The 286563-nt window shown below is 46.9% G+C and overlaps 7 protein-coding genes and 2 non-coding genes across 25 annotated transcripts; 3 read left to right on the top strand and 6 right to left on the bottom strand.

The window, feature by feature from the left end:
* Window positions 1-15895: 15895 nt before the first annotated feature.
* On the top strand, window positions 15896-15967 carry TRNAE-CUC (transfer RNA glutamic acid (anticodon CUC)). The gene has a single exon. It is a non-coding gene; the product is annotated as a tRNA-Glu (tRNA).
* Window positions 15968-24319: 8352 nt separating this feature from the next.
* Window positions 24320-48248, bottom strand: LOC136580656 (uncharacterized). Of its 4 annotated transcripts, none has more exons than XM_066581404.1 (8): window positions 48176-48248; window positions 46661-46749; window positions 46473-46571; window positions 43796-43885; window positions 33885-34829; window positions 32226-32297; window positions 31637-31696; window positions 24320-30493 (listed from the first exon to the last, which is right to left on the bottom strand). In XM_066581404.1, the coding sequence occupies exons 2-8, from the start codon at window positions 46692-46694 to the stop codon at window positions 29592-29594; spliced, it is 2202 nt and encodes a 733-aa protein (XP_066437501.1). In that variant the 5' UTR covers window positions 46695-46749; window positions 48176-48248; the 3' UTR covers window positions 24320-29591. The 4 variants fall into 4 exon arrangements, with proteins under 4 accessions (XP_066437501.1, XP_066437502.1, XP_066437503.1 ...); XM_066581406.1 differs by having other exon boundaries at window positions 30318-30493; window positions 31566-31696; XM_066581405.1 differs by lacking the exon at window positions 32226-32297.
* Window positions 48249-48643: 395 nt separating this feature from the next.
* On the bottom strand, window positions 48644-48726 carry TRNAL-UAA (transfer RNA leucine (anticodon UAA)). The gene has a single exon. It is a non-coding gene; the product is annotated as a tRNA-Leu (tRNA).
* Window positions 48727-50885: 2159 nt separating this feature from the next.
* On the bottom strand, window positions 50886-68505 carry EXO1 (exonuclease 1). Of its 2 annotated transcripts, none has more exons than XM_066581402.1 (14): window positions 68426-68505; window positions 65549-65754; window positions 64476-64595; window positions 64056-64179; window positions 63801-63938; window positions 62702-62914; window positions 62434-62621; window positions 62013-62109; window positions 60664-60844; window positions 59349-59577; window positions 56849-57308; window positions 55204-55305; window positions 51961-52136; window positions 50886-51865 (listed from the first exon to the last, which is right to left on the bottom strand). In XM_066581402.1, the coding sequence occupies exons 2-14, from the start codon at window positions 65707-65709 to the stop codon at window positions 51859-51861; spliced, it is 2196 nt and encodes a 731-aa protein (XP_066437499.1). In that variant the 5' UTR covers window positions 65710-65754; window positions 68426-68505; the 3' UTR covers window positions 50886-51858. The 2 variants fall into 2 exon arrangements, with proteins under 2 accessions (XP_066437499.1, XP_066437500.1); XM_066581403.1 differs by having other exon boundaries at window positions 65549-65757; window positions 68426-68453.
* Window positions 68506-105152: 36647 nt separating this feature from the next.
* LOC136579773 (uncharacterized) lies at window positions 105153-111366 on the top strand. Its single transcript, XM_066579838.1, has 2 exons — window positions 105153-105197; window positions 109420-111366. Exon 2 carries the CDS (start codon window positions 109443-109445, stop codon window positions 110358-110360), a length of 918 nt encoding a protein of 305 aa, XP_066435935.1. The 5' UTR covers window positions 105153-105197; window positions 109420-109442; the 3' UTR covers window positions 110361-111366.
* A 39487-nt stretch (window positions 111367-150853) lies between these two features.
* LOC136580654 (peptidoglycan recognition protein 1-like) lies at window positions 150854-155159 on the top strand. Its single transcript, XM_066581401.1, has 4 exons — window positions 150854-151018; window positions 153038-153239; window positions 154442-154560; window positions 154726-155159. The coding sequence occupies exons 1-4, from the start codon at window positions 150946-150948 to the stop codon at window positions 154902-154904; spliced, it is 573 nt and encodes a 190-aa protein (XP_066437498.1). The 5' UTR covers window positions 150854-150945; the 3' UTR covers window positions 154905-155159.
* Window positions 155160-163554: 8395 nt separating this feature from the next.
* Window positions 163555-175988, bottom strand: LOC136580653 (zinc finger protein 436-like). Its single transcript, XM_066581400.1, has 2 exons — window positions 175978-175988; window positions 163555-166643 (listed from the first exon to the last, which is right to left on the bottom strand). Exon 2 carries the CDS (start codon window positions 166588-166590, stop codon window positions 165676-165678), a length of 915 nt encoding a protein of 304 aa, XP_066437497.1. The 5' UTR covers window positions 166591-166643; window positions 175978-175988; the 3' UTR covers window positions 163555-165675.
* A 19551-nt stretch (window positions 175989-195539) lies between these two features.
* On the bottom strand, window positions 195540-209068 carry LOC136580652 (zinc finger protein 585A-like). 8 transcript variants are annotated; one of them, XM_066581395.1, is made up of 5 exons: window positions 209042-209068; window positions 207748-207879; window positions 201814-201937; window positions 200912-201013; window positions 195540-199146 (listed from the first exon to the last, which is right to left on the bottom strand). In XM_066581395.1, exons 2-5 carry the CDS (start codon window positions 207841-207843, stop codon window positions 196679-196681), a joined length of 2790 nt encoding a protein of 929 aa, XP_066437492.1. In that variant the 5' UTR covers window positions 207844-207879; window positions 209042-209068; the 3' UTR covers window positions 195540-196678. The 8 variants fall into 8 exon arrangements, with proteins under 8 accessions (XP_066437492.1, XP_066437495.1, XP_066437489.1 ...); XM_066581398.1 differs by having other exon boundaries at window positions 207825-207879; window positions 209042-209067; XM_066581392.1 differs by having other exon boundaries at window positions 206882-207879; window positions 208844-209063.
* Window positions 209069-216901: 7833 nt separating this feature from the next.
* Window positions 216902-277144, bottom strand: LOC136580651 (uncharacterized). 6 transcript variants are annotated; one of them, XM_066581389.1, is made up of 9 exons: window positions 277018-277144; window positions 263977-264085; window positions 263704-263796; window positions 258871-258984; window positions 258031-258141; window positions 235243-235344; window positions 232431-232646; window positions 231474-231636; window positions 216902-217778 (listed from the first exon to the last, which is right to left on the bottom strand). In XM_066581389.1, exons 2-9 carry the CDS (start codon window positions 264008-264010, stop codon window positions 217118-217120), a joined length of 1494 nt encoding a protein of 497 aa, XP_066437486.1. In that variant the 5' UTR covers window positions 264011-264085; window positions 277018-277144; the 3' UTR covers window positions 216902-217117. The 6 variants fall into 6 exon arrangements, with proteins under 6 accessions (XP_066437486.1, XP_066437482.1, XP_066437484.1 ...); XM_066581385.1 differs by lacking the exons at window positions 216902-217778; window positions 231474-231636; window positions 232431-232646; window positions 235243-235344 and adding exons at window positions 252457-253566; window positions 253659-253815; window positions 255522-255773; window positions 270367-270598 and having other exon boundaries at window positions 277018-277132; XM_066581387.1 differs by lacking the exons at window positions 216902-217778; window positions 231474-231636; window positions 232431-232646; window positions 235243-235344 and adding exons at window positions 252457-253566; window positions 253659-253815; window positions 255522-255773; window positions 270367-270598 and having other exon boundaries at window positions 277028-277131.
* Between the last annotated feature and the right edge of the window lie 9419 nt (window positions 277145-286563).

Genomic DNA, 286563 nt, shown 5'->3' with positions numbered 1-286563 from the left:
TTAGAGGTAGAGAAAAGCCTTGTCACAGGGCTCTACCATCTCCTCCCCTGGGGGTAGTTCGGGACCTGACTAAGTTACTGTGGGGGGAGATCATAAAAGTTGCAACCATGGGTTACCTTTTGGCACTCGTGACGCCACCGTTCCGTCCTCTCCAGCGGATCTTTCAGGCAAAATAAAGTAGTCCACACACAGGGCAATTTTCAGTACAAGAACTGGGAACAGTCGGTTCTGTCAGTTTACTGTAACTTTCCAAACTCCAATTCAAATAAAGAGTTCTGATACAAGTACAACAGGCCAGAGTGGTGCAACAGGGAGGATTCTCCGGATAATCCACAGTCCCAGTTATCTGTTTGATCCTGTTCCCAGGATCTCAAATGCATACCACAGACAAGACACTTACAATACAGAGACACAAGACAGACATAAAATGTTATGGAGGGGCCCCCGTTAACTCTGGGCCACTACAGTAGCACTCCTAGAACCGGAGCTATAGCCGTTTAGAGCGAGTTCATCTAAAAGTGTAATGTCCTTTTCCTGCAGAACGGGCTCTGTTCCTGGTAAGCTGTAGGGGGTTATATTGCTAGGCTGGTGCCTCCTTTTCTCCTGAGTCCTGACTGCACCCGGGGCAAATGCCCTGCCTGCTCCGTCCTCCCAGTAAAGCCCCCTGGAACATGGAGTCTGAGAACCGGTGTTTCATACTTGCCAGTGTCTTCGTTCCAGCGCTGTGTCCCCACAAAGTAGGGGCAGTGTGACCCCTTTCAGCCCACTCTGTGCACGCGCTCTCCCATTCATCTCTATGGATAAGTGTGTGCACAGCCTTGTGAAGAGTCGAGCTATGTAAACGGGGCACCCGGGAGATATGAAAGACAACCCCTCAGACTCCCTGTTCCGTCAGCTTTGAGCTTTATAATGTAGTTTATGGGGCTCAAAAGTTATGCAGGTTCCCTTTAAGCAACGAGCGGATGATATACAGAGGGTGTCGCAGTGATGGGTTTCATTCCTGTGTATTAATTTACTAGCCCACCTCGTTAGTCGTGCTAATGGACGCTTTCATCTCCTGGTTACGGATAATTTTGCACCCAGATATGAATGAAATGATGGCTGCTAATGAGATGTGTGTTTGCAGGTGTTGCTGTTAATTGTCGCTCCAGGTTTTCTTCCTCTTTAATTAAGGTAACTGCGGGCGCTTACAGCAGAAGGAGATACATTCCTACAGGACATCAAAGAGAAATCTGCCCTATAGCCTGAACACAACTCGGGCTTCCGCCTAGTCTCATGCTGTATAGGGGGGTCTCACGGTTATCATTCATGTAATGCAGCTGCTGGGAATCGTCTCTTTGGGGAGATTTCAAGGTTCTTTGTTGGGGTTCTTCAAGAAAATGTTGGAGCAGAGGCACTGCAGCAAGGAGAGAACCGAGGATCAGTTGTGTCCGGAGTGATGCTTTCATTAAGTGGGATGCCCTCCTTCGTGGACATTAGTAGATTAGATACAGTCCCTGATATTAGGCAGCTATTAGTTCTGACTCCCCCATTAACCTTCACTCTTGTCTTGGACAAATAGACAGATCCGGTAGGCCGCTTCCCGATGCATCCGGTGCCATTCATCTCCAGGGGAACCTCCCCATCTTCTGGTGACTGCGGGCAGTTAGGGCTATCTGTGAGGCCCAAACACCTGAGATTGAACAGATGTACTGGAAAGAGTAACATCTTTAAACTCCTGGATCCTGATGAAGAATCTGTTACCGGGCCCCCAGCTACCAGGGCCACTTTAACTATAGAATAAACGGTGTATCTGCATCGTAACCAGATGAGGGGGCCGTTCCATAGTCACGGCAGCCTGGGGCTTTTTGGTTGCCTGCCAAGAATGTGTCACGTCTTCATAGGCTGCCTGTCAAACCACGGTACAATGCAATACTGGTGGGAGACTAAAAAAATGCAGAAATTAGGAAAGAAAAGTTTCATTAAATTAAAAAAAAGGTAATACATTTTTTAAAAACTGTTTTCTCATATTTATAATAAAGAAATCAAAATAATAAAAAAAAATTGGTATCTCCATGTCCATAAAAGTCCGATCTATCAAACTGAGGCTAACTTCACACTGGTAAGTGCTATATGGGGCCGTGAATCCCGCCCCCATATTGCGATCCCCACCATGTTAATTCCTCATGGATGTGAGGCTTTTTCATCCCAAAACAGCCTCACTCACTTCGGGGATGAAGGGAATCCTCCGTCGCGGCTATCACTTCCACGGTGGAGGTTCACAGAGATTCTCACATTCTTTTCAATGGGAGACCTTGCATCGCGCACTTTTGCACATGGCGCAATGCTGCTGCCAGCCCCATTGAAAACAATGGGCGGTGAGATATGCGATCACGCACAAGATAGAACATGCTGCGTTTTGTTTCCTGCATCGCGGTACAATGCAGATAAACATCGCAGATGTGTATGAACCCATACAAAAGAATAGTGTCCATATTTGTGCGTCATGCATCACAGAAATCTCTCACCTAACGCATTATTTATCTCATACCAAGAACATTGCCAGAAAAGAAAATGCACAACGCCAGAATTGCGCGTTTTTTTTTTTTTCTTTGGTCATCCAAGAAAAAATTGAATTAAAAACTATTTAAAACCCGCGCAGCCCTTATCTATTTACAAACTGTCCTAATTTGCAGTTAGTGGAGGTCGGTGTATTCTCAGGTACATAGCGCTGATGGCGCCAGCTGCCCTCGCCCTAATAAATGGTTCTGTTATCGTCATTCTGCTTTTACAAGTGACCGTTCTCCTTAGAGGGAAGCTTCCAGCTCATATTATACGCTAGAGTCACGGGCTCGGAGGCCGGACGATGAATCTGGTGATGTGAGGCTTATTCTCTGCTTGCCTACGATTCCCCACCTCTGAAGGCTGCGGCTCCACGCTGATCACGGACCTCGTAGGCACATGCATAGAATAACCAGACCAGTCCCTATGTGGGCCGCATGCAGGAGGGCGATGCAGATAGGAGTCCCATTCCTGGATTTGGACATTCAGCTCCTAGAAGTTCAGTTTCTGGGGCTAATGGGAGCAGACAGAACCTAATTGTTACATTAGTGCTACCTGAATGCCGGGCGTTAACCTCTTCCTGGCTGCAGAGTTCCTTGTTTATAGCAAAACCAGAACTAGAGATGAAACCCTTTATCGGACTATAATCAGATGGCTCTATAAGGGTACCAGATAATACCGGTGGTACTCACATCATGTGCTGCAGCAGTGGGGACTACAGGGTAACACCCACCCATGTCGGGCATTAAGCCCCTTTTGCACAGGATGACTGTTGAATGCCTGACAGCCGTCCCAGGGGTGATCGTTCTGGTGCTTTCACACAGGAGCGATCATCACTCAGTGCATAAAGGCCATATCATTCCAGCCTCTATTCTCAATAAATAGGCAGTCGATCATAGGTGAGACACGGCCTGTTTAATCCGAATGATGCAGCGGCCAACCAAAGAGGATTTTGTGGTCTGCATAGAAGATTCACAGATTGGTCCTTCACTGAACAATTATCCTGAAAACTGCTCAATTGAACAAGCAATTTGCACAAAAACAGTTTAGTGCAAAAGGCGCTTTAGCGATGTGTGACCCGTGCAGTTGTCCATCCAGTTCAGCCTGTTCCCACCCCCTTTCCTCCTTCCCCACAATGTTGATCCAGAGGAAGGCAAAAAAAACCCAATGAGGTAGAATATAATTTTCCTCATTTTAGAGAAAAAAATTCCTTCCCAGCTGCAATCTGGCAATCAGAATAATCCCCGGATCACCGACCCTTCTGAGTAATCAGTAATATAACAGGTAATATTGTAACACTCAAAAAAGGTGTCCAGAACCTCTTATACACTTTTATCGAGCAAAGCTGCCCAGGTATTAGTGTATCTTGACTCCACCAGCAATAGCTGGTGGAGTCAAGATTGACAGGGGGTGACGCCCCCTGTAGCTGATTGGCTGCGCTGCTTTTTGGGCACAAGGTCCTGGAAGGGCACTAAACTAAGCAATAAAAGGCATAGAGCGGGCGCCGGGGCTGTAGCCAGATCTCCAAGCAGCTTACCTGCCGGCCACAAGGGAGCTCACAGGTGCTGCCAGAGACAGCCGGCGGCAGGGACGGACTTCACATCAGAAGTTACCGTCCGGCGAAGGCAGCAGGGCAGCCAGTCATGAATGCCGACACTGGAGCAATGTATTTGAGCGCAGCGCCTGTCCCCAGATTCCAGCCGCCTGAGGACTGAGTTGTGGCAGCCGAAGCAGGCCCTCTGCACCAAGACGGCTGCTGACCGTACAGGTAGTATTTCAGAAAATCCTACTTGGGAGGTCCTTGGCCTAAGCTTAGATCTTAGTTCCCTGAAATTGCACATGCTGCAGCAGTGCAATCCTGTAGTGGCATCCCCCTCATCTGCCAACCTTACAGACTTGTTTAGGTGTGCCTGTCCTGGACTAGCCTCCCTGGATTGCTTCCCTCTACCCCTCCTCCTGCCACACAGCTAGTTGCCTGCTCATCCTGCTCTCCTGTATTAACATCCGCCCCCACATCTACCCCAGCGAGTGCTCAGTGATCAGCAAACGCCTTCCATAGTACCAATGGATCTCAGTGTTGCAAGCTGCTTATTTAAATCCAGGATCTGGGTTTCCAAATATGCAACACTGAGCTTAGTTCTGGTGCTCTGTCTATAGTGGCCAGAAGTCTATGTTGCTGGCCCCTCCATAATGTCATATATGTAATGTCTTATGTTGGTGCGCTTTGCAAAAGTGTCTTGTCATTCTGTTATGTTTATTGCACAGCTGTAGCAAATGAGGAGTTAAAGGGGTTGTCCCGCGCCGAAACGGGGTTTTTTTTTTTTTCAACCCCCCCCCCGTTCGGCGCGAGACAACCCCGATGCAGGGACGTACAGAAAGCTCACCGGAGCGCTTACCTTAATCCCCGCGCTCCGGTGACTTCTATACTTACCTGTGAAGATGGTCGCCGGGATCCTCTGCCTCCGTGGACCGCAGCTCTTCTGTGCGGTCCATTGCCGATTCCAGCCTCCTGATTGGCTGGAATCGGCACGTGACGGGGCGGAGCTACACGGAGCCCCATAGAGAACAGGAGAAGACCTGGACTGCGCAAGCGCGGCTAATTTGGCCATCGGAGGGCGAAAATTAGTCGGCACCATGGAGACGAGGACGCCAGCAACGGAGCAGGTAAGTAAAAAACTTTTTATAACTTCTGTATGGCTCATAATTAATGCACAATGTATATTACAAAGTGCATTAATATGGCCATACAGAAGTGTATAGACCCACTTGCTGCCGCGGGACAACCCCTTTAAGTGTTTGCAAGAGACTGCTAGATGCTTGCAATGTATCAATTTGTCTTGTCATGTGGTATGAGTGAAGAGATAATTATGAGTACTTTGGGTGGTGGTTGTTGAATTCTGGGAGTTCCATTGAGAGTGCCAGCCACATGGGGGTAGCTTCAACTCTCATGTGGTGAAGAATCGAGGAGGAAGAGTTGTTCCTGAATATCTCTATGCCAGCGACTGTGGAGGAGTGAGCCCCCAAAAAAGAGAGAGCGTGAGCGTGTTGATGGCGAGTTAAGGCCAAATCCCAGTGCAGAGGTACTTTAATCTTGCTGTTCCTATGCGGCCGTTCTGTGCCTCTGGATCACCGCGTAGGGGTACTTTAATCCTGCTGTTGCTACACGGCCATCCTGTGCCTCAGGATCGCCCCCCGTGTAGAGATACTATAATATTGTTGTTTGCCTGCACATCCGTTCTATGTAAACTGTGCCTTTCACCCATTGTTTATGCAAAGTAAAGTTTTGCCAGGCCCTGACTGTTCCAAGGGAACTGGGGTATGTTACTCTAGTCTACGGCTCGAATATTTAGCACCAAGAGTCTTTCCGTTGGGTAACCGAACGGTGGCATCACCCGTGACAACCCCTATACCTGTTCGCAAAGTTATTAGGCATCCCTTTCCTAGGGGTTGCTGGAAGAGGCCCAACACTGCCCTGGCCGAGGCTACGTGCGTCCCTCTGGGAGGGAGCCTGTCAAGTACCACCGTTCCCAGTGTCCATCTTGCCCTCACAGCTCCTCAATGTATGACCTGTGTCCGGGGTCACCCTACGGGACGCTGCATGTCTATGTTGTGAGCTTGGTTCTGGTACAGTATTTATTCATTGAACTATTGTACTATGGGTATGCTGCTATCTTGCTGCTTTGCACAAGCAAAATACAGGCAGACTGCCTATCAGTGCAATAAATATAATTTCACTCTTATGGCGGGAGGAGGGGAGGGTGCGAAAAAAATTCTACATATCGTGCCCTCTAGCCTAAGGCTGGCACTGCACCCATCTTCGATTGCTGGACAATGGCACTGGTCACCAGTCCTCCCTGGTGCGCTATCTGTGCTACTAATGGTTATAATACACTAGAAGTCCCTTTTATATCATCTCTACAATATAACCAAATGCTACCTTGGAATTACCACAATGCAAACTGATAACAGTTCTCAAATTATTCCAAGTATGGTTATCGTGAGACCGAAAACTATCCTCCTGCAGGAAGGTTGAGGAGTTGACATTTATATCAATAGGGGTCTCCATGGGGTGTAGAGAACAGTTCTCTGTGGGTGGGAGATCTCAGATGAAAGAAGACCTGGAGCTTCCTGGGGACTCCTGCTATGGGCTATGTCAAGGATGTTCATTATATTAACCCCCTGAGCCTTTCTTGACATTATTGCGCCAACCAATTTAAATGTGAAGTCACTGGAGAACAACATTCATTTACATAACAGGAGAAGAATGAAGAATGCAGATGGGAACTCTTATTAATGATCATTTAATAGTGGATATAATATTGGAGGTAATATTCAAGCATGGGTGAAATGTACTTTCCATTTCCACTGCCATGTCTAGTCTTGGATAGCATGTTATCTATGTGCCACCAGCATAAAGTTGGTGGCAGAGGGGCTAAAGTGCTTCTTATGGGCATCTGCCCTCTATATCACAAAGCCCATGCGCCAGCATGTCTGAAAACTATGACGCTCAACTGTCCACACTCCATAGTGCCATCCGGACCTCCATACCTTCTGTCAGGTCTTCACGTGTGACTACAGAATCATTCCATTATGCAAATTCCCTGTCAGCAGTAGGCAAACACGATTCGTCTGAAAACTGGAAAAGAATATGTGCCGATGCTATATTGATGTGGCAGTGGCGCAGTGAAAAATGCCATGACGAGTGAGCTAGAGCTCCTGCCATCCCCGTAGAAGGTGGCAGGAAGGACTTACCTGCTGCCGGGGGCTACAACTAGAGACCAGAAACCAGGTCCTGTGATTACTTTGCAGCAGAGAGAAAAAGATTTGGTTGCAACCCTACTGGTTTCGGAAGACGTATTTGGCTACAACTTACCTTCCTCTATGGGCCCTGGTTGTGATGCTTGGCATCCTCTTTATTCTTCTGTATTGCTATTGCTTTTAAGAATCCGCACTCTGCCAAGTTCACCATTAAATTAAAAAGCAATTTATTACCAGCAGTACGTCGTGTGGACGTGAGTGCCTTTCCGTCTCCCAAGTATCACAAAGGTGCCCCTGCAACCGTGAGCTTTACCAAACCCATGCCTATGATGACTGAGGGATGGCTTTGGTAAAGCCCTTTGTGTTCCCTATTCCCCAGTAATCGTGGGGTGGATCAGCTACCCATAAGGCAAGAGAGAGCAGAACAGTACCTCCGGAAGTGGAGATGGACTAGATCAGACTACCCCGCAGTCTATGCCTGAATCAAGGAGGGTATCTGCCACCTACCAAAATCCTGCTTCGGAAGTTGGGATTTGCTATGGCAAGCAGTTACAGAGCCCTTCCAGTTGCCTATTGATAACATGCAATCTCTTAGATTCATGTTTCAGTCAGCTGACTTTTATTTTCTTCTATCTCATAGAACATACCTGATATGGTACAATGGTGTGCAATGGTCACGAGAATTTTGTTTACTGAGGACTCAAGGGTATCCGTAGGTTTGACCCTTTACACAACAGTTGACTTCTGATAACTGACTCCCACACAGGACGTCTTGTGAACCGTAGTCATTGTGTATTTACTACTTATACTGTGCGGTTTATACTTGTTATACGTACCTGTAATTGTACTGAGTGGGAACGAACATACGAGGATGCATAAGGATTTATTTATTTGCATAGCTGAGACTTGTGAGAAGCTGAGGGCCAGCCAAGAAGGAGCTCCCACCATTCTGCGTCAGATGCCTCTGTTTGCTTAACCTAGAACTAACAAAGTTTACTTGCCGTCCTCATCCAACTTCATCTCAGCAGCGCTGCGTGTTACTGAATAAAAACCCTCATGAGTCAGGGATATCATCCTTTAATTAATAGAAATTAGACAAACTCAAGACAAATACCAATCCTAGAGAGGAATCTCCAAAGAGCTACTTTCTCTCTGATGGGTCAGATAAGGTCAGGGCAAAGGGGGCTACATAGGAGTCTTCATACTAAGTCAGTGCACTAAATTCTCGTGACTCCTCTTAGGGATCATTGACATCACTTAGTTGGTGTCTGTTTAGGTACAAATACACATGTATGTGCGAAATCTAAAGTTTGGCCCACCTCACACTTTGATAAACTTTTAAAGCCCCTCCACGGAGGGGCCAGTGGCGCAATGGGTAATGCATCTGACTACAGATCAGAAGATTGTAGGTTTGACTCGTGCTACTTTTTTCCCCATATGATAAGGATTGATGTTTTTCTTAAAAAGTGAATACTCTTAAACGTTTTTTTAAATGAGTAATCAGTGTTGGTATTATTGTATCTTGTCACCAGCAGCAGAATGGGTGGAGAGCTAGTGATGGGCTGTATCCGCCCAGTGCACGGCCACACGCTCAAAGATCCTACTAGCGTGGGGATTAACTTCATGCTGGGATGGCGGTTTAGGGTAAGGGGTTATTTCAGTGTTAGGGATTATATTAGTGGCTGTTAATGCTTCCATGTCAGAGCCGGCTTCATGAACATGGAAGTATTTACAGCTAATAATATAACCCCAACACAGAAACGACCCCTCACCCTAACCCCCCATGCCAGGCACACTGTCACCCAGCGCTAATCCCGTTGCCCTCCAGCCTCCCCATCCCCCTCTCTTCATCACCCACTGGCACCTAGCACTGTGCTGCCGCCATCGCCCCCCCCCCCCCCCACCCGCAGCCTTCCGCCCAGTCTCCCTGTCCCCCTCCCTCCCCCGTCACCCAGCGCTGTGCTGCCGCCGATTCCCTGTTGATGCTGGGTCCCCGCTCCCTTGCAGCTTTCTGCACAGCCTCCCCGTCCCCCTTTGTCACTCACTCAGTGACTGTTAAGCAGCAGTGTGTTACTGCTGGTGCCGCTCCCCCCATGTCCGCCGCTGCTGCCCAGTCCATGGAGGCCGGCAGGGAAGCCGCTCTGCAGCCGCCGCTGCCCAGTCCATGGAGAAGAAGCCGCTGTGCCACTGGGGAAGCCACTGGAGCGCCGGGTAAGCCACTGTTAGTGACTGCCAGGACCTGAGAGGGGGGCATGGGCGGCCTGTCAAGCAGACAGTATCTTGTCACCACCCATACTTCCAGTGATGACAAGATACAAGAATACCATCAGCGTCAGCCCCTTAAATGGAGTTGCACCAAGATTGCAAGTTATCCCCTATCCATAGGATCTCCAGAACAGGACCCGTTCGGCCTGTCACTGCAGGGGTCACTTCTTCCCCTGCAGTGACGACAGAATGAAGGGAGCGCTGGCTGAGCATGTGCAGTCACCACTCCATTCATTTCAATGGAGCTGAAAGAAATAGCTAAGTGGGTGCCATTTGGGTATTTTTGCAGCTCCATTTAGTCTCCTCCTCACTGCAGGGGGTGCAGTAACTACGCAGAGAGGAGGAGGGGGGGACATAGATCCCCCAAATCTTGAGATCGATGGGTTTCTCAGCAGTAGAACCCCCACTGATCAGCAAGATATCGGCTGTCCTGTGGATAAGGTATAACTTTCAATCTTTGTACAACCCTTTAAGTTAGATGGCACACTGTACAGAATTCTTTTTGATGCCCTCATCCATAAGAAAAAAAACTATATATATTGCACTGATAGTCGGCCTGTATTCTGCTTGTGCAGACAGCAGTAAGATAGCACTCTATATACCCCAGAATAGCTCAGAATAAATATTGTACCAGAACCAAGCTTGAGACATAAATACAGCACCAGAATCAAACTCATAACCAATACAAGATCTAGGTCACACATAGCGCAGGCAGGCTATAGGGGTAATCATAACAAATTTAGATGGGTAAACTCTTGTTCTGTTCATGGCCTGATAGTGTGAGGCGGGGATAGTTCTACTTTTTAATATAGTAATTACTCTTTGCGAGTTGGGCTACTTTCACACAAAAAAAGCTTTCGAGCCAGGCAGGAGTCGAACCTACAATCTTCTGATCCGTAGTCAGACGCGTTATCCATTGCGCCACTGGCCCCCTTAAAAATCCTTAATTGAGGGGCTTAGAAAATATATCACATTTTGAAACAATCTGTTTTTATGTGAATATGTAGCATACACCCCTTTAACTTTTGATCTCAACATTTCAAAAACATAGCATAATACTTAAAATTATTCAGTCATCAACTGAAAGAGCTGTTCCTGCCGTATACCGTTGTATTATATTGTTCTGCTTCTAATTCCTGTAATCTTGTTCTATCAGTAAATGTTTCTATAGTTTAAAAAAACAACAAAAATTTTAGTATTTTGTGAGAAGGTTAAAAAAATTTCGAGCCAGGTAGGAGTCGAACCTACAATCTTCTGATCCGTAGTCAGACGCGTTATCCATTGCGCCACTGGCCCTTTAAGGGGCTTGTTAAAAACATCATTAATGGGGTCTGCTATGTCAGTGGTCTCTCCAAATCACAATCCAGTTTTTCTTTTCTCTTAGCAGCAACAATTATAAAGTGGGTAACAATTTGTTTAGTACAAATACGTAATTGGAATGAAATAAAGCACATAAATTATTAAGAATAAACCTCGTCAAAAGAAGTTAAAACAAACAAAGTTTAATTTTCAACTTTTTGACGTGAGCAGTCACATATTTTGCTATTTTTGCTGCCTTTCCATCATTTTAGAGATTTTATCAACCTTCTACAGGACATTTTTTTAAACAAAAGTGGTAAAATTTAGGCCACTAAAAAACTTGTAAAGTTATGATCCCATTTGGGGACATTGGCATGTAAAAGTTTTTATGGTATTTTACCGCCACAACAGCCTCGTGCAGCAAAGCATTTGATCATTAGAAGCATAAAAGAGATAAGTACTGACACCTGCTGGCCACAGCAGACATTACAACTGAGTGTGTTTCTGTACTGTAAAAAATAATTGAAACAAAACTACACTGAACGATCACTGGATTAGGGTCACCTGCTCAGCAGCAGGTTGCTCCACCTTTTTGGGCAGTTATGGCTTTCAGATGTGGGGGAACAGATTCCACAAGTTGGCAAACACCCTCCATACTCGTCTTGCCCCACGCCCGCTGCAGCAGCTCCATCCGTTACATAGTAACATAGTAAGTAAAGCCAAATGAAGACAATGTCCATCAAGTTCAGCCTGTTTATCCTCCTATGTTGTTGATCCAGAGGAAGGCAAAAAAAACCCCAAGAGGCAGGAGCCAATTAGCCCTTTTGGGGGGGAAATTCCTTCCTGACTCCCTAATGGCAATCAGACTATTCCCTGGATCAACCCCTAATAGTTCCTACCTGCCTGTATACCCGGATTAACAATTAACCTAAGATTTATATCCTGTAATATCCTTCCTCTCCAGAAAGACCTCAAGTCCCCTTTTAAACTCCTCTATGGATTTTGCCATCACCACATCCTTAAGCAGAGAGTTCCACAGTCTCACTGCTCTTACAGTAAAGAACCCTTTTCTGTGTTGGTGATGAAACTTGCTTTCTTCTAGACGCAGCATATGCCCTCTGGTTACTGAGAGTAAAAGAAATGAAAAAGGAGGGTGGAGCAAGACCCAGTGAGGGTAGTGGAATATTTATGGAGTACAAAGAGTTTTCAATGATTGAGTATTTTGAATGGTGGAGGTGCTGCCAACCAGATGACGCTCCACCAGTGTGGGCGTAAGTGTAGCGAAAAGGATGTGAAAAGAACTGGTATGGAGGCGCAACACTCTAAGCTACTAGAAGATGTAGATCAAAGTCCAATGTGTGATGGTGAAAGCACTTCTTTTTTATTATTTTTTCAAAAATTAAAAACCAGCAATGGAATACGCGTGTGTGTAGAAGAAGTGCTTTCACCATCACACATTGGACTTTGATCTACATCTTCTAGTAGCTTAGAGTGTTGCACCTCCATACCAGTTCTTTTCACATCCTTTTCGCCTCTGGTTACTGACACAGTCCTGGGTATAGACCTGTGATGGCGAATCTATGACACGTGTAGCCATAGTCGCTGACACGCGGCCGCTCACCCCATTAATGAATACCGGCAGGGGCCGTGACTCCCCTGCTGGTATTCACTAACCAGCACTACTAACAGCGCTGATCCCGGCGCACACTGTGATGTCAGTGTGCAGCCAGGATCCTCCTCCCCCCCATCCCCTGATGTCTCTTACCTGTTGGTTGTGCGGGGGCGTCCAGGGGAAGAGGCGTCCTGCAACACAGACGTCACAGTGTGTGCCGGAGATCATCACTGCTGGTGGCGCGCCGGGCACAGGAGGAGCGGAGCATCCATGAGGTAACTACGTGGGTCTCGTGGGGGGCAGTCACCGCTGGGGGGCTGCTGTAAGGGGGGCAGGTAATGCTGGGGGGGGGGGGGGCGCTGTAAGGAGGGGCAGATAATGCTGGGGGTGGGCCGCTGTAAGGGGGGCAGATACTGCTGGGGGTGGACGCTGTAAGTGGGGCAGATACTGCTGGGGGGACGCTGTAAGGGGGGCAGATACTGCTGGGGGGGCCGCTGTGGGGGACAGATACTACTGGGGGGGGGCTGCTGTGGGGGGCCGTTGTGGGGGGCCGATACTGCTGGGGGGGCCGCTGTGGGTGGTGCTGTCGCTGCTGGGGGGCCGCTCTGGGTGGTGCTGTCGCTGTTGGGGGGCCGTTCTGGGGGGCGCTGTCGCCGCTGGAGGCTCATCATTACTGAGATAAGTGAGGGGGAGGCAGCGAGAGGCGAGGGCCTGTGCTATGGGTGTTTTGGGTTTATTAAATACAGTTATATATTACAATTATACATTGTATAAATGTCGCGAATTTATGGATTTTTTTCTCGAAGTGACACACCACCCGAGTTATGCTCCGTTTTTTGGCGAATTTTAACACACTTAGCTCAAAAGGTTGCCCATCACTGGTATAGACAGATCCTTGTATTGTCCCCTCATGTATTTATACATCATTATTTGATCACCCCTTACCCGTCTTTTTTCCAGGGTAAATAATCCCAATTTGGATAGCCTCTCTGGGTATTCCAGTCCCGTCATTCCATGTATTAGTTTAGTTGCCCTTCTTTGAACCCCCTCAAGCACTGTAACATCTTTCCTGAGCACCGGTGACCAGAACTGTACACAATATTCCATGTGAGGCCTGACAAGTGCTTTATATAGTGGGAGAATAATGTTCTCGTCCTTCGCCCCTATACCTCTTTTAATGCACCCCAAGACTTTATTAGCCTTTGCAGCAGCTGACTGGCATTGGTTACTCCAGTTTAGTCTACAATTCACTAGTCCCCCAGGTATTTTTCCATATCCCTTTTCCCTAGCAGTACCCCATTTAGTGTATATTGGTGACATCCGTTTCTCCTGCTCATGTGTATAACCTTACATTTATCAACATTGAACTTCATTTGCCATTTTTCTGCCCAAGCCCCCAGCTTGTCTAAGTCCGTTTGCAGCCGTACATTGTCCTCCGTTGCATTGATTATATTGTATAATTTAGTATCATCTGCAAATATTGATATTTTTGCTGTGCAGCCCCTCTATCAGGTCGTTGATAAATATATTGAACAGAATGGGGCCTAATACTGAACCCTGTGGCACCCCACTAGTGACAGTGGCCCAATCCGAGTACGAACCATTTATTACCACCCTCTGCTTTCTTTCTCTGAGCCAGTTCTTTACCCAGATACACACATTTTCACCCAGGTGATGTACATTTTGTGGATAAGTGGGAGCATGTAATAATAATCTTTATATAGCGCCAACATATCCTGCAACGCTTACAAAACAGAGGGAACAGAAACAAAGATACAAAAACCACGGTTACATGTAGTAATCAGCTGGTGGAGACAGTAGGGGTGCGGGGCTCCAACGAGCTTACATACTACAGATAATAAGGGGATACACAAGGTAAGGGGGCTGGAGATGTGCACAGTGTGGTGATGTAGAGATGTGCACGGTATGGCGAGGTGGAGTGTGAGGGATGCTATACACAAACAATGGGCAGTGCAGTGACTGAATTGGTATGACAGCAGGGGGCGGTTGATGGCGGCTGGCAGGAATTGCAGTCAGTAGGTCTACGCATGCAAATATACCTCATTCACGGTGTAAATGTGTTGCGCTGAAGCGTGCACAATTGTGCATACAGTTGCCTGAATAAGCCCATAAAGAGCACATTTCATGTCTAATTACTGTGCAAACAAAAAATACATTCCAAAAACCACAATAAGGGCTTAAAAAGACAAACGTGTTTGTGCGCGTGAAACTCACTCCCACAAAAAGTGACAATTTAAACCCATTTATTTCAATGGATTCGTTCCCGTGAGCGTGTTTCTCGTGCGCATATCCTTCTTGCAAGAAAACGTAGGACCTGTCCTATCTTTCTCTGTGTTTTGCCGCAAGCTGCTCTAGAGGTCTATGGCAAGTTAAAAAAATCAAGGGGAGGTACAGCTGGCGGAGAACCGTTGTTCCTGAGCAAATACCCTCCGTAGCAGCGAGTGTATAGGCGCATAATGAAGCCCTAAATGACAGAAAGGTGAACATCATTCCACAGCTGGCTGTTATAGGGCACAACAGACGCTACTGAAATCCTGGGTGTTTGTAGCATAACCGTGCGCCACTTTTCCATGCAGCACGTTAGTGGTGCCGGCAAACTTGATTACGGACTCAGGAGGCAGTTACATCCACACCGACTGCTGCAGCCCCCCGTCCGGAGATAAATGTAAGGCTGGCTTCACACGGGCGAGAAAATCGTGCGATTTGAGAGTGAGTAAGGGCTCACACCCACTTCCGTTTTCTTAGCGCTGCGATATCGCTGCGTTTTTTTAACGCGATTATCAATGGGACTTTCTAATGTTAAAAACGCATTAAAGTTTGCGCTTCTGCGATTTTTTTTTTGTGCGATGTGCTTTTAACATGAGAAAATCCCACTGACAATGCGTTAAAAAAACGCAGCAATATCGCAGCGTTAAAAAAACGCAAGTGTGTAAGAGCCCTAAAAACACTGAATTATGAAACTAATGATTTTTAATGGTTTCCTTCACATCTGCGATGTTGTGGGGGGGAATAAAAAATAAACGCAGCATCTCCTATCTTTCAGCGGTTTCCTTATCTCCCATGTTCCCGCATGGAGCCTCCTTTTTTGCGCATCACAACACACGAACTTGTGTTCTTTCTGCAATGCATTTTTAACACTAGAAAGTCCTATTGATTTTCGCGCTTAAAAATTGCAGCAAAATCACGCGGTAAAAATGCGTGAGATGATCGCAGGCGGCAGCCATGTTTTAGCGAATAAAAGCAGAGTTGACGCTCTAAAACTGTAGGAAGAAAGACACAATTTTTGCTGCAATTTTCTCCTGTGAAACCAACCTAAAGAATAATGTATAGAAGCATCTAAAGCCGGGGCCCTCCTCTGGCTGCACTCTCCTACATCACCAGCCAGAAAGCAGCCATCACTCCCTGGTGGTCTAGTGGTTAGGATTCGGCGCTCTCACCGCCGCGGCCCGGGTTCGATTCCCGGTCAGGGAAGGGCATTTTCTTGATGGTTAGTTTTCTGGGGTCTTCCTACCTGCGTCGTCCTCACCGATGAGTTTTGTGCATTACAAGATTATTGATAACGTGGCGCACTCCGCACAGATTATTCACGAAAGAGCATGCAGTCCGTATAAACTGCTCCTATTTTGGGCCTTGTCCGGCGTTGGGACTTAAACAGATGGCCGAGAAAATCACGCCCACAAAACGTGATGAAACAAAGCTGTTTTCAATGGTTTAGTTTTCACTAGCGGGAGCCCCACGCGATATCGCCTCGCTCTGGTGTTATCGCATATCGTTTTTATATGTGCAAGAAAAGGCGGACAGGACTTATCTTCCTACGTTTCTTTTTCACGCGTACAATAGTGCGAAGCTTGCACGGTAAAAAAAAACAAAAACTTTTTACGGGTTAATGTGCAAACACGCTCCGTTACAGCGAGTGTATTTGTACATGTCCCCGGCGCTGTAAAGACGCATGAACGGGCGCCCCTTCCCTCCCCCTTGCCGGCTCACCTCCTCCCTCCCCCCTTATGACTGTTTGCAATGGGAGGGGGCATGGTTGGAGTGGAGCCAAGCTTCCAACCCCTCCCCACCCCTTGTTTGCAGCCAGCAATGGAAGGAGGTGGGGCGGTGCTTAGCTGTGCCATACCCCCTCCCATTGCAAACAGCCGGAGGGGCGGAGAGGAGGAGGAGAGAAGGGGGAAGGAGTTTAGCAGTCACGCTGCTAAACTCCCTCCCACCTCCCTTCTCCAGCAGCTCCTATAGCCTCCCATCATGAGAATAAGCCCTAAGAGAGCCGTTACATGATGCAATCGCTTAATTTGTGTGCGTGGCAAGACGTACAAAAATAGAACTCATTTGTTACAATGTGTCTATTTACACGTAAGAGTTTTCTCTCGTGCAAGAGCAGAGCATGCAGATGCGCGGAACACGGATGGTGCTGTGAATGTTTTGCAAGTCACACCCGAGAATGTTTGGCATGACTCACGTTCGCCCGTTACCATGATATCATGCTTAAAAAAAAAAAATCGCCTCGCATTTACATACTTACGATTTTCATGTGTGTGAAAAGATCACAAATGCTTCCAATGGATTTCAGTGATCAAAATGGTATCGCACTCAAATGCAAAATCCCATGACATGCGAGGGCGATGCAAGTTTTTTTAACGATGTCATAGGAAATAATGAGGGAATCGTCCAAAAATAGGACCTGCGCCAATCTTTCAATCTTGTAGCAGCGCTGTGAAAAATCACTCAAGTGAATAAACACATTGAAAGCAATTAACACGCGCCAGTTCTGTCCATATCGCTAACTCACGTGTGAATCCAGCCTTAGAACACGCATGTAAATCTAACATACTGCAGTAGCGCACACCGCATTACGCTGCAGTGGATTATAGAAAGGAACATACAACCAGTAGAAATTGCACTCATATTTTGGACCTTGTAGTTCATCATTTAAATAAAAATAATAATAAAAATTTAATAATATGTAATCATTCTCAGTGGAGAATTTGTAAACAAGAAAAAGAAGGGCTGCTGCGTTGGCCGGGAATCGAACCCGGGTCAACTGCTTGGAAGGCAGCTATGCTCACCACTATACCACCAACGCCTGCTGATGGCTGCTGTGGAAGGTGCGTGCTGTGAGCTGCTACTCACATGTTGTAGGAGGAGACAGGGGGCCAGAAGGGGCACAGGACTGCTGCTGGGTGTTATGGGACTTGTAGTTCCACAAGGCCCGCCAGCCTGCTATGAGAATACGCCTGGTGTGCTGGCAGATGGCAGGGAGCTGATTGCTGGGTGATCCAGGGAGGATGACAGATAATTACGGCATACATTTACAGACAGGCGTTACATTGGTAGGGGCGCCTCCACGTATGGGGACAGCGCTGCACACAGCGGCCGGGCGGACGGAGCGTAGTTGGGTTACGCGGTTTTCTTAGCACCCTTAGAAGTGAATGGGAGTTATAGAAACAACATAGTACCGCGAGCGGCGCTGTCTCCGTACCGCTTGTTTAGAGTTAACCCCCATTACGGATTTCCATTTCTCTGTTCCGTATTTTTCCCATTTAATTCAAAATAAAGGAAAGTTGTTTTTTTTCCTTTTGTTTCGTTTTTAAAATGAAAATGCGACAGAAAGGAAGCGAACAGAACCATTTCCGTTTTTTGAGAACCAATTGAAATCAATGAAGAAAAAAACGAAAACATTTAATTCCATTTCTCAGCTCCAAAAACGTAATAGAGAAATGGAAATCCCTGACAGCAGTTTAGCGCAGGTGTGAACACGCCCTGAGGACTCACATGGGCGTATGTCACCTGCGTATTGGGGCTGCTTCACATGACTGTATTTGCGCACATTTTTATACGCACGCAAAACACAGAGAATAGAACCCATTAATTTTAATGGGTTTGTTCTCATTAAAGTGTTTTGCGCGTTTTTCCTGGGCGCACAAAAGTGTAGGACCTTCTCTATTTTCCTACGTTTTTTCGCAGCAAAGGTCCCATAGAAGTCTATGGGAGGTGCACAAATACGCAAGCGGATGTGGGTGGCTGCGCAAAGTGCAGGAAAAATAATATATCGGGACCTCATTAGGCTAATTATCCTTTTATTCCACGGAGAGGGCATGTCACGAACTGATCATGTGTTCGCAAAAAGTACAATAATATGCGCAGACACACACGCAAACATCCTTCATGCCCAAATATATACGGTCGTGTGAAGCTGTCCTAACTCACGTTTATTTCACGGAACGTAATATGCAGTGCTAAAAGCCCACTGATTTCTATTGGGCCGATCACAACATGTACGTGCCTATTTGTTGTACTGTGTATTTCATGCTCGTAGTACGCAGAACGCACACGCCTGTGTGAGTGAGCCGTAAGGCCGCCTGCAGACGGCCAGGTCGGATCCGGCAGCGAGAATTCTCACCGCGGGACCTGACCCGAGCGCCTGCAGAGAACAGCATGTACTCACCCGCGCCCCGCAGCTCCGGATCTTTCATGTGCCGGCGGCCGGGCATCCGGCGCATGCGCAGACCGGAGCCGGCGGCCGGTGAGTGACGTTTCTCCGAGCCCCGCAGAGAAATAGGACATACTACGGTTTGTTTGCCGCACGGCCAAACAGCAGCCGTCTGCCTAGGACTGCGTTTGCTAACGCAATCCTATGGCAGCTTCCAAGGGCGGAAATTCCGCAGGAAATCCCGCCACGGAATTTCCGCCCGTCTACAGGCGGCCTAACTCTACAGCTGCAGGAACAGAGCAACGTGGAGTGCTACACTGTTTCTGTAACTCCCACTGACTTCTGTGGGAGTGCACCACAGCGCCCCCAGAGGTCTCTGTAATTCCCTACCACCCCAGGCCACCAGACACAGGACAGCCAGGGACAGGCCTGAGGCCAGAGTGCCAGAACAGTCAAGATGGGAAGACCTTCTTAAAGGGAAGCGCTCACCTTGGACCGACACCACAGACAGAGTTATGGAGCTGCTCGGGGAGATGACGGGGGCACCGCTATCTCAGGCATACAATGCCTTCCGGCGGCTTGTGGAGTCGCTGTGGCTCCATATTCGCTCTAGCCCCATTTAAATTGCCCATTCATAAAACAATGATGCTCACATATTCCTGAAGTTATTCTGCCGGACTTCCTGGGCAACGCAGACTTTAATAAAGAAACAAAACCAAAAGAAAAACTTTTTACCCGCTGCATGTAAATTATCACCGAGTCGTCCGGTGGGCAGGCCAGACAAGAGTCAGCACTTCTAGCAAATAAATGGGATTGCAACTAAGCCGTGGCTGTGCCAATTACAGCAATGTGCATGAGTGCTGCGGCACGTCTCTGGTGGGCAAACCTCTGTACCTCCCATAACGCTGCCCCTGTCTTACGCATGCACCAGCTACAGCATGTGCGCGGTTCAACTGTTGCTTTTGGTGGCCTCTAGCTTGGATACAAGATGTGATGCAGGCGGGCATGGAGGCATATCTCTTCACATTTGCTGTAACTTACCCTCTAGATCGTGCAAATTTGTAGGCTGTTGGTGTCCCATACATGTTCTATTGGAGATAAATCTTGTGATCAGGCGGCCACAGAAGTGTGACAATGTTGTGGGGGCTTCCTATGACCTCCTTGTGTGTGCAGCCGAGCATTATCCTGCTGGAAGCCGCCATGAGAGGAACACATGTGGCTGCAGGATGTCCTGAACATATCGCTGAGCTGTCATTGTCCTTTGTACCACTACTAGGGGGGGAACCGACTGTCATATGCGATGCCCCCCAGACCATCACACCAACAGGGTGCAGTATGCCGCTCCACAGCAAAGACAGGATTGAGGCACCCCCTTCCCCCGAGGTCTCTAGACACAAACACAGCTACCGTAAGCGCCCAAACTAAACTTGGATTCATCACTGAAGATAACCCGGGTTCCCCCCCCCCCCGGAGCGTCCAGTTTCATCGTCGGGGCATCCTGAGCTCAGTCACCTTGTGTGCCCTCACACATCCACTGGTCCCAACACCTCCTAACAGTCTGGTCAGACACTCCTCTCTACTGAGGGTCTTTAGGGGGTCCTGAGTCCGGTCACCTTGTGTGCCCCCCATCCACTGGTCCTATCATCTCCTAACAGTCTGGTCAGATGCTCCTCTCTACTGGTGGTCTGTAGGGGCATCCCAAGCCTGGTCACCTTGTGTGCCCTCACACATCCACTGGTCCCAACACCTCCTAACAGTCTGGTCAGACGCTCCTCTCTACTGGTGGTCTGTAGGGGGCGTCCTGAGCCTGGTCACCTTGTGTGCCCTCACACATCCACTGGTCCCAACACCTCCTAACAGTCTGGTCAGACGCTCCTCTCTACTGCTGGTCTGTAGGGGCATCCCAAGCCTGGTCACCTTGTGTGCCCTCACACATCCACTCGTCCCAACACTTCCTACCAGTCTGGTTAGACGCTCCTCTCTACTGGTGGTCTGTAGGGGGCGTTCTGATCCCAGTCACCTTGTGTGCCCGCACACATCCACTCCCAACAGTCTGGTCAGAACGGCCGCTGGGTGACCATTCATCAATATGACCATGCAGCTTCTCACATCCCAGTAATGCGCCCCTCTCAGACTCTGGTAACGGAGTAAAGTCTCTTCTCTGCGTCATAGAGGCGTCTAGTGGTCGACAAGCTCTACACAAGGGGAGGAAGAGGTCACTGCACACAAGGAGCCTCCAAGAGCCTTTTATAGGCCAGGGGGGGGGGGGGGGGGGGGGAACAACTTTTAGGGAATCCGATGACAAGACCGTTCATCTAATCACACCGCAACTCTCATTTATAGATCTGCCTGAGATGGAACAGCATACTGACTTCTAGGGGTGGGATTGTTTTTCAAAAAGCGTATTTTACCTCTAAGGCAGGGGTGTCAAACTCGTTTTCACCGAGGGCCACATCAGCCACACACACACACACACACTTTTTATATTATATATACACAGACACTTTTCAATTTTTATACACAAGGCAAACAAATATATTTGGATGCCAGACAGAACAATCTGTATACTCACCTGCATCCAATGTGGTCCCTATGGCAGGTATACTGGTTGCTATCCTCCTGAAGACTTAGGCCCCTGATGTCTCCCCAGATCTGCTGCCATGAACAGAGGGAGGGCCGGTGAGAGGAGGTCAGCACTGAGCAGCTCTCCTCCTGCAGCTGCTCCTCGCACCAGAGATGATGTCTTCTGCAGGCTTCTCCCCTCCTCCGCGGCCGCTGTCAGTGTGCTATCAGCACTCCTCTATTACTCTCTGCTCTACTAGACAGAACAAGACGATTGAAGATCTCTTATGCCTCATGTCCACGGGGAAATATCCGCAGTGGATCACCCGCGCCCCATAGGGATGCATTGGACACTCGCAGGTAATTAAATACCTGCGGATGTCATTTTCCCCTGAGGTGCGGATTGCATGTGCGGGAAAACACCCGTGGCTTACACCATTTTAGTGCGGGTCTCCCGCAGGCTTCTACTAAAGCCTATGGAAGCCATCTGGATCCGCGGCATACCTGCAGCTGAATTTCTGCTCTGCCGCTGGAGAGCAGGAGTTCAAAACAAAAAAAAAGGAAAAGAGTGCACAGCACATGCGCGCACATCAGCCGGGCTGAAGAAAGAAGATACGGCCGCGATGGAGGGCAGATCCGCAGCGTCCGGACAGGTAAATAAAATGTTATTTTCAGGCCTCATGTCTGCGGGATAGGAGGGACCCGCTGCGGGATTCTGCATGGAGAATCTACGCGGCCCCGAATTTCACCATGGACATGAGGCCTTACTGACAACAACACGGAGGGTAAGGGAACTTGCTGCACAGCCGGTGGCCCACATAAAATGTCGCGGTGGGCCGGATTCGGCCTGCGGGCCTTGTGTTTGATGTGTGCTCTACGGCCTCAGGTCCACAAGCATTTTCATAGAGTATAACGTACGCAATCCATGGCCGCATGACACGCAGTGAATGGCATTAATGAAAGAACTGGACTTTTATTGATCCATACATGAGTGTGTAGACATGAGCGAGAATAAACCGCAGCATACTCTATTTCACGGCGTGCCAGGCACCGCGAGTCCTATTTTTTTCTATGGGTAGAGTATGCAACGCTGTGTATACGCAATACATTGCATATGAGCAGCGATTCATACACAACCCCACTGTGAAACAGAGTGGGGAACTTAGCGCAGTTTCTGCCAGCATCACACAGACGGGCAAAACGCTGAATGACACCCGGTGTTTTACCCATACGCCCGTGGACATGAGTCCTAAGAAGTGAGTGTCAGCAGTTTTGCAGCTCTATATAGGGGTGGGTGATGTGAGGCTACAAGATCCCTTGGTGCTATCGCCAGCATCAATAAAACTAAGTTTTATCCCCCTGCACCTTGTCAGAAATGCCCTCCGCTTGTCCATTGAGCTGCTTTTGCCTGACAGCTGTAGCTTCTCATCGATCGATATTACCGTAGCAGTGTCAAAACTGCCCTCAGACTCCCTTTAACCTCCAGGAAAAGGCTTCTTGGCTCCAAAAGCCCTTGTCTTACACTACTAACCCAACAAATATAACGCAGGGGAACTAAGCCTCTGGGCATCCACCCATCACAGCAATCTTACACCTGAGCCGCATTTGGCTTTTTTTTCTCCAAAATTGCAGGCCCTAAAAGTGGCTACAAGCGTTAGACCTCCGTTGGCCAAAGCCACCAATTTCTGCAGGAGCCGCTGCGTATAAGATGTTCACCAGGATTGACTGTTTGAAATTTCAACATGCTGATCCTTTACTCTTAAAACAACCCTTTGGTTCTGGACAGAGATGGCTGTACTGCTTCTCTAATCACCTGATAGACTAATGATGCACACTAATGCCCAGTGTGTAAGACACTACCTGCTCCTTTGGGCAGCACTGGTGATTCAGTGTCTTGAGACTACCCCATGTGTAGCAGGTAGTCAAGAGAAGCGCTGTAGCCATCTTTGTCCACAACCCGAGGGTCGCTATAAGGGGAGGTGAGCCACCGCCAGAGGTATCCAGCAGCACTTTTTTCCTCTCCCAATTTGGGATATATGCGCACTCACCTAAACCCTCACCCCCAGCATAATTTTGAGACTCACCATTCCTCACCGATAGCCACAGTGCAGAGGCCTTTCCCGTCCATCATGGCAGACACCGTGCACCGGCCCCATCAGTCTCTCCATGCTGCCCGAACGGACCAGCTACACACAAACCTGTGTTAAAGAGCCAGTGAGTGGCCCAAAATTCTGTTCCCCACCAATCCCGACGCGCCTCTGGTTATATTAGACAATTTTCTCCCCTCGGGGAGATGCCTTAGCTTTTGGCCTCTTTGTCCAGCTGAAGGTGCTTCATGTTTTGAGTTCATTTCCTGGCTTACTGACCCTGGCTGTACCCAGTCTCCTCCGCACTCTCCACTCTTGACCTCAGCTTGTTTTACTGATCCTTTTCCTGTCCGCACCGCACCGCACCTACTCCATATGCCGACCTCTGGCCTGTCCCAAGTTCTGAAGTAGCCACTGCCTACCTTGATCCCGGATTGCCCTGACTTAATATCTGCTCATATGATCCAAGTACCGCACCCTGGTCTACACCTGAGTCAGCAGTCACATAACTGGGACCACTTCTAGCATAACCACCCAGCGACCCCACAGCGAAGCCCAGATCGCAACAGGAGGGATAAAAGGGTGAAGACCAGGATTCATCAGGTGGTGCCAAAGCCAACCAGTGTGTTGCCCAGCGGCTTTAAAGCCGCAGATTCTGACAAATGCTAACACTATGACAAATAAAATTACTAACTTCTCTGGACCAATAATCTGGGCTAAATACATGACAAGAAAGGAAGACATGAGAAACACGTATGAGTTTTATTATACAGCCTCAACAGTCTTTGTCTCTGAACATATGCGTTTTGTTTAGTTAATTACATTTGTGAAGCAGACATTTTCATTACTGCTAATTGGCCAGTTCTACACAAGCGGAACACAGGCGCACTGTTGGTGCAATATTATGGCTACGAATACCGGCCCAACAGGGTTATTAACTGCAACTAAAAAGCAGCAGAGATCTCTATGATGGTGTTAGTTCCATCCAATAGACGCGTAATGGGCTGGGACGAAATACGGGTGCAAAAATATGTCTGTATTACGCTTGTGTGAAACCAGTCTTAGGGGCTAAGCACATTATCCCTTGCACCATCCTTTTTATGTAGGACTTTGGGAGTATGTCCAGGCCTCGCCACAGGTCTCTGGACCAGAACTTGGAGCATCATACATGCGTCCAGAGACCCGTGGTCAGGCCGGGACACACTTCTTGCATGGAAAACGGACAGTGCAAAAGACAGTGTGGTTAGCCCCTAAGCCTTTTATACTGACTCACTTTATTTGCTTTCTTTTCTAATGAAATGATAAAAACCATAAGGGCGAGTTCACACAGCAGAACCCAACACTAATTTCACCGCTATGGGAAATTTCACCCAGGTGGTAAATGCCACTAAATCTTCTATGTGAACATACCCGAAGCCTGCAAGTCTCTTGCGTTTACTAATAGCTACATTACACAACCAACAGTAAGTAAATCAAACTTGCAAAACAGTTTTATTTTCAAGTATTAGGCCGCCTGCAGACAAGCGGCGAGAATTCTCGCCACGGGACCCGACCCGAGCGCCTGCAGAGACGAGCGTGTACTCACCCGCTCCCGGCGGCCCCGGCTCTTTCATGTGCTGGCGCATGCGCAGACCGGAGCCGTCGGTCGGGTGAGTGACGTTTCTGTGCGAGGCTCTGCGAGCCCCGCACAAAAATAGGACATGCCGCGGTTTGTTTGCCGTGCGAGATTTCGCGTGGCCAAACCGCGGCCGTCTGCATAGGAGTGCGTATTGTAATGCACTCCTAAGCAGGCTTTCAGTGGCGGAAATCCCGCGGGATTTCCGCCCGTGTGCAGGCGGTCTTAGTCTGTAACGTATTGCGCTACTTCTATGTAATAAGTCAGGGACTAAAAATCAAACAGGTAAAGTAAGGCTGTGTTCACACCGACATCGGAAAATCTGGCACAACAGACACCTTGGAAACCTGTAAATGGGGTCCATTGGGGCGACGCTGGTGTCAGTCATGTGGCATAGATTACATTTATAATGGAGACCACAATGCAGATGTGAACGAATTCTAGCCCCGTCTACAACCTAAGGGAGGTCACGTCTAAAGACTAATGCGGATAACAGCCCTGCGGTCGGTCGGTCATCGCAGCCAATCAGAAGCTTATAAATTTAAATCTTCACTTGCAATATAAACTGGCTGCACAGTCTACACAACCATTCTTAAAGGGGTTTTCCAGACATATTATTGATGACCTTGGATAGGTCATCAATAGTGGATTAGTTCACGGCAGGGATCCCAAGCAGATCAGCTGATCGGATGCCCGCCGTCAGCGCCACAACACACTGGATTACGGAACAGAGGCAGATAGCTACAACCTGTGTGTAGTTGCAGGCGCAGCTGTCACTGATTTTAATTAGACCTCAGCCTGCAGTTTTAAGTGCCAGCAGCTACACAGGGGTTGGAGCCATCTGCTTCTGCTCCGACTCCGATGTATTGCAGCGCTGACAGCAGGTGCCCGATCAACTGTGGTCCTGAATGGTGGACCAGTTGAACAACTACTGATGACCTTTAATGAGGACAGGTCAGTCATTGATAGCATTTGCCTGGAGAACGCCTTTAATTGCAGGCCTAATGACTACCAATGTGGGCAAATGCTTCAGAAACCAGGAAGAGTACATGTCCCGAAAACAGATCAAAATGCTTTCCTAAATAAAACCAGTCTCTACCTTAGGCCTTTAGGATATTCTATTGGGTTTGAGTTATATAGACAACGCATTTTGAGAGCTTCACACCAAACAGTTGATGTAAAATGTAACAGTGTAGCTACAGAACATGGCTAATACAAATACTGGATTATTTCCATTACACTTAGCGGACTAGTATATTAAACAAGAAGTTAGAAACACCTTTATCTGAAATGTTTTCCCCATTTTTGGGTAGTTTTACTTTTCGGTAGAACATTCTGCAGGAAGCAGCAGAGGATCCGGGCCTGAAGCTGCAACTGTCTATACTGTCCAAGTATGCGGGAGAGACTGTTCAACTGCAACCAGCGAAGGACGCCTGCTGGTCTTCTTGGCATCAGGAGGAGGAAGGATTATCAAACACTTTAATTAATGATTTGAAAAGCATTCTTAAAAATTCATTATAGCAAAAACACCAACAGGAACAATAAATAACCAAGTAATAAATTATAACCCCAAACCGATTAAGTTAAAAAAGAAACATGAAATTCATGAAGTGGATCATCCACAAAGTTCCAATTCTCATTTATGTACAACATGCAGATTTTGATGGATTTTTGCAACTGAATTGCTGCCGATTTTGTGATTTGCAAATCTGCATGTTTGATTTGTGGATTTTGGTGTAGCATTTTCCATGGCAGAAAAGCACCGTATTAGAGACAAATTTTACTATCCACATTGTGGCTGCAAGACGCCAAGTCCCTGGGAATCAAGTGAACTTAGATCACCATAGAACTGAAGATCAAAGTAGATGCAGTAAAGCTAAGGTAGGTGTTGCGACCATACAGAAAACTCCTGGATCCCATGTAAAACCTGTAACAGAGTTCCTCACCTACTACCACCGTATAGGTCATTTATAAAAACGGATGCAGAATAGAAAAAGGGGGGAGCAAAACCAATGTGGTAGGAGTGGCCAGAAGGGAGGCAAGGGCCGTATAGGTTTACAGTGTGCAAGATATTATGGAGGTGCCTCCGACCACATACTGCTCTACCAAAGTGGGCGTTTGTGAACGGAGGGATGCAAAAAAGCTCCAAAAACCTGGTGGCTCGGTGCAACACTCTAAAAGCAATCAAACACTTACAAAGACTGAGTAAAAAAATCTCCAACCAAATAAAGGAGAAGTTGTCACTTAGTGCTGCGCCGAGCTACCAGTTTGTTTTTTTTGTATCCCTCAATTTATAAAAATGGCAACTTCTTAAGACTGGGTGCGCACTACTGTATTTGGGGCTGTGATACGCAAGCACACGGCCCTGTTATAGCCTATGAGGCTATGCACATTGACGTTTCTTCACATGAAGCGACAGTCCATGCGGGAAAAAAACTCTTGGCATGTCTTATTCCCGACTGTTTCACGGATGACAAATAGGGCATGTCAATGCGTTGTGTCTATGTAAATTGGATAGAACAGACTGGTGTCCATGTACAGTCTACAGTCTGGAGCCTCTCGGGCACAACTCGCACTGACGGTAAAGTGTGCCAGAAGCCTAGCACGCAGTCGTTTTTGTGCACAGACTTGCATGGTTTTTGCATCTAATTGTGTTTACTGTGAATCCCTGCAGTAGTGCAAAAACAAAAGAGTAGACATTTGAATTCTTTACGCAGAATCCGTGCCCATGGATTAGCTCCACTGACGAGGGCTAATCCACGTGTGAATCCGCAGCATCTTTAAGTACAAATTCATGGTAGAAATCTAATGCTAAACCATGAATTATCAGATAAACCCACATTTAATTTTCCGATGCAGATTTTAGTCCGTGGGAACGAGGGTTTATGCTACCCTAGAGCGCCGGTGCCAACACAACCCCTATACTGCACCTCTGCAGCCATAATACACAGTGTTAAACCACTCTAACTTTTCCAACATTTTGCACAGTTGATACATAAAAACATTTTTTTTTTTAAATCCCAATTTATGAAGAGGGCCTACAGAAGCCATTTGTCACAGTTTGTATTTCTAAACTGTGGATGTTTGGGTCTTAGGTTTTACTATTTGGATGAATGTTTAAGAATGCTGTTAAATATTAAGCATAGTTTGCTAAAAGAACCAAGACTGAACAAAGACAGGATAACTATTGAAGGGTTATCCAGTTGTAAGCTATTGATGGCCTATCTTAGAGCAGCGGAGGTCCGCCACTCGGGATCCCCACCGTTCAGCTGTTCCCAGGTCAGTACACTGAGCCGCTTGCTGTTAGATTCAGACAGCTCTGTTCTCACTGCAGTGGCCAGGCTTCATATTAAGGCAGTTCCCATTGAAGTAAATGGAAACTTTGCCTACCATATTAGGCCTGGCCACTGTCATGAGAACAGAGCTGTACGCTTACTGCAGAAATTAGCTCAGTGAATGAGCAGAGAGGCCCTACAAAACCACTGATTAGCAAGGTTCCCAGGTGGCAAACCCCCACAGATCTACAATTGATGGCCTTTCCTAAGGAGAAGTCATCAATACTTTATAAGGTAGTGATGAGCAATCTTTACAAAAGTTCAGTTCAACTGGTTTGTCAAATTTGGGCAAAACGTTTGGTTCAACGAGAATTAGTAAAAACTTCACAAAAACCTCTAAAACTGGTGTATAATACTGTCTAAGAGCAATTAAAGCCCTGTGTTAACACTCTTATGTCACTTAGGATTGCATCTAAATACTTTTGAGCTGATTTTAAGGCAAAGATAAATGGGATTGTCCAGTTGTGAACTATCCTATCCTATGGCTAGATCATCAATAGCAGAACGGCAGGGGAATGCTGCCCAGGATTTGTGCTATCAACTGTTGGGCCAGCTCATGGACCGAGCTGATTTCTGCAGGAAGCAGACAGTTTTGGTCTTACTATAGTGGCCATTTACTATATACCACTTTGCTTGGTATTACAAGCAACGTTCCTATTGAAGCGAATAGGTGTAATATCAAGCCTGGCCACTATAGTAAGAACGGAGCTGTCTACTTTCTTACAAAATCGTCTCATTCCATGAGCAGACCGGCTAGCTTACAGCTGATCAGTGGGGATCCCAGATAGCTGATCTCCTAGATCTACTACGGATCTCCTATCCTATGAATAGGCCATAACTAGTTTGCAACCAGATAATCCCTTAAATGAAGAGGAAGTAGAAAAAAAGGAAGAGGACTAAGACAAAAAGAAAAAAAAAGGATGAGGAAGAAGAAAAAACTTTAGCGAGTTCAGCTGAGACAAACTGCCCACGGGTCACAACGAACCAAACTCTTAGTAAAGTTCAACTCAAAACGGTTCGACTTTTTAGTTCGCTCAGCACTATTTTTAAGTGGACAACCCTTTTAAATCCCTTCTCTTCCCTTTCCTCCTCTTGTTCGAACCCCTTTGCTTGTCTGTTTATCCGAGCTTAGTGTGGGTGGTGATGGGTCACTGTGTGTTGACGGTGCTTTGATGTGAGATGTACTATGTTCATCAGTGGAACATGAGGCTGCAAGACAAGTTCCTGCATGACTGGAGAACCGTTGTAGGATCCCCTTAAGTAACAGGTTGTTTTCATGCATGAGCTTTTCTTTCTTTGCATAGTGTTCCTGTATGATCCTCAGCTTGGCCTCATGATGCTGCTGGAGCAGACGTAACTTCTCCATTCTATACTGTTGCTGATCGTCAATAGCTTTTTGCTTCAGCCTAAATTCTCTTGCCCTTTCAGTTGCCCGAATGTGATTGTTGACTTTTACATTTCTAGTCAGCTGCTGCACACCTACACCTAAATGTAAGAGGTCCATGTGAAGCACATGCATCTGATGTCTCTGGGACCTATGATAATGACGTTGTGCTGTATGAAGAGTCCCGACAACTTTATTAATGGTTCCGGGATTGGAAGTGTTTGGGTAGTTGCTTGGAGCAGTTAATGAGGAATAGTGGGGGTTAGAAATCATCTGAGGTTTGGTAGTCACTAAGGAGGGTTTGTTAGAAAGAGGAAGCGGTTTGGTCACAGCAGGATGAGATTTGGTGGCCGTTGGTATAGGTTTAGCAGGAATAAGAGAAGGCCTGGTGGTAACAATTGGTTTGGTAGAAGGAATATGGAGTTGGGAAGCAATGCAGGGCTGTGGAGCTGTAGGCAGAGGTGGGCCGGTAGAAGGAAAGGACTGGGGCGAAGGGGTGGGTGCATCCTTGCTGTAGTCAATGGGTTCCATCTTTATCACCATCTCTTTGTCATCATCTTCCTCCTCTTCTGCCATGTCAACTAAAGGTATTAATGTGATATAGACAATTAGTATCACCCCATATAACCATTCAGATTTTGAGCTTCAGGATAAAGAAAACTGTATAAACTATACAAAATGCATTGCTTATTAGGTTTATTTGCCAACCTTACAGCCTGTCAGCTGTTTTCTAAAAGACATTAAAAAAGAATAATTAAAATAGCTGAACCCCAGTAATATCCTAAGTGGTTTCTGCAAATTCAACACAGAATGCCACCTTTCACCCCTTAATGCTCCATGATGTACAGTTAGGTCATGGGGGCTTGGGGTTTGTATGGAGGGGAATCTGGAGCCGTTCTCTGCTCCATATAATGTGGATATCAGCTGTCTGACAGTTGACACCTACCCGCAAGAGCCGCGATCAGCGCTCAGGTGATTGCAGTTGTTTAACCCTTTAAATGCTACAGTCAATTCTGACAGCATTTAAATGCCCAAACTGGAATTTGGGGGTTCCAAATAGTCCACCTGCGATCTCATTGAAGGAAAAATGAGTAAAAAAAATAAAAGGTAACAGAAGTTTAACAAACAAATTTCCCCTCCCCCATATTTATAATAAAAAAAATTAAAATAAAAAGAACAAACATATTTGGTAGCGCTGCATCCATAACAGTATGATCTATAAAACACACACATCCTGCACGGTGAACGTTGGGGAAAAAGGGAAAAAAATGGAAGCAAAATGACAGAATCGCCTTGTGTAAAAAAAAAAAAAAAATTTAAATAAAAACAGATCAAAAAGTCGTATATTATCTAAATGGTACCAATAGAAACTACAGGACGTCCCACAAAAAAAAACACAACACACAACTATGTCAGCGGAAAGTTTAAAAAGGTATACCTGTCAGATTTTATTTTTTAAAATTAGTACAGCAGCAAAAAAAACCCAAAACAAACCACTACATAAATTTGGAAACATCCAAGTCGTACTAACCCATAGAAAAAAGTTGTGTCATTTTTTTTCTGCAGTGTGTACACCATTAATACAAGGTGTGGGGGAGGGGTGGGGGGAATTACTTTGTTTACAACTGTAAACAGTCATATCACAAAACAGACCTCCAAGGAGAGCTGCCAGTATATACTGTGCATCGACCAGAACGACAGAATGGTTCCAAAGTGATGCTTACAAGAAGAATGGTTCCAGAAGTCATCTTCATAACAGTTCTCTTCTTCGGGCTCATATTTACCTGTTCAATAAAAAAGTAAGAATTATAAAATAAAGAACACAAAAAAAACTTTATGAAATACACCGAAAACGTGCTGAGAAATAACTATTTTCCCAATTAAATCAAATTATTAATTTTCCAGGACTAAGATAGGGATGACTTATCCTCAGGATAGCTCATTAATATCTGATTGGTGGGGTTCCACTGCTTGGGACCCCAACCTATTAAGAGGCTTGTGGACTCTTTAGTCATGTGACATCACATTCATCAGTCCCATTCAAGTGAAGGTGAATAAGCTGCAATATCAGGCAGAGCCACTATACAATGTATGGCGCTGTGTCTGCACTGAGTACCATGGCCAATTACAACAGCTGATCGTGGGGGCCTCGAGTGGCAGACCCCCACGATATTATATTGATGACCTATCCTGAACAAAGGTCATCAATATCCCAAGTGTCAGAAAATCCCTTTAACTTTCCTGGGGAAAAATATTGCGAACCTTGTATAAGATCTAGAGGTGTCCCTAATCTTTGCAGAGAGCTGTACATACCTTCCTTCTTCTGCCCAGTACTTGTATAGGACGAGAAGCCCATACGTGCTGAAGGAGAATGATAACTAGGACCTAAGCAGATTAACCGACAAAAACCTTATTAATAACTTGTAGAAATAGTCAGCTCTATGTTGTGTTTGTCCTGTCTTGCACTTCGTTACAACAAATGTGATCCAAACCAAAATCAGATTAAGACCTAAAGGGCCACTCCGGCAAAAACACATTTTTCCATCCCTGCCTGCCTCACCCAATTGCCTGTCACACTCTGGAGGCTGCTTCCATGCAGTGCAGCTTCTTGTCTGATGCTTATCAGGCACCATCGTAAAGCCAAGATTTTTGCTTTCACGTCTATCTAATGATCAGCATAGCATTAGTTAGAGGCTATACCATTTCTGCCTGCTGGGTGGACAGTTTAATCATCATTACCCTGTGTATACTTTTAAATAGGCCACAAACCTTAAGTATACACCCAGGAGCATGAGCTATGATCTCCTTAATTATAACTGTGTGACAGGAGCTGTGAGATAATCATCAGTAACTGTGACAGGAGTGTCTGTGCCCCCCTCTTGGAAGTTTCTGTAGTAGGGTCCATGTAATAGCATCACAAAAACTGATTAGGAATTGAACATAGAAATTGAACACAGAACCTTAAAGGGGTTGTCCCGCGAAAGCAAGTGGGGTTAAGCACTTCTGTATGACCATATTAATGCACTTTGTAATATACATCGTGCATTAAATATTGGCCATACAGAAGTTATACACTTACCCCCTCCAGTGCTGGCGTCCCCGTCTCCATGGCGCCGACCAAAGCCGCCTTCTGCCTGGATTAGACGCGCTTGCGCTGAAGGGGCCGCTCCGGCGTGTATCTGCGGTGCGAGCACGGCGGAGCCGGACAGAAGAGGGCAGACTGCGCAAGCGCGTCTAATCCAGGCGGAAGGCGGCTTTGGTCGGCGCCATGGAGATGGGGACGCCAGCACTGGAGGGGGTAAGTGTATAACTTCTGTATGGCCAATATTTAATGCACGATGTATATTACAAAGTGCATTAATATGGTCATGCAGAAGTGCTTAACCCCACTTGCTATCGCGGGACAACCCCTTTAAGTTTAACAAATCAAAGTAACATCACACACACACACACGAGGGCTAGCTACATAATGAATGGAAAAAAAAAACCAATAGTCACCAGAGTGGCCCTTTAGGGTACGTTTAAACGGAGCAACTATCGTTCGGTCGCCAGAAAAGTCGTCAACCCGTACAAACAACAGTTGTTTGTTTTTACACAGAGCGAGGATTGTTCATTAGTAGTTTGCCGAGGTATCGTTTATGGAGGGGATCTCCATGCAAATTCATTAGCAAGTAGTTCAACTATGAATGAATGACTTTACACCGGATGACGTATGATCAACCAGGAACTATTTTTAGTAAGTTGAATGGAAATGACTTCTTGCTCATGACCCTGTGGCTGCGTTTACATTGAACTATTGCTTGAATTCACTCTTCTGAGTCATTATTTGGTTGATAGTCATCCTGTGTGAAGGTACCTTTACTAGAAAGGGGCGGCGATATGAAGTAAAGAAATGGATGCAAAAACACCCCAACATCCTTTATGTGATAGAAAGCTCTGGCTACTTTTCATCCTATTTAATAAGTGACTTACGTGGTTCTCGGTCCGTGTCCACATGTCCCTCTACCGGCCGGATGGTGTCTGGGCCGATGACATGCATCAGTTCTTCTTCATACGATAAGTACTGTAACTCTAGGCAAGGGCCACCGCCGTTGTGTTGGGAATACTTGCGTTGATCGGCCATTTTTGCCTTCACGCGCCTTTTAATATCTCGAAGTCTCTTTTTGCAGTTCTCGGCGCTCCTGGGCTGGGAGCCTGCAGCATTTACAGCGTCTACAATTCTAGACCACAAGAAGTTTTTGCGGGCTTGGGAGGTAGTTGCAGCATTTCTCCCGATGATGCTGTCCCAGACGCCTACTGCTTCATGGACAAGAGCACAGTTTTCATCGAAAGAAAACTTTATGTTGCGGGGAGCTTTCGAGAGCGTATAATCAGCAAGTCCAAAACCGCTTCCGCCGTGTTCTCCGCCGTTGCCGTTCAGTGCACACAAGCCCTCTTTCCTGGCATCTTCAGCAACGTCCGTGCTACTCTGGCTCCCTGGGGCTTGTTGCACCACTGACGGATACTGGGAGCTTCTAAGTACGTATTCCAATTTGAAGAGATTGGCTGCTTTGCTCTCCAGCGGCGTTAGGCGGGCGAGTAGTGACTGCTCCGACCCAGAGCCCGGCGCCTGCTTCTGCATTGCCACCAGCTTGTCTACTAGTCGGTGTTTATAAAGGTACCAGTGCTTCTTCGCCTCCTCGATTCCCCTCTGCAGAACACCTACAGAGTTCACATTTTCAAGGACCTTCTGCCAAATTGAAACTTTTTGTGCAAATGGGGTAATTCTGGCTCTTGTGCCAAACAGTTTATCATAGTGTTCCAGCAATTCTCTTACTAGAACAAATTCTTCCGCCGCTGTAAATCTGGGGCGTCTCCTAATCACCTTTTCAGTAGTCTTTGCCCTGGTTTTAGGGCAAACCGGCTTTTGTGAGGATTCTGTTATAAGAACAAAAAGCAAAGAATTCATTTTTCCCAACATAGACAAACTATGAGAATCAAATTCGGAAAATAAGGATCTGTGAAAGGGAGCATCAAACAAACAGTGCTCAGAAATTCTGATGGTGACAAGTGAAAAACACACTGATTAAAGGTCATTTAAAGCAGTGGTCCCCAACCTTTTTGGCACCAGGGACCGACTTCAAGCAAGACCATTTTTACAAGGCCTGGCAGGGTTGGGCGGGACATGGGCGGGGCTTTGGTTATAGGGGGTGGGGTTACAAAGGGGGTTGGAGTTTAGTGCATTCTTATTTAATTATGACATTTAGAATGTCCTGGCAGTACACACATAGGGCAGTATATAATCTACCCCCCCCCCCCCAGCACACACAGAGAGCAGCATATGATTTATCTCCCCCCCAGTAATAGACAGCCCCCATCCCTCAGTAATTAGCAGCCTCTCCCCCTGTAATAAGCAGCCCCCCCAGTAATAAGCAGCCCCCCCAGTAATAAGCAGCCCCCCCAGTAATAGGCAGTGCCCACCCCCCAAGTAATAGGCAGCCCCCCCCCGTAATAGGCAGCCCCTTCCCCTGTAATAAGCAGCCCCTTCCCCTGTAATAAGTAGCCCCCACCCCCCCCAGTGATAACCAGCCACCCCCCCAGTAATAAGCAGCCCCTTCCCCTGTAATAAGTAGCCCCCCCCAGTAATAAGCAGCCCCCCCCCTAGTAATAAGCAGGTCCCACCCTAGTAATAAGCAGGTCCCCCCCTAGTAATAAGCAGGTTCTCCCCCCCCCCGTAATAAGCAGCCCCCCTAGTAATAAGCTGGTTCTCCCCTCCCCCCCGTAATAAGCAGCCCCCCCTAGTAATAAGCAGGTTCTCCCCTCCCCCCCGTAATAAGCAGCCCCCCCCCGTAATAAGCAGGTTCCCCCCCCCCGTAATAAGCAGCCCCCCCTAGTAATAAGCAGGTCCCCCCCCCCGTAATAAGCAGCCCCCCCTAGTAATAAGCAGGTTCCCCCCCCCCGTAATAAGCAGCCCCCCTAGTAATAAGCAGGTTCCCCCCCCCATAATAAGCAGCCCCCCTAGTAATAAGCAGGTTCCCCCCCCCGTAATAAGCAGCCCCCCCTAGTAATAAGCAGGTCCCCCCCGTAATAAGCAGCCCCCCCCAGTAGTAACCAGCCCCGCCCCCCCAGTAATAGGCAGCCCCTCCCCCCATAATAGGCAGCCCCCCCCCCGTAATAACCAGCCCCTTCCCCTGTAATAAGTAGCCCCCACCCCCCAGTAATAACCAGCCCCCCCAGTAATAGGCAGCCCCTTCCCCTGTAATAACTAGCCCCCACCCCCCAGTAATAACCAGCCCCCCCAGTAATAGGCAGCCCCTTCCCCTGTAATAACTAGCCCCCACCCCCCAGTAATAACCAGCCCCCCCAGTAATAGGCAGCCCCTTCCCCTGTAATAACTAGCCCCCACCCCCCAGTAATAACCAGCCCCCCCAGTAATAGGCAGCCCCTTCCCCTGTAATAACTAGCCCCCACCCCCCAGTAATAGGCAGCCCCCCCCAGTAATAGGCAGCCCCTTCCCCTGTAATAACTAGCCCCCACCCCCCAGTATAAAACCAGCCCCCCCAGTAATAGGCAGCCCCTTCCCCTGTAATAACTAGCCCCCACCCCCAGTAATAACCAGCCCCTTCCCCTGTAATAACTAGCCCCCACCCCCCAGTAATAACCAGCCCCCCCCCCCCCCCAGTAATATTACAGGGGAAGGGGCTGCCTATTACTGGGGGGGGGCTGGTTATTACTGGGGGGTGGGGGCTACTTATTACAGGGGAAGGGGCTGCCTAAGTAGCCCCCACCCCCCAGTAATAGCCAGCCCCCCCCCAGTAATAGGCAGCCCCTTCCCCTGTAATAACTAGCCCCCACCCCCCAGTAATAACCAGCCCCCCCAGTAATAGGCAGCCCCTTCCCCTGTAATAACTAGCCCCCCCCCCCCCCAGTAATAGGCAGCCCCCCATAATATGCAGCCCCCCCCTAGTAGTAAGCAGCCCCCCCAAGCCATATACTTACCTCCTCCCTGTTGTCGCGCTCTCTCTGCTTGCCCGGACGTCAGTGTGCAGCCCGGAACGCTTTCTCCCCGAGTCCTCTCCTGCGGAACTAATGAGCAGGGAGCAGGGGACTCGGGGAGGGGAATCTGGCTGCACAGACGTCAGTGTGTGAGCCGGGAACAGCGCGATTACCAGCTGGGAGCTGCGGCGCCCCCGCTGGTAATCGCTTTAGTGGTCAGCGGCGTCGGCACACCGCGGGCCACATAGCACAAGGCAGCGGGCCGGATTCGGCCCGCGGGCCTTGTGTTTAGAGCAAAAGTTCCCGGCGGTGCCGCGGACCGGCGCTAACCACCCAACGGCCCGGCCCCGGTGGTTGGGGACTCCTGATTTAAAGTGTACCTGCACTTTCCAAAAACTTTTGACATGACCAAAAACTTTTGACAAGTTTTGTAGACCCCCGCCAACTGCTAGAACAAAGCAGCTGAAGTGCTCATAGACTTTCAAATGAGCCAGTCTTCAGCTAGCGAGTAGTGGCAGAGCTCAGATAAGCATTTCAGTTGCTTCGTTCTAGCCATCGATAGGTATCTTAGCAGCTGGACTGCTGGCAAACAAAACTTTTGACACGTCCCAACAACATGTCAAAAGTTCTTGGAAAACACAGTTGCACTTTAAAATAGATGGCTTTTCCTCAGGACAAGGTTTAGAAGTAATACCATGCACGCTTGCTACCAGAATGTGACAGTGATGTGCAGTACGGAGCGTGTAAACAATGAATGGAACAATAAGCTCATTGAAGTACTTGAGCCGCTTCAAACAAATGATTGGCGCGGGTACCGGAAATAAAGGCCCATTTAGACAAAACGAATGTCAGGCAAAAATGATGGACGAATGTCGGGCATAAAAGATGTACCATGAGCTGATCGTTCAGTTAAATAGCAGCCGTTCAGTAGTGAACAGCCACTGAGCCGCTGGCCGTGAGCCAGCGATACAAGCTCCTGTGCAGCAGCACTGCAGCGAGTATGTACAGGGACGAGTGTCAGGCACCATTTGCCCGCCATTTGTCCTGTCTAAATGGACCTTAAGACCCCACCAATCTGATAGACCTGAAACGCACTGTCTTTCCAAACAAAGGATCCGTTGCAGGAGTTACTGAGAGCAAATAAAAAAGCAACTGTGCCAGGGGAGAAGATTGCTAGAAGGTTGGAGGAAACTAGGGCCTGTAAGGGAGGGCAATCGCAGAGAAGACAGTCCCAGGTCACTGTCTACACTAAGTAATGGTAATGGGGGTGGAGCGGTGGAAGGGTAAAGGTACAGTTAAAACTGGCAGAACAGTTAGTAGGGATACATGTAATATAAAAAATAACCAAAACCTTTTAAACTGTATGGTGACTAATTCTAGAAGTCCGACAAATAAGGGGACTAATGCTAGACATCTGATTAATAAGGTTAATGAACTAGAATAATGTCTGAGGAAAACTATAATATAGCAGGAATAACTGAGACCTGGTTGGATAAGAGTTGAGACTGGGCGGTGAACTTACATGGTTACAGCTTGTTTAGAAGGGAATAGAAAAAAACGTCTTAGCCGTCTTTTTACTAAAAATAACCCCAATTCGATTACTTCTCTGGGTATTGTAGTCCGCCCATTAAATTACTTTAGTTGCCTCCCTTTGAACCCGCTCAAGCTCTGATATGTCGTTCTTGAGTACCGGTACCCAAAACTGTACACAATATACCATATGTGGTCTGACCAGTGACTTGTAAAGAGGAAGAACAATGTTCTCGTCATGCGCCCCAAGACCTCTTCTGATGCACCCCATGATCCTATTTGCGTTTGCAGCAACTGCCTGACACTGGTTGCTCCAGCTGAGTTTACAATTAAGTAAAATCCTCAAGAACTCAATTTAAACTCATCACCCTCACCCAAAGTGCTTTCCATAGCGCCGCACCACTGTACATCGCCTCTCTCCTGTCCGTCCACCACCCAGCGACGCACTGAACTTCAGAAGCGCCTTAAAAACGCTCCTTTTCAGGGAGGTATACCTGGTCTAATCCCTTCCCCACACAACATGCCCCTGCCCCTCCCTTTGGCTCCCCACATTTTCCACTTTGCCTTTCATATACTTCTTCTGCCCCTGTACCTCCTTATCACCCCCCCCCCCGTTCTGTTTCCTAATAACTAAATAGTACACGTAATGTTCATAGTGTTTGTGTTCCCCGTGCCTCATCTCCTGCCCTTGTACCTCCTGTATCACCCCACCCCGTCTCTTTTCAAATAATTGTGTAGCACATGTAATGTGTTTCTGTTTTGTGTTCACCCGTGTTCTGAAAGCGCTGCAGAATAAGTTGGCGCTATACAAAGATTATTATTGCATAATCCTTCTATCAGGTCATTTTTATATTAAAAAAATGGGGGTGAATACTGTGGTACCCCACTAGTAATTCCTTCAACACTGTCCCCTGTGGTACCTCACTAGAAACAGCGACCCCTATCCAATACTGCCCCCTGTGGTACCCCACTAGTAATGGTGACCCAATCAGAGTAAATACCATTTATAACCCCCTCTGCTTTCTATCACTGACCGGTTACTTACCCACTTACACACATTCTTGCCCAGACCAAGCATTCTCATTATACACAAACCTTTCATGCAGCACAGTATCAAACGCTTTGGAAAAGCCCGGATACGTAAGAGCCAGTGACTCCCTGGTCCGGTCTAGAACTTACCTCCTCATAGAAGCTTATCAGGTTGGTTTAACAGTAGCGATCTCTCATAAACCCCTGCTGATACGGAGTTATACAGATATTTTCCTTGAGGTCCTCCAGAATTGCATCAGTGGAACAGACCCAGCCACTATCAAGTCCTAAAATAGAAGAAGCAAGGGTCTATCACTTTATTTAATCCTCTTAGAACCCAGGGTGTATGCTATTGAGACCCGTGATTTGTCTATTTGAATCTTTTTAAGACAGCTTTGCAGCTCTTCCTGGGTTAGACTGCTGACAGTTCGTGGAGAGTTTACTTTATTACTCTGCATCTCATCTGTCACTTCATTTTCCTCTGTGAATACACTGAAGGAAAAACTATTTAATAGATTTGTTTTCTCATCGCCCACTACAATTTTGGTAAAGGGCCAACAATTTCAGTGTTAATCTTTTTATTATTTATATAGTTAAGGGTTAGTTTTACTCCCTTTGACAATGAGCCTCTCTGTCTCCATCTTTGCTGCTTTTATTTGCCTTTTACATTATTTACTTATTTCTTTATAGGTTTTTAGTGCGGCTTTCTTGTTTTAGTAGTTTAAAATCTTTTTTTGCCTTTTATTGCCCCCATTTACATTTTTATTGAGCCACATTGGTTTTCTCCTATTCCTGGCCCTTTTATTCCTGTAAGGCATGATCCGCTCAGAGTAAGTATTTAAGATGGTTTTAAACATTTGCCATTTATTATAGGATGGCCAATTTTGACTTAATATTAACCAACCCGACCGACCTGACAGAATAACAGGGGTGCAGGTCGGGGGACACCAGGGAAATAGGGACTATAATAAACTTCCACTTTTCATTCAAAATTGAGTTTTATCAGGGAGCTACGAAAATACAAATCTTTAGGAAGGCAAAGTTTGATCAGCTCAGAGATGCCCTAAACCTTATTGACTGGGACAATGTCCTCAAAAGTAAGAGTAAAGACAATAAAATGGGAAATTTTTAAAACCATCTTAATTACTTACTGTGAGAGGCTCATACCTTACAGGATTAAAAAGGTCATGAAAAGGAGAAAACCAATGTGGCTCGATAAAGATATAAAGGGGACAGTAAACAGCAAAAAAACAGCATTTGAACAAGTAAGCAGCGAAGAAACAGTAAAGACCTAGAAGGAAAAAATTAAATTATGTAAAACGCAAATAAAAGCAGCAAAGGTGGAGACAGAGGGACTCCTTGCCAAAGGGAGTAAAACTAACCCTAAACTGTTCTTTAGTTATATAAGTAGCAAAAAGATTAAAATGGAAAGTGTTGGCCCTTTAAAAAATAATGAGGGAAAAACAGAGAAAGCAATTATTTAACATAGTTTTTTGCCAGTGTGTTCACTCAGGAAAATGAAATGACAGGTGAAATGCAGAGTAATAAGGTAAACTCTCCATTAAATATTACCGGTTTAACTAAGGAAGAAGTACAGAGTTGCCTTAAAGGAGATGTCCCGAGGCAGCAAGTGGGTCTATACACTTCTGTATGGCCATAATAATGCACTTTGTAATGTACATTGTTCATTAATTATGAGCCATACAGAAGTTATAAAAAGTTTTATACTTACCTGCTCCGTTGCTGGCGTCCTCGTCTCCATGGTGCCGACTAATTTTCGCCCTCCGATGGCCAAATTAGCCGCGCTTGCGCAGTCCGGGTCTTCTCCTCTTCTCTATGGGGCTCCGTGTAGCTCCGTGTAGCTCCGCCCCGTCACGTGCCGATTCCAGCCAATCAGGAGGCTGGAATCGGCAGTGGACCGCACAGAAGAGCTGCGGTCCACGGATGCAGAGGATCCCGGCGGCCATCTTCAGCAGGTGAGTATGAAGACGCCGGACCGCCGGGATTCAGGTAAGCGCTGTGCTGTTTGTTTTTTTAACCCCTGCATCGGGGTTGTCTCGCGCCGAACGGGGGGGGGGTTTAAAAAAAAAAAAACCCGTTTCGGCGCGGGACATCTCCTTTAAACATTAAAATATCGCCGGGTCCCGATGGCATATACCCACGGTTCTAAGAGAATTAAGTAATGTGACAGACCATTGTTTCTTGTATTTAAGGACACTATGATTACTGTCTGTTCCACTGGATTGTTACATAGCAAATGTGGTGCCGATATTCAAAAAGGGGTCAAAAAGTTCCTAGTGGGGTATCACAGGGGGCAGTATTGGGCCCCATTCTTTTTAATATATGTATTAATGACCTGGTGGGATTGTGCAGTAAAATATCAATATTTATTTTGATAGATTTATGTCAAAATATCAATATAGAAAACTATGCAAAGAAATTAACACAAGAGGACAGAATGCAGTTGCAAGAGGATCTGGATAAGTTGGGGGAAGAAAAGTGGCAGATGCGGCCTTACACTGATAAATATAAGGTTCTGTACACGGGAAGAGGAAATACATGTCACCATTACACACTAAATGGGGAACCACTGATATGGAAAAGGACTTGGTTATTTTACTTAAGTGTAAACTCAACTGGAGCGACCAGTGTCAGGCAGCTGCTGCCAAGGCAAATAGGATCATGAGGTGCATCAGAACAGGTCTAAGAGCGCATGATGTGAACATTGTTCTTCCTCTTTACAAGTCACTGGTCAGACCACACATGGAATATTGTGTACAGTTTTGGGTACCGGTACTCAAGAACGACATATCAGAGCTTCAGCGGGTCTGGGAATGGGCGGACTACAATACCCAGAGACGTTCTCAAAATTGTATGTATACATATATCAGGGGTTAGTACAGAGATTTCTCCCATCATCTATTTATACCTAGGACTGTAACAAGGGGGCACCCTCTACATCTAGAGGAAAGAAGATTCTACATCTACATAGAAGGAGGTTCTTTACTGTAAGAGCAGTGAGACTGTGGAACTCTCTGCCTAACGACATGGTGATGGTGAACTTGCTGAGAGAGTATAAGAGGGGCCTGGATGCCTTTCTTGAGGGTTACAATATTATATGTTATAGTCACTGATTACTTCAGAAGGGTCGGTGATCCGGGGATTATCATGATTGCCAGATTGGAGTCAGGAAGGAATTTCATTCCTTAAATGGGGAAAATTGGCTTCTACCTCTGGGTTTTTTTTTGCCTTCCTCTGGATCAACATTGAGGGGTAATGGGCTGAACTGGATGGATGAGTGTCTTTTTTCGGCCTTACATATTACGTTACCATTTTCTCTATTGCAGTTTAGAGAATAAACGCTCATATGGCTTCCTGTTAAGGTGCTTTCAAACAAGCGTAATATTTCCGCAGGACACATTTAAAGACGAGAAAAATTACATACCAAAATCCACATGTAGACGCGGGGGTATTGCAGGGTAATTCTAGAGATGCAGATTAAGCTGTGTCTTACAAAAATCTTCCACTCATGTGAAAGCACCCTTAGGCTGGGTTCACACGGGGCGGATTTACCGCGGAAATTCCGTGCGGAATTTCGCCGCGGCAAATCCACATGCGGCTACTAATTCCGGGATTAGCCAGCCATATGGACGAGATTTCTCAGAAATCTCGTCCACACGGGACGGCAAATCCGCTTTTTTTTCCCCCGCTGCGGCCGCGCTCTCCTCTATGGGAGCGCCGGCCGCAGCGGAAGAGCGAGCGGCCGGGCCGCTTCAAAGCCGACGCGGGTTTTGCAGCAGCGGTTCTTCCGTCGGAAATCTCGCGGTTTTTCGCTGCGGCCAAACCGCGAGATTTCCGCCGAGAATCCGCCCTGTGAGAACCCAGCCATAGGCTTCCTACACACAGCCGAGCGAGATATTGGACCGTGAAACGCAGCCCAATATCGCGCTTGTGCGATATACTGTCAGATTTCAGGTGTTTTTCTGTAACAGATGCCTCCCCATTCACTTCCTTGAGGTTGCGATTCTCTGGCGTGGCTTTCACCTGCGGAGTATCGGCAAATGTTCGCATCACACTTGCAGGCACAACGCACGGCGGCGCACAATGCTTATTCCTGTTCCATGGAAAACAATGTGCGATGCTTTCTGAGGGAATGCCCAAAGGTAGGACATGCCACAATGTGATGTGGGCCGGGGCAATCGCTCACGTGTATGACCCCGTTCAAAAGAATGGGGTTCATATTTGTGCGTCTGGCAACGTACAAATCTTGCACGATTTTCCCGGCCGTGTGTCAAGCTTTCTCTAAAGACGCCTGAATGTAGGATAAATGATGCAGCGCTTCTACACACCTTTAGCTTCAGAATCGTCATCAGTTGTCAGATGTTTTTCTTCAACACTCTTAATCCAGAGTAAGGTGTGGGGGTTGTAGACGAGGTCTCCTGATGGTACAGAAGGGGTTACACAGAGCGCCACCCTGTGAATATTACATGGCACTTGTGGGAACGTGTACGCAGTCCCTGACAGCATCCAGCAGCGTCACACATACTATCTGTGCAGAAGGGTTATATTCTGGCTGAACTAAAGGTGTATCAGCTGCTGCGAGCGCTACAGACTTAGAGTCTGGTGCATGAATGAGCTGCAAGCTGCCCGACGGTGATTGACAGCCTTCTCCCTATGCAGGCAGAAAGCTGTCAATCAGTGGCTGGAGGCTGCAGCGAATGAGTACACAGGACTCCGTGCCCACCACAGTTCGTAGCAATTAATAAACTGATAGTTTAGCCAGATACGGCTGCATAAACATGCTGACCGAACCCCTTTACATACGGGTTGTACATTACACGGGACGAGAGATGTCCAAATAATTGCTTCAGCAGGCGTTGGGCGAGACATCACTCAGCAGTTGCTAGTCCTTCCATATCAGCCCACGGAAACACAGCGACTGCTGAGAGGCTTAATGTCTGAGTGACAGCCGGTTGCAGTGAATGAGGGTGGGCGGCTGGAAGAGATCTCTGACCGCTCCGTCTCCATTCTCTGACAGACTATCAGTCCTGTGTAAAAGCAAAAGTCGCTGGAATGTCGGTCAGGTGCTTATACGCCCGACGGTTGCCCCATGTGAAGATAGCTTAAGCCAAAAACCCCAACTTAATAGCCGTCCACCTCATTACAAGGTCAATAGTGAAATGTGAACTGTGAAACCAACGTGAGGAAACGTCCAAGAGACACCAGAAGCTTCCAGCCTCTGACTCATAGTGTAGTGATATGTGATGTGGCCCCCCTGGACAGCCCTCTCCAACTACACAGAGGTCTTCAATCCCTCAAGTATTTAGCAAGAACAAACTTGCCTGTTCTATTGTGTCCCGTATCATGGAGATGGTTCCCTCTACAAGGAGAGCTTGGTGTCGCGATGCTGCCGTCCCGGGGGTTCCGTTAGTCCTTACAGGCTCTAAGGCCACTTTCACCTGGCAGCATTTTGGTAAGTTTGCATCGGTATTTGTAGGCCAACACCGGCGGAGGGTCCAGAACCCACAAGAGGGGCAAAAACTTCCACTACAGGTCTCTTGGCGTTCCATTCTTAGTTGTGACTTAGAACTATGGACTAAAATACTGTCGTGCAAAAGCAGCCAAGGGGTCTTTTTGTCCAGGAATGATTATCAGGTGCTTAGAGGGGTTTTCCAGGCAGCGCCTGCTGTCAGTGGCGGGATACACCGGGGATGATGGAGCGGAAGTCGCTGCTCCGACCCTTCTGTAGCGGCCGGCACTTGGAACTGCAGGTTGGGGTCCCATTGATTGTAATGAGAGCTGCACCTGCGATTTCCATCCAGTGAGAATGTGACGGATTATCGTTCTGTGTGAAAGATCCTGAAGACTCAACTCAGACAATTACTGAGCGATTACTATCTGCAACAGGTTATCTCCGGCCGCTACAGGAAACCCGTCAACAGGAATTTAGGTCTCCAACAGCTTATAATCCCGTATTACATATACTGGCCCCAGCAACAGAAGCTGGACGGCCGCTGTAACGTGGGTCTGGAGGGCTCCCTCCTTCATCACATCGGATGACGGGGCATCAATAGTTGCCATGGCAACTGGAGGTGATATCATGCCCTGCGGGTCTGCCATTTGAAAAATGGGGCCGGTCAGGAAGGCCAAAACTTGGTGCAGGGGAAGGAAGGGGTTAAACATACACTAATCTGTAGTATGACCAAAACTAGTCCCTTCTATGATCATACAGTGGAAATGTCCCGCAGGACTCTGCCGCGGGTGTCCCTTATCACATGCACTGTATAACCCTTCTGTGGTAGCTAGAGGCACCGTCACGCGGGACGACTGCGGGGAGCAGGGGTGGCCGACAGCCGCACCCACTAGTGCTTTATACAGGGGTTCCGTGAATAGGGGCGGAGCGCCTGGAGACGTTCCGCTCGCCTCCATTTACAGTAAGCAGGCAGTTCACAGAGGAACGACTGCCAGCTCACCCAGCCCAGAGCCACTAAATAACCAAGCGACTCCAACAAGTGAGCGACTTTCTGCTCAGCGCCCGGTTAGTGGCCGCCTGTACGGGGGGCGACTATCACCTGCATTCGCCGCCTCCAGTGTTAATTTGGGGGATAATCCTCCCGCTGCTGATTTGAAAGTCCATTAAATTCTGCTGCAGATTGTTTTCCCGCTGTGACTGAATGCGGTTCGTTAAATCCCTATTCACTCACATTGTGCGCAGCCGTGGGGTTTACATGTGCGCTCCGCAGTTTGTGAATTCAACCTTTTAGGCGGCAAAAACATAGGCAACAGAGAAGAGCAGCTGTTGAAGTCCCCTGGTGCCATTACAGCGGCGGTCGGGAGAACGGCCATGGGTTCTCCTATGGAAATCAATCTAAGCAGGAGAGACTAAACGGAGGCGACCGCGTACCATAAAAGGTTGACAGCAAACCATAAAGGGGGCGACCGTGTACAACCCGCTACTATGGAGGTTACGGAATCAGCACACTGATACTTCTCAGCAGTCAGGACCGCTCCTACTAGCTCACGCACCTCGTGTGTTGGCGCCGGCGTCTTCCTTCAGCGATCCATAAGATTTAGCAGCATCTTCCGTTTTGATGAGATTGAGGGCGTCGGAGCGGATGGGAGGTTCTAGAGGACACAAAGAGGTACAGATGCTGAGTCTTGGTAGTAGAGGTTAGTGTGCAGCGGCACGGGACCACGTCCAGGACTGCTATTACCCTGTCCAGAGTGGTCGGCATATGAGAACTCCATCCTGTCCGCTTCCTGGGGGATCCTCCATGAGGGCCTGGATTACTTAGGGGATCACCTGGAAGATACAGAAGGGACATCATTCTCATCCTTCGGCTGCGCTGAGGCAGAGAAAGAATGATATGCAGTAACGTAGTTCTGAAGAGTCCCTGAGAGTCTGAGACCAGACGGCGCAGAGCGTTACACACGCGCTGCAGGAAGAGCCGGCTGCACACGTTACGTCCTGTCACTGTAACTGGGCAGATCCTTCCGTGAACTGCGCTGCGACATAACGCAGTCTGCAGGGCGGACGTAGGACCTCTGTACACACCTATGTGCCGATCCTCGTCATCTGGGAGGAGCCAACAAGCCGCGATAACTGCTCACAGGTGATCAGCAGGGGTCCGAGCCTGCAGAACCCCCCTGACCCAATCACACGACATGCCAAAATAGTTTTCCTTTAATTTTATGTGCAGTTACTCTTTTTGGGGGTCTTCCGGGCGCAGACTAACATTGTAAGATCTAATGGCCGTCACCACCAGTCATTCTGTAACCGGCTCGCTGTAGCGCTCTGGCTATTGTCTCCGTTTTCTATCTGTCACATCACCCTAAGCAACTATGTACCGCACTACTACACGCCACACTACATGCAACTACGTACGGCACTACCACGCTACTACGTACGGCACTACCACGCTACATGCTACTACGTACGGCACTACCACGCTACATGCTACTACGTACGGCACTACCACGCTACTACGTACGGCACTACCACGCTACATGCTACTACGTACGGCACTACCACGCTACATGCTACTACGTACGGCACTACCACGCTACTACGTACGGCGCTACTACGTACGGCACTACCACGCTACATGCTACTACGTACGGCACTACCACGCTGCATGCTACTACGTACGGCACTACCACGCTGCATGCTACTACGTACGGCACTACCACGCTGCATGCTACTACGTACGGCACTACCACGCTGCATGCTACTACGTACGGCACTACCACGCTGCATGCTACTACGTACGGCACTACCACGCTGCATGCTACTACGTACGGCACTACCACGCTGCATGCTACTACGTACGGCACTACCACGCTACATGCTACTACGTACGGCACTACCACGCTACATGCTACTACGTACGGCACTACCACGCTACATGTTACTACGTACGGCACTACCACGCTACATGTTACTACGTACGGCACTACCACGCTACATGTTACTACGTACGGCACTACCACGCTACATGTTACTACGTATGGCACTACTATGCTACATACTACTATGTATCGCACATTAATTCACTGCACTCTGCTACGTACCGCACTACCACGCAGCTACGTACCGCACTACAATGATACACGCAGCTACGTACCGTACTACTACACTATACCCTACTGTGTACTGCACTATATTATACACTATGTGCAGCGGGTGACTCCTGATGCTGTGAGGACAGACAGCCGCCCGACGCACTCACCTCAGCCCCGTCCATCACCCCGCAGCTCCTCCGCCGGAGCCTCTGGCCGCACGACGTCTCGCGCTACTGAGCATGCGCACACCGCGCCGCCTACCGGCGCGCAGCATCCTGGGAGACGGTTCTTACGCTCTCTTGCGGTAGATTCGCTCACTGTAAACCCCGGCCGTACTGAGGTCGTCCTCCCCGCCGGGCTCCGTCATTGGGTCTTACCAGATGTTTTAACGCGGCCAAAAACCGCCGTTACCTCCGATAAAACGCAATGAGGTCCGTGAGGTAGAGCGCGTCCTTCATGGCTGCTGCTGGGTGTAATGTGTCGGGTTCCATTGCTGCCGCTCATGTAGTGATGTTAGTAGCAGGCTCTGCGGGACTACAGGTCCCAGCAGAGAATCACAGCAGGAAAACATTAAAGAAATGTCATTCTGTAGTGAAAATACTAATATTGGACGTTGTGATGAAGTAAAATGTTGTTACCAGAAGTGGGGTTCGAACCCACGCGGACATATGTCCATTGGATCTTAAGTCCAACGCCTTAACCACTCGGCCATCCTGGTAGCTGTGAGCTGGAAGGGGGAACTGGGCTCAAAAAATGCGGCTCTGTAAAGGTAACATGGAGGCTATAGAACTGCCATTGCAGTGAAGGGCTGGGGTTACTCCGGGGAATCACCTTCACAGGAGCCACTAGCTGCACGGCCGCATCAACACGCCGGTGGTTACACAGCCGACATGCGCTTACACCCGCTCCGCCATGGATTTGCACACAGGAAAACCCTGCACTAACTCCTGGATACGTAAATACGCCAGTCTTCTGCGGACATTGCGCACATTTACACAAGCCTGATTCCAATAAGCTCTTGCGGTGCGCCAAGTCGCACAAGTCCCGACACGCTGCATATTCTCTCACATGATTACGCACGTGAAAAACAGTCATGTGAATGAGCCCAGTGAAATCAATGCAATCTGTCTTATGTGCGCACATTTTGTGTGATGCGCTGCACAAATATGCCGGTGAGAAGTGCCGCTCAGGAAACCGTAATCCAGCTGGTGCAAGCGGGTGCTGGAGAGACACTGCCCACAGACATTGCCCACCGCTGCAGCCTTCATAGTGCTTTTCTCCAAACCACTAGCCCAGCTGGGAGAAGAGCAGCTGCACAGAGGAGCGGGGTGCCAGAGTCATTGTCAGCGAGGGCACACATTCCGGCTGGCTGCAGAGGGCTGTACTTAAGCATGTAAACGGACATGTTGGCGCTCTGCCTTAAGCATGTATTTTGCACATGGGTAATACGGACGGCTTCACCCCCATTGTCTTGCGTTGGGGTATTCTGACGTGCATCGGCCGCGCCTGTATTTTATGCACGCGAAAACCCCAAATCCATCGCAGCCTTCCTCTTTTGGACAGAAACTGCCCATTAAGGTCAATGTGATCACGCAAGTACGTGGCGACTACACGATCCCTGCGTATTCAATACACATTCATGCATGAAGGAGGGAGAAGTCTGCGGGACCTTCACGCCGCGGGTTTTTTTTGTATATGAAAGTGCAGTGAATACATGTGCAAAAAACCCAAACCACAAAAGAGACCAAATACGCAGTAAATAGGCGCAATTTCGGTCCATGAAAACCCTTCATAGACCAAAACTGGCCCCGCCTGTGTGAATGAGCCCCAACTGTACCGACTCCTTACATGGTTGTGGCGCTCTGCACACTGATGCGGTTCCTCCCCTTCCACCTCTATACACGGAGCTTCCTGCCTTGGAGGGTGGTTAGGGGAGCGGTGTCGGTGACAGGTGGTGTTTTGCACCTACCAGAATGTTCCGTCTCACAAATAGACGTACAGAATTTACGGTACAATGTTGCCATTTTCAAACCTACATGTGAGCGCTGCAGATTTCTCAGTGGACTTCTCTGCACAGCCGGATGCCCCCTTATCATGTTCACCATCCATGTGGAATCCCCATGAATGTGAGGCGTATTCATGGGAAGACCGCCTCACATCACTTTGGGGTTGCAGGGACCCTCCGGAGCAGTGGATCGCATTGTCTCCCATTGGCCGCTAGGCTCCGAGACCACACAGCCAGATAGAACATGCTGCGATTTGCTTCCCGCATCGTGATGCCACGCAGGGGCAAAAAAGATTGCTCATGTATATTCCAAAGAAGCCAGACGAAGGCTGGAAAGGTGGAGTTCTCACTTGGATTTTTTTTTTTTATTCCACTAAGTCTTTATATTTGTCCCACTGCAGGCTTTGTATGTCAGTGTATCTGATCGCTTTTATAATACACTGCAATGCCGCAGTATCACAATGTATTACATGGTGCTGGAGGCTCAGCCAGAACCACAATGAGAGTCCACGAGCACCCAAGCAGGAGGACTGCAGGAAGCTTCTGAAAGAAAGGAATGACTGAAGTAATACTAGCGGACTTTTATACCGAGGGGATCGTTATAGAATTAATGAGGAACTAAAACCACCAGAATGTCTTTAGGTTTTGGCGCGACACTATTTTCGCACTTTCATCAGCATGTCAGAAGTCGGACTGACCCCATTATAGTCGCCGGGGTCCGTCTGGCTCCGCGCCAAACCTGGTGTCTTTGTTCGGCTTAGATGACGGTCGAACAACGGCGATCAGACCTGTGGATGCAGTGTAAACTCAACTGAAAGGTTAGGTGGGCTGGCGGCCCCCACGAGGCACGGCTGCTATAAATACAGACAGGCAACAGTAAAAATGTATTTATTGTCTTCACAGTTTATAGAAAAGATGTCGCACAAGTTTTACAGTTCATACAAATATGTACAAAGTCCTAAAACCATTCAGTACATAAGATGCCACTCTGATGGGCACAGCGGAGCCCCCAGTGGGCATCGCAGATACGGTTTACTGGTCAGCAATAATTTAGTCCTGGAGAACCCCTTTAAAGACTAACCATAAAAGTTACACCTCTGCGCCCGTCACTGAGGCATGCTGGGAAATAAACTCAGAGGGAAAAAGTCAACAGAAGAGATTCCTTCCCTCAGCGCTGCTAATATGCCAGGGCTGCAGTCTGCGCTGCCCGTCACCATGAGGCATTAACGCGGCCCTCTAATCCTGGACCGTCGTACCATCTCTCCGACTCCCTGATGCGCACTTTAAGGAAGCCTAAAGTGGCTTTTAGACGGAACATATCGTTCGGGAGCCAGCGACAATCAGAGATTACCCTTAGATCCTACACCTGCTTTGATTGGACGGTGCTGTCCATGTGATCAGTGCCGGACGGCCAGTCAGAGCAGCACGAAGTGTCTTACACTACCGATGAATACCAACGCACAGCGTGTGACCGATCGTCAGAGACGCAGTCCGGCCATCTTGTATGTCCGGGGATGGAGGGTTGTTTTTAAACATATTCCTAAGGTTAAAAAAATAGTTTCCTGTTTGAATGTGCGGCCCGATACACGGTCCTGTGCAGAAGACACAGGTCAGGATGCAAGGGGTGCGTTCAAGAACACATGACCAATAGGAATACTTCTTCCAGTGTTGTAAGACGTAGAAGGGACATGGCTTGTGTTTATTTCAGATTTTGTATCACAAATGTATTTTTAATTTTTCTGTATAAAGTCCTTTACGTAACAGAGGAACGAGGATCTTACAAGATCAAACCCGGATTCAAAGTCAGCGGCCAAGAAGGTGACCAGTAGCACCTTACAAGTGCCTCTAATGCCTGGAGGAAAGACAAAGACAGGGTTAAATATTAGCATTGTACAGGATGACGCGTGAACGAGGCGCCGATGCACGGGGTACTATGTCGCGTCTTACTTCTTATAACTGAAGTTCTTCCAAAGGTCGCTGATGGTGGCTTGCAGCCCGGGTCGGTTCTCGTTCTGTGAGGGTCTCGCTCGGCTACTCAGCCCGCTGGCATTTGCAGGGGTCATCGGCTTCAGTCTTGAACTAGAACGTCCATCCAGACTCCTGGATTTGAGCAGTCCAGACACCTGAGAAGTCCGTGGAACACACATCTTAGACATTAAGAAACAAAATAAGCATTGGCGCAGCGGCCTTCTTCATTGCTTTTACCAGTGCCTGGTTTCCTACCAGCAGTTTTACACAAAGGTTTGGATACTTCATACAGGGATGAGATGCAATACCAGACAAAGCCTACTAACAAGGGTGGCACTGCTTTTTCTTAGGGTGCATATTTTTTTCCTAATCCACGACAATCCCTTCGGCTGGGTTCACACAGGGCGGATTTGCCGTGGAAGTTTCGTTTGGAATGTCACTGGCAAATCCGCCTGCGGCCGCTAATCCCAGTACTGGCCAGCCACGAGGATGAGATTTGTCAAAAATCTTGTCCATGCAGGAAGGCCAATCCGTCGCAGCAAAGCCGGCGCTGTGGCGCAGATACCCCGGCCACAGCAGGTCTATTTTTTTTCCGTTGCGGCCACACTGCTCTCTATGGGAGCGCCGGCCGCAACGGAAAGCATGCAGTCAAGCCGTTCCAAAACCTGTGGCTAAGTGCCGCAGGTTTTGAAGCTGTGTCTTACCGGTGCAAATCTCACGTTTTTTCGCTGTGGCAAAACCGCAAAATTTCCAGGGGTATTAAAGCGACCCTCCTGTTTGGGGACAAATTTTGCCTTGGTACTGAAGGGGCATTTCTATTACCTGCATGCCCCTCTGATCCACTTGCTCAGAGTACAGTCTTCAGACTACCTAATCCTCACAGTGCATTGGGAGTGTTAAGAGTACCAACACACTGTACCTGCTCTTTGGCTACAGCCATCTTGGATGGCCACAAAGAGGGCCTGGAAGTGGTGGGTAGGAAGGGCGGCAGAGAAGAATAAATGGAGGTAATATAGCCCCTCCTGTCCCGGGACTGAATCTTGCCCTACAACCAGAGGGTCGCTTCACACTTTTTACAAGGAGCTTCTATGTTTTGACTACTGTAAGGCTGGTGTCACACCAACATATTTGCAGTGTTTTGTGCGCACGATAGGCAGTGAATAGAAGCCATTTACTTCAATGGGTTTGTTCACGTGTGATTGTTCTCAGTGAGAGAAACCAAGTAATCTTGTAGATATGATACCTTTCAATGGCTAACAAAAACAAATGATATTAATGCAAGCTTTCGGGGATATCTCGCCTCCTTCGTCAGGCTAGTTAATGAAACTAGTTAGGATGTCACATAATTATCACATACAGATGAAGCAGGGAGAACACATTCCTCTTAGTCTAAATAAATGTTCACACACAGAAATTCAAGACTGTCTTGTACTCAAAACAAACAGAGCTGAGACGTAAATTGTAAAATCAGTCCACTGAGCTCAGGACAGTTTTATGATGTGTCTCATCTCTCCTTCAGCTTGCACATGGAAGATGCAGCACCCCCTAGTGGATGGCAATATTACATGTCAAGTTCGGAATTTTTATGAAGTTTTAAAGAGAAAAAATAAATAAAATTATGATTCGGAGGAATCCCTCTTCACGTGTGTATTTTATGCATGCATTTAGTTTGCGCACAAAAATAGCACATTGAATTAACTTAATTGCCCATTTCAATGAATGGAAACATGCTTGTGTTTCTTTTTACGAGTGCAAAAAGTACAGTAAAACACACACTTACGCACTCCCATGCCAACACCCGTTGCACAAATGCGTGGCACAAATTTTGTGCATAAATACGCACAGGCCCATGTGATATCGGCCTTAGGGAGGTTTTTACAAAGGAGTGGAAATGGTGGGTTTATGTTGCTTATTACTAGAGTCCATTCTGTCTCTGACTCCACCCAATCTTCCTGCTTGGGGGCCACTGCATAGGAGGGACTGGAAGTGGAAGCAGACCTCGGCTTATTGTTGAACCACTTCGTGACCAACTGAATTTACAAACCACTTGCTGGGCTCCGTGCAGCAGCAACGTAAATCTACACTCTTCACTCACTGGGAAAAATCACGTCCCCCCCAAGAGGGTAAAACACAGGAAACAGGAGGTTACTAGCAGCCTATGCTTTGGATGCAGTCATCAGGACCCGATTACATCATCGGGACTTGAACCAATAAGAATGACAGCTACTCGTAGCGCAGACTGGTAGTTTGCTGTAATAAACTTTCCTAGGATTTCCGTGCTTCAGCAATCGCCCGCCTGTCAGTGTGAGAGAAGCCGGAAGTACCGTGAAGCATCACATGTTAACCCCAAATTAACCCCTTCTATTACAATCACCTATATTAATTTAGCTAGTAAAAGGTGATAATATAGCGACATTTAGTTAAAAAAAAAAACAAAAAAACTTATTAAAAATGAATCTAAGTGTACGTCTTTCACGTGTAGTAGATTTTGGTGTAGCTCTAGAATAAAATCTGTAGCACATTTAGCTCTGTGGGTCTGCAGTCGATTTCACCCTTTCAAATAAAAAGGGGCGAAGTTGGTTGTGAAGCCAAAATCTGCAGCAAAATCTGAACCAATGGCGTTATGCAGAATTTGACGCATGTTTCCCGCTGCAAAAATCTGCACTTGTTTTCTACATGTGAACGAATCGTTACATTATATTAGATATTACCTACATTCATTTAATCATCAATACCATTTATAGAAAATTAAACAAATATAATTGAAAATATTAATGTTAAAAACTTTTAAATATATTAAGTCTCCTAAATTGCTTGGAAACATGGAAGATTTCCAACATGCATCCTACAAATGAAGCGAAAAGCGCTGACCGTAGCGCAGCGGCCCCAGCTGACATCAATTCAATGCAATAGACACCCAGGCCGCAGCACCATGGTCAGCACTTCCTGCGCTAGTGACAGCGGTGTCTGGCATCCTGAGCAGTGCACCCTAGTTGACCGTCCGCTGATGACCCGTCCGGAGGATGGGGGTCTTCAATAGAAAACAGTGAGATATCCCTTATAAATCTAATGGGGGCTCATTCTCACTGTGTATATTGAGCTGGAAGCCCTGATCACTTCTATCTCTTCTGAGAGGAGGCAGAATAAAATGGTTACAAATTTAGTGGAGCTCCCATGTAAAGATCAGAGAGGAATCACTAAATTGTAGCAGCTTTGCATTACCTTAACTTTTCCGATGGGCTTTGGCTCAGGAAAAGTCGTCTGATGGACTGGAGACACTTTTAAGCTAAACTCACAAGTAGAATCTTCGGTTTTGTCGAGGCTCTGGTTATTGAAAAGAAAGGGGAAAAAAGGGGGTCATTCATGGTTGACAACCGCTGTACGACACAGAGCATTGGTTACACACAGCCGTGAGATCACATGCTATTGGCTGCTGTGGCGGGCAGAGTCTCAGCCACAAGCACTCTATTACGTGGGATAGAACGCACCCTTAAACATTCCTAATCACATTTGGCCAACAGAAGCTATACAGATCATTATAGACAACCCAAAATGGAATGACTTCCAGGGCCCCGGTCACGTCCCCACAAAGTGCTGTTAGGGGGATGTGACAAGGGGTCGGGGGAGGGATTCTTTAAACTCACCCACTACAAAGATTGCGTGGCAATGGAAAAGTTGACTCTTTTCAAAGCCCCATTCATGCACTCCTATACAAGTCTATGGGAGAGTACGTGCGTGGGACTCTGAAGAGAATCAGATTTTCTAGCGACAAGTGATCTTCGGAGAACGATCACACTGGATCCGGTGTTTTTGTTTCTTGTACCCGCCCAATCCAGTGCAATCACTCTCTGAAGATCACTTCCAACATGTATATTCTCAGGCTCCCTGTCAACACCGCCCCCCCCCCCTCAATAGCAGCATTAGTTTATGTGCAGACGTTACAGGTGCCCTTTAAAATAAAATGTCGCTAACAACGGTTTTAACGTTCTAGGTTACACGCCGCTGAACGCCTACGTTCTAGTCACACGCCGCTGAACGCCTACGTTCTAGTCACATTCACATTGGCCGTGTTCACACTAGCAGGTTGGATCCCACTTGCGGTATTCCAGCTGTGAGCCCGGTTGGTCATCCTGTGTATGGCTGCGTAATGTACTGTGTGCGACTGTATACTCCCGAAGATAGTCATGCGCAGTACAGCTTTTTTTATTTGTATTCTCCGCAGCGTCTCTTAGGGATGATGCGGGTACCTGCAGCCCGTACACAATGTAGTAGTGGGCCGTGGGTATATCTGTGACCATACAGCACCATGGGCTCTATGTTGCGGAATCCGCTACATAATAGAACATGCTGCGTTCTATTTCCCATAAGCGGATCACACTATTCAGACCTGCTAATGTGAGTGGAACGGTGTAACCCCATGTATTTAACTAAATAGCATATTACCAAAGCATACGATTGCGGAATCTGAAATTCAAATCTGGCCTTGACAAGGAAAAAAAGGAGAGCGTTAAACTAAAAAAGGGCTGCAATGGGAAGGGGTTAGGGTGCTTTCACATCTGCTCTGGGGATCCCGATTTCCTGCTCAGTTCGGAGAGCTGAACATCGCCAGGCGGACCCCATTGACTTTAATGGGGTCCGCCCGCTTTTGGATGGAAGAAATCACAGAGGTTATGACTGATGTGAAACCCCCAAGGCTGCCGGAATCAGCCATTGAATGACAAGATTTCATTTGTGCTGGCAGGTGCAAAATGCTAATCAAACTAAAGAGCTGACAATCTTCTCCCATCCAGAACATCCCGGGTTTCCCAACGGACGCCTATCATGGAGAGAGAGAACAAGTAAAGGAAGAAAAAAAAGTTAGTCTTACTTCTGAGCCGGAGTCTTTGATTTCGACCACTGCTAGTTTACATTTATTCTCCGAGGATGTTAAGACCGGACTGGGCGGGTCACCGCCGCTCTGATACGTCTCGGGGGGGTCCGCCCGGTTCTCCATCCTTGACTCAGATACACTGTTAGTCCTCTGAAAACGTTTAAGGGACTGCAGGGAAGGGGAGACATTGACCGGTTGTGTGTCACCTTGGGTCCAACTTCCCGACCAGCTAAAACAGTTTCTTGGGTTTTGGAGTGGAGGGGTAGAGAAAGGGCTGATGGCGCTGGTTTTAGGAGGTGGAGTCGGCGTTCCGTTACACGGTTTATCAACGTCTTCTGTCTTGTCTTTGCTTGGAGTTGTGTCAGACGCTCCATAATCGCTGGGGATTTGCGTCTTTTCTTGCTTTACGTCGCCGTCCACACATTCAGTCCTCAGGTCAGAGGGCTTACTGAAGTACCTGGGCAGCAGCATATAAATGGTTACATATACACCAGCTGCACGAGTTCACGGCAGTTAGATGGGCTTTCATCTGAATCGGAGACCACTTCAGTTCAAACTATACTATCCTTCCAACAGTGACGGAAACCAAACTGGTCTCCATCTGACACACAGAAGTCTAAGCCTCCACCCAGGGTTACCGCAAAATACCATTTACAGCAATTCAGACAAAACTGCAAGATAGAAGCCGAAAGCGGAACATAGAACTCGTGTGTGAAAAGGTCCTTACACAAAAAGGGGGTATTAAAGAATAAAGTATCGATAACCCATCCATGGGATAGGTCACGAATAGTAGATTGGCGAGAGACCACCGATCAGCTGATTGCTGTCACTTCAGCCTGTATCAGGCGCAGCACTGTAAATTTCATAGTGGCTAGGCCTGGTACTGCAGTTCAATCTTATTCACTTGAAAGGGACTGAGCTGCCCTCAGGCCATGTGACCGATGTATGTGACATAACATGCCTGAGCATTGGCGAAGCGCTCACCGGAGGGCCTCTTCAACCAGCTCATCGGCAGAGGTCCCAAGCAGTGAAGTCACACCGATCAGCTACTGAAGACCAATCCTTAGGACGGGTCATAACTAGTTTAGCCTTGGGAAACCCCTTTAACTTAACCTTACTAACTAGGAATCTTCTCCACTGGTCTTACAGGACCCTCTCAAGAGTAGCTGAATCACTGAATATTATTTAAAGAGGATCGCCCATCAGTTCTGTCTTGCAGTAAAAACTTGTCCAAGCATCTTGCATCTTCCTGTTATTCCCCCTGGACATGTGTGAATATATTGACAACTGGGAGTTAACATTCCACTTACACACCACCACACTGACTGGACAGGGTGAGGTTGTGTAGGGACACACCCCATTGACATATGATAGGAAAACACTCAGTTAGCAATTTATTCCAACACTTCCAAGAGGAATATCAGAGGAAAAATAAAAAGACAAAACTCTAATAAATGATGTTCCAGAACTGTAATTTCATGGTGAATACAAGTATTGATTAGACCAGACTGGTCAGGAGAGGTGACAAGTCCTCGTTAAGCAATTAAGTTGAGTAACTCTAAATACTTTGATTTTGAGTTGCATAAAAAGTTTGCCAGTGATATACTGTGTTTCCCTGAAAATAAGGCAGTGTCTTATATTAAATTTTTGTTCAAAAAGGTTTCACTTATTTACATGTATAGCTGCCTGGACACTATTTAAATTGACTTTAATTAACTGTTAGCAGGGCTTAATTTTGGAGTAGGGCTTTTATTTCAAGCATCCTCAAAAAGCCTGAAAAATCATTTTGCATCCTCAAAAATTCTGGAAAATCATGCTATGTCTTATTTTCAGGGTATGTCTGATTTTCAGGGAAACAGGGTAGCATTAATAAAGGTGTCCTCTGGGACTCTTACCAACGATGTCCTCAGGATAGGTCATTAACCAGTGATCGGCAGGGGTCCGCCACTTGAGATTCCAGCTGATTACCAGATCGCAGGGCCCGCTGTCCATGTAAAGAGCACTGGAAGCAGATATTGCTGCCAATATTGTAGCAGCTCAGTTAGCTACTAGGAACAGCTCCCACTGAATTTAATGCTGTGCCTGCAGTATGGACAGCAATATCTGCTTCCAGCACTCTAGGTCTGTTGTCAGTACAGAGATCAGCTGATCAATGGGAATTCTGAATGGTTGACCCCCGCCAATCAACTATTGATGCCCTATCCCAAGCACAGGCAACCTTTAAGTTTTGGTTCAGAAAGACCTGCATTCATTGCAATATGGCCGCTCCCACAGAGCTGCAGCTACAGGCCGCTCCCACATTAGTGTATATGTAACAGGGTGTCAGACAACTGTCCGGTCCCTTCTGCGGGTGTACGGACCTGAACATAGGCATCTATGACAGGGAGTTGGGGGACAGTATACACCCGGGCAGACACATGTCCATAATACAGGCACAAAAATGCACCAGGAACACACTTGCATGAAATCGAAGAACGCAACCCCTAGTTATACACACCGACTTCTGGTCCCCGGGACAGAGAATGAGCCGCATTCTTCATTTTTCTTTTGTAGAAGTGTAGCAAATCTGTTCTTTGTCTTGGGTGGAGACTCTGCAGGATCGTCCAATGGCTGCAAGGCGCTCAGACCAGGAATCCGCAGCGTTACCTTATCTTTACATTCTATTTTAGGTTTCTTATTTTCAGAAAACGAATACTGACTGAGGAGATCCGATTCCGACGGCCCCCCTGGAAGACAGCAGACTTGGTTAGGGTCACTGAGCGCACAGAGACCACGACAATATACAGAAGGGACTTTTTGTTGAGCAACTTGCAGTAACATTTCTCAATGGTAAAACAACATTAATACAACATTAACAGGACCCGGCCGCAGAGAAGTATTAGCTGGAGGTCAGCGTGAAGGACGTTGTTCTCCGCTCGGCTGCCTTGATGTTTCATACCATCTTGCAGCTCTGTTGTATCACCAACTGGACAAGTGTGGCCTACAGGAAGGTTACTGTAGAACACAAACCAAGCTGCCAAACAATCCTATAGGTACAAAGGCGTTCGAAAAGGAATATAATTAGGTTTTCGTGTGTCAGGCGATGCAGATTTTCTCTAAAATGACGATTTTTCAAGAAAGAGGTTAGGTCTGCTATGCTGGAATCACTGGAAAACTGAAACTTAAGTTTGAGGCTCTTCCAGTAGGTGGCACCGTAGACCCATAGCAAGGAAGGATCGGTCACTGACAAAACAGTATATTTTCAGATATGGGAGAAACTAAGTGACTAAGGCTAGTTTTACATGGGCAAGGGCGATATCGGGCCATGATTCACGGCCTGATATTGCCCTTTCCACCATGTGAAAACAGCCTCGCGTCACTGCAGAAAAATCCCTTCATTCCATTGCTTTCAATGGGGCGGCAGCAATGCTGGACCCATTGAAAGTGATGGGAGAACTCTGGGATACTCTGACAGCAGTGGCAAGGGATTCCTTCTTCCCCGCGGAGAATCCCTTCCCAGGTACAGCATTATTCACATATTTGACAAAAAAAACAAACAAAAAAAAAAGACAACCTTTAAAAAAAATGGCCTCAATTTAGGAAGTTTTAGCAATTACATGCCAATCCTATTGGTCTATTTTTACCACCTACATAGACATGACAGTAAAAAACGTTGGAATTACTTGGATGTGTTTAACCTTATAGGAGTTCTTCTCTGTTAAAGTGACACAAGATTTCAAGGCTTGGCCATAAAGGCATAACCAGGACAGTCCTGAGGGGTGAAACACAATGCCCAAAGGTCGGCCGATGCACTGTGATCTGCACAACTTTACCTTCAAGAGGTCTTTTCATTTGGTCTTTGCTCCTTGGTAATATTAGGCCTCGGGGTTTGGGCTTTTCCCCCACGTGGGGGTTCTCCTCAGTTTCTAGATTCTGGGTGTAATCTCTCCGCCAGATGCTGTTGGATAGTAGAGTGTTCCTGCCATTCCAGCTGTGACTGCTCTGCTTAGAAGACTAAAAGATAAAACAAGTGTGAAAAAAACAAGCCAAAACTCAAGGAAAGAACTGGATGATCATTAACACATCTGGCTTAACTCCTTCAGACTTCATTAGGGAGGACAATCGGGATCATGGGACTCCCATTAACCCATCAGAGGTGGGTCAGTACAGAGATCTCTCCCATCATCTATTATACCCAGTACAGTAACAAGGGGGCGCTCTAATAACTATGTATAGATATATCAGGGGTCAGTATAGAGATCTCTCCCATAATCTATTATACCCAGGACTGTAACAAGGGGGCGCTCTAATAACTATGTATAGATATATCAGAGGACAATACAGAGATCTCTCCCATCATCTATTTATATCCAGGACTGTAACAAGGGGGCGCTCTAATAACTATGTGTAGATATATTAGGGTCAGTACAGAGATCTCTCCCATCATCATACCAGGACTGTAACAAGGGGACGCTCTAATAACTATGTATAGATATATCAGAGGACAATACAGAGATCTCTCCCATCATCTATTATACCCAGGACTGTAACAAGGGGGCGCTCTAATAACTATGTATAGCTATATCAGGGGTCAGTATAGAGATCTCTCCCATCATCTATTATACCCAGTACAGTAACAAGGGGGCGCTCTAATAACTATGTATAGATCTATCAGGGGTCAGTACAGAGATCTCTCCCATAATCTATTATACCCAGGACTGTAACAAGGGGGCGCTCTAATAACTATGTATAGATATATCAGGGGTCAGTACAGAGATCTCTCCCATCACTTATTTATACCCAGGACGGTAACTGTAACAAGGGGCCGCTCTCTACATCTAGAGGAAAGGTTTCTACACAGACATAAAAGGTCTTCTTGGTCTTCTTTAGTGTAAGAGCAGTGAGATTACGGATCTCTCCTGAGGCTGCGGTGATGGTGAATTAGATATAAGAGTATTAGAGGTTCTGGACTCCTTTCTTGAGTGATACAATATTACATGTTATATCACTGATTACTTTAGAAGGGTCGGTGATCCGGGGATTATTCAGACTGAAGTCGGAAGGGATTTTTTTCCCACTAAAATGAGGAGAATTGGCTTCTACCTGATTGGGTTTTTTCCCTTCCTCTGGATCAACACTGTCTTTTCTCAACCTTACAAGCCATCTTGTTGGTATATCTCACCTGTGGAACATCAGGATTGTAGTCATCTACCTTTTCCATTGTGTTGACATCCACGTTTCCAAGAGCAACTTGATAAGCAACCGAATCCCCAATATTACTAATTTATTTTTAAAGAAAAAAGGGAGAAGAAGAAACCCATCCAATCCACATAAAACAGAGGAAATCTGCAGCAGGAGGAGGCAGACGGGCAGCGCAAGGTACCACAGGTGTACTAAGAGGCTTCAGCCTCTCAATCCTCGTGAGCCATCTGACTCCGGCGGCATTTCTCTACATCCGTCCGACTATGGAATAACGGGGCCCGTGTACCAGATACCAGGCGCTGTCATAGGATTAGACCCCAGCATCCCTCCAGCAGCAGAACGCTGGATGTAGTTTTAGGAAGCTGTGAAGTGCTGTAAACATGTTTCCATGAGAAGGATACGGCCCGGCGTAGCTGAGCTCTTCTGGGCGCATCCCATCTTCATAGGGATTTAGCGGAACCAGCTTTCTTTTTACAGGATCAAAGACCAGCTGGTACAGAAATGTGTTGTTTGCACGAATAAAACCCTCAATGTAGCCGTCAGGAACCACAACGCTGGTTTTCAGATACTGCCCAATTTTCCTAATGACCTGGAAAATAAATGAAACCATTCAGAACAAGCAAATCCCATTACTGAGCGAGCCGGCAACTACAGAGCGCAGGCCGTTACCTGAGTAATATCCGGATTATTGGCGATCTTCAGAAGTTTACTTGCTTTGGCTAGACCAATGCCATGAATAGAGGGCAGATAGTCACAGCCAGACAGAATGCACATGTGCCGGAACTTCTCCTCCGTGAACACGTCTCCAAGATGCTTACACATCCCGAATCTGTCTTGATCGATTTCTAAACCATTTCCAAACTTGTCCATTTTCAGAATTACCTGGAGAAACAGGAAGGATATTCAAATGTCTTCGTCATTAGGTTTGTTATCAGGTTAAACACGACTTTCTGTAGCGCCCCCACATCTCCACGCACCTACACTCTCCCCAACTGAGTTTTCCCAAAAATAAGACCCTGTCTTATATTAATTTTTGCCACAAAAGAAACACTAGGCGTTATTTTTAGGCGATGTCTTATTATACTTACCTAGCAGCTGCAGCAAGTGCGCCGTAGCTCCGGAGACCAGTGGGAGGAAACGGACCGTGGCTGCTAGGTAATGTATGGTTTTTTTTTTTTTTTATGTAATTCAGCTAGGGCTTATATTTCAAGATACCCCCCCCCCCCCCCCCTTTCTTCACTAGAAAATCCTGAAAAATCTGGGTAGGGCTTTTTTTGGGCTAACATAGGAGACTTTTTGCAGTCAGTGGAGTTTGCAAATGAATAGCAGCACTGAGTAGACTCCACAGGGGGCTGCAACACAAAGTGTAACTTCTAACCAGCCTACGGTGATATCACTGCCCTCCAGACTATCACTTTGGTCAGCTTGGTGAGTCCAGTTCCAGTCATGGCTGAGATGGGAATACCCATGTCTGTGATGCGGACCACCCTGCCGGGGATTACATAAGGAGCAGAACAGCCCGGCTTACACTGTTTCCATAATTTCTATTGAAGTAAATGGTAGTTATGGAAACAGCACAAGACTGCCACCTCAGCAGTTTCCATAATGTCCGGCAGGGCAGTCAGGTCACAAATGCAGATAGTCCCATTTCAGCCATGACAGATTGAGTTGGGAAAATCCCCTTAGACAGTGAACGATTAATAATCCTGACATATTTTGGATTTTGTGCACAGACGCTGGTCGATAAATGGACATTGAAAATTCTCACCGTTTTACACCCAAAAGCAAGAAGGTCGGAATCTTCTGTAATGATCGCCTGGGCAAATCCATTTTTATTTAAATACGCCAGCTGAGAATCCGCCTCGTAGGGAGCGACGATACAATCAATGCCTTCAGAGCGCGCCGCCTACAACAGGGGAGATCTAAGGCGTCAAGGACTGCACAAGACAACGCATCTGCACTCTTACTTATGGCGGCTATGAAGACGACCGATCACACCACAGCAATCAGAACCAGAACTCACTTTAATAACCGCATGCGCCATTTCTGAAGTGATATTTACGGCACGTGAAAAGCAATCTCTGGCGTCTGCCAGCTTGCCTTCTCTCAGAAGCTGCTTCCCCTTCTGCAGATTCAGCTGCCGCCTCCTGCAAGAGGGAGATTGTTAGATTTCCTGCAAGATCAGCAGAAAATAAACACCTGAAGATTTCCAAAAACAAACAAAACCCACAAAGTAAAAGGCGCAGTTCATTTACAACGGAGGCTGCGGTGCTGTCGGATCCGCCATACAACTTAGTGAGGTCCATCCAGGTTTCTGTCATTTTGACAGCCAGAATAGCGCTGCACAATTCCTGCCATCAGCAGTGACAGAACCGGCCAAGGCTCCAACCGTCCATGAGACCAGCGCCAAATCTATTTCCTCCCCGCCTCTGTGGTTACTTACTCTCGTCTGCTCCGCTCTACATCCTTCTTGGAAGGCAAGGTGCATCCGTCGAACACCAGGATGGGCCGGACCCCATGGGACAGCAGCATGTGCACAAGCTTCATGCAGAAGGCCACATACCTGCATTACAGGAACACAATGTATTTTTTGCACATATACCCAACTAGCTAATATACCTGGCTTCGCCCGAGTTAGTTTGGTCTAGGTGTTTATGTGTTTGCACAGAAACTTTTCTGAAGTGGTGGTTACTTTAGGGGAACCGAGGAATAAAATCTGCATACACATAGAGGAGCGTTAGATTCTCCTCAGACTGCATGTACCGATGTCCCTCTGCAGAATGTGCCACCCCTCACACTCTACTTATTTAGGACCTAAAGAATGCTCACGCCAAATTTCATGCTTGTACAAAACCGGGAAGTTACATTACATAGGGGTGCACTTCCTTTTGCAATTAGCATTGAATAATCGAGTTGTGACTTACTTTTCCTATTTAGGACCCAAACAATTATCATCCCAAATTTCATGTTTGTACGACATTGGGAAGGTAGAAAATTAGTGGCGAGTCAGTGAGGGCTTTCACTAATTATATATATATTTTCACTATCACCTGATGCGCTTGAAAGAACTGTGGGGAGATCTGAGGTTACAAGCACTATGGGTTCCTGACAGATGCGGTGTCGTCACAATGTCCTTGCACATATTGAAGTCAACAGCCACAATGAGGTCTCTATGTATAGAAAGACACTTCAATGAGACTGGCAGTAGGAGAACTCATACTCTGATACCCAAGGGTGTATTTAAATGGGCGAGTGCGATCTTGGTTCAAGAAGATTGAACCGATATCACACTTGTAAATCAGCGATTTTACATGTGACCGATGCATTTTGTAAGAAAAACACATTGCTGTGATGCGCTTTTTAGGCACGTGGGGGGAGGGGGGGGCTCCAGCAAACAGCAGCGCCCTGAGCCATACAGAGCGAGGCTCATCACTGCGACACGCTGCATGCAGAATACAGTCCTGCTGAGTCCTGTATGATGAGGCTTCCGCACGAGGGTCCCCGGGACATACTTACTGGTCGGTAGGTTCTCCTTTTGCTAATTTCTCAGCGCAGCCAAAGGCCCCTTTATGCAGCCAGCAGTAGGTGTCCACCGCCACCGTCCGCCCCTTGTACTTCTTCACATTGATGGGCTCAGAGGCTTCTTTAAGGAACTGCAACAGACCCTGAATCCCCATATCTGCGGCGGTGCTCTGCGGGGGACAACTCCGACCCTGCCGGTCCTGCTAAACAATAACACAGTCAGTGACAGCAGAAGCCACACATTACTGCACATACGAGGGGCCTCAGTCTCGGCGGGACGGTTGTATCGTTCACAGCACCATTTATTGCGCTGTATAAAATATTGGGTAACTTCTACAACTCTCTAAGGCCCCCTGTCCACGGACGTGATTTTGCCGGCGAATCACGCCGTCTGACACTTCCATAGCGTTGCTATGGAAAGCGCCGGCCCCATGTCTACGAGCATAGAATCATTGTGATTCTCCGCTCCCGGCCAGCAATTTGCAGCATGCTGCGATTCTCCGCGGTCAGCCTGTCAAATAGGCTGACCAGCGGAGATCCGTCTGCCGGCTCCTGCTCCCGGGCGGCTCCCGTGGCGGAGATTCGTTGCGGGACTTCGCAACGCCCGTGGACAGGGGGCCTAAGTTAGGTGAGATGGAAGAAGGTGTGATCACAGCATCTCAGGGGTCTGCAGGTTCATAGTGCAGTAGAGGCATGTGACAGTCACTACACCTCCAATCACCTTCTGAAATGTAACAAGTATTGGTCATTGTGGGTCCGGTTGCTGAGCCCCCCACTGATCGCTGTGGTGCTCACCTCCTCGGGGGTCTTCACTGGTTCTTGTCGTCTGGCAGCGAATGACAGGGTTACACAGCACTCCCTATAGACCTCTATGAGGGCCGGCATCAGCCACCGGTAGACGAGAACCAGCAAAATGTCCCCACACACCAGCCATCAGCGGGAGTCTCAGCAGTAGGACCCCCACTGGTCGTCATTATTATTGATATGTCACAGGTTAGTTGGCGGTGCAGCTCCTCTAACGACGTTCTGCGGGCCAGAACCTTCCCGTAAGGCCGTCCCTTATAGTTTCAGGTTTTACTACTTAAAAAGAGAAAACTTTCTGTAAAATATATATATATTTTTTTAACATGAACTCCGAGCAGCAGACACTTGTACACGTTCCCCTCTGCCGGGGCGGGTCTAACAGGGCACTGTACATCATCTCCACTGGCTCAGTGGGGGCAGGTCTAACAAGGCACGATAGATCTTCTCCACTGGCTCAGTAGGGGTGGGTCTAACAAGGTGCGGTACATCTTCCCCTCCGTGGGAGGCAGTCTAACAAGGTGCGGTACATCATCTCTGCTGGCTCAGTGGGGGCGGGTCTAACAAGGCGCGATACATCATCCCCTCAGTGGGGGCGGGTCTAACAAGGCGCGGTACATCTTCCCCTCCGCGGGGGCGGGTCTAACAAGGCGCGGTACATCTTCCCCTCCGCGGGGGCGGGTCTAACAAGGCGCGGTACATCTTCCCCATGGGCTCAGTGGGGGCAGGTCGAACAGGGGGCGCTGCAGTGTTTATTGCTACCATTTTAGGTAGAGGTCACTTTTTGGTTAAATTTTTTAAATTAAATTTTTATTGTGAGACGGGGCGACTTAAAACCCCCACAATTCAGGCGTTGTGTTTGTTAGCAGCGGTCACCGCGGGAAAATGGAACAAGGATTTTTTTAGAATTGTTCGTTATTTTGACTCTTTTACATATTTCTATATTTTCTTTTACATAGTAACAGTATGTTAGGCTGAAGGGAGACAATAGCCATCCAGTTCAGCCTGTTTCACCCCCCCCCCCCCCCCCCCGATGGTCCAGAGGAAGGCAAAAAATACCCCAAACACCCATGTAACTCATTTAAAGGACAAAAATTCCTTTCTGACTCTATAATGGCAGCCAGAGTAATTCCTGGATCAACGTTAGAGATCAACAACCCGCTGGTCACCTAATGTCTATATCCTGTAATATCATAGCAATCTAGAAAGACATCCAGTCCCCTCCTAAACTCCTCTATGGATTTTGCCATCACCACGTCCTCAGGCAGAGAGTTCCACAGTCTCACTGCTCTTACAGTAAAGAATCCCCTTCTGTGTTGATGATGAAACCTGCTTTCTCCTAGACGTAGCGGATGCCCTCTTGTTACTGATGCAGTCCTGGGTATAAACAGATCATGGGAGAGATCCTTGTATTGTCCCCTTATGTATTTAGTCCCCACAAGACGGCTTCACACGGCTGAGAAACGTGCGTGCGGTTTCTGCGTTACTAATAGGAGCCCTATTTCTGCGGGAAGGTGCTGCGGGGTCCGCAGGGCGTCAAATTGCAGACAACGTAAACCACCCGCAGATCCTCTAACCGCCGCAGGATCGCTGCTCCACAGAAGTGATGGGAGACGGGTTTAACAGAAAACCGCCTTCATTGGCGTGAAGCAGCACGTTGGCGAGTGTGATATGGAGGCGGTCCGCGGAGGGGGCGCATATTTTACAGCAGTTTTAAAAAGCGGCGCTCGTTATTTATTTTTTGCATTTTTACCTCCATATTTGTATTTTATTCATCAAAAACAGACCAGCATTTGCCCAATAGAAAACAGTAAAGACCAGGACTGAGCCCAGCGGGCGGGCGGCTCTCCTAACACGTGATGTGGGACCGCAGCACGGAAGGGGTTTAGAAGTGCATTCAAGACATCTAGTTTTCCCTAGTACGGCTACCACCACATTCTTGGGCATGATGGGACTTGTGGTCCTCCTGTAACCCTTACTGGAAATATAAGTCGTCTGTAATGGGGGCGCCCTACAAGTCCCGGCAGGTCACGTGCTCCGCTATGGGGGTCCTTCGGTGACTGTACCCACCTGCCGCCGCTCTCCGTGCTCCCCCTGCCGTCCGCCGCGCCGGCTCACTGATGCTTCACATTTGGCGCGCCGGCAGTCTGCGGAGGACGTCCCACCTCAATCACGTGATTCCATGGAGGGGGCCGAGCGTAAGAACTCCGGCCGCCATGATAAGTCAGGGAAGTCACACGCCTGGGGAGGTCGGGACGCAGGGACTGTTGAAGTAGCTCTTTATAAAACGTAATAAAGGCCCGGGGCTTCCTTGGGTCACATGTCCGCACTAACCGGTATAAGAAATGACTTGAGGGGAGTAATGACGGCGGGCGAGCGGGAGGTCACGTGCTGTTATTACGTCACCGGGGAGTGTGGCGGGAAAACAGGCTTCGGCAGCGCGTGAGGTGATTGCAGGCAGTAAGGAGTGTGGCTCTGGCTGTGGGGTGGCGTGCCGGCAGTGCGCCCCGTGCGGCCCGGGTGTGGTAGTGCCATCCGCCGGCTACATGCCGGCTCCTAATTTTAAGTGGTGCCATTTATTCTTCTATTTCATTCTTAGGGCGTTCAGTGTGCACAATAAGTGATGCTCCGTTTCTGGCGGCGCCGCGGTTATAGTTTTTTTTTACTTTTTTTGTATACTAAAAAAAACACTTAAATATTTTTTGTCTTGTGCCACATTTTTATCCTTCCACTGCGGCGCTCCATAAAGACCTGTTCTTTGCGGGATGAATTCTTGTCTTTTATCCTATTTTCAGGAACATTTAACACTGATTAATTTTTATTCCGTTTTTTGTTGGAGGCGCGACTAACCAGATCTGCGCTTCTGGCATGTGTTATTTAATATTTAACAGCGTTTACCGGGCTGTGGAAATAATATATTCTGCAGGCTGGCACCATTATGTCAGTACTACGTTAATGCAGGTTTTTTTTTCTTGCAACTTTATCACATTTTAACCCCTTCATGACACAGCCCTTCCCCCCCCCCCCCCCTTAAAAAAAATCCTGACTCCTTTTTTTATCCCTAGACGTCGCTGCATGAAGGCTGGCTGTTTTTTGTGGGACGAGTTGTAGTTTTCAGTGGTGCTATTTAATGTACCATATAATGTACTGAAAAACTTTTACAAAATTCTAAGTGGAGTAAAATGAAAAAAAACATTCCACCCTCTTTCAGTGCGTATTGTTTCTACGGCACACAAACTGCAGCAAAAATGACCTGATAACTTCATTCTATGGGTCTGTACGATTACTACGATACCAAAGTTGTATAGTGTTTTGTTTTTTTTTTTACTATACTACACTTTTTTTTTTTTTTTTTCATTTTTTAAAGACATTTAATTTTTTTCAATTATTTTCTGCCGTCATCTTGTGCGCGCAATAACTTTATTTTTCTGTCGACGTAGTTGAGCGAGGGCTCATTTTTTTGCGGGATGTCCTGTAGTTTCCGATGGTACCAATTTGGAATACATACGACTTTTTGATTTCTTTTTATTGGGTTTTTTTCTGGAAGACAGGGTAACTAAAAAAGTGCATTTCTGGCGTTCTTTATTTTTTCCGCACGACTTTCACCATGTGGGAAAAAGAATGCGCTACTTTGATCAGACTTTTATGGACGCGGCGATACCAGATATGTATGTTTTATGATTTAGATTTTTTAATAGATATGGCAAAAGGGAGGTGATTTAAACTTTTATAACTTTTTTTTTTTTTTTTTTTTTTTACAATTAATAAAACTTTTTTTACTTTTTTTTTTTTTTTTACTTTAAAGTCCCCCTGGGTGACTACAACCAGCGATGCTTTGATCGCTCCTGCAGTATGACGTAATGCTACAGCATTACATCATACTGCCATTTGACAGGCAGTCTATCAAGCCACCCCACGGGGATGACTTGATAGGCAGCCCTGGGGCCTTTCTAAAGGCCCCCAGCTGCCATGACACCTGCACGGCTCCCCGATCTCACTGCGGGCAGGGCGTGTGGGACCCCCGAACATTGCTCGGGGAATTTAAATGCTGCTGTCAGACTTGACAGCGGCATTTAAAGGGTTAATAGCCGCGACCGGTCGATAGCGGCTGTTGCCCGCGGGTGTCAGCTATAGTAAACCACTGACGCCCCCGCTGTATGCAGAGAGGTCGTTCCGCATACATACCCTGACGCTCCAGGACGTAAATGTATTTCCTGGAGCAGGAAGGGGTTAAGAAGGGTTTTCTTTTTTGTGTGTGGCGTTTTTGTTTTTATTTCTGCATTGCAAAGGCCACATAACTCTTATCATTTTTCTTTCTTTCTTTTTTTTTTTTGTGTCAACACTATGTGTTCTCTTTTCACGGTGTGCACTGCATGGGTTAATTGTACTTTCCCCTGGCATTACAAATGCAGCGATAACACATGTGAATTTTTTTTTGTTTATATACGAGGGGCTGCTGATGAGTCTTTGGCTTTACCCAGAAAGAAACGAGATGGGAAGATGAAACTTTATATTTATTCCACATCCTCTCCACTGATGCCAACACACTTCTTACATCGGTATTCCAAGTTCTGTAAGCCTTGCAAAAAGAAGGATTTCGGTTGTGCCTCAAACCAGTCATCCGTAGCAGCCATGGCATCAGAAATGGTGTGAAGTGTGGTACCCTTGAGGTGTTTCTTCAGGTTTGGAAACAGATGATGGTCGGAGGGAGCTAGATCTGGTGAATAAGGTGGTTGGTCAACAAGCTGGACGCCTAGCTCCACCAGTTTTGCCGTGGTCGATGTGCAGTGTGAGCGGAGGCGTTGTCTTGCAGGAACAAGATTCCTTTGGACAGCTTGCCGTGCCTTTTGGCCTTCAGAGCTGCCTTCAATTGGTCCAAAAGTTCAATGTAATACCTTACATTGATGGTGGGACCATTGTGAAGGTGGTCAACTAGCAGCCCGCCCTCCTTATCCCAGAACAGACGCCATCACCTTAGTGGCTGATTTGGGCGAGGAGAACCACTGCGCCTTCACTCTTCTGACTGCTGCTTGGTTTCAGGGTCATACAAATACATCCAGGTCTCATCCATAGTGACCTGTTGATCCAGGAAGTTCTTACCAGTCTGGAAACGCTGACAAGTGGACCGGGACGTTTTCACTCGCATGCTGTTCTGATCTGTTGTCAAACATTTGGGGACCCACTGTGCAGATAGCTTCTTCATGTTCAAATGTTCATGGATAATGACACAAACACATTCACCAGAAATCCCCATGATGTCGGCTATTCCTTTAGCTATAATTGGCTGATCCTCCAGTATGAGGTTGTGCACAGCATCGACGATCTCCGGAACAACAACCTCTCCCAGTCGTCCAGGACGTTCCTCATCATTGGTGCTGAAGTGGCCCGTTTTAAATTTGGCAACCCAGTTCTTAAAGGGGTTGTCTCGCGTCAAACCTCAAAATTTTACCTTACCCCATTCCCCCTGTCACCCCCTGGCATAAAATAGTAATTTAAAGCGGTTTTTAAACCGCTTGCTACTCACCGATCCGATGAAATAAGGACTTTAAAAAATCTCCCAAAGATGGCCGCCGGTCCTTTCCCAGGGATGCACTGCGGATTTCTCCCATGGTGCACCGCGGGTCTTCTCCCATGGTGCACCATGGGCTCTGTGCGTTCCATTGCCGCTTCCAGCCTCCTGATTGGCTGGAATCGGCACACGTGACGGGGCGGAGCTACGATGACGACGCGGTGACCAGCTCTCCAGCACGAGCGGCCCAATTCACCAGGCAGAAGACCGCACAGCGCAAGCACGTCTAAAAAAGCAAGAAGACATCAGAATTAGACGGATCCATGGCGACGGGGACGCCAGCAACGGAGCAGGTAAGTGAATAACTTCTGTATGGATCATATTTAATGCACGATGTATATTACAAAGTGCATTAATATGGCCATACAGAAGTGCTTAAAGGGGTTGTCTCGCGAAATCAAGTGGGGTTATACACTTCTGTATGGCCATATTAATGCACTTTGTAATATACATCGTGCATTAATTATGAGCCATACAGAAGTTATTCACTTACCTGCTCCGTTGCTAGCGTCCTCGTCTCCATGGTTCCGTCTAAATTCGCTGGCAGCTTGCTTTTTTTAGACGCGCTTGCGCAGTCCGGTCTTCTCCTCTCAGCACGAGCCGCTTCAGTGTGCTCGCCGCTACAGCTCTTCTGCGCATGCGCAGACGAGCTGTCACTGCTCGGGAGCGCGCTGGAGCGGCCATTCTGTACCTTCCTCTGTTAGAGGAAGGTGCAGAGCCGCTCAGCTGTCCCGCCGTCCTGCCGTCCAGGTAAGTGATGGGCCGGGGGGGGGGGGGCTGCCGCTGGCCCGGGGGGCTTTCGTCTGTTGTCAGGGGTCTAGCGCCGGTTACCTGCTGCCTGGCGGTGGGTGACTGTGTGCCGTGGTCGGCCGCGTTCAATCCAGGGGTCCGGTCGGCGGCTGCGGGGCATCTGGTTGTCAGGGAGACACAGCTGGTAGCGTCTCGGGAGCGCGCACGTCGGGCTACAGCAAGCGATTGGGAAAAGAGCTGGCGGCCATCTTGGGAAAATTTTTATAAGTTGCTGAAATGCTGGAACTGTAAGTACAAACCAGCTAGAAAAGTCATTTACAGGGGGGCTTAGTAATGTATGCTTAATTAGGGGGACTGGGCAAAAAAAAAAATTCACTGCTTCCTCGAGACAACCCCTTTAACCCCACTTGCTGCCACGAGACAACCCCTTTAACTGTAGAATATGAAGGGCATTGATCCCCCAATGTCTGCGACATATCACCATGAATATCCTTCGCGGACTTTCCTTGCAGAAACAAGAATTTTATCACTCCTCTGCTCTCATTTGCTGTGAATATCGCCTTAGACTCCGCCATTTTGTTTTCCCGCGTGCCGAGATCACTGTTGCCATAAGCTACAAACGCAATATTTTGAAAACATATATTAGACACATAAGGCTTTCATGTGATGTAACATTCATTACCATGGAAACAAAAAAAGAACACAAAGCCAAAGACTTATCAGCACCCCCTCGTATAATTTTTTTTTTTTACATAGTAAAGGGGAAACTTGGGGCTTTGACGTATTTATTTTACTTTTTTTTTTTTTCTAAATACATTTTTAACTTCTTTTAGTCGCACTAGGGGACTTAAATATCACCATCCTTTACCATTCTCCAAATACACTACTTTGCTAAAGAATGCTGTGTTTCCTCTGATAATAAGCCCTACCCTGATTTTCAGGAGGGAGCTTGAAATATAAGTCCTACTCCAATAATAAGCCCAAAATGCACTACATGGGGAAAAAAAACGTACCAAGCAGGCAGCGTCCAGGTCCCTCACGCTGGGCTACGGGGCTCCGGCAGTCTTCAGTGTGGTCCTCAGTGCTGAGAGAGCCTCTCTCCCTGGTAACGGGGCTTAAATACCACGCCTCCAGCAAGAGATTTCTATGGTTGGTTCATCGAGTGTTGTGGCTCAGCCAATCACAGCAATCTCTTGCTGGAGGCTGGGTATTCAAGCCCCATTACCAACAACAGATACTTTGTTGGCGCCGAAGGCTACACTGAAGTCTGACGGAGCCCAGTGTGAGCAACCTGGACACCGCCCAAAAATAAGACACTGCCTCTTCTGGGGCAAAAATTAATGACAGTGTCTTATTTTTGAGGAAACACGGTATTGGTGCATTAGCCTATGAGGTCAGCCAAAGGCTAAGCCTCACAGACTACCATAATTGGCAGACCCAGAGGCTATATTCAAACTTGTGGTTGCCATAGCAACCCCTTGAGACCCCATGATCACATGACACTGCTCCAATAGGTTACAGGAGAGCCCCCTCCCTCTATCTGCCTTTTACATGCTGCAGTTGCATTGACAATGACATGTAAAGGGTTAAATGGCGACAATTAAAGGTCTTTTTGGTCCTCGCTATATTAGCAAGTGCCCGGCTGTCGTCCAACAGTCGAGCACCTGCTCTGCTCTGCGCAGGAGACGCACGCCAGACTTCTAATGCAGCGCCGTCTTTTGACAGCACTGTAGTATAAAGCCCCTTAATGGCCACCGTCAAAAGACATATTGCAGATAGTGGCAGGGGTGGAGAGGGGGGGGAGCTCAGTTCCTGCTCCTGGCTCTCCAGCCTCCTCCACCTGCAGACAAGGACACCGTATATCAGCCAGGCGTGAAAACCCAGCCGATATACGGTCGTCTGAATAAGCCCTTAGGAGCAGTGTTCAGCCATTCATTATGAACTCTAGTAACTGGACCAGACAGCGTGACTCCCTGGTGGTGATTATCCATCTCCTTGATGGGACTACCTCAGCAACTCTGTGGTTAAAGAGGCTCGTTGTTGACTCAGCCTGTGATAGACTTTCATTTGTTGTATGGCTTATTAACTCATCGAATGATAAAATGAATACCTGAAAGGCTAGGATATGCTTGTAGTCACATATCCTGGCCTGTGGGACATCAAACCAGGACTGTGTGACTACTCAGAAGACTGAGGCGCCTACATGACTCGTCATGGGTAATGTACACACAGCATGCCCTAGATTATAAATTCTTTCATACATAATGCTAAATTGGACACTTCTGATGGGATTATGGGTGCGTTCACACGAGCGTAGGCGTATTTACGTTCGCACGAGCGCAGTGTATAATCGCCGGAAAGAACGTTTTTCGCCGATCACGACCAGAGCTAGAAAGCGTATTTTCGTTTGTTCCTACTTTGCAAACTATCTTTTCGGCGATCGAATATGCGTTGGCGCGTATTTCGGTCGCATATGTTCCGTTTTTTTTTCGGGTTGCCGTTTTTACGCGCCGTAAAATCGCCCGTGCGAACGAATACATTGGAAACCAATGCCTTAGATGGTCACGTTTATACGATTGGGCGCAAAAACGCGTCGTTTATGCGCTCGTGTGAACGCACCCTATATTTGTAACTCCCCTGCAGCAGTATATCGTTATAGTTTAGTGGCCTAAAAGCTAATGACAGGTTCTCTTTAATAAATTAGCCCCAATGAGGTACCATCCATGATCATATAATGGTTAGTGCTCTGCATTGTGGCCGCTGCAACCTCAGTTTGAATCCAGGTCACGGCGAGTAATGTTCTGGGGGTCTTCACTGGCACGTTCGGAATCTAAACCTCACAAATTATCACGTGATTGATGGTTTACCAAACCTGTTGTGAAAGAATAAATAATCTCTTATGAAATATTTCCTAAATCTTTGTTCCTGTCATGCATTATCCTCATCTTACACAGTGATAACATATGGTAACTTGTTGCTGCTGACCCGCCCCTTACCACCTCCTGCCGTCACTGGTGTCCTCCCTGTTGTCTATTGATCTGCAGCTCCTGTCTACTGGTCATATAGGATGTGCAAACACTGCTTTCTGCTCTTAAAGGGCCAGTACACACACCCAGCCTCATCTTCAGTCAATCTGTACAAACCTCTGGCTATTTTATGCACCCCTCCCTCACTACGGTAGTAGGTGCCTGAGCAATTAGTCCAATTTGGTATGCTATAGTGTGTGCTTGTTCTGACTGACTTCTGGTTTGGGCCGTGCTTGTTCTACCCAGCTTTCCTAACATCTCCTCTCCTGACTTCAACTTGTTTTTGTGTTGTATTGACAGCAAGCTCAAAGCAAAACTGTAGCACAAAGGGTCCACTGCTTGTTAATAATTACTTGGTCATACTATGGCCGCACATGTGCACCACTACTTCATGCCTTATTCACATGAGCATTTTATTGTGGCACCGGCCAAAAATCGAGACCATCTGAAGCATTGGATTCCAATGCATTCGTTCAGATGGGCAATTTTGTGGTGAGTAAAATTGTCCGTCAAGAAAAAAATAGCACATACGTTGCCGATTCCGGTGGCTGCTTTTACACACGGCCGGAAAACATGGGACTTGTCCTATCTTTTGGCTGTGATTAGCCTATGGGAGCCACCAGCAGCAGGCAGGAGGGGAGAGAGTTTAGCTTGACTAGCTCTAAGTTCCTGCCCCCTCCTTTTGCCGGCAGCCGTCAAGGGGCGGAGAGGGGGGGGGATGGTATTCTGGGCTGCGGCATATATACGGCCAGATGTGACTAGTAGTCATCAGTTAGTATCCTGTGTAACTGTGCATAGACACACTAAAACATAGGTCTGGATGGCCAACTTCATCAGGGGGACTATAGCCCTGTTTTTTTTGCCCCCCCTGAGGATGCCGCAGGGTGAAACATGGGGAGGAGGGGGGGGGGGGCTATAGGTTAGAGTTTACTATGGTTTTGGTGCTGCTGACTTATTAATAGCCACATAGGTTTTTGGAAGTTGGCCATCCAGGCCAATGTTTTAGTAATTATAGGCACGATTAGGCCCAATGTTCACGGGCGGATTTGATTTGGGGATTTTTTGCTTTTGGCGATTAGAAATGTGTAAAATCTAAATCAGGGGTCCCCAACTCCAGTCCTCAGGGACCACCAACAGGTCATGTTTTCAGGATATCCTATGGTGAGAACCCCTGTGGCAATGTCTGAAGCACTGACCATAATTAAATCACCTGTGCAACACTGAGGAAATCCTGAAAACATGACCTGTTGGCGGTCCCTGAGGACTGGAGTTGGGGGACACTGATCTAAATTATAACTTGATTAGCTTCAAAAGAAAAATGAAATCATTTAAGAGTTTTCCAGGATTCTTTTATTTGGCCTCAGGATAGATAGTGGTTTCAGATGACTAAATTCAGACAACTTGTCATCTACTTGGAGGAGGATCTGCTCTCTGTCCTGAAGGAGTGCCACTGTGTGTAGCAGCTGTAGAAGTGAGAAGCCCACAAAGTAGTGCTGCGACCACGGAACAATAAGCAGTTTTTGTTGCTCCTTTCAGACCAGCGGCCCCCTGTCTGATCTCATTGCAGCTTCTGGATCCGCTGCCGGTGAGCAGGAAGGTATTTCATGTGTTTTCTGGAAAACCAGCCAAAGTGAGAAGAGCCGCGTGGTTTCAGCTTTATAATCCGCAGCGGCTAAATGTGAGCGACACACGGGTAACGCAGAATGTCCTTTTTTCAAACACAATTACATCTATATTTCTCCTTGTTGTCTCTTCTGATGTAACACTTTCATTGTTCGTCAAACATCGCAAAGAGAATTTAGTTTGATTATAAAAGGAAACGTGTGAAACATGTAGTTTGTTTGCATTGGGACTTGAACATAATGAATTTTTTTTTTCATGCAACATCCTTTTAGTCTCGGCAGACGCATGAGTAGTTGTATCCGTGCTGAACAGAGACATTTGCATGCTGCTTCAGTGAACCTTTTTTTGTTCTCTCCACCAGCAATAGGTGGTATTATTGGTGCCTGTATAGCTGTTGAATGACAGAAGATACACTCCAACTCTCTAGAAAGCTGAACTGAAGTAAATGGGAAAACTTAGGCCTGATTCATATCTGCTCCAAGTGATTCCCTTTGTTTGGCTCCATCTGGAGCTGAAGAGACCACCTTGCTTACAATGTGGTCCTTCCATGATTACAACAGGGGCCTTCCAGCATTTTACCGGACAAAATAGCAGTGCGTGCTGTGTCACTTTGTGCTGGATTTGTTCTGGGGCCTCCTAATAGCACCTATGAGGACACCTTCTTGATTGACGGTGAGCTGTGGGGACCACCCCCTTGACACATTCACAGTACTAGGAGCCGAATCTAAGAAGAGCCAATACAGGGGAACGAGGGCAAGTATAAACCAAAAGACATCATTGGAATCAGTGCGGCTGCAATGCTCGGCAGGGTGACCATAACAGGCCCTCCTGAAAGTAGTTCTCCTCTATTAGGACATTGGATGTCATAAAGCAGCAGGGTGGAGAGTTTCCTGTCTATAGCTCCATCTTTTAGCCAGAGCAGAGAACTACTCTCATAGACTTGTATGGGAGAGCACACATATGGCAATCTGAAAAGAGTCAGGTTTTTGTGAGGCGCACGATCTTCAGCACTGGAAGCGGGCTGAGTATAAAAAATACATCCCCCCGGCTCCATGTCACCTTTCCTAACTACAGCCCCATAACTTAGTTTATGGTGTTATAGGGAGTTGACAGGTTCCCTTTAAGGAAAACGGAAAAAACTTTTTGCAAATTTTCTGTAAAAAACGCTTAGATGCCGTGGTCAACAATGACTGCTGCGTCTGCGGGGTTAAATTGTGTAAAGGAGGGATTTTAGATGTGCAAGTGCCAGGACAAAAAAAAGCCCACATATGTGACAATCAGAGCAAATATATTTTCTGATTGATAAGGTGGGTGATAAAAAGAACAAAACTCCATGTTGGGGCCGTTTCACACAGAACAGGAGGTATCGCTGAGACTATCAGGTGCTTAACCCCTTAGTGACCAAGCCTGTTTGCGCCTTAGTGACGGAGTCAATCGTTGGAAATCTGACGTGTGTCACTTTAACATAAAATAACTGTAAAGGTTTTGTATATCCAAGCGATTCTGACATTGGTTTTTCACCACATATTGTACTTCGTTTAGGTGGTAAAAATAGTCCTCTAGAATTTGTTTATATTTATTAAAAGCGTCGAAATTGGGAAAAATTTGAGGAAATTGTCATTCCCCCCCCCCCCTTCATTTTTAAATTGCAATATCTCAAATATGTGCAAACATACTATACACACTTTTGATGAAATATATATTTCCATCAGTTTACTCTATTCTGGATGCACATTTGAAAAACTTTATTTTTTTTTTTTTTTTTAACCGTTTAAGAGACTTGCAAATTTAACTGATTATCAATAGAGATGAGCGAGCACGCTCTGATAAGGCAGATGAGCATCGCTGTTCTCGAGTAACTGCATTCATGTCAGAGCAGGCTGGGGGGGGGGGGAGGGGGATCTCTCTTTCTCTCTCCAGCCCCCCCCCCCCCCGCTGCCCCCCCTCACCCCCGAGCTTGCTCGGACGAGAATGCAGTTATTTGAGAAATGCGATGCTCGCTCAACTGCCTTATCCGAGTGTGCTCGCTCATCTCTAATTATCAACATTTGGAGAAACATTTTATTTTCAGGCACCAAGCCAAGATTGCAAAGGCTCATAGGTGTCAGAATGATAGATACCCTCACAATTGACCCCGTTTTAAAAACTACACCCCTTAATATATTCACTGAGGGAAGTCATGAGTATTTTGACCCCCACAGTTTTTTTTTCAGAAGTTAATGCAATTTGGAGGAGAACATTTTTCATTGTCATTTTAAGGGCAGTTTTTTTTTTTTCGCTAGTGCACATGAAAATGAGGATTTACATCCTAAAATTGATCCCCCTGTTTGTCCTGTGTTCAGAAACATATCTGTTGCGGCCCTAATATTATGTCTGCATACACAATGGGGCCCAAACCGAAAGGAGCAGCCGGTGGCTTTTAGAACAGACCTTTTGCTTGAAGGTGTTTCATGCCCCATTGCCCACTTGTAGAGCGCTTGAGCGGTCAAAACGATGGAGAACCCCATAAATGACCTCATTTTGAAAACTAGACCCCTTATCGAATTAATCTAGGGGTGTAGTGCGTATTTTGACGCTATAGTTTTTGAATGAATCTAAGCAAAGCAGAAGGAAAACATTACGACTTTCATTTTTTTTTTGGCAATTGTGTCAATTTAAAAACAGGTTTATTTTTGTACAGCACACATAGGAATGAGGACTTTCCCCCCAAAATGGATACCACTGTTTGTCCCATGTTCAGAAACCTACCCATTGTGGCCCTAATCTGCTTACAGGACACATGGCTAGGTCTTTAATGGAGGGAACACCTGTTAGATTGCACAGCACAACTGAATAAATTCCAGGCCCCATTGCTCACTTGTGCAGAAAAAAAATGGACTCCCTAAATCTTAAATAAAAGCAATAATGTAAACTGTGTGGTTTTATGAAGGCAGGCGTAATCACAGGGGCCCGGTTGGGATAGGCACATGGGGCAATAAAGCTGGGTATCCCTCCTCTCGCTTTTTTGGGGGGTATTTCTTGACCTCAGCGGCAGGGATGGGGTCTATAAAGTGGCGCTCTGTGAGGCTTCGTAAGCTTGCTGAGGTGCGGCGGTCTCACACAGAAGGCGCTCAACAAGCTGCTCCTGGAACTGCAGAAAGGAAAGCGTTGCCGGGGCTGGATGTCGAATCTGTTTGTGGAGGTCCGCAGCAGATCCCAGCTGTGAGCCCGGCCATGGTGCCTCGAGCGGCTGCGTAATGTACTGCGCATAACTGCGTACTCGCACAGGTGGTCATGTGCAGTAACCTTTTCTTGTTTGTATTTCCCTCACCGTCGCTTAGCGATTCTGCGGGTACCCGCAGCCCATACACAATGTAATTACGTATGGGCTATGGGTGTATCTGCGACTATGAAGCACAATGGGCTCTATGTTGCGGATGTCCGCAGTAAAATAGAACACGCATTCTATTTTCTGTGAGTGGACTACGGAATTCTAACCCACTAATGTGAGCGGAATTGTGTGATCCAATGCATTTGATTGAGCCGCCTATTACCACGGATCAAACGCGTGCAGAATCCGCAATTTCTATAGGGTCGTGTGAGAGCGGCCTAAGGTAGATCGCTACCTTTTTATCATGTGACTGGGGATGGCTCAACAAGGCCACCGGTCACTGCTCCAGGCTCTTGGTGACCTTTGGTCGTCAGGAGCAAGGAGAGCTCAAACTTCCCCGGCTCCCCGGCTTTGTATGATCTGTGTTATCCTATAATAGTGCTCCTGTGACCGAGAACCGCATACAGCGGTCCCTGGTAACCTCTCCCTGCACTCGGCTATCTTTGACAGCTGGGTGCAGGAAGATTTTAAATTTGCTGTGCTCTCAACCATTGGAGATCGCGGAGGATAGAGGTGAGTATTTTCAGCTGTGCTCATGGATAAGATCCATGGGTGGAGCTGAAACTTTAACTTTTTTTTACTTTTCATGATTTCTGTTATTCAATGGATAACGGCGATCGCTGTCTCCAGTGATATCTCCTGGTTACTGAAAGCCAGAAGATTTCAAATTTTCCGGGCCTCCTGGCCTTCTGTGCATGCGGCTAACATAATGACATCTGATGCACATGTGCAGAAGACTGTTGTCGGGGCCTAGAGGACCAGATCGCTGCGGGACATCGCATAGGACAGGGGTGAGTATTCTCAGCTGCCCCAATGGATACGATCCATGAGGGGAGCTGAATCTTTAACTTTTTAAAAACTTTTTATTTACTTTCATGTGATCGCCGCTATCTAGTGGATAGCGGTGATCGCGTGACCGGCTGTGGGCTTCCCGTGGCCCTCCCATACAGCTCCAGGTTGTCTACTACCTCCAGTAACTGACAGCATGGAGCTATCACATCCACAGCCTGCAGGGCTTTAATCCCCAGAGGAAATGTGTTTTTACGGCCCTGGGGATTAAAGCCCAACAAAGCAGGATTTAAAAAGTCTATGGGGTGGTCACTAAGGGGTTAAGCGCCCCCCCCCCCCCCCCATAGGACCTTTATCCTCCCCTGGATGAGTAGAGATGGGAGAATCTCAGATCTCTGCTGCCCTCCTCTCGCATACAATGAAATGACAGCTGTAAATTCAGTATTCCGGGTCCAAATTCAAACGGGTGTAGCTCCAGGTCTGTCGGTGGATTCACTTCTAATGTCACTTTAAATCCAAGAGTCTTGCCTTTAAAATGACACCAAAAGCAAGTCTGAAGCACTAAAGGAACCGGAGCTACAGCCCTCTGAAGTAAAGCCAGCTCTGTTAATGCAAAACTGTGCTGTCCTTGTCCAGCAGAACTATCGGAGCTCGTCCTAAACTGTAGGGGGATAACAAACTATTCTGTATAATTACATATAGGAAAAAATGACAACTAATAGAAAAATCAATAGTCTTCTGGCAAAAAGGGGACTTTTAGCTCTCCAGAAGGCTGTAATTATTAACTACTTGACCTTCCATTTTATAAAAGATAGCATTGTACTAATGTGGTGATAAATGTACAGCCAGGATACCATCCACCACATACAGAGGGTAATCTTAGCTGAATATTACCTTCATAGCTTCAAGGCCCTTGGGAAGGTAAGGAAGGACCAACAGTCACATATTTTCTGTATTTTTTTTTTTTTTACTTATTTGAAGGTAACATTCCATTAATTTGGAGTTGGTCCAAATAGTTTGCTTAATTGGCTTTTTAAAATGTGATTCTTCACTTTTGCCTTTTATTACTTCTAACCCTTTTCAGGGAATTGCTTTAAAATCCAAATCTTTAAAGGTTTTATTCAGTTTGCACAATAATAGAGTCTCACAGATGGAATCACCAGTTACTACTGCAGGAAATACATCTTGGGATTCATTTCTTCATCTCTCAGACATTATACAACGCTTATTGAAATAAACGGTTAATTTGTGTTTGAAAAAAAAAGGGGGGGGGGGGCGGTGCTCCCGTGGAACTGACACTTTTTGCTGAATCCCCTCCTCTTTTATGCACATGCTTTAACCCCTCAGTGATGGAGCTCTTTGCTTTTTTTCAATTTTCGTTTTTTCCTCCTCCATTTAAAGAAAATCGTAGCTCCTTTATTTATCCATCAACGTTGCTGTCTGAGGGCTTGTTTTTTGCGGGAGGAGGTTTTGTTTTTTTTTTCAATGGTACTATTTATTATGTACTGAAAAACTTTTTAAAAATTCTAAGCGGAGAGAAATGGAAAAAAAAATCTTTAGGTGTGTCCTGTTTCTACGGCGCACAAACTGCAACAAAAATGACCTGATAACTTTATTCTATGGGTCAGTACGATTACTACGATACCAAACTTCTCTGCTTTTTATTTTTTTTACTTTTTTTTTGCTGTACTACTTGTATTTTTTTTTAAGATATTTAATTTTTTAAAATTATTTTCTGTGTCCATTTTCTGCGCACAATAACTTTTTTCCTTTTCTGTCTACAGTTGACTGAGGGCTCATTTTGTGCAGTATGTCCTGTCGTTTCCATTGATACCATTCTCGCATATAATTGACTTTTTGATCGCTTTTTATTACATTTTTTTCTCTGAGATAGGGTGACCAAAAAAGTGCATTTCTGGCGTTCTTTATTTTATTTTTTTCGGACCACCTTCACCGTGCGGGGTAAATAATACATTTCTTTGACAGATCGGACTTTTACGGACGCAGCGATACCAAACACATTTTTTTGGTTTTATCATTTTCAATTTTTTATTGCAAATATGACGAAAGGATTATTTTTTTTTTTGAACTTTTATTACTTTTTTTTTTTTTTTTTAAGAATGACTAAAACTATATTGATCTTATTTTTACATTTTGTTTTTGTCCTCCTAGAGGACTACAACCAGCGAAACTTTGATCGCTCCTGCAGTATGATGTAATGATATAGCATTACATCATACGGGGATGGCTTGATAGGCAGTCTGCTAAGGCAACCCTGGGGCCTTTCAGAAGGTCCTCAGCTGCCATGACACCTGCATGGCTCTCCCGATCTCACCGCGGGGGGACCGTACGGGACCCCCAAACATCGTTCAGGGGATTTACATGCCGCTGTCAGAATTGACAGCGGCATTTAAAGGGTTAATAGTCGCGACCGGCCGATCGCGGCTATTGCCCGCGGGTGTCAGCTGTAGTAAACAGCTGACACCTGCGCTGTATGCAGGGAGATAGTGGCGCTATCTCCCTCCATACATGTACTGCAACAGCAGGATGTAAAGACACTATAGGGCCGTCACTAAGGGGTTAATCTCAATAACTTTTTTTCTTTAGAAATCAATTTTGTTTTGTGTATCCGATTTAAGAGTATTCCATCCTCTGTTCCGGTCTGTCTTTGAAGGGAAGCTGTTACCAGGTTTTACTCTTTTGAACCATTGGTAGCAGTATATCGGTCATCATTAAGCTTTTGTGGACGTGCTTCTTTATCAACCACAATCCTAACATTACTGTAGAAAATATTTTAAGTTCTTATTCTGAATGGTAATTGGGTCCGAACAGGTCGGTGGGCATACCTAGACCATTGGAGCCGCCCGGGGGTTTCCTCTGTAAACACGTCTTCCCCATCTCCTCTCCGTGGATGCCGCTCCTACATCTGCGAACTGCCTGCAATCTGATGCTTGTGCCGAGAAGGCGATAGTCAAGCTTCTTAGTCCTACAGTAGATGTTAATATATTGTATCTAACAAAAGCAATGCCAAATATATCGAGACTATATCGAGTCCTACAGCCAGTTGGATAAGATACTTAGTAAGGCAATGTAGGCAACCGATGCCAATTAATTCAATTGAACTCATCAGATTATTACTATCTTCTATGGTTTAGATGTAAAGTACGCAACAAAATAATTGATGTAGATAAATGATGTAAGGTGTCTTAACATACAGTGTATATAACCAATTTGGATTCAATTTGCTATAGCCACTGCATGTAAAATGTTTCCTGGACTAGTGATATTGGAGTGATTGTTAAAATGAATTTACACTCCCCATCAATAACCTATATTATAATCTGTCATCCTGGGTAGCATGCCATGAAAAAAAAAACCTAGAACCTTTTGTTTTTCAGGGAAATATTGTTATCCAAAATGTTGTGGACAGCCTTCCTTCTGTGCGTATGGCTGAATAAAAGTAATTCTCAAGAGGTAATCTACGGCCTAAAGAAGTATATTGAATACCAAGTTGGTAACATGAATTTGATCTTCACTGTTCCCCACGGTGGTTCACTAGCACCCTCTTCTATACCTTCTCGAGATGCCGGCTGTTGGGCAAAAGCTACCGGCAAGTGCTATTACACACACTCCTGTCCGTCGGGAGCAGTAAAAGACTCTTCGGGTTGTGCGGTTATAACTATAAAGGATCTATACACTCAGGAAATGGCATTGGCTGTGGCCAAAGAGATATATCGGCTAACGAATGGATACCGTCCTCATATTGTCATTAACAATCTGTCAAGGTACAAGTTGGATCCGAACCGAGACAAGGATGAAGCAGCCTTTGGTGTCCCTGAAGCAGATCAAGCTTGGGATGAGTTCATGGGGTTTATCCGTAGTGCGAAGTCTTATATGACACAAGGTCTACTTATTGATTTTCACGGTCATTCCCACCCAGAACAGTGGATTGAACTTGGCTATCTAATTTCCAAATCAAACTTAGATTCTGGAAGATTTTCAGCATATGACAGCTCCATTAGGGCTTTGTCGAAAAGACGGCGGGATACATCTTTCGAAGAGTTGCTTCGTGGAAGACAAAGTTTAGGAATATTTATTGAAGAACAGAATATTAATTATGTCTGTGTTCCGTCTCCATCAAATCCTGGACCGAGCGGAGGTAACTACTTCTCAGGAGGATATATCACCAGCACTCATGGCTCCAAGATATCTGGAGAGGTTGATGCCATTCAAATGGAGCTGCCCAAGTGGATTCGGGAAAGTGCTCAGCGTCCCAAATTTGCAGCTGTGTTGGCAAAAGCTATTCTGGGTTATTATAAATTCACGTTTGAGAAAATGTAATGCAAGCCTTTTCTTTATTAAACACCTGATATGAATTACATTTTGGTTGTCATTTAGTAATTTTAACTTGTATGTTTGCATGTATAAATACCAGATTCTAACAAATATGACCAGACTGAACTGGCTTTGTAGTCTCCCCTGTGCAGCCCTGGTCCCGACTCAGCACTGTATACATACTACAACATGGCCTATTCAAACAAAAGGAACCAGCTGTATATTCCCCTCCTAGTTCTAGAGCACGCACCGTCCTCCGCAAGACCCGTAGAATCATAAGAGAAGCATCCAGCTCGCTTGCGCGGAGGTATAAGGGTACATTCACATTTAGCGGAAATGCTGCAGATTTTTCACTGCGGAAAATTCTATGGTAAAGGCCTCCTGCCCACGGGCGGAAATTCTGTGGCTGGATTTCCTGCAGAATTTCCACCCGTGCCCGCTGCCATAAGATTGCATTATCTATAGCAATCCTATTTAGACAGCTGCGATTTGACCGCTTGAAAACACGCACGGTAAACAAATTGTGGCATGTCTTATCTCTGTGTGGGACTCACAGGCCCGCACAGAGATGTCACTAGTGACGCACCAGCTCCACTCTGTGCATGCACCCGCTCGGTGGCAGCCAGAATATAGCAGAGCAGGGAGACAGTGGAGCAGGTGAGCCGCAGTGCTCACTGGAGGGGAACTGTGCGCATCCCGCCGCGAGAATTCTGACCCGGCTGTCTGCAGGATGCCAAAATATAACATTTCTGCATCGACAATACCGTCAAAATCCGCACTGTAGGTGCGGATTTTGACTATATAAATCAGGTGTGGTTCTGCATCTTAGTTCATCTGCGTAGCGCTCCTTTTACCTTGCAGTACTGCCGGGTGCTGTACCAAGAGCACACCGCCTACTGCGGGCCACCAGCGTTCATTTGATGCCACTTCTGCATCACATGACCAGCGACAGCTGTGGATTCACAACTGATTTCGAGTCAGTCTGCTCCAAGGTTGCAGATTTTGACGACTCTTTGGCTGACCTACAACCACAAGTTGTTTGCAGAGTTTGTGACCATTGCACTCGTTCCAATTACATATTGTCCTCTCCATTCATGTCTAAGGCTAAATTCAGAATTCTGCTTGTTTCTGGCTATCATACAGCATTGCATTTTAAATGCCTATTAGAGATGAGCGAGCACCAAAATGCTCGGGTGCTCGTTACTCGGGACGAAATTATAGCGATGCTCGAGGGTTCGTTTCGAGTAACGAACCCCATTGAAGTCAATGGGCGACTCAAGCATTTTTGTATATCGCCGATGCTCGCTAAGGTTTCCATTTCTGAAAATCTGGGCAATTCAAGAAAGTGATGGGAACGACACAGCAACGGATAGGGCAGACGAGGGGCTACATGTTGGGCTGCATCTCAAGTTCCCAGGTCCCACTATTAAGCCACAATAGCGGCAAGAGTGCCCCCCCCCCCCAACAACTTTTACTTCTGAAAAGCCCTCATTAGCAATGCATACCTTAGCTAAGCACCACATTACCTCCAACAAAGCACAATCACTGCATGCATGACACTCTGCTGCCACTTCTCCTGGGTTACATGCTGTAGGCGAGGGCCCGCAAAAATTGCTGTATCAACAGTACTAATGTACCTGAGAAAAATTGCCCATGCCCAACCAAGAGGGCAAGTGAAACCCATTAATCGCTTTGGTTAATGTGGCTTAATTTGTAACTAGGCCTGGAGGCAGCCCAGTTAAAATAAAAATTGGTTCAGGTGCAAGTTTCAACGCTTTAATGAGCATTGAAACGTCTAAAAATTGTTTAGAAAAATTATATGACTGAGCCTTGTGGGCCTAAGAAAAATTGCCCGTTCGGCGTGATTACGTCAGGTTCCAGGAGGAGGAGCAGGAGGAGGAGGATGAATATTATACACAGATTGATGAAGCTAAAAGGTCCACGTTTTTGATGGTGATAGAGAACAATGCTTCCATCTGCGGGTGCAGCCTACGTATTGTTTAGGTATCGCTGCTGTCTGCTGGTGGAGAAGAGAAGTCTGGGGAAATCCAGGCTTTGTTCATCTTGATGAGTGTAAGCCTGTCGGCACTGTCGGTTGACAGGCGGGTACGCTTATCTGTGATGATTCCCCCAGCCGCACTAAACACCCTCTCTGACAAGACGCTAGCCACATGACAAGCAAGCACCTCCAGGGCATACAGCGCGAGTTCAGGCCACGTGTCCAGCTTCGACACCCAGTAGTTGTAGGGGGCAGAGGTGTCACGGAGGACGGTCGTGCGATCGGCTACGTACTCCCTCACCATCCTTTTACAGTGCTCCCGCCGACTCAGCCTTGACTGGGGAGCGGTGACACAGTCTTGCTGGGGAGCCAGAAAGCTGTCAAAGGCCTTAGAGAGTGTTCCCCTGCCTATGCTGTACATGCTGCCTGATCTCTGCGCCTCCCCTGCTACCTGGCCCTCGGAACTGCGCCTTCGGCCACTAGCGCTGTCGGATGGGAATTTTACCATCAGTTTGTCCGCCAGGGTCCTGTGGTATAGCATCACTCTCGAACCCCTTTCCTCTTCGGGTATGAGAGTGGAAAGGTTCTCCTTATACCATGGGTCGAGCAGTGTGTACACCCAGTAATCCGTAGTGGCCAGAATGCGTGTAACGCGAGGGTCACGAGAAAGGCATCCTAACATGAAGTCAGCCATGTGTGCCAGGGTACCTGTACGCAACACATGGCTGTCGTCACTAGGAAGATCACTTTCAAGATCCTCCTCCTCAGGCCATACACGCTGAAAGGATGACAGACAAGCAGCATGGGTACCCTCAGCATTGGGCCAAGCTGTCTCTTCCCCCTCCTCCTCATGCTCCTCCTCCTCCTCAACGCGCTGAGATATAGACAGGAGGGTGCTCTGACTATCCAGCGACATACTGTCTTCCCCCGCCGCTGTTTCCGAGCGCAAAGCGTCTGCCTTTATGCTTTGCAGGGAAATTCTCAAGAGGCATTGCAGAGGAATGGTGACGCTAATGATTGCCGCATCGCCGCTCACCATCTGGGTAGACTCCTCAAAGTTTCCAAGGACCTGGCAGATGTCTGCCAACCAGGCCCACTCCCACTGCGCCGTACTCCTCCCTCATACTTACTCCAATTACTACTACCTGAGTGATAGACAACTGTGTCTCATCATCGTCATCGTCCTTCTCACCCACGGAAAGCTCTTGAGACAGTTGCCGGAAGTCCCCAGCCTCATCCCCCGGACCCCGGGAACATTCCAAAGGTTGGGCATCGGTCACGACTAACTCCTCCGGTGGGAGAGGAACCATTGCTGGCCATTCTGGGCAGGGGCTCGAGGACAGTTCCTGGGAGTCTGCCTGCTCCTCAGAATGTGTCATTGTAATGGAGTGAGGAAGCTGGGAGGAAGGAGGAGCAGCAGCCAGAGGATTCAGAGTTGCAGCAGTGGACGGCGTAGAAGTCTGGGTGGTCGATAGATTGCTGGACGCACTTTCTGCCATCCACGACAGGACCTGCTCACACTGCTCATTTTCTAATAAAGGTCTACCGCGTGGACCCATTAATTGTGAGATGAATGTGGGGACGCCAGAAACGTGCCTCTCTCCTAATCCCGCAGCAGTCGGCTGCGATACACCTGGATCAGAAGCTCTGCCTGTGCCCACACCCTGACTTGGGCCTCCGCGTCCTCGCCCGCGTCTACGTCCTCTAGGCCTACCCCTACCCCTCAGCATGCTGTATTACCAGTAGTGCAGAAACAGAACGCTGTAATTAAATGTGACGCTTATTGGCCTGTGGTTGGAGGCTGATTTCCCTTACGGAACGCACAGCAGAGCCAGGAAACAATTTTGCACACGCCTGTAGTGAGACGTAGGTGCGTATGACTGAGCTAGTGGAATTCACAGCGCAGAAGCAGTCAAGTGGCCAAAGGCCAGTAGTAGGCCTTAAGTATTTTGCTTCTATTTTTTTAAAATGCTGAGCTGACACAGCAGACAGATACTGTAGGCAGCGTATAATATTATGTATACTCTTTCCCTCTGGCGGGATGACGGCGATCATGTAACAGAGACAGCAGATCCAGGAAACAATTTTGCGCAAGCCTGCTGTAACGCTTAGCTGCGTATTAATTAGGACTACTACCCCCAGCAGATAGATACTGTAGGCAGCGTATAATATTATGTATACTCTTTCCCTCTGGCGGGATGACGGCGATCATGTAACAGAGACAGCAGATCCAGGAAACAATTTTGCGCAAGCCTGCTGTAACGCTTAGCTGCGTATTAATTAGGACTACTACCCCCAGCAGACACGCAGTAAACTGAAGACGGTCACAGGCAGCCCAAATATAGTATTTTTACCCAATTTTTTGGAAAAAGGCCACTGCCTATATAGCCTGAATATCTCTTTCCCTGCCTCACCAGTACTGGCTCTGTACAATGACTGCAGACTGCGGACGCAATGCTCTGCACGGCCGATATACAAAAAAAAAATAATTGTGCAACACTGCTAAAAGCAGCCTCAACAGGACTGCACATGGTCAGATGTGGCCCTAAGAAGGACCATTGGGGTTCTTGAAGCCTAAAAGCACTCCTAACACTCTCCCTATAGCAGCTCCAGCATCAGCAGCACTTTCTCTGAGCTATGTCAGAATGCATGTGTGGCGAGCCGTGGGAGGGGCCGATTTATATACTCGGGTGACACCTGATCGCGCCAGCCACTCACTGCAGGGGGGTGGTATAGGGCTTGAACGTCGCAGGGGGAAGTTGTAATGCCTTCCCTGTCTTTCTATTGGCCAGAAAAGCGCGCTAACGTCTCAGAGATGAAAGTGAAAGTAACTCGAACATCGCGTGGTACTCGCCTCTAGTAACGAGCATCTCGAACACGCTAATACTAGAACGAGTATCAAGCTCGGACGAGTACGTTCGCTCATCTCTAATGCCTATATCACACAGCTAGTGCTGGATTGGGTTACATGGCACCCTGGTGCGGAATATTTTATGCCCACCCACTACCCCTCTGAAGAAACAAAAAAAACAACATATTGTTAGGCAGTCTGCCTATACTCTGCTTGTATAGAAAGCAGCAAGATAGCAGCAAACCCACAGCAGAACCGATCATGGAATAAATACAGCGCCAAAACCAATGCTCTTAACATAGTATGGTACCAGAACAAAGCTTGTAATATAAATACAGCATGAACAACCTAAGTACATGGATGCAATACCAGAACCAAGCTCATAACATTCCTGCTTCTTTCAACAACCAGCAACACTTTGAAGTCAGTTCTAAATGTAAAGATAACCATGAAATCACTCAAAATTACTACAGATTAGAGATGAGCGAACGTGTTCGTCCGAGCTTGATATTCGTGCGAATATTAGGGTGTTCGGGATGTTCGTTATTCGTAACGAACACCATGCGGTGTTCTGGTTACTTTCACTTCCTTCCCTGAGACGTTTGCGCGCTTTTCTGGCCAATTGAAAGACAGGGAAGGCATTACAACTTCCCCCTGCGTCGTTCAAGCCCTATACCACCCCCTGCTGTGAGTGGCTGGCGAGATCAGGTGTCCGCCTAATATAAAAGTCGGCCCCTCCCGCGGCTCGCCTCAGATGCCTGGTGAGTTAGATGAGGGACAGTGCTGTTTGTACCGGAGCTGCTGTAGGGAAAGAATTGGTAGTTAGTGTAGGCTTCAAGACCCCCAAAGGTCCTTATTAGGGCCACTGATAGCTGTGTGTTGGCTGCTGTTAGCAGTGGCAATTATTTTTTTTTCTCAAAATCGCCTCTGCAGAGCGTTGCACCCGGCATTAGGGACAGAAGTGTTGCATAGGCAGGGAGAGTGTTAGGAGTGAGTGTAGCCTTCAAGAACCTCAACGGTCCTTTCTAGGGCCATATTTAAGCGTGTGCAGTACTGTGCTGGCTGCTGTTAGCTGTGCTGCATATTTTTTTTCTTCTCAAAATCGCCTCTGCAGAGCATTGCACCCTCCATTGATACTGCAGGGAAAGAATTGTGTAGGCAGGGCCACAACACAGTTATTATTCATTGAATATACGCAGTGCTGCCTTTTGCTTGTAAAACAACTGAAAAAAATTGTATTTGTCCAGCCTCTGTCCGTCCTAAGGGCTGTGGACACGTGTGAGCTGCGTGAACAACGTTGAAAAATCAGACGCACCCAGCTACGCTTTACTGCTGGCTTCGCCATTTGCTTTCCTTAATTGGGAAAAAAATACCTGCTCTGCCAGAGTTATAATAACTCTGCTACCCTCACGTTCTGTGACACATTAGCAGGGACACAGCACAGTTATTAAACTTCTCATGTTCATTGAATATACGCAGTGCTGCCTTTTGGTGGAAAAAAACTGAAAACAAATCTATTTGTCCAGCCTCTGTCCGTCCTAAGGGCTGTGGATACGTGTGAGCTGCGTGAACAACGTTGAAAAATCAGACGCACCCAGCTACGCTTTACTGCTGGCTTCGCCATTTGCTTTCCTTAATTGGGAAAAAAATACCTGCTCTGCCAGAGTTATAATAACTCTGCTACCCTCACGTTCTGTGACACATTAGCAGGGACACAGCACAGTTATTAACCTTAGATTATTCATTCACTAGAGGCAGTGGGGCCTTTCGTTTTCCAAAAAGGGAAAAAATTATATTTGGCCTGCAGTCTTGCGCCAATTTATTTCCTGCCTGTGAAATCAAATCACTGGTAATACAGCATGCTGAGGGGTAGGGGTAGGCCTAGAGGATGTGGACGCGGCCGAGGACGCGGAGGGCCAAGTCAGGGTGTGGGCACAGGCCGAGCTCCTGATCCCGGTGTGTCGTAGCCGACTGCTGCGCGATTAGGAGAGAGGCACGTTTCTGGCGTCCCCACATTCATCGCCCAATTAATGGGTCCACGGGGGATACAGTTATTAGAAAATGAGCAGTGTGAGCAGGTCCTGTCCTGGATGGCAGAAAGTGCTTCGAGCAACCTATCGTCAACACGCAGTTCTGCGCCGTCCACTGCTGCAAATCCAAATCCTCTGTCTGCTGCTCCTCCTTCCTCCCAGCCTCCTCACTCCACTACAATGACACCTGCTCAGGAGCGGGAACACTCCCAGGAACTGTTCTCGGGCCCCTGCTTAGATTGGGCAGCAGCGGTTCCTCTCCCACCAGAGGAGTTTATCGTCACTGATGCCCAACCATTCGAAAGTTCCCGGGGTCCGGGGGAAGAGGCTGGGGACTTCCGCCAACTGTCTCAACAACTTTCTGTGGGTGAGGAGGACGATGACGATCAGACACAGTTGTCTTGCAGTGAGGTAGTAGTAAGGGCAGTAAGTCCGAGGGAGCAGCGCACAGAGGATTCGGAGGAAGAGCAGCAGGACGATGAGGTGACTGACCCCACCTGGTGTGCAACGCTTACTCAGGAGGACAGGTCTTCAGAGGGGGAGTCAAGGGCATCAGCAGGGCAGGTTGCAAGAGGCAGTGCGGTGGCCAGGGGTAGAGGCAGGGCCAGACCGAATAATCCACCAAGTGTTTCCCAAAGCGCCCCCTCGCGCCATGCCACCCTGCAGAGGCCGAGGTGCTCTAAGGTCTGGCAGTTTTTCACAGAGACGCCTGACGACCGACGAACAGTGGTGTGCAACCTTTGTTGCGCAAAGCTCAGCCGGGGAGCCAACACCAACAGCCTCACCACCACCACCATGCGCAGACATATGATGGCCAAGCACCCTACAAGGTGGGACGAAGGCCGTTCAGCGCCTCCGGTTTGCACCCCTGCCTCTCCCCCTGTGCCCCAACCTGCCACTGAGATGCAACCCCCCTCTCAGGACACAGGCACTACCGCCTCATGGCCTGCACCCACACCCTCATCTCCGCTGTCCTCGGCCCCATCCAGCAGTGTAGTTCAGCGCACCGTTCAGCCGTCGCTTGCGCAAGTGTTCGAGCGCAAGCGCAAGTACGCCGCCACGCACCCGCACGCTCAAACGTTAACCGTCCGCATAGCAAAATTCATCAGCCTTGAGATGCTGCCGTATAGGGTTGTGGAAACTGAGTCCTTCAAAAGTATCATGGAGGCGGCGGCCCCGCGCTACTCAGTTCCCAGTCGCCACTACTTTTCCCGATGTGCCGTCCCAGCCCTGCACGACCACGTCTCCCGCAACATTGTACGCGCCCTCACCAACGCGGTTACTGCCACGGTCCACTTAACTACGGAGACGTGGACAAGCACAGGCGGGCAGGGCCACTACATCTCCCTGACGGCACATTGGGTGAATTTAGTGGAGGCTGGGACAGAGTCAGAGCCTGGGACCGCTCACGTCCTACCCACCCCCAGAATTGCGGGCCCCAGCTCGGTGCTGGTATCTGCGGAGGTGTATGCTTCCTCCACTAAAGCACCCTCCTCCTCCTCCTCCTCTGTCTCGCAATCAAGATGTGTTAGCAGCAGCATGTCGCCAGCAGTCGGTGTCGCGCGGTGTGGCAGCACAGCGGTGGGCAAGCGTCAGCAGGCCGTGCTGAAACTACTCAGCTTAGGCGATAAGAGGCACACGGCCCACGAACTGCTGCAGGGTCTGACACAGCAGACCGACCGCTGGCTTGCGCCGCTGAGCCTCCAACCGGGCATGGTCGTGTGTGACAACGGCCGTAACCTGGTGGCGGCTCTGCAGCTCGGCAGCCTCACGCACGTGCCATGCCTGGCCCACGTCTTTAATTTGGTGGTTCAGCGCTTTCTGAAAAGCTACCCACGCTTGTCAGACCTGCTTGTAAAGGCGCGCCGGCTCTGCGCACATTTCCGCAAGTCCCACACGGACGCTGCCACCCTGCGCACCCTGCAACATCACTTTAAGCTGCCAGTGCACCGACTGCTGTGCGACGTGCCCACACGGTGGAACTCTACACTCCACATGTTGGCCAGGCTCTATGAACAACGTAGAGCTATAGTCGAATACCAACTCCAACATGGGCGGCGCAGTGGGAGTCAGCCTCCTCAATTCCTTTCAGAAGAGTGGGCCTGGTTGGCAAACATCTGCCATGTCCTTGGTAATTTTGAGGAGTCTACCCAGGTGGTGAGCGGCGATGCTACAATCATTAGCGTCACCATTCCTCTGCTATGCATCTTGAGAAATTCCCTGCAAACCATAAAGGCAGCTGCTTTGCGCTCGGAAACGGGGGCGGGGGAAGACAGTATGCCGCTGGATAGTCAGGGCACCCTCCTGTCTATTTCTCAGCGCGTACAGGAGGAGGAGGAGGAGCATGAGGAGGATGAGGAGGAGGGGGAAGAGACAGCTTGGCCCGCTGCTGACGGTACACCGGCTGATTGCCTGTCATCCTTTCAGCGTGTATGGCCTGAGGAGGAGGAGGAGGAGGAGGAGGAGGAGGATCCTGAAAGTGATCTTCCTAGTGAAGACAGCCATGTGTTGCGTACTGGTACCCTGGCACACATGGCTGACTTCATGTTAGGATGCCTTTCTCGTGACCCTCGCGTTGCACGCATTCTGGCCACAACGGATTACTGGGTGTACACACTGCCCGACCCACGCTATAAGGAGAACCTGCCCACTCTCATTCCCGAAGAGGAAAGGGGTTCGAGAGTGTTGCTATACCACAGGACCCTTGCGGACAAGCTGATGGTAAAATTCCCATCCGACAGCGCTAGTGGCAGAAGGCGCAGTACCGAGGGCAAGGTAGCAGGGGAGGTGCAGAGATCGAGCAGCATGTACATCCCAGGCAGTGCAACAGTCTTTAAGGGCCTGGCCAGCTTTATGGCTCCCCACCAAGACTGTGTCACCGCTCCCCAGTCAAGGCTGAGTCGGCGGGAGCACTGTAAAAGAATGGTGAGGGAGTACGTAGCCGATCGCACGACCATCCTCGGTGACGCCTCTGCCCCCTACAACTACTGGGTGTCGAAGCTGGACACGTGGCCTGAACTAGCGCTGTATGCCCTGGAGGTGCTTGCTTGTCCTGCGGCTAGCGTCTTGTCGGAGAGGGTGTTTAGTGCGGCTGGGGGAATCATCACAGATAAGCGTAGCCGCTTGTCAACCGACAGTGCCGACAGGCTAACACTCATCAAGATGAACAAAGGCTGGATTTCCCCAGACTTCTGTTCTCCACCAGCGGACAGCAGCGATACGTAAGCAATACGTAGGCTGCACCCGCGGATGGAAGCTACGTTCTCTCTCACCATCCAAAACGGGGACATTTCTGCTTCATCAATCTGTATCTAATATTCCTCCTCCTCCTGCTCCTCCTCCTGAAACCTCACGTAATCACGCTGAACGGGCAATTTTTCTTAGGGCCACAAGGCTCACTCAAATAATTTTTCTAAACAATTTTTAAAAGTTTCAATGCTCTTAAAAGCGTTGGAACTGTAACTTGAACCAATTTTTCGTTACACTGGGCTGCCTCCAGGCCTAGTTACCACTTAAGCCACATTAACCAAAGCAATTAATGGGTTTCACCTGCCCTCTTGGCTGGCCATGGCCAATTTTTGGGATGTACATTAGTACTGTTGAAACAGCAATTTTTGTGGGCCCTCGCCTACAGTGTAATCAAATAAATTTTTAGCCCACCTGCATTAAGCACGACATTACTACCTCAGCTGTGTTGGGCAATGCAATGGGATATTTTTGTGTACCGCCGGTGGGTTCCAGGGAGCCACCCATGCTGTAGGTGCACACGGAGTGTAACCTACATGTGTCCACTTGTAAAGAACCCCAGTCTGACTGGGGCATGCAGTGTGGGCCGAAGCCCACCTGTATTACGCACGACATTACTACCTCAGCTGTGTTGGGCAATGCAATGGGATATTTTTGTGTACCGCCGGTGGGTTCCAGGGAGCCACCCATGCTGTAGGTGCACACGGAGTGTAACCTACATGTGTCCACTTGTAAAGAACCCCAGTCTGACTGGGGCATGCAGTGTGGGCCGAAGCCCACCTGTATTACGCACGACATTACTACCTCAGCTGTGTTGGGCAATGCAATGGGATATTTCTATGTACCGCCGGTGGCTTCCTGGCACCCACCCAGGCAGTGGGTCCACAGGGAGTGTAACCTACATGTGTCCACTTCTAAAGAACCCCAGTCAGACTGGGGCATGCAGTGTGGGCCGAAGCCCACCTCTATTACGCACAACATTACTACCTCAGCTGTGTTGGGCAATGCAATGGGATATTTTTGTGTACCGCCGGTGGGTTCCAGGGAGCCACCCATGCTGTCGGTCGACAGGGACTTCACAATAGGGAGTTGTACCTGCCTGTGTCTATGAATTAAAAAGCCCGGTCTAACTGGGGCATGCAGACACCTTGACAGAATGAATAGTGTGTGGCACATAGGTTCCCCATTGCTATGCCCACGTGTGCAGCTCCTGATGGCGGTGGCACAGGATTCTATTTCTCATTGCTTCTGTACAGCATTGTGGGCTATCGCCCCGCCCCTTTTAAAGAGGGTCGCTGCCTGGCCGTGCCAACCCTCTGCAGTGTGTGCCTGCGGTTCCTCCTCATGGCAGACGCACTTATAAATAGACATGAGGGTGGTGTGGCATGAGGGCAGCTGAAGGCTGCGCAGGGACACTTTGGTGTGTGCTGTGGACACTGGGTCATGCGGGGAGGTTGGGCAGCATGTAACCCAGGAGAAGTGGCAGTGGAGTGTCATGCAGGCAGTGATTGTGCTTTGTTGGAGGTAGTGTGGTGCTTAGCTAAGGTATGCATTGCTAATGAGGGCTTTTCAGAAGTAAAAGTTGTTAGGAGGGGGGGGGCCCACTCTTGCCGCTATTGTGGCTTAATAGTGGGACCTGGGAACTTGAGATGCAGCCCAACATGTAGCCCCTCGCCTGCCCTATCCGTTGCTGTGTCGTTCCCATCACTTTCTTGAATTGCCCAGATTTTCACACATGAAAACCTTAGCGAGCATCGGCGAAATACAAAAATGTTCTGGTCGCCCATTGACTTCAATGGGGTTCGTTGTTCGAAACGAACCCTCGAACATCGCGGGAAGTTCGTTCCGAATAACGAACACCCGAACATTTTGGTGTTCGCTCATCTCTACTACAGATATAAGTTTCTCAGCTTTGTATGTTTTTTTGTTTTTTTTCCTCCTTTTTCTTTTATTTGCTGCTGGAAAGACACATGTAAACCTATACGCAGCCCTCATCATGTGTTGCGAGAGTTTACAAAATGTTGTGGAGACAGAAATTTTCTTTTCTTTTGGATATCAATGTTTGAATTTTCCCATTTTTGCATTGAAATATGTAGGTACTTCTGGGAGAAGTCCTTCTCCATTCCTGCACATGATCATGTATCTAAGGACCAAGCCGAATATGAGGTTGTAAAGTCAATCCTTTGAGATTACAAGCCTTTATGACATCACAGGTTCTTCCTCAAGAGAAGAAAGCTGTAACAACTGATGTTTTAGCATCAGCCGTGATCGTATAGTGGTTAGTACTCTGCGTTGTGGCCGCAGCAACCCCGGTTCGAATCACGGCAAGTTTTTTGTTTTTTTTCTTCCTCCAAATTTTGTTTTTCAACTTTTTTTTTAAATTTAATTTCAGCCAAATGGTACAGATTTATCTTCATTGTGCGTTTTACTTTCCTAATATTTACATACCTGAACCACCCTATGAATTTTCTTGGGGGGAACACATGGGACACATTAGGGTGGTCAGACATCATTGGGATAACGTACAACTGCTGCAAAAGTCGCATTCCCAGCCCAATGCTAAAGAAAGCTATCCTGTGATGTGGCGCTTCATGTAATAACTCGCTACATATGAAGGAATCATTCAGGGGTTGTTAATGATCAGCAATAAGCCTAAAAATGCTGAAATTTGAAAATGCCTTCTGTTTTTAAAATCTCCTCCAAACTCTGTGATATAGAGTAAAAGTTACAATCTAACTACCCGTTGCAAGACCATATGATGTCCATGCTGTACAACTACACTACTCATTCCTGAGATACAGACATTTTCTGCCTCCCATCTACTTGTGCAAACTCGGCTGCAGAAGGGGGCAGCACTTCCCTATTTCTTTGCAGGGAAACTGTGTAGCCCACCATTCTCTCACTATGCTGCAATACGGTCTCCAGTGATTGCATAAAATATGTTGAATCATAAGAGTTCCTATAATAAAAATATGTATCTTTACAGGTACACTTTAAAGGGGTTTTCCAACACTAAAGTGAGTCTGCCACCGCATATTTTCAATGACAATCAATAGTAATGTTGGATGGGGGTCTTCATGAAGAATATAAAGCTACCTTTCTTATTGTGAAGCAATGCTCCAGTCCACAAATTTGAATCTTAACCCCTTCCCGCTCCAGGACGTACGTTTACTTCCTGGAATGTCGGGGTATGTATGCAGAGAGGTCACGGGAGACCTCTCTGCATACAGCGCGAGCATCAGCTGTTTACTACAGCTGACACCAGCGGGCAATAGCCGTGATCGGCCGTTCAGCCGATCGCGGCTATTAACCCTTTAAATGCCACTGTCAAAAGCCCCCGAAAAAAAGTGATAAAGGTTTAATTCGCCCCCCTTTTGCCATATCTATTATTAAAAAGTCTAAATAATAAAATAAAAATACATATTTGTATCGCCGCGTCCGTAAAAGTCCGATCTATCAAAGTAGTGCATTATTTACCCCGCATGGTGAACATCGTCCGAAAAATAAATAAATAAATAAAGCACGCCAGAAATGCACTTTTTCAGTCACCCCGTCTCCCAGAAAAAAACGCAATAAAAAGCAATCAAAAAGTCGTACGTATTCCGAATTTGTGCTATCAGAAACTACAGGACATCCTGCAAAAAATGAGCCCTCGCTGAACTATGTCGACGGAAAAATAAAAAGTTATTGCGCGCACAAAATGACTGCAGAAAATAATTGAAAAAATGAAATGTCTTTGAAAAAAAAAAGTATAGTAAAAAAAAACTATACAAGTTTGGTATTGTAGTAATTGTACCGCCCCATAGAATAAAGTTATCATGTCATTTTTGTTGCAGTTTGTGTGCCGTAGAAACAAGACGCACTGAAAGAGGGCAGAATGTGTTTTTTTTTTTTTCAACTTTACTCCACTTAGAATTTTTTTTAAAGCTTTTCAGTACATTATATGGTACATTAAATAGCACCATTAAAAACTACAACTCGTCCGCAAAAAACAAACCCTCATACAGCGACGTCAATAAATAAAGGAGTTATGATTTTTTTTAGGAGGGGGGCGAAAGTGGAAATAAAAAGGGCCACGTCATGAAGGGGTTAAAGCTCCTCCCAAGCTGTATTCAAATGCAAAGTGGAGTGTCCAATTGGCGGTCCATCTAACACTCCAGTCCAGGGATTTTTTTTTCTTGTTTTGATGTTTAGAAATGTCCCTGAGTTCTTTTTATCACCTCCAGCTCTGGCTGCTAGAGAGGTCTTGCATTTCAAGGCTTTCATGCCTGCTTCGCAAGTAATTAGCCGCATATGCATCAGATCCCTCTCAGTGCTGCATTCATGAAAGCCTTGGAATGCAAGACACTGGAGATGTCCATCAAGACCTGAGATGTTGAGAGCTAGAATAGAGCCCAGACCAGAGCATAGACTCCCGCCCCTCCCATTGCCAGTCCACTTTGTATCTGCTTACCTTGCAGGCACTTTGATTAATTTTTGTAGACTGTAGCATTGCTTCAAAATAATAAAGGTAGCTCTCTAATCTTCAGTAAGACCCCATCTAACATTACCATTGCTTGTCTTATTGAAATCAGCAAACCTCTATCTGTATCTTTTCAGATCTATCCTGACTAGCTGACGTTTTGATCTACCTAAATCATAATTTCTCTAACAGTGGGGACAGGCTCCCTTTAAAACCATAAATTGCAGGCAGCAGATAATAGCACTAAGAAGAGAAAAAGCCCTAATCCCCTTTCCAATGGCCTCTCCTTCCAGCGCCACCGATTCAATCCAGGAAGTGACTGCAACAGTCGTGTATCATTCATCACTCATTTGATGATCCAGCCAATCGCTGGCCCCATTCTTGCATACCATTCAAACACCGACGCCCACGGAGACCAATTACTGGCTGAGTGATCATGTGAATGCAGAATGACACGTGACTGCTGCGGTCCCTTCCAGGATTGGACCCATAGAGACTAGAGGGGCAGCGCTGGAAAGAGAAGACCATGGGAGAGGTGAGCATGGCTTGTTTTCTATTTCATACAATCTGCCATCTGCAATTTTTTTTTTTTGTCAGAAAACCCCTGAAAAACAAATATAGGGGTAAATACATAGGTTTTTTCCATCTTAACGTGAACCTGTCACCAACTTCTCACCACTAAAACTAACTTTACTATCCAGCTGAAGGAATGCTATCCGTGCCGCCCGCTAAGAAAATCAGCGGGCTGGGGAGTGACGTTTCTTGCCGCGATTTGTTTGCTGCGCGAGATTGCTCGCGGCCAAATCGCGGTCATCTGCCTAGGATTGCATCTCCTAACGCAATCCTATGGCAGCTTCCACAGGCGGAAATTCCACGGAATTTCCGCCTGTCTGCAGGCGGCCTATCATGGAGAAATATACGTATTTATTATAATGTCCCTTATATGAAAGGGTTAATCCTGAAGTTGGCACTATAGAGGATTCATATGTATACTGCAATGTCTCATATAAAAGGGTTAATCTTGAAGTCAGCACCATAGAGGGATTTATACGTCCATCGTAATGCTTTTCATGTGATTATGGCCAGTCTTGAAGCCAGGACCATAGAGGAATGTGTCCTGAGTAGAGATGAGCGAACGTGCTTGTTTAGAGCAATTACTCGATCGAGCATCGCTTTTTTCAAGTAGCTGCCTAATCGGGCGAAAAGATTCGGGGGTGAGCGGGGTGGGGGGTGTTGCGGTGGGGAGTGTGGGGGAAAGGGAGAGAGCTCCCCCCTGTTCCCGCCCCCCCCCCCCTGCTAACCCCCGCTCCACCCCACCGCCCCCGAATTTTTCGCCTGAGTAGGCAGTTACTCGAAAAAAGCGATGCTCGATCGAGTAATTGCTCTAAACGAGCACGTTCGCTCATCTCTAGTTCTGAGCTTAGAATAAAGCAATGCACAGCCGTTAATGATTTGCAATCATGGACACTTAAACTACGGCATGTCCTGCAGCTGTGAGAAAGGAAGCTGTATCTGCTGAAACATGTCAGCTACTTGCTAGCAGAGACATGCATCTTTTAACATGTGTCTGAATACCTGAAATAAAGATTTACAGGAGAGAATCTCGTGTAGAAGCTGCAACTTTATCATACATTGGATTCATTGTCTGTTGCTTCTGAGACGTGCAGCTGGCTAAGACTCCTCGCGGAGATCTTAAGGAGCAGCGGTTTCCTAAGGGCCCCCATCCACGGGCGAATTTTCACTGCGTTCCCCACAGCAATAGCTTTGCTATGGAAAGCGCAGCCCCCCTGTCCACGAGTGGAGAATCATTGTGATACTTTACTCGCGGCCAGCAATTCGCAGCATGCTGCGAATTGTCGCAATTTTTTCTTGTGGCGAGCCTATCTGTTAGGCTCACCACAGAGATCCGTTTGTGGGCTCCTGCTCCTGGGCAGCGGCTCTTGCGGCGGAGATTCACCATGGGATTTCACAACGCCCATGAACAGACAGCCTCAAGCTTGAGATAGGCCTCCTGTCCACGGGCGATAATCTGCACACTGGTAACACAATGAATGCTTTCCATAGGATAAATATGGAAAGCGCAGCCTGATGTACACGAGCAAAAAATTGACGCAATTTTTCTATCATTAATGATAGGTGCATTGCGGAAAACCACGGTGACTTTAGCGTTCTCCCGCCACGGAAATCCGCTGCTGGAGAATGCTACGCCCATGGACAGGCGGCCGTTATGATGAGCCTTTTTTTTTGTCTTTTTTAAGATACAAAGTTCAAGTAAACACAACACCCTAGTTTCTCCAGATAGGCCGTTTGATGAATCTCCAATTACACAGTGAACCCTGTCTATCCAGAGAATGGTGGTGCGGCTAGCCTGGCAACTTCCCTACATCAATGTGACTCTTCTTGGTCAAAGTCTTGCACATGGCAAGCTATAACTTCGGAACCTAATTGCAGAGTTACATAGGATCGTTGGGATAAGATGGGGCATTAAAAAAAATAAAATAAAATATATATATATATTTTTTTTTTTTTAATTTTATTTTAGCCCTTGCTTGCCAGTAAAGTTTTAGTTTTAGGGGTGAGATGGTTTCTTTTAACCCATTAAGGACCAAGCGCGGTAAATATACGGTGCTTGGTCCTGGGCTTAAAGCCCTGCCGATAGTAAAATTACGGTGGGACCTAAATCCTCCTGCTTCTGCAATCAATCAGAAACAGGATGGGTTGTCAGCTGTTAGTCACAGCTGACAAACCGTAGGAGGAGGGAGAAGTGGGTAGTAGACCCTGATCAGCTCTGCCAGTGATTACAGGGGGATGTTTCTCCCTGTAACTGGGGCTCCCATGGATGCTCCAGGTACAGTGGGAAAGTTTCAAATAAAAAAACCAAAAAGACATGTGAATGTCCCCCAGAGGTCTTACATGACGTCATGGGGGGCATAGATACGGTAGTAAAAAGAATAATTGCATAAATAGGTTAAACAAAATTCCAGAATAAAACAACAATATATACATAAGAAAAAAAATGGTACCAACCAAAACAGTCACCGTATGCAACCTGTAAACCAAAACCATACATATTACATATCAAAACGCCCGAAACGAAATGAGGAACCTGTTCCCATACTTTATTTTAGTGTAAATATACTAATAATAAAAAAACTATAAATGTTAAAGCTTTTTACCCCCAATAAATCTAGAAAATGGGGAAAAAAAGTCAGTGAAAGAGCTATTTAAAAAATAGCCCTATGTGTCACGGAAAAAAAACCTGCTAAAATAATTTTAATAGCTAAAGGAAAAAAAATAGGGCAGTAAAACTACCACATTACTAAAATCCTTAAAAAGTGTCTGGTCCTTAACCCCTTCCCACTCCAGGACGTAATCCTGGAGCGTCGGGGGATTGTATGCAGAGAGGTCGTCAGCTGTTTACTACAGCTGACACCCGCGAGCAATAGCCGTGATCGGCCATCTGGCCCTCGTGGCTATTAACCCTTTAAATGCCGCTGTCAATTCTGACAGCGGCATTTAAAGCACCCGAATGCTGTTTGGGGATCCTGTATGGCCCCCCTGCGGTGAGATCGGGGGAGCCGTGCAGGTGTCATGGCAGCTGGGGACCTTCTGAAAGGCCCCAGGGCTGCCTTGAGAGACTGCCTATCAAGCCATCCCCGTGGGGTGGCTTGATAGGCTGCCTGTCAGAATGCAGTATGACGTAATACTATAGCATTACGTCATACTGCAGGAGCGATCAAAGTATCGCATATTGTAGTCCCCCGGGGGGCTTAAAAGTAAAGTAAAAAAAGAAGCAATAAAGTTTTTTTAATTGGGAAAAAAAAGTAATGAAAGTTTAAATCACCTCCCTTTTGCCATATCTATAATTAAAAAGTCTAAATAATAAAATAAAAATACATATTTGGTATTGCCGCGTCCGTAAAAGTCCGATCTATTAAAGTAGTGCATTATTTACCCCGCACGGTGAACGTCGTCCGAAAAAAAAGAACGCCAGAAATGCACCTTTTCAGTCACCCTGTCTCCCAGAAAAAACGCAATAAAAAGTGATCAAAAAGTCGTACGTATTCCAAATTAGTACTATCGGAAACTACAGGACATTCCGCAAAAAATTAGCCATCGCTGAACTATGTCAACAGAAAAATAAAGTTATTGCGCGCACAAGATGACCGCAGCAAATAATTGAAAAAAATTAAATGTCTTTAAAAAAAGAGTAGTATAGTTAAAAAAAAACTATACAAGTTTGCTATCGTAGCAATCGTACTGACCCATAGAATAAAGTTTTCACTTCGTTTTTGTTTTAGTTTGTGCGCCGTAGAAACAAGACGCACTGAAAGATGGCGGAATGTCGTTTTTTTTCATTTTACTCCACTTAGAATTTTTAAAAAGTTTTTCAGTACATTATATGGTACATTAAATAGCACCATTGAAAAATACAACTCGTCCCGCAAAAAACAAGCCCTTATACAGTGATGTCGATGGATAAATAAAGGAGTTATGATTTTTTTAAGGGGGGGAAACGAAAATGGGGGGGGGGAGGGGGGGAGGAATGGGCCGCGTCATGAAGGGGTTAAAGTACAACACAGCCTGTTCCTTAAGGCGTTAAAAAGTATTGCACTTAGCCAGCAGACTAATCATTAACTTTATGGCCTTGTATGTATAAAAGAGGACAAACAGTTTCTCAATAACCTCATATAAAAGAAAATTGAGAAAAGAAAGAAAATAGAAAGAAGTCTCATGACATCCACAGCCGAGACAAGCGGTTAGTGAGGGAACCAAATAGAGTCCTGGAAAAGTGAGTAAATTGTATTTCATTTTTGAAAGTTAAGGATTTTTTGTTCAACAAGAAATTCAGAAAAGTCAGGTCCGTCACTTTAAGGCCTTATGTACGATGTCCTAATAACTTGTTTTGAAACCATAATAAGGTGCACATAGACTGCTATGGCCTGTACTATACTTCGATTTGCCTTTTATGCATAGGTTCATGGACTCGTATAGTATCACATGCCGTATTCCACAGGTATTCTGTGTCTCTCCGTTACACCAAATCCAGGTGGCATTTTTGGGTGCCCAGGACTGCTGCTGTCACTTTCGACCTACACTATGTACTGCTCGGTGATTGGCTGTCACTAATCACGTGAGCAGCACGGTCCAATCATAGAGCAGGTCACCCAAAAAACGGTATCAAGAATTAGCGGAAGGGAGAGACTGCTGAGTAGTTCATGTACAGTGTAATCTACCCCCTCCAGTCCCAGGACAGAAATTTTGTCCCCAAACTGGAGTCTCTTTAAAGAAGACTAAAAACCGTTTCTTCTAAGGGCCCATGAGCCTGATTTCACCGCTTACTACGTTTGCCTGCGTAGTACACTGTGAATGGAGTCAATGAAAGTACAATTGATTTTCATTGATCCATTCACATAAGCGTATGTACATTGCGTATAACTATGTGCATGAAAAAGATTGCAGCATACTTTTTTTTTTTTTTACTGCTTACTGTTGCCCTCATCCACTCTCGGCTCGATTATTACAACTCGCTGCTGATCGGCCTCCCCTGCACCAGACTCTACCCTCTCCAATCCATCCTGAATACGGCAGCCAGGCCCATCCTCCTGTCCAGCCGCTACTCGGACGCCTCTGCCCTGTGCCAGTCACTGCACTGGCTGCCCATCAAATACAGAATACAACTTAAACTCACTACCTTCATGCACAAAGCCCTCCACAGCGCAGTGCCCCCTATATTGTCTCCCTCATCTCAATTCATGACCCAGCCTGGGCTTTCCGCTCTGCTAACGAAACTTGACTGCACGCCCCTCTAATTCGAACTTCTCATTCCCTCCTCCAAGACTTCTCCAGAGCAGCACCAGTCGTCTGGAACGCACTACAATAGGATACCAGGGCATTCCAGGACTCACAGAACTTCAGGCGTGCTCTAAAAACGCACCTCTTCAGAGAGGCATACCGCATTCTCTAAACAAACCCCTCTGTACGCCGCCCGATAACATGCTCCCTGACCTACTGCCTGCAATCCTTGCAATCAACTGCCCTTGCAGTGATACCGATTCTGCCATCACACGGCTAAATGTCCGACCATTGTCTATGTGTATATCACCCCTCACTCTCCACCTCACCATATGGTGCACATCTCCAGCCCCTTTACCTTCTGTATCACCCCATTACTTGTATGTAAGCTCGTTGGAGCAGGACCCCTACTGTTTCCATCAACTGATTATTATGTAACGGTGGCTCTGAAATTTTTGTACTTTTGTCTTTCTGTATTCCCCCTGTCTTTGTAAGTGCTGCGGAATATGTTTACGCTATACAAATAAAGATTATTATTACTGTGCGCTATGCTTGTACAGCCCTAGTGTTCTCTATGGGTAGTGCATTCAACGCTGTCCACATTCAATACATATGCCCGTGGGCATGAGCCCTAAGAGTGTAGCCAGAATAAATCTGGTTTGATTCTCCTGCCTGATTCAGCTGGGTCAGCAGTTGTACTGAAGAAAATACTTGCACCAACCAAAAGATTTCAGAATTACTGAAGAGGGCGATGTAAGTGTTCGTTATCTCATAGAAGTGATGTCCCTACGTCCAGTGGAAGGGTAATCAATGTGATTCGTGGAAATCCACTTTTAACCCTTTCCAATCCAATTTGTATCCTAGTTTTCCTAGGGGGCTTACTCTTTTTCTGCCATTATAAAATGGCGCTATCTGCTGGCTAAAGCCAGTACTGCATGAGGTGACACGTTGGATAGGCTCCGATAGCAGAGAGGCTGGCAATATACAGTAAGAAAACCCCAATGGACATCTTCCAACATCAGAGCTGTACAGCCTTAAATCATAATGTCTTTAGACGTTAGACAGTGGATCGGAAAGGGTTAAGGCCTGCGGCACTAGTTGCAACCGAGAAGCTTGGGCACAACTTGCATCGGACAGCACTTGTGTGAAAAAATGTTAGTAATGGGGCCATGTGCTGTCCGTAGAGTAACATGGACAGCAGATGAATACAACTACGGTGGTATGAGACTAGGTGAAGGCATACAGTTGAATAAGCTTCAAGATGTTTTGAATGATTAGAAACCTGAAGGCTCAGCCAGTGTCAGATCGGCCAGATCAGTATGTGGAACTTTTCTAGTCGTAAAGTTTTTCTTTCATTCTGTTTTTTCTTTCTTAGTAGGCTACTTATTTAAAGAGGGTTGTATAAAAATTGAGATTTTTCTTTTAAAATTGTTATTGTGGAAAATATCTTGGTGGATATTTATCAATCTTGACATAAAATGCATAATTTTAAGAAACTGTAAAAATGGTGTAATTTGATTCTCAGGCACTTCAAATTTATGCTGGCGCAACTGTGGGCAAAACAGGCTCCCTGCTACATATTTGGGATTGCCCTAAAATGAAAATGTGGTCTTCTATATTCAAATTTGTTTTTTTGTTTTTTTTATCAATTTTTATTGAAATTTTCACAATAAAAGACAAAAGAGAAATCTGAGGTAACTGGCAGCCCTGTTCTAATGGACCCGGACCTGGCCTTACTAGCCTTAGGCATTGACAATTATCCACCCAACATCAGGAGACTGGTTTGCTATGTTTTTCAGTCAGCAGCCCTCCTGACTGCAAGAAACTGGAGATCCACCACCTACACCGCCTCCCTATCCCTGGACTCCCTGACAGCTACAGTATCCAACCACTGTTTACTTGAAAGCTTGTCGGTCATTTTCCTTTTATTTATGGTGGGACCCATGGCTCTACAAATTCCCAAGATGAGGGAGACCTTAACGATCTCGGGATCCTCCTGACGGTAAAATTTGGTATAGTTGAAAAAGATTCTGGTTGGTCCTAGGGCACACAAAATATCTTCTGGGCCTCAAACCAAGACATGTTCTCTCATAATGAACAATACATCTGCACTTAATCCCTTCCCCTTGTTCCTATTTGTTTATATATATTTTCTGCTCTTTTCTAGATTCCTTTCTATCTATATGCATAGTTAATAGACTGGATATGTCCGCTACAGACTTTATGCAAATGGTTTTATTTAGTACTGTTGAAAAACTGAATAAAAACCTTTAATAGTTAAAAATGGGGAAATTTGTACCACACTTATCGAAAAGGCACACTATGAATAACTCTGGGGAATTTTGCAATTCGGTCTGTTTCCTGTCGCAATTTGTGCCAGAATTCTTCGCTTGTGTGTGTGTGTTTGGCTCATACGTGTACATTTCACAGGGAATGGTTCATAACTTATCAATCACTGTCAATAAAGCCGCTTGTGTTACAGAGGACAAAGGGGCCTTGGGAAACCACTGTCGGTCATTTCTTAAATTTTTCATAACATTTTAAAGGTGTTGTCTGGTTGTAAACTATTGATGGCCTGTCCTCAGGATAGGCCTTCAATAGTAGATCAGTGGCAGTCCGCCACCCACTTGCTCCACCAATCTGCTTGTCTCTGGACTGGTACTCTCATGCACTGAACTGATTTCTGCTGGAAGCAGACAGCTCCGTTCTCACTACAGTGGCCAGGCTTGGTATTACCTTAAATGCTCCCATTGAAATTAATGGGAACTTGGCCTGCAATACCAAGTCTTGCCACTACAATGAGAACAGAGCTGTCTGCATTTTTATAGTGTGTTTTTTTTACATTTTTTATGGCTTTATAGTTTAATGGTATTTTTGTGTTTTTGCTTTATATTTTTCGGCTTTTAAAGTTTTCTTTTTTCTTGTTTTTTGTTTCTTAGCATTCGTCAGTCTTACATAATACTTTACAAATCAGTCATCAACGTTGAAAGATGATGTTGTTTTTTTTTTGTATGCCATCTTTTTGTGAAGAGCTTGTCAGAATTGGGGAAGTAACGCACAATGCTTTGGTCCATGGACAATTTGGACTATTACGTATCTAAGCATACTTTTTAGGGTTTGCACATACGTTTTAAGAAGCGAGTCACTAGGAATTTACAGGACTTTATCTACTGCTACAGGTTTTCTTATGTAACATGCACCATTTATTTTCTACTTAGATAAGAAAGCGCTGTCATCCAGAATGTTGGTAGTTTTCCTGCTCTGCGGGTGGCTGAAGATACTTGAAGCTCAAGAGGTTATTTTCGGCCATAAGAAGTACACCGAATATCATGTTGGAAACATGAGTTTGATTTTGACTGCTCCTCATGGAGGCTCATTAATTCCGTCTTCAATACCTTCACGAGATGCTGGTTGCTGGAAAAAGGCTGTAGGAAAGTGCTACTATAGGCATCCATGTCCCTCAGAAACTGTGAAGGACACTGTTAATTGTAAGGTTAATGTCCTTTCAGATCTGTATACTCAAGAAATGGTGTTTGCAGTGGCCAAAGAGATATGCCATCTTACATCCGGATCCTGTCCTCATATTGTTATTAACAACCTTTCAAGGTCCAAGTTGGATGCTAACCGAGAAAAGCTCGAGGCGGCCTTTGGTGTTCATGAAGCCGAACAAGCTTGGGAGGAATTCATGGGGTTTATCCAACACGCCAAGTCTAATATGTCACAAGGCTTACTTCTAGACATTCATGGGCAAGCTCATCCTGAACAGTGGATTGAGCTCGGCTATCTCATTTCCAAGGCCAATTTAAATTCCGGTAATTTCTCAGCTTCTGGCACCTCCATTTATGCTTTATCTACAAGGCAGCTAAATGTTACATTTGAGAGCTTGCTTAGAGGTAACCAGAGTTTGGGAAAGTTCATTGAAGACGAAAACATTGAATATGTTACTGTTCCCTCTCCATCAAATCCAAGACCAAAAAGTGGTAATTATTTCTCTGGAGGATATATTGTCAAAACCTATGGTTCTCAGATGACTGGTGACGTTGATGCCATTCAGATTGAGCTGCCCAAATGGATTCGAAAAACTACAGAGCTCCCCAAATTTGCAGCTATGCTAGCTAAGGCTATTCTAAATTACTATGACTTCAATGTGAAACATTAATGCAGAGCTGTTATGTTATTGTTTTGGGTTTTTTTATTTAACCCCTTAATGACCAGACCATCGCCTTTTTACATCCAAACTTGCTGGGCCTTAATCCCTGAGGACGTAGAACCATGTTTCCAGCGGGGATCAAGGCTCTGCAAGCTGAGAACATGACAGCTTCATGCTGCTGGCTCCCAGAGGTAACCGGCACCCTGGAGCTGCCATTCCGGGCCGCCCGACCCCTCTCCCGGTCACATGGTGGCCGGTGTTTACCGAATGCCAACAATCATATAAAAGTCAACAAAAGGCAAAAAAAAGTTAAAGAATCGGCTGCCTTGATGGATCGGATCCATCAGAGCAGCTGAAAGTACTCACCCACCTCCTACGTGATGTCCCGCACTGTCCTGTACTCCCAGGTCCGTATGTCGCCTTCTGCGCATGTGCGCCAGGGAAATTAAAAACTCTCTGGTTCCCGGCTTCCATGTGTAGCCGAGAGCAGAGAGCTGTCAGCGGGAGTCGCTGTATGCAGTTCCCGGTCACATGATCGCTGCTATCCAATGGATAACAGCGATCATGTAAAGTAAAAAAGTTTTTTTTTAAAAAGTCAAAAAAGAAAATTAAGTTTAATCTCCCCTCACGGATCAGATCCATGAGCGGAATTGAAATAACATACCTAAGGCCCCCAACTTTGGCGCATGTGCTCATTAGCAAAATAGCGGACACAAGCACAGAAGCTGTGGAGGAGCCAGGAAACTTAGTTTCCTTGCTCTTGGCTGCTAAACGTAGCCGAAAACCTGGAGCAGTGACCGAGCGCCGCAGTGAGCGGTCCCCGGTAACGTGATCGTTGTTATCCAATGGATAATGCCGATTACGTAAAAGTTAAGACACAGTTTAAGTTTGATGCACCCTTCAGTTTGGGCCCCGTTGTGCATACGGACATAATATTGGGGCCACAACGGATATGTTTCTGAACATGGGGCAAACAGGGGTATCCATTTTGGGATGAAAGTCTTTATTCATATGTGTGCTGTATAAAATAAACTGTTTCTAAAATGACAGAATTGCCAAAAAAATTAAAATCGTAATTTAAAGCGGTAAAAAGAAAAAAGACCCCCGCGCTCCGAGGCCAGGAGCTCCGTGACAAAGATTAAATAACTTTTATTGCGACGCGTTTCAACGGTACAAAGCCGTCTTTCTCAAGCATTACATACATATTAAAATACACACCTTTATATACATAAATAAATTAATCCTTACTCACTACACCCGGCTCGGATAGACGCCGCGTCCCGGCGCCATCTTGAAACCACGTGGAGTAATCCAGCATACATTTCACATGATGATGTGTACATCATCTATTTCATAATAAAACAAAACCTTTTCACCATTGTTATGATCTCCATTAAAACCAAATTCCATAGTCAAAAATTGAACTTATTCCGTAAACTTGTATATCAAGCAACATATCGTAATTATCAGTAGAACATTGTCTCTATTCTATACAAAATTTCCTTTTCGTTGTATACTATCAAAATATATTTGTAAACAGTTGTAGACTCAAACCATAAATAATCATATACAATAAATATATATAAAAATTTTTTTATAAATAATGCATTTTCACATCGACCATAAATATGATTAGATAAAAATAAATAAATACTTAAATCCCTTTATAAAAATATATATAACATGTTATATCTAAATGATAATATTCTAATTATACCCTACATAAATAAAAATAAATAAATTATTTTTATCATGTAAATATTTATATATTATTCTCTATAAATATTTACATGATAAAAATAATTTATTTATTTTTATTTATGTAGGGTATAATTAGAATATTATCATTTAGATATAACATGTTATATATATTTTTATAAAGGGATTTAAGTATTTATTTATTTTTATCTAATCATATTTATGGTCGATGTGAAAATGCATTATTTATAAAAAATTTTTTATATATATTTATTGTATATGATTATTTATGGTTTGAGTCTACAACTGTTTACAAATATATTTTGATAGTATACAACGAAAAGGAAATTTTGTATAGAATAGAGACAATGTTCTACTGATAATTACGATATGTTGCTTGATATACAAGTTTACGGAATAAGTTCAATTTTTGACTATGGAATTTGGTTTTAATGGAGATCATAACAATGGTGAAAAGGTTTTGTTTTATTATGAAATAGATGATGTACACATCATCATGTGAAATGTATGCTGGATTACTCCACGTGGTTTCAAGATGGCGCCGGGACGCGGCGTCTATCCGAGCCGGGTGTAGTGAGTAAGGATTAATTTATTTATGTATATAAAGGTGTGTATTTTAATATGTATGTAATGCTTGAGAAAGACGGCTTTGTACCGTTGAAACGCGTCGCAATAAAAGTTATTTAATCTTTGTCACGGAGCTCCTGGCCTCGGAGCGCGGGGGTCTTTTTTCTTTTTACCGCTTTGGATATCGGAAGCCTGAAGGCTTTACACCCCGGGACGTCTCTCCTGCAGACACAGGATTGAAGACCAGGATCTTTCTAAAGGCAAACTTGGATATCGGGTGCCGGTGGCTTCTTTAATTAGGAGCGCACTGTGCACCAGGTGAGTTTTCACTCACCATCCTTTATATTTATCATTTTATATATCTTTGGAGGCGCTGAGATTCTATTTCTTTTCTTCATAAAATCGTAATTTGTTTCCTTCTGCTTTGCTCAGATTCATTCAAAAACTATGGGGTGAAAATGCGCACTACACCCCTAGATGAATGCGTTAAAGGGGTTGTCCCGCGGCAGCAAGTGGGTCTATACACTTCTGTATGGCCATATTAATGCACTTTGTAATGTACATTGTGCATTAATTATGAGCCATACAGAAGTTATAAGAAGTTTTTCACTTACCTGCTCCGTTGCTAGCGTCCTCATTCCCATGGAGCCGACTAATTTTCGCCGTCTAATGGCCAAATTAGCCGCGCTTGCGCAGTCCGGGTCTTCTTCTGTTCTCAATGGGGCTCCGTGTAGCTCCGTGTAGCTCCGCCCCGTCACGTGCCGATTCCAGCCAATCAGGAGGCTGGAATCGGCAATGGACCGCACAGAAGCCCTGCGGTCCACGGAGAGAGAAGATCCCGGCGGCCATCTTCAGCAGGTAAGTAAGAAGTCACCGGAGCGTGGGGATTCAGGTAAGCACTCTCCGGTGTTCTTTTTTAACCCCTGCATCGGGGTTGTCTCGCGCCGAACGGGGGGGGTTTGAAAAAAAAAAAAAACGTTTCGGCGCGGGACAACCCCTTTAAGGGGTCTAGTTTTCAAAATGGGGTCATTTGTGGGGGTTCTCTCTCATTTTGGCCGCTCAAGGGCTCTGGAAATGTGCAATGGGGCCTGAAACACCTTCAAGCAAAACCACCGGCTGCTCCTTTAGTTTCCGGCCCCCTTGTGCATACGGACATAATCTTAGGGCCACAATGGTCAAGTTTCTGAACAGGGGACAAACGGGGATCCATTTTGTGGTACAAGTCCTCATTCCAAAATTGCCAAAAAAATGAAAATCCTATTTTTTCTTCCTGCATTCAAAATCGGTTGGGTCACAATACACAGTACACCCCTAGATGAATTTGTTAAGGGGTCGAGTTTTCAAAATGGGGCCATTTGTGGGGGTTCTCTGTCATTTTGCCTGCTCAAGGGTTCTACAAGTGGGCAATGGGGCCTAAATCACCTTCAAGCAAAATAACTGTTCTGAAAGCCACCGGCTGCTCCTTTCGGTTTGGGCATCGTTGTACATAAGGACACAAGATTAGGGCCACAATGGGTATGTTTCTGAACACAGAACAAACAAGGGTATCCATTTTGTGTGCAAAAACTTATGTTCATATGCACTATAAAAAAAAAAATCCCACCTTTTAAATGGTATATTTGCAAAAATATGACATTTTATTTTTTCTCCTCTAAATTGCATTAATTCCTGAAAAAAAACTCTGGGGTAAAAATACTCCTGACCACCTGAGTGAATACATTCACCCCTTAAGGACCAAGCTGTTTTGTACCTTAAAGGGGTTCTGTCATTACAATCTGTATTTTTTTTTATCAAAAAATTTCCCCTTTCTAGCACAGACTGTTATCAACAACACATACAAAATGTTTTTTTCAGAAGTAGTACTTACCTTGGCTCCAATTTTCACCTCCATGCTCTGTTTACATCTTCAGCCCCTCCTGCTAGAAGGTCAACTCCCAGGTCTCCTTGCTGTGATGACCACTTCCGCCCTCACAGAGCTACTTCCGCCCAATTGAGGGTAGTGAACAGAGTTGTGCCTACTACACCAAGCTCAGTGTACTAAAGCCTGTGAGTGCTTCAATCTGCCTCTCTCCCTGAACACTCAAGGTTTTCCAAGGGATATCAGATCTTGTTTGCTATCTCACAGTAGTCACTCCACATGGCAAAAACTGAAAATACATGTCTGTTTTAGAGATGAGCGAGCGTACTTGTCCGAGCTTGATGCTCGTTCGAGTATTAGGGTGTTCGAGATGCTCGTTACTCGAGACGAGCACCACGCGATGTTCGGGTTACTTTCACTTTCATCTCTGAGACATTAGCGCGCTTTACTGGCCAATAGAAAGACATGGAAGGCATTACAACTTCCTCCTGTGACGTTCAAGCCCTATACCACCCCTCTGCAGTGAGTGGCTGGGGAGATCAGGTGACACCCGAGTATTGAAATCTGCCCCGCCCGCGGCTCACCACAGATGCATGGTGACAGAGATCAGGGAAAGTGCTGTCTTGCAGTAGCTGCTATAGGGAGAGCGTTAGGTGTTATATTAGTCTTCAAGAACCCCAACGGTCCTTCTTAGGGCCACATCTGACCGTGTGCAGTACTGTTGAGGCTGCTTTTAGCAGTGTTGCACAATTTTTTTTTTTTTTGTATATCGGGCATGCAGACCATTGCGTCCTCAGTCTGCAGTCATTGTACAGAGTATAGGGGCAGTACTGGTGAGGCAGGGAAAGAGGGAAAGGTGAAAGAGATATACTGTCTATATAGGCAGTGGGCTTTTTCAAAAGAATTGGGGAAAAATACTATCTTTGGGCTGCCTGTGACAGTCTTCAGTGTACTGCGTGTCTGCTAGGGATAGTATTCCTAAATAATACGCAGCTAAGCGTTACAGCAGGCGTGCGCAAAATAGTTTCTTGGCTCTGCTGTGCCCGTTACATCACTGCCGTCATAGCGCCAGAGGGAAAGAGTATACATAATATACGCTGCATACAGTATCTGTCTGGTGTTTCAGCTCACCATTTAAAAAAAGGGAAGCCAAATACTTAAGGCGTACCACTTCCCTTTGGCGACTTGACTGCTTCTGCACTGTGAATTCCACTAGCTCAGTCCTACGCACCTAGTTCTCACTACAGGCATGCACAAAATGGTTTCCTGTCTCCGCTGTCTCCGTTACATCACCGCCGTCATAGCGCCAGAGGGAAACAGTAAACATAATATACGCTGCATACAATATCTGCTGTTTCAGCTCACCATTTAAAAAAAGGGAAGCCAAATACTTAAAGCGTACTACTGCCCTTTGGCGTCTTGACTGCTTCTACGCTGTGAATTCCACTAGCTCAGTCCTATGCACCTACGTTTTACTACAGGCGTGCGCAAAATTGTTTCCTGGCTCTGCTGTCTCCGTTACATCACCGCCATCATAGGCGCCAGAGGGAAACAGTTAACATAATATACGCTGCATACAGTATCTGTCTGCTGTTTCAGCTCACCATTTAAAAAAAGGGAAGCCAAATACTTAAGGCGTACCACTGCCCTTTGGTGACTTGACTGCCTCTGTGCTGTGAATTCCACTAGCTCAGTCCTACGCACCTACGTCTCACTACAGGCGTGCGCAAAATTGTTTCCTGGCTCTGCTGTGCGTTCCGTAAGCGAAGTCAGCCTCCAACCACAGGCCAATAAGCGGCACATTTAATTACAGCATTCTGTTTCTGCTCTACTCGTAATACACTATGCTGAGGGGTAGGGGTAGGCCTAGAGGACGTGGACGCGGGCGAGGACACGGAGGTCCAAGTCAGGGTGTGGGCACAGGCCGAGCTCCTGATCCAGGTGTATCGCAGCCGACTGCTGCGGGATTAGGAGAGAGGCAAGTTTCAGGGGTCCCCAGATTCATCTCACAATTAATGGGTCCACGCGGTAGACCTTTATTAGAAAATGAGCAGTGTGAGCAGGTCCTGTCGTGGATGGCAGAAAGTGCGTCCAGCAATCTATCGACCACCCAGACTTCTACGCCGTCCACTGCTGCAACTCTGAATCCTCTGGCTGCTGCTCCTCCTTCCTCCCAGCCTTCTCACTTCATTACAATGACACATTCTGAGGAGCAGGCAGACTCCCAGAAACTGTTCTCGGGCCCCTGCCCAGAATGGCCAGCAATGGTTCCTCTCCCACCGGAGGAGTTTGTCGTGACCGATGCCAAACCTTTGGAAAGTTCCCGAGGTCCGGGGGATGAGGCTGGGGACTTCCGGCAACTGTCTCAAGAGCTTTCAGTGGGTGAGGAGGACGATGACGATGAGACACAGTTGTCTATCAGTGAGGTAGTAGTAAGGGCAGTAAGTCCGAGGGAGGAGCGCACAGAGGATTCGGAGGAAGAGCAGCTTGACGATGAGGTGACTGATCCCACCTGGTTTGCTAAGCCTACTGAGGACAGGTCTTCAGAGGGGGAGGCAAGTGCAGCAGCGGGGCAGGTTGGAAGAGCCAGTGCGGTGGCCAGGGGTAGAGGCAGGGCCAGACCGAAAAATCCACCAACTGTTTCCCAAAGCGCCCCCTCGCGCCATGCCACCCTGCAGAGGCCGAGGTGCTCAAAGGTCTGGCAGTTTTTCACTGAGAGCGCAGACGACCGACGAACTGTGGTGTGCAAGGTTTGTCACGCCAAGATCAGCCGGGGAGCCACCACCACCAGCCTATCCACCACCAGCATGTGCAGGCATATGATGGCCAAGCACCCCACAAGGTGGGACGAAGGCCGTTCACCGCTTCCGGGTTGCACCACTGCCTCTCCCCCTGTGCCCCAACCTGCCGCTGAGATCCAACTCCCCTCTCAGGACACAGGCACGACCGTCTCCCGGCCTGCACCCACACCCTCACCTCCGCTGTCCTCGGCCCCATCCAGCAATGTCTCTTAGCGCAGCGTCCAGCCGTCGCTAGCGCAACTGTTTGAGCGCAAGCGCAAGTACGTCGCCACGCACCCGCATGCTCAAGCGTTAAACGTGCACATAGCCAAATTGATCAGCCTGGAGATGTTGCCGTATAGGCTTGTGGAAACGGAGGCTTTCAAAAACATGATGGCGGCGGCGGCCCCGCGCTACTCGGTTCCCAGTCGCCACTACTTTTCCCGATGTGCTGTCCTAGCCCTGCACGACCACGTCTCCCGCAACATTGTACGCGCCCTCACCAACGCGGTTACTGCCAAGGTCCACTTAACAACGGACACGTGGACAAGCACAGGCGGGCAGGGCCACTATATCTCCCTGGCGGCACATTGGGTGAATTTAGTGCAGGGTGGGACCGAGTCAGAGCCTGGGACCGCTCACGTCCTACCCACCCCCAGAATTGTGGGCCCCAGCTCGGTGCTGGTATCTGCGGCGGTGTATGCTTCCTCCACTAAACCACCCTCCTCCTCCTATGCAACCTCTGTCTCGCAATCAAGAGAGAGAAGGAGAGAAGAGGCACATGGCCCATGAACTGCTGCAGGGTCTGACAGAGCAGACCGACCGCTGGCTTTCGCCGCTGAGCCTCCAACCGGACATGGTCGTGTGTGACAACGGCCATAACCTGGTGGCAGCTCTGCAGCTCGGCAGCCTCACGTACGTGCCATGCCTGGCCCACGTCTTTAATTTGGTGGTTCAGCGCTTTCTGAAAAGCTACCCACACTTGTCAGACCTGCTTGGAAAGGTGCGCCGGCTCAGCGCACATTTCCGCAAGTCCAAGACGGACGCTGCCACCCTGCGGACTCTGCAACATCGGTTTAATCTGCCAATGCACCGACTGCTGTGCGACGTGCCCACTCGGTGGAACTCTACGCTCCATATGTTGGCCAGGCTCTATGAGCAGCGTAGAGCTATAGTGGAATACCAACTCCAACATGGGCGGCGTAGTGGGAGTCAGCCTCCTTAATTCTTTACAGAAGAGTGGGCCTGGTTGGCAGACATCTGCCAGGTCCTTGGAAACTTTGAGGAGTCTACCCAGATGGTGAGCGGCGATGCTGCAATCATTAGCGTCACCATTCCTCTGCTATGCCTCTTGAGAAGTTCCCTGCAAAGCATAAAGGCAGACGCTTTGCGCTCGGAAACGGAGGCGGGGGAAGACAGTATGTCGCTGGATAGTCAGAGCACCCTCATGTCTATATCTCAGCGCGTTGAGGAGGAGGAGGAGGAGGGGGAGGAGCATGAGGAGGAGGGAGAAGAGACAGCTTGGCCCACTGCTGAGGGTACCCATGCTGCTTGCCTGTCATCCTTTCAGCGTGTATGGCCTGAGGAGGAGGAGGAAGAGGATCCTGAAAGTGATCTTCCTAGTGAGGACAGCCATGTGTTGCGTACAGGTACCCTGGCACACATGGTGGACTTCATGTTAGGATGCCTTTCTCGTGACCCTCGCGTTACACGCATTCTGGCCACTACAGATTACTGGGTGTACACACTGCTCGACCCACGGTATAAGGAGAACCTTTCCACTCTCATTCCCGAAGAGGAAAGGGGTTCGAGAGTGATGCTATACCACAGGACCCTGGCGGACAAACTGATGGTAAAATTCCCATCCGACAGTGCTAATGGCAGAAGGCGTAGTTCCGAGGGCCACGTAGCAGGGGAGGCGCGGAGATCAGGCAGCATGTACAGCGCAGGCAGGGGAACACTCTCCAAGGCCTTTGCCAGCTTTATGGCTCCCCAGCAAGACTGTGTCACCGCTCCCCAGTCAAGGCTGAGTCGGCGGGAGCACTGTAAAAGGATGGTGAGGGAGTACGTAGCCGATCGCACGACCGTCCTCCGTGACGCCTCTGCCCCCTACAACTACTGGGTGTCGAAGCTGGACACGTGGCCTGAACTCGCGCTGTATGCCCTGGAGGTGCTTGCTTGTCATGCGGCTAGCGTCTTGTCAGAGAGGGTGTTTAGTGCGGCTGGGGGAATCATCACGGATAAGCGTACCCGCCTGTCAACTGACAGTGCCGACAGGCTTACACCCATAAAGATGAACAAAGCCTGGATTTCCCCAGACTTCTCTTCTCCACCAGCGGACAGCAGCGGTACCTAAAGAATACTTAGGCTGCACCCGCGGATGGAAGCATTGTTCTCTATCACCATCAAAAACAGGGACCTTTTAGCTTCATCAATCTGTGTATTATATTCATCCTCCTCCTCCTGCTCCTCCTCCTGAAACCTCACATAATCACGCCGAACGGGCAATTTTTCTTAGGCCCACAAGGCTCAGTTATATAATTTTTGTAAACAATGTTTATACGTTTCAATTCTCATTAATGCGTTGAAACTTACACCTGAACCAATTTTTATTTTAACTGGGCTGCCTACAGGCCTAGGTACAAATTAAGCCACATTAACCAAAGCGATTAATGGGTTTCACCTGCCCTCTTGGTTGGGCATGGGCAATTTTTCTGAGGTACATTAGTACTGTTGGTACACCAATTTTTTTGGGCCCTCGCCTACAGTGTAATCCTAGTAATTTTTATGGGCTCCGCCTGCACTCATGGTACACTTTTGCTACATAAATGTAACTGGGGCCTTGTCTATACTGAAACTACTGAAATGTGCAAGAGACTGTTATCTCCCTAAACTGCTGCAACGGGAATATTATTGTGGCCTGTCTTGACTGTTACTACTACTGAAATGGAACTAATACTGTGCTCCCCCTATACTGCTGCTTCGGAATTGTTACTGGGGCCTGTCTAGACTACTACTACTACTGAAATGGAACTAATACTGTGCTCCCCCTATACTGCTGCTAGTGATATGTTACTGGGGCCTGTCTAGACTGGTACTACTACTGAAAAGGAACTTATACTGTGCTCCCCCTATACTGCTGCAAGTGATATGTTACTGGGGCCTGTCTAGACTGCTACTACTACTAAAATGGAACTAATACTGTGCTCCCCCTATACTGCTTCTTCGGAATTGTTACTGGGGCCTGTCTTGACTGCTACTACTACTGAAATGGAACTAAGACTGCGCTCCCCCTATACTGCTGCTTCGGAATTGTTACCAGGGCCTGTCTTGAGTGCTACTATTACTGAAATGGAACTAAGATTGTGCTCCCCCTATACTGCTGCTTCGGAATTGTTACTGGGGCCTGTCTAGACTGCTACTACTACTGAAATGGAACTAATACTGTGCTCCCCCTATACTGCTTCTTCGGAATTGTTACTGGGGCCTGTCTTGACTGCTACTACTACTGAAATGGAACTAAGACTGCGCTCCCCCTATACTGCTGCTTCGGAATTGTTACCAGGGCCTGTCTTGAGTGCTACTATTACTGAAATTGAACTAAGATTGTGCTCCCCCTATACTGCTGCTTCGGAATTGTTACTGGGACCTGTCTGGACTGCTACTACTACTGAAATGGAACTAATACTGTGCTCCCCCTATAATGCTGCTAGTGATATCTTACTGGGGCCTGTCCCTAATGCTACTGCTGAAATGTTACTAATTCTGGGCGCTACCTATACCGCTGCTAATGCTATGTCACTGGGGTGTGGAAACGGAGGCTTCCCAAAGACATGATGGTGGCGAGGCCATTTCCCACCAACGCTGTTACTGTTAAGATGCTTATAACCACGGACGCGTGGAGAGGACACAATGAAAACATTCTTGGCAAATACCTTTGCATAGGTCCGTCTGGTGGCAGTCCAAGAATTTCACCTTTACCGACACAAAAAGAGAGCCCCCCCCACCATCCCCCCGCCACGGCCCACTTAATCCTGGCCACATTCCGAAAACCAACTAAATAAAACCGCGCTACTAGGTCCGCAGTCGCCACCACATTCCCACCAACGCGGTTACTGTTAAGGTACATATTACCACTCTGACTGGGGCATGCACTGTGGGCCGAAGCACACCTGTATTGTATGTGACATTAGCTCTGCTGAGCAGGGCACTGCAATGGGATACATTTATGTACCGCCGAAGCCCACCTGCATTTAATCTGACGTTACCTTTGCTGTCCAGGGCACTGCAATGGGACTTCACATTAGGGAGTTGTACCTGCCAATGTCTATGTATTAAAAACCCCGGTCAGACTGGGGCATGCAGTGTGGGCCGAAGCCCACCTGCATTTAATCGGACGTTACGAGGCGTGTCCTGGCTTATGGAGGAGTGAGCAGCACCCTGAGCGAGCTCCCGCGCCCACCACCCGGTCGACAGCTCTGAGGCACCGAGCAGCGACCAAAAAAGACCCACGGACGACTGAGGATGCAGAGAAGGCAGCCGCGATCCTCCGGTCCCGCGGCGAGCAATAAGAAAGGCGCCCTGGAGCGTTTTCTCGGTGCTCCGGCTGAGGCGCCGGGAGGATCCAAGATGGCGCCCGCTCTCGCGAGAGCGGGAGCGCCGAAGCCGGAGACCACGGCGCCGGCCGCAGCCCCGGCAGGAGATAAGCTCCGGCGGCACAGCAAGCCCTCACCTGAGGGAAGTAACAGCAGCAGGCCGCCGGGAGGCAGAGAAAAGGACCGAGAAGGACACAGGAGTGAAGAGGAATCAGAAGGGGAAGCTCCGCCGACCACCCCCCCGGGCAGGGGACGCGTGAGTAGTGCGGGCAGCAGCCCAGACATCCCACACAGCGCACTCTCTCCCCTAGCCCCAGCATATATGGAGGGGGAAAACCAAAACCCCAAAACATGGTCCCAGGCCCTGCAGACCCCTGAATCCCACACCACAGGCACCACCCCTAAAAAAAAAGGGGAGCGAACCCCACCAGCAACAGAGGGAGAGGAAGTGTGGAAAAGCCGTATTATGGCCATCCCCACACGGTCAGAGCTGGATAGTCTTTTTCAGAGGCTGGAAGCCTCTAACAAGCAAGTAATGGAACAAATGCACGCAGACATGCAGCACCTGGGCCATAGAATCCTGCAGGTTGAGGAGACACAAGAAAGTACAGCGGCCATTTTAGAAACACATAGGCAAGCTATACAGGCACAAGCTGATCAGATAACAAGCATTATTATGCATATTGACGACCTGGAAAACAGGAACCGCAGGAATAACTTAAGAATACGCGTCCTGCCAGAAGAAGTAGAAGGGCAACATTTAGAAGCATGGGCGCAGTCATTTTTCCAGCAGCTCATAGACTATCCAGCAGAGCGCCACATCGAAATCGACCGCATTCATAGAGCCCTGGGCCCCAAGCCAACGGACCCCAACAGGCCAAGAGACATTATTTGCAGGATCCACTTTTTTAAAATAAAGGATATTATTCTCCGTAAAGCCAGAGAAAAGGGGGACTTAAACTACAAAGGCAAACCGATCCTGCTTCTGCAGGACCTAGCTAGACATACTCTACGCTTAAGAGGGGCCTTAAGACCGTTACTAACAGCCCTGAAAAACCAGGGAATCCCATATAGATGGGGGTTCCCCTTTTCCCTAACGGCCAGGAAGGACGGGAAGACGGCCACATTTCGCTCACTAGGGGACTTACCAAACTTCCTAGGCACACTGAACCTGCCAATGATAGCGTTACCAGAGTGGCCTGAAACACCAACAGTAGTAGCACCCACCGCTCAGGAACAGTGGCAAACCATCCCAGCAAGATCACGCCAAGAAAGGCGATCATCAGCAAAGGACACTACCTGACTTAAGATCCTCAGAATATACTGAAACAACACCCGCTATGGGAGTCACAAGAAGTGGTTGCTTTCTAGTTGATTAACTTTCCATACGTGCTACGGCTCAGCATTTACAGTAGCAAAGTTCTTCCCCTCATTGTTTTATTTTGTGCCACCCTTTAAGTCACGGTCCGGGGGGAGACGAAACGACGCGACAGCCTAAGCACCCCCAAACCTTCCCAATTCAAATCCGTGGAGCAAGAAATTGTTTAGTTATTGTTAAAATGTTGATGTAGATAGCGAGGATGTTAACATTAACATAGGTGCCTCAAGAGTTAGCTAACAAGGCCCGTTAACAGAGGCCTATTGCTTATTAAAAACTAGTACGCCTGGGGTGGGACGCGGGAGGGTGCAGCTCGTACAGCCAGCCCTCCACGCCTCACATCCTAGGTGACCAAATGCACTTAGTGCACATACTGGCAAAGGTTAGGCCAGTAGCTCACCTACTCTACACGTGCAGCGTCCTAATGCTGCACAGGGGTCGCCTAGCGGCCCCCCTTTCCTCCCTACACCTCCATCTTTTATTTTCCCTTCTTTCTGCCATACCTCCCCACCCCCCCTCCAGCCACCCACCTAACTTCTCAGACCGACTTGGCGGACCTAAAATTCTGTTCGTACAACACAAGGGGCCTGAATAAACCGGCCAAGAGAGGGCAAATCCTTGACCACTTACATAAAGAAAAAACAATGATAGTCCTTCTACAGGAAACTCATTTTCAGGAAACGAAAGTCCCCAAATGTAAGCACCGGCATTATACCACATGGTTTCACAGCCCACACCCAACTAAGAAGGCAGGTGGTACCTCGATCGCTATCCATAAAAGTCTTCCTCACAAACTCTTATCCTCAAAGGTAGACGAATCTGGGAGATTTGTATTCATAAAGATACTGGTTCATAACGAAGTTTTAACGGTGGCAAATGCTTACTTCCCCAACCAGGGTCAGCAGCAGTTCGGCATCCGGATGTTGGGGGCATTGGCGAACTTTGCAGACGGATCCAGTACCATCCTAGGAGGCGATTTTAATCTCAGCATAGACCCAGCACGAGATTCATCTGGGGGTAAGTCGGGGACTTCCCCAACATCCACACACAAACTCAGAACAAAGTTAGCAAACCTCAGACTGATAGACATGTGGAGGACACTACATCCAGGGGAAAAAGACTATAGTTACCGCTCAGGGGCACACAATAGCTATCACAGGTTAGATTATCTATACATTTCACATGGGTTGCTAGATAGATCCCCCTCCTCAACAATGGGTTCGTTTATATGGTCGGACCATGCTCCAGTCTGGGGTTCCCTGGGGATAGGCAAGAGGGATAGTGCGCCATTCAGTTGGCGTTTGAACGACAATCTAATGGACGACGCAGTTTGTAAACAAGAGATACAGCAAACATTAGACGAATTTAGAGCTAATCACGAAACGGACCCCACCCCAGCCCCTATTAAATGGGAGGCTCTTAAATGCGTCTTGCGGGGAGTTTTCATAGCACATGGAGCGAGACTTAAAGGGGTTGTCCCGCGGCAGCAAGTGGGGTTATACACTTCTGTATGGCCATAATAATGCACTTTGTAATGTACATTGTGCATTAATTATGAGCCATACAGAAGTTATAAAAAGTTTTTCACTTACCTGCTCCGCTGCTGGCGTCCTCGTCTCCATGGAGCCCGCCTAATTTTCGCCGTCTAAAATGGTCGAATGGCCAAATTAGACGCGCTTGCGCAGTCCGGGTCTTCTGCTTTCTTCAATGGGGCTCCATGTAGCTCCGTGTAGCTCCGCCCCGTCACGTGCCGATTCCAGCCAATCAGGAGGCTGGAATCGGCAATGGACCGCACAGAAGAGCTGCGGTCCACGGAGGAAGAGGATCCCAGCGGCCATCTTCAGCCGGTAAGTATAGAAGTCACCGGAGCGCGGGGATTAAGGTAAGCGCTGAGCGGTTTTTTTTTTACGTCCCTGCATCGGGGTTGTCTCGCGCCGAACGGGGGGGGGGGGGGGGGTTTGAAAAAAAAAAAAAACCCGTTTCGGCGCGGGACAACCCCTTTAAGAAAATCAGAACTGCCAAGCTTGAGGAATTAATGGCGGACCTCAATAAATTAGAGACTACCAATAAACTACTGCCGACAGATAATGTCGTCTCAGAGATATCCTCTAAGCGGATGGAAATACTCCGCATATTAGACCAAGCATCTCTCTGCCAGAGAGATAAATCAAAAGGGTGGTTCTATGAATTTGGGAATAAGTGCGGAAAGGGATTAGCAAAAGCCCTGAACCCCAGGATACAGCAGTCGTATATATTTGCAATTGACAAACCGGGAGATCACTAAAGATAGGGAAGAGCCCGGGCCCAGATGGCTTCACACCCCGCTTTTTTAAACTATTTTACGACCAACTGGCTCCCATGATGTTAGAAGCCTTTAATGCCGTCACCAGGGACTGCCCCTTCCCGAAACAGGCCTTACAGGCAGTAATCACGGTCCTGCCCAAGCCGGGGAAAGACCCTGCCCAATGTGGAAGTTATAGGCCGATTTCGTTGCTGAACATCGACACGAAATTATTTTCTAAGATGCTCGCGGGCCGCCTCCAGCCCCATATCCCCAACCTGATACATGGGGATCAGGTGGGATTCGTCCCTGGCAGGGAAGCTGCAGATAACACAATAAGAACGCTATCACTCCTGTCCAGGGCTAAGAACACAGGAGAGCCATTATGCCTCCTGACAGTCGACGCAGAGAAAGTGTTTGACAGGGTGGGGTGGGGATTCCTGGAGGCGGCCCTCAAGCAAATCGGGCTGGGGCCGCGGTTCTTGGGATGGGTGATGGCATTATATGCTGGTCCATCGGCCCGGATTAGAGTAAATGGAAGGCTATCACAACAACTTCAGATCAAAAACGGCACCCGCCAGGGGTGTCCACTGTCTCCTTATTTATATATTATTGTTATGGAGACTCTGGCGAGTGCCCTGCGAGCAAATGAGAACATTCAGGGAGTACAGTTGAATAATGATGAGCAGAAAACGGCGTTGTATGCCGATGATCTGTTAATTTATATAACTAACCCCAGAATCGCCCTCCCAAACATATTAAAGGAATTTCAAATATTCGGCCGACTCTCAAATTTTAAGGTGAACCTGAGCAAGTCTGAGATCCTTAACATAAACATTCCAGAAGAGGAAATAGAGGCAATAAGGTCCGCTTTCCCATTTACATGGAATAAAGACAGCTTCAAATATCTGGGAATTACAATTACACCCGATATAGCTGATCTGTTTCATAAAAATTATAAACCACTATTAACTAAATTAGAGGAGGACTTGGACAAATGGCGGGCGATACCCCTCTCCTGGTTCGGCAAAATAAGCACAATAAAAATTAACATTCTACCCAGAATATTGTATACCCTCCAAACTGTCCCGATTCAGCTACCAGGGGCATATTTGAACCGAATAAGGAGGATGATGATGCGGTTTATATGGGGGGGCAGACAACCCCGACGAAACTGGAGGGCACTTACTGGACCGCGGGAGCATGGAGGGATGGGAATCCCAAACATAGCACTATATTATAGGGCCACCTTATCTCGCTGCATTTTAGAGCTAACAAAAAAGAACGCTCAGAAGCGCTGGGTGAGAATGGAGCAGGACGCGGTACCATATAAAGGACAGGGTCTGATATGGTTACCGGGACATAAGGGTCTGAGAAATCTGGGACTGTCGCCCTTTGTGGAAAATATCACGGTGACCTGGATAGGACCAGCTACAAAAACAAAGCTAATAGCGAGACCGGGCCCTTTGACGCCCTTGGTAGGTAACGCAGATATCCCTCTATTCTTCAAAGGCTCATCTCTTACAAAGACAATGACAGACTCACGGCCAACAGAGATTCCTAGGGTGGGGGACATGCTGGGGACAGGGGGACTTAAGCCCTTGAGGGAGGTAATTGGAGATCGGGGACCCCCGGCTGGAGCATGGTACCAGTACCTTCAATTAAGCCACTATATAAGATCCCTGGGGAGGCCCGAAGAGTTAAATATGCCCTTGACACCATTTGAGAAGCAGTTTATTCATAATCCGAAAAAAAAAAAAAAAATCTCAGAACTATACAAATTCCTATTAGAAGAGGACACACGGAATAAAGGAAAGGACTTAGAGAGGACATGGGAGAGAGAGTTGGGAGTCACATACACAGAGGAGGCATGGAAGAAGGCCTACATACTGACTTTCAAAATAAACATCTCGAGTAGACTACAAGAGCTAAATTACAAGGTCATTACGAGATGGTACAGGACCCCGGAGAGACTGGCCAGATTCTGCCCCCAATGTCCGGATGTCTGCTGGAGATGCCTATCCGAGAAAGGTACCTTTACTCACATATGGTGGACATGTACGTTGATAGGCCCATTGTGGCGAGAGGTGGGGGTCCTCCACGCGTGGGTCAGTGGCAACCAAACACTCCTAACCCCGGAACTAGCTCTACTATCCATGTTTCCCGGGTCATTGGCACAGGCCAAAAGCTCACTATTGAGATTCTTCATAATAGCAGCACGACAGGTGATCCCTAGAAAATGGAAATCTACGGATCCGCCCTCGCGGACAATGTGGCTAGAAGCATTAGATAATATCAGGCATCTAGAGGAGCTATGCGCCAGAGACGAGATGAAATACAACACATTTTTGGCGGTGTGGTACACCTGGATTCAGATCCGAGACTCACAGGAGGTGGCCACATGGGTGGCAAATGGAACCACTCCACCTCCCCGACCACGCCCACAACTGGTTGCCGCGGGCCCCCAGGAGTGGAGAGCTCCCACCTAAACCAGCTAAAACTAATAGAAGTGGAATAAGTCGGTCTCCCCCGAGCCCCCCCCCATGTCCTAATCTTCCCTAATTATCACCTCCTTCCCCCTCATTCTCTTTCTTTCTTCCTTCCCCTCTTCTTTTCTTGAAACTGCAGGTTATGCAGGTATGTGTTTAGTATTTGTTTCATAAGCTGACAGTTCCGGAAGATTGTATAATGCAATTAACAGTAATAATAGCAACCCCGGCGGCCAAAAAGGGGCCCGTTGAGGGAATACGAATACTAGAAGAAAGTTAAAGTTTAGAATTTAATAATTTTATTGTAACAAATGTGATTTAATTCGATAGGATAAGAAAGTTTGTCATATAATGCAAAAAATTAATAAAGACATTTTGAACTATAATCGGACGTTACCTCAGCTGTGATGGGCAATGCAATGGGATATATTTATGTACCGCCGATGGGTTCCAGGGAGCCACCCATGCTGTGGGTGCACACGGAATTCCCATTGCAGAGTTGTACCTGCCTGTGACTATTTATAAAAAACCCCGGTCTGACTGGGGCATGCAGACACCTTGACAGAATAAATAGTGTGTGGCACATGGGTTCCCCATTGCTATGCCCACGTGTGCAGCTCCTGATGGAGGTGGCACAGGATTAGATTTCTCATTGCTTCTGTACAGCATTGTGGGCTATCGCCCCGCCCCTTTTAAAGAGGGTCGCTGCCTGGCCGTGCCAACCCTCTGCAGTGTGTGCCTGCGGTTCCTCCTCATGGCAGACGCACTTATAAATAGACATGAGGGTGGTGTGGCTATGAGGCCAGCGTGTGGCATGAGGGCAGCTGAAGGCTGCGCAGGGACACTTTGGTGTGCGCTGTGGACACTGGGTCGTGTGGAGGGGTTGGGCAGCATGTTACCCAGGAGAAGTGGCAGCTGAGTGTCATGCAGGCAGTGATTGTGCTTTGTGGGAGGTAGTGTGGTGCTTAGCTAAGGTATGCCTTGCTAATGAGGGTTTTTCAGAAGTAAAAATTGTTGGGAGGGGGGGGGCACTCTTGCCGCTATTGTGGCTTAATAGTGGGACCTGGGAACTTGAGATGCAGCCCAACATGTAGCCCCTCGCTTGCCCTATCCGTTGCTGTGTCGTTCCCATCACTTTCTTGAATTTCCCAGATTTTCACAAATGAAAACCTTAGCGAGTATCGGCGATATACAAAAATGCTCGGGTTGCCCATTGACTTCAATGGGGTTCGTTACTCGAAATGAACCCTTGAGCATCGCGAAAAGTTCGTCTCGAGTAACGAGCACCCGAGCATTTTGATGCTCGCTCATCTCTAGTCTGTTCCTATTTTCCCCTTTGACTTTCCCCCTGCAATGTATTGTATGAGTGTATATGTGTGTGTATATATATATATATATGTATATATATATATATATATATACGTATATATATATATACTGTATATATATATATATACTGTATATATATATACAGACAGCTCTAGTTTCGTTGGTAATCTGTCTGAAAGCAAGTGGCTAAACTTGAAACTCAAAGGAAATTATGTCCATAGGAATCAATGTGAATCCAATTAATTTGCTCTAGACATTCCAAAAAAACACACCCCATCACATTTAACAGAGAATAAATATGTTTTTTAATACCAAAAACAATAAGTGAATATAAAAGACTACTGTAAAAAATAAATGAACATTTACATGTTGTTGAACATGTTATTGTGTATTATCTTTAGTGTTACATAGGACTGCAGGTCACATCTACTACATTATCTGTCCTTAGCATTATCACTGTGTGTTATCTGCAGTGTTACATAGGACTGCAGGTGACATTATCTGTCCTCAGCGTTATCACAGTGTTATCTGTGGTGTTACATAGGACTGCAGGTGACATCATTATCTGTCCTCAGCGCTATCAGGCCTTAGTCACACGGGCGTTTTTTCACGCGATTTGCGCATCGCATGACGGATGCGCATGCGCAAATCGCGTGACCGGCGCCGAAAAATCGGCCCAAAAATCGCCCGAAAATCTGCTCCTAGCCGCGTTTCATTAGAAACGGGCCGGAGCTGTCCAGCGCATTGCATTCAATGGAGACGGCAATACAGCGGCTCCATTGAATGCAAGCGCTGCGGGCGAGTGTGGGATGAATTGTCGGGAAGGGGTTAAATATATAACCCCTTTCCTGCAATGCATCCTGAAAAGTGAAAAAAAAATAAAAATGTATGTACTTACCTGCTCCCGGCAGCTGGAGATCCCGGCGGCCGGCCTGCAGTGGGTGTGAAGGGGGTGTGACTCAGGCTTGCCCCTGATTGGCTCAGCGCTGAGCCAATCAGAAGCAAGTCTCAGTCACACCCATTCATGAATTCATGAATGGGTGTGACTGAGATCAGCCTCTGATTGGCTCAGGCTGAGCCAATCAGGGGCAAGCCTGAGTCACACCCCCTTCACACCCACTGCAGGCCGGCCGCCCGGATCTCCAGCTGCCGGGAGCAGGTAAGTACATACATTTTTTTTATTTTTTCACTTTTCAGGATGCATTGCAGGAAAGGGGTTATATATTTAACCCCTTCCCGACAATTAACCCCGCGCATGCCGGCAGCCTATTGCTTTCAATGGAGCGGCTGTATTGCCGCTCCATTGAATTCAATGGGCAAACATCGTTCTTCTCTGCCACAGCTGTTCCAGCTGTGGCAGAGAAGAATGATTTATCTTCTATATGTTCTCATTGGGGTCGGCGCTGCTGCCGCCGGCCCCATTGAGCGCATATAGAGAAGAGAACAGGAATCGCAGATCGCAGATAGGTGCGATCTGCGATTTCTGTTCTCTAATTTATCGGACGAGCGCATAAAAAGCGCTCATGTGTCCGATACCATTGCAAAGCAATGGTTTTAAAAAATCGCCGGACGCATGCGCATGCGCAAATCGCGGCAATAAACGCCCGTGTGACTAAGCCCTCACTGTGTGTTATCTGTGGTGTTACATAGGACTGCGGGTGACATCACTGTGTTATCTGTCCTAAGTTATCACTGTGTTCTCTGTGCTGTTACATTGGACTGCAGGTCACGTCTACTACATCATCTGTCCTCAGTGTTATCACTGTGTGTTGCTGACACTTGGCGGACAGGACAGTGACACGCTGACACTTGGCGAATGGAACAATAGCATGCCGACACTTGGGGGAGAGAATAATGGCACACTGACAAATGGGGGACGGGATAATGGCACGATGACACTCGGGGGACAGGATAATGCATGACGACGCTTGCGGAAAAGAATAATGGCACATACACATTTGGGGAACAAGATAATGGCACGACGACACTTAGGGGACAGGTGGATGGCACGCCGACACTTGGGGGACAGGTGGATGGCATGCCGACACTTGAGGAACAGGTGGATGGCATGCCGACACTTGAGGAACAGGTGGATGGCATGCCGACACTTGAGGAACAGGTGGATGGCATGTCGACACTTGGGGGACAGGTGGATGGCACGCCGACACCTGGCATGCCATTATCCTGTCCCCCGACACTATTTAAATATATACAGTATATATATGTGTGTGCATGTGCATATATGTCTGTGTGTGTGTATAACATTATATAATATGCACAAATATATATAATATATAAATATATATATGTTCGTTCAAAGTAAAAAAAAAATTCTTAAAAATGGGTTCAAAATATTGCTGCCTTTGCCTTTCTAAGAATAAAACACATATATGCATACATATACATATATACACATGGATGCATACATACATACATACAAGTAAATACATACACATACATACACATGCATACAAATACATGCAAATACATATACATACATACACATACATATGTATACATACACATGCAGTCATACATACACATGCATACATACACACACATGCATACACACATTTACATATACATGCATGCATACATACATATATATGCATACATACACACACGCATACATACATATGCATACACACATATGCATACATACACATACATGCAAACATACACACCTACATATATATGCATACGTGAAAATACATACATATACATACATACACACATACATACACACATATATATACACATGCACATACACATGCATATACACATACTTATTTATACATACATACACATACTTGCACATACATGCAAATACATACATACACACACACACATATATATATGCAAATACACGCACACGCACACACATGCATACACATACATGCAAATACATACATACATAATAGAGTATGCACAGAAATATATATATATATATATATATATACACATATAAATGTTCGTTCAAAGTAAAAAAAAAATCTTAATAACGGGTTAAAATATTTTTGCCTTTGCCTTTCACACACATACATACATACATATACATATACACATACACATATTTATACATACATACATATACATATATACACATACATATATTATACATACATACATGAAAATACATACACATACATGCATACATACATATACATATATATATATATATGCAAATACATATAAATACATATATACACATACTTGCATGCATACATATACATATATTATACATAAATACATGCAAATACATACCTACACACACATATATATATATATGCAAATACATACACATACATTATATAATATGCACAAAATATATATATATATATATATATATATATATATATATATATATATATATATATATATTCGTTCAAAGTAAAAAAAAAAAACGGGGAAAAAAAGTCAGTGAAAAAAAAATATTAAAAAAAAAATCGCCCTAGGAGCTGGGAACTATCATTGTGTCATATGTATTCCAACTGACGTCACAGGGAATGAGCGGTGGGGACCACTCACTTGAAACATTGATGGGGCCAAGAGCCTGACCTTAGAACAGCCTATCTGGACAAGTAAATATGATAAACAAGCAGCCTACCCCACTGATGCTGTACCATGACAGGCCCTTTTTAATGAATTATATACAGTATACTAGCAGTAAATTCACTTAAAGGGGTTGTCCCGTGAAAGCAAGTGGTGTTAAGCACTTCTGTATGGCCATATTAATGCACTTTGTAATATACTAACGCTGTCTTCTCCTTCCTTTAGACGCGCTTGCGCTGTGCGGTCTTCTGCTCTGTTCAATGGGGCCGCTCCGGCGTGCTCGCACCGCTGAGGTCTTCTGCGCATGCGCAGACCAGCTCTCCGGCGTGAGCACGCCGCAGCGGCTCCATTGAACAGAGCAGAAGACCGCACAGCGCAAGCGGGTCTAAAGGGAGGAGAAGACAGCGTTAGTCGGCGCCATGGAGACGAGGACGCCAGCACCGGAGCAGGTAAGTGAATAACTTCTGTATGGCTCATATTTAATGCACGATATATATTACAAAGTGCATTAATATGGCCATACGGAAGTGTATACCCCCACTTGGTTTCACGGGACAACCCCTTTAAGGCACCTTTACACTCAACGATTATCGCTCAAAATTTGTCCAAATTAACAAATTTGCACAATAATAGTTATGTGTAAATACGAAGCCATCGTGCGCTATCATTCGTCGTTTATCGCTGAGTTTCAGCCTGCATGAAAATGTTCGTTAGGTAGTTCACTATTCGTTCTTTTTAAATAGCATTCTTTCAGTCTGTAAAACACTGAAAGACTTGAGGGGAAGGGTGATTGTTTGCTATGCTGAAACACAATGACTACTTGTTCACTCATGCCAGCAGAAGACAATGGCTTATCTTCACTCTAAAAAAAAAGTGCCAGACAGTTTTCCTCCCATAAATACAGGGCTACCTGAGCAAACAACATATACAGGGTTTTACTTTAGCTAATGAGGGAAATGGAGAGGATTTCAGAAGATTATCTGTATGTTTAAATGTATAGTATTGTATTCAAAAAAGTCATTAATTCGTTCAGTCATTCAAGCAATAACACTATGTAACATTTGCAAATGTTTGATTACATTTACAATATACTGCAATCCTTCAGTGTTGCTATATATTTTATTTTAACTACAACATAACAAAGGGGTTGTCCAGAGTTAGAAATGCATGTTGTGTCTCGTATTGCAGCTGATCTGCCATTCACTTCAATGGAGCTGAGCTGCAATACCACACACAACCTTATGGACAAGGGTGGTGTTGTATTTAGAAGAAAGCTGCCATGTTTTTTTTAACCCTGGACAACCCCTTTTAAGCCCTGCACAGGCAGAGCTTAATAGACTGCAATGCATAGCAGCCCTGGGAGCCTTCACTAAGGTCCGGCTGTCATGTGAATCCATTGGCACCCCACAATCGTGTTGTAAGGGGGTGCCTAATGCCGGCTGCTTAGACAACTGTTAACTTTAATAGCAGCATCCAAGCAGTTAAGAACCACAATTGGAGCTAATTCTGACCATGGCCTAGCAGGCAGGTGTCAGCAGTCAGAAACACCCAGCGACCACCAGTGGGGAATGGTTTACCAACTGCACCATCCGCCATAAGTGGGGAATAGTTTATCAACTGCACCATCCGCCATAAGTTCTTCCTTATAGGATTAGAGTGTCTAGGCCTGAAAGGGCCGCTCCACCTACCATGTGCCATGTGTATAATTCTGGTGTCTTCTTATGTAGTAGAGGGAGTCTTTGGGCCCTTCAAGAAATAGGGCCCAGTGTAACTGTTACTGCTACTTCCTGCTTCCCATACCATTCGATTCTCTGAGGATATGTAACATAATTATACAGATTACAAAGTAACAACCAGATGGAAAGATGGTAAATAATATGTATTTATAGGAAGATTTGTCAATGGGTGGAAAATCTAGTAAGATTGGAGTCTGAGCCTCCTCCGCTGTCATCAGGATTACAGCACATGATAGATTTGGTGCCCCTTATGACGCGGATAAGGAATCTCCGGATCATGAATATAAGATGTTGTCTTCCCCATCTGCTCCAAAATCTTCAATTCCTTCCTAAAACTCCAAGTGGTTCTTTTAGTCCTTCACTGGAAGCAGTGCTTATGGCATAGAAGGCAGCGAGGGTTCGAGCGGAGCCGGGTGGAGATGCAACCCTGATGGAAGCTGTGGTTGGACGGTAACCCGGTGAACTGCTTCCCGATGATCTAGTCATGCAGACTGCTCCCCGATCTCATAGTCATGCCGATAACACATGGCTGGGCCGCCTCCTGCCATGTTATATCCCTTGTTGGGAGGTTCTCAATTGGTGTCTGTTATGAAGCAGATGAGGAATCTATGGCCCACGATGGAAAGGACCTGTAACTTTTTGCAGATTCCTGTAAAGAGAAGATGACATGTTATTATATCTCCTCTATAGTTTTATGGTAGACAGTCATACAGATAAGCAGGAGACTAAAAGAAAGCAAATTGCAACATCTTCTTACCTGAAGTCCTTCTAGTCCTGATCCAGTTCCTCAACGTTCTCCAGACTTGTAATGTAGAAGTCATTTAGGTTTTTTCTCCTTTTTCCAAAAGGAAGATCCATGTAACCTACATCTCACAGAGCGGAGGAGGACAAGGGGATTACAGATGACTTGCCATCCGGGGTTTTGGGATGTCTCTCTTCATAGTCCTTCATGCTTAGTGAGATGTTAAAGCTGATGGTAAACTAAGGAGAGAACAGCAGGGAGATAAAGGGAAATTATTTTTCTAGCTTGGCACATGATGTTGCTGTAGTGTATGTGCAGATCCCTTACCTGGAATAGAAGGTGGTTGCGTTTGATTTTTAAAATCCCAAAAAATGCTTTTTTTTTTTTAGTGCTTCATTGGAAGCAGTGCATGCGGCACAGGGGGCAGAGAGGGTTTGAGCGTAGCCAAGGGGAGATGCAACCCTGATGGTAGTTGTGGTTGCACGGTAAGATGGTGACCTGCTCCCCGATCTCATACCCAGTCATGCAGATTATACATGACTGGGGCTCCTCCTGCGATGTTATACCCCTTGTTGGAAGGTTTTCAATTTGCCTAGCTCTCCGACCGCGCCTACGCCTCCCTCTTCTCCGTGGGCGTGGGTTTTGTGCAGGTGGCTGCTGTGGTGGCGGTGTAGTTGTGACACCCATTCCCTGCGGCTGACTGGGGATGGTGGATGGATTGATTTGTGGGTCGGGGTGTACAGCAGATCCACTTGCTGGATGGTTTTCATCCCTGCTGCTCTCCCCTGTTGTTATGGGGGGCTCCACAGGCCTCAGAGGAGATCGGCTTCTCTCTGGGTTCTCTGCCCTGGTGGAAGGTCTTCTGTTGGCTCTCTGTGAAGACCTCAGCCTGTGGGTAACAATGGCCTGACCTACAAAGAAATGATAATTTACTTAATAAAAGCACTTTTGAGCCATGGGGCTGGAACCCGCTGTTACTATGGGGTTTAGGCAGAGGACATTCCTGGCATAAATTGGTATGTTATTGGCTAAAGAAGAGAACCTGCTCAGTGTATCTCTTCTCTGTTGACATCACAAGGCAGGGGTGGAACCAAAGTAAAACCGCCCCAAGGATTAGGAATGGGAGTTGGAGAATACACTGTCCTGAAACACTACCCATCAGACCCCAGGGATACTCCTTCCAAGAAAGCTCCTATACGCAAGACATGTTGCCCTTCAAGTATTTCACTTACCCTGGTTTTCTAGTTGGCTCAGCCATATCTCATAATCAGCAATCAGCTGACGCAGTTCTCTGCTACTCATGGTGGATATTACCAGAGTTCGGATGGAATGCAGGAGAACTAAGTTGGATGTTTTGATCAAAGATCGATAAGAAGAAATGGCAGGAATCGCTAGCTGTGTTATACACACTAATTCGCTCTTCCGCAACCAAAGCTGAGTCTCAGCAAAAGCCTCAACTCAGAAAATGGCGCTGATGTAATCGTTCTCACAGATTATATAACCTCATGACATTCTATAATCATTATGACATCATAATGCATGTAGGTGTGGCCACAAACTCTTATAATAGGAACCCCCACCCACTGATCATAGCTTTATGACATCACTGCGGTCAGCAGTCATGTTACTTTCTGCTGAATATGTGAATGGATGATATAATACATATGCCAGACATAAGCATATTTCAGTATAAACTCCCTCCAAGTGTATACAGAGCAGATTATTAGCCTGCTGGTAGATATTGTATATGAGATAATGCGCCCCCTACTGTAAGTGGTAAGAATCTGAGATGTCAGCAAGGATGTTAGTGACTATATAAAGGAACTGCAGGTGATGTCTAATAGTCTTCATTCATAATAGTTGATAATCCTTATAGTCCCCCCCCCCCTCCCCCGCAGCATGCTGCGCTTTTTCACCTGGAGGGCCAGACATCAGCCGGACGGACGTCATTATAGTCAAAGGAGTCCATTCGGTACATTCTGTTCCGTTATAAGAAGGAGCCATTCACAGCAGGGATTTTTTTTCCTTCCCCCAAAATGGAGAAGGAAATTGAAAACCTGGAACATAGATGTGAAATGAGCTTAAACTGTGTATTACGGTGTTCTGCAGCAGCTGATGCTAAACTGTAACCTCAACCCCATACCGCCTCTGGGCGCATGAAGTCCTATCGGTCTGTCACAATGTAACTTCTTGCATCATCTTGCATGCAGTTCATAGCATCATGGGAAGTGTTGCCTGTAAGTTCCTGCCAGGCGCCGCCACATTGTGGAGTTAATACGGAGTTGTAGGTAAATGTGAGTAAAAGCAGAGATTCCTAATAATTATCAGTAATTCTTTATTGTGTATCTTTAATATGTTTTATTTTTTATTTTTGGTGTACAAGCGCAGTTAGCAGGGGCGTGAGTTACTTTCTGCCTAGGGCAGCAAAATACCCATGCCGATCCTGATCAAGTCCTTGCTTACAAATCCTGCATTGTAATTGTTGCATGTAAAATGGACTTTTTCATCCAAGATGGCCAATATAATTCTCTAACCACCTAATGCATACTGTGCACTGCTCTTTGATTGGCTAGGACTGATCAGATGAGCCGGCCAATTAGACAGCAGATCTAGTGCTTTAGTAGTGTAAGGGCTCTTACACAAGCGTTTCCCAGCTCATACCACACATCCCCATACACTATCTTGGTGTGTTTGTGCCTAATATGTGCCAAGATAGTTTTCAATTCCCAATCATTGCTCTACAGACCTGTATAAATGGTCAAGCACTGATTTGAAGGAATGCTGCCATCCAATAGGTGCTGCTGCAGCGATGTTGTTCCATCTCTCTTATTTGCAAGATAGTGCATGTCGCGTTCATTTTTGCACGCTAGGCACCATTGAAAAGCCAATATAAATAAGCCTACAGGCTTTTTCCTGCACCACACTTTGACCCCCTTGTCTGACCTTTGGTGGACAATTTTGATGTCATTAGATTAGTGACCTCCTCACAGGTGCCATAAAATCCTAAAATTGGAGAATGGTACAACAAGGGCAGCCTATGAGGGCAGCCCAAACTTACTACGTTAAGTCTATGGGCACGTGCCTGGGGACAGTGAACGCTAAGCATACGCGAGCAGGCAGTACTGAAGCAGAGCGGCCGATACTGATGGGGGGCAGCCGCCACTGAAGGGCAGTGGGCAGCGCTGAAGGTCAGTAGGCGATGCTGAAAGACAGTGGGGCAGCACAGAAGAGACAGCAGGTGCCGCTGAAGGAGAGCGGTGGTGCTGAAGGGACAGCGGGTGGCACTGAAGGAGAGGGGCGGTGCTGAAGGGACAGCAGGGCGGTGCTGAAGGAGAGAGGTAGTGCTGAAGGGACAGTGGGTGGCGCTGGAGGAGAGGGGCAGTTCTGAAGGGACAATTCAATTCAAAAATCCTGGCTCCATGACAACTGTGATTGGTTCATCCAGCACTGCTCAGCCAATTGGAGCAGCACTGGATGGACCAATTGTAACCAGCCCACTTCGACTGGCCTCTGCAATTACTATCAACAAATCTCAGGCACAGACTTTCAACAATGTTGGAATTTACCTTCAGCGCCTGCGTTCGTTCACGGGATGTTGTATGTAGCATTTTCAAGAGTCGCCAAGAGACAGAACTTATAAGTCAAAATATAGCCTGATTCAATCCAAAGGGAAATGTTACCATGCAGGGCGGTGCTGGGTCCCGCGACCGGCGCGCGCCGCTCCGATGTCGGCTCCGGCGTCCCGGAGCTCTGCTGTCGGGGCTCTCCCGGCGGCGTGGAGCAGCCAGCGTGCAGCGGCGTGGGCGTGTCTGCCCATAGAGTGCCGCCCGCTCTCCTCCACCTTCCATATGCAACAGTGGGAGAGTCGGCTCCTCCCACTCTCCGCCCCTGGGCAGAGGCTTTAAGTTAAAAGGCTGGCAGTGACCTGAGCTCACTGCTAGTTATTGGTTCTGCTAGCCTCTAATCAGGTCTGTCTCAGTCTGCTCTAGTTGCTCGTCAGTGTCCTGTCAGTTTGCCTGTGAGCTCCATCTCCAGCCTTACTTTGCTTTGTAAGTTTTATTGGTCTGTTCTACCTGCCTCTTCTGTCGGCACTCTGTCCCCTTTTAGTAGTTCCATCTAGGTAGTCGCCAGGTCCCTAACCAGCGCAGGGACCGCCGCCCAGTTGTCCGCCTGGGGTTAGCCAGGGCCGAGGCAAGTAGGCAGGGACAGTGGGGTGCAGGAAGATCAGGGCACCCCACCTGGCGCTCGGGGGGCAGAGTGCAGTAACATAATAACTGGCCCATAAAAACTGTTTTGTCATGGAGGCGATCAGTTCCCTCACGAACCAGCTGCAGGCCCTGGTGCCTGTGATCCAGGATTTATCCGCCCGCATGGTGGCCCAGGATCAGCGGGGGGTGTCGCAGGCGTTGGACGCCTCAACCAGCCCCGAACCCAAGTGCCCTCTTCCCGAGGTGTTTTCTGGGGAGAGGAACAAGTTTTTTGTTTTCCGACAGGCGTGTCGCCTGTTTTTTCGGATGCGTCCCCGTTCTTCCGGGTCGGAGGCTCAGAGGGTCGGGCTGATAATGTCCCTGCTGCGGGGCTCTGCCCAGACATGGGCCTTTTCCATCCCCGAGGGTTCCTCCTGCCTGCAGTCTGTGGACTCCTTTTTTCAGGAACTCGGGGGTATCTTCGACGAACCGGACCGAGTGGGGTTGGCGGTTTCGCGGTTGTTGGCGCTGCGGCAGGGGTCGTCTTGTGTGGAGGATTATTGCTCCAACTTCAGACGCTATGCGGGGGATACAACATGGAACGATAGCGCGCTGAAAGACGTTTTTCTGCAAGGCCTCTCGGACGCAGTTAAAGAACTGTTAATTTCCCATCCCGTTCCCGGGTCCTTAAGGGAGGCTATGGAGCTAGCGGTGAAGGCAGATAGGAGGCTCAGGTCGAGGAAGCAGGACAGGCAGATCCGTAGAGTCAGGGAGGTCGGTTGCCCTGGTCCCTCTTCCTCCTTACCAGTCTCTGGGCCCGAGCCGATGGAGGTGGATCCGCTGGACCCCAAAGATTGACGCCGGATCCGTTTGTTGCATCGTCTCTGCCTCTACTGCGGGAAAGCTGGACATCGGGTGATAACCTGCCCACTGAGGTCTCAACGCTCGCAGCCGGAACCGGCGGAAAACTCAGAGTCCTAGGCGATTGCAGGGAGGATCGCCTAGGACTTCAGGTACTTCCTAAACGTTTGGTACCGTGTCATGTTAGATTCCGGGATTTTTCCCGATCAGGGCGGGCGTTTATTGATTCCGGAGCAGCCGCCAACTTGATAAGTCTGTGTTTTGTCCGTTCTCTGATGGCGGAATTTGTGGCGCTGAAGACGCCAATTCATTTTACCAGTATTGATGCTACCCCCCTCTCTACAGGCCTGGTACGATGGAGGACCCCAGGATTACAGTTCACGGTGGGGATCCTCCACTCGGAAGAACTGTCTTTCCTGGTTATGGAAAAAATGGCGGTTGATGTGGTGCTTGGTATGCCCTGGTTGGCACTGCACAATCCCCAATTTGATTGGTCCACCCGGGAATTGACTCATTGGGGATCATCCTGTCATAATCACCTGTCTACCATAGCTGTGTGCTCCGCAGATACGGTGCTCATTCCGGAGTATTTGTCAGACTGTCTAAGGCTCTGCCTCCTCATATGGAGTGGGACTGTGGTATTGATCTGATTCCCGACAGTCCCATCCCTAAGGGAGCCATTTTCAATTTGTCAGGCCGTGAGCATGAAGCCCTCAAGTCCTATGTCTCGGAGGCTCTGGCCAACCGACATATCCGGCCGTCCAGGTCCCCTGCCGGGGCAGGTCTCTTCTTTGTAGAGAAGAAGGACGGGACACTAAGACCTTGTGTGGATTATCGGGCCTTGAATAAAATCACAGTGAAGAACCAGTGCTCCTTGCCCCTAATTCCGGACTTGTTGAATCAGGTCGTAGGGGCCCACTGGTTCTCTAAAATGGACTTGTGGGGGACTTACAATTTAATTCGCATTAGAGAGGGAGATGAATGGAAGATGGCGTTCAACACCCCGTTAGGACATTTTGAATGTCTGGTCATGCCTTTTGGACTTTGTAATGCCCCCGCTGTGTTTCAGGGTTTTATGAACGCGGTCTTCCACGACTTCCTGGGGGTATTTCTGGTCATCTATCTTGACGACATTCTGGTGTACTCGCCTGACTGGGACTCACATGTGCAGCACCTGAGGTTGGTCCTGACCCGTTTGCGCGAGTATCAACTTTTTGTCAAGTTAGAGAAATGTACATTTGCTTCCAAACAAGTATCCTTCCTTGGTTATGTAATCTCACCCACGGAGATTCAGATGGAGTCTGATAAAGTAGCAGCAATCTCCCAATGGGTCAGACCAGACAACCTCAAGGCTCTCCAGCGGTTCTTAGGTTTTGCAAATTTTTACCGCAAATTCATTAGGAATTACTCAGTTATTGCTCAACCTCTGACCGACCTGACTAAGAAGGGGGCTGACTTGGGTAAGTGGTCGCCTGCAGCCCTTGAGGCCTTTAGCCGTCTAAAAAAGGCATTCACGACTGCCCCGGTGCTAATACAGCTGGACGCACAACTACCCTTTTTTATTGAGGTAGACGCGTCTGAAGTGGGGACAGGAGCAGTATTGTCGCAGGAAGTCTGTGGGAGGTCTGGGTATAGCCCATGTGCGTTCTTTTTGCGGAAGTTCAATTCAGCAGAGCGCAACTACGACGTGGGTAACCACGAATTATTGGCTATCAAATGGGCTCTGGAAGAGTGGCGACACCATCTTGAGGGTGCTAGACACCCAATTACCGCATATACTGATCACAAGAATCTGATCACAAGAATATCTCGCCAATGCAAAAAGACTCACAGCTCGTCAAGCCAGGTGGGCGTTGTTCTTCGCCAGGTTTAATTTCGTCGTGACATATATCCGAGGAGAGAAGAACGTGAAGGCGGACGCCCTGTCACGGAGTTTCGGGGTACCGGATAGTGAGACCATGACTCCCGAGAATATCTTAGCCCCCGGCGTGGTGGTGGTGGCAGCTGTGGAGTCTAACTTCATCCCTCAACTACAGGATGCTTGGCAGGACGCTCCTTCGGGGGTGCCGGAGGGCAGATGGTTTGTGCCAGAGACCCTACGCCCTAGAGTCATGGATGAGTCTCACTCGTCGGTTCTCGCCGGGCATCCAGGGTTCCAGGGGACCCTGGAGGTTTGTTTCAGACACTTCTGGTGGCCAGGCATGTCTCAGGAGATCCGCAACTTTGTGAGGGGTTGCTCGGTCTGTGCTCGCAATAAGAGTCGTCGGCGTCCTCCGGAGGGTCCTCTGAGACCGCTACCGGTTCCTTCCAGTCCATGGTCGCACCTATCAGTAGATTTCATCACTGACCTACCAGAATCCCAGAAGTGCACCACTATCTTAGTGGTGGTCGACCGTTTCTCAAAGATGGCACATTTTGTGGCGTTAAAAAAGCTACCCTCGGCAAAAGAATTTGCCATGATTTTTTTAAAGGAAATAATTCGCCTACATGGGGTTCCCCAAAATATTGTATCTGATCGCAGGGTTCAGTTTGTGTCGCAGTTTTGGCGTGCCTTCTGCAGAAACCTGGGAACGTCGCTTTCCTTCTCCTTAGCATTCCACCCGCAGACTAATGGTCAGACTGAACGGAAGAACCAAGATTTAGTGCAATATTTACGGTTGTTTGCTAGCGAAAAGGCTCATCAGTGGGCAGAGTTCCTGCCGTTGGCAGAGTTTGCACTAAACAACCGCCTTTGTTCTTCCACTGGGGTGTCTCCATTTTTTTGTGTATACGGTCAGCATCCTTGCTTCCTTACAGCAGTCCCTACTCCGTCGGTCTGTCCTGCAGCTTATGTCGCCACAGATACACTTCGGGGAGTATGGAAAGAGGTACAGAGAAACTTGGAGGCAGCGGGGGCCCGTATGCAGTTGCGTAGTGGGAAGAGTCTGTCTGTGTCTGAACCTTACAGGGTGGGACAGAAGGTATACCTGTCTTCTAAAAATCTCAAATTGCGGGTCCCGTCCTTGAAGCTGGCGCCACGTTACGTGGGGCCGTTTGTCATCACACGTGTGGTGAACCCACTCGCCTACGAGCTGGGGGTTGCCAGCCACATGGAGGGTTCACAGGGTATTCCATAAGTCGCTATTGAAACCTTTTGTCCCTTCGGTGATGCCCACCTCCGGTCCCCCTCCGCCCACCCTGGTCCGGGATGAAGTTGAATACGAGGTCCAGGAGATACTGGATTCTCGTCGGTGTCGAGGAACCCTACAATATTTGGTGGCCTGGAAGGGGTTTCGACCAGAGGATCACTCCTGGGTGGCCGCACGTGATGTTCACGCTCCCGTGTTGGTACGGCGGTTCCACCGTCGTTTTCCGGATAAGCCTGGTCGAGTTTCCGGGGGCCCGGAGGTCCCCCGTCAGAGGGGGGGCAATGTTACCATGCAGGGTGGCGCTGGGTCCCGCGTCCGGCACGCGCCGCTCCGATGTCGGCTCCGGCGTCCCGGAGCTCTGCTGTCCGGGCTCTCCCGGCGGCGTGGAGCAGCCAGCGTGCAGCGGCATGGGCGTGTCCGCCCGTAGGGTGCCGCCCGCTCTCCTCCACCTTCCATATGCAACAGTGGGAGAGTCGGCTCCTCCCACTCTCCGCCCCTGGGCGGAGGCTTTAAGTTAAAAGGCTGGCAGTGACCTGAGCTCACTGCCAGTTATTGGTTCTGCTAGCCTCTAGTCAGGTCTGTCTCAGTCTGCTCTAGTTGCTTGTCAGTGTCCTGTCAGTTTGCCTGTGAGCTCCATCTCCAGCCTCAGGGCGCCCACCCACTGGCGATTTTTTTCCCTGCGAAATTCGCAGCATTTTTTTCTCTGCAGGGGTCTATGGGACTTGTAATGTTAAAATCGCGATCGCGCAAAATCGCAATTTACCGCGAAATCGCGATTTTGCGCGATCGCGATTTTAACATTACAAGTCCCATAGACCCCTGCAGAGAAAAAAATGCTGCGAATTTCGCAGGGAAAAAAATCGCCAGTGGGTGGGCGCCCTTACTCTGCTTTGTAAGTTTTATTGGTCTGTTCCACCTGCCTCTTCTGTCAGCACTCCGTCCCCTTTTAGTAGTTCCATCTAGGTAGTCGCCAGGTCCCTAGCCAGCGCAGGGACCACCGCCCAGTTGTCCACCTGGGGTTAGCCAGGGCCGAGGCAAGTAGGCAGGGACAGTGGGGTGCGGGAAGATCAGGGCACCCCACCTGGCGCTCGGGGGGCAGAGTGCCGTAACAGGAAAGCTCAGATGGAAGTTGGTACATTGACATTGCAGTTTATCCTGAAGTCCTTGCCAATTAAAATAAACATTTCCTAAAACATTTCCAAGTATTTCTATATCATTTTATGTTTGGGTCAAACTAGTAATGTAAAGTTACTTACTGCGTATTACGTGTGAAACCCATGCGCGTAAAATGCGGTAAAAACCGCTTGTATGAGAGAGCCCTAACACATCCAATGCACTGTGGGGGTCAGGTAGTCTGAAGATTGCATTGGCCATCTATGACAGGCGATAACAAGACTTGGAACCAGCAGTTGAGAGGGATGGCTGAGAAGAACTGCAGGTCCATATGCCTTCCCCTGCTGGTCCTGGGGTAGAATTGTGTCCTGAAGGCGGAGGATCACTTTAATATAATCTTATCTGCATAGTCAACGTTTCCTTTGAATTTTCAGGAAATAGCCACTTTTACTCCTTTTTGCATGTTTCTTTCTTAATTGTGTGAAGTTAACGTAAACCAATATAGATTCTGATTAATCATCGCCATCATCACGCCTCATTTTGATACATAAATATGTGACACGTTTTCATCATTAGGAGTGAGAAGTTTGGACGAAATCATCAATTTTATTTTTTTTTGGGGGGGGGGGGGGGGGGGGTTAGGGGGTTTTGAATTGAGTTTTTCCTTTTCTCAGAACAATCCCCAGACAAGTTTACAGAGAACTTTGGGGAATTTGAGTGTAACACTATAGTTTTCCCCTTTAAGGACGGCTGACATAATAATCCGGGCCCAGGAGAAGTGATTAACAAGTATTGTTAGTGTTGACTTGCAATGTGTGATCTGTCATATGTATCACATGATTCATGTTATGAAAAGTTCATTTAGGACAACCTATTCCTACACATGTATCATATGCTTCATGATATCAGTCATATGAGATACACGGTGAGGTAAAAGTTTGGACACACCAGTTTAGCTAGTGTAATACTGAGAGAAACGACTTCCAATGTAAGACAATATTAATCAGGAGGGAGGCTGCAATTTTTGGTTGAGGAGATGCTTTTGGCAACTAATTTGAATTCCGACACTCAGGGTTTTAAATGGGAAGGAGGTCATGTGATATATCAGTCTTGGCTGCAATTTTCAGTTTTGCCCTGTCTTTACTTGTTTAGGAGTGCAGAATATATGCGGTGCAGAAACCTAAAGGGGTTGTCCCGCGACAGCAAGTGGGGTTAAGCACTTCTGTATGGCCATATTAATGCACTTTGTAATATACATCGTGCATTAAATATTGGCCATACAGAAGTTATACACTTACCCCCTCCGGTGCTGGCGTCCCCGTCTCCATGGCGACGATCAAACCTCTTCTCTGGTCGCACGAACAGTCGGGCTTGCGCAGTGAGGAATCCTCTGCTGGATGTGTCCGGGCTCACGAGCTGCGTCCTGGCTTCTCCCTCTTCTCCGCGTCATCGTAGCCCCGCCTCGTCACGTGGTGCCGATCAGCCAATGAGGTGGCTGTAATCGGCAGTGGAACGCAGACTGCAGAAGAACATCCACGGTGCACCATGGGAGAAGACCCGCGGTGCACAGTGGTAGAAGACCAGCGGCGCCATCTTTGAAAGAAGAATCTTCAAAGCTGCAGAACGGGGATCCAGGTAAGCGAATCTTTTTTTTTAATAACAAATGGATGCGTTTTTACTGTCTACTAAGGTGGGGTCTGTGTAAAAAAAAAAATTTAGGTTTCGGCGCGGGACAACCCCTTTAACTTGGATGAGCTTGTCTCTAGTGCTAACTAGGAATGGCCTTCTTTCATTGATGGATCATGTAACGGTGAGAAGCTCCTCCAGATGTTACAGGACACCATATTCCCATCTGTGCTCCACGAGAACAACGAATTTCCACCTTATTTTCAAAAGAGAGGTCCACCTGCGGACTTTGTCGTAGCTGTACACAGACGGCTGAATGTACAATCCCTCGGGCATTGGATTGGGTGTAGAGGTCCAGTAGAATGGCCGCCAAGGTTGCCAGACTTTTCGTTTTTGGACTTTATATCTGGAGCCATTTAAAGTCTCTTGTCTGTGGAAAAATTACGCAATATGATTTATCTGAAGTCATTTCCTGTAATGTTGTGAAGAAATATCCCCTGCAGTTCTTCAGCGTGTTCACGAAGACTGGATTAGACATTTAACCATGTGCGTCCCACAGAATACGGACGCATCCAACATGTCATGTAAAGCACTTTGTGAGGCTTTGTCCTCACGTAACTCCTAAGCAAGTAAAAATAGCCAAAACTGACACCCCCAGAGTGTTTCTGGGTAAATTCTAGCCAAGACTGATATATCACATGACCTCCTTCCCGAAGCTCAAAATTGCCGCAGAAAAGGTCTCCACCACAAAAAAAGCACCCTCCCAATTAATACTTTCATACATTAGAAGTCAATCTTTTCATTATAACGCCAGTTAAATGGGTGTGTCCAGACTTTTGCCTCACCCTATATTTGTAGGAAACTGTTGTCTTAAATGAACGTTTCCTCTGAAGAATAATACTTACCGGACCTTTGTATCCAGATTTTTAAAAAATGATGATAATGGATTGCCCAATCATTGTATATAACACATTTTTCTTGCTGACTTTTCTGCGTGTTTTTGTAAATTTTGCACTCTTGGTTTAAACATTGTATATACTCACTTTCACTGAAAATGAATTAAGCATTCATGTATTTGAGTGTACTGCAGTCCTTTTATAGGTGCTGTAAATACACTGAATGGTCCCTCATGTGCGGATCCGCTTCAGTGTGAATCCACATTAGATGGGAAATTCAGTGATCTGAGCGACTTCCAACGAGGTCCGGTCATCAGTGCTAGACTAGCTGGTGCCGGGATTTGACTGCTAGGCGTTTCTGCAAATCACCCTCATGTGATTGCAAACTAAATCAATATTTTGTAGGGTTTTCTTGCCCCTAAAAAAAATTCTAAAAATGTGAAGATCTTTAAATCTGTGCAGAAATCACATTAAAGCTGTCTGTTCTCTATCACAAGACTTATAGTTTCCTACTATAAGCAACCGATACATTCAGTCTGCAACCCCGAGGTTGTGAAACAGTTACTGTTATTTCTAATCATGATATTAACTCATAAACTCTGTTGCAAAAGAGAAACATGCTTGCTTTCTGCTCTCTTACATAAACTGCGAGCGCGGACCAGTCGTGCCGTAATTCTCATTATACAGCAGTAATAACAGGAGGTACAAACTTGGCTACAGGGCATTTTGCTGTCAGCGCCACCCATAGGTTACATGGAACCCTGTGCCATTTTCTTTGGTGACTCCCTTTTCCCTGTCATTGGAAGAAACTGTATATTTATTGCAGTCTGCCTGTTTTCTACTTGTGCAGAAGGCAGCGAACCCACAGCAGAACAGTTTGTGACTATTGTACCAAAACTAACGTCACATAAGTACAGCCCCAGAACCAAGCTTAATACATAAATACCGTAACAGAACTCAGCAATTGTGTTGGGGTGCACCGATGGGCTGGTCACAGAGACGGAAAAATCTATAGTATTTTAGTTAAGCCCTTTTCACAGTTACAGACTAAAATTAAGATTCTTTATTAAAGATACTTTAAAAAAAAACATAAATGGGTGACACACATACAAAACATAAAAGACAAAGGATCCAAAGGTTATCCTTATCTCGACAATAGCCTCCACCTTAGTATCAGGTATATGTAGGAGTAAGTGCTACAGAGAAAAGTATATTTACTAGGATTTTTAGATCAGTTCTCCATAAAAAGAATGTATAATGTAGGGACGAACTTAAACGAATCCTAGTCAGTTCAACCCTGGTAGTGGTATGGAGAGTGATTGAGATTGATAGCATATTGCTCCTTTAGGCCTCAGTCAGACGGGCGTTTTTTCGTGCGATTTGCGGATCGCATGACGGATGCGCATCCGCAAATCGCGTGACCGGTGCGCGCAAGTCGCCCGCAAATCACCCCGAAAATCTGCTCCTAGCCGCGTTTCATTAGAAACGGGCCGGAGCTGTCCAGCGCATTGCATTCAATGGAGACGGCAATAGAGCCGACTCCATTTAAAGCAATGCGCTGCGGGCGAGCCTGGGATGAATTGTCGGCAAGGGCTTAAATATATAAGCCCTTCCCGGCAATTCATCCTAAAATGTGTTAAAATAAAAAAAAAATTGTATACTCACCTTCTGCCGGCAGCCGGAGCTCTGCGCGGCCGTCCTGCAGTGGGTGTGAATGGGGGTGTGAGTCAGACCTGCCCCCTGATTGGCTCAGCGCTGAGCCAATCAGAGGCATGCCTCACTCACACCCATTCATGAATTCATGAATGGATGTGAGTCAGACCTGCCCCTGATTGGCTCAGCGCTGAGAGGCAGCAGTCACTCACCCATTCATGAATTCATGAATGGGTGTGTGAGTGAAACCTGCCTCTGATTGATCAGGGCTGTGACCAATCAGAGGCAGATCATTCAGCAGGCGGGGATTTTAAAGCCCCGCCGGCTGACTAGTGCCGAGAAGCAGTTCAGGAGAACTGACAGCGGCCGCGGCTGGACTCCGGCTGCAGCGGAAAGGTGAGTATACAATTTTTTTTTATTTTAACACATTTAGGATGAATTGCAGGGAAGGGTTTATGGTTTATATATTTAACCCCTTCCCGACAATTCACCCCGCGCACGCCGGCAGCCCATTGCTTTCAATGGAGCGGCTGTATTGCCGCTCCATTGAATTCAATGGGCAAACATCGTTCTTCTCTGTCACAGCTGTTACAGCTGTGGCAGAGAAGAATGATTTGTCTGCTATATGTTCTCAATGGGGTTGGCGCTGCTGCCGCCGGCCCCATTGAGCGCATATAGAGAAGAGAACAAGAATCGCAGATCGCAGATAGGTGCGATCTGCGATTTTTTGTTCTATAATTTATCGGACGAGCGCATAAAAAGCGATGGTTTTATAAAATCGCCGGACGCATGCGCATGCGCAAATCGCGGCTAAAAACGCCCGTCTGACTAAGGCCTTAGAGTGCAGTAGATTGCTGCATGCTGAACTACCAGAGTTACTACTATCTCGAAAATGGTGTTCTGTTAGACACGGCAGTGTCTCAAGCTCTTTTAAGTGGATGAAAAAGAAGGATTCTTCCCACAATAGAGATATTTGTGTATAGAGAACTCACAGTAGAGATAATTTGTATATAGAAACCTCTTTGTATATAGAAAGCTCGACGCGTTTCCCCATAATAAAAATTGTGGTTCATCAGGAGCCTAGATTGAACAGGTAGTCTATAGTATAGCACTTTCTTTGTCGTAATAGACCAAAGGTATAAAGATAATTCAGGTAGGTACTATCATGTGGTGGCTCGAGAGTGATGATACATACAGATGATAAATAAATATGGTGCTTTTGTTCAATAGGACAGTTCCAATAAGAGATGACTACTAGGTGAGGTGTAGATAATAATTCACCATCTACTCAAACGCAGACAAAGGCACTGTCACTGCTGGGTCTCTATAATAAGAGACAGTATGTAAGGAGTATGGATCGCGATAGTGTGCCCCTGTCACGTGGTGCCCCTCCTCCTCGATCACCCTCCCCTGCGGTTGACAGTGAGACCCCGGCTAGTCGAGCACCGATGGCCGGCCTCGTTGGAAGTCGCTCTGGTCGCTGGATTTTCCCATCTTATGTGGGTTCGCACTGAAAATGATCCACAGAAAACCTGTCACGTAATTTTATGCCGCACTCCGGGGCCATGGGGAGAATGTTCATGCATGGAAGCGCCAATCGTGAGAGGGCCAGAGGCTCTAATAAATGTTCCTGTCAGTCATGTATGTAGTATTTATTCTCTAGATTGCTCTCCATTGTATTAGGTTGGGCTATGCTACAGCGGTCGGGGAGTATTGCTCCAACTACAGAATATAGGCTGCCAGGATTTGTTGGTCACTTTGCATCTTCTTGTGCTTCTCAGATCAATCCTGCTAACAAAAGGAGCAATTATAATAGATTCACTACATTAGGGGACTTTTGGTTATGTTAGTATAAGTGTGTAGGTCCCCTTCCAAGCTGTCAGAACATAACAGTGCCTCCCACTATCTCATGACTACTGGTGGCGAACTGTGGTTTTCCTTCTTACAGTAAAGAAAGAAGAACAATGCAACCACTACTGGAAAGTTGTATATTTCACAATCCTGACATCAGGTTATATAAGAGGTGCCAGAAGAACAGACATTTCTCCATCCAGACCCGGAGTCATCAACACTCCCCTCCTGCATTATATCTTCTGATTGCGGTATGCCAGCTCTGTTCGCCAGCACAATGTCCCGCCTGCTGGCGCTCCTCTCCGTGTCCTGCGCTGTAATACACGGTAAGCTCAACTTGTGTTATTACTTCTGCAAAATATATAATGGATTATTATAAAGCAAAAATCGAGTTCTACATCTAAGCAGCTCCCTAATGGATTCTGGTAGAGTCAGTCTATGCTGGGACCAGGGACTCTGCACCTCTGTTCTCTACATGAATCCGTTTCCTACCTGTTTTATGGGATCTTGAGTTGTGCTGCCATTGCTTTGCGGGAAAAAAACTCTTTGTATTCAAATATTTGTACCCAAAAGCATTTAACAGCGAATGGAAAGGTATAGTTTCTCTTTAGGGAGAGCACCTAGGTGCAAGGAGACTTATAAGGCCATGCATGCTCCTTTGGGAAATTTATGCAAATTGGAAGACGGAACAATACCGCTGCAGTGCCACCTATAGGAAGGCAGCATTCCTACAAGTCAAAGACCTTTTAACAAGCCTTGAAGCAATGACTGGGCATATAAGCCAAAGTCTGCATCTTTTCCGGAGGGAAACAATAAAACTATACTCATGTTCCCAGTCATTGTTAAAAGTCACTAGGTTCTTCTCCAAAGGAGAAACCATACCCTATCAGAACCAAGCCAAAAGCCACTTGCCCAGCAAGCAAACCTACTGCACACTGATGAGGGGGCAAACCCCTGAAACAGTCTGCCTGTGTATGGTTATCTCTTCCTGGCTTTGGCTTGTATTCCCAGTCATTGCTACATGGCGTGTTAAAAAGTGTGACATTAACTTGCAGGAATGCTGCCTTCCTATAGGTGGCGCTGCAGAGGCTTTGTTCCATCTTCCTATTTACATAGTGAACAGAAAGTCATTACAGCTCACATCAGGACATGACATGTTATTGGCACTTGTGAAGGAAGTTCACTAAAATGGGGTTAAGTAGCACAATACAGGCTTATTTCTGTAGCAGCTTAGACTCCATCACTTGCCCAACAATAGGATGGCATAAAAGCAACTGTAGGTCATAAGTACCAATTAGAGAGTTGGGTTAGAAAATAGTGTGCACACAGAGCAGGTATAGCCAGATTGTACTCTGATTGCTGATGAGACATCCATCCATAAATGGCTGTGTTGTAACTATCCTGCCACAATCCCGATCAGCGGTAGAAGTTGTAATATTTCTAACAGTTGACTACTAAGGTGATATTATTGATGTGAGCCGAGTATCTTCCCCCTAGAGCCAGACAAATATACTTGTATTACGCAGCTCCCCTCTTAGCACTATAGTAGGGGCAAGAGGCTTGATGGATGACCCATGAGCACAGATGTGTGACTATAGTCGAGGCTCGTATCATGGTCATCTAATTACTGTAGGTGGCTACACTACGCATCATAGAAAAGGTACGATTAGTAGGGTGTTTGGATGCGACTATTTTTCACTTTAACGCCTTCAAGCTTCCTTGGGCAATTTTCTTGCAAACACACAAAAGGGCAAAATCAGCATACATTTTATTGCATAATTCTCAGGATTAAGGCCTGTTTCACACGGGCTACAAAATCTCGCCATATAACGCATGCATGTGAGGCCCATGGTTTCTAATGGGTTCTTGGTGTTTTGTAGCCTGAAAGAACCCATTGGAAACCCTGAGCCTCACATATGTGCGATTAGTAGCGAGAATTTGTAGCCCGTGTGAAACACGCCTAAAGGTCCTTTTACATGGGCCTTCCGAACGTTCGCTCACGTGACAATTGGGCCATGTAAGAAGATGAATGCTCAACTGCTCTATCATCAGCCAATTGTGTCACTTAGGTGAGAGTACAAATGCTCGCTGGTTGGCTGCACATCTCTGTGTAAGCGGGGAGATATGTAGCCCATCAATGATAGCTTATGGGGACGAACGATCATGTTACTGATCGGTGGTCCCTACAGAGCAGATGGCCTGTGTACACTGAGGCGACGAGCACTGACCAACATGCTCATTGTCGGTCAGTGACCATTAGCACAGGCAGGTTATCTGGCCATGCAACATGCCCATTAGTTGTGCCCAAGTACAGCAAATATCAATGTGTTTCCTTTTTCTTCAAGGTTGTCCAACCATTGTTACCAGGGCTCAATGGGGAGCGAAGAACCCAACCTGCCGATCTAGGCTGACTACTCCTGTACCTAATGTGATCATCCACCACACGGAAGGGGCTTTCTGTAACTCCAGGGCGACTTGCAGTGCACAAGTCAGGAATATACAAAGCTTTCATATGAAGTCCCAACACTGGTGTGACATCGGATACAAGTGAGGGACAGAAGAAGTGTTATAGCCAATTGCCCTAAAAGACAACAATAGTCAAAAGGTCTTCGGGAAGTGAGGATGGAAAGAATATGTTACAGCTGACGCACATGGCCAGATGACGATTCTACACAACCTCTGTAGAGCCATAATACATCACCCCTAGAAATGTATGCAACTTTACAAAAGCTTCATGTCATACAGAGGCAGAAGTGTCATAAAGGGTTTCACTCCCATTGAAAGCATTCACTTTGAGCATTTCTGGCTCTGACCCCAGGGTCAAAGGCGGATGTGTAATAGAAGGCAGAACTACCATTTATTTAAATGGGGCTGAAGCCCCTATGACATTTCTGATTCCAACGCTGATGATAACATCCAGTGCTGCTGCACAAACAGCATACTAGATGATAAGATGATTAGTGGGGTATTCCAAGCAGTGGATCCTCATCAATCATCTATTAATGACCTATCCTGAAGATAGGTCATCAATAGTATTTGCCAGGGAAAACCCTTTAAGCCTCCGCCACTCGGCTCTAAATTAACTCATGGTTTCAGTGGAGTCAAAAGAAAGGAGGCTAAAAGTCTACCATTTAGGACTTGAGCCCTCAGTAGTCCATGTGCCTATGATAAAATTCCAAAACGCAAGATTTCTTCCAGCACTCATGAGGTTAAAAACAAACCTTTGTTATAGCATCCTTAAAAATATCCTCTATGAGGATGCTTCTAAGGATGCTACAATATTTTTTTGGGTTTTGACCTTATATGAGAGCTGGAAGAAATCTTGTGTTTTGGAATTGGATCCATCTATGGACAAGGCTGCTTCCTTCCCTGCACCGTGCTGCTTAGATTGCAGGATAGTGTCTGGTGTGGGTGAGCTGGTTTCACTTTTTTATTGGCCATCCTATGATGCCTCCGCGTGGCACCATGTCATGGAGATATACCTCTGTAACATAGTATCTGATGAGTGTGAAACTAGGTATGAGATCAGAGGCATATGGAGTATGGCCCCCTAGACTGCTATGGATGCCGTATTTAGAGCTCTCTACAATGCAGAACAAGTGTGCAGCCATAATATAGCTGTGTAGTTCGATATAGAAGCAATACTGTGACTTGGGAGATGGCACAATAAAACTATGAAAGTTTCAAAACTGAATAACAGGTCAGTTACATTGTAGATGACATAATAATTTACACGGCTCTCTATGTAGCTTCTTGATTGGAGAGAATGGCCTTGTGTATGAAGGCAGAGGATGGACAACCCTTGGAGTGCATGCAGCATCCTACAACTCCAAATCCAGTGGCATCAGTTTTATAGGATCCTTCACTAGTAAGTGTGGGCTTGAAATCAGTCTTATGTTGGTGCTAACAATATGTGATCGTGGTGGGTTTTCTTGTGCTTCTGTCTATAGAGCATTGGTTGGTATAAAATACAAGGTGTAAAGTTTAGGGTAAACTTTCATTCTTTTGCTGAAGTTCTCTCTCATTTTCTTAGAGCGTGTGCCCAGCAATGCTGCTCTTAATGCAGCCAAGAGTCTCATTGCTTGTGGAGTCTCCAAAAACTTCATCAAAGGAAATTATGCCCTCAAGGGACATCGCAATGTGATGACAACAAGTTGCCCAGGTGACAGCTTGTACAGGGTCATTCAGCGCTGGCCGCACTTCAAGCCTTGAAGAATTCCTGATCTTACTCCTACATTGAAGAATCTAGACAGACTCAAGAAAATGATGTGTTGAATATTGTGGGGGTTCGGCCATGCGGTTTCTCCGACCAATGGAGTCCATATTTACACTTGCTTGTTCAGAGACACATTTATCTCATATCCTGTTGCATTTTTCCCTCATACACCTCTTGGTCTTGTGAGTTTTAGATATTCTGCTTACGTTTTTGTCACTTTTTGTTACAAATATATAATAGGTGCAGCTTTACTTCAATGACTCAATTAATGGGTGGCAAAAATTGGTCTATAGTCACCTACTATACCTCCAGGATGATCTTCATGATAGAAAAACCTTAGAGGTTGTTTCTCTGACCTACATCTTAATGGGGTTTCCAGCTTTCTTATTATTTAACATATTTCTTAGAAAAATAGGGATAAAATTAGTGAGGAGCGATAGCTAGAACTTCCATTTATGAGCACATGGACAAGAGTTGACAAAAAGGGGTGCAGACTAAAGGCTCTTATGCAGAGGCATGGATTTGTTTATTTCGTCCATCAGAAATCAGCATTTCTCCGTATACCTCCACATTACCTTCCATAGTTGTGAAATCTTTAAGGGGGTTACCTCAAAAAATCATTTATCACCTATCCTTGGATATGTCCGTCAGCCCCACAAAAGTGAATAGAATGGTTATCATGGATACACACCACCGATCCATTCATCTAGCGAGCCTGGAGTGCCTTATTCTCCCAGCCCTCGGGGATCATAGGAGTTGGACCCCCAGCAATCAATCATTTAGCACTTATCCATAGGATAGGTGATAAATGATTTTTTTTTGGAGGGGGGGGGGGGGTTAACCCCTTTAATAGATAGCAGCTCTATAAGGGATAGACTTCAACAATTCTATACATATAATACCAAACTAGAATTTAACTTTTGAAGCGATGGAGTTTTGATTGCGACCAGTAAAGTTGTGTCAGATCTCATGCTTTTGCTCTGCAGTCCTCCACATGATTCTCCATGACTATCCATACCGGGTTGGATGACAATGACCTCGAGATGGGAGCTCTTTACAGACATCTCTATTTGTTCTACCAGATACCTCCATTGATTACCTGTTCATACGGCCAACAGGTCGACAGGCAGATCCACTATTAGTTTTCTACAGTTTCCCCAGAAGAGCTCAATCTCATTTGCTTTTCATTATACACTGGCCTGAAACTAAAATGAGTCCTTATAAACTAGAAGTTCCTCCCGGAATTATCACAGTAACGGAGATGATAAGAGTCCTAGTGTAGTCCACTATAATAATATTAGTAATAATGCAATGAAACATTAGCAGCATAAATACACGCAGATCATCATAAGATTTTTCAACATACCAACAGTTACTGCTCAGACGGAGATCTCCAAAACATGTGCACATGTCCACAGCACTACTTAGGGGAGCGTGTGCGACAGCCGGTGGTGACTAGACCACCGGCACTGTAAACCTAATCCATACTGAGGGAGCCCATGTTCTGACTTTCCACTGACCTTTATAAACTGGATATCCCTTTTATACAACTCACCTGGGGTGGCCTTTCCTGTTAATGGATATCTAGTCTTCAGTTTGTGTTACAGAGAGGGACTGACCAGAGATGCCCATTATCCTCCATTTTATTCACTCTAGCCATTCAACCTCTGACTAGAGATGAGCGAGTATACTCGGTAAAGGCAATTGCTCGAGCGAGCACTGCCATTATCGAGTACCTGCCCGCTCGAGATGAAAGGTTCGGGTGCTGGCGCGGGGGAGCGGTGAGTAGCGGCTGTCAGCAGGAGGGAGCAGGGAGGAGAGAGAGATCTCCCCTCTGTTCCGCTCCGCTCTCCCCTGCAGCTCCCTGCCCGCCGCCGGCACCCGAACCTTTAATCTCGAGCGGGCAGGTACTTGCTAAAGGCAATGCTCGCTCGAGCAATTGCCTTTAGCAAGTATACTCGCTCATCTCTACCTCTGACCATTATCCTAAGGACAGGCATATTTATAGGTCAATGGGAAGAAACAATTGCGCTCCAACTGTTTGGCGACTTCTGTCGTACATGTATGAGAGATGTGCACTGGATGTCTATGGAGTGAGCTTGCTCCATATGCAGTGCGTAGATTTTGCAAAAAGAGGAATACCCCTTTAAGGTTTTCAAACTCTTTTGGCCAAGGCGATGAGAAAAGACAGTGTATGAAGTGAGTCTACATTGCTGGAAAGAGACATTTAACATACATTTTCCTGCACCCTGTGTGCATTAAAGGGGTTTTCTGGGTCTACACTACTTATGAGCTATTCTAAAGATAGGTCATCAATACTTAATCGGCTGGGGTTCGCTGCTCAGGATCCCAACTGAGCAGCTGATTGAAATGCTTGCGTGAGAGGCACTATCAATTCAGTCCATATCATTCATAGCGCCATACATTCTATAGTGGCCATGCCTGGTATTGCAGCTCAGTCCTATTCACTTGAGTGCAGCTGAGCTGCTCTCAGGTTATGTGACTGATGAAAGTGACATCACATCCTGCGACCTCTACAATCAGCTGATCGATGGGATCCAAAAGGGATGGATCCAAGTGGCCTTAGAATAGGTCAAAATAGTATAGTTCAGGAAAACCCCTTTAAATAGCCTGAAAGTTCCTGCCACATTTAACTGATTAAGAGTACTTATTTTTTTAAATCAGACACTGGACATCAAAATGTTTCTTCTCTTTGGGTTCGAACAATAGGTGGTAAACACTTTTGCCAGAGCCACGAACTGCCCATGTTAGAAGAACAATGACACTGGGAGAACATTGGAATAGTCCCGTTATGTGGAAATCTACACAGATATGACATGGTAAAAAGCTCTACAAGTTTGACAATTCTGCATATAGTTCTTGAGACAGCAGTCATACACAGTGTGGACAACAGAGGACTCTGCTTTTGAGTTTAGTGTCATTTTTTCCAGTTTTGGGAAGGACCACCTTCACTATTGCAGTTTTATACAATTTGTAATTTGCCTCTTCAAAGTCTGTATAAAGTGCACAAAAAGACCTAATGCTGCAGAAAAGTCCCCAAAAACACCAATGCAGTGTGAAATGTGCAGCAGGCGGCAAGCAGACGTGTTAGGGTGGAAGTGTTCATTGAGGATGTTCAGACACAAGACCAAAAACGTTGGGAAGCTGTAAAGTTTTCGGAGACAAGAGGGTAGTGTAGACTCTTTACAGCCAAAGTCCAGGAAACAGCATCCGAGGAGGAAGCATCACCTTTGTATGTCCGTCTGTGCCATTCAAATCTTAAGAAATGTTTGGGAAATCTCTTCTTTCTATGGAAGTAAAAGAAATGAAAAAGGAGGGTGGAGCAAGACCCAGTGAGGGTAGTGGAATATTTATGGAGTACAAAGAGTTTTCAATGATTGAGTATTTTGAATGGTGGAGGTGCTGCCAACCAGATGACGCTCCACCAGTGTGGGCGTAAGTGTAGCGAAAAGGATGTGAAAAGAACTGGTATGGAGGCACAACACTCTAAGCTACTAGAAGATGTAGATCAAAGTCCAATGTGTGATGGTGAAAGCACTTCTTTTTTATTATTTTTTCAGAAATTAAAAACCAGCAATGGAATACGCGTTTCGGGGAAGAACCCCTTCGTCAGTTCGGCTGGATAGGACAACAGGATGCCTAGGGGTGACACGATTCCAAAGATGTATAGGATGTGTCGGAGGTCCTGTGTGCAGGAGGACAGGGGAGAAAAAAGTGCTTTAACCGCACTTTTTTCTCCCCTGTCCTCCTGCACACAGGACCTCCGACACATCCTATACATCTTTGGAATCGTGTCACCCCTAGGCATCCTGTTGTCCTATCCAGCCGAACTATATATTTTCTAGATATGTATTTACAGGAATAAAGGGGGCAGCACTATTCATAACAAAAAATTTACTATTCCCAACGCATTGTTGTAATAAATGCTGTGTAGAAACTTATAAAACTTATTTAACATATCCTTATATAAAAACTATTATAATACATAAAAATTAGTTAATATCTTGATAAAATCCATTATATGAATATAAATAATACTTATAAAAATATCTAATAATGTTTGATAATCATGTTTATCTATATAGGCTTAGTCAAGAGAAGGCCTATATTATACCTATACACATCATATAGAAAAGGTGTTTGGAGATGGTATACCCATTAGTACATTTTTCTCAAAAGATTTTTTCTAGAGATTCGTTAAGACCCCTGGGGAACAGGGTGTCCATACGAAATATCCAAAACATTTCTCGTATTTTTAGACGAGAAAAAGACTAGAGGTAATGGATTCTAATGGTATGATTTTAAGCAGAGATGCGTTTTTCTGATGCTTCTCTAAAAAGTGTCGTGAGACACTATGTTTTTGAAAGCCCTTTAGAATATTGTTTCTATGCTGATTGCTTCTAATTCTTAATGTCTTAGTTGTGCGCCCAATGTACTGTAGGCCGCACGGACATTCTAAAAGATATATAAGAAAAGATGAACCGCAATTCAAAAATTGTTTAATCCCCATCAACTTTTTCTCCCGATTCACAAAGATGTCTTTCTTCCCTTGTACTATTACCAAACAGCACTTGCACCGAGCCTTCAGGCATTTATAAGTACCGACCACCATATTGGAATGTACCGAACTCTGTTCTTTCTGATGGAATTTATCCGGATTTGAGGGAGCCAGAATATTCTGCAAGGTCCTATTTTTACGGTAGATAATTTTTGGTTTATCCAGAATATTATCCTGAAGAAATGGGTCTTGTTTTAAAATGGACCAATGTTTTTTCGTAATATTTTCAATTTTCTTGTGTTGTACATTAAATTTAGTAATAAACAACGGTTTTTTGTTGTTAAACTCTCTCTTGGTATTGTTTATGGTTATGTCAGTACTGTCCCTACTCTTTATGGAGAGTTGGTCCAAGGGTATGTCCTGTAAGTTCTTTTCATATGCGGACATAATTAGTTCAAAGGGATAACCTTTTTCTTGAAATCTGGTTATACGGACTTTTGATTGTTGTTTGTAGTCTCCTAATGAGGAACAATTTCTTTTAATTCTTTTGAATTGCCCTTGGGGTATGTCGAGTTTCCAGCTCTTTTGGTGACAGCTACCGAAGTTTAGGTAACTGTTACAATCAGTAGGCTTAAAGTGTGTTTTGGTTTTAATGTGGCCACTCTCGGATGATAGAACTAAGTCTAAAAAAATTATTTCCGTTTTGCTAATATGGCTTGTGAACTTCAAGTTAAAATCATTACGGTTCAATTCTGTGACAAACTGTTCTAAATCCTTTACTTCACCCTCCCAAATTAACAGGATGTCGTCTATGAAACGTCGATGTAAAATAATATGATCATCTTTAAAAGCTTATGAGGAACAGGGTTTTGGTGAAATCTGCAGCTCTCCAGTGATTTCAATTCAGTGGATTTTGGATCTATTTGTAAAGTAAATGCTATATGTCTACCAGGACACTGGGTGCTGACATGATCACCTTAGGGTGACATGTCTGGCACCAGGTGAGTCGTTATATTTTATTATTGATTGCCTCTAAAGTTGTCTGGCGCTCTCCTTGACTTTTATTTTCTGAATTCTTACGGTTTCCTATCTGGAATCTGGATCTTTCTTTTTTGGATTTGAGCGACAACACGATGGATTTCGTGAAGAATGGGTGGTCTCATCTTCCATCACGCTTTCTGGCGAAATTACAGAACTTTGAGAAGAAACCTGAGAAACTCAACTCATCATCAATCCCATTAAGGTTTGAAGGGGATTTGGAATGGGGTACATTTCCGGAAGAGCAACCACAATTAAAAGGAATTTTTAAATATGACCTTAAGAATAGTATACATGCATTATGGCGTCATGCGATTGACTGGCTGGCCCTGAACATTTATGTTGAGAATAAAATTGTACCCAGGGGCCTTCGGGTCAATATAGGACCAGCATTCCAGGGTGATGACACGTTCTCTGGAGGATGGCATTTGATGCTTGGTACTTTTACTGATCTGATATTGGCGAAAATCATGACAAAAAGAAAAAGTCTGATGATTGATGCCCTGCAAAGGGTGGCATTTATAGCAGATTTTTGTAAAGAGGACGATTTTAAATTCACTCTCAGTTCTATGGATGATTTGGAAAAAAATATATTCCATAGGAAATTTAATAAATTAAGCCGTGACTCAGCTGACTATGCACAAAAAAGATACTTTGCATGGGATTGTAAAAAAGTTAATATTCATTCTAGACCAAAAAAGAAAAGTCATAATTACAATAGATATCATGTCTATAATCCCCCTTATGGGAAGGAAGGGATCTATCAACAAAAGAATACCAAGGTGTCAGATGCTGGGAAGAATCCATTACAGGGAGGTACGACAGTGAGGAGCTGGTCTGGGAAAACCAGTGTCTTCACTAATCAATCGTATTATAGAAAGCCCCACAACAGCGGACCTAAGTATATAACCCCTGATAAGGATAAGAACAAAAATAAAGATAGGTACCCAAATAGTACCTAAGCATATTAAAGAGAATATGCAACACCGGACTGTGAATTCGGTCCTTAGTGACCATCTGCCGCCTGTTTCCCCTTTGATTACAGCTACTAAAGGGAATAAATCGACTCAAGTCACTAGGGTCTCGCGTCTTTCAAGTATTCCAGAAATAGTGGAGGTAGATCCTAAGCAAGAAGTACCCTTAATAGACCTATCTAACCATAGTTCTGTTTGTTCAACTCCCGGGGTAACGACTTTGTTATCCTCGGTACCCTCGTCTTGCAGGATCAATAACCTAAATAGGACAGAGAATGTGAACCCTATTGATGCTGTGGACCTTGAAAAGGTTCTGTTGAAATCCCCTTTGGCAGACTCTCCACCAAATTTTACTGATATAATATCTAGATCTTCTCCTGGAGATAATCTGCCAGTAGAGATTCATACTAAAACACCAGTCCCGGCTAAAATATACACAAGTAGAGATCCCCTTTTTCCATTACTGGAGCCCACGGTACCCCAAGTGGTTCCCTCCCAACATATAACCGGGGCCAAAAACAAGATATTTCAGTTTTATCAACCACTCCCATCCATCAAATCCTCGAGGAAACGAAGCCTCGAAGACGCAGAGGTAAAAGAGGGGGTAGAAGGTCTAAACGAAAGGAAATTGGTAAAGAAGAGGAAAACGATAAATATGATCTAGCAATTGACAATGAGAAAGGTAGGTCTATGGGGATTTTTAATGTCCCCAATCATATTTTAAGAGTTAAGGAAGCTGAAGTCTTAGCGAAGGGCCTTTCCTTTAGTCCTTCAGTGAGTGCAAATTTATTTGATCTTTTTGTTGACTTGAACCATTTTATAAGGAATTTAACAGTGACTCGTTTCTTAAGGCCATAAATCTTCTCTATATGCGCTCAATGGGGCCGGCAGCAGCAGCGCCGACCCCATTGAGAACATATAGAAGACAAATCCTTCTTCTCTGCCACAGCTGTAACAGAGAAGAACGATGTTTGCCCATTGAATTCAATGGAGCCAGCAATACAGCAGGTTCCACTGAAAGCAATGGTCTGCCGGCGTGCGCTGGGTGAATTGTCGGGAAGGGGTTAAATATATAAGCCGTTCCCTGCAATTCATCCAGAAATGTGTTACAATAAAAATATATACCGGCGTATAAGGCGACGGGGCGTATAAGACGACTCCCCAACTGTCACCTTATACGCTGGCAATACAGTGGAGCAAAGAATAAAAATCATTACTTACTTCTTCTGACGTTCTGCGGTGCTCCTGCAGGCTGTTGCTCCCTCCTGGTTCCCGGCAGAGCATTGATTTCTCTACGAAGGGCTTTAAATCCCCGCCTCCAGAAACACACGTGCCTTCAGCCAATCACAGCCAATGACAATGATGTCATTGAATGGCTGTGATTGGCTGTGTTTCTGGAGGCGGGGATTTCAAGCCCTGCGTCCAGAAAGCAATACTCTGCCGTGGACCAGGAGGGAGCAACAGCCTGCAGGAGCGCCGCAGAACGTCAAAAGAAGTAAGTAATGATTTTTATTCTTTGCTCCACTGTATTGCCGGCGTATAAGGTGACAGTTGGGGGGTCGTCTTATACGCCCCGTCGCCTTATACGCCGGTATATATTTTTATTGTAACACATTTCTGGATGAATTGCAGGGAACGGCTTATATATTTAACCCCTTCCCGACAATTCATCCCCGCGCACGCCGGCAGACCATTGCTTTCAGTGGAACCTGCTGTATTGCTGGCTCCATTGAATTCAATGGGCAAACATCGTTCTTCTCTGCCACAGCTGTTACAGCTATGGAAGAGGAGAACGATCTTTACGCTGACAGTGGGGGGGGGGGGGCACTCTTGCCGCTATTGTGGCTTAATAGTGGGACCTGGGAACTTGAGATGCAGCCCACCATGTAGCCCCTCGCCTGCCCTATCCGTTGCTGTGTCGTTCCCATCACTTTGTTGAATTGCCCAGATTTTCACAAACGAAAACCTTAGCGAGCATCGGCGATATACAAAAATGCTCGGGTCGCCCATTGACTTCAATTGGGTTCCTTACTCGAAACGAACCCTCGAGCATTGCGAAAATTTCGTCCCAAGTAACGAGCACCCGAGCATTTTGGTGCTCGCTCATCTCTAATAATGATATGTTAAATAAGTTTTATAAGTTTCTACACAGCATTTATTACAACAATGCGTTGGGAATAGTAAATTTTTTGTTATGAATAGTGCTGCCCCCTTTATTCCTGTAAATACATATCTAGAAAATATATAGCTTATGTGCAAAAGAATGACCAAATCGATATAGAAAGCATGGAGTGAGAGCTACCAGCTTTATAGTGGAACGCACGTTGCGTTCCAGCCTGTACGCCACCATGGGCACATGATATTCTTAGCGGAACGCATCGCTGCGCTCCAAGGAGACGGATCTCTGTGCATTAGACACGAGGTACGGCCCCTGACGTCGGCTCTGGACGTCAGTCTCCCAATGGAATGCATCGCTGCGCTCCTTTCACATTGCAGGGAAGCGTGTCTCCGTATACGGGTCACGTGGTATGGCCCCTGACGTCGGCCTCGAGACGCTCTACAGCGCGTCATGATGGAAACGTCATCTCCCGTCGCCAAAATGGCGCCGCACACCGGAATCAGGCACAATCCCAGTGACCTTTGGTGAAGGGTATGTAATTAATGAATGTGCTACTTATACCATGTTTTGCTGACTTTGTTTATGCTTGAGAAAGGCGTCTAGCACGCCGAAACGCGTCGCATACTGTTCCGCAAGTATTGCCTGTTTTTTATATGAGGCTGTGACCTCTGATTGTACTAATAAATGTTTTGTCTCTAATCTGAAGTTGACCGTTGGATTTTATAAAAAAAATCGGTCCCCTTTAATGAGAAGCAGCGCAGGATTACCGTTTTTTTCTTACTTTATCTTTGTACTATCCGACCTCTTATGAGGAACGGGGTTTTGGTGAAATCTGCAGCTCTCCAGTGATTTCAATTCAGTGGATTTTGGATCTATTTGTAAAGTAAATGCTATATGCCTACCGGGACACTGGGTGCTGACATGATCACCTTAGGGTGACATGTCTGGCACCAGGTGAGTCGTTATACTTTATTATTGATTGCCTCTAAAGTTGTCTGGCGCTCTCCTTGACTTTTATTTTCTAAATAGAGATGAGCGAGCATACTCGCTAGAGCGAGCATTGCCCTTAGCGAGTACCTGCCCGCTCGAGACAAAAAGTTCGGGTTCCGGCGCAGGGGAGCGGTGAGTAGCGGCAGTAAGCATGTGGGAGCTACCCCGCAGCTCCCTGCCCGCTGCCAGCACCCGAACCTTTTGTCTCGAGCGGGCAGGTACTCACTAAGGGCAATGCTCGCTCTAGCAATTGACCTTAGCGAGTATGCTCGCTTATCACTAGTCCTAAACATTTCAATTAAAAGTGATCACTTTTACTGTGGCCGCAAAGAGCAAACTAGCTTACTATTGTGATTGATGGGAATCCTAGGAAGTTATAAGAATCCTTTTTTGAGAAAATTCACATGCTTAATGTTTTTATTTAGTTGCCACAGGGGTCTTGAATTTTCAATCACTTCTGTAATATACTGTGATACTTCTGTATCGCAGTATTTTATTATGCATTTCAATGTTAGTCTATTAAGTCTTGCCACAGGTAAGGCTTAATATACTGTAATACATAACAGACGTAGGAGCGTTCATTGGGCTTCCGTCTGCCATGTGAACCCAATGCACCATGAAATTGTATTGTGGGTGGGGCAGATGGAGCACCAGAGAAGGCACCCACTCAGGTGGTTGTCCCAATGCGCTGTCAACTTTGACAGGGGCATCTAAACAGTTAACAGCAGCAAGCGAAGCCATCTCCATTTGTGGCTGTTGCAGGAGAGTGTCAGCTGAAACAAGCAGCACCCACCAGGTGTGGAGCAGAATCAGCTCCTGAGCCTGCTCCATACACCACCCATGACCACCCACTGTACATTTATAGCAGGTAGTCATTATGGGGTTAAAATAACTATTTAGCACATTCCAAATCCTTGAAGTCTAGATTTGGCTGCATTACCTAACCGGATTCACATCTCATAACCAATGTGATAAGCCCCATAATGCTTCTGTCCACATTTGTAATGTGAGGCAATGATAACTGCAACTGGTCAAACACAGTAAGTGTTTTTCTTTCCTCATCACAATGGTGTCTAGTCCTCCATTTGGCATGTAAAATCCGAATACTCAGGAGACTTGTCATGAATTCAAGGGCTCCAGTCAACATTGACTATTTCAGTTGACTCCTGTGCCGGCTCCACATGCTTGAAATGTACTTTTCTGTGTTTGATGAGGCTGGAGTTTTGATTGAAGTCCTTCCCGCATTCATTGCAGACATACGGTCTCTCTCCTGTGTGAGTTCTCTGGTGCTCGATCAGGTTGGACCTCTGAGTGTAGCTCTTCCCGCAGGCAGTGCACGTGTAGGGCCTCAGTCCGGTGTGTGCTCTCTGGTGGGCAATCAGGTTGGAAATCTGAGTAAATCGCCGACCACATTCACCGCAGGAGAACGGTCGTTCCCCCCTGTGTGCTCTCTGATGAGTGACAAGGTGAGAGCTACGAGAGAACCTTTTCCCGCACTCTGTGCATTCATACGGACGCTCTCCTGTGTGTGCCCTCTGATGGGTCACAAGGTTGGATATGAGAGTAAAACTTTTTTCGCAGTCACTACACACATACGGCTTTTCGCCCGAGTGTGCTCTTTGGTGTGCAATGAGGTTTGAGCTGTCGGTAAAACTTTTCTCACACTCGCTGCAGGCGTACGGCCGCTCTCCCGTATGTGTCCTTTGGTGTTTGACAAGATTTGAGCTGTCTGTAAACCCTTTCCCACAGTCGATACAGACATAAGGCTTCTCCCCAGTGTGGATCCTGTAGTGTGTGACCAGAGATGATCGACGGGTGAAACTTTTCCCACAGTCTGTACATGTAAACCTCTTTCCTACGTTACCACCATCTCCGTCTTGCTCGTGTCCATTTCTAATAGTTTGGGGCGGGGATTGCCCATGGGTGCTTTTTCTCTGCTTTTCATCTTGTAACGCGTTCTCACTGAATGGAGTTTCTTGACGTTCGCATGACTCAGGAACAAACTTCCATCTCGGTTTATGTGAGGCTTGTGTTTCCATCATAAGTAAAAGGGTGGTAACAGCCGATGCACCGCAGCACTCAAACTGCTTCAAATCTGTGAAAATATAAAAGCATTTATAGAGAAAAATAAACTCGAGCTACAGCCCTTAGAAGGCAGATCCAGACAGGAATTGCAAAAGTTTAAAAGTGAGGGATGGAGGCAAGAAGGCTGGGTTCTTTAGGCAAAGGTACCACAGCAAAAGCTTAAACAACTGGACAGCCAGCTCTACCGGGTCTCACCATTCCTTCTAAACTTCGGATGGTAGATGTAGGCACATGCTTAGCTGGAACTACCCTACATAGGGCTTGTCTCAAGACAATAACCTCTTTCTGAATGGAAACTGGCCCCGTTTCAGTTTCTAGGATTACCACCGATCAACTTTTTTATAGAAATTTCCAATCTTAACCCCTTAGTGACCAAGCCTGTTTGCGCCTTAATGACCGGACCAAATTTTGGAAATCTGACATGTGTCACTTTGACATAGCATAACTCCGTAAAGGTTTTGCCTATCCAAGTGATTCTGAAATCGTTTTTTCGCCACATGTTGTACTTCATTTAGGTGGTGAAAATAGTCCGATAGAATTTGTGTATATTTATTAAAAGCACCAAAATTGGGAAAATATTGAAAAAATGTTCATTTTTTCACATTTTCAACTGCGATATCTCAAATATGTGCGAACATGCTGTACAAATTCTTGATAAGATATATATTTCCATCTGTTTACTTTATTCTGGGCGCACATTGGAAAAAGTTCAGGTTTTTTTAACCATTTAAGAGACGTGCAAATTTAACATTGATTTTTAACATTTTGAGGAACATTTTCCTTTCCTACACCAAGCCAAGATTACAAAGGCTCATAGGTGTTAGAATGGTAGATACCACCACAAATGACCCCATTTAAAAAAACTACACCCCTTAATGTATTCACTGAGGGGGGTCAGGAGTATTTTTACCCCACAGATTTTTTTCTGGAATTAATGCAATTTAGACGAGAAAAAATAAAATGTCATGTTTTTGCAAATATGCCATTTAAAAGATGGTATTTTTTTTCTATAATGCACATGAAAATGCGTATTTGAACCCAAAACGGATACCCCCGTTTGTCCTGTGGTCAGAAACATACCCATTATAGCCCTAATCTTGTGTCCGCATGCACAACAGGGTCCAAACCGAAAAGAGCAGACAGTAACTTTCAGAACAGTCATTTTGCTTGAAGGCGATTTCAGCCCCATTGCCCAATTGTAGGGCCCTTGATGCACCAAAACGATATAAAACCCCCAAAAATGACCCCATTTTGAAAACTAGACCTCTTAACGAATTTATCTAGGGGAGTGCTGCGCATTTTGACTCCACAGTTTTTGAATGAATCTAAGCAAAGCAGGAGGAAAAGAATTAAGATTTTCATTTTTTTGGCAATTATGTCACTTTTAAACCCGTTTTTTTGTACAGCACACATATCAATGAAGGCTTGTACCACAAAATGGATCCCCCTGTTTGTCCTGTGTTCAGAAACATACCCACTGTAGCCCCAGCATTATGTCCGTATTCACAACAGGGCCCAAAACGAAAGGAGCAGCTGGTGGCTTTTAGAACAGACATTTTGCTTGAAGGTGTTTTAGGCCCCATTGCACACTTGTAGAGCCCTTGAGCTGCCAAAACGACAGAGGACGCCCACAAATGACGCCATTTTGAAAACTAGACCACTTAACGCATACACTTAGGGGTGTACTGTATATTTTAACCCCACAGTTTTTGAATGAATCTGAGCAAAGCAGATAGAAAAAATACGATTTTAATTTTTTTGGCAATTGTGTCATTTTAAAAACATTTTTTTTTGGATAGCGTTTACAAGAATGAAGAAGTTCACCCCAAAATGGATACAGCCGTTTGTCCCGTTTTCAGAGATATACCCATTGTGGCCTTAATATTATGTCTGTATGCACAACGGCGCTCAAAACGAAAGGCGCATCAAACTTTAACTGTCTTAACTTTTACGTAATCGCCATTATCTATTGGATAACGGCGATCACGTGACCGGGGACCGCTCACTGCGGCCCTTGGTCACTGCTCCAGGCTCTTGGCTACATTTAGTAGCCAGGAGCAAGGAGACTTTGAATTTCCCGGGCCCTCAACAGCTTTTGCGCTTGCGTCCGCCATTTTGCTAATGGGCAAATGTGCCAAAGTTGGGAAGGGGTCCGTGGATAAAGATCCCGTCGGGGGACATTACCAGAGGCCTTAGGTAAGTAATTTCACCTCCCTTCACAAATCTGATCTGTGATTGGAGGTGAAATTTTCACTTCTTTTACTTTTACGTGATCGCCGTTTTCAATTGGAAAATGGCGATCACGTGACCAGGAACCGCGTTTTGCGGGCCCGTGAAATCTCCAGGCTCTCGGCTACATTTGGTAGCCAGGAGCGGGGAGATTTTAAATTACCCTGGCAATCTGCGCCTTTTGCACATGTGTCGCCATCTTGGCGGCGGGCGCAGAAGCCGTGGTGAAGTCCAAGTATAAATGCGGTGCCTTAGGTGCGTTATTTCATCTCCCTTCACGGATATTATCCGTGAGGGGAGATGAAACTTAAACTTTTATTTCTTTTTTTAAAACTTTTTAAAAACTTTTTTTACTTTACATGATCGCTGTTATCCATGTGACCGGGAACCGCATACAGCAGCTCCCGGTGACATCCCTCTGCTCTCGGCTACACATGAGAGCCGGAAGCAGGAGAATTTTTAAATTTCCCGGGCCGCGCACGCCCGACGTATGACGTCTGGCGTGCATGCGCAGAAGGCGCCGACGGGACCTGGGAGGCCAGGACACCGCGGGTCATCGCAGAGAAGGCGAGTGAGTACTTTCAGCTGCCCCGATGGATCCGATTCACCGGGGCAGCTGAATCTTCACCTTTTTAAAACTTTTTATTAACTTTTATATGATTTTACCAGATGCCGGCGATCATGTGACCGGGGGAGGGGACCCGCTGCCCGGAATGGCAGCTCCAGGTTGCCGGCTACCTCCGGGAGCCGGCAGCATGGAGCTGTCACGTTCTCAGCTTGCAGGGCCTTAATCCCTGCAGGAAACATATTTCTACGTCCTCAGGGAATAAGACCCAGCAAGCTAGGACGTAGAAAGGCAATGGGCTGGTCACTAAGTGGTTAAATAAATAAAACTTAAAAGGGTTTTTCCAGTTATTTTACATAGTTTTGGGTCCCCTGGCATCTGACAGGTGACATCACCCAGCTAGAAGGCCCGATGATGTCCTGTAAAACCCGTCATGTAAGCTACTAATGTAGAAGGCCTGGAAGGTTTATGGGACTGCAGCCAATAGAAGGCCTGTGGGGCCTTCTATTGGCTGCAGTGGTCACAGGGGTAAACAACCCATATGACTGCTGCAGCGCCTCCAAACAGATGCCCAGAGGACCAGGAGAGCGGTGGGGGTCAGGCATTGCAGCAGTTGAAGGTGAATCATGTCTTTTCTGTAGCCTGCATCCCCACTGCCACCAATAACCTCAGAAAACCCCTTTAAAAGGTATTGTGCACAAGCACTACCAGAATGTGCTGCCTAGGATGCTGATCACCCCGAGTACTATCCCAGCAAGCAGCTGATCACCACACGTCCTTTCCCACCAAGCAGCTCATCACCCCGGGTCCATCACCTTACCTCCAAATGTATATACTGAGGAGAATCTACCTCCCCACTCTGTGTATATACTGAGGAGAATCTAACTGACCTCTATGTGTATATACTGCGGAAAATCTACCTCACCTCTCTGTATACATACTGAAGAGAATCTACCTCACCTCTATGTGTAGATACTGAGGAGAATCTACCTCACCTCTATGTGTAGATACTGAGGAGAATCTACCTCCCCTCTATGTGTATATACTGAGGAGAATCTACCTCAACTCTATGTGTGTATACTGAGGAGAATCTACCTCAACTCTATGTGTGTATACCGAGGAGAATCTACCTCACCTCAATGTGTGTATACCGAGGAGAATCTACCTCACCTCAATGTGTGTATACTGAGGAGAATCTACCTCACCTCAATGTGTGTATACTGAGGAGAATCTACCTCACCTCTATGTGTAGATACTGAGGAGAATCTACCTCCCCTCTATGTGTATAAACTGAGGAGAATCTACCTCAACTCTATGTGTGTATACTGAGGAGAATCTACCTCACCTCAATGTGTGTATACTGAGGAGAATCTACCTCACCTCAATGTGTGTATACTGAGGAGAATCTACCTCACCTCAATGTGTGTATACTGAGGAGAATCTACCTCACCTCAATGTGTGTATACTGAGGAGAATCTACCTCACCTCAATGTGTGTATACTGAGGAGAATCTACCTCACCTCAATGTGTGTATACTGAGGAGAATCTACCTCACCTCAATGTGTGTATACTGAGGAGAATCTACCTCACCTCAATGTGTGTATACTGAGGAGAATCTACCTCACCTCAATGTGTGTATACTGAGGAGAATCTACCTCACCTCAATGTGTGTATACTGAGGAGAATCTACCTCACCTCAATGTGTGTATACTGAGGAGAATCTACCTCACCTCAATGTGTGTATACTGAGGAGAATCTACCTCACCTCAATGTGTGTATACTGAGGAGAATCTACCTCACCTCAATGTGTGTATACTGAGGAGAATCTACCTCACCTCAATGTGTGTATACTGAGGAGAATGTACCTCACCTGAATGTGTGTATACTGAGGAGAATCTACCTCACCTCAATGTGTGTATACTGAGGAGAATCTACCTCACCTCAATGTGTGTATACTGAGGAGAATCTACCTCACCTCAATGTGTGTATACTGAGGAGAATCTACCTCACCTCAATGTGTGTATACTGAGGAGAATCTACCTCACCTCAATGTGTGTATACTGAGGAGAATCTACCTCACCTCAATGTGTGTATACTGAGGAGAATCTACCTCACCTCAATGTGTGTATACTGAGGAGAATCTACCTCACCTCAATGTGTGTATACTGAGGAGAATCTACCTCACCTCAATGTGTGTATACTGAGGAGAATCTACCTCACCTCAATGTGTGTATACTAAGGAGAATCTACCTCACCTCTATGTGTGTATACTGAGGAGAATCTACCTCACCTCTATGTGTGTATACTGAGGAGAATCTTCCACTCCTCTGTGTGTATACACTGAGGAGAATCTACCTCACCTCTATGTGTGTATACTGAGGAGAATCTACCTCACCTCTATGTGTGTATACTGAGGAGAATCTACCTCTCCTCTGTGTGTAAAAACTGAGGAGAATCTACCTCACCTTTGTGTGTATACACTGAGGAGAATCTACCTCACCTCTGTGTATATACTAAGGAGAATCTACCTCACCTCTATGTGTATATACTGAGGAGAATCTACCATACCTCTATGTGTATATACTAAGGAGAATCTACCCCACCTCTAAATGTATATACTGAGGAGAATCTACTTCCCCACTCTGTGTATATACTGAGGGGAATCTAACTGACCTCTATGTGTATATACTGAGGAAGATCTACCTCACCTCTATGTGTATATACAGACGAGAATCTACCTCACCTCTCTGTGTATATACTGAGGATAATGTACCTCACCTCTATGTGTATATACTGAGGAGAATCTACCTCACATATATGTGTATATACTGAAGAGAATCTACCTCACCTCTATGTGTAGATACTGAGGAGGATCTACCTCACCTCTATGTGTATATACTGAGGAGAATCTACCTCACCTCTATGCGTATATACTGAGGAGAATCTACCCCCCCACTCTGTGTATATACTGAGAAGAATCTAACTGACCTCTATGTGTATATACTGAGGAGGATCTACCTCACCTCTATGTGTAGATACTGAGGAAAATCTACCTCCCCTCTATGTGTATATACTGAGGAGAATCTACCTCTCCTCTGTGTGTATATACTGAGGAGAATCTACCTCCCCTCTATGTGTATTCTACTGAGGAGATTCTACCTCTCCTCTATGTGTATATACTGAGGAGATTCTACCTCTCCTCTATGTGTATATACTGAGGAGATTCTACCTCTCCTCTAGGTGTATATACTGAGGAGAATCTACCTCTCCTCTAGGTGTATATACTGAGGAGAATCTACCTCCCCTCTATGTGTATATACTGAGGAGAATCTACCTCTCCTCTAGGTGTATATACTGTGGAGAATCTACCTTACCTCTATGTGTATATACTGAGGAGAATCTACCCCACCTCTATGTGTATATACTGAGGAGAATCTACCTCACCTCTATGTGTATATACTGAGGAGAATCTACCTCCCCTCTATGTGTATATACTGAGGAGAATCTACCTCACCTCTATGTGTATATACTTAGGAGAATCTACTTCACCTCTATGTGTATATACTGAGGAGAATCTACCTCACCTCTATGTGTATATACTGAGGAGAATCTACCTCACCTCTATGTGTATATACTGAGGAGCATCTACCTCACCTCTATGTGTATATACTGAGGAGAATCTACCTCACCTCTATGTGTATATACTGAGGAGAATGTACCTCACCTCTATCTGTATATACTGAGGAGAATCTACCTCACTTCTATGTGTATATACTGAGGAGAAGCTAACTGACCTCTATGTGTATAAACTGAGGAGCATCTACCTCACCTCTATGTGTATATACTGAGGAGAATCTACCTCACCTCCGTGTGTATATACTGAGGAGAATGTACCTCACCTCTATGTGTATATACTGAGGAGAATGTACCTCACCTCTATGTGTATATACTGAGGAGAATCTACCTCACCTCTATGTGTATATACTGAGAAGAATCTACCTCTCCTCTAGGTGTATATACTGAGGAGAATCTACCTCCCCTTTATGTGTATATACTGAGGAGAATCTACCTCTCCTCTAGGTGTATATACTGTGGAGAATCTACCTCACCTCTATGTGTATATACTGAGGAGAATCTACCTCACCTCTATGTGTATATTCTGAGGAGAATCTACCTCACCTCTATGTGTATATTCTGAGGAGAATCTACCTAACCTCTATGTGTATATACTGAGGGTAATCTACCTCACCTCTATGTGTATATACTGAGGAGAATGTACCTCACCTCTATGTGTATATACTGAGGAGAATCTACCTCACCACTATGTGTATATACTGAGGAGAATCTACCTCACCTCTATGTGTATATACTGAGGAGAATCTACCTCACCTCTATGTGTATATACTAAGGAGAATCTACCTCACCTCTATGTGTATATACTGAGGGTAATCTACCTCACCTCTATGTGTATATACTGAGGAGAATCTACCTCACCTCTATGTGTATATACTGAGGAGAATCTACCTCACCACTATGTGTATATACTGAGGAGTTTTTGTCACTGAAAAGGCCTGAAACTAAAATATAACCTTTATTGATCAACGATAAAAGACCATCCCTATTCACCAGGACGGTTGAGACCCAAGAACAGACACAAAGTTACAGACAAACAAACAAAAATACCTATGGGAATTAAGCACTTGTTTGGGCATAAAGATTCCCACCACACTCCTAACTAATATCAGTGGGAGTTACTGAACGGGCTAGCAACTGATTTTATAATCTCTGGCCCTTTGCATACATATACAGGGCCAGAATTGCTGCAATTCTGGCCCTCTATATGTATGCAAAGGGCCAGAGATTATAAAATCAGTTGCTAGCCCGTTCAGTAACTCCCACTGATATTAGTTAGGAGTGTGGTGGGAATCTTTATGCCCAAACAAGTGCTTAATTCCCATAGGTATTTTTGTTTGTTTGTCTGTAACTTTGTGTCTGTTCTTGGGTCTCAACCGTCCTGGTGAATAGGGATGGTCTTTTATCGTTGATCAATAAAGGTTATATTTTAGTTTCAGGCCTTTTCAGTGACAAATTGTCTAAATTGCTCCAAGAGCCTTGGTTGTCACAGTGATTAATATATACTGAGGAGCATCTACCTCACCTCTATGTGTATATACTGAGGAGCATCTACCTCTCCTCTAGGTGTATATACTGTGGAGAATCTACCTCACCTCTATGTGTATATACTGAGGAGAATCTACCCCACCTCTATGTGTATATACTGAGGAGAATCTACCTCACCTCTATGTGTATATTGTGAGGAGAATCTACCTCACCTCTCTGTGTATATACTGAGGAGAATGTACCTCACCTCTATGTGTATATACTTAGGAGAATCTACTTCACCTCTATGTGTATATACTGAGGTGAATCTACCTCACCTCTATGTGTATATACTGAGGAGCATCTACCTCACCTCTATGTGTATATACTGAGGAGAATCTACCTCACCTCTATGTGTATATACTGAGGAGAATCTACCTCACCTCTATGTGTATATATTGAGGATTTACCTCACCTCTTTGTGTATATACTGAGGAGAATCTACTGAAAGGCTGTAAAGTACATAGGGAAGCAGCCATGGACTGCAGGGATGGAGCCTTTAAGGCTAAAAAGGGTCTGCAACCTCCAGTCTGGGGTGAAATTTGAATAAAAAGGGGCATTACCATTAAGGGTATAAAGTGAGGAGAGTGGGAGGGGTGGCACATTCTGCAGAAGGACAAGTAAGCACCACTTCATAAAATATTACGTGCGAACAACAGATAAACACCGGCACCAAGCTAACTGGGGCGAGACGGGTGTATCAGCTAGTATATAATCATCTCGGCCCCTGCTTACCAGACACAGTGATGACGAGGATGCAGGACAGCGATGGAAGATCAGTTGTTGGCATTCCTGTCCATTAGAATTCGGTCTGCGTGACCTGGCAGTGATTGTGTATGGTAGTGAGTGCACGGATGTCACGCACACGGTCCTGCGCAGTCTGACTGTTGTTTTCTTTAATTCCACGCTCTGTGTCATGGCGGCGTTGTGTACATATCGTCGCCTGTGCGCTTCCCATAGAAATGTACAGGGTCGCGCTGCGTGGAGAAATACAGCGTGCTGCCACTTTATTATGTGTATAATGTGATCAGATCAATGAAATCTATGTATTTTCGTTCCCTCCATTCACTGCGGGTCACACGGCCGTACTTAGCGCTAAAATCACAGTAAGTGTGAATTAGTGTTTATGCTGCGTTCAAACGTCACGATTATCATTCAAAAAAATAATTGAAATAAGCGAAAGTGAAGGATAATCATTCCGTTTAAAGATGAGTCGATAACCGAACGCCAGCGTCTGCCAGTGGGGAACTACAAGTCCCAGGCATGTGTGCTGAGGTTTGCTGTCATGGAACTAAGAAACTCAGGAAGTACTACGACAGATATGCAGGGGCTTGTAGTTCCACAGCTGCCTGTTCCCTGGAATCCCCTCACAGCCCACCACAAGACCTACCTGTGCACGTAGGTGGATGCCGGATAGAGGACCTGCGATGATGCCATGTCATGTGACCTGTCACATGTGTGGGAGGAGTCAGACAGCCATGTGGGGCGTCCTGTAGTGGGACTGTGCGACGTGCAGCAGAGCTGCGTGTAGAATGTTCATGCGGTGTTGTGCGTGACGCCTTGTTCTCGCGGGCGATTGCCATTTTGGTCAGCGAAAAACTGACTGATTTTACTGCGAGTTTGTGCGGTTTATATCCGTTTTGCATTAATGTGCGAGTGTCTTTGTTGTGTCCTGGCAGAGTCCTCATCATGTCCTCCCTGTGTCCTCACAGTGCTCTCGCAGTGTCCTCGTATTGTCATTGCCATTTCTTCCCTGTGTCCTCGTAGTGTCATCGCTGTGTTCTCACAGCATCCTCGCAGCGTCCTCGCAGCGCCCCCGTCGTGTTCTCACAGTGTCCGGTCTTTCACACAGAACATATTTTGCTGCTGTATAAATCCACTCATCTGAATGCTTAATTTAGTGAGAATTGGCCTCAGAATGAATTCCACTATCAGGATTCGCACATTAGACGAGCGGATGCTGCTGCAGAATTTCTTCTACAGCAGCAAATTCCACTGCGAGTTGCAGGACATTATGCCAGTGTGAAGGCTACCATTCAGATGGGGAAGTTCTATGGTTTTTCCGTAAAAAAAAGGCATCAAAACAAAGGACAGCTGGGTGTACATGTATGTTCAGACAGCTGCCTGTGTGTGGTGCACTGTGCTTAAAGCAGAGCAGTGTAGTGTGTGCAAGGCTCCTGCAGCAGAGCTGTCTACTGTGTGCAAGGCTCCTGCAGCAGAGCTGTCTAGTGTGTCCGAAGCTCTTGCAGCAGAGCTGTGTAGTGTGCTAGGCTCCTGCAGCACAGCTGTGTAGTGTGTGTGGGAGGCTCCTGCAGCACAGCTGTGTAGTGTGTGTGGGAAGCTCCTACAGCACAGCTGTGTTGTGAGCACGAGGCTCCTGCAGCAAAGCTGTGTAGTGTGTGCGAGGCTCCTGCAGCAGAGCTGTGTAGTGCGTGTGAGGCTCCTGCAGCAGAGCTGTGTGAGGCTCCTGCAGCAAAGCTGTGTAGTGCGTGCGAGGCTCCTGCAGCAAAGCTGTGTAGTGCGTGCGAGGCTCCTGCAGCAGAGCTGTGTAGTGCGTGCGAGGCTCCTGCAGCAGAGCTGTGTAGTGCGTGCTAGGCTCTTGCAGCAGAGCTGTGTAGTGCGTGCTAGGCTCCTGCAGCAGAGCTGTGTAGTGCGTGCTAGGCTCCTGCAGCAGAGCTGTGTAGTGCGTGCTAGGCTCCTGCAGCAGAGCTGTGTAGTGTGTGCTAGGCTCCTGCAGCAGAGCTGTGTAGTGTGTGCTAGGCTCCTGCAGCAGAGCTGTGTAGTGTGTGCTAGGCTCCTGCAGCAGAGCTGTGTAGTGTGTGCTAGGCTCCTGCAGCAGAGCTGTGTAGTGTGTGCTAGGCTCCTGCAGCAGAGCTGTGTAGTGTGTGCTAGGCTCCTGCAGCAGAGCTGTGTAGTGTGTGCTAGGCTCCTGCAGCAGAGCTGTGTAGTGTGTGCTAGGCTCCTGCAGCAGAGCTGTGTAGTGTGTGCTAGGCTCCTGCAGCAGAGCTGTGTAGTGTGTGCTAGGCTCCTGCAGCAGAGCTGTGTAGTGTGTGCTAGGCTCCTGCAGCAGAGCTGTGTAGTGTGTGCTAGGCTCCTGCAGCAGAGCTGTGTAGTGTGTGCTAGGCTCCTGCAGCAGAGCTGTGTAGTGTGTGCTAGGCTCCTGCAGCAGAGCTGTGTAGTGTGTGCGAGACCCCTGCAGCAGAGCTGTCTAGTGTGCGAGACCCCTGCAGCAGAGCTGTCTAGTGTGCGAGACCCTGCAGCAGAGCTGTCTAGTGTGCGAGACTCCTGCAGCAGAGCTGTCTAGTGTGCGAGACTCCTGCAGCAGAGCTGTCTAGTGTGCGAGACTCCTGCAGCAGAGCTGTCTAGTGTGCGAGACTCCTGCAGCAAAGCTGTGTAGTGTGTGCGAGACTCCTGCAGCAAAGCTGTGTAGTGTGTGCGAGACTCCTGCAGCAAAGCTGTGTAGTGTGTGCGAGACTCCTGCAGCAAAGCTGTGTAGTGTGTGCGAGACTCCTGCAGCAAAGCTGTGTAGTGTGTGCGAGACTCCTGCAGCAAAGCTGTGTAGTGTGTGCGAGACTCCTGCAGCAAAGCTGTGTAGTGTGTGCGAGACTCCTGCAGCAAAGCTGTGTAGTGTGTGCGAGACTCCTGCAGCAAAGCTGTGTAGTGTGTGCGAGACTCCTGCAGCAAAGCTGTGTAGTGTGTGCGAGACTCCTGCAGCAAAGCTGTGTAGTGTGTGCGAGACTCCTGCAGCAAAGCTGTGTAGTGTGTGCGAGACTCCTGCAGCAAGAGCTGTGTAGTGTGTGCGAGGCTCCTGCAGCAGAGCTGTGTAGTGTGTGCTAGGCTCCTGCAGCAGAGCTGTGTAGTGTGTGCTAGGCTCCTGCAGCAGAGCTGTGTAGTGTGTGCTAGGCTCCTGCAGCAGAGCTGTGTAGTGTGTGCTAGGCTCCTGCAGCAGAGCTGTGTAGTGTGTGCTAGGCTCCTGCAGCAGAGCTGTGTAGTGTGTGCTAGGCTCCTGCAGCAGAGCTGTGTAGTGTGTGCTAGGCTCCTGCAGCAGAGCTGTGTAGTGTGTGCTAGGCTCCTGCAGCAGAGCTGTGTAGTGTGTGCTAGGCTCCTGCAGCAGAGCTGTGTAGTGTGTGCTAGGCTCCTGCAGCAGAGCTGTGTAGTGTGTGCTAGGCTCCTGCAGCAGAGCTGTGTAGTGTGTGCTAGGCTCCTGCAGCAGAGCTGTGTAGTGTGTGCTAGGCTCCTGCAGCAGAGCTGTGTAGTGTGCGAGACTCCTGCAGCAGAGCTGTGTAGTGTGTGCGAGACTCCTGCAGCAGAGCTGTGTAGTGTGCGAGACTCCTGCAGCAGAGCTGTGTAGTGTGCGAGACTCCTGCAGCAGAGCTGTGTAGTGTGCGAGACTCCTGCAGCAGAGCTGTGTAGTGTGCGAGACTCCTGCAGCAGAGCTGTGTAGTGTGCGAGACTCCTGCAGCAGAGCTGTGTAGTGTGCGAGACTCCTGCAGCAGAGCTGTGTAGTGTGCGAGACTCCTGCAGCAGAGCTGTGTAGTGTGCGAGACTCCTGCAGCAGAGCTGTGTAGTGGTGCGAGACTCCTGCAGCAGAGCTGTGTAGTGCGTGTGAGGCTCCTGCAGCAGAGCTGTGTAGTGTGTGTGAGGCTCCTGCAGCAGAGCTGTGTAGTCGTGTGAGGCTCCTGCAGCAGAGCTGTGTAGTGCGTGCTGAGACTCCTGCAGCAGAGCTGTGTAGTGCTGTGAGAGCTCCTGCAGCAGAGCTGTGTAGTGTGCGAGACTCCTGCAGCAGAGCTGTGTAGTGGTGAGAGACTCCTGCAAGCAGAGCTGTGTAGGGGTGCTGAGGACCTCCTGCTGCAGAGCTGTGTAGGCGTGTGAGGCTCCTGCAACAGAGCTGTGTAGTGTTGTGAGCTCCTGCAACAGAGCTGTGTAAGTGCGTGTGAGGCTCTCTGCAACAGAGCTGTGTAGTGCGTGTGAGGCTTCCTGCAGCAGAGCTGTGTAGTGCTGTGAGGCTCCTGCAGCAGAGCTGTGTAGACGCTCCTGCAGCAGAGCTGTATGCTGTGCTAGGCTCCTGCAGCAGAGCTGTCTAGTGTGTGAGACTCCTGCAGCAGAGCTGTGTAGTGTGTGTGAGACTGCTGCAGCAGAGCTGTGTAGTGTGTGCTAGGCTCCTGCAGCAGAGCTGTGTAGTGTGTGCTAGGCTCCTGCAGCAGAGCTGTGTAGTGTGTGCTAGGCTCCTGCAGCAGAGCTGTGTAGTTTGTGCTAGGCTCCTGCAGCAGAGCTGTGTAGTTTGTGCTAGGCTCCTGCAGCAGAGCTGTGTAGTGTGTGCTAGGCTCCTGCAGCAGAGCTGTGTAGTGTGTGCTAGGCTCCTGCAGCAGAGCTGTGTAGTGTGTGCTAGGCTCCTGCAGCAGAGCTGTGTAGTGTGTGCTAGGCTCCTGCAGCAGAGCTGTGTAGTGTGTGCTAGGCTCCTGCAGCAGAGCTGTGTAGTGTGTGCTAGGCTCCTGCAGCAGAGCTGTGTAGTGTGTGCTAGGCTCCTGCAGCAGAGCTGTGTAGTGTGTGCTAGGCTCCTGCAGCAGAGCTGTGAAGTGTGTGCTAGGCTCCTGCAGCAGAGCTGTGTAGTGTGTGCTAGGCTCCTGCAGCAGAGCTGTGTAGTGTGCGAAACTCCTGCAGCAGAGCTGTGTAGTGTGCGAGACTCCTGCAGCAGAGCTGTGTAGTGTGCGAGACTCCTGCAGCAGAGCTGTGTAGTGTGCGAGACTCCTGCAGCAGAGCTGTGTAGTGTGCGAGACTCCTGCAGCAGAGCTGTGTAGTGTGCGAGACTCCTGCAGCAGAGCTGTCTAGTGTGCGAGACTCCTGCAGCAGAGCTGTCTAGTGTGCGAGACTCCTGCAGCAGAGCTGTCTAGTGTGCGAGACTCCTGCAGCAGAGCTGTCTAGTGTGCGAGACTCCTGCAGCAGAGCTGTCTAGTGTGCGAGACTCCTGCAGCAGAGCTGTCTAGTGTGCGAGACTCCTGCAGCAGAGCTGTGTAGTGTGCGAGACTCTGCAGCAGAGCTGTGTAGTGTGCGAGACTCCTGCAGCAGAGCTGTGTAGTGTGCGAGACTCCTGCAGCAGAGCTGTGTAGTGTGCGAGACTCCTGCAGCAGAGCTGTCTAGTGTGCGAGACTCCTGCAGCAGAGCTGTCTAGTGTGCGAGACTCCTGCAGCAGAGCTGTCTAGTGTGCGAGACTCCTGCAGCAGAGCTGTCTAGTGTGCGAGACTCCTGCAGCAGAGCTGTCTAGTGTGCGAGACTCCTGCAGCAGAGCTGTCTAGTGTGCGAGACTCCTGCAGCAGAGCTGTCTAGTGTGCGAGACTCCTGCAGCAGAGCTGTCTAGTGTGCGAGACTCCTGCAGCAGAGCTGTCTAGTGTGCGAGACTCCTGCAGCAGAGCTGTCTAGTGTGCGAGACTCCTGCAGCAGAGCTGTCTAGTGTGCGAGACTCCTGCAGCAGAGCTGTCTAGTGTGCGAGACTCCTGCAGCAGAGCTGTCTAGTGTGCGAGACTCCTGCAGCAGAGCTGTCTAGTGTGCGAGACTCCTGCAGCAGAGCTGTCTAGTGTGCGAGACTCCTGCAGCAGAGCTGTCTAGTGTGCGAGACTCCTGCAGCAGAGCTGTCTAGTGTGCGAGACTCCTGCAGCAGAGCTGTCTAGTGTGCGAGACTCCTGCAGCAGAGCTGTCTAGTGTGCGAGACTCCTGCAGCAGAGCTGTCTAGTGTGCGAGACTCCTGCAGCAGAGCTGTCTAGTGTGCGAGACTCCTGCAGCAGAGCTGTCTAGTGTGCGAGACTCCTGCAGCAGAGCTGTCTAGTGTGCGAGACTCCTGCAGCAGAGCTGTCTAGTGTGCGAGACTCCTGCAGCAGAGCTGTCTAGTGTGCGAGACTCCTGCAGCAGAGCTGTCTAGTGTGTGCGAGACTCCTGCAGCAGAGCTGTGTAGTGTGTGCTAGGCTCCTGCAGCAGAGCTGTGTAGTGTGTGCTAGGCTCCTGCAGCAGAGCTGTGAAGTGTGTGCTAGGCTCCTGCAGCAGAGCTGTGTAGTGTGTGCTAGGCTCCTGCAGCAGAGCTGTGTAGTGTGTGCTAGGCTCCTGCAGCAGAGCTGTGAAGTGTGTGCTAGGCTCCTGCAGCAGAGCTGTGTAGTGTGTGCTAGGCTCCTGCAGCAGAGCTGTGTAGTGTGTGCTAGGCTCCTGCAGCAGAGCTGTGTAGTGTGTGCTAGGCTCCTGCAGCAGAGCTGTGTAGTGTGTGCTAGGCTCCTGCAGCAGAGCTGTGTAGTGTGTGCTAGGCTCCTGCAGCAGAGCTGTGTAGTGTGTGCTAGGCTCCTGCAGCAGAGCTGTGTAGTGTGTGCTAGGCTCCTGCAGCAGAGCTGTGTAGTGTGTGCTAGGCTCCTGCAGCAGAGCTGTGTAGTGTGTGCTAGGCTCCTGCAGCAGAGCTGTGTAGTGTGTGCTAGGCTCCTGCAGCAGAGCTGTGTAGTGTGTGCTAGGCTCCTGCAGCAGAGCTGTGTAGTGTGTGCTAGCTCCTGCAGCAGAGCTGTGTAGTGTGTGCTAGGCTCCTGCAGCAGAGCTGTGTAGTGTGTGCTAGGCTCCTGCAGCAGAGCTGTGTAGTGTGCTAGCTCCTGCAGCAGAGCTGTGTAGTGTGCGAGACTCCTGCAGCAGAGCTGTGTAGTGTGCGAGACTCCTGCAGCAGAGCTGTGTAGTGTGCGAGACTCCTGCAGCAGAGCTGTGTAGTGTGCGAGACTCCTGCAGCAGAGCTGTGTAGTGTGCGAGACTCCTGCAGCAGAGCTGTGTAGTGTGCGAGACTCCTGCAGCAGAGCTGTCTAGTGTGCGAGACTCCTGCAGCAGAGCTGTCTAGTGTGCGAGACTCCTGCAGCAGAAGCAGAGCTGTCTAGTGTGCGAGACTCCTGCAGCAGAGCTGTCTAGTGTGCGAGACTCCTGCAGCAGAGCTGTCTAGTGTGCGAGACTCCTGCAGCAGAGCTGTCTAGTGTGCGAGACTCCTGCAGCAGAGCTGTCTAGTGTGCGAGACTCCTGCAGCAGAGCTGTGTAGTGTGCGAGACTCCTGCAGCAGAGCTGTCTAGTGTGCGAGACTCCTGCAGCAGAGCTGTCTAGTGTGCGAGACTCCTGCAGCAGAGCTGTCTAGTGTGCGAGACTCCTGCAGCAGAGCTGTCTAGTGTGCGAGACTCCTGCAGCAGAGCTGTCTAGTGTGCGAGACTCCTGCAGCAGAGCTGTCTAGTGTGCGAGACTCCTGCAGCAGAGCTGTCTAGTGTGCGAGACTCCTGCAGCAGAGCTGTCTAGTGTGCGAGACTCCTGCAGCAGAGCTGTCTAGTGTGCGAGACTCCTGCAGCAGAGCTGTCTAGTGTGCGAGACTCCTGCAGCAGAGCTGTCTAGTGTGCGAGACTCCTGCAGCAGAGCTGTCTAGTGTGCGAGACTCCTGCAGCAGAGCTGTCTAGTGTGCGAGACTCCTGCAGCAGAGCTGTCTAGTGTGCGAGACTCCTGCAGCAGAGCTGTCTAGTGTGCGAGACTCCTGCAGCAGAGCTGTCTAGTGTGCGAGACTCCTGCAGCAGAGCTGTCTAGTGTGCGAGACTCCTGCAGCAGAGCTGTCTAGTGTGCGAGACTCCTGCAGCAGAGCTGTCTAGTGTGCGAGACTCCTGCAGCAGAGCTGTCTAGTGTGCGAGACTCCTGCAGCAGAGCTGTCTAGTGTGCGAGACTCCTGCAGCAGAGCTGTCTAGTGTGCGAGACTCCTGCAGCAGAGCTGTCTAGTGTGCGAGACTCCTGCAGCAGAGCTGTGTAGTGTGTGCTAGGCTCCTGCAGCAGAGCTGTGTAGTGTGTGCTAGGCTCCTGCAGCAGAGCTGTGTAGTGTGTGCTAGGCTCCTGCAGCAGAGCTGTGTAGTGTGTGCTAGGCTCCTGCAGCAGAGCTGTGTAGTGTGTGCTAGGCTCCTGCAGCAGAGCTGTGTAGTGTGTGCTAGGCTCCTGCAGCAGAGCTGTGTAGTGTGCGAAACTCCTGCAGCAGAGCTGTGTAGTGTGCGAGACTCCTGCAGCAGAGCTGTGTAGTGTGTGCTAGGCTCCTGCAGCAGAGCTGTGAAGTGTGTGCTAGGCTCCTGCAGCAGAGCTGTGTAGTGTGTGCTAGGCTCCTGCAGCAGAGCTGTGTAGTGTGTGCTAGGCTCCTGCAGCAGAGCTGTGTAGTGTGTGCTAGGCTCCTGCAGCAGAGCTGTGTAGTGTGCGAAACTCCTGCAGCAGAGCTGTGTAGTGTGCGAAACTCCTGCAGCAGAGCTGTGTAGTGTGCGAGACTCCTGCAGCAGAGCTGTGTAGTGTGCGAGACTCCTGCAGCAGAGCTGTGTAGTGTGCGAGACTCCTGCAGCAGAGCTGTGTAGTGTGCGAGACTCCTGCAGCAGAGCTGTCTAGTGTGCGAGACTCCTGCAGCAGAGCTGTCTAGTGTGCGAGACTCCTGCAGCAGAGCTGTCTAGTGTGCGAGACTCCTGCAGCAGAGCTGTCTAGTGTGCGAGACTCCTGCAGCAGAGCTGTCTAGTGTGCGAGACTCCTGCAGCAGAGCTGTCTAGTGTGCGAGACTCCTGCAGCAGAGCTGTCTAGTGTGCGAGACTCCTGCAGCAGAGCTGTCTAGTGTGCGAGACTCCTGCAGCAGAGCTGTCTAGTGTGCGAGACTCCTGCAGCAGAGCTGTCTAGTGTGCGAGACTCCTGCAGCAGAGCTGTCTAGTGTGCGAGACTCCTGCAGCAGAGCTGTCTAGTGTGCGAGACTCCTGCAGCAGAGCTGTCTAGTGTGCGAGACTCCTGCAGCAGAGCTGTCTAGTGTGCGAGACTCCTGCAGCAGAGCTGTCTAGTGTGCGAGACTCCTGCAGCAGAGCTGTCTAGTGTGCGAGACTCCTGCAGCAGAGCTGTCTAGTGTGCGAGACTCCTGCAGCAGAGCTGTCTAGTGTGCGAGACTCCTGCAGCAGAGCTGTCTAGTGTGCGAGACTCCTGCAGCAGAGCTGTCTAGTGTGCGAGACTCCTGCAGCAGAGCTGTCTAGTGTGTGCGAGACTCCTGCAGCAGAGCTGTCTAGTGTGCGAGACTCCTGCAGCAGAGCTGTCTAGTGTGTGCGAGACTCCTGCAGCAGAGCTGTCTAGTGTGTGCGAGACTCCTGCAGCAGAGCTGTCTAGTGTGTGCGAGACTCCTGCAGCAGAGCTGTCTAGTGTGTGCGAGACTCTGCAGCAGAGCTGTCTAGTGTGTGCGAGACTCCTGCAGCAGAGCTGTGTAGTGTGTGCGAGACTCCTGCAGCAGAGCTGTGTAGTGTGTGCGAGACTCCTGCAGCAGAGCTGGTGCTAGTGTGTGCGAGACTCCTGCAGCAGAGCTGTGTAGTGTGTGCGAGACTCCTGCAGCAGAGCGGTGTAGTGTGTGCGAGACTCCTGCAGCAGAGCGGTGTAGTGTGTGCGAGACTCCTGCAGCAGAGCGGTGTAGTGTGTGCGAGACTCCTGCAGCAGAGCGGTGTAGTGTGTGCGAGACTCCTGCAGCAGAGCGGTGTAGTGTGTGCGAGACTCCTGCAGCAGAGCTGTGTAGTGTGTGCGAGACTCCTGCAGCAGAGCTGTGTAGTGTGTGCGAGACTCCTGCAGCAGAGCTGTGTAGTGTGTGCGAGACTCCTGCAGCAGAGCTGTGTAGTGTGTGCGAGACTCCTGCAGCAGAGCTGTGTAGTGTGTGCGAGACTCCTGCAGCAGAGCTGTGTAGTGTGTGCGAGACTCCTGCAGCAGAGCTGTGTAGTGTGTGCGAGACTCCTGCAGCAGAGCTGTGTAGTGTGTGCGAGACTCCTGCAGCAGAGCTGTGTAGTGTGTGCGAGACTCCTGCCGCAGAGCTGTGTAGTCGTGTGCGAGACTCCTGCAGCAGAGCTGTGTAGTGTGTGCGAGACTCCTGCAGCAGAGCTGTGTAGTGTGTGCGAGACTCCTGCAGCAGAGCTGTGTAGTGTGTGCGAGACTCCTGCAGCAGAGCTGTGTAGTGTGTGCGAGACTCCTGCAGCAGAGCTGTGTAGTGTGTGCGAGACTCCTGCAGCAGAGCTGTGTAGTGTGTGCGAGACTCCTGCAGCAGAGCTGTGTAGTGTGTGCGAGACTCCTGCAGCAGAGCTGTGTAGTGTGTGCGAGACTCCTGCAGCAGAGCTGTGTAGTGTGTGCGAGACTCCTGCAGCAGAGCTGTGTAGTGTGTGCGAGACTCCTGCAGCAGAGCTGTGTAGTGTGTGCGAGACTCCTGCAGCAGAGCTGTGTAGTGTGTGCGAGACTCCTGCAGCAGAGCTGTGTAGTGTGTGCGAGACTCCTGCAGCAGAGCTGTGTAGTGTGTGCGAGACTCCTGCAGCAGAGCTGTGTAGTGTGTGCGAGACTCCTGCAGCAGAGCTGTGTAGTGTGTGCGAGACTCCTGCAGCAGAGCTGTGTAGTGTGTGCGAGACTCCTGCAGCAGAGCTGTGTAGTGTGTGCGAGACTCCTGCAGCAGAGCTGTGTAGTGTGTGCGAGACTCCTGCAGCAGAGCTGTGTAGTGTGTGCGAGACTCCTGCAGCAGAGCTGTGTAGTGTGTGCGAGACTCCTGCAGCAGAGCTGTGTAGTGTGTGCGAGACTCCTGCAGCAGAGCTGTGTAGTGTGTGCGAGACTCCTGCAGCAGAGCTGTGTAGTGTGTGCGAGACTCCTGCAGCAGAGCTGTGTAGTGTGTGCGAGACTCCTGCAGCAGAGCTGTGTAGTGTGTGCGAGACTCCTGCAGCAGAGCTGTGTAGTGTGTGCGAGACTCCTGCAGCAGAGCTGTGTAGTGTGTGCGAGACTCCTGCAGCAGAGCTGTGTAGTGTGTGCGAGACTCCTGCAGCAGAGCTGTGTAGTGTGTGCGAGACTCCTGCAGCAGAGCTGTGTAGTGTGTGCGAGACTCCTGCAGCAGAGCTGTGTAGTGTGTGCGAGACTCCTGCAGCAGAGCTGTGTAGTGTGTGCGAGACTCCTGCAGCAGAGCTGTGTAGTGTGTGCGAGACTCCTGGCAGCAGAGCTGTGTAGTGTGTGCGAGACTCCTGCAGCAAAGCTGTGTAGATGTGCGAGACTCCTGCAGCAAAGCTGTGTAGTGTGTGCGAGACTCCTGCAGCAAAGCTGTGTAGTGTGTGCGAGACTCCTGCAGCAAAGCTGTGTAGTGTGTGCGAGACTCCTGCAGCAAAGCTGTGTAGTGTGTGCGAGACTCCTGCAGCAAAGGCTGTGTAGTGTGTGCGAGACTCCTGCAGCAAAGCTGTGTAGTGTGTGCGAGACTCCTGCAGCAAAGCTGTGTAGTGTGTGCGAGACTCCTGCAGCAAAGCTGTGTAGTGTGTGCGAGACTCCTGCAGCAAAGCTGTGTAGTGTGTGCGAGACTCCTGCAGCAAAGCTGTGTAGTGTGTGCGAGACTCCTGCAGCAAAGCTGTGTAGTGTGTGCGAGACTCCTGCAGCAGAAGCTGTGTAGTGTGTGCGAGACTCCTGCAGCAGAGCTGTGTAGTGTGTGCGAGGCTCCTGCAGCAGAGCTGTGTAGTGTGTGCGAGGCTCCTGCAGCAGAGCTGTGTAGTGTGTGCGAGGCTCCTGCAGCAGAGCTGTGTAGTGTGTGCGAGGCTCCTGCAGCAGAGCTGTGTAGTGTGTGCGAGGCTCCTGCAGCAGAGCTGTGTAGTGTGTGCGAGGCTCCTGCAGCAGAGCTGTGCAGTGTGTGCGAGGCTCCTGCAGCAGAGCTGTGTAGTGTGTGAGGCTCCTGCAGCAGAGCTGTGTAGTGTGTGTGAGGCTCCTGCAGCAGAGCTGTGTAATGTGTGTGAAGCTCCTGCAGCAGAGCTGTGGTGTGTGAAGCTCCTGCAGCAGAGCTGTGGTGTGTGAAGCTCCTGCAGCAGAGCTGTGTAGTGTGCGCGAGGCCCCTGCAGCAGAGCTGTGTAGTGTGCGCGAGGCCCCTGCAGCAGAGCTGTGTAGTGTGCGCGAGGCCCCTGCAGCAGAGCTGTGTAGTGTGCGCGAGGCCCCTGCAGCAGAGCTGTGTAGTGTGCGCGAGGCCCCTGCAGCAGAGCTGTGTAGTGTGCGCGAGGCCCCTGCAGCAGAGCTGTGTAGTGTGCGCGAGGCCCCTGCAGCAGAGCTGTGTAGTGTGCGCGAGGCCCCTGCAGCAGAGCTGTGTAGTGTGCGCGAGGCCCCTGCAGCAGAGCTGTGTAGTGTGCGCGAGGCCCCTGCAGCAGAGCTGTGTAGTGTGCGCGAGGCCCCTGCAGCAGAGCTGTGTAGTGTGCGCGAGGCCCCTGCAGCAGAGCTGTGTAGTGTGCGCGAGGCCCCTGCAGCAGAGCTGTGTAGTGTGCGCGAGACTCCTGCAGCAGAGCTGTGTAGTGTGTGCGAGACTCCTGCAGCAGAGCTGTGTAGTGTGTGCGAGACTCCTGCAGCAGAGCTGTGTAGTGTGTGCGAGACTCCTGCAGCAGAGCTGTGTAGTGTGTGCGAGACTCCTGCAGCAGAGCTGTGTAGTGTGTGCGAGACTCCTGCAGCAGAGCTGTGTAGTGTGTGCGAGACTCCTGCAGCAGAGCTGTGTAGTGTGTGCGAGACTCCTGCAGCAGAGCTGTGTAGTGTGTGCGAGACTCCTGCAGCAGAGCTGTGTAGTGTGTGCGAGACTCCTGCAGCAGAGCTGTGTAGTGTGTGCGAGACTCCTGCAGCAGAGCTGTGTAGTGTGTGCGAGACTCCTGCAGCAGAGCTGTGTAGTGTGTGCGAGACTCCTGCAGCAGAGCTGTGTAGTGTGTGCGAGACTCCTGCAGCAGAGCTGTGTAGTGTGTGCGAGACTCCTGCAGCAGAGCTGTGTAGTGTGTGCGAGACTCCTGCAGCAGAGCTGTGTAGTGTGTGCGAGACTCCTGCAGCAGAGCTGTGTAGTGTGTGCGAGACTCCTGCAGCAGAGCTGTGTAGTGTGTGCGAGACTCCTGCAGCAGAGCTGTGTAGTGTGTGCGAGACTCCTGCAGCAGAGCTGTGTAGTGTGTGCGAGACTCCTGCAGCAGAGCTGTGTAGTGTGTGCGAGACTCCTGCAGCAAAGCTGTGTAGTGTGTGCGAGACTCCTGCAGCAGAGCTGTGTAGTGTGTGCGAGACTCCTGCAGCAAAGCTGTGTAGTGTGTGCGAGACTCCTGCAGCAAAGCTGTGTAGTGTGTGCGAGACTCCTGCAGCAAAGCTGTGTAGTGTGTGCGAGACTCCTGCAGCAAAGCTGTGTAGTGTGTGCGAGACTCCTGCAGCAAAGCTGTGTAGTGTGTGCGAGACTCCTGCAGCAAAGCTGTGTAGTGTGTGCGAGACTCCTGCAGCAAAGCTGTGTAGTGTGTGCGAGACTCCTGCAGCAAAGCTGTGTAGTGTGTGCGAGACTCCTGCAGCAAAGCTGTGTAGTGTGTGCGAGACTCCTGCAGCAAAGCTGTGTAGTGTGTGCGAGACTCCTGCAGCAAAGCTGTGTAGTGTGTGCGAGACTCCTGCAGCAAAGCTGTGTAGTGTGTGCGAGACTCCTGCAGCAGAGCTGTGTAGTGTGTGCGAGGACTCCTGCAGCAGAGCTGTGTAGTGTGTGCGAGGCTCCTGCAGCAGAGCTGTGTAGTGTGTGCGAGGCTCCTGCAGCAGAGCTGTGTAGTGTGTGCGAGGCTCCTGCAGCAGAGCTGTGTAGTGTGTGCGAGGCTCCTGCAGCAGAGCTGTGTAGTGTGTGCGAGGCTCCTGCAGCAGAGCTGTGCAGTGTGTGTGAGGCTCCTGCAGCAGAGCTGTGTAGTGTGTGAGGCTCCTGCAGCAGAGCTGTGTAGTGTGTGTGAGGCTCCTGCAGCAGAGCTGTGTAATGTGTGTGAAGCTCCTGCAGCAGAGCTGTGGTGTGTGAAGCTCCTGCAGCAGAGCTGTGGTGTGTGAAGCTCCTGCAGCAGAGCTGTGTAGTGTGCGCGAGGCCCCTGCAGCAGAGCTGTGTAGTGTGCGCGAGGCCCCTGCAGCAGAGCTGTGTAGTGTGCGCGAGGCCCCTGCAGCAGAGCTGTGTAGTGTGCGCGAGGCCCCTGCAGCAGAGCTGTGTAGTGTGCGCGAGGCCCCTGCAGCAGAGCTGTGTAGTGTGCGCGAGGCCCCTGCAGCAGAGCTGTGTAGTGTGCGCGAGGCCCCTGCAGCAGAGCTGTGTAGTGTGCGCGAGGCCCCTGCAGCAGAGCTGTGTAGTGTGCGCGAGGCCCCTGCAGCAGAGCTGTGTAGTGTGCGCGAGGCCCCTGCAGCAGAGCTGTGTAGTGTGCGCGAGGCCCCTGCAGCAGAGCTGTGTAGTGTGCGCGAGGCCCCTGCAGCAGAGCTGTGTAGTGTGCGCGAGGCCCCTGCAGCAGAGCTGTGTAGTGTGCGCGAGGCCCCTGCAGCAGAGCTGTGTAGTGTGCGCGCGAGGCCCCTGCAGCAGAGCTGTGTAGTGTGCGCGCGAGGCCCCTGCAGCAGAGCTGTGTAGTGTGCGCGCGAGGCCCCTGCAGCAGAGCTGTGTAGTGTGCGCGCGAGGCCCCTGCAGCAGAGCTGTGTAGTGTGCGCGCGAGGCCCCTGCAGCAGAGCTGTGTAGTGTGCGCGCGAGGCCCCTGCAGCAGAGCTGTGTAGTGTGCGCGCGAGGCCCCTGCAGCAGAGCTGTGTAGTGTGCGCGCGAGGCCCCTGCAGCAGAGCTGTGTAGTGTGCGCGCGAGGCCCCTGCAGCAGAGCTGTGTAGTGTGCGCGCGAGGCCCCTGCAGCAGAGCTGTGTAGTGTGCGCGCGAGGCCCCTGCAGCAGAGCTGTGTAGTGTGCGCGCGAGGCCCCTGCAGCAGAGCTGTGTAGTGTGCGCGCGAGGCCCCTGCAGCAGAGCTGTGTAGTGTGCGCGCGAGGCCCCTGCAGCAGAGCTGTGTAGTGTGCGCGCGAGGCCCCTGCAGCAGAGCTGTGTAGTGTGCGCGCGAGGCCCCTGCAGCAGAGCTGTGTAGTGTGCGCGCGAGGCCCCTGCAGCAGAGCTGTGTAGTGTGCGCGCGAGGCCCCTGCAGCAGAGCTGTGTAGTGTGCGCGCGAGGCCCCTGCAGCAGAGCTGTGTAGTGTGCGCGCGAGGCCCCTGCAGCAGAGCTGTGTAGTGTGCGCGCGAGGCCCCTGCAGCAGAGCTGTGTAGTGTGCGCGCGAGGCCCCTGCAGCAGAGCTGTGTAGTGTGCGCGCGAGGCCCCTGCAGCAGAGCTGTGTAGTGTGCGCGCGAGGCCCCTGCAGCAGAGCTGTGTAGTGTGCGCGCGAGGCCCCTGCAGCAGAGCTGTGTAGTGTGCGCGCGAGGCCCCTGCAGCAGAGCTGTGTAGTGTGCGCGCGAGGCCCCTGCAGCAGAGCTGTGTAGTGTGCGCGCGAGGCCCCTGCAGCAGAGCTGTGTAGTGTGCGCGCGAGGCCCCTGCAGCAGAGCTGTGTAGTGTGCGCGCGAGGCCCCTGCAGCAGAGCTGTGTAGTGTGCGCGCGAGGCCCCTGCAGCAGAGCTGTGTAGTGTGCGCGCGAGGCCCCTGCAGCAGAGCTGTGTAGTGTGCGCGCGAGGCCCCTGCAGCAGAGCTGTGTAGTGTGCGCGCGAGGCCCCTGCAGCAGAGCTGTGTAGTGTGCGCGCGAGGCCCCTGCAGCAGAGCTGTGTAGTGTGCGCGCGAGGCCCCTGCAGCAGAGCTGTGTAGTGTGCGCGCGAGGCCCCTGCAGCAGAGCTGTGTAGTGTGCGCGCGAGGCCCCTGCAGCAGAGCTGTGTAGTGTGCGCGCGAGGCCCCTGCAGCAGAGCTGTGTAGTGTGCGCGCGAGGCCCCTGCAGCAGAGCTGTGTAGTGTGCGCGCGAGGCCCCTGCAGCAGAGCTGTGTAGTGTGCGCGCGAGGCCCCTGCAGCAGAGCTGTGTAGTGTGCGCGCGAGGCCCCTGCAGCAGAGCTGTGTAGTGTGTGCGCGAGGCCCCTGCAGCAGAGCTGTGTAGTGTGTGCGCGAGGCCCCTGCAGCAGAGCTGTGTAGTGTGTGCGCGAGGCCCCTGCAGCAGAGCTGTGTAGTGTGTGCGCGAGGCCCCTGCAGCAGAGCTGTGTAGTGTGTGCGCGAGGCCCCTGCAGCAGAGCTGTGTAGTGTGTGCGCGAGGCCCCTGCAGCAGAGCTGTGTAGTGTGTGCGCGAGGCCCCTGCAGCAGAGCTGTGTAGTGTGTGCGCGAGGCCCCTGCAGCAGAGCTGTGTAGTGTGTGCGCGAGGCCCCTGCAGCAGAGCTGTGTAGTGTGTGCGCCAGGCCCCTGCAGCAGAGCTGTGTAGTGTGTGCGCCAGGCCCCTGCAGCAGAGCTGTGTAGTGTGTGCGCCAGGCCCCTGCAGCAGAGCTGTGTAGTGTGTGCGCCAGGCCCCTGCAGCAGAGCTGTGGTGTGTGCGCCAGGCCCCTGCAGCAGAGCTGTGGTGTGTGCGCCAGGCCCCTGCAGCAGAGCTGTGGTGTGTGCGCCAGGCCCCTGCAGCAGAGCTGTGGTGTGTGCGCCAGGCCCCTGCAGCAGAGCTGTGGTGTGTGCGCCAGGCCCCTGCAGCAGAGCTGTGGTGTGTGCGCCAGGCTCCTGCAGCAGAGCTGTGGTGTGTGCGCCAGGCTCCTGCAGCAGAGCTGTGGTGTGTGCGCCAGGCTCCTGCAGCAGAGCTGTGGTGTGTGCGCCAGGCTCCTGCAGCAGAGCTGTGGTGTGTGCGCCAGGCTCCTGCAGCAGAGCTGTGGTGTGTGCGCCAGGCTCCTGCAGCAGAGCTGTGGTGTGTGCGCCAGGCTCCTGCAGCAGAGCTGTGGTGTGTGCGCCAGGCTCCTGCAGCAGAGCTGTGGTGTGTGCGCCAGGCTCCTGCAGCAGAGCTGTGGTGTGTGCGCCAGGCTCCTGCAGCAGAGCTGTGGTGTGTGCGCGAGGCTCCTGCAGCAGAGCTGTGTAGTGTGTGCGCGAGGCTCCTGCAGCAGAGCTGTGTATTGTGTGCGCGAGGCTCCTGCAGCAGAGCTGTGTAGTGTGTGCGCGAGGCTCCTGCAGCAGAGCTGTGTAGTGTGTGCGCGAGGCTCTTGCAGCAGAGCTGTGTAGTGTGCGCGAGGCTCTTGCAGGAGAGCTGTGTAGTGTGCGCGAGGCTCTTGCAGCAGAGCTGTGTAGTGTGCGCGAGGCTCTTGCAGCAGAGCTGTGTAGTGTGCGAGAGGCTCTTGCAGCAGAGCTGTGTAGCATGCGCAGCAGAGTTGTGTAGTGTGTGCACAGCACAGCTGTGTGTGTGTGATGCTCTTGCAACAGAGCTGTGTAGTGTGAGATGCTCTTGCAGTAGATCTGTGTAGCATGTGCAGCAGAGTTGTGTAGCGTGTGCACAGCACAGCTGTGTGTGTGTGATGGTCTTGCAGCAGAGCTGTGTAGCATGTGCAGCAGAGTTGTGTATTGTGTGCGCAGCACAGCTGTGTGTTTATGTCCTGCTCCTTCAGCATAGCTGTGTGAATGTGTGATGCTCCTGCGGCATAGCTGTGTGCGTGTGATGCTCTTGCAGCAGAGCTGTGTGGCATATGCAGCAGAGTTGTGAAGTGTGCGCGCAGCACAGCTGTGTGTTTATGCCCTGCTCCTGCAGCACAGCCAAGGGTGTGTGTGTGAGGCTCTTGCATCACAGCTGTGTAGTGTGTTCAATGCTCTTGCAGCAGAGCTTTGTAGCGTGCGCAGCAGAGTTGTGTAGTGTGTGCGCAGCACAGCTGTGTTTATGCCCTGCTCCTGCAGCACAGCTGTGTGTGTATGTGATGCTACTGCAGCAGCGCTGTGTATGTGATGCTCCTGCAGCAGAGTTGTGTAGTGTGTGTGCAGCAGAGCTATGTGTGTGATGCTCCTGCAGCAGAGCTGTGCAGTGGCAATGCAGTAGTGCTGTGTGTGTGTGTGATGCTCCTGTAACAGAGCTGTGTGTGTAATGTGCATGTGACAGAGCAGGCTACATGCAAGGGCTGGTTCCGTCAACCATAACACCGCCACATTTCAGCAAATTACCACCATAATTACCAGAGGTCTCAAAATTCAGATACCTGCGTTATGAGACGCATGGTCGGCCCACAGTTGTTGCTATAATACAGACCTTACAATGTGGCCTGACTTAGCCTTTCACGTGTAGAAGGGGGATGGGATACTTTAAAAGGACTTTATTATCAGAAAACAACCTACTTTTTAAATCAAGTTTGTATGTTCAATATAAAATAAACAATTTTGGGGCATTTTTCTGTTTTCGATTTCATAATCTATATTTAAAAAAAAAAAAAAAAAACTTCAGTTCTCACACTGACCACTAGGCCTAATAATAGCCTGATATCACAGCCCACCTCCTCCCCTCCCTACACACTGACCACTAAGCCTACTAATAGTCTGACACTTCCTGTCCTGTAGTGAAAACTTCTCAGTCGACATCTCACTAACATCACAGGCAGGATTACAGTGAGAGGTGACACTTGTACACTGACGTGCCAAAAGTCATGGGACAGGAACTAATATCATGTAGGACCCCTCTAGCCTGGCCAGATGCAGCAACTCAATGTGGCATTGATTCTACCTCAATAGGACGGAAGATGGCCCCACAGCTCCGGGGTATTTATAGGTGCAGGATTTTGCCAGCGCATCCCATAAATGCTGGATTGGGCCATGTTGGATGACTATGCAGGTCGCGCCATTCATAGGAGCTTTGCAGAACATTCCTACAACCAAATGGTCACCAAGCAGTAACTCATAGCTGGAACCAGTCAATAGTGTGTTCAGGTGGACCAGTGCCATGAGAACACCTCACACCAGACTGCACAGGGCCTTGTTGATAACTGGGGTCCACAGGTCTGCACCACACATGAACCTACCGTAACTCATCAGACCCGACACGTTGCCAGTCCTCTAGGGTCCAGTTAATAACCTCATGAGCCCAGCACGAACAATTCTAGGCAGATGCCGGTGATGGAATTCAGGCCCTGCAATCATCACCGATGTCTAAATTAGCATAATGTGCCCATAAATAGTGGATTTTGCATTTCTTTTAATTCTGCCTTTGCAGATAGATGCCGCGTCCCTCTACAACACATTTACCTGGAGAAAATAAATAGGTGTGGAATATACTCATCACCATTTTTCAGCTATAGAGGTCGCAGCTGCATTCCAGGCCCTCAGCTAGGGGAGCCCGTGAGACCCCCATGTCACACTGTAAAGCTACTGTCCTCTCCCTGACTATACATGTCCTTTACCCCTCCGACCACTCACATCCTCTGCGTGACTGCAGCACCTTGATCAGAGGCTGCAGCTTCTTCCCTGACCCAGTCTCCACCAATCCGATGCCTCAGAACGATCGGGGGAGACAGGATCGGTGAGGAAAGTGCATGGACAGCCTCTGATATCAAGGTGCTGCAGTCGTGTGGAGGATGTGAGCGGCTGGAGAGGTGAGGGGACCAATATATGCTGCAACACCTCTCTGGCTTTTTCCGCAGTCTGGTCACATGACTACTATGGTGTCAGAGGACAGGGATTGGAAGGAAGGAAGGACTGAAGCTGACCAGATTGATGGAGGAAGCGAGAGGCGAGCATTGTAGTAAACTTTAAAATTTACAGCAGAAAGACGCATTATAACAAATGTGGACATAAGGGGATGCATAATTACAGAAGAATGTATAATGGATGCATTATTACAGATGCGGGATACATTATAATAGAAGGGGCATAAGGGAGAGAATTAATACAGATTCAGCATAAAGGGTGTGCACTATTACAGATAGGGGCATGAAGGGGAGCATCATTACTGCATGGGGACATAAAAGAGGGCACTATATAAAGGGGACTAAAAGTGTCTCTTGCTGTGTTATTACTGTCTGAAGTACAATGGATGCAGAGATTATGTAGAGGTGTGAACAATGTAGGGAGAATGCTGGAAAAGCAAGGAGCCAAAGATGTCTGTATGTCAATTTCTGCAGAGACAAGTTATGACCGGGAGAAGTTGTCATGGTAGCCTGGACTGAATATGGAAAAAAAGACAAAGTGAAGATTTTCAGTCACAGGGAACATCATCTGTGATCACTTATACAGTCTTCAAAGTGCCTGTGTAGAGCTGGTATCTAATGCTTCATAGTCAGTGTATGACTGTATGGAGGTAATATTGATCCTTGTATACCGTAAGCATTTTTTTTTACCCAGACATTTTTTTGACTTTATCGTACGTCCCCGCAGGGACATAAACTGTTGGTCTCTGGTTGCCTGGCGTTAAGAGAATTTGCTGGGGAATGAGGCCAAAGCTGAACTTTTGCACCCGGGCCCGTGAATCTTTAGCTACACCCCTGCCATTTGCACATAATCCTCAATAAAGTTACCCTTTTTGAATTGTTACTTTTTTTATTTGTATTCATTAACAATGGATCAGAGTCATTGTTTAGCAGCAGTCCACTTGACGACACGATGATCATCATAGCTTCAGTTTTGGTGTAGTATGGGGACTCATTAGATGGGGACTGTCTTAGACAGATGTATGGCTCTGGTCTATAAAACATAAAACGTGCCTACTAGACACAAAAATAAAAAGATGAACATTTCAGAAAATGGGTTCTACTATAAATGAGTAGAATGAGTAGGGACTGAAGAACAAGACAGTGTTAACTAAGAATTACAAAGGGAACCGGAGTTTCCCTTTAAGGGTTTTTTTTTTTAATCAGAAAGACATTAATGGCATATGCTATCAACGTGCGACTGCTGTGACCACAGAAAGCATTGTAGCACTTTGTCTCTGCTCACCTTACACTATGCTTCAAAAAGGAATTGAACACCTGAGCAAAACTCAAAAGTAGTAATTTTCATATGGCAATTCTTAGTGGGGCTCATTTGGCCCTAATGACATTAGATATTTTCCATGAGATTCAGCTGGGATTTCCCTCTATTCATCCTGCAAACATCTGGTGAGTTTTCTGAAAAAAGATGCCTCAGCCTGTCTACAACAGTACAAATCATGCTACTCCATCTTCAAATCAGATGTTTGTACCTGGGTGTGGAGGAGCCTGGGGAACGTCTTTTGCCTGAGTGTATTATTCCAACATGTAACAGCATCCTTTTGCTAGGATATTTCCTATGTAAAAGGACATTTAGGGATGTGCCATTAATTACTTTACAGAGACAAACCCCTTAACTGTGAAATGTCTCCTTTGTCAAGAACATCTACAAAGTCTCATAGGACAATGAGGTCAATATTTCACAATAATCCATTACTATGAGAAGCTCAAATCTTCTTCCTCCTTGATTTCCAGTTTTACAGTAACGCAATTAAAAGGTTCTTGCTTTTCTGAAAATCCAGTTTCTTCTACACACAGAGGATTATTTTGTTTCTGAGGTTGATTGAGACTCGAGTGCCTACAATCATCCACTTCACCCGTTACGTGAGTTCTCTGATGTTTCTTCAGAGCGGACCTCCTTATGTAACTCAGGCCACACACGGGGCATATATATGGCTTTTCTCCTGTATGAAGTCTTATATGTTCTACAAGAGACGACTTCCAGTTGAAGCTCTTTTTGCATTCGGGACAAGAGAATGGTTTGTCTCCTTTGTGGGTGGCCTGATGTTTAGTCAGATCAGAACGGTTTTCAAAACTTTGGCCACATTCTGTGCAAGCATGGGGCTTCTCCTCACTGTGGACCTTTTCGTGTCTGTCTAGGTGAGACTTCTGAGTAAAACTTTTCAGACACTTGGAACATGAAAATGGCTTTTCCCCGGTATGTATTTTTATGTGGTTTATGAGGGCCGAGTTGACGTTGAAACATTTTCCACACTCTGAACAGGAATACGGTTTCTCCCCAGTGTGGGTTCTAACATGTTTCTCAAGACCCGACTTCTGAGAGAAGATTTTGTCACACTCAGAACATGAAAATTTACTGTCGCCTTTGTGAACCTTCTCATGCTGAGCAAGGCTTGAGTATTGAGTGAAAGTTTTGCCGCACTCAGAACAGATAAATGGCTTCTCCTCCTCATGAGTGACCTGGTGTCGGACTAGATGTGCTTTGGTTATAAAGCCCTTGTCGCAATGAACACAAGAAAATGGCTTCTCTCCCGTGTGAGATCTCACATGCTGTTGAAGGTTTGACTTTCTACAAAAGCATTTCCCACACTCCGAACAAGAGAAAGGTTTCTTTCCAGTGTGGATTACAAGATGCCTGGTAAGATCTGACTTGGTTGAGAAACTTTTACAACAGTCCTTGCAAGAAAATTGCTTTACTCTGGTGTGAACTTTCTCGTGCTTGGCAATTTGACATTTCTGGCTAAAGCGTTTCTTACAGATAGGACATTCGAATGGCTTTTCTCCAGTGTGGGTTCTCAAGTGTTTGATAAGGGTAGATTTCTGAGCAAACCATTTGTCACATTCCGAGCAAGGATGGGTTTTCACTCCTGTGTGAACGTGCTGATGGTTATTAAGGTTCGAGATGCTCCTGAAGCACTTCCCACAAACTGAACAGGAATACGGTTTTTCGTCAGAGTGAGACCTTAGATGCTTCAAGAGTTCGGACTGGTAGGTAAAAACTTTCCCACAGTCTTTGGAAGGGCAGATCTTCTTGTTGTGGACCTTTTGGTGTTGGGTTAGTGCTACCTCCCGGGTAAAGCACTTTCCACACTCAGCACACAAAAACTGCGAGTCTTCACTGTGCACCGCCTGATGCCGTATTAGGTGTCTTTTGCGACTAAACCGCTTGTTGCAGTCCGAGCATGCATATGGCCTCTCTCCCGTGTGGGTTCTTTGATGCTGCTCTAGATTAGATCGTTTATAGAAAAATTTCTCACATTTGTTGCAAGAAAATAGTTTATCGATTGAGTGAACTCGCTGGTGTTCCACTAAGGAAGACTTCCAACGAAAGCGTTTTGTGCATTGTGAGCACGAAAATGGTTTCTCACCCGTATGAATCCTCATGTGTTCTAACAGGGACGACCTCCACCTAAATTGCCTTTGGCATTCGGAACATGAAAACGGCTTATTGCTAGAATGTATTAATTTATGTTTCGCGTGGTCCGCTGCAGATGAAGAACGTATACCGCACTCCCAGCAAAAGAAGAACTTTTCCTCAGAATGGATTATTTTATGTTTGTCCAGATGTGTCTTCTGCCTAAAACTCTTAGCACACACAGAGCAGGTATACGGCTTCTCACCCGTATGGATCCTTAGGTGTTTAACAAGGCCTGAACTTATGCTGAAGCTCTTGCCACATATGGTGCAAGCAAAGGGCTTCTGGCTCCAATGAGTTCTCTCATGTTTGAGGAGATCGGACTTCTGCACGAAAAGCTTTCCACAGTCCAAGCAAGAAAATTGCATCTCTCCTTTGTGGATCCTGCTGTGTAAAAAAAACGTTGAGTATTGTATAAAACTTTTTCCGCATTCTGGACAAATCAATGGTTTTCTGTCAGAGTGAATGACTTGATGCCTCACGAGATGCGACTTTGTACCGAAACTCTTCCGACATTCACGGCAGGAATGCGGCTTTGCGACAGAGAGGGATTTCTGCTGTCTTTTAAGCGACAATTTATTAGGAAATGGTCTTCTGGGTTCAAAACAAGAAAGCGACTGCTTCTGTTTGTCAGTTTCCATGGGGGCAGCTGGGTGCCATAATGTGTCAATATCACTGGAACTTTGCCTTGGTGCTGCGTGAGGCTTTGAGGCTGCAGAATTTGCACGCTGCCGTATAGGGGTTCCATCTGCAAAAAGAAGGTTCAATTTTAGTGCCCAGTAACCCGACACATCCAGTCTCTTCAGAAAACGGACAAAAATGCAATGCTTCCAATTTAAGAAAAACTTCTAAGGGGAGGGGGGTCTCACATGACCCAATGTGAATTGGGGATTCCACAGTCGCTATCCGCACAGACGATTCGCGGTAAAACACAGGCATTGAAAGGCATTAAAGCTTTCGATTTTTCCTTCACACTTGCGCATATGAATTGTGTATTCTGTAAGTGAAAGAAAAATCGCAGCATGCTCTATTTTACCGCAGACTCCTTGCAGACGGCCTCCATTGAAGTCAATGAAGGCGTCCGACCTACAGTAGATGTGTAGTTAACACTGTTACCCACATTATCACTTAGCAACGGTGCAGGAAATACAAATAAGGAAAAAAAAAAAGTGCCGTGCATGACCGCTGGCGAGCTGCCGCTCAGGTCATCCACAATAGAGAAAGATCAGGTACGTAGGCGGACCAGCTTGGCTCACAGCCGGAATTCGACCCTTTCATGTGAGCCGGCCTAAATCTCTTTTTTATGGGTTGTATAGGATTTACAAATTTATGTTACCTTCTAGAAACAGCGCCACCCTTGTTCAGAGGCTGGTATTGTAGCTCAGTCCTTTCAAAGGAGTTTTGCAGGACCAGGCATTAAAAAAACTATGGGCAAGAAATAGTATAAAATAAAGAAATAAGCCATACTCCCCTCCTAAAGTGGACCCAGTCCAGTACAGGAGCCCCTGGTCCCCGATGCTCAGACTCCAAAAGAAGCTGCAGCAGCTGAGTGCTGTTCATTGTGCTCCTGACCACTCAGCCAATTACTGGCTTTAATAGTAAATTTGCCACACAGCTTCTTCTGGGATCAGAGCGACAGGAACCGGGGCTCATGAACTGGATGGGAAAGGGGCCACTTAAAGGAGTTGTCCAGTTGTAAACTATTGATGGCCCGCCCTGCTGTCTGCTAGTCAGCCGTTTGCAGGGCTGGGGCGCTCCGCACTGAGCTGATTTCAGCAGGAAGCAAGGAGCTCTGTTCTCACTGCAGTGGTCTGGCTTGATAGTAAAAGCAAAGTACCCATTCCCTTTAATAGGAACTTTTCCTGCAATACCAAGCCTGTTCGCTGCAGTGGGGACAGAGCTCTCTGCAGAAATCAACATGAGTGTACTGGCCCAGCAAACAGCTAATCAGTGGGGATCCTTGGTGATGGAAACTCGCTAATCTACTATTAAAGGGCTAATCTAAGGATAGTTCATCAATAGTTACAACCCCTTTAAGAAGGCGAGTATAGCACATTTCTTTATTTTGCATTATTCTCTGCCCCTAATTTAATTTCTTTTTTCAGTCCCAGGAAACCCCTTTAACTGGAATTCCAGATCCTGCCTGTGCAATAGAGAGGCGCTATGTCTAGAAAATAGCAGCCATGTTTTTCTCATTGGATATAATCTTTTTTCATTCGATCACTGTGAGCAAAAGTGCATTTTGCAACTAATCTGATTATGACATCAGAGAGACAGTAAAGGGCTGTTCACACTAGTGGACTTTGGTGTGAATCTGCAGCGGATCCACCCTGCAAATCTGCCTTAAAATTCACATCCAAATCTGCGGATTTTGAAGCGATGTTTGATGTGGAATTTGATGCAGATTTTCCGCTGAGCACTAATATTGCTGCGTGTGAACAACCCCAAGACAGACCGCTCAGTGCAATCACATGACACCACTGGCTGATAGCAACACAGATCGGATTCTGTACCTGGACGACTCCGTGGTAATGTAGGCGTCCCTTGCGCTGTGATCCACGGCTCCTCCCCCTTCTCAATCAACGCTATAATTTCAGGTTTCGCAGTGATGTAACCTTGGTGATACAAGACAACACAGAAGTGAATCCTTATGTTGGATACATCTCTAACGAAAATCTTGTGTTTTCTGAGTTCAAACCTTCTGGGGACAAAAAAGTGATACCGGTAATTAAAAGGTTATCCCAAAACTGACTTTTATCACCTATACACAGGACAGGTAATAGAAGTCAAATTGGTCGGGGGCTCACCACCGAGACCCCCGACAATCCCAAGAACAGGGGTCCCGTGTCCCCTTCTGCTCCTAACTACCGACTGACTGCAGCCCCGCATTAATGGAGCGACGACCGTGCGTGCGCCATACTGCTGCATGCATTTTAATGGGGCGGACGGAGATAACCGAGTGCTCTGGCAATGAAAATGAATGAGCAGCACCGCACCTGAGCGACTGCTGCTCCATTCACTCTCCTCCTCACTGCAAGCGGTGCAGTGAGCCCGCATGGAGGTGGAGATACGAGGACCCTATAATCATGATCGGTGGCAATGTCAGAGACCTTCATGATCAGACTTTTAGCACCCACTCCCTGGGTAGTGATAACATTTCATTTTGGGAATAACCCTGTTAAAGGATCGTCCGATTAGAACAACTCCAGTCATGGTAGACGTAGGCGGTCACTGCAGAGAGTGCAGCCGCTACCGTCTATTACATGGTCTGGCATTGGAGGGGTGGCGTATAATATCACATTCCTCTGCAGCCGGTCGCCCGCGGACTCTTGTTTTGGGTGAGCATATTCTTTGGTCTTGGCACTAAAGTGAAGCACTGAGGATCTACAGGAGAGCAGTGGAGGCGACCATCTACCTAACGATACGAGGCAACAGAAGTTCTCCATCATCACATCCTTGTACAGCTCCTTCTCCTCCGATTCCAGACATTGCCACTCCTCCTGCGAGAAACACACCGCTACTTCCTCAAACGTTGGCGCCTATAGAGGAAAAAAGGCAAAACCAGATTAAAATGAAGAAGAAGAGGAAGAGGAGGAAGAGTGCCCATTGTCCCGAAACTGAATACTGTGCAGATACAAATGATCATGGCCGCTGTATTAACCCCTTCCCCTCTGTGACGTCTATGACAGAGGCGTGTTGAAGGTATGAGACAGGTTTGGAAGGTAAGCCCGCTGCATGCCGGACAGCTGCCGACTGTTGGAAACAGCTAACTTCTGCCACAAACAGCCTCAGTTGAAGCCACTCCAATCGCTGCTGTTTGGCTGCTCTGTCCAGACCTGGGGGTCCCTCCAGCCCACTATCGTACCCCTGTCAAGTGATCGTGGGGTGCAAATGGTTGCCCTAGTGAAAACTCCCAGCTCTGCCATCTATTTAAGCCATATTAAGCCTTGTCTGTGACCTGCAGTAAGACTTAATATGTGTACATCTATATATATAAAATTGAATGTATGTCTGTCTGCGTGCGTGTCTGCGTGCGTGCGTGCGTGTCTGTTTGTCCTTTATGCGCTACTACACCATTCATCCGATCGCCATGAAACTTTGGGAAGTTGTTGAGTACACTCCTGGGAAGATTATAGGCATAGTACAAATATCCTACGATAAATGGCGCGCGAGCGTCGTCGAAAGTTACGCCCCCCCCCCCCACGTAGATCGAATAAGTAAGCCACCTGCTATTGTGATGTCATCACTGATGTCATCAACATCGGACGCCCTTGAACATGCCCCAACATCTATATATATAAAATTGAATGTATGTCTGTCTGCGTGCGTGTCTGCGTGCGTGCGTGCGTGTCTGTTTGTCCTTTATGCGCTACTACACCATTCATCCGATCGCCATGAAACTTTGGGAAGTTGTTGAGTACACTCCTGGGAAGATTATATGCATAGTACAAATATCCTACGATAAATGGCGCGCGAGCGTCGTCGAAAGTTACGCCCCCCCCCCACGTAGATCGAATAAGTAAGCCACCTGCTATTGTGATGTCATCACTGATGTCATCAACATCGGACGCCCTTGAACATGCCCCAACATCTATATATATAAAATTGAATGTATGTCTGTCTGCGTGCGTGTCTGCGTGCGTGCGTGCGTGTCTGTTTGTCCTTTATGCGCTACTACACCATTCATCCGATCGCCATGAAACTTTGGGAAGTTGTTGAGTACACTCCTGGGAAGATTATAGGCATAGTACAAATATCCTACGATAAATGGCGCGCGAGCGTCGTCGAAAGTTACGCCCCCCCCCCCACGTAGATCGAATAAGTAAGCCACCTGCTATTGTGATGTCATCACTGATGTCATCAACATCGGACGCCCTTGAACATGCCCCAACATCTATATATATAAAATTGAATGTATGTCTGTCTGCGTGCGTGTCTGCGTGCGTGCGTGCGTGTCTGTTTGTCCTTTATGCGCTACTACACCATTCATCCGATCGCCATGAAACTTTGGGAAGTTGTTGAGTACACTCCTGGGAAGATTATAGGCATAGTACAAATATCCTACGATAAATGGCGCGCGAGCGTCGTCGAAAGTTACGCCCCCCCCCCCCACGTAGATCGAATAAGTAAGCCACCTGCTATTGTGATGTCATCACTGATGTCATCAACATCGGACGCCCTTGAACATGCCCCAACATGTTCTATAAAGCTGCATTGTGATGTCATTAAGGCTCTATTATGACACGTACAGCTTGGAACCACTAGAGCACGCCAGCCAATTACCATTGGAGTTGGAAGTGGGTAAACAAGTACTAGGATATCTTCCTAAGAAGCCACAGCAGCCGGATAAATTGTATATTCCACCCAACAGCTATTTTATTCAGCCCGCAAGGGGGAAGCAGCGGCCTACAAAATCTAATTCTCTCATTTCCTGATGTCATAGATAGATAGATAGATAGATAGATAGATAGATAGATAGATAGATAGATAGATAGATAGACTGTATGCAATAACCCTGATAGATAGATAGATAGATAGATAGATAGATAGATAGATAGATAGATAGATAGACTGTATGCAATGACACGTACAGCTTGAAACCATAAATACTAGAGCACGCCAGCCATTTACAGTCAGTCTCCATTGAAGTTGGAAGTGGGCAAACATGTACTAGGCCAGTGATGGCGAACCTTTTAGGGACCGAGTGCCCAAACTACAACCCAAAACCCACTTATGTATCGCAAAGTGCCAACACGTCAGGGGGCGGGGCTTATCACAACGTATGATTTTACCCCCGTCGTTCTAAAAAGGACAAGGCTGTTTCAGAATAGACCGGGTGCAGATTCTGACTGCTTTTTGGACGCGGAAATACTGCAGAATGTGCTCAGCGGAGATTTCTGTGGAAAATTCTGCAGCATTTCCGCATCTAAAAAGCAGTCAAAATCTGCACCCGGTCTATTCTGAAAGAGCCCTGCCCATTTCTGCCACATGTACACATACCCCAGCGGTAATAGTGACACCTTCACCCCAGCGATAATAGTGACATCCCACAGCAGTAATAATAGTGACACTCCCCCCATTAGTAATAAGAGTGACATACCCCAGCGGTAAACCTCAGTGGTCGCTGCTGCCGTCATCTATATATATAAAATTGAATGTATGTCTGTCTGCGTGCGTGTCTGCGTGCGTGCGTGCGTGTCTGTTTGTCCTTTATGCGCTACTACACCATTCATCCGATCGCCATGAAACTTTGGGAAGTTGTTGAGTACACTCCTGGGAAGATTATAGGCATAGTACAAATATCCTACGATAAATGGCGCGCGAGCGTCGTCGAAAGTTACGCCCCCCCCCCACGTAGATCGAATAAGTAAGCCACCTGCTATTGTGATGTCATCACTGATGTCATCAACATCGGACGCCCTTGAACATGCCCCAACATGTTCTATAAAGCTGCATTGTGATGTCATTAAGGCTCTATTATGACACGTACAGCTTGGAACCACTAGAGCACGCCAGCCAATTACCATTGGAGTTGGAAGTGGGTAAACAAGTACTAGGATATCTTCCTAAGAAGCCACAGCAGCCGGATAAATTGTATATTCCACCCAACAGCTATTTTATTCAGCCCGCAAGGGGGAAGCAGCGGCCTACAAAATCTAATTCTCTCATTTCCTGATGTCATAGATAGATAGATAGATAGATAGATAGATAGATAGACTGTATGCAATAACCCTGATAGATAGATAGATAGATAGATAGATAGATAGATAGATAGATAGATAGATAGATAGATAGATAGATAGACTGTATGCAATGACACGTACAGCTTGAAACCATAAATACTAGAGCACGCCAGCCATTTACAGTCAGTCTCCATTGAAGTTGGAAGTGGGCAAACATGTACTAGGCCAGTGATGGCGAACCTTTTAGGGACCGAGTGCCCAAACTACAACCCAAAACCCACTTATGTATCGCAAAGTGCCAACACGTCAGGGGGCGGGGCTTATCACAACGTATGATTTTACCCCCGTCGTTCTAAAAAGGACAAGGCTGTTTCAGAATAGACCGGGTGCAGATTCTGACTGCTTTTTGGACGCGGAAATACTGCAGAATGTCCTCAGCGGAGATTTCTGTGGAAAATTCTGCAGCATTTCCGCATCTAAAAAGCAGTCAAAATCTGCACCCGGTCTATTCTGAAAGAGCCCTGCCCATTTCTGCCACATGTACACATACCCCAGCGGTAATAGTGACACCTTCACCCCAGCGATAATAGTGACATCCCACAGCAGTAATAATAGTGACACTCCCCCCATTAGTAATAAGAGTGACATACCCCAGCGGTAAACCTCAGTGGTCGCTGCTGCCGTCATCTATATATATAAAATTGAATGTATGTATGTATGTCTGTCTTCGCAGCAACGCGCGAACATGCCCCAACATGTTCTCATAAGCTGCATTGTGATGTCATTAAGGCTCTATTATGACACGTACAGCTTGGAACCACTAGAGCACGCCAGCCAATTACCATTGGAGTTGGAAGTGGGTAAACAAGTACTAGGATAGCTTCCTAAGAAGCCACAGCAGCCGGATAAATTGTATGTTCCACGCAACGGCTATTTTATTCAGCCCGCAAGGGGGAAGCAGCGGCCTACAAAATCTCATTCAGGTAGGTAGGTTCAGTTCTTGGAGGTTGGGGAATGCTTATGGGCAAGGCCTTATGTCTCATCCCAACTCGATTATTCAATTCTAAGCGCAAAAGAATTAGCGTCCAAATTTTATGTACGGAATTTAATTCTCTCATTTCCCAATGTCATAGAAACTTGAAATTTGGCTCGAGCATTGATTATGTCATAAATAGGAAAAGTTAATGGGTCCCAACTCGATTATTCAATTCAAAGCGCCAAAGAATTAGCGTTCAAATTTTACGTACGGAATCTAATTCTCTCATTTCCTGATGTCATAGATAGATAGATAGATAGATAGATAGATAGACTGTATGCAATAACCCAGATAGATAGATAGATAGATAGATAGATAGATAGATAGACAGACAGACTGTATGCAATGACACGTACAGCTTGGAACCATAAATACTAGAGCACGCCAGCCATTTACAGTCAGTCTCCATTGGAGTTGGAAGTGGGCAAACATGTACTAGGCTATCTTCCCAAGAAGCCACAGCAGCCGGATAAATTGGATGTTCCACACAACGGCTATTTTATTCAGCCTGCAAGGGGGAAGCAGCGGCCTACAAAACCTCAGTGGTCGCTGCTGCCGTCATCTAGATATATAAAAACGAATGTATGTATGTCTGTCTGTCTTCGCAGCAACGCGCGACGGGTACGCTAGTTAAAAATATAATATACCGCTGCACTTAAAGGGGTCTTGAATGTGAAATTCATTTTCAAAAATTCCCGCTGTGAAAGGAGTTTGCGCCATGTTTACGCCCAGCTGGTTATGGGTATAAATCCCGCAGCCATTACCTTTTTACCCTGTCCTCCATTTCTGAGGTTTCCCGGCATCACTATTTTATGTGATGACTGCCGCATCCCCACCGCTATCCAGCTTGGAACTACATTTCCCAGAGTTCCCTGCTCTGTACTTCCTGTGCGTGTCCCAGTCAGCGCTCCCCTGCTGGTCGTCAGCAATCGAGGCCTGAGAGCTGAAGAAAAAAAAAGCCGTCCCTGGTCCTTCCTACTGAGCATGCCCGACCTGCAGTGCTGGAATGTCTACCGGACATAACCACGGCAACTGGGAATAAACACTTCTGAAGTGCAGGAGGAGGCGATGGTTATAGAGCGACAAACACAAAATCCAAAGCAGAACCGCACTGCAAACTTTATAACATTTCATTATCGTTCATCTGATAGCGACTTAGTGTCGCCGGAATACCCCTTTAAGTATTGCAGTATATTGTAGGATTGCATTATTGGTCACCGGTCTATCAATGACAATGGAATAAATTACAGCTTGCCCCGCAAAAAATGCGCCGTCACATACCGCCATCGACAGAAAAGTAATAACACGCTGCGGCTCTGGACGTGACAAGATGGTTTACTAACATTTATATAAACTAGTAAGACAAAAAATAAACCCATCAGCATCATATGGTCATGATGGAGCGGAGCTGCAGAATGCAGGTAACGTTACCATACTGTGAATGCCGCAAAAGCAACCCCCACCCCCCCATCCACAAAACAAAAACTAAAGGCTGCTTTGGTCCCGTCTACAAGCATTTAGCATGATTAGTCGTCTTACACAACGCTGTCACTTGCAATAATACACGCCATCTACACGCCACCTGTTATTCTACATAGATATTGCAGGGGAGAACATGGTGGATTACGACCTGTAGAGTCCGCAGGCAGGAAGCGTGGCGAGTGTGAGCGGGCATCATACTGGATCCAGACCTGTCAGCGCACTTACCCAGGCAAGAGGACGGCATGTCACACGGGCGCTCATCTAACGCTGGAGAGAAGAACTGTGTAGAATGAGGGAAAAGTTATATATAGAAAATTATATACACAGTTACTACACTGATGCCTGCACCCTGTGCCAGTCGCTACATCACTGACTCCACCCTGTGGCAGTCGCTACACCGACGCCTCCACCCTGTGCCAGTCGCTACACCGACGCCTCCACCCTGTGCCAGTCGCTACACCGACGCCTCCACCCTGTGCCAGTCGCTACACCGACGCCTCCACCCTGTGCCAGTCACTACACCGATGCCTCCACCCTGTGCCAGTCACTACATCGATGCTTCGACCCTGTACCAGCCACTATACCGATGCCTCCACCCTGTGCCAGACAGTACACCGATGCCTCCATACTGTGCCAGTCAGTACACTGATGCCTCCAGCCTGTACCAGCCACTACACCAATGCCTCCACTCTGTGCCAGTCATTGCACCGATGCATCCACCCTGTGCCAGTCACTGCACCGATGCCTCCATCCTGTTCAGTCACTACACCGATGCCTCCACCCTGTGCAGTCACTGCACCAATGCCCCCACTCTGTGCCAGTCACTGCATCAATGCCTCCACTCTGTGCCAGTCACTGCACCAATGCCTCCACTCTGTGCCAGTCACTGCACCAATGCCTCCACTCTGTGCCAGTCACTGCACCAATGCCTCCACTCTGTGCCAGTCACTGCACCAATGCATCCACCCTGTGCCAGTCACTGCACCAATGCATCCACCCTGTGCCAGTCACTGTACTTATACTAATCACTCTCATCGATAGAGCTCTCCCCTTGCTGCACCGCCCTGTATCTCCTCTCTGGTCCTTGTCTACCACCTACCTGTGCTCTCCGTACTGCTAAGGAGCTTACACTCTCGTCTCCAAGACTCCTCCCGCGCTGCCCCTGCTCTCTAGAATGTGCTGCTCCGGACAGTCAAGCTAATTCCCAACCCCCACAGTGATTAGCGAGCCCTACAACAATTTACCTCTTCCCCGACCTCCCAGTAGACTGTAAGCTCTTGTGTTCACGACTTCTATTGTTTGACCAGCGTTTGTTGTTCTGTAATGTCAGATTTTTGTATTCATGAACCCTCTGATTTGTAAAGTGCTGCAAAATATATCGGCGCTGGCGGCCAGCTGGGACTTGCAGTTCCACAAGGAGCCTCTCTGCAGGGATTACTAACCTGCTGCACGTCCACCGCCAGCTCCACTATGGATGGAGCACAGGACCTGTGATGACGTCCTGGTCATGTGATCAGTCACGTGTGGGAGGAGTCAGGCTGGGGGTGACATGAGGGGGTTATATGTGTGCACAGGTTTTATGCAGCAGAGCTGTGTGTGTTGTGTGCTCCAATGAAAACAAAGATCTGGTACCGTGTTAGCCAGTAGAGCAAAATGTGATTGTTCTCAGCAAGAGAAACGACGTAATCTTGTAGATATGATACCTTTTAATGGCTAACAAAAATACATGATGTAATAATAGCGAGCTTTCGTACCAACGCAGGGTACTTCTTCCGGCTTAAATGGATTGGATCTGAAGAGGCATGCATATTTATACACACTTATAACATACATACTTATGACAAGGCACAGATATGGATGGGATTGGTTCACACTTAAAAGGAATTCTGCAAACCAGAAAACAAACTTTTTTTGTCTAGGCACTGATAGCGGAGTGAAAATTTTATGGTCTCTAAATTACTGTTGGAGGGGGGGGAAAAGGTCAACAGGCTCGAATTGTTATAAGAGATACACAAACATTTTTAGCTAAATACTGATAAGGGAGTGAAAGTTTATGGTCCCTGAATTACTGTTGATGGGGGTCTTATCTGTATAATGTCTCACACTTCCCATTCACGCATAAATCCTGGGGAATAGTTTAACCCAGTATTCAGCGTGTCAAAGGTTGTTATCAATTTATATTCCCAAATTCTTCTGTGGTTTTGTGACTTGAAACCACCCTTCAATATCAAAACTCTCATATCTCCTATGTCATGTCCGTGGTTAGAGAAGTGTTCGGCCACAGGTAATTCTCTTCTTCTGTGTTCAATCGTGTGGCGATGAGATCTCATCCTGGCTTTGAGTTTCTGTCCTGTTTCTCCAACATAAAGACCCCCAACAGGACATTTACTGCACATGATCAGGTACACAACATTGGACGAGGAACATGTAAATGTCCCTGGGATCTTATAGTCCTGCTGTGTGTTGGGGATCCGTATTCTGTCCGCAGTCAGTATATGTGAGCAGGTCTTACAGCTCCTTACATTACAGGGATAAGTTCCTTTTTGTGTGTCAGAGGGTAATGCATTCCTGATTATAAAGTTCCTCAAGTTAGGAGGTTGCCTGTAACACAGAAGCGGAGGGTCCGGGAATATGGTTTTCAGACGGTCATCCTTGTGCAGGGTATGGTGGAGTTTTCTTGCGGTTTTCCTTAGTACCTCTAGTTGCGGATTGTAGGTCACTACTAGAGGCACACGATTGTTTCTTTCCTTCTCCTTGTATTGGAGTAGTTGACTTCTGGGTATCCTGGTGGCTCTGGTGATTTGGTCATCAATTGAGGTGGGATGGTAGCCCTGATTTATAAATGTCCTTTTAAGATGGTACAAATGTTCCTCTCTGTCTGTTGGGTTGGAGCAGATCCGGTTGTATCTGATGGCCTGGCTGTAGACAATGGACTTTTTGATGTGTTTAGGATGGAAACTGTCCCATCTGAGGTATGTGGGCCGATCAATCGGTTTTCGGTACAGGGATGTCTGTATTGAGTTATTTGAAATCTTTATGGTGGTGTCCAAAAAGTTGATTTCTGTATGCGAGTAGTTTAATGTCAGGTTTATGGTGGGGTGGAATGCATTGAATCTTTCATGGAATTTTATTAATTCTTGTTCGGTGTTGGTCCAGATGATCATGATGTCATCAATGTAGCGGAAGTAGGCCAATGGTTTGCTGGGGCAAGAGGCCAGAAAGTCACTCTCCAGTTTTGCCATAAAAAGGTTGGCATATTGCGGTGCCATTTTACTGCCCATGGCAGTCCCTGTGAGTTGCAGGAATTTCTCTTTGCCAAAGGAGAAATAATTGTGTGTGAGAATGAATCTTGTGAGTTGTAGCACTGCATCAGAGGCGACCCCATTGGCCTCAAGGTGCGCCTGGCAGGCAGTCAGTCCATCCTCGTGTGGGATGTTGGAATACAAGGATTCCACATCCATAGTGGCCAGGATGGTGCCATTGGGGAGGGGACCTACAGTTGACAGTTTGTTCAGTAGGTCCGTGGTGTCTTGCAGGTAGCTGGTTGTGTTTCTCACCAGTGGTTTGAGGATGCCTTCCACCCATCCTGAGATTGCTTCAGTGAGGGTTCCCACACCTGAGATAATCGGTCTTCCTGGGTTGCCAGCTTGGTGTAGTTTTGGAAGCATGTAGAATGTCCCCACCTTGGGGTTCTCCGGTATCAAGTCCAGAAGTTTTGTGGAGCCCACAGACAGGCTTCTAATGACCCTTCGCAATTCCCTCACATATGTCTGAGTCGGGTCTTGATTCAGTTTAGTGTAGTATCTGGTGTCCGTCAGCTGTCTGTTTGCTTCCTTTTTGTAGTCCGATGTGTTCATGAGGACTATAGCACCACCCTTATCTGCAGGCTTAATTGTGATTTCCTTGTTGCTCTTAAGTGCATGGATGGCCCTTCTTTCCTGCATATTGATATTAAATGTTTCACTTCCATGCTTGTCCAGTATAGTGGATTGCACTGCATGCCTAAAGGAGTCTATGTATTTGTCCAAAGTGCGACTCCGGCCAGGAGGGGGCGTCCAATCAGACTTCTTTTTGGCCCCACGTTTATCCTGTGTTTGTGTGCTTGAAAGTCAGTCTGATTGGACGCCCCCTCCTGGCCGGAGTCGCACTTTGGACAAATACATAGACTCCTTTAGGCATGCAGTGCAATCCACTATACTGGACAAGCATGGAAGTGAAACATTTAATATCAATATGCAGGAAAGAAGGGCCATCCATGCACTTAAGAGCAACAAGGAAATCACAATTAAGCCTGCAGATAAGGGTGGTGCTATAGTCCTCATGAACACATCGGACTACAAAAAGGAAGCAAACAGACAGCTGACGGACACCAGATACTACACTAAACTGAATCAAGACCCGACTCAGACATATGTGAGGGAATTGCGAAGGGTCATTAGAAGCCTGTCTGTGGGCTCCACAAAACTTCTGGACTTGATACCGGAGAACCCCAAGGTGGGGACATTCTACATGCTTCCAAAACTACACCAAGCTGGCAACCCAGGAAGACCGATTATCTCAGGTGTGGGAACCCTCACTGAAGCAATCTCAGGATGGGTGGAAGGCATCCTCAAACCACTGGTGAGAAACACAACCAGCTACCTGCAAGACACCACGGACCTACTGAACAAACTGTCAACTGTAGGTCCCCTCCCCAATGGCACCATCCTGGCCACTATGGATGTGGAATCCTTGTATTCCAACATCCCACACGAGGATGGACTGACTGCCTGCCAGGCGCACCTTGAGGCCAATGGGGTCGCCTCTGATGCAGTGCTACAACTCACAAGATTCATTCTCACACACAATTATTTCTCCTTTGGCAAAGAGAAATTCCTGCAACTCACAGGGACTGCCATGGGCAGTAAAATGGCACCGCAATATGCCAACCTTTTTATGGCAAAACTGGAGAGTGACTTTCTGGCCTCTTGCCCCAGCAAACCATTGGCCTACTTCCGCTACATTGATGACATCATGATCATCTGGACCAACACCGAACAAGAATTAATAAAATTCCATGAAAGATTCAATGCATTCCACCCCACCATAAACCTGACATTAAACTACTCGCATACAGAAATCAACTTTTTGGACACCACCATAAAGATTTCAAATAACTCAATACAGACATCCCTGTACTGAAAACCGATTGATCGGCCCACATACCTCAGATGGGACAGTTTCCATCCTAAACACATCAAAAAGTCCATTGTCTACAGCCAGGCCATCAGATACAACCGGATCTGCTCCAACCCAACAGACAGAGAGGAACATTTGTACCATCTTAAAAGGACATTTATAAATCAGGGCTACCATCCCACCTCAATTGATGACCAAATCACCAGAGCCACCAGGATACCCAGAAGTCAACTACTCCAATACAAGGAGAAGGAAAGAAACAATCGTGTGCCTCTAGTAGTGACCTACAATCCGCAACTAGAGGTACTAAGGAAAACCGCAAGAAAACTCCACCATACCCTGCACAAGGATGACCGTCTGAAAACCATATTCCCGGACCCTCCGCTTCTGTGTTACAGGCAACCTCCTAACTTGAGGAACTTTATAATCAGGAGTGCATTACCCTCTGACACACAAAAAGGAACTTATCCCTGTAATGTAAGGAGCTGTAAGACCTGCTCACATATACTGACTGCGGACAGAATACGGATCCCCAACACACAGCAGGACTATAAGATCCCAGGGACATTTACATGTTCCTCGTCCAATGTTGTGTACCTGATCATGTGCAGTAAATGTCCTGTTGGGGGTCTTTATGTTGGAGAAACAGGACAGAAACTCAAAGCCAGGATGAGATCTCATCGCCACACGATTGAACACAGAAGAAGAGAATTACCTGTGGCCGAACACTTCTCTAACCATGGACATGACATAGGAGATATGAGAGTTTTGATATTGAAGGGTGGTTTCAAGTCACAAAACCACAGAAGAATTTGGGAATATAAATTGATAACAACCTTTGACACGCTGAATACTGGGTTAAACTATTCCCCAGGATTTATGCGTGAATGGGAAGTGTGAGACTTGATTGCACAGATAAGACCCCCATCAACAGTAATTCAGGGACCATAAACTTTCACTCCCTTATCAGTATTTAGCTAAAAATGTTTGTGTATCTCTTATAACAATTCGAGCCTGTTGACCTTTTCCCCCCCCTCCAACAGTAATTTAGAGACCATAAAATTTTCACTCCGCTATCAGTGCCTAGACAAAAAAAGTTTGTTTTCTGGTTTGCAGAATTCCTTTTAAGTGTGAACCAATCACATCCATATCTGTGCCTTGTCATAAGTATGTATGTTATAAGTGTGTATAAATATGCATGCCTCTTCAGATCCAATCCATTTAAGCCGGAAGAAGTACCCTGCGTTGGTACGAAAGCTCGCTATTATTACATCATGTATTTTTGTTAGCCATTAAAAGGTATCATATCTACAAGATTACGTCGTTTCTCTTGCTGAGAACAATCACATTTTGTGTGCTCCATGCATGCAGCAGAGCTGTGTGTGTTGTGTGCCCCGTGTGTGCAGCAGAACTGTGTGTGTGTTGTGTGCCCCGTGCGTGCAGCAGAACTGTGTGTGTTGTGTGCCTGCCCGGCTTTGGTCCGGTGCCGCCAGTAGAGCTAAACGTGATTGTCCCCAGCAAGCGAAGCCAAGTAATCTGGAGATGAAAGACCGCTAAATGACTGACAAGTAAAATGTTACCTGTTACTGTTTTACAATGTAAATATATATATATACTATACTCATTGTCAGTAACATCCCCCCCTAGAAGGTGTATATACCGTATACACAAGGAGTATGTATGTGTGTGTATATATATATATATATATATATATATATATATACACACACACACATTGTCAATAAAGTCTTGGGGTGCATTAAAAGAGGTATAGGGGCGAAGGATGAGAACATTATCCTCCCACTATATAAGGCACTTGTCAGGCCTCACATGGAATACTGCGCACAGTTCTGGTCACCGGTGCTCAGGAAAGATGCTACGGTATTGGAGGGGGTTCAAAGAAGGGCAACTAAACTAATACATGGAATGACGGGACTGGAATACCCAGAGAGGCTATCCAAATTGGGACTATTTACTCTAGAAAAATGACGGCTAAGGGGCGACCAAATAACTATGTATAAATACATGAGGGGACAATACAAGGATCTCTCCCATGATCTGTTTATACCCAGGACTGCAACGGTAACAAGAGGGCATCTGCTACTTCTAGAGGAAAGCAGGTTTCATCACCGACATAGAAAAGGGTTCTTTACTGTAAGAGCAGTTAGACTGTGGAACTCTATGCCTGAGGATGTGGTGATGGCAAAATCCATAGAGGAGTTTAAAAGGGGACTTGATGTCTTTCTGGAGCGGAAGGATATTACAGGATATAAATCTTAGGTTAATTGTTAATCCGGGTATATAGGCAGTTAGGAACTATTAGGGTTGATCCAGGGATTAGTCTAATTGCCATTAGGGAGTCGGGAAGGAATTTTTCCCCCAAAAAGGACTAATTGGCTCCTGCTTTTGTTTTGTTTTTTTGCCTTCCTCTGGATCAACAACATAGGAGGATAAACAGGCTGAACTAGATGGACATTGTCTTCATTCGGCCTTACATACTATGTGTATATATATATCACACTCACTGTCAGTAACATCACCCCCCCATCATACACAGACTTATTGTTGGTATCATACCTCCTCTTCCCTCATAGGTCATAAGCTCTTGTGACCAGCACCCTCACCCCTATCTCCTCATAGAGTGTAAGCTCTTGAACCAGTGCATACAAACAATCGCTGCTCACACCTAACAACTTGTGAACGACGACTTTCATGTCAGCATAGGATGGATGATAAATGGATTGCCATTCAAATTCGCCCGATCCAACGATTTTCTGACCGATAATTGTCCCATGTAAGAGGGCCCTTAGTGTATATAATGTCTGAAGGTCTCCCTCTGATTTGTACAATGCTGTGGAATATGTTGGTGCTACATAAAGATGTGTGATCTGAATCACACGAGGCAGAGCGCCTCTCTTTACTATCTCTGCTGCCTGTGAATTACCCTGCAGGGAGGTGTGCTGTCCCTGTATCCGCCCGCACCGACAATCTGCAGAAGGGCGCCTCTAGAACGCTAATTCCCAGCTGCAGGACGGTTAGTTGGGGCTGCGGTGCTCCTTAGGGACTCTCATGGTGCCGTAACATAGCAGCAGTAAGTGTATGCAGAACCTCCAGTAATCCGGCACCTTACATCCAGGAGGCTGGATTACCAAAATGTTTCTATAGCTATATAAGTGCTAATCACGTCAGACGTCACTGAGAAAAATGCTGTGTGGGGCTTGGGTTAATACACAGAAGCTGATCTAAAGAAGCAGAGCTGCAGTTTAAGGCATGGGGAACAGAGCAGCAGTGTGAGCCTCAAATGAGAAAGACTCATCAGACAGGCTCAGAGAACATTCAATTTTCTCTTAAAGGTGTTGTGCCAAAGTATAAAGTCCACAAGATAGGGGATAACTTTATGATCACTGGGGGTCCAACCACTGATCCAAAGATCGGGGGTCCTGAAGGTCGAACATACCCGCCAGCAGTATATTCATGTCAATGGGGAGGTACAAATATTCAACAATTTCTGATGCTCTCATTGAAATGAATGGATTGGCAGTGCCGAAGCACACACTCCGCTCCGTTCATGTGGGGACCTTCGGGACCCCCTTTCTTTCAGTGGTCGGACAGTCACCAATGATAGACCTATCCTCTGCCCTGTGAATGGGGAAAACTATATAACTTGGCACAATCCCTTTTACCCAGCTTAATGATTGGGTATGTAGGTTCCCTGGAAAGGTTTTGTGCCTGATCATTGGGTCGTGTAAATCTGTCTGACATGTGATCATGGCCCTAGCTCTTCGGGGTAACTTGTTGATTGGTTGGATTTGACCACTGGGACCCCATCCGACCCCGAAAATGGGGCTCCAAAGCTGTCCTTGAATAAAAGTAGCAGCGGTCAAGCATGCGCACTGACACTTCGATTTCAGCAGAACCCCAGGAAATAGTCATTTCCAGCAGTCCCACTGAAGTACATAGCACAGTGCATCGTGCGACCGCTGCTCGGTTCATGCAGGGATGCGCCAGATCCCCATTCTTGAGACCGGCGGGGTCCCAGCAGTTGGACCCCCACGACCAGCAGGTTATCCTGAGGATCGGACAGAACTTGTTGTTATGATACAAATAACAAGACTCAGCAGAAATTCTTTATCGAAAGTTGTTTTACTTCAACACCCTCCCCATCTGCTAAAATTCAGGGTGGCCTGCAAATGTGGGGTAGAGGAGGGGAGTGTTCAACTAAAGTTTAGCTATAATGGGCCAGCAAAACAATCTGTAAGAAATGTCGGGCGGTATAAATTACAATGTAAAAAAAATAATATTTATAAAAAATATACATTTCAGATGCAATGGCTGCTGGGCTACAAGTCAAAGTAGTAGGGAGAGTCTCTATGACTTTGGGGGGAGGGGTTTATGGAGGAGGAGGATGAAGAAGGAGAAGAATACGGTTGTGGGCCGTGGATAAACTCGGGCTCCGCTGGTTGAGTCTGAGGGGTTGTGGGTTTATGTGATGGCTCAAGTGCTGGCAACGAAGGTTGAGGGGATGTTGGGCGCTGATGGCTGCGTCTCTGCGAGGACCTCAGTGTGGGCTGTGCTGGGATCTTACTGGAGTTGTTACTATGGCGGTGCGGAACGGGCGGCTCCATGAAGCGTTTAACCACGTGCATCATGCTCAGCTGCATATCGATTTTCCTTTCATCAGGAACTTTTTTGACGAAAGGCAGTAGACTCCTCAAAAAGATCTCGTCCGAGTCGCTCTTCTCCTCAGTCTTCTTTCGGAGGGTGTCCATGACGTTAAGCAGATGTGTCTCCCAGTCGCTCTCTGACGTGTTCACTGCTTTTTTTCTGCTTCTTTTCAGTACTGGCAGGGGAGGTGCAGGCGCTGGTGGTGGAGGTGGAGGCAGTGGCGGCGGTGGCAGTATGGCGGGGCTGGCTGATCGTTCTATGTCCAATGGCTGCAGAAGTTCAATGGGGTCCCGGTTATTGCTGGTGGATGTGGGTGCAGTGCCACCACCGAAGGAGCTGAATGAAGATTAAGATAAGAGGCACATAATCATATAGTCAAACATGTCTAATTGTGTAAAACAGGGTAAATCTGACAGGTTTTCTCATCTATACAATAAAAGGGAAACATAAACGTGCTGACATAGTGCTAGGAAATTACATCACTTTAGAATCAGTGGAGGTCCAACCGTGGACCCCGGGTGTTCCTGAGAATGCTGGAGTAGCAGTACTGGCATTGCAGTGAGGCACTTTCTTCCCTGCACATCCCCCCCTGGCCACTTGACGGTGCAGAAAACTGCAGCCGGCCTCATTCATTTGATTAAGGGCAGTGTTGCAGCGCTCACTGTACAGGGTAAGACAGTGAAGGGGATGCAGATGAAGTCCCTTCATTCTCAGGACTGGACCAGCACTGATCATAAAGCTGTAAGTTGTAAAAACCCCTTTAACTCCTTGAGTGGCACGTCTGGAAATTTTCTGGGACAAGCTCCACTGCCCATAGCGATATAGCCTGGAAGATTTCCGGGCTATGTTTCACTATGGGAGCTGCAGAGCACACTGCCATAAGCTGTGGCAGTGTGCTCTGCCTGCACAGACCCACGAGAACAGTGCAGGACTGAAAAACAGAAGCAGGAAGATATTACCCATCTGCTGGCAATCTCCCGCTTCTATTTTCAAAGTCCTGCACTGCTTTGTTTACAGGTTTCCATTGAGACCATCGGCTTGTCAGAAGCCAGCCAATGGTCTCTGTGGCAGGGAGAGCTAGTGCTTGGCTGTCAGAGGATAGCCAGGCACCAGCTCTACACAGCAGAGAATCGAGAAAACCTCAGATCTCTGCTGTGTAAACCCTTTACATGCCGTGGTCTATACGTCCACAGCATGTAAAGGGCTGTCACCATTGGACCACCAGAATGTGATCAGGGGGTTCTGATGGGTCACTGTGGAAGTCCCCTAAAGACACAAAAATAAAAAATAGTTAAAAAAAAATTATTAAAAAAATAAAAAATAAAAACACTTGTCTCCCTTTACTTTGTAAAAAATTAAAAATAAAATTACACATGTGGTATCCCTGCGTTGTAATGACCCAGAGGAGGAAGTTAGTACATTATTTAACCCCTTAATGACGCGGCCCCTTTTTTTCTTTTTTCCCCCTTTCGTTTTTTACTCCTTCCCTTTAAAAAATCATAACTCTTTTATTTATTCATCAACGTCGCTGCATGAAGGCTTGTTTTTTCGGGACGAGTTATATTTTTCAATGGTGCTATTTAAAGGGGTTCTGACATGAAAAAAAAAAAAAAATTACTCACCTTGCCTGGCCAGGACCGATCGCCAGGCATGTCCCCTCCATCTGGCATCTTCATCTGCGGCTTGTAGAAACAGAGCAGGAGCGGTCCAAATGACCGCTTCCTGCTCTGCTCCGTCCGTCAGCCACTTCCGAGGTGAACGGACGGGCCGCCCACAGCAAACACGTCACAAGCAGTGCTTGCTGTGGGCGCCCCGTTCGTCCTGGCTGAACTCGGAGATTCTGCGCATGCGCAGTGGAGACTCGGCCCGTCCTGACTCCTGTCAGAGGGCACCTCTCCACTGCGCATGCGCGCAATCCCGGTATTATTGACAGAGGGGCCGGGGTGACAGACACTTTTATGGGCCGGCTGCAGAGTGCAGAAGAACACGGCGGCGGCCTTCCCCCCTCCACCTCTGCGGAATTTCCCGATGGCGGAGGAGAAGCGCACTCAAGCTCTCACTGAAGGACCAGCCGCCAGAAATCTGACAGTGTCGGCAGAGGAGCACAAGCGTGGAGCTGGCAGTGGGAGAGCAATAGAGCAGAAGCGCGGGGCAGCGGCCAACAGGGAGCTGAGAGTTCGGGCGGCATCTATGAGCGGGGGACCTCACTGTAAGCCTTACATTACTTTGTTGCATTACACTATCCCATTGTAATGCTGCCATGTTACAGTGCTAGCATGGCAGCATTTTTGCAGGACCTTGGTGCAGGAAGAAGAGAGCCTGCTGGGAGATGACCTCCCTGATGACAACAACAACAGAACACAAAGTAAGTATTAGGTAAGTATCATGTTTTTATGCTTTAACAGCCAAAAATCGTGGGTTCCCTGTGTCCATTAGGCAGACCAGGGAACAACCGCTGTTAAAGCATAACATTTTTTTTAATGTCAGAACCCCTTTAAAGTACCATATAATGTACTGAAAAACTTTTACAAAATTCTAAGTGGAGTAAAATGAAAAAAAATAAATAAATTACATTCCGCCATCTTTCAGTGGGTTTTGTTTCTACAGCGCACAAACTGCAACAAAAGCGACATGATAGCTTTATTCTATGGGTCACTAGGATACCAAAATTGTATAGTTTTTTTTTTGCTGTAGTACTTGTATTTTCTTTTCAAAGACATTTAATTTTTTAAAATTATTTTCTGCTGCATCTTCTGCGCGCAATAACTTTTTTAATTTTCCGGCGACGTACTTGAGTAGGGGCTCATTTTTTGCGAGATGTCCTACTAATTCGGAATACATATGACTTTTTGATCACCTTTTATTGCATTTTTTCTGGGAGAAAGGGTGACTGAAAAAGTGCATTTCTGGCGTTCTTTATTTTTTTTTTTTTGGACTACGTTCACCGTGCAGGGTAAATAATGCACTACTTTAATAGATCGGACTTTTACAGACGCGGCGATACCAAATATGTTTTTTTTTTCTTTTATGATTTAGATTTTTTTTATTATAGATATGGCAAAAGGGGGGTGGATCTAAACTTATATTTCTTTTTTTTTTTTTTAAACTGTGAAAAAGTTGCGAAAAAAAAAAACTATTACAATTTGGTATTGGCATAATCGTACTGGCCTGGAGAATTACTTTAATTAGTTAATTACTTTTATTATTTATACTGCTCAGAGAATGCAGGGAAAAATAAAAATAAAAAACATGCCAGAATTACAGATTTTGATAATCTTGCCACTAGAAAAAATGGAATAAAAAGCGATTAAAATTTTACATGTTCCTAGGGGGCGTGGCTTAGCAGCCAAGAAGAGTGGACACAGATCCCCATCTCTCCCGCTATTAGAAAGAAAAACAGAATTAAGGTACTTTACACAGCGGCAAAACCCACCATCAAAGGTCACCATAACCTTTACTGACCTGGTGGGTGTCCGTATAGCCGCATTCCAGAGTGCCTGACAATCTCTACCAGCGGCCCGCTCCGGAGCGTCGGGGACCAGAGGCATCCCATCCCGCATCCCACCTGTCACTCTGGTCCTCCTGTAATAGCCAGCATCCCTCAAGCTCCCCCGCATACCTCTCCAGGCTGAGTGCTGCTTCTGCTCTCCAGCGCTGAGGGGACAGAGCCTTCTCCACAGCTTCTGCAGATCCCGCTGTGTCGGGGCTCCCGCCCGCAGCACCGCTGACAGCTCCGGAGCGCCGGGAACCAGAGGCATCCCATCCTGCATCCCACCTGTCACACTGGTCCTCCTGCAATAGCCGGCATCCCTCAAGCTCCCCCGCATACCTCTACGCTCTGAGCGCTGCTTCTACTCTCCAGCGCTGAGGTGACAGAGCGTTCTTCATAGTACCTGAAGATCCTGCTGTGTCGGGGCTCCCACCCGCGGCACCACTGACAGCCGACGCTACAGAGAGGACTCCTCTGTGCTGAGAACCACATCTGGAGGCAACTTCAAGAACACCGAGGTCCGCAGTGAGTATTACTCTACCTCCCCCACTCACTAGAGATCACTTCAGCCGCTTAGGACATTATACAGTACGGGGTGAGCGGGCTCCCTTAACACGAGGCACCCGCCATCTTAAAGCAGGACACTATCCAGCGGGATCCCCTCCACAGTCTCCCAAAATACAGAAGAGAGAATAAGTAAAGAATAAAACAAAAAAGAAGCAAGGGCTGATAGCATCTGTATCAAGATTTATTATTGCCCTTCTCTCTTCTCCAAACATAGACAACTTTATAACTTGCATCAGGAATTGAAAATCCCAGGACCACCATTTTAGGATTTCCATCAGGGAGCTGTATCCCACGAACTATTACTTAATTCCCTGATTTCACACCACTCTGCTGCCACCTGGTGGCTAAAACGCTATTATACCACATCTGTTCTAATATATTCCAATATAACCTCCCTTGCTGCAATTCACATCTGCAGACCCCATCTAGCTGGTTCTAACAATTAAATTAATACATTGCCTCTAGTGAAATATGTCCGTAAACAACCAACCAATTTATTTCTGGATCGTCTACAAGTCAAAAATTCGAACCAGCAACATACTTCAGTCACCTCAGTTCAAAAACCTCTAAAACTACTTCAGACGACATTTGGCCGCTGGGGTGACCATATGGCCCCAATGTAGCCACACTGACACTAGGTGCTGAAGAGAGGAACTCAATCTAAGGAGACCCCCGATTCTCTCTCCTCCTCCTTTTCATCAATCTACGGATACACTCAACAATCCTCTAAAACCATGCGCCCCCTACAGACAAAACAAGGGAAGGGCGAACAACCCCAGATAACGTCCAAGCGATCATCAAGATTAACAACGCCATCGGCCGCTTCTGATGAGTCCTCCAGTTCATCAATGGAGAGCACCCCAACCGCCCAGATCACAACACCTACCGGCCCAACTAAATCAGAGGCGATCACAGCCTCAATTTCCGATACTCTTTTACCTCAAATACAACTTATGCTAAAGAGAACATCTGATGACATCACGTCTAAACTCACTAAAGAGATCCGAGATCTCGGATACCGTACAGCAGCATTGGAGGACCGGATGGATAATGCAACGATGGTCCTTGAGTCTCACGAAAAAGAGGTGGAGCAGCTCCATGAGGAAATATTAACACTTCACGACAAACTAGAAGATGTCGAAAACAGAGCCCATAGAGATAATTTGCGGATCCGGGGTCTCCAGGAATCCATCCAAGATCTCCAATCTACCACAACGGCTCTCTTTTAAGAACTGTGCCCCAACATACCTATAGAGAGACTAGAAATGGACCGGGTCCATAGGGCATTACGAGACCGCAAACCAGGAGGCCCCCCAAGAGATATAGTTCTAAAAATGCATTTCCACCGTACAAAGGAACACATTCTCCGAGCAGCTTGATTGGCACAAAAACTAAACTTCCAGGGTCACGACTACCAAATTTTCCCAGACCTGGCTCCCTCGACACTGGCAAAAAGAGGAGCCCTCAAACCCAACTTGGAGATTGTTCAACAGAAAAAAATTCAAAATAGGTGGGGGTTCCCATTTCACTTAATCTTCACTTTTCAAGATAGATCCCACACTATCTTATCCACAGAAAGAGCGAGACGCTGCTTCGAAGACTTGCAATTCCAACAACCAGTCCAAGACTCCCCAAATAACTCGCAACCTACTAGATCACCCAGGAGATCCGACGAGAATGATAAAGAGCCATGAACGTTAACACAGACCTGCCTTTGAGCAGGAAGCACTACTTTTAGCCCCAAGAATTCCTTCTTGAAACATTTACCCTTAAAACGTTTGACGTCTTTTTGGACTCTCTGACAAACCGTTATGCAGCTGATGAGAGGAAGAGAGAAAGAGGACAGGCCTAACCTTTCCATCGCAACAAGATCTACCGGCAGGACCAGGACATCGTCCACGGACAGGGGTTTTTCCGATATCCCCACTTGTTGCTATATTGGGCCTGATAGATATTTTTTCTCCTTCAACTAAATCCAGACATTAATACTTGGGACAAGTTGAAAGCCCGCATAGTCCAAACCACAACCCCACGAGACTTAACATCACTTTTACAGCCGCCCCTCATGTTTTCCGAACAATATAAAAGGACTTATGCCCTCCAGAGTTGATAGCAGATCCACTACCTGGGGGTCGAGGGGATTTTGACATCAGTCTCCTTGGGACCACCCATTCAACACAAGTAAAGAAATGTAGTAATTACCATGAACCTTTATAACCCCCCCTTTTTTTTCTCTCTTTTTCTTATTCCTCCTACCCTTTTTCTCCTATGTAGGTATGTATATGTCTGTGGATGTATATAAGTATATATATATAGACATATGGGTTATTTTTTAAAAATTATTATTTATCTCTTTCTTTTACTCTCTCCTCCTCCCCCCCCTCCCCCTTGTCGGCCCTCTACCAAAGTCTCCCTCCTCCCCCCCCCCCTTCCTATACCCTTCCCCCTCCCACAGGAAGTCTCCTTACCATAATTCTCTTAATTGTATTGTTATTTACAGTTCCTCTCTGGCACCTACAAGGTGTGCCGTTTCTGACTGTAGTTGCTGCTACGTTCACAAAAGCAGCTTTTCGCAGACAAGTTCATTGTCAAATGTACAATGTTATTTCACAATGTTGGCCTCTTTCCCCCCCCCCCCTTGCCCTCCACCTCCCACATCCCCCCTTCTCTCTCTCTCGGGATATAGACATCAGAATGCTCTCCAATTACAATAGCCCCACAAATACCCTCCCATGGATTTAAAAATAATCTCGCACAATGTGCAGGGATTCAACTCCCCAGCAAACGATCCAAAGCTTTCCACTAATATAAAAGCATTCATGCTGATATAGTGTGCCTACAGGAGACCCACTTCTCGGACCACTCCTCCCCACGGTATCTTTCTCCTCATTACCCTATCTTCTTTTCGTCTACTGGACCATCTAAAACAAAAGGAGTGACGATCTGTTTTGGTCACTCTGTCCCTTTCACCCACACCTCCACTATATCGGACCCCGAAGGCCGCTCCTTAATCCTGACAGGAGTTATCCAAGATGTCCCAATCACCATAGTAGCATACTATGCCCCAAACTCCGGTCAGGTCAACTTTTTTAACAAAACTACTAGAAACAGTAGAAGCCAACAAAATTGGTACAGTTGTTTTGTGCGGAGATTCCAATTGTATATTAGACCCGAACCTGGACAGAAACGCGGTAACTCTCCCGACATCCCATATAAACCCACAACACTCCATTTCTTACAACTTCAAAAAGCTTCTTTTACAATACCACCTTGTGGATTCCTGGCGGGAAGTTAATCCCACTGTTAAAGATTTCACACATTACTCTGCCCCACACCCTTTATACAGAAGAATTGATCACATATTAGTACCAGCTTCATTTCTACCACAAATATCGCACTCCAAGATTCTTTCGGTTCCCTGGTCAGACCATAGCCGAGTATCCATTACCTGTGATTCCTTAATGTCAAAGCCCACTAACACCTCTTGGACTATTAACGACTCATTACTAGCACGTCCCGACATAGTGACCTCAATAACGCCTCAACTTGAAGAATACTTTAGCCTCAACAGCCCTTCCGTTACATCCCCTATCTCCCTATGGGAAGCCCACAAGGTTGTACTTCGGGGCATATTGATCCAAATATCATCATGAACAAAGCGAGAATATTTACAAAGACAATCGGATCTAGAGAAAAAAGTACTACAATTAGAAGAAATCGCTAAAAAACACCCATCACGAGATAATATTAGAGAGCTTATGCAAGCTAGGACAGAACTAGACCTATGTATCACGGACATAGTTGAACGAAAAATATGCTGTTCCCGACAACGATACTATATTTTAAACAACAAACCATCAACTCCACTAGCTTGAAGACTACGCGCAAACCCTATAATTAGCCCTTTTGTACGACTTTGCACAAAGCATGGCGTAATTACGGCAAATCCATTAACCATAATAACTGAATTTAGACAATTCTTATCTAAGTTATACTCCCAACCACAAAACACACCAACAGAACAAGTACATACATATCTAAAAGAAACTACATTCCCCACTCTCCCAGAGACATTTTTAGAACATCTAGCTGCAAAAATCACCCCAGAAGAGATAAAAGATGCGATAAAAACATTAAAAGTAAACAAACGCCCGAGGCCGGACGGCTTCACGGCCACATACTACAAAAAAATTCTCTCCGTTTCTTCACACCCACTTAGCAAATTATTTCAATGCAATGCGAGAAGGCCAACAAGTAGGACAAACCTCACTATGGGCAGCAATATCCATGATCCCCAAACCAGATAGAGACCCATTAGACAAACAAAATTACCGGCCTATATCCTTAATTAATATCGACATAAAACTCCTCACAAAGATCCTAGCCACAAGACTGAATACAATCCTACCATCCATTATAGAAAGAGACCAGGTAGGCTTTGTCCCTGGCCGCCAGGCCCCAGATAGTATCCGTAGAATAACACATTTGACACATATCTGCCAAACTAGGGGCATCCCAGCAATGTTACTTTCCCTGGATGTCTACAAAGCTTTCGACACCCTGAGCTGGTCATACCTGTTCTCAGTCTTAGAACACTGGAAGTTCCCTACAGAATTCTTATCTTTGCTATGAATTCTTTATAATTATCCTAAAGCCTTTGTCCGCTACAAAGGCTTTTGCTCTGCTAATTTCACTATCCAGCGGGGCACGAGGCAAATCCGCAACAACCCCGACATAAGAGGAATTGAACTGGCCGGAGTACACCATAAAATTAGTATGTTTGCAGACGACATCCTTGCCATAATATCATCCCCTCACATTACAATTCCTAATCTTTTGGCGGAACTGTCCAGGTTCGGGTCGATCTCCGGCTTAAAAATCAATGAAGCAAAATCAAAAGCCTTTAACCTCACCATGCCCTCAAGCACACTCTCTCAACTAAAATCTAACTTCTCATTCCAATGGATGGGGGGGTCGCTGGACTACCTGGGAGTGCACCTGACTAACTCCTACGACCTACTGTACACACAAAACTATATACCACTCCTCCGCAAACTACGTCAATTACTAGAAAGTTGGAACAGATACTACATATCATGGATAGGAAGGGTGAACTCCCTGAAGATGTCATTCCTTCCAAAACTTCTTTATTTCTTTCGAGCTCTTCCAGTACAGGTTCCGGGGCACCTCTTAAAAACATTTCAACAGATGTCCCTACGCTTCATCTGGAATAACTCAATCCCCAGGGTATCACGTTCTACTCTATATAGGCATAGAAAGCAAGGAGGTCTGAGAACTCCCCATATAACAAAATATTACCAGGCAGCCCAGGTGGCCCAGTTAGCCTCCCTACATTCCACTATAAATGCCCCCCTTTGGCTCTCCATAGAGGCCATGGAAATCCATCCCCTCACATTAGATTCTTTACTATGGATCCCCCCGACTTATAGACCCAGCATATCTAACCCCATCATAAAACATTCCCTTAAAGTTTGGGACTCCATTAAAAATTCAGGGAACCTGATTTCTCCTCACTTACCGTTCCTGCCAATCCTACGTAACCCTCTATTTCCACCGGGCCAAGATCCCCCCCTAGCTTTCCAAAACTGGACAAATAGAGGTATCCTTAAACTACCCCATTTACTTTCAAAAGAGGGTGTGGTGACGTTTCCTATTCTACAAAAGAATAAGGACTTGCCATCCACAGAAATATTCCGCTACCTACAATTAAAAAATTGGTCAACTTCCCAACTGAAGAACACAAAACCTCCATACTCCCTCACCAGCTTTGAAACATACTGCCTAAAATACCCACAAGCAAAAGGCCTCATTTCCCAAATTTACTCGAACCTTGTTCACACCAAATTTCGCATACAATTACCTTATGTAACTAAATGGGAGCAGGATCTGGGGGAGGTCCTGAACGAGGAGGAGTGGTCTCAGATATGGAGTTCTACCAACAGTGGGGCCCGCAATATACTAATGCTGGAAACCTCATACAAAGTCCTTCTACGATGGTATCTAGTCCCCACCCGAATTGTGCATGCGGTCCCTGGCTATTCAAAGAACTGCTTCCGAAGTTGCTCGTCCCCTGGTGATATAAGGGTCAAGCGACTATGGATTAGGACATATTCTTTAATCTACTCAGTAACGTTCCACAACCTACGCAAAAATCCATGGGAGGCTCTACTGAATAAAAAAATTAAGAATATTTCCCCAAATTCCAGAAAATTAATTTCATTTATTTTCCTAGCTACAAAACAAACTATCGCTCACTCCTGGCGTAAAGCTACTCTGAATTTTTCCGAAGTTAAACGCCGAATAAACTGGTATCTCATAAATGAAAAACTTACTTCGATAACGGAGGATAAAAGGGATAAATTCATTAGCATCTGGACTCCCTGGATAAACTACACCTTTCCCACAGCGGGGTCGAACCTGTTAACCTAAAGCCAGCCTACTAAGGTCTCCGCCCCTTGAGATGTGGACCCTGAGAGAGAGAGAGAACCCCTCCCCCCTCCCTAATCTTCCCTACACCAATCCTTTCCTACCTACATGATGAATTGGCCCTGGCCAGGCCATTGTTTACTCTTGAGGAATGCCTTTCCCGAGAACAACAATGAAAATGCACCGCATGTTAACATCTGATTGTCATTTTTTATTTTTTTGTTAAAAAACCTCATTGATAAAAGGCTGGTAGCCAACATATTGTAACATGATGAACAATCAACTAATAATACTGTTGTCTTTAAATGTAATACAGTTAGTCCCCGACTTGCGAACAGGTTCCGTTCCGGGAGCCCGTTCGCAAGTCCGTTTTGTTCACAAGTCGAACAAATGGTTGTATGGAGGGGATCGCGGGTGGACCCCGCTCCATACAACGTCGGGTGCCGGCTGTTCTTACAGCGGGCACCCGGCGGCAGCAGTTCCGACGAGCCGTGGCGCTTGTCGGAACTGTTAACACTTTAAATACCGCTCTGACAGCGGTATTTAAAGTGTTAACAGTTCTGACGAGCGGCGCGGCTCGTCGGAACTGCTGCCGCCGGGTGCCCGCTGTAAGAAACAGCCTGCACCCGACGTTCATGGGGCCCGTACAGCGTCCCATGATGAGATCGCGGGACGCTGTGTGGTTGCTAGGCAGCCGGGGACCTCCTGAAAGGCCCCAGGGCTGCCTATGCAGAGTGCCTATCAAGCGCACGGCTTGCTAGGCGCTCTGCATAGACAGCCCTAGGGACTTTCAGAAGGCCCCCGGCTGCCCAGCAACCGCGATCTGACCGGACAGGCTTCTATCAGGCTTGATAGAAGCCTGTCCGGTCCCTGCACAGTATGATGTAATGCCATAGCATTACATCATACTGTGCTGTACAGATAGTTCGTATCTAGCGAAATTCGTAAGTCGAATGTTCGCAAGTCGGGGACTATCTGTACTGAAAAATCAATAAAACTATTGTTGAAAAATTTTTTTTACATGTTCCTAAAAATTAGATAAATGAAGGCTGGAGTTCATTCCACAAAAAACAAGGCCTTCTAGAGCTCTAGCAATAGAAAAATGAAATTAATACGGCTCTTGGGATGTGGCGACACAAAAGCAAACCTTTAAGAAAAAAAAATGTTTTAAATGTACAAAAATAGCAAAACATAAAAAACTATATAAACTTGGTATCGTCGGAATCGTGCGACTCAGAGTATAATGTGATTACACTATTTATTCTGCACGCTGAACGCCGTAAAAATGAAATCGAAAAACAAATGGCAGAATTTCTTTTTTTTCCCCAATCTCCCTACAAATTTTTTTAGAAAAGTTATGCAATACATTATATATACCCAAAAATGATGCCATCAGAAATACAACTTGTCCTGCAAAAACAAGCACTCATATGGCCGTGTCAATGGAAAAATCAAAAAGTTATGTCTCTTGGAGCGCGACTGCAAAATTTGTTGAAATTAAGTGATTGGTCCATTTAAAAAACCTGCCCTGGTGGGCACGACAGGGTGGTAAGAAACCAGCCACTCAAAGGGTTAAAGCCCATCTCCATCTATTTTATAGTTTTTAACCCCCTCCTGCATTATATTAATCACTTGGCTGCTATTTGCAGTCTTTAAGCCACAACAGCCTATATTAATATGCACTAATGATTTGCATGATCACGCGATCACCATGGGAATCAACCAGGATCACAGAAACGTCCTGGCTGTTTTAGAGCAATTACAGGTAAGATAAAAAAGTCATAGAACAGGATAGGAGATAAAGCCTGAGCAGTGGGGGTCTCACCGCTCAGACCTCCATCGATCTTGAGAATAGCGTCCTATATCCCCCTCTTCTCACCACTGCGGGGTCACTGCAGCCACCCACAGTGATGTCAGATTGAATGGAGTGGTGGTTGCACATACACGGCACCATTACTCCATTTGTTTAATAGGGTTCAAGAAAATATCTGGGTAGAAGTGTCCTGCTATCTCCAGCAGTCTCAATGAAAATTAACCCCTTGACACTTTTGCGTGTACATGTACACGCTCCAGCGTCAGGGTTTGTATGGAGCAGGATTGTGGGCCGATCCTGCTACATACAGGGCGAGGGCCGGCTGTTTATGACAGCTGACGTGCGCCGGCAACAGCCCCTATCAGTGCTCACGCTGATTGCAGTTGTTGGCCCATTAAATGCTGATGGCAGCATTAAAATGCCCTGCACACAGTTCAGAGGTTGCGAAAGGACCCTTTAGATGAGATCGTGAGGTGCCGTTCGGCTACCGTGGCAGCTGGGGGCCATTGCTGATTGCCTATCAAGTCATGCCTGTGGCAAGGCTTGATAGATTGCCTGTCAGAACGTGATATAATGCAATAGTAAGGTATTACATGATATTCTATGATTGATCAAATGATCGCAAGTTAAAAAAAATTGAATAAAAATTAGAGATGAGTGAGCATCGCTTTTTTCGAGTAACTGCATTCTCATCCAATCAGGAGAGAGATCCACACGCTCCTCCCCCCCGCCCCCCCGAGCCTGCTCGGATGAGAATGCAGTTACTCGAGAAGAGCGATGCTCGCTCGAGTAACTGCCTTATCCGCACGTGCTCGCTCAATTCTAATAAAAATCTGTGAAAAATATTTTTTTTAATTATTAAACGGAAGGATAATAAAAGTTAAAAAATACCTTTCCCTGAATTCATAGTAAAAAAAGTGAAAAGAAAAAACCCCAAAACATATTTGGTATTTCTGCATCTGTAAAAGTCCAATCTATCAAAATAACGCATTATTCATCCCGCACGCTGAACGTCAGCTAAAATGAAAAATACACACCACAAGACGAACGCAAATAGCTGAGCGGGCCGTTCTGCACTGTAACTCCCATAGAAGGCAATAGGATTTATGCAAACAGCGGAGCATGACAAGCTACAGTGTTTCCGCACGCCTAAATTATGGCAACAGTGTAGCCCATTGTGCTACAATATTTACGTAACTCCCATTGAACTCTATGCAAATTATGGAAACATCACAGCAAAGTCCGCTCTTTCACTTTTATGTAAGTCCTCACCACCCCCGACCTCTGCATTCAGCCAGGCCAGAGACAATGGTGGCCAGAACCAGGGATAGCTGCAGGTACCAGAGATGGGACCCACATCTATCATACTTTCATTGGTGAAGGTCTCAGGTGGGAATCCCCCTTTAACCCTTTCCAATCCACTGTCTGACGTCTAAAGACATTCTGATTGAAGGCTGTAGAGCTCTGATGTCGGAAGACGTCCGGCAGGGTATTCTTACTGTAGATTACTGGCTGCTCCGTTGTCGGGGGCCTCTCCAGCATGTCACATACAGCAGTAATGGCACTAGCCAGCAGATGGCGCCATTGTATAATGGCAGAAAGAGAAAACCTCCTAGGAAACTCTGAATCCAAAATTGGATTGCAAAGGGTTAAAACAAGCAATATCATCAGTAAAGTCTCGGGGACCATCATGTACTTAGTTGCTGTCACTTACTTTCTCAGCTTCATGGTGGGCTCCAAGAACAGCAGGCCATCGTAGTGAACATATTTCCTCCTCCGATTTGTTGGAATGCCACTTCTCTCCAGCTTCTTTTGCAGGGTGAGCTCCCGCCTGAAGCAGTCCTTCAGAGATCTCCACCGCGTCTGGATTTCTTTGGCTGTGGATAAGATACAGGTTTATATGCAGATATAAATATATATAAAATAATACAATTTCTAAACATAAGAAATGGAAGCACCATTGTGATTAGACCGTATTCGGTGCATACCTTTATGCTAATGACCCAAATCCTCTCCAGAGTTACCTCCAGGTAGCCTCACAGGAAGTTAGGCCCGTTCACATCTAGTTTTGGCCTCTGGATCACCAAAAGTGACATCCAGATGGAAACCTAGATGAAACCACAGGCTTCCATTACCCAAAAGGAGACCAATAAGTCTTCATGCCGGCAAAGTTCTGTTTGTCTCTGGCGCTTCGGCTGAAGATAAAAGCTAAGTCAACTATTCAATTCTCTCCTGCACAAATGCCGGAAAAGAACGGAAATCTGCTCAAGCTGCATTCTCACCAGCATGACGGGACCAGGAAAATGGAATGCCAGATCTGTCCAGTGATGGAAACAAATGGCACCGGACAGACCCCTGTGACTATAGTGGGGGCCAGCTTTCGTTCTGCCTGCCAGCATTTTAGTGGATGAAACAGAGCAGCACTATTTCATCTGGGCTCTTAATGCTAATCTGCTGCAGAGCCTCAGACGCAGATGGGAACCGGCAGCCTTATTCGTCTGTCTTGGAGCAATGGAAGCCTATGGTTTCATCCAAGATTGCATCTGGATGTTGTTTTTGGTGATCCAGAGAACCCGAGGAAAGAGGCCAAAATGAAAGGTGCACAGAATCTTCCATCCCAGTTTCTTATAAAGCCTTTCTGTGATCAGACACAACCAGGATAAATGATCACCTTTGATATTTTTCTCCTTTTCAGTGCACAGATTCCAGTCTGGAACGACGACAGCGCAGATCTCATCCCACGCCTTCTTCTTCTTGTATCGGTCAGCGTAGGAAGGCACTTTGGGGTCATAGAGCTCAGGACGGTCATGCACCATCTGGATCAGCAGATCTATGTCAATGACCATTTTGGAAGACATCCTGTGGACCCGGCCGTCTTTCTCTCTTCCTGGATCGCAGAGTAAAGAAAAACTTTGTGAAGCCACTTATCAAATCATATTTCAAATACGTCTTCAATCAGAGAGCATGTACTCACTTTCAGCAAAACAGCTCAACACTGCAAGGCGACATTAGGTACGGTTTGCAGTACAACTTTGGTGCAACATGATTTCTGTGTTTTTTTAGGTGGGCAGGACATACTATTGTCTAAATAATGTAGGCACAAATAGATAATTATGTAGGTACAGATAATGCTACCTCCCTGTCAATGATGTAGATACAGATAGTACTGCCTCCCTGTCTCTCCCTACGATAATGAAGGTACAGATAGTACTGCTTCCATGTCTCTCCTTGTAAATGATATGGGTATAGATAGTACTGCCTCTTGGTATCTCCACGTACATATGTATAGTACTGCCTCCCTGTCTCTCCTTGTAAATGATATGGGTATAGATAGTACTGCCTCTTGGTATTGCCAAGTACATATGTATAGTACTGCCTCCCTGTCTCTCCCTACGATAATGTAGGTACAGATAGTACTGCCTCCCTGTCTTTCCTTGTAAATGATATGGGTATAGATAGCAGTGTCTCTTGGTATCTCCATGTGCATATGTATAGTACTGCCTTCCTGTCTCTCCCTAGATAATGTAGGTACAGATAGTACTGCCTCCCTAGAATGGTAGAGTTGGAAGGGACCTCCAGGGTCATCAGGTCCAAACCCATGCTCAGTGCAGGATTCACTAAATCATCCCAGAGAGATATTTGTCCAGCCTTTGTTTGAACACTTCCATTGAAGGAGAACCCCCCACCTTCTGTGGTAACCTGTTCTACTCACTGATCACCCTCACTGTCTAATATCTAATCTATGTCTCCTCCCTTTCAGTTTCATCCCATTGCTTCTAGTCTTTCCTTGGGCAGATGAGAATAGGGCTGATGCCTCTGCACAGCGACAACCCTTCAGATATTTGTAGACAGCTATTTTTTAGCCTTTTTTTTTTTGCAAGTTATACATTCCCAGGTCCTTCAACCGTTCCTCATAGGACATGATTTGCAGACCGCTCACCATCCTGGTAACTCTTCTCTGAAGTTGCTCCAGTTTGTCTATGTCTTTTTTAAAGTGGGGTGCCCAGATGAGGTCTGACTAAGGAAGAGTAGAGGGGGATAATGACCTCATGTGATCTAGACTCTATGCTTCTCTTAATACATCCCAGAATTGTGTTTGCCTTTTTGGCTGCTGCATCCCATTGTTGACTCATGTTCAGTCTATGATCTATTAGTATACCCAAGTCTTTTTCACATGTGCAGCTGCTTAGCTCAATTCCTCCCATTCTGTATGTGCTTTTTCCCTGCCTCTCCTTGTAAATGATATGGGTATAGATAGTACTGCCTCTTGGTATCTTCTTGTAAATATGTATATTACTGCCACCCTTGTCCTCTATATCACGTTTGCACATATGGTACTGCCTCTCTTTATCACCCTGATGCACAGATGGTATGGCTTCCGTTATTGACTCTAAGGACACCACTTTACCAGGAAACATGTCAACGTAGTAGATATAACAAGGATAGGACTCGTCTAATGTGATGGCACTCCCTCATACCACCAATCCCAGAAGGCCTTAAGGTAATCGATCACTGATAATTTTCTCACTCGGTCCCCCTATCCTAAATGCACATGCAAACAGAAGAGCGCACACTGGTCTTGTCCCAGAGATCTAAATGCTCTTGTTTCAGGAATCATAGAATGTAGGGCCAGAAAATATAAACCAGCACTCAGGGGTGTAACTGGTCACAGTAATGGTTAGGGGGCAAAGAGAAAGCTAAGATTATCACTTATTAATTGGGAGGTGACAGTTCAATCTAACCCCTAAAATCCAATTCTGCTCATCATGTATCCATTCAAGTCCGGAGGTGGAATATAAGACCCGCACTTTCTTGAGGGAGAAGAAACCTGGACTTGACTTGGATATTATCAGAAAAGCAACGCGATTCAGAGAACTTCACCAGCAAATAGCTTCCTTTATCAAGCCATTCGCTTTGCTGGTAAAGTTCCCCAAAACACGTTGCTTTTCTGATGGTGTCCGAGTCAAGTCCAGGATTTATGGGTCTTATGGTCCACTTCTGGATTCGGATGGGTACATGATGAGCAGACTTGGATCCGGGGGTTAGATTGAACGATGAAATAAGTGATAATCTAATCTTTATTTTTGCCCCCCTAACCCTTACTGTGACCGGTTACACCCCTGAGCGCTGGTTCATTCCCCCCCCCCCCATAAGCTGTGAGTACTGCTCCCATGTCGCCCCTCTAAGTGACATAGCAGATGGCACTGCCTCATGGTCTCTCTTTGTAAGTAATGTAACTGCTCCATTAGTTTCTATGGGATAGTAGAGATTGCTGGGCGCTTCTATGCGGCCATCTGTGGTGCTCCCATTGAAATGTCATGTGCAACCGCGGCTCAATTTATACGGGGACCTGATAACTTTACCTTAAATACTTCATTTTACCATCCAGGGAAATAGAGCTGACAATTATCTTGTTAATCACATGTAATGGTTAGGGAAATAGTTTTCCATTCTTCTTTACGGTTCTGATGAGCGGCACCTACCTGTACTAGTGTGAGGGCGGCTTCCTCTACCTATAGGAGGTTGGTAATCCATCCCATAGGGCTGCTCTTCTTCCTCCTCTTTAATCTTCACTACAATGTAATCTAGTAAAAAGAAGGGACAATGGAATTACCGGGCAGGACGACGTCAGACATCGTGCACATATCACCACCTTACTCAGTAGTTTCAGTAGATTCCTCTACATGCAGCATAGTGTGTCTTTGCATCGCCCCAAAGGATCAATATGTTCCACTCCCACCCAATCATGCATTCAAATTGACCCTGCGAGGTTGCAGAGCATCACACCATGTCTAAGGTCTGTCTGTAAATCGTGTCAGATGTACAGTAGTGCTTACAATTGCCCTGTACTGGCCCACCCATATGTGCTGTAGGGCAGTACTATACAGTTCAAGATTTACCCAATTTAACCAGACCGCACACTTCTTGCCTCAATTTGCTGCTCTTTCTATTACCGAATGTCCTCATATGTAACTCTCTGAGGCAGACACGTCTGTAAACCTTAGTGGTAGCCATTAGAATTCTGAATGCCGCTCTGAAGGTAGATGAATATAATGTAGTTTTAAAGTGCATCTCCCCTTATAACAGCATTGGGTAATTATAACGTTTAGTGTGTTGATCACACAACAGAATAAAGTCACTGATCTGACACACATTTCATGGCAAATCTTTGCCAGCTAATCGTCCCATTCATTTGAATGGCAATTTACGCCGTAGTCAAAACACCGTTGCTCTTCCCCCCATATGTTAAAATAAGCGAATAGTAACGCGCCCATTCTTCTTGACACTGAATCTACATCAGGAATTTCTTAGTGGATTTTCAGCCTGAAAATAGCTGAATTCACATGCGGATCCACTGCATACAGAAGAGCCAATACGCAGCAGAAACACGTAACCCAGCCATGGAGCTAGAAGCAGATCCATGCGGGAAAATCCGAAACACAGAATGCACCATGAAAGGAAAGTTTCTATTAATGGAAGTAATTACCTTGCTGAACAGCGGGAAACAACTCCTTGGGCAGCTGCAAACTATGGGGACATTTATCCATGATCAGCGCTTTACGCATCGGTCCTTGATGAGTGTCGGCAGAGTAAGAGGTGCCCAGTATAATAGGAGGCACAAGACGCTCATTCATTTTTGCACATCCAAAAACATGCTAATAGGGGAATTTAAAAATTGTGAACCCCAGTGGATCCCTTAATATCAAGGGATGTAAAGTACTCCATAATATGTATGCACTATATAAGGGTGCCTACCCACTAGCGTTTTTTTTTCTTGCGCTGCAAGAGCGAATGAGAACACACGTCTCACAGCACAAAGAAAACCCTGTGATATCACTAAATGCTTTCAATGGGGCCAGCAGCAGCGCTGGCCCCATTGAAAGCATAGGGAGTATATCGTGGATTTCTGCCACAGGTGTGACAGTGGTTTCCTTCATCTCTGCTGGGACGAAGGAATCCTCTGCCACAGCTGTCACAGCTGTGGCAGAAGTCCGTGATGTACTCCCTATGTTTTCAAAGGAGAATGGGAACTTTTCAAGCACCTATATCAAACATTCCTCTTCTTTCTCACAGCCTTGCAGTGTCTACAATTACAGGCCCTTTAAAGCGGAGCGTCGTGTCCTCATGCGGCCGAACCCGATAGGTACTCTTAACCCTTTCCAATCCACTGTCTGACGTCTTAAGACATTATGATTTAAGGCTGTGCAGCTCCGATGTTGGAAGACGTCCATTGGGGTTCTCTTACTGTATATTGCCCGCCTCTCTGCTGTCTGAGCCTATCCCACGTAGCTCCTCATGCAGTACTGGCTTTAGCCAGCAGATAGCGTCATTGTATCACAGAGTAAGCCCCCCTAAGAAAACCAGGATACAAATTGGATTGGAAGGGGTTAATATATGGTTGTATCACAAAGCTACACTCCCATCGTAGAGAAACCACCCCTATAAAAGGGCTTTTTCACATGGATCAGAATTTGCTGTGAAATTTGCCAGAGTGGAAATATTCTGCACCAAAACCCGCATGTCTAATGAGCGGATTTGGATGTGGAATTGAAAATGGCTTAATGCTGCCAGCAATTCAGCAACAAAATCCACATTTAGACACGAGCATTTTAGTGCACTTCTGCAGTGGCAAATCCCGATACCTGTGAATGTGCCCCAATGCAGCCTCCTACGAATAAAGTTAATTCATGCCTTTTTACCTCATCTCTTTACAGGGCACATACACGGGCTTTTACTGAATAAAATATATACAAAAACATAAAACATTAGTTCATAAAATTCTTAGTGGGGTAAAAATTCGCTTATTTTTGGTTGATTTATCAAAAGTGAAACTGGGAGTAGTTACCTGCTATAACCAATCAACAACACAAAGGAATTCTGCTGCGTTTTTGGCAAGGATCCACACGCAGAAGTTTCCCCTGTGCCAACAAGCGTTTCTGCGTCAAGTAAAGACGTTAGTTCTTCGCAGAAACACAATTTTCCATGTCAGAAGTCCACTAACAGATTTTACCCATTCACACGGCTAAATCCGTTCATCGATCTGCGCCAAAAGCAGCAGATTTCGACAAGGTTTATCAGACAGATCTCACATGGAAAATTGCGCCATCTGAACATACCCTCAAGCAGCTGACTGTACAGGAGTATTCTGCTTTGTCTTATATCTGTTAAAAGGTTTGATATTGACTCATATGGGAGCTACCTTCCAATAGGTGGCGCCCTGCAGGATTTATTCCATTACTTTTTTGCATTATATTTTATCCAGAGATCATTGCATGGCCTAGGAAACCCTCCCCATACAGCATCATGGTGCTTTCCATAAGGAAAAACACTACTCCCCCTCCCCCGCCGACGCACTTCGATGGCCTCTCATCCAGCCAACCAGAAACAGATTCTGCACCAATGAGGGGCAAGAACCCCAAAATAGCTGAACGTTCCTTGGCAATTTTGGTTTAGCTGTTGCAATTCAAGTCATGCTTCAAGGCCTGTTAACCCTTAAGGACCAGACACTTTTTTAGGGATTTTACCCATGTGCTGGTTTTATTGCCCTATTTTTTTTCCTTTAGCTACCAAAATTATTTTTCTATTTTTTTAATATATCTTTTTCACTGACTTTTTTAGTTTTATTGGGGGTAAAAAGCTTTAAAAAAAACAAAAAAACTACAAATGTTACATTTTTAAAAATATATTTTCTATATTTTTATTATATTTACACTAAAATAAAGTACCGGAATGGGTTCCTCTGTTTGTTTCGGATGTTTTGATATATAATATGTATGGTTTTGGATCACAGGGCGGTTTTGGTTGGCATCTATGTTGGGTTATTTTGTTTCTTATGTATATATTGTTGTTGTTTTATTCTGTAATTTTGTTTTACTTATGTACGTAATTATGTCTTTTTACTATCCATGTCCCCCAAGACATCATGTAAGACCTCCTGGGGAACATTCATGTGTTTTTTTATTTGACACTTTCCCACTGTAGCTGGGGAATCTATAGGAGCCCCACTTACAGGGGAAAACATCCCCTGAAGGCCTCCACACAGGCCACAATGCTACAAATCAAATGTATGTGAAGCCCATGCTTTCCTAGGAGTTCCTTCACACATGCGATGTTTTGCAGCATGCAACAACCCGACACAAAAACCTTGCGGGTCCGGCGATAGGCCCGCGACTCGTGAGATTTTGTAGCCCGTGTTTCTCTATTGAGCCTTCCTCTCTGTTGCATCGCATGGCACAAAAGCGCGATTTTCGGTACTGTTGCGAGAAGGTGCAGCGATGCAATATTGCTGCAATTGTTTCCCGGCGAGGCCGTGTCGCCCGTGTGAAGGAGGCCGAGATGACAGTCACTGGCAGAGCTGGTCAGGGTGTAGTATGACCCTGCAGCTCCGCTGTAGCAGGGAACCCCGGCGGTCACGTGACCCCCCGACTCCCATAGTGGAAGTTACACTCTCACTTTTCAGCATGCAGTACTCATTGAGTACTGTGTACTCTGGGAAGGAAAAGGCAGAAAGGGGGGTTAAAAACCCCTCTTGCCTTCTCCTCCGGGTTAACAGCTATGGCCAACAGCTTAAATCCCTGCTGTAATTTTACTATTGTCTGGGCTTTAAGCCCAGGAGTCGTATATTTACTGTGCCTGGTCCTAAACGGGTTAAAGGGGTTTTCCCACTACTTAAAATTACTCCACAACCCCTCTGTCCTTCCTGGTTGCTGCTGGCAAGGACATGCAACTACTGCAACCAATCACAGACTAAAGAAGGTTACTGCTGTGACCACTGATTGGCTGCAGTAGTCACGGGTCCTGAAAAGGACAGAGTGGTTGCAAGGCAATTTTTTTTTAACTCGGTTTATTGAGAATATAAAAGCATATCAAATTACTCAGTTACAAAGCTGAGTGTAACACAGTCCAAACATACAAAACTGTTGCAATTACTTTACACAGTATATATAGTGTAACATAAGTTTAAAAAACTACTTTGTAAAATTCAGGATATGATCACCCTTCCCATGAAGGGCTAAGTGGCATGTGGATGGGTTGAAGATCTCATTTGGTCCACCAATTGCTGAAATGCGTTTTGTGTGTGGGTTGTGGTTGAGGAGCCGCACTAAATTCCCCAGATTTTATAAAATTTATCTGGGCACTTTCTATTTTTATATACTACTAGCTTACCCGTCGCGCGTCGCTGCAAAGACAGACATACATACATTCGTTTTTATATATCTAGATAACAACCAATCACAGTGCAGTTTTCATGTTACCTCAGCTTTATAATATATAACACCCAATCACAGCGCAGCTTTCATGTTACCTCAGCAGTATAATATATAACAACCAATGTCAGCGCAACTTTTATTCTGCCTCAGCAATATAAAAAAAAAAGCAACCAATCATAGCGCAGCATTCATTTTACCTCAGCGGTATAATATATAGCAACCAATCACAGCACAGCTTTCATGTAACCTCAGTAGTATAAGAAGTAGCAACCAATCACAGCACAGCTTTCATGTTGCCTCAGCAGTATAATAAATAGCAACCAATCACAGCACAGCTTTCATTTTACCTCAGCATTCTCAATATCCAGCAATTGTCTTGCAAAACGTTCGGCGGATGCATCATTTTGTAGTTGAAAGCGCTTGCTCGTAATGCCTTTTGCTTTCGTGCTTGAGATAGAAATCAAACGATCTTTGTCTAGGGGGGCATAACTGTCGACGATGCTCGCTCGCATGCGCGCCACCTATCGTAGGATAGTTGTACTATGCCAGTAATCTTCCCAGGAGTGTACTCAACAACTTCCCAAAGTTTCATAGCGATTGGATGAATGGTGTAGTAATGCATAAAGGACAGACAGACATACATTCATTTTTATATATTTAGATGACATCAGGAAGTGAGAGAATTAGATTCCGTACGTAAAATATGGACACTAATTCTTTTGGGCTTATAATTGAATAATTGAGTTGGGACCCATTAGCTTTTCCTATTTATGACATAATCAATGCTCGTGCCAAATTTCAAGTTTTTATGACATCGGGAAGTGAGAGAATTAGATTCCGTACGTAAAATTTGGACGCTAAGTCTTTGGCGCTTAGAATTGAATAATCGGGTTGGGACTTATTAACTTTTCCTATTTATGATATAATCAATGCTCGTGCCAAATTACATCGGGAAGTGAATTAGATTCTGCACATAAAATTTGGACACTAATTCTTCTGCGCTTAGAATTGAAAAATGGAGTTGGGACCCATTAGCTTTTCCTATTTATGACAATCAATGCCTGTTCCAAATTTCACGTTTCTATGACACCGTAAAGTGAGAGAATTACATTCCGTACGTAAAATTTGGACGCTAATTCTTTGCGCTTAGACTTTAATAATCGAGTTGGGACCCATTAGCTTTTCCTATTTATGACATAATCAATGCTCGTGCCAAATGTCAAGTTTCTATTACACCAAGAAGTGAGAGAATTAGATTCCGTACGTAAAATTTGGACGCTAATTCTTTGGCGCTTAGAATTAAATAATCGAGTTGGGACCCATTAGCTTTTCCTATTTATGACATAATCAATGCTCGTGCCAAATTTCAAGTTTCTATGACATCGGGAAGTGAGAGAATTAGTGCCAACGATGGATATCGAACGATCTAAGTGGGGGGGGGGGCGTAACTGTCGACGACGCTTGCACACGCGCCATTTATCAAAGGATAGATGTACTAAGCCAGTAATCTTCCCAGGAGTGTACTCAACAACTTCTTAAAGTTTCATGGCGATCGGATGAATGGTGTAGTAGCGCATAAAGGACAAACGGACAGACAGACACACGCATACATTCAATTTTATATATAGACTAGCTTACCCGTCGCGCGTTGCTGTGAAGACAGACATACATTCATTTTTATATATCTAGATAACAACCAATCACAGCGCAGCTTTCAAGTTACCTCGGCAGTATAATATATAGCAACCAATCACAGCACAGCTTTCATTTTACCTCAGGATTCTCAATATCCAGCAATTGTCTTGCGAAACGTTCGGCGGATGCATCATTTTGTAGTTGAACACGCATTCCGTTGCTCGTAATGCCTTTTGCTTTCGTGCTTGAGATGGAAATCAAACGATCTTTGTCTGGGGGGCATAACTGTCGACGATGCTCGCACGCGCGCCACCTATCGTAGGATAGATGTACTATGCCAGTAATCTTCGGAGGAGTGTACTCAACAACTTCCCAAAGTTTCATGGCGATTATATGAATGGTGTAGTAATGCATAAAGAACAGACATACAGACAGTCATTCATTCATATATATATATATATATATATATATATATGACATCAGGAAGTGAGAGAATTAGATTCCGTACATAAAATTTCGACACCAATTCTTTTGCGCTTAGAATTGAATAATCGAGTTGGGACCCATTAACGTCTCCTATTTATGTCATAATCAATGCTCGTGCCAAATTTCAAGTTTCTATGACATTGGGAAGCGAGAAAATTAGCTTCCGTATGTAAAATTTGGACGCTAATTCTTTTGCGCTTAGAATTGAATAATTGAGTTCGGACCCATTAACTTTTCCTATTTATGGCACAATCAATGCTCGTGCCAAATTTCAAGTTTCTATGACATTGGGAAGCGAGAAAATTAGATTCTGTACGTAAAATTTGGACGCTAGTTCTTTTGCGCTAGAATTAAATGATCGAGTTGGGACCCATTAGCTTTTCCTATTTATGACAATCAATGCTCGTGCCAAATTTCATGTTTCTGCGCTATCGGGAAGTGAGAGAATTAGTGGCAATGATGGAAATCGAACGATCTACGTGGGGGGGGGGCATAACTGTTGGCGACACTCTCACGCACGCCATTTATCATAGGATAGTTGTACTATGCCCATAATCTTCCCAGGAGTGCACTCAAAAACTTCCCAAAGTTTCATGGCGATCGGATGAATGGTGTAGTAGCGCATAAAGGACACGCAGACATTCAATTTTATATATATAGATTTTTTTCATATGGGAGAATAGAATTGACTAGGTTACGCCATTGGGGAAGCGTCGGGGGGTCCCCTATTCATCCAGCGCAATGCTACAGCCTTACGCGCCAAAAACAGCACTTCGCCTAGAAAAATACAGGTATGGAATTGCCACTTTTCATCCAATATACCTAGCAGACATACAGCGGTGTTTGGTGGAAGCGGTACCCCCATTAGTTGTCCAGGAAGTCTGTAACCTCCGTCGAGAAAGAGTATACCCTTGGACAGTTCCACATCAGGTGGTTAAAAGTTAGCGTTGGGTGCCTGACAGCGATGACGTGCGTTAGGGGTTCTATTCATCCTAAACAGTCTGCTTGGTGTCAAGTAACATTGATGAATAACGTGCAGTTGAATCATCTTGTTGTTAGCTGCTGGCTAGACTGAGGTGTAGGAGGACATTGCAATACTCCACTCCTCTTCAGAAAGTGAGGTGATTATTTCTCACCATTAATCCAAGACACCCAGTTCTGCGTGAGAAATTTTAGCTTGAATGAGGTGCGTATATATCTGTGAGATTAACCCCCAAGGTCCCTGCGCGCACAGAACTCCTACCAAGGGGTAGTTGGAAAGGGATGGATGTGGCTGTGGGAATTGGGCGTTGAGTGCATGTCTTAGCTGGAGGTATCTGTAGAAGCTGGTTCTAGGGATCTGGTAAAGCTGCTACAGCAGCTGCTCAAAGGAGGCCAAAACACCGTTAATGCACAAGTGTTCCAAGGAAGTGATTCTAAGGTCTACCCAGAATTGCGTATCCGGGAGACTTAACAAATGAGGCAATGCTCGATTACCCCATAGGGGGGTTTCCAGGGGAGTGCCTTCATACCTAGTGATCTGTTTACACATCTGCCAGACTCTAGCAGCCAGTTTGTGTATCGGGAGCAGCAGTCTAGTATGTAGGTCCGTTTTTTCCAGTACAATCCAGAGGGAGGTCTCAGACAAGAAGTGCATCAGGTGATGTTCTGAGTTTGGAAGGTCGGAATCAGACAGCCAGTGGCGAATGTATCTGACTTGGCCTGCCAGATAATATAGTTTAAAGTCGGGCAAGGCCAGTCGGTGCGGGAAGACAGCGGTGGCCTGACAGCTCAGCGCAGATCACCCGGTTGGGGTAGGACCGGAGGGAGCAGGCTGAACCCGAGCGCCGTAGCGGAGGCGCCCCCCTCCCCCCCCCCTGCATTTTCGCGCCATTTTCGCGCCGATTTGAAGGAGTGCTGCCGGCTGGGATCCCCGGAGAAGCGGAAAGACAGTGGCGGTCTGGCAGCCCGGAGAGGGCCTCCCGGACAAGGTTTGAGAAGGGGGTAGGGAGAACAAGCCGGACCGGAGCGGCGCAGTAGCGGTGCCCCCCCCCCCTTCCCCAGAGGGAGAAGCAGAGGGTGCAGAGGGAGGCTGAAGACACAGCTGCAGGCCAGCCCGTAGCCCTGTAAAGCCTCATATAGAGAACAGGATTTTTAGTGTCTGATCCCACTTGCAGGCTCTGTATAATAGAACTGTGCTCAACCATAACACCCAGTGCTCCAAGCCCCCCCCCCCTAGGGGGATCTCCAAGAACTGTATACAGGCACACCCTGAAGTCTGCCAGAGGGACCTGATTGAGAGCCCCCACGACCTACACCTAACATACAGGGGGAGCTTGTTGCCCTTGAAAAGCCACCTAGGACCCATAAAAGAGACTGACCATTCCCCATCTATACTATATAACCAGAGAGAGCAGATAAGTGGCCCCCTGAAAGGTGACAACAATTACCTAAACTTCATACTAAGTGAGGCCACGAGGTCACAGCCGTCCAATGGCTAAATAAAAAGACACGCCAGGAGACGAGCCCCATCGTATGACTTAAGCCGGAAACCAACTCAAACGCATAATGGGGAAAAACAATAGGGATAGAAGCAACGATTCTCTAAGCACACCCCGTACAGTAAAAAGCCAACCTGATATGCAAAAATTCTTCAAAGAAAGGGTATCCAGATCCCCGCATCTGTCAAGCAAAAAATCCTTAAACCTGGCAGCTTCTGCACCATCCGGCGCTGAAAGAGGGGAGGAGGTGTCCTCAGAGGGTGAGGAGGCTGAGCAGGTATCCAGAAGCTTTATGAGATCACTAATACAGCCGATTGTATCAGATCTCTCAGAGATCAAAGAGGAGATTAAATCCACTAGCAGAAGAGTGGAGGCCCTAGAAACGACCACAGCCGGCTTACTCTCACATTCTACAGAGTTGGAGCAAGTTGTCCGAGTGCAGCACCAACAATTAAACCAAGCCCTGACCCTACAAGAAGACCTAGAAAACCGCAATAGGCGAAACAATATTAGAATTAAAGGACTCCCGGAAATGTGGGCCGCAGAGACTCTAACCAAAATAGCGCAAGAATTGTTCGTCCTTCTACTTGGCCAGGAAAGAGCCTCACAAATTTCCATAGAGCGCATTCACAGGTCCCTAAGACCCCCACCCACTGGGCAGGACCCGCCACGAGATGTGATCTGTAAGCTCCTGGCGTTCCCTGACGCGCACGCGTTACTGATGGCCTCAAGAAATAACAAAGAGATCCAGTACGATGGAACACCAATCCAAATATTTCAAGACCTGGCTCCGACGACTCTAGCGAAACGTCGCCTAATGAGACCCCTGCTTGAGGCTCTAAGGGCCAGGGACATTAGATATTCCTGGCTCTTTCCTTTCGGGTTGGGGATAAATTTCAAGGGCCGCCGAGTCAACATTCGCACGCCAGAGGATCTGCAAAAGTGTTGGCTTGTCTTAGAAATGGAGCCCATCGAGATCCCTTCATGGCTTCCACTACCGGATTTTCCCACGCTCCCCACACTAGCATCAACAGAAGGGGAGCTGATCCTGGAGAACGCCAGATCCCCAAGAGAAAAGAGAAAGAAAAACAGAGCTGGATCCCAGCAAGAGAACACTTGAAAATTAAAGGGTTAACATTCACTTGAGTACCAAGAACTGTAACCCTGCATGAAGGACTCAAAGGTTTATTTAGCTTGCCCACCGAGTTGGCAACCTTATCTGACGCAATGATAATACTAATTTGAATAGTCTTTGTGATGGGGCTCGTCCCTCTGGGACCTGGCTCATTCAAATTGTTATTAACCAATTTTTGTTAATGAGTATTCTTCCCCCCGCTTCATTATATTGGGGAGCCGTGAGAGAGTCTTGATTCGACAAGCGCTGCCCTAGGGTCCATTGACGGTCCTAGGTGCCTCGTGACCTCTTTAACGGTACCTCAATAGACTTGACGCACAGACATCCTCTCCCCCCGTCTAACCTAATTCCTACTTTTCACTTAGACCCCTTCTCTCTAACCCCGCTTACCCTTCCGTCCCGGCCCCCACGTTGACTGAGGCCCGACTCACTGGAGAAGGGTCGGGGCTTCTGCGGGTTCGCGACCTCTCCTCATTCGCCTTCTCCTTGTTTGCACCCACAGGTTTAGTGCTTGGATCGAAGAATCGGTATGGAAGTGACCCCTATGCGCATCACGTCGTTCAACGTCCGAGGCCTCAACTCTCCGGGTAAGAGACACAATGTAGCACAACTACTCAAAAAATGCAAGACGAAAATTTTAATGCTACAGGAAACACATTACAAAAAGGAAAAACATTTCCTTCTCCCGGGATTGGGTCTCCAACAACAATTCCACAACACCCACCCACATTCCGCTTCTAAAGGGGTGGCCATAATGTTCCACAAATCTATTCCCTTTAAATTGGAATCAACACTTAGGGATGGGGAGGGGAGAGCACTTTTCCTCAAAGGCTCAATTAATAATACAAAACTAACACTAGCAAATTTGTATGCGCCAAATTCGGATCAAATCCCCTGGCTAATCCAACAGCTGGAGACCCTTAAACAATTCGCGGTTGGTCATATTATACTGGGGGGCGACTGGAATGTGACCCTAAATCCATTACTTGACTCGACAACAAGGCGTTCACAGATCTCGCAGACAAAGCTAAAAAGATTGCACAAAGCTATGCAGGAGCTAGGAGTCCTGGACGTTTGGCGACTCTTACACCCCACATCTAAAGACTACTCTTTCTTCTCCCAAGTGCACTCCTCTTTCCAGAGACTTGACTATCTGTGTACCTCGCCGGAGCTCCTAATATGTATCAAAAAGGCTAGCATAGACTCTGTCACTGTTTCGGATCATGCCCCCATACACATTGACATGTGCCTACCGCAACCCACTCCTCGCGAGTGGAGGTGGCGCCTAAATGACTCCCTCCTAGACCCCCTTGAGGAAAGAATTAATATAGGAAACCTACTGGAAGAATACTTCAATAATAACCTGGAGGGAAGCATTGAAACACCCATTGTATGGGAGGCTCATAAAGCCTACGTGAGAGGCCTCTTAATAGCACTCGGCTCGAGAGTCAAAAAACAGAACCAGGAAAAAATAGACTTAATTCTTGGCCAGATAGCAAATCTGGAACGAGTCACTAAGCTCTCGCAAAAGAGAAACAATCTAGAGGAACTAGCCTCCCTTAGACACCAGTTGCGTTGCATTCTAACAGATAAGTTTAATAAAAAGCACATGCATCTCAAACAGGCTTATTATGCCCACGGCAACCGAGGCAGTAGGCTTATGACGACACTGCTTAAGAAAGCCAAGGTCAGGAACGCGATCCTCTCTATAAAAACACAGGCGGGGAATACGGTTTCCTCCACTGATGAAATTGCCAAGGAATTTCAATCCTTTTATTCAAAATTATACAACCTGGAGGGGAGCGGCAACCCTCTAGCCCGACAGAGCGCTGTTGAGAGGATAGACGGATTCTTGAAGTCTCTAAACCTACCGGCGCTCGACGAGGCTGGGGCGTTGGATTTGCTGTCCCCGATTACAGAAAAAGAGATAGCGGAAGTTCTAAACTCCTTCCCACAGGGGAAAAGCCCAGGACCGGATGGCCTCCCGTTGTCATACTACAAGGCTTTTAGGGCGCAATTAGTTCCCAGACTAACAGAATTATTTAACGCGCTCTTAAGCGGGGCAAAACTCCCCAAACAAGCGCAAGAGGCGCATATTACTCTCATCCTGAAAGAGGGCAAAGATCCGGAACAGTGCAGCAGCTATAGGCCGATATCACTTATAAATCAAGATATCAAAATCTGGGCTAAACTCCTGGCTGGGAGAATAGGAGCATTTATCCCGGCACTGATTAACCCGGAACAAGCGGGATTCGTTAGAGGCAGAGAAGGTAGGGAGAACAGCGTAAGATTACTACATGCCGCAAAATATGCCCAAACTCGTAAAATCCCAATGGCCTTCGTTAGCACCGACGCGGAGAAAGCGTTTGATAGGGTGAGCTGGACCTTCATGGAAAGAGTGCTTCACAGATTCAATTTTCCCACCCCCCTGATCACAGCTATCTTTTCTCTCTACACAAAACCACATGCGAGACTAAAAGTGAATGAAGCGCTCTCGCCGCCATTCGATATACGTAATGGAACACGGCAGGGTTGCCCTCTTTCCCCTTCACTTTTTATTCTCACCATAGAACCCCTTCTTCAATGGGTTAGGCAGGACCCTGACATCAGAGGCCTAAGCGTATACTCCCATACATTGTCGACGGCAGCATTTGCAGATGATATAATGTTTGTAATCACCAAACCAGAAAAAAGCCTTCCCAGACTCACTACGATTTTGGAGGACTTTGGCTCACTCTCTAACTTTAAAGTTAATTTCTCCAAGTCCACGATTCTTAATATATCAATCCCAAGGGTGCAAGGTGAGCCGTTGAGGTCCAGCTCACCCTTCAAGTGGTCCGAGACAGCGATAGACTATTTGGGGGTCAAGCTCACTAAAAAAACGGAAGACTTATATTTGCACAACTTTCAACCGCTGATTCCCCAAATAAAATCCCTCCTGCGCTCATACGACCTCCCACTCTTGTCGTGGTTTGGGAGGAAGAATATTCTAAAATCATACGTGCTCTCTATAATTATATACAGATTGCGTATGATTCCTATCCACCTACCACTCTCCTTCTTCAAATCTTTGAGAATCCTGTTCACGAGCTTTGTTTGGAAACAAAAAAAACCCAGACTGGCTTATAGCCTAATGACAAGGAGAAGGGCAGAGGGGGGGGTGGACTTGCCGAACGTCCAGGACTACTACCAGGCTACCCAGCTTAGCTACTGGATGGAGTTGACTCACCCACCCAGAGATCTCTTGCTACAGAAGCTGGCGATGGCCTCACATGGCAATACACTGCTGGAAGACCTTTGGTTTCCAGTCAAAAATCAATATAGAGCGAAAAACTTCAACCCCCTACTGAGAGGCCCCTGTGAGATCTGGGATAGACTCAAAAAAACGCTAGCTCCAGATCCCTCCCCGATGACACCAATCTGTGGCTTGAACAGGATACTGGGGATCCATCCCGACCCAGGATCATTCAGTATATGGAAACAATTTGAAAATCATAAGATAGAGGATGTTCAAAATCAAGCCCATAAACCCCCAGAAACTATATTAATTGAGCTTGCGCCCAACAACTCGCTCACCCCTCTACATGCAGCACATGTTAAAGGAGTCCTGCAGGAATTCTTGTGCACACATAAGTCAACCAGACCCAAAACAAGTTTTGAAAACAGCCTGGGTGCATCTACCCCTAACGTCAGGAAAATATCCACCATAAGAAAAAGTTTTATAGCCCCTCCCATATTTACCAAACCTAATTTCCTAACCTCTTGGGAAAAGGAATTGGGGATTTCCCTGACAATGGAAGACACAAAATTGATCCTGGATTTGGCCTACGGACTTTCACCTTGCGTATTGATGCAAGAAAGTCATTATAAACTATTAGTCAGGTGGTATAAAACCCCCCAATGGCTTTACAACTACAAACTAGCCCCACATAACAGATGCTGGAGATGCGATGTTGAAACAGGGTCCTTCCTACACATATGGTGGGAATGCCCAGGTATTACTGCATTCTGGAAGGAAGTGGAAAAGGACCTCAAGGCCCTCTGCCCAGCACTAACAATCACACCAGATATGGTCTTCCTGTGGAAACCATCCAAGTTATTCCATCCTCGCAAAAACAAATTAATAGCCCATTTATTAGACGCTGCAAAAGCATTAATACCACTACACTGGCTGCAACAAACCCCTCCATCCCCAAAACAGTGGAGAGAAAAAGCAGATTTGATCTGCAGCTTAGAGGAGCTCACAAGCTGGAAGAGGGGCACACATGAGGACTTTATCTTGACCTGGTTCCCCTGGAGCGAGTTGAGAAGGAATGCCAGGGATCAGCAACAGCTGAGCCCTAACGAGACACGAGGGTCCAGGAGTGAGCACTAAAATTCTGGTAGCACTGACCTCACCCACCAACTGAAAGAGAAGGAGGTGGATCTCGGGCGGGCGGGGAGGGGGAGAAGGTGTTGGGCCTCGGACGTTGAACGCAGATGCAGCATCACTTCCAAAGACAGGCATTGATCCAGAGGAGGTAAGGGGACGTTTGACCCGTATGGAGCCTAAGCAAAACCCCCACCCCCTACTAACCTACCTTACCCCCCCCCCTCTTTACCCCACCCGTCCATTAGCCAGGCCCCTCCCCCCCCCCCTTTTTTTTTTTTTCTTTTCTCTTTTTCTTTTCTCTCTTTGTTTGGAGTTTGTAATGTCTCATTCGAGCTTAATTTAATCCTACTCTCTCTACCCCATCCCCTTCCTTATCTAGTTGTTATTCCACCGTATCTAATAGGCACCTTGCAAGTTAGTTAATGCATTGCTATGTTTTACTGAAAGTTGTTTTCTGGAGGTTCCCATCCTCCAACACGTCAATAAGAATAGACCAATTAATATCAGAGGGGCTCTCCCGAACTAAGATCCCCAAGTCGTTATCTGTGCAGGGGGACACCCAAATTTAATTTCAAACCAGACTCCCCCGGTTGAGAGCCCATGGACTTCTGAGAGATGGGAAGTCTGGCGTGTGGAGGATTGGGATATATTTCATGGGACAAGAGGCCCATGCTACTGAAAATGTTATATATTCTTATATTCTTACATTCTATAATATGCTGATTGAAGTGTTAAAAATATCAAAAAATGTTAATAAAAATTGGATTTAAAAAAAAAAAAAAAAAAAAAAAAAAAGTCGGGCAAGGCCGTGCCAGCCATATCTTTTGGGCGCTGTAAGGTTTCCAACCGGAGTTTGGCTCTGGCCCTTCCCCAGATGGAGGACAATAGAGAGTTTGTTTTATTAAAAAAACTTTTATGGTACTATCGTATCTGCGTGTTCCATCAGTACAGAAATTTAGGGAGAATTATCATTTTAATTAAGATTGATACGACCCGCTACCGATAGAGGCAGTGAATTCCAAATTTAAAATTTATTCTGAAGAAAAGGAAGGAGAGGGGCCACGTTCAAATTGAAGGTATAAGCAAAGTCTCTAGATATGTGGATTCCAAGGTATTTAAAATTTGGGGTGACTTGAAGGTTACATATCTTAAAATTTTGACTTTTGCCAATTTATGTACAGCCCTGAGAAATGCCCAAATCTATTAATTAGGGCAATAGCACGGAGCAGAGTTTTCTTAGGGTTCGACATAATAAAATCAAGTCATCTGCATATAATCCAACCCTGTTTTCCCTTGGGCCCATTACTATGCCTTCATAGATGGAATCTTGACGAAGGAGTAGTACCATTGGCATTATGGCCAGTGCGAACAAGAGAGGGCAGCCCTGGCATGTTCCCCTAGTTAGCTAAGAATTAATTTGTACAAGTTCTAAAAAGTACTAAAATAAAAAATTACAGAACACATCAAAAAAAAAAAGAAAAAAAAGAAAGAAAAAGAAAAAGGGTGGAAATCCTATATTTACTGAGACCGTCGCAACCGGAGAACTATTTTTCATAGAGACCCATTTAATAAACATTTCGCCGAACCCAAATCTATAAAGCACTACCAGTAGATAAGGCCACTCAACTGAGTCAAATGCCTTAGCGGCATCCAGAGAAGCTAAGGCCCAATCAGATTGCCACCTCCGGGCCACCTGTGCAGTACCTGCACTCTTCGTATGTCGCAAGGCAATTTTAAGTAGAGGGAAAGCCCTTTATGTATCACTGTAGATGTGCTAAAACAACCAGTCCCCTTCCCTGGCGATTCATCTGCTGCAGCCAATCAGAAGCCGAAATGGTCATATGCAGTTTTCCTGGCATCATGGCTCCCTGCGTCTGAGCAGTGATGCCAAAACAGCACGTGGCTGCTGATTGACTGCAGCCGGTGGCTGGCATCTGTTTCTAAACCAGTACAGAGAGAACCACGGCAGCGCTGGGTCGCCATTACAGAGGATGGGCAAGTTCAGCTATTTGTTATATTAGCACACTTGCAGTAATACATAAATCATCTAGACAGCCCCTGTGAAGAGGTCAGACACAGATGCATAGTCCCCTCACATTAGCTGGTTTCCGTTCCCTTTCCAAAAGGACCACTGGGTGTATACATTTTAAGGGTTGGGTCATCTATTTGAAGAAAGTCAAAAACAAAGTTTCAACTTGAATGCCCAAATACTGGACTGTAAGCCCATGTTTAGATATCTGGCCTCCCTCGTGACCTTATTCTGAGATGGGAGTATCTTGTGCCTTTAATCCATCCATTGCTTTGAAGAAAAGTATATGTTTATTGGAAATGTCAGACTGCGATACTTCTTAGGACATTATACACCGAACACAAGAAAGTGAGGAAGACCATTTTCTTTTAATCAAAATACGTCAGCATATGCAACTTTAATACTCACTTTATTAGTACTAACGTCCTGCCCATCCCAAATGTCCACTCTATATTATCCAAAATGGGGACCAAATATACTATATAAATAACTAGAGATACATAAGAATACAAAAAAAAGGGCCTAAATGAGCCCCCGTAAAAAAACAAACAAAAAACAAAAGTGTTAATTTAAGTCTAAAAACCTGGGAGGAGAAGACGGGGAGGATGAAACATTCATAGGAGAGGACTGATGGGAATCGGGGGAGCATGAGTCGGTATAGGCGGGATGAGTGCGGGGAGTAGGCCCATAGTAGGAAGAGCAAGAATTTGAAATTGGCAGATGTTGAGAAGGACTAGGGGAGAGCGAAGAGGGGGGAATGTGAGAGGGTGATGAAACGGATGTATAGGATACACCAGAGTTGAGAGGAGCAACGGGGCTGTGCTCTTGGTGAGAATGCAGAGGATTGCTGGGTTGAGAGTTTGACTTATGGCCGTAGCCTGAAATGTGTCGGGATTGGGACATATTAGGATGACGTTGAGAGGACTGTAGATGAGAAGTATATGTGGAACTAGCAGGTGCACAGTTGGGCTGAGCTGCTGACCGGTAAGCAGACCGCGGTGCTGGGTGGACACAAGGAGGCCGTGCCAGCTTAACCTGGTTGAGTAAGCCAAGCAGCTGTTCTGGGTTGTTAGGGGGCGTGAAGCCTTCAATGAGTGTTTGGATCGCGGTACGCAGCCGCAATCTCCATCCCGGAGGAACTTGTCTTATGTAATGTCCAAGACTGCGGCAGAACGCATCCTCCGGGTCCTCCTCAATGTTTCTCTGAACAAAGTCCAGCACTTGGCCATCAAAGGTTTCTACAGCAGCGAAGCTAGGAGCAGCCTTTTTGCTTTTCCTCCCCGGAAGTCGCACTGGTGGGGCTTGGTGGAAGGTGGCAGAGGTGTTGGGAGGTAGCTCCGTGCAGCTCTCCGATGCCACTACTGCTGGCCGTGGCGCAGATACTTCAGGATCAGACTCTCCTGACGGGTGTTCCCGGGACGCTTTACCATCTGCTTCTGCTCCAGTTTTGGTAACTGCACTATAGTAATGAGTAACAGAATAAAAACAAACATTATACTTCAATACATTTTCGAAAGAGGAAGAAGGTCAACAATTTATGCCAACACTTACGGTCGTAGGTCCAAGACGGATTTCAGAAACATCAGCTGCTGAAGGTACATGTATGGCTTTTTGTTAAGTGGACCCGTCCCGCTCAGACCTTCATAGTGGACCATTTCCCTTCTAAACTGATCACGAGCGCTCCGCCACCTCTTCTGGATAAGGTTCTCTGCACAGACAAGGAGACAGATATTAATACACTAAAATAAGTCTAGATTCCTGCACACAACTCCAAGAATGAAACAGATGCTACGGCCCCACAATGTAACCCTCGCTACGGCCCCACAATGTAACCCTCACTACTAACTACTATAAGAGAGTAGCAAAGGAATCCCCATCTCTGTGCTGGCAAGTGCACATCTGATGCAAACAAAGAAAAAAGTGTAACAAACAATATTATGTCTACACATGCAAACCTCTAATTAAAATTAATTCTAGCTGAAGATGACTCCCCCTCCCCTTCTTTAACTTCCAGTCAAAACCACCATTAAGTACAATTTCTTCATTCTTTAGCACAAGATCAAAAACCACTTGTAGATTTTGCTTTAATTTTACAGTATTTTGTGCCCACCCTTTATTATGGCTTAAAGGGGTTAAGGGGTTTTCCTATATTAAAGGGCCACCTTTATTCATTCATGATGTAGCCCCCAGTGTTTACAAGTGAGCTAGTGTTACCTTGGTTAGTTATTCCTTTACCTGCATCTCTCTGCCTTTTTTTCCTTGGATGGTCATGTGATCTCACGTCTGACCAGATCAGATCTACTTGGTTCATTGATTCATTTTCTAGTTAGATTCTCAGTCTGTGTGATGCCGTTACATGCGCCCTACCACAGAAACCGTCTACAGGAGGATACAAGCACTCTTGTCACATTTACTGCTGATCACACAGTTATAATTGAGGAGATCACAGCTCATCCTCCTGACTGTATACCTATGCTCTGTAGCTTATATAGGGGAATACAGAAAATGAGTGATAATTAAACTGTCTCCCCAGCAGGCAGAATGGTATAACCTTAGCTAATGTATCATGGAATTGATATGAAACAAAGTTTAAAAAAAAAAAAAGTGTCTCACTCAAGATGGTGCCAGATAAGCAGCAAATAGCTCAGTGGTCACTGTCTGTACTGACAATCGATGGGGATCCCAAGTGGCAGACCATCTCTGATCAACTATTGATGACCTATGCTGAGAATAGGCCATCAACAATCTAGTCCCAGATAACCCCCTCAAAAAGGTCAGTCTCAGGTCCCACCTTTCAGGAGGAAAGAGCCATCTCATTGAAAAGGACACAAGATGAAGTTGCAGCAAGGTGCACACAAATAAAAGTTAAAACAGGTTTTCTGGGACGTAAAAAAAGTTAAAATTAGCTTAAAATTAAGAAAAATAAAATACTCCCCAATCTTGGCGGCTCCCTGTCCAGCACTGCATATGGTGGCTGAAGTCTGCGAGTGGCTGAGCAGTCCAGTGCGGATGTACAGTACATGACTGCCCACCGCTTCTGTGTTCTGTGTAGCGGGCCCCAGCGCTCGATGAGAAGCCACTGGGATAGGTAGGTATTCAATTTTTTTTTTTTAAAGAGAAGTTAACCGAGATTAAAAGAATGTAGTGAAAAACATCTTTATTCTATTAAGTGCTAGAAGATTTTTATCTAGTGTAATGACAATAACGCTTTCCCAGTTTGTTTTTCCCATTTCCCTCTGACACAAATCTAAGTATCTTGTGCTTAATAGACGTTTCAACTGGAAATCACTAGGCCAACTTGTTTTTTTTATTTCTTACTACTACAATGAGGATAGGAACCCAAGTCTCATTATACACACATATATATTGACTAGACCTATAAGATATAATAAGCTAATGGTATAATGGGCTTACCTAGGATCCCTTTATCGCCTTCATCCAGCTCATCCCAATCTGGGTACAGGCTCTGACACACAGAGAGCCATGCAGAAGCTTTTCTATACCGGTCACTGTACCCAGGGTCTGAGGGCCTCCAAAGTGCAGGATGATGCTGGACTTGGCGGATCAGCTCCTCAACCTTTATTGCCATCCTCCTGTGGCGTACTTTGTAGGCTGTCTGGCTCTCTACAGAAAAAACAGGTCGGCCACGGGACATTTCCTGTTCCTCTGGGGCCGTCCAGTTGGAAATTTGGAGTTAAAGACGGATCAAATTCGGACGTAAAATACAGATATAAATAAGAGATGGCTTCTAGGAGTAGGACGCTGGCCCAGTAGCGTACAACCGTACCAACAGGCTGCACACTTGAAAGAGTAAAAAAAAAAAAAAGCAGCAGCTACAAGCTTTGCCGCATTGAATATCGATAAAGTTTAGACCTTCAAAATACAGAGCGACTAGACGCAACAGAAGTGACTCGGAGGCCCGTTCTCCCCTTCACCACCACCACAGCAGTCGTTGTCCCACATGACATCAAGCAGCCCTGCTCATGTATATCAGAGGAAGGGTGTGTGTACTTATGCAATCACTTTTTATAATGCTCCAATGAATTGAAGATTTAGAAACTTCAAAGTTTAGACTAAAACTAGATTACAATTTTGTGTATGCAGCTCACATGCAAATTATTGTTTCTGTGCTAACTACATATAAACCCAGTGAGTGTGCCAATCTATGGCCTGTAGGTTAGAAAAAGGCGGCTGAATTATTTGACAAGCATGTCAATCGGCATTCGGTTAGCTTTCATTTACAAGGGGCAGAGAATCACGGGGATAAAGGCTCGTTAGGAAGATTATTCATCCCCATAGATCGGCTGTACATCATCTTATTCACACGGCCATAGCTAGCTATGAATATGGACCTGCTGTACTCGATCACATTCAAGCCAACATGTTTCATCAGCAGTTGGTGTTTGCTATGAGGTTGTTGACTGTTTGGATTACAGATCATGATTGAAGAGTGCCGGACGTTCTGCTAGTCTGTATACTCAAGTTACACCTGGCTGGGAGGCGAGCCGGGCACCGGAAGCTCCGCGTGACCACCTCCTGGCTGGGAGGCGAGCCGGGCACCGGAAGCTCCGCGTGACCACCTCCTGGCTGGGAGGCGAGCCGGGCACCGGAAGCTCCGCGTGACCACCTCCTGGCTGGGAGGCGAGCCGGGCACCGGAAGCTCCGCATGACCACCTCCTGGCTGGGAGGCGAGCCGGGCACCGGAAGCTCCGCGTGACCACCTCCTGGCTGGAGGTGACCCGTTCTTTGGGAGCAAATAATTGTGCCTGACAATTTAGCCATGTAAAAAAGGGGCTAAATGCTTAAGTGCAGAATTAGGTCTGAGTCACACTGCTGTATGCGTATTTTGGCTTGTATTGCATGTATGTGTGTATTTGGTGTGCATGCATTTTTTAATTAATTTTTTTTGCACATGTATTCACAGAGTTTATTTCTTGCGCAAAGTAAAAACAAAAAAAACAACACACACACCTCACACTGTAAGAAGGCCCAAATGAGGTCACTAATTTTTAAACCCGTCTTACTAACCCATGTAAAGACACTGAGTACGCATGCAGCTGCATATTTCCTGCATTCTTACATGATCCCATAGACTTTAGTGGGAGATTTTGCTCTGTAATATAAAGGCATGCTGCAATTGTTTTTACCTAATTAAATAAATGAGCATCCTTATAACCCAATTCACAGTAATAGGGTTTATGCTGTCTGCAGTTAATATGGACCGAAAATACGCCCATGTGAATGAGCCTTTAGGACTACACACAGGGTTTGTTTGTCCTGTGCAGAGACAGATCTGCATAGGAGCTGTATACACAAAACAGAAGAAGGTAGTTAAAGGGGTAGTCCGGACATTTAAACCCTTTTAGCACCAATTTCCTTTCGACACGATAGGTTATCAGTAGTTGATCGGCAGGGATCCGCTGTTAGCAACCCCCGCAATCACCTGATCTCAGTCCTGCACACTCACTGCAGCGGGCGGGATGTTGACGGCACATTAGGGTCAAAGCTGGAAGTGCCACAGAATGCGTCACTCCCATTGAAATCACTGGGAGCTGTATTTTCCAGTACACTTCCAGCTCAGACCCTGGGGTCAGAAGCAGAAATGTACAACCCCAATGTAGAGGTCTAGCCCTGCTGCATAAGGTGTGGGGGCTAGACTTGTAGGGGAGATCAGGTGATCACTGGGAGTCCTGAGGATAGGTCATTAGTACTAAAAAGGAGTTAAATGCCCAGAATACCCTATAAGTAGCAAAAGCGTTCAATGCACTGCGTTCTCCTTTACTTTTATAGGACCACAATGAAGCAAGCACTTCCTACCTGCAAACATTCAATGGCTATATGTCCCCCCCTCCCAAGTTATAGAATGCATAGAAAAAACAAAAAATGACAGTAAGTGTTGTTATGAGCTCTAATGAAGAGTTACCTGGACTAGGCTCGGGAGAGCTGATCCTCTCTTCATACTGCTGATCAGTCATCCCATATGCACCATCATCATCATTTTCAGGCTTCACCACAATATTTTTTACATAATGACCTGGGGGAAGGAGAGGATGATTTGCATTAAGGGCCGGCTGTTACTTTGCAAAACAAGTCGAGAACCTCTGAGAAAAAGGATGCAGAAACATGCAAAAGCAAATACAGGATTCACCCCTTACAAGATAATATAAGTGTAAAGGTTCCTCACATAGGACGATTATCGGACAAATTCTCACTGGAAACAGCGAATTTGGGCGAGGATAGTCTCGTGTACACGCACCTGCTGTCTGAACACAGAAATCGCTCACCTGTCAGACTGCTTTCACACCGCTAAGAAAATCACGCAAGACTTGTGCATAGCAAGATGCACAACTCTCGCACGAATATGAACCTCATTCTTTTGAATGGAGTCCGACACATGAGCGATGCAGTGTGTGAAAAAGTTGTAGCATGTCACATCATTTTGCATTCCTCGGAATGTATTGCTCATTGTTTTCAATGGGAAAGTAAAACCCAGCGTAAGCCATGCAATGTGAGGCTTCCCGTTCGAAGCAATGGGAAACCCCTGCTGATCCTCTAACACGCCTGAAAGCCGCACAAGAGTTGAGGCATTTTTTGCCATCGGTGTGAAAACGCATGTTGCCGAGCGTGATATTGGGCAGATTCCTCAGCTTGATATCGCGCCTGCCTGTAGATCTAATAGAAGCCGGATCATACACAGTCACAGAAGAGTAACCACCCCGGAACAATTACTTATGTCGGATGAGGTCTCGGTTGAGCTATTCACCTGCGCTGCTCTCAGGACTTTCTTCTTCCTCAAACATTTCTTCATTCCTGGTATAAGAATCTTCTTCGCTTCTTTCTTCCTTTATCACAATTTCCGGATTCAGAGTGGGATACCCTACAAAATATGAACATAAAGGGTGATTCACCAACAAATGTCGCTTTGTCCTTAAGGAAACATGCACAAAAAGGGGAAGTTTATGTAGATTTGTTATTTTGCTTTGAGGTTTTTCATTTTACAAAAGCGTTGCAGTTACACAGGACCGTGCCCCAACTATAAGCAGCTTTTAGGGAACCCGATGCAAGTACTTCGTGTCAGAGTAGACCACCTTCTTAATTTTCCTCTACTGGAACCTTCTGCAAACATGTGAACTCTTGAACAATACAGTGCAATACTGAAGTATTGTTCTTGAGGTAGTCTCTTCTGCCCAAACATGCACAGGTTGTAAAGCTACTTTCACACTTCACCTTTTCTGAACATTTGAGGTTTCCACGTTGTGACATATAGTAGTGTACAGCCGACGCACCGACCCCGTGTCAGTGCACTGGGTCCCGCAAAGAGCGAGTGCTGCGAGAGGAGAAGCAGTGTGCAGCATAGAACAGTACAGCTTCTCCTTCACAGCTCCTAGGAAAGGCGACATAAGTGGGACTCTGAGCAGTAAAACAAAGGGGGTGGGGGTGGGTGACAAGTCAGATTGGGGGCACAGGGCTCTTGAAAATAAAAGTTTATATATAGTAGAGACGCTCATTAATAAACTATAATATGGGAACAGAATAGTTGTGTCTATAGAGAACAGGTGCAGGCACCTCCTGAGCGCCCTCTATTGTTATATGGTTAAGTGAAGATGCATTTCTCAGCCCCGTCTTTACCTAGCTGCATAGCAGAAGATAGATTTTGTAAGAAAAACGTACAGAATAGGCCAATAAAACCTATTGCAAAAACACGGAGAGCCTTAGGATGTGTTGACATCTGCACTACCGCTTGGAGCCTCCGGTGAAGCAGGACATGCCAGACAGGATCCGAAAAGACCTTATTAAATAGTCAATAAATCCTGTCCAACTCAGTCATAAAACTGAGCCATTTGACCAGGGAATTCGGTTTTCCTGCTTTGAAACTAGAGCAGGGAAATGCAATCCCCAACGCAGATGTGAATATAGCAGTAGACCAGCGCAGGAACAGTAAAATGGGTGCTGGAGACCGGCGGTGAACACAAAACCTGTTGGCTATGATGGGTTACGGCAACTACTGGAAGGAAAAACAAACCAGTGTAGCATTTCTGACAGACGCCATTATGGAAACCTCCTAAAGAAAGTGTTAACAGAGCTTAAATAGTTAACCGATGAGCACCGACTGTTGGGGTCCGTGCAGAGCAATATGGAAGTCACAGATGCATTCTTGCGAAGCCCCCACAACCACAGACCTGCAGTTTAGCTTTCCTCTGCTATTTTACTACAAGGGAGACGGGAAGATCAGTCGCTCACCAATACCCGCAGGAGTCGTCAGATGTCATTAGCGGGGGAAGGCGGGGGCGGCAGCAGGGTCTCTGCTTATAATTTGCTGGGCAGGTGGATGAGGAACCCCTCCCCTTAGTGGGCAGCGTGGCCAACTCTGGCTTCCTGGGTAGGGCATTGATGGGCAGCGTCTGACACGTAAGAGAGGCGGGTCTAGTAGATTTGCCCAATGTCTGCTGGATGCAGGAAATAATTGTATTTGTTTTATTAAAGTTGTAGTGCAGAAGAGTCAAATATGGCAACAAGAGATTAAATTCTTGTTGCCATTGGGAATTTTTTGGCCGCATGGGCGAACATTTTTGGTGACCATCTAGAGCTGTGAGATATGGGGTTAAGCATCCGAGGTCAGTGTCCTCTCCAATCCACAGCCAATACCTGCTCCATACAAGCCCCCGCACAGGAGTCGAATGCGTATGAATGTCACGAAGGGGGTTAAGATTTCTGCTTGCTGTCAGTCAGTAGTAGCCTTCATTGTAGGCTACTACCTGTAACAGGATGGATGCTGTGCAAGGAGTTGTGCATCCATCATGTATTTGTATCTATTGCAAGGTTTCTTTTAAATTACAGCAAGAAGAGATACAGAAAGTAGACTCCAAAAATTGTTTAACTTTTCATTAGCCAACAAAAGAGAAAAAAAAAAACAACAAAGACCTTTAATTTACCTGTAAGGAGGGCCAGCCTTAGGTTAGATGGTGCCCTGTGCAAAAAGTCTGTGTGTGTGTGTGTGTATGTGTGTGTGTGTGTGTGTGCTAGGTAAAAGTGTGTTGGAACATAAGGCAACAAGAGAGTTGCAGCTGTACCAGATCTGCAACAGATTTCACCCCTTCATGTGGATCTGCCACCCTTGGGCTGTAAACACACGATGCAGTTGGTTGCACTCCGCCAAGCCATGGCTACATTACTGACGAAATTGTGCGACCATTGAGCACTGGGGGGCGGGCAGGGTTTGGCCGTATGTAGCTGGCCCCAATGAGTCTTTCTAGCCTTAATTCGTTTATGAATGCAGCACCAGAACCAAGCTCCAAACATGAATGCAGCACCAGAACCAAGCTCCAAACATGAATGCAGCACCAGAACCAAGCTCCAAACATGAATGCAGCACCAGGATGTATAAAAGGCGTATCAGAACAGACTTATCACTTATTCATAGCATAGGTAACAAAAGTCTGATCAGTGGGGGTCTGGCCACTAAAACCCCCACTGATCCTGAGTACGAGGGTCCCTTGTGCCCCTCTATGTCACTGCAGGATCACAGAATTGGCCTGGAGTGATGTCACATTTAAAGGAGCCATAGCTGCACATTTGTGGTGCCACTCCATTTATTTCAACAAAGCTGACTGAAACAGCTAGTTATGAGCCCCAGTAAAAAAGAACGCATGCATGGCTGTCGCTCCATTTAATGTGCCGTCACTCCATTCAATGTGCCGTCACCTCGAGGTCTGTTCATCAATCTCGCAGCGATGAGAAGAGGGTGAAAAGGGACCCCTGTTTGAGATTGATGGTGATCTCAGTGGTCAGACCCCACCAGATTTCTATCACCCATCATATGGATAGATAAGTCTATTGTGAGACAACCCCTCTGGCCCCACTAAGTAGGAACCCCTGGGTAACCCCCACAGTAATAGGACACCCTAGGTACCCTTACTAACAGTACCAGGGCCGGACTGGGTAAAAGCAATGCTGGCACACAAGTCCCACTTACAGTAATGCCCCCTCCATTATTATATTGCAGTACAATAGCAGTGCACACTGCAACAGCTAGTGTTCTCAGCCAAGTGCACTGCCTGATAGATGGGCGAGGGTCCCAGATGCAATGGCAATAAGCTCTTCTAAAACTAGGTTTACTGTAGGAGTCCAGCAGCGAGGATGGCACGCTGTATCAGCTTAGGAATTCTGCATATAGATTTGCCCACAGAAAAGGGCAAAATCCTTGTGCAGATCCGAGGGTTATGAGTCGTGGCAAAAATCTGCAGGTTTTGAAAGGCAAATGTGAACATACCTTTACAGTAAGGCTATTGGGTACTGTACATAAAATCCCTCTCAGGCTTATTATAGCTAATACTACCATATTAGCAAAAAACCCCCGAAAAACTGATACCCAGGCCGCTTTCACACGGCTGAGAAACTTTTGAGTGGGGTCATATACATCAATGATTTTTCCTCAGAACGCTTCGCCCATTGTTTTCAATGGGGACGGAAACCACATCGGGGGGGGGGTATCTTGTATATACGGTGTACACACTATTCTATGGGTCAGTACAATTAGGATACCAAATTTATAAATCTTTTTCTGTTGTACTACTAATTAAATAATGTTTGGAAAAAAAGGTGAAATTATTTTCTACCACCACAACTTTATTTTTCCGTCGACATACTTGTGTGAGGCTCGTTTTTGCAGAACATCCTGTACTTTCTATTGGTACATGTGACTTTTTGATCACTTTTTATTACATTTTTTCGGACCCCAAACATCAATCGAGGCATTTAAATGCCACTGTCAAAATTAACAGTGACATTTAAAGGGTTAGCAGATCAGCAGCCTTACATAAACAATGCCAAGAGATCAAAATACTAACGACCTGTCTGAGTGATGTACGACTGTGAGTTACATGTGACGATATCACTGGGGCTCTGAGCTCCGCCCCCTGATCACATGAAGCTGACGTCATCACAGGTCCTTCATTCCTGTGCACTTAATGAGGAATTATGGGCAGACTACATCCCCCACATACCCCCGTAGCCTCAGTTGCTATGGATACAGAAGTACTCAGTCGGCAGCTTGTATGTTGTGAGACAGATGCACCCCTGTGTGGAGACACCTTACAAATGTCCACATACATGGCTGGCAGTGCATATTGAGCAACAACAATGAAGCATAGTCCTCCTCCACTATCTTCACATCTCCTGAACGTGATATCATGTCATCTCCAGTGCTAATGCTGCCAACACCAGTCCAGCCTTCATCTAATAGTCAACCGCTGTCCAGTGTTGGGACAAACCGTCGCTGTCGTGTAAACATGTCACCACAGAGGGTTCAACGCCACCGTGAAGCTAATGCAACTTACATGACAGCAACAAGCCACGGTGTCACCTCAGCCACCAGCTGAAGTTTGTAAATCTTGTGCAGCGGATATGTGAAAGCAACAAGCCAACATGACTCCTCAGCGAGCAGCTGAAGTTCGTAAATCACCAGCAGCGTGTTGAAATATTTTGACCAACTCCAATCCCTTTCACTATATTATATTAGTAAGCAGCGCATTACACCAGAAACACTGGTACTAGTAGTAACAGATCCATCAGTTGTCTCATCCGGTTGAGCGCTCACCTGTACTGGTCTCTGAGTGTGCGTCATATTGCGAGTCATATAGCTCTTCGTCCTCGATCTTCACCATAACGCCGGGCTTCACCATAGTACATTCTGAAAGTGAACACAGAATAAAACAAAAGTCAATGGAGCAAATTTACCAATGTGTTCATCTGCATAATACATTATAAGTCTGATGATTGATAAAGGCGTCTCTCACATCACTGAGCTTCTATACAGCGCCAGAACACATTCCATATACCCAGCCATGAGAATCTAGGTAGGCATACATACCGAGGGTCTTGAAGGAATGGCAGTGCTCCATCATCACCTCCCAGGGCCGTTCCCTTCTCTTCTTAAAGCAGAATGTTACTCAGGAGGGGCAGCAAGAAAAGTCTCCAATCTGTCATTAAAGTGCATAAGAATAATTCAAGAGTCAGCGACCTCAAACTGGCCAAACAAAAGTCACTTTTCAGAAGAGCATCAGGAACTGACAAGAGGCGGATCAACGCTGGTGCGAAAGCCAAATAAAACAGATCCGCGCCTTCACTTAATGGCCCTTTTACACAGGCGATTGTTGTTCAGGCTCCCATGGGCATCTGAATGTCATCCCATGAATGCAGAGACTGAATGAGGATTGTGCAGTCATTTAGTTTGTGTCTGCATGATGTGCTGTTCAGCGTAAACAGCAGTCGGTCACTACTGAATGTTTACCAAGAATGGAGGTGGGAAGCGCTGTGAGCGATGCCAGCGATACTCGCTCCTGTGTAACCGCACGAGTATCACTGGGACGAGTGTCAGGCACAGTTCGCCCCACAGCTCATCCCGTGTAAGAGGGCCTTTAACAGCAATGGGGTAAGGCTGGATCCACATAGGAGCGATTTCCAGCGGATTGCCTGCAGCGGCGATTCCTCTACAGATCAGCAATGAAATGCCTGCCTCCAGACATGCACCATTTGGTGTGGGTTTTGAAGCAGGTTTTATAGCGAATTCCTGTGCAGAATTTTCCCCCTCATGGATAAGAGATGAACTCCACAGAGGAGACGGCAATAAAATTGACATAATGCGGAATTAAGTTCCGCACCGCAAGCCAATTTACAGACGGGTTTTGTGCAGGTTATTTCCGCAGCTTGTGGATGAGATTTTCAAAGTCTCATGCGCTTCGCTATTAATGTAAATACTGCAGAATTCCTGTGCAGGGGGTCCGTCCCGTGTAAATGGACCCCTAGTTAAGAAGCAGCGCAGATCTGTTTTATTTGATTAACGTGAATAGGGCCTCTAAAACAAAAAGTACAACCTGGTAATCATTTAAAAACAAAAAAAGGTATTTTGCAGCAGTGGTGGGATTGGGGCAAATCTACAGGTCTATAGCAGAGTTTAGTAATGAGGCACTTCAGCCGCTACTTGTTTAAACAGATATATACACATTATTATACTTCCCCCTCATTCAGCTGTAAAGGACAGTTGGGAGGAACATTGCAAGCTTGTCAGCCAGCTGTCCTGATTGGCTAAAGAGCAGGTGACAAATAACAGTCTCCTTGAATTCTTGTCCTTTTCAGCTGGATGCCAGGCAGAGAATGGAGCCGCCCAGACTGGTTCTGAGAATTCTGAGCTCTTCGCACCATCTGAACTTTTTATAGAGGTCTCACAGGCGGTCCTGTGTGCCTCCGTTTATCAATAGTAAAGTTACAAAAAAAACCAAAACATTCCAGAAGAGTCATTCTGTGACTACACGTCCTCCCCGAATCTTTTACTATAGAATATTAGTAATCCTAAAGTTTACCACTTTAGGCTGGGCTCACACGGGACTGAAATCCCGCGGAACGGCCGCACGGAAATACTGCAAGATTTCTGTGGGAGAAATGCAGCTTCGAAACCCGCAGCCTTTGAACACGGATTTTAAGGCTTAACGCTGTGGCCGTCTCTCCCAATGGGAGGCCACTGCGGAAACAGGGAAATAATTGACATGCCGCGGCTATGAATTCCGCTCGGCATGTCAATTACAGCGCAGCGCGGCCGCAACGGATCGGCCACAGCGTGTGGAAGAGATTTTTGCAAATCTCAGCCACTTTGCTACTTTATCCCAGGATAAAAAGCGGCGGGTGGAATTTCTGTGCAGAAAGTCTGCAGGGAAATTCCACGGCAATTCCGCCCTGTGTGAACCCAGCCTTACAGATACAGTGCTGAAATCTTCCAGAATTCCCTGATTGTTTAGTATCTGTACGGAGTTTGTTGAGCCGACCCACCCACATCGCCAGCACAATGCTAGATTCTGGAGTATATCTCAGGATCAGTACAGGATAAGTAATGTATGTATACAGTGACTCCACCAGCAGAATAGTGAGCACAGCTCTGGAGTATAATACAGGATGTAACTAAGGATCAGTACGGGATAAGTAATGTATGTACACAGTGACTCCACCAGCAGAATAGTGAGTGCAGCTCTGGAGTATAATACAGGATGTAACTAAGGATCAGTACGGGATAAGTAATGTATGTATACAGTGACTCCACCAGCAGAATAGTGAGTGCAGCTCTGGAGTATAATACAGGATGTAACTCAGGATCAGTACAGGATAAGTAATGTATGTACACAGTGACTCCGCCAGCAGAATAGTGAGTGCAGCTCTGGAGTATAATACAGGATGTAACTCAGGATCAGTACAGGATAAGTAATGTATGTACACAGTGACTCCACCAGCAGAATAGTGAGAGCAGCTCTGGAGTATAATACAGGATGTAACTCAGGATCAGTACAGGATAAGTAATGTATGTACACAGTGACTCCGCCAGCAGAATAGTGAGTGCAGCTCTGGAGTATAATACAGGATGTAACTCAGGATCAGTACAGGATAAGTAATGTATGTACACAGTGACTCCGCCAGCAGAATAGTGAGTGCAGCTCTGGAGTATAATACAGGATGTAACTCAGGAGCAGTACAGGATAAGTAATGTATGTACACAGTGACTCCACCAGCAGAATAGTATTTTAGGGAACATACGACATTTGATCACTTTTTATTCAATTTTTTTCTCTCTGGAACAGGGTGACTAACCAACAAAAAGCGTAATTATGGCGTGGAACACTGTCAGATGGGAAAAAAATGCACATTGTGTGGAATTAATATTATATGAAGTTTTAATAATCTGGACTTTTATGGATGCAGCGATACCAAATTAAATTTTTTTTGGATGAGATGATTAGGAAATGGTTGTTTCATTGAACTGATAATTATAGTTTTTTCAGTGTCCATAGTGGAGTCGAACTTGTGATCATCTGATCGCTTATACGGTATAATGCAATACTAAAGTAAATTGTATCATGAGTGGAGTTCTATTAAGGCATGCCTTTGGTGGGAAGGGGTTTAGACATCCTATTAACCCCTTAGTGACAGCCCTATCGTAAAACTACGTCCTGCTGTTGCAGGACGTGTATGGAGGGAGGTAGTGCCGCTATCTCCCTCCATACAGCGCGGGCGTCAGCTGTTTATTACAGCTGACACCCGCGGGCAATAGCTGCGCTCGGCCGTTCGCGGCTATTAACCCTTTAAATGCCGCTGTCAATTCTGACAGCGGCATTTAAATCCCCCGAACGCTGTTCGGGGGTCCCGCACGGCCCCCCCGCGGTGAGATCGGGGGAGCCGTGCAGGTGTCATGGCAGCCGGGGGCCTAATGAATGGCCCCAGGGCTGCCTTAGCAGACTGCCTATCAAGCCATCCACACAGGGTGGCTTAAAAGACTGCCTGTAAAAAAGCAGTATGACGTAATGCTATAGCATTACGTCATACTGCAGGAGCGATCAAAGCATCGCATGTTAAAGTCCCCCAGGGGGACTTCAAAGTGATCCAAAAAAAATAATAAATAAAGTTTTTTTAATTGTTAAAAAAAAAAAAAGTTATAAAAGTTTAAATCCCCCCCCCTTTTGCCATATCCATTATTAAAAAATCAAAATCATAAAATAAAAATATGTATTTGATATCGCCGCGTCCGTAAAAGTCCGATCTATCAAAGTTGTGCATTATTTTTCCCGCACGGTGAACGTCGTCTGAAAAAAAAAATAAAGAACGCCAGAAATACACTTTTTTAGTTACCCTGTCTCCCAGAAAAAAACGCAATAAAAAGCGATCAAAAAGTCGTATGTATTCCAAATTGATACTATCAGAAACTTCAGGACATCCCGCAAAAAATGAGCCCTTGCACAACTACGTTGACGAAAAAATAAAAAAAGGTATTTCGCGCACAAAATGACCGCAGAAAATAATTGAAAAGAATTAAATATCTTTAAAAAAAAGTACTACAGCAAAAAAAATACTATACAAGTTTGGTATCGTAGCAATCGTACTGACCCATAGAATAAAAATATCAGGTCGTTTTTGTTGCAATTTGTGTGCTGTAGAAACAGGACGCACCGAAAGATGGTGGAATGTCGTTTGTTTTCCATTTCTCTCCGCTAAGAATTTTTAAAAAGTTTTTCAGTAAATTGTATGGTACAATAAATAGTGCCTTTGAAAAATACAACTCGTCCCGCAAAAAACAAGCCCTCATACAGCGACGTCGATGGATAAATTAAGGAGCTACGATTTTTTAAAAGGGAGTAGGAAAAAACAAATGGAAAAAAAGCAAAAAAGCTCCGTCACTAAGGGGTTAAAGAAGCCCAAGTTATTAGGGAGGCCCCATACAAGATGTTTATCTACCAATTAGCCACAAAAGTCTCTGGCAGCTTCTTGCTTTCACTGGGGCTGGTGCAGTGCTTCAATTCGCCAGTCGTGGCGCTACAGGGAAGTCATAGATTACAGCTGATCGCTAAGGACGTGATCAGTATACCGCCGGGTCGTCCTTCTAAGGCCATATTCACACAGCCAATATTCTTGTGCGAGTTCCATCATGTCTGACACGGACAAAACTCATGCAGAAAATGAACCTAATCATCTGAATGGGTTTATTCCCCACAGACCAATGACCGAACTGCTGCAGCTGCTGCTTTCCTGGGAGTCTTGTACAATAAGGCAGCGTTCACACGCGGCATATACTGAATTTCTGTGTAGAATTTTGCTGCAGCAAATCCGCCTGTGGTCGCTAGTCCCGGGGTTAAGGCAGCCACGTGGACGAGATTTGTCAAAACTCTCGTCCACACGGGAAGGCCAATCTGTTGTGGCAAAGCCGGGGGGATCTGGCGCTGCAGTGTGGAATTGGCAGCTGCAGCACGTCAATTCTTTTTTTTTCCGCTTTGGCCTCGCTCCCCTCTATGGGGAGAGAAAGCCGCATTGGAATGCCTGCGGCTGAACCTCTTCAAAACCTGCGGCAAAATGCCGCGGGTTTTGAAGCTGAGGCTTTCCCGCGGAATTCTCACGTTTTTTGGTGCGGCCAAGCCGCGAGTATTCCACCGGGAGTCCTCCCCATGTGAACCCAGCCTTAAGACATAATGTGTGGAGTCTCACACCTCACTCGGATGGGGTGTCCGTGTGCCATGAGTTGCCTGAAGAATCTGGGGTACCCTGCTCTCCCAGCCATGTGAATACGGCCAACAATAAGGGTCGGCGCCCAGTGGACGCGCTTTGGTCTGTAGGACCCCTCATGTCTTGTACATCAGCTCTGCTTCCTAAGACTCCTTTCCTCCTACTCCGCCGGCTTCCATTGCCTTGAGAAGCGGAGGCCAGCCCGGTGAGGGACCTAGTCGGCGGTCTGTGTGTGACATTAGCTGTACGTCTCCCATAAAGCTGCTGCCGTGTCACATCCAGAACACCGATACAAAGGAGTCATTCTGCCAACACAGCAAGTTATCTGGCTGACTGCAGACAGGGTCATGAGCCGGCCGCCCCTCCCCCGTCCACATGAAGCTTTGTGCTCCCCTCCGAGAGCCCCTTTACACCTCTAAGCCTTGGTTCACATCTATGTTGGGGCTTCCCTTTATAAAGGACGACCGGGCGCTCCGCTGAATCAGTCAGATGACGTCCGTCCGCTTTCCGTCATGTAGCTATAAACGCGGCGTGCTGCTGCCCCACCTGACCTGGCGACGGAGGTGCCGCACCGCAACTACACACAACGAGGCAGACTTACTAGGCAACGCAACAGTTTTCAGGAGCAAATGGTGTCAGAAAGCTGGTTTACACCACATTTATCTATGGCGCTCAGGCAGTTTTGATACGTGAAAACGCTGCATATTCAATATGTATTTTGACCGTCTTGTGGGCGTTTGCGCACGTTATCACAGAGTAGAGAGAAAAAAATTAAAAAACTGAAAGTCCAACAGATTTCTCCCTCCTTCCTAAATACACAATATCACGTTATTTACACAATCCAGTTGACTTCTAAAGGGTTATTATGTTCTGTAATACAAACCGCAGTAAGACGCACGTGAGAAGTGCGAGCCGGAATAACCCAATGGTGTTTCCGTGGTGCATAAATATGGCCATGTGAAGGAGCCCCTACAGTCAGTAGCGCCCCCATCAGGTGGGTACACCCATCTATACTGCAGACACATCAATGTACCAGAATATGCTTGTGTACCGCCAGCTTTAGACAGGATTAGAAAATGACTACATGAAAGGCTGTAACAGAAGAAGCAGGACCACCGGTACAGGGACCCCCCCCCTCACCAGCCAGCCACCGGTACAGGGACCCCCTCACCAGCCGGCCACCGGTACAGGGACCCCCTCACTGGCCAAGGCTCTGCGCATATCATACCTTTACACCTCGTCAAAGCTGCCTACCCCCTTCCATTGCCATCCGTTAATTTTCCGACACTCTGGAAGTGGATTCTGTACAATAGCGATCACCGACAACCGGATGGAACAGGACAGACAGTGGTTTAAGGGTATGTTCACATGTGGCAGATTCACCTTGGCGTTCACTCCATCAGACGAGGGAACCCGCACCAAAATACACCAAGGGGATGCAGCTGTGATGTGAAGAGACCCTACAACACATGAGAGGGTGAACTGTAACGCACGGACTGACTGCCATATAATCAGATATTGGGCATGAAGAGAACACATTACTGTCAATATATTAATTGGCACAAGCGATGATTCTCTTGGAGCAATAGTACAAAGAAAAAAAAAAACCGCTGCATATCCTATTTTTGGGTGATTCTGTGTCAGAAATGTCACATTATTCCTATGGCAGCAAAAAAAGACAAAAAAACTCCACATCAAAACCTGAAGCTTTCTACTGCGTTTCCACACGTGGAATTTGTCCTGTAAATGGGCAAAACGTGCATGCAGAGTTCTGACACGGAAACTACAAAGTAGTGACGCCCCTTCTTGACCTGGAAACGCTTCTTCCCGCGTTGGAATTTTGCAGGTGGATTTTGTGCATTGGCAGGGTAAAGTCTGTGGGCAGATTCGGGCCAAAAACCACAACAGACGCACATTTTGACGTGGTTTTTAGAGGTGCAATTGATGCAAGAAATTCCGCCATGTGGACATACCCTTAACGAGTTATTACTACCACAAAAATATATAATTTTGACCAGTGGGGCTGAGCATAAAGCAGACAGACTATACTTTCCTCTCTCCGCCCCCTGGGATGCATTTAATTGGCCCCCTGGGCATCGAACTATATGGCCAGCAAAAGTCAGAAGGCTGTAGGGTCACTGTCCAAACTCCTGGCATCAATGCCGACATCCTGGGTGCCATGATGCCAGTTTAGGACGGTGATGCTGCTGCCTCTGGTTGGCCACAGCAGTCATCTGACTTCCACCGACCGTACACTCCGCTGTGTCCAAGCAGGAAGAGGAGACTCAGGGCTTTTATCTTATGTCGAGCCCCGCTGCTTGAAGATTCTTTGTGGTAGAGATAAAGCCCCTTAAGATGAAAGGTTGTGTGGCGGAGGCTCATTGTGCCTCTTCGGAGGGGGAATTCTAACTTAGGAGAAACAATTTAGCACCAAGTCTCATAACTATTTCAAGGCCACTTTTACTCTTGCGTATTTTGACCAGTAATTTGCATCAGTATTTGTAAGTCAAAACCGTCAGCGCGGCGAGAACACGGCGGATGTGCAAATCCTTCCATTATACTTCTTGGTTTTGGCTTACAAATACTGATGCAAATTACTGACCGAAATCCAGGAGTGTAAAAGGTTTCCCTGTGTACCGTGTGATTGTGCTCAGGGAGAGAAACCAAGTCATCTTGTAGATAGGAGACCTTGTAATGGCTAACAAATACATGATGTTATAGCTAGCAAGCTTTCGGGGATATCACCCCCTTCATCAGGTTATGAATTTAATAGACTGATGAAGGGGGAGAGATATCCCCGAAAGCTTGCTAGCTATAACATCATGTATTTGTTAGCCATTAAAAGGTATCATATCTACAAGGGGTGCTGATAAGTCTTTGGCTTTGTGTTATTTTGTTTCTATGGTAATGAATGTTACATCACATGAAAGCCTTATGTGTCTAATATTTGTTTTCAAACTTTTGTGCTTGTAGCTTATGGTAACAGTGATCTCGGCACGCGGGAAAACAAAATGGCGAAGTCTAAGGCGATATTCACAGCAAATGAGAGCAGAGGAGCGATACATTTCTTGTTTCTGCAAGGAAAGTCCGCGAAGGATATTCATGGTGATATGTCGCAGACATTGGGGGATCAATGCCCTTCATATTCTACAGTTAAGAATTGGGTTGCCAAATTTAAAACGGGCCACTTCAGCACCAATGATGAGGAACGTCCTGGACGACCGAGAGGGGTTGTTGTTCCGGAGATCGTCGATGCTGTGCACAACCTCATACTGGAGAATCGGCCAATTTCAGCTAAAGGAATAGCCGACATCATGGGGATTTCTGGTGAACGTGTTTGTGTCATTATCCATGAACATTTGAACATGAAGAAGCGATCTGCACAGCGGGTCCCCAAATGTTTGACAACAGATCAGAAAAGCATGCGAGTGAAAACTTCCCGGTCCATTTGTCAGCGTTTCCAGACTGATAAGAACTTCGTGGATCACCTGGTCACTATGGATGAGACCTGGATGTATTTGTAGGACCCTGAAACCAAGGAGCAGTCAGAAGAGTGGAGGCACAGTGGTTCTTCTCGCCCAAAGAAGTTCAGGGTGCAAAAATCAGTCACTAAGGTGATGGTGACTGTGTTCTGGGATAAAGAGGGTGTGTGCTGCTAGTGGACCACCTTCACAATGGTTCCACCATCAATGCCAGGTATTACATTGAACTTTTGGACCAATTGAAGGCAGCTCTGAAGGCCAAAAGGCGCAGCAAGCTGTCCAAAGGAATCTTGTTCCTGCAAGACATCGCCTCCGCTCAAACTGCACAAGCGACCGCGGCAAAACTGGTGGAGCTAGGCTTCCAGCTTGTTGACCACCCACCTTATTCACCAGATCTAGCTCCCTCCGACCATCATCTGTTTCCAAACCTGAAGAAACACCTCAAGGGTACCAAATTTCACACCTTTTCTGATGCCATGGCTGCTACGGATGACTGGTTTGAGGCACAACCAAAATCCTTCTTTTTGCAAGGCTTACAGAACTTGGAATACCGATGTAAGAAGTGTGTTGGGATCAGTGGAGAGTATGTGGAATAAATGGAAAGTTTCATCTTCCTATCTGGTTTCTCTCTGGATGAAGCCAAAGACTTATCAGCAGCCCCTCGTACAAGATTGCTTGGTTTCTCTCACTGAGAACAAGCACACATTGCTCTACTGGCGACACGGTACCAACCCCTTTTTTTCGTTTTTCCCGATGTACCAACACATAATAGTAGGACAGACCTGCCAATAACCACTGTACCCGGGCACAGTCACCCACTCTGCCTGCCGGCTCCGGCATCTAAAACATGCCATATGATTGGGGCACCCAGCACTGTTCTTAAAGTAAAAGTGACAAACCAAGTCTGTGCAGAGACGCTGGCATGTTACACCACCGAAGGGATGCCGCTTTATGGCCCAAAGGACAGACGAGCCCGAAAGGTAGTTGTATGACATTGCTGCAGCGTTCTGCTAGTTACAGAGCAGCGCTGCTGTGACGCTACATACACGGTGTACAGGGTGGACGGCTGGCAGACCCCACAGTAAGGGGATCCTTAGACCAGCCGATTTATTGTTTGAAGCAGCGAATGACGGCCGTTAGCTCGTTCGTTGTCGGGCAGCCGGTTTAGACAGATAGATGCATCGTTGGCACGGTTAAACGTGAATTCCTTTAGAATCGCTGCCACATTCGCTGTATAAATGACTGACACCAACGGAACGATCGCTGCTTGACCCAAACGATAAACGAATGAGACAATGATAGTTTTAATGTCTGCAGAGATTGGGAAAGCAAAAAGTGAACGATTATCTATCGCCGTTCTGCGAGTTTAGACTTTTTGCTCATTTAAACAATAATGAGTTCCTTATAAGTAATACCGCCCCGAGTAATAAACAGAAGAATATACCAGACGACCTAGTGTGGAATATGAGGAATACTATAATACCACCGCCACCTCTAATATGCCTACTGTCCCCGGCTGCAACCCCCCACTTCTCTCTCTGCCCCCCCCCCCCCCCCAATGCGGAGCCTACTGTCCCTGGCCGCCTCCACCCACAACACGGAGCCTACTGCCCCTGGCTGCTGTGCCCCCCCCCCCCCCCCCCCCCATGGAGCCTATTACCCCCGGCTAGGCAGAGTTCACATCAGGGTTTTATTTCCTTTGATTCAGTTTTGTCATGAGAGGAAAAAGGGATCCAGTAAAATCCCAATTGACACCAGTGGGACTGACGGCCTGTTCAGACCTCAAGGTCTCCAGCCAGGGGTTTACGTTTAAAATCCCGAGAACGACACCTGAACCGAACCGCTCACGGCTATTAATGGGAACTGCTGAGGAGACCAATGTGGCATTGTGGGCTGGAAAGTATTACTCAGCGGACTGCGCTATTCTTCCCGGCGTTAAATGCTACAAGTGACCCAGGACGGCTCTCCTCGTCTCTTTCATTAGTGGCCAAGATGGTTTCTGTCTTAAATCTTCAAAACGGCACACCTCATAGGGAACTCCGCTGAGACCGCTGGACGGAGTCAGTAAAGAGGTCCCAACAGATCCTTGTGTTTGCTTCTCTTCTGTTGGTTTCTATCCCCCCCATTTATCCTTCGCCGCCGCTGGCAGAGGGCTTGTCTGTTTGCGGGGCCAGCTGTATTTTCCTGTGGTAGTATGAATATGCCATCCATCCAATGTACTGAACAACAGCATTAGCGCTTGTTCATAGGGAGAGAGCTGCGGCTCATAGGCTGGAGGGTGCGGCGAGCCTGAGGCCACTCTCACATGCTCAGAAACCGCAGCATTTTACCGCAGCTTCATGCAGAGTTTCCGATCGTCTGTTACAGCGTTTGCCGGTGTTTAACGCGCCCCTCACTGTGATGGGTGATGAGGCGTGCTAAAACCTCCGCAAATAGAGCAGAAAAAATTGCAGCATTAGAAACGCCCCGTTGGAGCGCTGCTCTGCAAGGCCCCACTGAAATCAGGATTCTGTATGCTTCCACGACCAGCCGAAAGGAGAAGATGCATCTGCGCAAGCGCGTCTAAAAAAGCAAGAAGACACCGAAGTTAGACGGAACCATGGCAACGGGGACGCCAGCAACGGAGCAGGTAAGTGAATAACTTCTGTATGGCTCATATTTAATGCACGATGTACATTACAAAGTGCATTAATATGGCCATACAGAAGTGTATAGACCCACTTGCTGCCGCGAGACAACCCCTTTAACTGCGTCGAAGGCAATAGTTTTTTTAATCTAAAAATTGATCAAAACATACGTGAGAAAAAAAAAAAGTATATTATATACTGTATATACTCGAGTATAAGCCTAGTTTTTCAGAACATTTTTTTCTGCTGAAAAAGCTCCCCCTCGGCCTATAGTCGAGTCAAGGAAGGCTTAAAAAAAAAACAAAAAAAAACCCTCCATACTTACCTCCCAGCCGAAGTCTGTGTCTCCGGCGGCGGTGCAGCAGGCTGCTTGAATTCTCTCCGCTGTCATCCCCCGCCATCCTCTTTGCTCGGCTCTGTCATCACCCGCCGTCAGTGCTGTGTAAGTAAGAGCTGTGATTGGATCAAGTGTCAGCCAATCACAGCCTGTACTCGATCATTCACAGCCGATCAAGCTGCTTAAGAATTCTCCTTGCTTTCATCTCCCTGCTCGGCTTTCAAATCCCCCGCCGTCAGTGCTGTGTAAGTTAGCACTGTGATTGGATCGAGCGCCAGCTGTGATTGGCTGGCGCTCAATTCAATCACAGCGCTTACTTACACAGCACTGACAGAGCCAAGCAGAGAGGACGGCCGGGGGTGACCGAGGGGAGAATTCAAGCAGCTTGTCGCACAGACACTGGCTGGGAGGTGAGTATGGAGGGTTTTTTTACTCAGTATATATTCCAGTATAGCTCGGCTTATATTCGGGTCGGCTAATACTCGAGTATATACGGTATATATATTTTATAAACGCGCGCACACCTATTTGTGAATGATCGCCTGCAGAAGGAGGATAAAAGGATGGATCTCAATAGAAGCCGATGTAAATGGAGGCGGACCCCCTGCAGCCGCTGTACTGCGAGCTGACGGTCACTTTGTTTTGTTCCATTTCATTAAAAAAAAAAAAAAAAAGATTAAAAATGGGAAGTAAAACTCTGACGGATGGTTGTGAAAAAAAAACAAACAAACCCCACACACAATTGAACAATTTTTCCATCTGACTTAAAGACCAAAAAAACCCAAAAAAGTGGGCTAAGGCTCGGACGGCGGTGGAAGCGAGTGTTATAATGGGGGGGCGACACTGTGTGACTTCATTTGGATGAAGGCGCCAAGAAAACCACAAGTTGCAGAACGCCGCAGTTCACTGAAACTTTCAGATTCAAATCCCCATTCTAGTCTAAGGCTGCGTGCGCCGCATCGGGTCCCACACAGGACGCCATAGTAGTGCAAGTAACCATGGAAACCAGAAGTGAAAAAGATATATATTTTTTTTTTTAAATACGCGTGGAGAAAATCGACAAAGAAAACTCTACAGGGGGGAGCGCTGCGCACACTGGACTATACAGGGAGCGCAACGCTGAGAACTGCACACACACACTGCACCGAGCACTGCACACACTGGGGGGGGGGGGGGGGGGGACTGCACTGAGCACAGCGCACACTGGACTACACAAGGAGCGCTACGATGAGCACTGCACACACTGGGGGTGGGGGGTGAGATACTGCACTAGTCACACGGTGCTGCACTCCCGCCATGTAGGGGTCAGTTGTACTATCCAGGCCGCTCTCTACTGGGGTGGGAGTGTCCGCTGCACACTGGACCCGAGTCACTCCCACCACCCGCTGTGCAGCACCACCAAGCCCACCCACGAATAACCAACACCCGCTAACCTGCGCGCACCCAGCGTCACACCGACAGCGCCGTCAGCCTCTCATGTTAAGGGGGCAGAGCGGAGCGGTCGGCAGCCATCCGCTGCGGCCATTTCTCCTCAGCGTTACCCTAGGGGGCGTGGTAAACACATCTAGAAAGTGATTGGCTGCACTAGCGCCGTTGGACCAAAAGGATTGTGGGAATATGAGTTTCTGTCCTTTACTATCCCAGCGAGCATCTTCTAGTTTGGAACTACATTTCCCAGTGGACATCACGACGCGGTCAGCTGATAGGAATCAGCCAATGACAGAGACAGAAGGTTAATTTTATTCAGCGCCTCAGGAAACAGCTGAAGTGTGACTGAGGTGACGGCAGCGGGCAGCATATTTCTGTTTTCAGCTGCACTTAAGCAGCGCTGCTGCTTAGAGCCACCTGATTGGCTCTTCGGCACCGCGTGACTACACAGCGTGCACGCGGATTGCCTTCAGCAGCCGTGCACTACAGACTACAGTTAAGCAGACGTGCACTACACACTACACTTAAAGGGGTTGTCCCGCGAAAGCAAGTGGGTCTATACACTTCTGTATGGCCATATTAATGCACTTTGTAATGTACATTGTGCATTAATTATAAGCCATACAGAAGTTATTCACTTACCTGCTCCGTTGCTAGCGTCCTCGTCTCCATGGAGCCGTCTAATTTTCAGCGTCTAATCTCCCGATTAGACGCGCTTGCGCAGTCCGGTCTTCTCTGTGTTGAATGGGGCGCTCGTGCTGGAGAGCTGCTGCTCGTAGCTCCGCCCCATCACGTGTGCCGATTCCAGCCAATCAGGAGGCTGGAATCGGCAATGGAACACACAGAAGCCCTGCGGTCCACCGAGGGTGAAGATCCCGGCGGCCATCTTCGCAAGGTAAGTATGAAGTCACCGGAGCGCGGGGATTCGGGTAAGTACTACCCGTTTGTTTTTTTTATCCCTGCATCGGGTTGTCTCGCGCCGAACGGGGGGGCTATTGAAAAAAAAAAAAACCTGTTTCGGCGAGGGACAACCCCTTTAAGCAGCACGGGGTTAGGGTTTAGGGTTAGGGTTTAGGGTTAGTTTTAGGGTGGGTTCACACAGGGCAGATTCCCGTCGGAAATCTCACAGTTTGGGCGCAGCAAAAACCGCGAGATTTCCGCCGGGAGAACCGCTGCGGCTTTGAAGCGGCTCGGCCGCATGCTTTTCCATTGCGGCCGGCGCTCCCATAGAGAAGAGCGCGGCCGCGATGTAAATAAACAAACAAAAAAAGTAAATAGACATGATGCATCTTTGGAAACCGCGGCTGCGGCGGCTGCAGCCGCGGTTTCAACCGGATTTACCGTAGCAGATTAGCCGTCCCGTGTGGACGAGATTTCTGAGAAATCTCATCCACATGGCTGTCTAATCCCGAGATTAGCGGCCGCGGGCGGATTTGCTGCGGCAAAACCGTGGCAAATCCGCCCTGTGTGAATCCAGCCTTAGGGTTAGGTATAGGGTTAGGGTTAGTGTTTAGGGTTAGGTTTAGGATTGGGGTTAGGGTTAGGTTTAACCCCGTGCTGCTTAAGGCCGGCTGCACACGGCCGTGACGGGCTCTGCTGCGGAATATTCCACGGCGAAGCCCGTCACGGCGCCCCTCAGAGACCCCATACTTACCAGCGGATCTGCCGTTCTGGGTCCCGCATGACGCTTCCCCGCCCACCGCCGCCGCGTCACATGACGCGGTAGGCGGGGAAGCGTTTTCACGCTATCTTCCGCTGTGTTACAGCGGGAGATAGCGTGAATGGACGGCTTCCATTGACTGCACTAGAAGCCGTCAGCGCGTACACCCGTGGCAAATACAGCATGCCTCGGGTGAAGACGGGAGATTTCATGGTGCGGTGGAATTCCGCACCGTGTGCCCTGAGCTATTGGGTTCAATAGAACCTAATAGCTGCGGGCAACGCAGCAGATTTTCGCCGCGAATTACGCAACGGAAATCTGTTCGTGGGAAGGAGGCCTTAGGGCGAGCACCCACTGGCGTTTGCGTTTTCCGCGGGAAAAAAACGCAGCGTTTTCGTGGCTTTTCCATTAATTTCCATGGAGAAAAATAAGGACACATATGCAACTGACAGTTCCTATGTTAAAAACGCAAACGCAACGCAAAAAAAAAACGCCAGTGGACAGGAACACATGTTATCTCTATGCCTGTGCAGGAAAAACGCAAAACGCAAAACGCAGGTAAAAAAAACGCCAGTGGGTGCTCGCCCTTAGTGTGTAGTGCACGGCTGCTGAAGGCAATCCGCGTGCATGCTGTGTAGTCACGTGGTGCCGAAGAGCCAATCAAGTGGCTCTAATCAGCAGCGCTGCTTAAGTGCGACTGAAAACAGAAATATGCCTGCGGGCAGCATATATCTATATTCCACAACACTTCTGCTCAATTCACAACCCGATTGGTTGTTTGGGTTGGCTGATTCACAGTGATTGGTTGTTTGGGTTGGCTGATTCACAGTGATTGGTTGTTTGGGTTGGCTGATTCACAGTGATTGGTTGTTTGGGTTGAATCGAGCAGAAGTGCTGTGGAATATAAATATATGCAGGCCGGCAGTAGGAGAAGTGACAGGAGGGAATGGCCAGCGGCGGGGAAGGCCGGTGGAGGGGGAAGCAGCGGAGGAGAGGATGGCCGTGTGTGGAGAAGACCTTCCGCTGCAGATATATTGGCTCCATCTGTCCTTTCTGACTTAAAAAAAACAAACCTCTTTTTCTTCTGAATGTGGCTGTTCTGCACACCGTGTCATGTACGGATGTACGTGGTACTTGTACACAAAGCGGGTGAATTTGCCACAAAAAAAAATTGTGATTGCGCCATTTTTATTTGGGGGTGTTTTTATGTTTACGGTGCTTAAAAAATAGGGGTGTACTGAGGGATCCGTTTATAATGTGGAACCCCACAGGCCTAAATTGTCAGAATACAGAGATACGCCCCCAGCATAAGGCGGCCCCATTTGCTTCAGTGATTCTGCACGTATTGGAACATTGGACCGAGATCCAAATCCAGTAGCTTTCTTTTATTTTCCCCTGCTCATTTTTTAAAATGTTGTCTTGAGTATTAATACTGTTTCCTTCTACTCCCGTGTAACACCTTTTTTGTATATCTTTTGTACATATCTATATTTTGCACTGCTAGTCTTTTTTCTACAATAAACTTATTTATCAGTTAAGCCTTGTCTGTTTTAGACGCGCTTGCGCAGAAGGGGTCTTCTGCCTTCGGCTCGGTTCGGCAGCAGCGGCATTCTGACTCCGCCGCTTCTACGCGTCATCGCATAGCTCCGCCCAGTCACGTGTGCCGATTCCAGCCAATCAGGAGGCTGGAATCGGCACACATGATGGGGCGGAGCTACGCGGTGATGCGTAGAAGGGGGCGGGGCCAAAACGCCGCTGCTGCTGAACAGACCCGAAGGCAGAAGACCCTTCTGCGCAAGCGCGTCTCATCGGGCGATTAGACGCTGAAGTTAGACGGAGCCATGGAGACGGGGACGCCAGCGCAGGGAAGGTAAGTGAATAACTTCTGTATGGCTCATATTTAATGCACGATGTATATTACAAAGTGCATTAATATGGCCATACAGAAGTGTATACCCCCACTTGGTTTCGCGAGACAACCCCTTTAATGACCAGGCCAAATTTTGCAAATCTGACATGTGTCACTTTAACGGAAAAACACCAGAAAGGTTTTGCATATCCAAGCGATTCTGGCATTGTTTTTCCGCCACATGTTGTACTTCATTTAGGCGGAAAAAATAGACCGATAGAATTTGTGTTTATTTATAAAAAGTGCCAAAATTAGGAAAATTTTGAAAAAATCGTCATTTTTTCACATTTCCAACTGCAATATCTTAAATATGTGCAAACATAATATAGAAATTTTTGCTACGATATATATTTCCACCCGTTTACTTTATTTTGGGCGCACATTGGAAAAACCTTCGTTTTTCTTAACCATTTAGGAGACGTACAAATTTAACATTACTTTTTAGCATTTTGAGGAACACTTTGTTTTCCTACACCAAGCCAAGATTGGAAAGCCTCATGAGTTTCAGACTAATAGATACCCCGACAAATGACCCCATTTTAAAAACTACACCCCTTAGTGTATTCACTGAGGGGTGTCATGAATATTTTGACCCCACAGTTTTTTTTCAGGAATTAATTCAATTTCATATTTTTGCAAATCTGTCATTTTAAAGACAATTTTTTTTCCTATAGTTTACATGAAAATGAGGATTTACACCTCAAAATGGATACCCCTGTTTCTCCCGTGTTCAGAAATATACCCATTGTGGCCCTAATGTTATATCTGAGTCCACAACGGGGCCCAAAATGAAAGGAGTAGTCAGTGTTTTTCAAAACAGAAATTTAGCTTGAAGTCCTTTTAGGTCCCATAGCACACATGTAGAGTTCTTGAGCGCCCAAAACCATAGAAAACCCCCACAAATGACCCCATTTTAAAAACTAGACCCCTTAAGGAATTTATCTAGGGGTGTACTGCATATTTTTACCCCACAGTTTTTGAATGAATTCAAGCCAACCAAAAGGAAAAAATTGTGATTTTTGTTTTTTTGGCAATTCTGTCATTTTAAAAACAGTTTTTTTTGTACAGCACACATATGAATGAAGACTTGCACCCAAAACTGGATACCCCTGTTTGTGTTGTTTTTTAGAAATATACCCATTGTGGCCCTAATCTTATGTCTGGATGCACAACAGGGCCCAAAATGAAAGGAGTAGTCAGTGGCTTTCAGAACATAGATTTTGCTTGAAGTCCTTTTAGGCCCCATTGCCCATTTGTAGAGTTCTTGAGTGCCCAAAACCATAGAAAACCCCCACAAATGACCCCATTTTGAAAACTAGACTCCTTAATGAATTTATCTAGGGGTGTACTGCGTATTTTGACCCTACAGTTTTTGAATAAATTCAAGCAAAGCAAAAGGAAAAAATTAGGATTTTCCTTTTTTTTGGCAATTCTGTCATTTTAAAAACAGCTTTTTTTGTACAGTACACATATGAAGGAAGACTTGCACCCCAAAATGGATACCCCTGTTTGTACTGTTTTGAGAAGCATACCCATTGTGGCCCTAATATTATATCCTCATGCACAATGGGGCCCAAAATGAAAGGAGTAATCGTGGCTTTCAGAACATAGATTTTGCTTGAAGTCCTTTTAGGCCCCATTGCCCACTTGTAGAGTTCTTGAGCACCCAAAACCATAGAGAACCCCCACAAATAACACCAATTTGAAAACTAGACCCCTTAACGAATTTATCTAGGGGTGTACTGTGTATTTTAACCCTACAATTTTTGAATAGATCTAAGCAAAGCAGTAAGAAAAAATTATGATTTTCATTTCTTGGGCTATTGTGTCAATTTAAAAACAGGTTTTTTTTGTACAGCACATGTATAAATGAAGACTTTCACCTCAAAATGAATACCCCTGTTTGTCTCGTGTTCAGAGACATACTCATTGTGGCCCTAATAGACTTACAGGACACATGGCTAAGGCTACAATGAAAGGAATACCCGTTGGATTTCAGGGTACAACTGAATAAATTCCAGGCCCCATTGCCCACTTATAGAGCCATTGAGTGGCCAAAACTATAAAGACCCCCCTCAAATGACCCCATTTTGAAAACTAGACCCCTTAACGAATTCATCTAGTGGTGTACTGCGCATTTTGACCCCACAGTATTTGAATGAATCTAAGCAAAGCAGAAGGAAAAAGTTACAATTTTCAATTTTTTGGCAATTTTTTAAAATTTAAAAACAGTTTTTTTGTACAGGGTACATAGGAATGAAGACATTCACCCCCAAATGGATACCCCCGTTTGTCCCGTGTTCAAAAACATACCCCTTGTGACCCTAATTTACTTACAGGACCCATGGCAAGGCCTATAAAGGAAGGAACACCTGTTGGATTCCAGGGCACAACTGAATAAAATCCAGGCCCCATTGCTTATTTGTATGGAATAAAAATTGACTCCCTAAAAATCCCCCCACACACACACACTCCGCGCCCTTTTCGGCATTCGCAAATCTTAGATAAAAGTAATAATGTGAACTGTGTGGTATTTCTGAAGACGGGTAATTACGGAGGCTGGTTGGAATGGGCCCATGGGGCAATAAAACCGTGTATCCCCCCGCCTCTCATGCTTTTTGGGGGTCATTTCTTGACCTCAGTGGCAGGTATGGGGTGTAAAAAGTGGCGCTCTGTGAGTCTCCGTAAGCTTGATGAGGTGCGGCGGTCTCACACAGAAGACGCTCAACAAGGTGCTCCTGGAACTGCAGGAAGGCAAGCGTTCCCGGGGATTCTTGTAAAATACGTATTACTGGTAGCGGTCTGAATAACGCCGGGCTCAAGCAGCCGTAGGTGGAATCCGCTTGCGGAAGCCCGCAGCGGATCCCATCTGTGAGCCCGGCTGTGACCCTGCGTACGGCCGCGTAATCTACTGCGCATAACTGCCTACTCACACAGGCAGTCATTCGCAGTACAAATTTTTTTTTCTGTTTGGATTTCCCGCACCGTCGCTTAGCGATGACGTGGGCACCCGCAGCCCGTATACAACGTAGTTGCGTATGGGCAGCGGGTATATCCATGACCATGGAGCACAGTAGGCTCTATGCTGCAGATAGCCGCGGTAAAATAGAACCTGCTGAGTTCTCTTTTCTGCGAGTGGATTACGCAGTTCCGACCCGCTAATGTGAGCGGAATTGTGTAATCCAATGCGATTGATCTGCGTAATACCGTTGGTCGCCGAGAGCAAGGAGATTTTAAGTTTCCTGGGCTCCCCGACTCCTGCGCATGTGTCCGGTATTTTGCCGGCGGTTGCATGTGCAGAATCCGGGTAAGTTCACGGATGAGGATCGCGTCGGGGTGCAAATACGGAGGCCTCCGGTAAAAAGTTTCATCTCCTTAGATGAAAGTAACTTTTAAAAAAACTTTTACGTGATCGCCATTATCCATTGGATAACGGCGAACACGTGATCAGTAACCGCTCACCGCGGCCCCCCGTGAAATTTCCAGGCTCTTGGCTAAGTTTTGTAGCCAAGAGCAGGGAGATTTTAAGTTATCCTGGCAATCCACGGCTTTTGCGCATGCGTCTGCCGCTTTGCATCTGCGCATGCGTTTGCCACTATCCGTTGGATAGCGCCGATCGCAATGCCGGGAGGGGGGGGGGGGTCCCCGCAGCCCAGGATGACAGCTCCATGCTGTCGGCTACCTGCGGACACCGATAGCATGGAGCTGTCACGTCCATAGCCCACGGGGCTTTATTCTCTGCAGGACGCATTTTTTAACGTCTTCAGAGAATAAAGCCCACTTGGGCAGGACGTTAAAGCACTATGGGCTGGTCGTTAAGTGGTTAAAGGTTTGCTTTTGTGTCACCAGAGCTCTAGAAGGGCTTGTTTTTTGGGGATGAACTCTAGTCTTCATTTATCTCATTTTTAGGAACATGTAAAATTTTGATCGCTTTTTATTCTGTTTTTTTTCTAGTGACAAGATTAATAAAATCTGCAATTCTGGCATGTTTTTTATTTTTATATTTCACTGCATTCACTGAGCAGTATAAATAATATATTAAAGTAATTCTACAGGCCAGTATGATTATGCCCATACCTAATTGTGATTGTTTTTTTGTTACTTTTTCACAGTTTTAAAAAAGATATAATTTTTTTTTATCACTGCATTCAAAGACCCCTAGTGTTTTAAGATTTTTATTAACGGAGCTTTGTGAGGGTTTTTATTTTGCAGGATGAGTTGTACTTTTTATTAGTACCATTTGTTGGTCTGTGCAGCATTTTGATCACTTTCTATTCCGTTTTTTGTATGGCGTGATAGGCTAAGATAGCTATTTTTGCGATGTTTTAATTTTTAATTTTCTTTTTTACAGGCTGTGCACCCTGCGGCTTAACCCCTTCCCGCTCCGGGACGTACATTTACGTTCTACTGCATCGGGGGTGTTAAGGACCGCTACAGTCCCATGACCTTTCAGGCCTTGGGGTCCAAATTAGTTCGTACCTGGATGCATCAAGGAGGCCAAAAACTACACAAAGATACTTATCAGTTCCCACAGATACGTAGAGTTGAGCCGCAGCAGACATACAGCTCACTCTGCTTAAGGCGTACGTACTCTGAATATTTAACTTTGCATAGCGTTTCTCAATACAGGAAAGGAATGCATCATTAGTCACGGGGTTAGTCGCATTGGGTTAAAATAAACATTACAGCATAGTGTGAGAATATATATGAAATGTCCTTCAAATGTTTATTCCTCTTGGATGTTATCTCGTCCTCCCTTGTGAGTTTGGATGGTCGCAGCATCTTATTAGCGCGATTCGCTCTTTTTCCAGAGCTCAGGGCGTGGGGGAGTCTCTTCTGATAACGATTGTTCCAGGCTTGGTTCTCGGAAGAATAGAAACAAATCATTAGACATTGCACCGAATCTCATGCTCTAAAGCTATTTCTGCTTGAATTATTGTTTCACTACGCACAAGCTTATTTATATATTCTAATGCTCCATTTTGTATCTAGCGGCCATTTTGAGACAGATTCTTTCATGTTATGAGCCTGTACCTTCTCAATTCCCCCCAGAAACTGTCTCTAAATAAACGATACTTTATAACTTCTACAGGACGGGGTAAGGTTTGCTTTCCCTATTTCTAGCTTATGATCTATGCCCTACCTATCATTGTTGGTCAGCTGTTCAAGGGCTAATCCCTTCCCCGACTACTAATCCTAACTAACTAAACGCGAAGACCTAATAGACACAGAAGGGACCTACAACACACATGCTATTCTATTCTAATGGCTGGGAGACTAGAGTGGTCACCCCTGCTTCTGCTGAGACAGATCCATAAGGGGACAAATCGCTCTGTTGTATCATAGGCATATAGCCATTACCTGGGGTCTCTACATCTACGTATACGGGGGTGACAGGTACCATCTGATCTGTAAGCTTAGCACAGGAGCGTTTTATGCAGGGTACAATACAGACAGAAAGTAGCAGGAGTATGATAAGAGTAATCAGAATCCCTATTCCTATCTGCATTAAGAATTGTTTCCATTGTCCGGTCCATGCAAACCACTCATCGCAGGGGTTAGTTATCCCAGAATTACGCTTCAGCTCTTCTGACAATGTGGCCAATTTCTTTATTGCGCTTTGTTGGTTGTAATATATATCAACTTTCTTATTGATGGTTACTATTCCAAACAGGGACTCAAATCCGGCCTTAACTTGATCCCTGGCTTTAAACTCATCTGGCACCCCCCTTGGCACTCCTATTGCATCTATATATATACAAGTGGATCAAACCTGCCACCTGGATCGTCAATTTCTTTCTTAGCACGATGCGGTGTTGGATTCTCCTCCTCAGTGTAGTCTTATTGATTGCATTAATTTGTTCTGGTCCCTGAAACAGGGGGCTAGTGTACAGTAGTTAAAGGTGTGTGTGGCTACTTGTGTGTGTTAGAGGAATTGTACCACAATGTCACTGTGACATCCACTTCCGCCCAGGTCCCCAA

The sequence above is a fragment of the Eleutherodactylus coqui genome, chromosome 10 (genome assembly GCF_035609145.1).
Source record: "Eleutherodactylus coqui strain aEleCoq1 chromosome 10, aEleCoq1.hap1, whole genome shotgun sequence".
Classification (NCBI taxonomy): domain Eukaryota; kingdom Metazoa; phylum Chordata; class Amphibia; order Anura; family Eleutherodactylidae; genus Eleutherodactylus; species Eleutherodactylus coqui.
The sequence above is the reverse complement of the archived record's forward strand: the minus strand, read 5'-3'. Positions and strand labels throughout refer to the sequence as shown.

Excerpts from the sequence above, each read along its gene's own strand:
- LOC136580656 (XM_066581404.1), bottom strand. The coding sequence starts at position 46,694 with ATGGAGTTCTCATATGCCGACCACTCTGGACAGG. Across the intron at positions 32,298-33,884 it reads GGACACGGACCGAGAACCAC|GTCCTAGTTATCATTCTCCT; the intron begins GTAAGTCACTTA and ends TAATCTGCTTAG. Across the intron at positions 31,697-32,225 it reads TACTGGGCAGAAGAAGGAAG|GTAAATATGAGCCCGAAGAA; the intron begins GTATGTACAGCT and ends TTTATTGAACAG.
- EXO1 (XM_066581402.1), bottom strand. The coding sequence starts at position 65,709 with ATGGGGATTCAGGGTCTGTTGCAGTTCCTTAAAGAAGCCTCTGAGCCC. Across the intron at positions 62,915-63,800 it reads TTGCTTTTGGGTGTAAAACG|GTAATTCTGAAAATGGACAA; the intron begins GTGAGAATTTTC and ends CTGTTTCTCCAG. Across the intron at positions 52,137-55,203 it reads AGCCCATCGGAAAAGTTAAG|GTGTCTGGACTGCTCAAATC; the intron begins GTAATGCAAAGC and ends CGGACTTCTCAG.
- LOC136579773 (XM_066579838.1), top strand. The coding sequence starts at position 109,443 with ATGTTGGTAGTTTTCCTGCTCTGCGGGTGGCTGAAGATACTTGAAGCT.
- LOC136580654 (XM_066581401.1), top strand. The coding sequence starts at position 150,946 with ATGCCAGCTCTGTTCGCCAGCACAATGTCCCGCCTGCTGGCGCTCCTC. Across the intron at positions 151,019-153,037 it reads GTCCTGCGCTGTAATACACG|GTTGTCCAACCATTGTTACC; the intron begins GTAAGCTCAACT and ends TTTTTCTTCAAG. Across the intron at positions 154,561-154,725 it reads TTTTATAGGATCCTTCACTA|AGCGTGTGCCCAGCAATGCT; the intron begins GTAAGTGTGGGC and ends TCATTTTCTTAG.
- LOC136580653 (XM_066581400.1), bottom strand. The coding sequence starts at position 166,590 with ATGATGGAAACACAAGCCTCACATAAACCGAGATGGAAGTTTGTTCCT.
- LOC136580652 (XM_066581391.1), bottom strand. The coding sequence starts at position 207,103 with ATGCTCAGTAGGAAGGACCAGGGACGGCTTTTTTTTTCTTCAGCTCTC. Across the intron at positions 201,014-201,813 it reads CTGTTGCCTCGTATCGTTAG|GTTACATCACTGCGAAACCT; the intron begins GTAGATGGTCGC and ends TGTATCACCAAG. Across the intron at positions 199,147-200,911 it reads ATTACCACGGAGTCGTCCAG|ATGGAACCCCTATACGGCAG; the intron begins GTACAGAATCCG and ends TTCTTTTTGCAG.
- LOC136580651 (XM_066581384.1), bottom strand. The coding sequence starts at position 264,010 with ATGATGGAGCACTGCCATTCCTTCAAGACCCTCG. Across the intron at positions 263,797-263,976 it reads CCATTCCTTCAAGACCCTCG|AATGTACTATGGTGAAGCCC; the intron begins GTATGTATGCCT and ends GTTCACTTTCAG. Across the intron at positions 253,567-253,658 it reads TCCGTCTTGGACCTACGACC|TGCAGTTACCAAAACTGGAG; the intron begins GTAAGTGTTGGC and ends TCATTACTATAG.